Source organism: Lepidochelys kempii, chromosome 11 (assembly GCF_965140285.1).
Source record: "Lepidochelys kempii isolate rLepKem1 chromosome 11, rLepKem1.hap1, whole genome shotgun sequence".
Lineage (NCBI taxonomy): Eukaryota > Metazoa > Chordata > Testudines > Cheloniidae > Lepidochelys > Lepidochelys kempii.
In genome coordinates, this window is record NC_136390.1 from 47,730,264 (window position 1) to 48,018,621 (window position 288,358).

General features: G+C 40.9%; 4 protein-coding genes and 1 long non-coding RNA gene across 9 annotated transcripts; 3 read left to right on the forward strand and 2 right to left on the reverse strand.

Annotated features, from left to right (window-relative positions):
- Nucleotides 1-36,178: 36,178 nt before the first annotated feature.
- Nucleotides 36,179-70,892, reverse strand: FRZB (frizzled related protein). Of its 2 annotated transcripts, XM_073306091.2 has the most exons (6): nucleotides 69,908-70,892; nucleotides 53,226-53,273; nucleotides 45,460-45,525; nucleotides 42,080-42,284; nucleotides 41,731-41,794; nucleotides 36,179-37,591 (listed from the first exon to the last, which is right to left on the reverse strand). In XM_073306091.2, exons 1-6 carry the CDS (start codon nucleotides 70,371-70,373, stop codon nucleotides 37,481-37,483), a joined length of 960 nt encoding a protein of 319 aa, XP_073162192.1. In that variant the 5' UTR covers nucleotides 70,374-70,892; the 3' UTR covers nucleotides 36,179-37,480. The 2 variants fall into 2 exon arrangements, with proteins under 2 accessions (XP_073162192.1, XP_073162193.1); XM_073306092.2 differs by lacking the exon at nucleotides 53,226-53,273 and having other exon boundaries at nucleotides 69,908-70,890.
- Nucleotides 70,893-91,290: 20,398 nt separating this feature from the next.
- Nucleotides 91,291-203,867, reverse strand: NCKAP1 (NCK associated protein 1). Of its 4 annotated transcripts, none has more exons than XM_073306094.2 (32): nucleotides 203,596-203,867; nucleotides 180,371-180,388; nucleotides 179,051-179,161; nucleotides 165,775-165,861; nucleotides 165,480-165,536; nucleotides 161,921-162,063; nucleotides 161,741-161,831; nucleotides 160,560-160,697; nucleotides 159,479-159,527; nucleotides 157,365-157,521; nucleotides 155,619-155,675; nucleotides 150,667-150,763; nucleotides 150,387-150,493; nucleotides 147,512-147,644; nucleotides 143,380-143,461; nucleotides 141,434-141,492; nucleotides 134,058-134,203; nucleotides 129,409-129,541; nucleotides 125,686-125,805; nucleotides 122,912-123,051; nucleotides 121,481-121,612; nucleotides 118,273-118,491; nucleotides 117,758-117,888; nucleotides 117,243-117,340; nucleotides 112,866-112,959; nucleotides 111,048-111,130; nucleotides 110,468-110,548; nucleotides 102,029-102,122; nucleotides 100,281-100,397; nucleotides 96,693-96,802; nucleotides 92,810-92,899; nucleotides 91,291-92,230 (listed from the first exon to the last, which is right to left on the reverse strand). In XM_073306094.2, the coding sequence occupies exons 1-32, from the start codon at nucleotides 203,701-203,703 to the stop codon at nucleotides 92,114-92,116; spliced, it is 3,399 nt and encodes a 1,132-aa protein (XP_073162195.1). In that variant the 5' UTR covers nucleotides 203,704-203,867; the 3' UTR covers nucleotides 91,291-92,113. The 4 variants fall into 4 exon arrangements, with proteins under 4 accessions (XP_073162195.1, XP_073162194.1, XP_073162197.1 ...); XM_073306093.2 differs by having other exon boundaries at nucleotides 165,775-165,867; XM_073306096.2 differs by lacking the exon at nucleotides 180,371-180,388 and having other exon boundaries at nucleotides 203,596-203,866.
- A 19,531-nt stretch (nucleotides 203,868-223,398) lies between these two features.
- On the forward strand, nucleotides 223,399-228,065 carry LOC140895711 (uncharacterized). The gene is made up of 2 exons (XR_012154317.2): nucleotides 223,399-223,488; nucleotides 225,489-228,065. It is a non-coding gene; the product is annotated as an uncharacterized LOC140895711 (long non-coding RNA).
- A 9,492-nt stretch (nucleotides 228,066-237,557) lies between these two features.
- Nucleotides 237,558-247,540, forward strand: DUSP19 (dual specificity phosphatase 19). Its single transcript, XM_073306097.1, has 4 exons — nucleotides 237,558-237,966; nucleotides 238,430-238,476; nucleotides 240,242-240,394; nucleotides 246,823-247,540. Exons 1-4 carry the CDS (start codon nucleotides 237,741-237,743, stop codon nucleotides 247,042-247,044), a joined length of 648 nt encoding a protein of 215 aa, XP_073162198.1. The 5' UTR covers nucleotides 237,558-237,740; the 3' UTR covers nucleotides 247,045-247,540.
- A 3,040-nt stretch (nucleotides 247,541-250,580) lies between these two features.
- On the forward strand, nucleotides 250,581-262,984 carry NUP35 (nucleoporin 35). The gene is made up of 9 exons (XM_073306098.2): nucleotides 250,581-250,750; nucleotides 251,641-251,811; nucleotides 255,667-255,794; nucleotides 258,530-258,590; nucleotides 259,263-259,404; nucleotides 259,950-260,019; nucleotides 260,114-260,242; nucleotides 262,020-262,184; nucleotides 262,654-262,984. The coding sequence occupies exons 1-9, from the start codon at nucleotides 250,717-250,719 to the stop codon at nucleotides 262,729-262,731; spliced, it is 978 nt and encodes a 325-aa protein (XP_073162199.2). The 5' UTR covers nucleotides 250,581-250,716; the 3' UTR covers nucleotides 262,732-262,984.
- Nucleotides 262,985-288,358: the final 25,374 nt, after the last annotated feature.

Genomic DNA, 288,358 nt, shown 5'->3' on the forward strand with positions numbered 1-288,358 from the left:
AAACTGTATTTTACATTTTTAGGGATTTGGTATTGAAGGTTTTTCTTCTACCCTCCAAAAGATCTCTTTATGCTTATGGTTTAGAAAAATTACTATAGGATGCTGTATGTTTTCAAAGACTTTTGAAAGGTTTTATTTGGCAACTGATTTGTCTGCCAATTCTTACTGTCAAAGCCTAGACTTAATTTCTATCTGTGCAAAATACTATTCTTACATTATTTAGCTTGCTTTTTTAAAGGCACATTTACTTTCAATTGCTAATATCACAGATATAATTTTATGCTAGTAATCTATAATTTAATCAATAGTTTAAATGCACTGTCCAGGACACCTACAATAGCAAGATCACTAAAGAAGAAGATCCTGATTCTGCAAGCTGTAGGATAAATTGCAGGATATTGGCCCTCAAAGAAGCATCGGGAAGAGTCAGAACCAGTCGCTCTGCTGTTAGAGTGAAAACAAATGGAGATGCTGGAGAACTCTGCTAACAAAATGAGAAAATGGAAACATTTTGCATAGAGAATTAAACTGACAATTTAAAATACCACATGGTCTCTAATACAGAAGAAGCAGGCATTTCAAAATAAACTGTGTAACTGCTGTTTTGATATTTTAAAGTGTAGTGTTTACATTAAAAAATTCTTCAAAAGAACACACCTAATAGCCTTTTTGTATATGCAATAAACTGGAAGATGAATCATGATTCGTATATAAACTGGATGCTCTGATTTAAGAAGTGATATTCAATGGTTCCTTATTTCCTCTCCTCTGAAGAAACAGATACAATAAAGCTTGAATGCTACCCATCCCCACCAGCAACATTACTCCACCAACACCATAGCTTTCTCCCTCTGGGGAAATGTTAGGATACCCAGCCCTGATGATTCTTCAACTGTTTCCTTTTTAAATAACATTCAGTGTCCCTTGTCTCACTCTCAATCCACCACTCATGCTCCACAGGATGGAGAAATACCTGAGGTGCAAAGGATTTCTTTGGCTGGAGACCATGGAATGTCTTTCAGTCAAGCCAGAGCACAACCAGCACTCTCCAGGGCTTCAGCTGCTGAAGACACTCAGGGTATTAAGTCATAGAATATCAGGATTGGAAGGGACCTCAGGAGGTCATCTAATCCAACCCCCTGCTCAAAGCAGGACCAATCCCCCAATTTTTGCCCCAGATCCCTAAATGGCCCCTTCAAGGATTGAACTCACAACCCTGGGTTTAGCAGGCCAATGCTCAAACACTGAGCTATCACTCCCCCCGGCAATGATGTCAAGCTTGTCAAATTTCTCATGTTACACAGAGCAAACTAATACAGCTGGGCTTCTTCCCTCCCCTGCCCCACATCATGGAATTGGATGTGAAACAAAGGTTGTCCAGCATGTAGTGTAAGGGTGAGACATATGTAAGATGTGCGTGAGTTGTCCTGACAGATTTGGAGGTTTTGGAAATGGGCCTTTGGCTCTTTGAACTATGTTTGCTTTAATCAAGATGGGTTTATGATGCTAAGATTGAAGTCCAGATGTAGAAAGGTATTAGGTATTTTTAGGTATAGATTAGTTATTTTTCAAGGGGAATTAGGCACCTAACCCAGTTAAGTGCTTTTGTGAATCCCACCACACATTTATCAGTCTTTAGGCACCTAAATGCCTTTGTAAATCTGGCCCTTTATACCATTCACTTCCCTTTTAAATTTTCTTCCCCACTCCCTACTTGCTCCCAGAAAGGAGTTTATACATCAATTCTATTTACAGATTCTTTACTTGAAAACCTTACATATCTGAGTCAAGTCCATTACACCTTGTACGTACTCGCCAATTCCCAGATACCAAGTCTTTTAAGTATACATAAGAGCATCAGTAAGTCTTCATAATTAAACTGATACATAAATATTCATTGCTGAAACAAATAGGTCTTAAAATGTTACTTGAAAAGCATATGAAACAAAGTAAAAGCTTGTTCAATTAATATCATGAAACTGAGAATTTGGCAGCCTGAACATACTGGTAGGATAGCATGCAAAGTTACTTCTTTTGCTTGAATAATTTGACACAATTAAGTGTTTTTAACTTGAACATGGAAAAGTGATGAGAACGTTTTCCCACATAGGGGGAGCTGTACTGAAGCACAGATTATAGGTACACAGTATTGCAATACTTTTCTATGGACAATAGATTCATTTGAAGGATTACTATTAAAGCTAATCGCCCATATATCGTTGGCTGGGAGATTTCAAAAGAATGTGGAGGAAGAAAATGAAATATCCAGCTGACAATGTGTTGATTATAGTATTCTGGATTGCATACACTATAATAAAGGTGCCCCAACCATTATGATTACACCTGTTTTTTACTCATCATTAGTAAAAGAAAGTATTATATAGCTGCAGTGTGGGTGAGAAAGTTGATGAGAACCTTACTTCTGTTTACATTCACATACTGATTCAAATTGTGATCCCACAGAAGTAAGTGAGGCAAGACTTGGTTTAGAACATATATATTAGATTTCAGAGTAGCAGCCGTGTTAGTCTGTATTCGCAAAAAGAAAAGGAGAACTTGTGGCACCTTAGAGACTAACCAATTTATTTGAACATAAGCTTTCGTGAGCTACAGCTCACTTCATTGGATGCATTCAGTGGAAAATACTGTGGGGAGATTTATATACACAGAGAACATGAAATAATGGGTGGTACCATACACACTGTAACGAGAGTGATCAGGTAAGGTGAGCTATTACCAGCAAGAGAGCGGGGTGGGGGCATAAAACTATTTCCCCATGTTTATCTCCCCCCACCCCAACTCCCCACTGTTCCTCAGATGTTCTTGTCGACTGCTGGAAATGGCCCACCTTGATTATCACTACAAAAGGTTCCCCTCCCCCACCCCCGCTCTCCTGCTGGTAATAGCTCACCTTACCTGATCACTCTCCTTACAAGGTGTATGGTAACACCCATTGTTTCATGTTCTCTGTGTATATAAATCTCCCCACTGTATTTTCGACTGAATGCATCCGATGAAGTGAGCTGTAGCTCACGAAAGCTTATGCTCAAATAAATTTGTTAGTCTCTAAGGTGCCACAAGTCCTCCTCTTCTTTTTATATATTAGATGTAGCCATATGTGTGCATAATGGTTCTTGCCATTTGTATGCCTGACTTTCAAATGTTTTCTTCATACACAGCCATTAGTAGAGCGCAGGAGCCCAAACTCGTTAAAACTAAAGAATGTGCCCCTGGCTGGGTGATTGTTCTGTATGCATTTAGATCAGCTGCAGTGAAAATACAGGCACAAACACAATCCCTTCTAATCGATTTTACAGATAAATACAGTTCTTGCCTTCTGTGTTAGTGCAAACGCTCTTGGACACCAAATATTTTGGGCAGATGGTAGATTCAGTTTTGCTCTGAAGTCAGGAATCTGAAGTTTTTTTCCAGTAAAAACAAGACAGCGCCAACAATGTCATTGAGCTTGCGGAACAAGTTCACTCTAATGGAAAAAAAAATATTACTTGGAAGGGTGATAGGTATTCTTTGTTGTTCTTTTTTGAGAAAATGGAGTTAGGGGTTATGCATGTGAATATAAATATAACCCCAATCAGGTTCTATCTATATTCTAATCCAGTCCCCAACACCATGATAGCTGAGTGCATGGGAAAAGGTTCCCCACCACCACCGTTGTGCTGGATAACTTTAAGGTAGAGACATCCAGACTTTGCCCCACTGAGGGTTAGTGATCTGGATTGATGCATATCATATGCTGGGACCTGCTTTATCAGCATACTGTGGGCCAGATTCTCCTCATACCACAGCAGGTGTGAACTGCTCTACTGGTGCAAGGCTAATGCCAGATTCGCAAATCATAGGAGGATCACCCAAATAAAAAATTATCCCTTTATCCCTAATTATCCCTAATATCCCTTTAGCTGGCATAGGGGGCTTGAGTTGGGTAAGAGGGTATAGCCCCATTGTCCTTATGCCTTGGAGACTGCCAACTGCTATGGGCAGTTGGCACACATTAGAGCAGTCCTCAAATTGTCCTAACACACCAATGAACTGGGCCAGTGCAGGGCAGCCTCAGGATTGGGGAAGTGCAAAAGTGGTTTTACATCATCTCAACACCTCTGGACTTTCACAGAGTGCTCTTCAGCCAGAGGCAAGGATCGGCATCTATACCTCCACCTGAAATACCACATGGGTGGCTGTCAGTGCTTTTGTAAATCTCTGTAGATATCATTTGACCACACCCAGTTTACAAAAAAAAACTGGAGCTAATGGAAGAGTGTGAATGAATTTAAGTTAATTAAAATGTGTCTCATCAACACTAGGCTCACAAACAATCTTATTGACTCTTCCTTTCTGGCAGGGTAGTCTCATGCCTTGCTGCTAAAGTTAATTTGTTGTGTTTGGTTTTTTAAATGGATTTCCTTTGTATGTCTCTGACAAGGGAAAACCCTGAGATAAAGTCCTGACAGAACGAAAGGAAGTATTCAGGCTCTGGAGGAAAAAAGAATGGAACTCTTTGCACATTCACTGACACCTTCATAAGCCAAATTCTCATTTGCTGTCAATTTAAAACTGGAACAAACTCTGGATGCTTCAATGGACAGCAGTAAACAGAACAGATGATGGAGTGCCTTGTTTCCCCAACCTTTTTAAATGTGGAGAGTGTCCATAAAACATCTGACAAAGAGACTGGGACAAAACTAGATGAATCAGAAGCCACTAAGTCCCTGTGTAGGATAGGAAAGTGACCCATCTGTAGATAGAAAAGGAGTATTTGTGGCACCTTAGAGACTAATAAATTTATTTGAGCATAAGCTTTCACGAGCTACCACTCACTTCATTGGATGCTTTTGTAGATAGTGCACGTTGCTAACAGATCCATCCTGATCTCATTCCTGACCAGGGTGGAAAACACTTTGGCTGCTGGTGTAGTCAGTGCCAACTTGTTTTCAAGACCAATTTTAGAACTCAGTCGAGACATCTGGTGTTTTGATCGGATGTGGAATGTCTTTAAAAACACCCCAAGTGAATTGTCTTCACAGTGTAAACACAGCTTGAAATTATCCCAAAGTACCACACTTGCCCTCAGGTGTCACAGTGCTGTGGAAGCAGCTCCTTTTGCCAAAACTCTGATGGCTGACACCACTTCGGCCTTTTTCACATTAAAATGCCCTGGCTTGTTGCACATTCTGTTGCTAGCCATAGATGCACTGAAACCACAGAATAAAAGCCTGTCATGTGTGGGTTATAAAATATGAATGGATTTGTTCATTTTTAAGGCACCATGCCCAATGCTGCCATTTTAGAGGAGGTAAAACTGTCATCTCCTCAAGAGGATCATGGGACAGTAGACTCCCTCTACCGGACGGAGGAGAGGCACTCCCTGGCACTGGATGGAGGAGAGGCACATTTTCATGACTCACTAAAATTACATTATACAAGAAAGCTTTAGCCAAGAGCTGTAGAAGGAAACCTGAAGCAGATAAACTTTCTAAGAACTAAGCCGGATAAAAATCAATCACAGTTGTTGTTTTTGTGTGTGTTTGTGGCCCAGATCCTCAAAAGTATTTAGGCAACTACCTCCCACTGGGAATAGCTTTGAAATGTGGGCCTCTGAGCCTCCTGACAATAGTAGCCACCCAGAAGCATTAATACTAACACAGTATACAAATAAACTCCTTTGGCCAACAGCTTTCAATAATCAAGTGGAGGTAATTTACCTCAGCCAGAAGACAAAATACAAAAGCTCCCCAGCCCCAATTCATACCCAGGAACATACTCCTCCTCACCCTTTCAAACAAATGGTTTCTGCAAACATGCTCAGGATCATATTCAGCTATTTTAAACCTAAGATGGGGAGCGAGTTCCAGGGCCCTGAGAATGCCCTGCTGGAACTGCCCTCTCTTTACAGTGAAGGAAATCCAGCTCCAGCATCAGCAGGAGAGAGGTGATCTTGCAAGTAGGTAGATACCCAGCTAGTTAGGGCTTTATGAATCACACACCAAGAGACCAACTGGCAGCCAGTGCAAATCCCGTACTAATACCATATTTTCCTTCTCTGTTTTTCAGTCCTGGTGTGGGAGGTAACAAATACAGTTAGAGTAGGTACTACAGTTAGAAAGACATGACAGATAAAGTGGTTGTCAGCAGGTGGCAGTAAAGATTTGGGATATGGTCCTCATGTGAGTCACTTGAAGACATGCTTGCAGTCTCAGGACAAAAAGACAAAGTGTATAACATTTAGTTGTTCTTAATAAAAAAAATCATTTTCTCCTGCCTTCACGCTCAAATGTACCTTTAGAGCCAAAGAGCAGCCTCATGTCTACACAGTACTTCTCGTCCTCAGTCCATATGCTGAATGCAAATGACGTTGGTTTCTGATAGTTTATTCTCAGCTACTTCTCATACTGTTCTGAGATAAACTGAAATTTATATTTTTGTAGTTTGAAGATAATGAAAAATTCATGAGTATTGACTCAAATCTCAAGCTACCTAAATAATCAACTTGATTTTATAAAAGAGGAGAAGAAAACACTATGTGATCATCCAGTTTTCTATAAACCCATAACAAGTGCTCCCAGGATCAATTTGAGAACATCCAATAAAAGCTAAGTGAAATAACATTTCTCCATTGCCCATTTGATTTCATCCTTCCACCCTTGCCACTCCCATGCCCCCAGCAAAAAAAAAAAAAAAAAAAAAAAATCCTATTCTCTAAATCCCTTTTCGTATGGACATAAATCAACAAAAGCATTAACCACAACAAATTGAGAGAAACTGTCAGTTCTTATTGGACCTGGATCTGCAAATTGTTACATGAACAGTCCTAGCTGAGTCACTGGGGCTGTTTCTGGAAGTAAGAATTTGCAGGATGAGTCCCACTGGAAAAGCAAAAGGTAGGAATTTTTACAATTATTACCTTCACTTCCTGTCTCTTTGCCTTCATTATGGGCCTCATCCTGTAAGGTGCTGTGCACCTTTGACTCCCAGTGCCATCAAGGGATGTTGAGAGTGCTCAGAACATCATAGAATTGGGCCTACATGTAAAGTGATGGCTTCTAAACACGATTCAGAAGAGCGATAAGGGGGGTGAGGTAATACCTTTTATTGGACCGGTGTCTGTTGGTGAGAGACACAAGCCACCTTGTCTTTCCAATATCCTGGGACCAACACCGCTACTACTACACTGCATATAACACCAGAAGAGAGACGGCCATCAGAAGCCAAAAAGCTAGTCTTAATGGACTACTTAATTTCACTGCACTAAACTGCCATTTTACAACAGTCACTTCACAACAGCATATTACTTTGTTGTTAAAGTCACAGAACCTCCAACAAAAAGCTATTTTTCCCCACTTCCTCACAATGAATATTCCTGACTTTTCTGCTTTATTTATACCCTTGATATGCTCTCCCAATGTTTTTGTCAATTGTAAAGTTGCTCAGACTCCTCCTTCCCTCAGCTTTTTAACTGTTATGATTATTCATAAATAATGTAGGGCTATATTCTGTTTTGTATGTCTCAAATAACTCTTTTTGTAATCATTCAAGGGACAATTTGACTCTTTGTTTTATGGAAATTTTCTCTTGGTAGTACAAATTCTATAAATTGAATTATTTAAAACAAGTAAGCAATTAGATTATAGCAAAATAATTCTAAGGTGTAGTTTAATGCTAGCCTACAATTCCAGCAGTAAGATTCTATGTGATTGAAACATTAGGATTTTTACAAAGGTCACACGAATGCTACTTTATGAACAAACAAAACCATGCTCTGAAATTAATTGCACCTAATAATTTAGAATCTTCCTTTCTGGGTTTCCTGCAATATATTGGACTCCTTGCATGGCACCAAGTCAAACAGAGTGTGTGTGTGCATATATATATATATATGCACACACACATATATATATATATCCCATTACATTAGAACTGGGTGAACCAGTTTGGACAAAGTAAAAACTGCTCCTAAAACTTAAATCAACCCCTCCTCCCCCTTTTTTATGTCTGATAAGTGTAGTTAGTCATGTGACCCAGCCCTTCTGGTTTCACATGCGAAAAGAGCCTATTTATGTATAATGTTCAGCTCAATTCTCAGATCAAAAGAACAGTGAAAAGGCCTGTGAATTTTAGGGGCGTTATCTGAATTGAACCTCTGACCACCACTCTCAATTGAAGTTTACAGAATACGTAGCAAAAGACTATTGATATTCAGTGGTGCATTATTTAATATTTGTCATCTAGCGGTCCCAACCCAGATCAAGGCCCCACTGTGCCAGACTTTGTACATACAATCTAAGGAATGGTCCTTTTCCCAAAGAGTACCATCTCTGGCTCTAATCCTGCAAGATCTTGTGTGCAGGTGGACAGCTGTGCCCCCGTGGAGACCCATTGATTTTGGGGCTCTGTCTAAACGCAGCAATCTGCTCCCACACAAGAAACTGCAGGTTCAGCAGTTTTAATAGATAAGACGGATGAAAGGTTGGAGAAAGGGATGCTAAGACTTTTAAAGTTTCCTTTGTGTTGAAAAAATTCTACTAACTTGCTATACCCTGAATCTACCTGGATTTGTGCTGGAAATGGCCCAACTTGATTATCATACACATTGTAAGGAAGGTGATCACTTTAGATAAGCTATTACCAGCAGGAGAGTGGGGTGAGAGGAGTTATTTTTTCATGCTTTGTGTGTATATAAAAAGATCTTCTACACTTTCCACAGTATGCATCCGATGAAGTGAGCTGTAGCTCATGAAAGCTTATGCTCAAATAAATCGGTTAGTCTCTAAGGTGCCACAAGTACTCCTTTTCTTTTTGCGAATACAGACTAACACGGCTGCTACTCTGAAACAAGACAGAAAGAAGAGATTCAATTCAGAAAAAGTAAGGGCATTAAATACAAAGAAATAGGGAGGTTGATCCAGATTTTGGGAGCAACCTGGGAGAAGCACAGATCCATCATCCACTAGTGTCGACTACAAAGGAAAAGGAAGTAGGGAGGGAAAGACAGGGAGGAAGGGAGGGAGGGAGAAGACAGACAAGGTAGATTTTGGTCTAGACTTTGAAATGGATAAGAAGCTGGCAAAGAATTGATGCTCTGGTTTTGGATACCAGTGAAGAGTTGAGAGTTCTGGTTCTCCATACTTAGGAAGACCATTAAGAAGGAAGTTACAGTAGTTGGCACAAGAGCGGACATGAAAGCACAAATATCTTCTGATATGTTAACAGAGGTGTCTAAAACAATGGATTTAGGGTTAAATATTTTCTGTATGTTTCGATACCATATCTCTCCCAAACACTTCAAAGGCATCTATGACCCTGCACTACAATATGTGCTGCAATCCCAGGCACAACAGTGTGAGTTAACAACATTCACATGGATCCCTTGATTGTCTGAACATTTCTAGCTGTATCTGTGCAGTGAAAAGACGCCCATACCTCCCAAATGTCCATAAGGGTAGATAACAGCACGAAACGCTTGGTTCCATGTTTTTATAAGTAAATGCTTTCAAGTGAATTTCTGAATACAATGTCTGCTTAGTAGGTTTCCTTGCCAGTGCATCCGCATCCTGTTGAGGGGGAAGTGTTCCAGCATCCTGGTATGGAATTGATGTAATGTTAGAAATGTTAGGGGAGAAGCTTAATAAAATAAGAGAAACTTGCTTCCACAATTCTGTTATTTTCTGCCAGGTATCTGTATGGTAGTGGTTTAATTACATTATCTCAGAAATACTACCGAGACCCATTTTATCTTCTATCTCTATTATAAATAGCTGAAATTCCACAGAATGGTCACATCAAAAAAGCAATAGACCACTTCTTTTCTGGATAAACAGTGAAAGCTGTAGATCTTCAAAGACTGTAACAAAAACTCCTTCTGTAGCATGTTATGTCTCATCATCAAGTGTGACTGACAAGAAAGCTTGATTGATCACTGTTGCCCTCGAGCTGTCCGAATATTATCTCAGTGTGTCTTTTAGGATAAAGCATGGGGAGGAATGTGTGTGATTTTTACATATTTAAGGTAATCAGTATCACTTAAGTCATATGATAGGAATGCTTGGTCATGCTGCTTTAAAAGATCTGTCAGATTTTACCATTATTTATCCTGTTCTTCTGTCCTTTGACATTCAGATGTAACTTCAGTCACTTCAGGAAGAAACTTGGCATATAAGCCTGACAACAAGTGATTCTCAAATTTATTTTGATTTATTCTTTTATGCCAGCATCTGGCGCTCGTTGCCTGGAAAGTCTACACTGCAGAGTTAAAATCAGTTTGATAGATTATAGTAATAGGAGACCACAGAGAATGTAATTTTTATGGTTTCAGGCATTTGTGGAGTTCCCAAAATTTGAAAAAATAGTTTTGCAGATGATTATTCCAGAACATAGAATAATACCTTTGTATAAGAACAAAAGAAACCTGAAATCCTAAACCATCTTTGCTACTCAGATTTTTTAAAGGGGGAAGCTGTACATGTGTATTAACTCCTTTTTCAGAGGAGGTTGTGTATTCACACTTCCTTTCAATACACAGTACAGTATGCCAACAAGACAGCATATTTTTTGAATAATACAAGTGGCACAATAGAATGCTACAGCTCTAGGGGAGCCTGCCCATTGTGTCAATTGCCTGCCGATTAAAAGTCCCTAATAGAGTGCATAGATGGTAGTTGTTAGGGTCTGTCAGGTCAGTGAGCCACAGACTAAGGACCACTGAGATCACAGCAGCTCCAAAGCAGTTACCACAACCTTAATAGAAGAACCAGGATGATTCCAATGGGACTGTTGCAGATCAAGAAGCCAATGTTGCTTTCACAGACTCTGACACCTAATCCCAGTGATTTCCGCGGGGGGGCGGGGGGGTTAAAAATAAATAAAAAGGGGAAGTTAAATGCATTCCGCTGGCCCCCCACTGCCTCCCCTAGCCCATCGCCCCTGGCCCCACTGCCTCCTCCAGCCCCCCATCCATTGCCCTGGCCCCCCACTGTCTCACTACCCACCTCCCCATCCAGGCTTAATTTGTCCCCCCAGATTGCTGGGGTTTTGTAAATTTGCTGTGAAAAGTGATATTTGTATGTTTGTTAATATCACTTTTCACTACCTCCCAGCTAGCTAGCAAGTCTGCTGCTGTGAAAAATGATATTAACAAACATAAAAGTATCACTTTTCATAGCAGCAGACTTACTAGCTAGCAAGTCTTTAACAGAGCAACCAAAAAAGCAAAAGACACAACAACAACAAAAGACAAGAACATACAAAGCACCTTATTTTTGTTTCTACTCTGTTTAGGTCCAGTAAAGAACAGAGACAACTGTACATTGTTTGTTTTTAAACTCAATAATACAAACAAACAAAAACCCTCTTACATAAACTACAATGATTTGGACGTGTATATGTGCATATTTATTTGTTTTTCCAAAAGTCAATTAAGTATTTTAGGAAAAATTGTCAGAGCGGCCACCAGCAAGAGTTGGTGGCAACACTCTGAGGCCACCAGAAATTTGTTGTGAGAACCCTGCTCTATTCAGACATTTCTATACATCTTTCCCCCACTCCCATAGAGAGAAACTTGAATCAGTCCATAAACTTACAGAGCTGAGAATTTTTTGGTCTATGTATTTCCTGACTTTCGTGGCTTTAAGCACAAATTGAAACAGTGGTTAAGTGATGCCAAAAAAAACCCTCAACATCTTTAAATGTAATAACCAAGCAGAAGGTCAGATTTAAAGTTTTTAAACGCCCCTTTATTCAAAAATAGTAATGAGCATATCAACATAATGCTACGTCCTAATCATCTTCTCTGCTCAGAATAGTTAGAAATACTGCTGGGCTGATTGGGTTTGTATCAGAACGAATACATTGCAGACCTCTCTCTGTTAAACAAGAAAACCTGGACTAGTGCTATATACCTATACAAAGAGAGACTATTTGTTCTTAGTACCACTAACAAACACTATAGAACTGCTTATTTAAGTGTAACTGGATGAAGAAAGTTCATGTATGTCTTGACTTACACCCTAGGCACCGAATTATTGGTTGGTGGTCTGGCGTATGCTCTCTCTCTTTCATTTTTTCCATGACAATTTTTGAAAGGTCTTGGTTTTGTTTTGATGTGGAACAAAAATTTCAAAACCTCGAAATTATTGAAAAGGGGAATTATTTTCCAGCCAACCCAATTTATAATGTAATGAATGCAATTGGAATTCATACTGGCCATTTTAACCTATACAATAGATACCAAAACGCTTGGCATGAAAACAACTCAGCTATCAGTTTGGCTTCTTACAAGCAATTGGACTCTGGGTTTAATCTAAATCCCAGTGAAGTCATAAAAAGTCTTTGCATTTATTTCAGTGGACTTTGCATCAAGTTCTTTGAAAAGTTTGACAGTACACAAGAGAAGCAACGTAAATAGCGTCATCTAAACCCTTTTTAAAATATGACCTAATTTTTTTTTAAAAAATGCATATTCATTTCTTGAGAATTTGGTGGTTCCCCTCAAACCCAGCCATCAAGGGTGAGAAGCACAAAATATAAATCCATCCTCAGCTAGTGTAAATAGGTGTAGCTCTTTTAATTTCAGTGGAGCTATACCGACTCAAAACAGTGAAGGATCTGGTCCTGTGTCCTTAAAATGATTCTGAACATAGTATTTCAGCCCACTTTGGGGAAATAAATCACGTTATATCTAAAAAGCAAAAGCCTGGCTTTCCTGTATCATCTTACATCTCCACTTTTGAATGATAAGATGAGATACTTTTATTGTTCACTTATTGTTCATGCTGTAAGTTTCTAGTACTGACTACTAACCGAAACAGGATAGACTGAATTTGATCCACTATGGTCAGTCCTACGTTCTCATCTGTAGGGTTGTTTGTTCCTGCTTTTCTGAAGTTCAAGGCAAAGGCAAAACAAGATCTTCACCTCCCTCTCTTCTCCCTTCACAGATTTTTAAAGTCAAAAAGAGAACATTACAATTGTCTAGTTTGACCTTCTGCATCACATTTACCCTAGAACCTTATGTCTGAGCTACAGCATATGTTTAAGAAAGAAAGTCTTGACTTTAAGTGATGGAGAATGCAGTGTAGCTCATATCCTTTCTAAGAAGAATAAGAAGTGACTCAACTACTATCTATGAGTACCTGCATGGGAAAGAGATTTCTGAGAGTAGATGGTTCTTTTCTCCCACTCCCTTTCCCTGAATTTACTGTCTGCTCCTGCCCCAGCTAAGCTGATGGGGAGCTGGGAGGAACAGAAGAACTTCAAATGGAAAGCTGAAATATTAAATACTCCACCCACATAAACAGAGTTGTTGAGAGGCTTAGATATTATCCTAGAACTACTGGAAACTTGTCTAACTAATGGTTGCGTTAAGAATGCCCAAATTATCATGATCTTAACAAGAGCCTACTGCTGGGCAAATCTGACCCTACTACATATCTAATGATCTTTGGAGATATCTTCTGAACTTTCAGAATCCCCATGAAAAGACTATTGCACTCATCAAGATAGACTTCATTTGCAGACTAAGAGAAACATCTTGCTAGTACATTCTCAGAGAAATAAGCTATTTTAAAAATATTGGGTATTTCTAGCTTCTACTACAGAATTCAGAAGAAACAAATCCATGAGTTTGTTGGGATGTTATTGGGGGGGGGAAATCCATGGTAAATTTTTTGTTACTTTGAATTGTGTTCTTCCAATAGCTATTTCAATTTATTTTGGAGTTTTCCTGTTAGAACCAAGTTAATGATTTTTGAAACCCTGGAGGTTTTTCGCCTTCCTCTGTAGCATGGAGCACGGTTTCACTTGCTGAAGGATTCTCTGCTCCTTGAAGTCTTTAAACCACGATTTGAGGACTTCAATAGCTCAGACATAGGTGAGAGGTTTTTCGCAGGAGTGGGTGGGTGAGATTCTGTGGCCTGCGTTGTGCAGGAGGTCAGACTAGATGATCACTTTTGAGGAGACTGGACATTTATACTGGCATTTATTCCTGAGTATTCATTCAAGCAAGCTCAGTAAAATGTTTACAATTCCTATGCCAAACAATTCCTATTTTTGTACAGAGCTTTAACACACATTAAAACTATTAAAATATGTGACCCAACATAACATAAAGAACAGAGCATGCAGAAACTAATAGGTATATGCCATTATAATGTCAGATAATACCTTAAAATGTTATTGCAGTCAGTGCAACATATTCATGCCATACTAAATATATTTTCCCAAATTACTGTGATTACTACTTTTTTAAAATTACCATTGGGAGGCCCAGTAATTGGTCACAGCTGGTAGTATTTAATGTTACACTGAACCTAGCAGCCGGAGCACTGGCTCATTCTTGGACAAGACTTTAATTAGCTGCAATATTTTAGGTATAATTTCTGCTTACTGCTGATTTCCCACCCTTCCGTCCCTGATTTTTTATTTGAATATTTTTAGAATTACTGAGTGGTCCTCTCTGCTTCATTTAAAAAAGAAACGTGGATTCTAAAATCAGACAAACTAAAAAAGATAACCCGTGTAACATAAAACAAATCCTATGTTTCTGGAAGATTGATACTGCTGCTGTTTAGATCTGTAACAAATGGCATGGCACATCACACTGATAAAATCATCTTAATGGGAGACTCCATAAGTTAACCAAATATGAGGGTCAGTATAACAGTAATGTTATTCTTGCAAGTATCCTCAGTGAAGTGAAATGGGAACTACAGCCATGAGTAAGGATGAATAAGAGTTTGCAGGATTGGGACCTTGATGTTCAAAATGTAAATCAAGAATTGTATCTTTCCACCATTCTCTGTTTCACGTTTGCGAAGTGGTAAAATATTTATGCTCGATACCAGCCAGCTTAAACCCACAAAATAAAACCTGTTTCTAAAGATCCTGCTTATAATTACTAACACATTCTGGACATTTTTTAAAAAAATACTGTTGCAATGATGCCTTTATCATTATAACAGTGCCATGCAAAATACTTCCAACCCTGAGTCATTCTTACCATTTGAATCAACATGTTGTTTGACCAAGACTTTAACTACCCCAAAGACATTTTGATCTAACTGGTTACTTTAAGAGAGACAGACGCTGACTGTAGCTGGCATTTCTGAGGATATATCCTTGAGTTACTAAAAATAGGGGCATGCAGGAAGAAGTCCAGTCTTGCTACAGTTGCTTTTTGGGTGGATGGAACAAAGAATGCTGCTGTCTACAATGAAGTTACCAAGGTTTGCCCTTGGAATGGCATAAATAATGCTCTTTAACATGAATTAGCCATTTTGTACTTTACTGAAAAGGTAAACCAGGAGCTAGCAGTGTAATATTACCAAAAGTGCTTATACCTTATAAAACCCAGATTCCTGTTGCATCCAATGTCCAGTTAACTTTTCATAAACATTTATAAATTTTACTAAACTGGTTTCTTTGTATTTTGAATATATTTGGATTAAATTAGCAAACTGTTTCCTTAGCAAAGGAAGCATTATGAAATTCACTTTCAAATTCAGAATAAATGAGTTCTGTTCTCAGCAGTGTTTATTAAAGCATCTGTTTCATAGGCCATCACTATATAAGGGTCCAATCTTTCAGATACCTCTGGGCAAAGAATATGAATAATCTCACTGAAGTCAGCTGATAGGTGTTTTCCTGAATCGAGATACTTTTCTGAAATCAGAGCCTAACAGTCCCACTGAAATGCTGTCCTGAATATATATAGAATTGGGCCTTTTACATTTCAGGTTTATTTGTAGTATATTCAAGCCTATTATAATTCCCAGACAAAAAGCTTTGTTAAGATGAAGTTAAAGTTGACAGTCCAAAACTTAAGGGTAAAATAAATTACAAAAACGAGCACGAGGAACTGCAGAGTTACGGGTAAACTTAAAAGAATCCCCAATACAGTCAAGTGTGGGAATGCATAATTAGGGAACCCAGACAACTTCAGCTCTGCCCTGCAGTGACAACAGGCAGTAACTACACAGTTATGATTTCCTTGTTCACGGTCCTAGAGAACATTAAACAGATTTATAAAGACTTTCCCCCCCCCCTTATGGCTTCATGACAAGGCAGAGGCAGCTGAGTGCTGTACAAAGAGGAAGTCTGGCTCCCCTTGTGTTCCCGTCTCAGTTCCCCTGGCAGTGCTGCCTCAGAACACAATGAAGCCAAGGCAGTAGTGAACTGCCAGAGTGAACATTTCAAGTACTGATGCCCAAAGTGACCGTGCAACACAAAGCCTTAGGAAGCAGGGACAACTAGGCCAAGCAATCTACCAAGTGGGCATTCAATAAGCTATATCAGACATTTAACAGTTGAACCCCTAGCGTAATGCAGTACATTAGAGACCTGCTCTTCTAGCCTTGTTGTGATGGGCATCTTCCTTCACATACATCCTGCCTGCATACACTCTCCCCTAAAATCCATCTCTTTTCACTTTCAAAGATCACCTTAAAGCTCCTTCTCTCAATCCCCCTTCCAAGGTGCTTTTGTCCTTATATGTTTTACTGTCCCTTTTCTAACCTGGATCCTCTCATCTGGCTTATGTGTGTTAGTCTTTTACAGGGTGGTCCATATTTTCTTATGTTGCATTTGTCTTCATTCTGCAGTTTAGCACTCAGAAAACTTAACATGGTGAAGAAGGATAAGTGAAATCATTGTATAGTGTAGGAGCAGCAATTACACCGGGGAATAGAGTCCTCTTAGATTTGCTCTAGATTTTTATTTTATCTACACTTTCTTGCTATAAAAGGAAGCTGTTGTGTGGGTGGGTAATACATTCTCCCAAGAAGCGTTACTAGGCCTTTTGTGCCATCATGTGGGAATCTAGTAACCTTTTCACAACCACAGCCAGAGATATGACAAAGAGGTATGTATTCATTCAGTATAAATTCTTAGCATTAATACATGGCCCAGGATTGGTAAAGTTATCAGGCTGGTTCATATCCACTTCATTGTGTTCTTGTCTTGGTAAAACAAATATTCAGCAAGGGTTCTCATGCTTAAGGCAAGACACCAGTTTATAGGGCAAAAGGCAACAGGACAATATAACTTTTCAGTTAAATGCTTTCCCATTAATTGGGCCACACATTGTTACAAACACAATCCCACACAGTTTTGTCCTGAGAAGATTTGCAGGGGTTTTGTGCGTCTTTTGTCAGTTCATGACATACAGATTATTCTTGATGTAGCAGACTGCAGGGTTATGCAGGACTTTTCCTAATTGCTTCTCATGCTTACTTGGAAGAAACAGCAGGTAGCCTCCAACTAAGTTTCTGTAATTTAAAGTAGTAGCTTAAAGTGTCTGCCTTCCTTTGTTTATTGTTGACAGTTCAATTAGCATGCAAAAGCAGGCTGTGCAGATTGAAATGACTTAGAAGGAAGGGTCAACTGTGCCATATAGATAAGAATAACTTTATTAGCATATAAAAACCACTAGAAGTGGAAAAACAGGAAAGCCCTTTACTGGTTACGTTTAGTTTATTAAAATAGATTAAGGGGGGGGGGGAAGCATTCCTTGTCTTAATCAGAATTACAAGGTTTAACCTTGCATTTTTCGCTACTTTAAAATTAAGTATTTGACTGTATATATTTAACATGAGCACAACCTCCCTCAAAAGCACAGTCTCCTATTTGTCTTAATGGAGACAGATGACTCGACAAGTGAATACATCCCTTGGAGTTGGCCCTGCTAAATGAAGCCCTGTCAGACAGATGCTCCACTTCTAAATGCATTTCATACACATTAATTTACCTATGTACAGAATGCAAATATTACTTCAATCCACTCCAAAGGATATATGGATATGATATATGGATATATATATATAGACATCATCATAGACATCTTTTACACTGTTCCTCTGGTTTGTACATCTTGATTTCAGTAAACTGGGTTGGTAGGCCCAACTTCCAAACTAACGGGACTGCTCAAAGTGCTACCAGCACACTTTGTCAAAGAGAGAAATAGTAACCTTTTAAGCACCAAATAGAGTGGTCATTGCAAAGTTTGTTACTAAAACACAATATCTCATATACCAGTTACTTCTCTATAATTAGAAGAAGAAATGCTGTGGTATCTTGTCATATACTTAGGCTTGATCCACACTTCAAAGTTTTGCCAGCATAGCTATGTTGGTTGGGGACATGATTTTTGCCATCATACCTCTGCCAGCAAAAGGATTTTTTTTATTTTTATTTTTTTGGTAGGTATAGAGTGTGCAGAGATTCTTTTTTAATTGGGTGTATACAGTGTCTGACCCTGTACCTGAACCTACTGTGAGATGGGTGTAGGAGGGAACATTCGGAGCAATCATAACGCAGATTGACTGGGGCAATTTGTCACTGGGGAAGGGAAAACAAATTAAAAAAAAAGAGCACCTTCAGTAGACTGAGATTTTGCTTGTATGCATTTTGTTTATCTTGTATTTTTAGATTTCAGCCTGTTTGAGGAAGTGACTGTGTCTTCTCATGTTTTTGCAGAGCACCCAACAGAATAGATCTCGAATGATAAGTACAGCATTTGGGTGGTACTGCAAAAATAACTAATCAAAATAAGAAACAAGGCCCCCATTCTGCAGCCACACACAGCCCTTTTCTGTGTCTGCACAGAGCCAGGAGCTGGGGCGGTCCTCCTCCATGAGCCATGTTAAACAATAAATAGCAGAAGATCCAACAATTTATTATTCTATGTTGGTTTTGGCCTACATTGTCTCTTGGACTAAGCTCTCACTGTATTTGTTTCATCCTTCATCCAAAAAAACTTATCAGGTTCTCTTTGTACTTCTTTCACGTTTTTGTCTTCTCTTTCTTTGCACTGCCTTTTCCCTCTCCTGCTCTCTCCTCTCTTTCTCACCATTCTTCCTCCCTCATCTTTTCATGACCATGCTAACTTTAATAGCAAAGCTGCATGATTTCTAAACATGTACAGTAGCCACAAAGATATTCCTTTGAGACAACAGAAATGAGAAAGGATTGTAACAGATGAAGTGCCCAAACCTTTTAACAGGTCAATGTTGAGCTGCTAAAAGTTACTTAATACTTGTAAAAAGAAAAGGAGTACTTGTGGCAACTTAGATGAAGTGAGCTGTAGCTCACGAAAGCTTATACTCAAATAAATTTGTTAGTCTCTAAGGTGCCACAAGTCCTCCTTTTCTTTATGTGAATACAGACTAACACGGCTGCTACTCTGAAACCTGTCTTAATACTTGTATAATCTCTGTGAGAATCAAAGACTAGTTATATAGCCTATCTTCTAGCCCTGTGGGGTTTGGCTGCATTTGCAGTCTCTCATTATGCTACCCTATGTTTTGTTCTTGTAGAAATGAACAAGAAATATTGTAAGACTGGTGTAACAATTTGCTATCTACTGTTCTTTAAGATTGAACTTTCAGACTACTCAGAATTGGCTGTCATTTATCTTTGAGTTGCCTACGTGGTGTGTAATTCACCTTTAGTGATTTTATCCCTTCCCTAGTTGTTAGTTCCTCCTAGGGTGACCAGGCAGCAAATGTGAAAAATTGGGACAAGGGGTGAGGGGGTAATAGGAGCCTATATAAGAAAAAGACCCAAAAATTGGGACTGTCCTTTTAAAATCAGGACTTCTGGTCACCCTAGTTCCTCAACTATTACAAATGTAGTTTGTTCACTGCTTAAGATACAGAAAGAAAACACTGTGTTAACATCTTTACCTAGGCATATCAGAAAACAAAGCAAGGTTTGAGCATATTTGAATGCCACTATAAAAAAGCATTGAATTCATGACAACACCAAATGTTCATTTTACATATATTTCCACACACATACACATTTTTGTGACATGTGACTAGGAAAAAATATAATCAGATTTTTAAAAGATGCACTATAAATAATTAAACTATCATACAGTAAATAATGAATGAACAAAAGACTTCTCTCATTTACACCAGTTTAAATCCAGAATTGCTCCTATATCTCAAGTGGTTTTACTTCAGATTTACACTAGTGTAACTGAAAGCAGAATCTGGTTCAATGTGTTCCAAATAGCTTAGGCATACCATACTAGGTGTAACTTATTCAACACCCACACTCCTAAATAATAAAAGTATCTATGAGACCCTCTGTCACATGGAGGCAGCAATACTGTGAAGTGGTTGGTTCTGCCCCTTGGGCCCTGATTGGTTAGAAGGATGACAGGCAGGGGGAGTTTGTTTCTCTACCTCCCTCCCCCCGCAAACCTCCAGAACCCTGACATATATGTACTCTCAGTGTATTGTTGCTGCAGTTAATTCACCACATTTATGACTCATTTCATAGTAGCAGCCGTGTTAGTCTGTCCCGCAGAAAGAAAAGGAGGACTTGTGGCACCTTAGAGACTAACAAATTTGTTAGTCTCTAAGGTGCCACAGGTACTCCTTTTCTATTTATGACTCAGTTATTCCTTTTTTAAAACTGCCATGCCACGAGAGGACAGATAAAGGTGCTGGAATATATTTGTATTTTGTAGTTATTCTTGGGTAAACACCTGTCTCCTCAAAGTAAACCAAATCAAGGCATGTGGAGGAAACAGTGGGAATTTGAGACAGCTCACAAAAGCCAGAAGTCCCACCACAGTTCAAATAATGGAGGTGTATGAATGAAATGAAACTTATTTCATTCTTCAAGCTTGAGTGATACATGAATGTAGATGTCAAATCCTTTGGCCTCTCTGCTATGGCCTCCACTGTGAGGATGCCAACTGTGAGAGTGGTGGAGTTTTTGTGATGTGGACACCTATTCACTAGACATTAGGCTGAGACCAAACAACTAATTTCACATATAGGCTGTCAAACAGCCACCAGAAGTAATAATTTTAATTACTACACTCTGAACTTGATTTGAACACCATGATAGATCAATACTCAGACACACCTTTGAAAACTTTGAAAATAAGAACACACAATTTTTGTTATAAAAAGTAAACAGGTTACACTTACAGAATTAATATGATTATCACTGAATGTTGAGTTACTGTTACTCAAACCAATTCAAGTTTAGCAATTTGTGGAACAGATCAACAGTTGGAAACATCATTGGTATTTAATATATAAAGCTAAGCTATTTTAGGAGAAAGCTATAGTGGATTAAATCAACTGATTATTATAAAATACATTTCTAAGAAAAACAATTAGTATGCCATTTACACGTGCTAATTCTTGTACAGAGTTTAACACAAAGTTGAGATATATAAATATACAGGTAATATTCTATTACATGTGTATTTCAAAACTTTGGCTTAAATTTGTACCTTGAAACAGCTGAGTTAGCAAAAGATATAAAATGCAAAGCACATGAAAATGAGATAGTAGTAGATTAAATGCTAGAAAATGTAATTCCCATGTAATATAGTAAACACCACAATATAACAGGAACCTATCTGTCTGGCATAAAAACTGAAAGTATATCTTTAGTTACTAGTTTCACTGGATACCCTATAACCTTGTCATTATTTACCATATCATTACTGAATCCTTCATGCTAGCAGTATACTCCAGAATGTTTATTCCAGTTTGTTGGTTTTAAAACACATTCTTATAGGTTTGATATTCCAGTTTTTAACTTGAGGACAGTGTTTAAAAGTACATCAAGTTCTGCTACCCACCCTCAAAAAATTTTGTGCAGACTTTCAAAGAATAGTGATCTGGAAATTATGAGGCGTTTAATGCTGAAGTCTCAAAGCATTATAATTTAAATATTTAGGGCACAAAACCACATTCCCATTATTGAGTGGATAAGAATCTATTGCAGGAGATGGGCCTCTAAATGTCTTTGCACAAAATATATTTTTGAAAGTTAAATTCCAATACTACGGGTGTGGACTTTATGGGGAAATTAACACAACCGTGTAATTTATGGTGACCAGAAATAAGCCTACATCACCTGGATCTGTAGATGGAAGCTTAGCATAACCATCTTCAACACAGAGTTGCAGTATATTGTACAATGGAACTCCTGATATGAACCAATTTCAGGATCAGAGTCCAAATAAACACCCCTGAGGTATGAACAGATCAAGTTGTTTAAATTATGGAGCATATGGGAGTCATCAAATACTGACGTTAAATGTAAAATCAGGCTTCTTTTCTGAAAGGGTTAAACACGCCATAGTTTTTTGTGCAGGATCAGCAGTTTTCCAGAGCTTTTTCCTGTTATCAAGGGTTTTAGCAGAATGTTTAAAAAATGTAATATACTGTACATTAATAAGGATTTTTAAAAGGAGCTTTAAAGTGTCCCCATCATTTTAATAGTTGTCAGTATGTCTGCTCTAAAAATCAGAGAGTAATTAAAAATCAATTACAGCATTTCTATCAGGCAATTAATAGAGGATTTCTTGGTTCAGTATAAAATACAGACCTGATTCAACAAAGCGTTTAAAAACAGATTTAGCTTTAAAGTCAATGGGACTGCTCAGTCCTTAAGAACTATGTCATGTACTGAAGTGTGTTAAACTATCTTTTGCAGACAACAAAGTATTAATTTTGCATAAATAATTATATAAAACTTTAAAAAAGATCCCTGATTAGTGATAAAATTATCACAAAATAAGATTACAGCCTTCACAATGCTTTTTTGTTGTATGGTGCTAAGATCACAACATGACAAGTGCCTTCAAAGTACCCAAAAGATAAAAATGTTTGTGATAAAATTATACTACTCTAATGGATTTTTTTGGTGGTGGTGGGTGTGGGCATGCACTTAAAGTATCTGTGACTGGCTTTTCAGAGAAGAAAGCATGCTCCATGCTTAGGTGTATGTCTTTGTGGTGTGATTTTTTTTTTATTTTTCAAAAACAGAAAAGTAGATGTAAAGACCATTCTGCCAGCACACACAATAAAGCGCCTCTCTCTCATCTAGAGTACTGATATAAAGCATGCCAGTTTCAGTGCAAGGGTGGCTCACTGTAATCAAGTTCTAGGGAGAAAGAAAGGAAACCTGCCACGGTTTTTTCTGTAAGCTACAAATTGTAGTCTACAATGTTTTTCCAACCTAGAGAAGCCTTCCTTCCTGACCTGCACTACCAAACTTAGCTCCAACTGTCTACAGTACTCTGGCCACTGTCAATAGTCCTACTTGAGCAAGACAGACTCCTGCCAGATCCTCATGTGGTATAAACTCTCACAGGTCCTTTGACTTCAGTGGATCTACGACCTTTTACATTAACTGAGGAACTGCTCCTTAGAGATTGCAAACCCATTCCAAGGGAACTGCTGTTCTGGCCAGTGTTACTCCGAGAGCTCTTGACAGCTGTAGCGCAGCTGCGCTCTGATCAGGGCAGGAAGACTTCCTTTCCCAGCAACAGCTCTCAATCTTGCCCCCTGCCTGTGTCCTCTCAACTGGACTCAGCAGGAGGGCTGGAGTTGAGATGCAGCAGCTGGTCACAGCACCAGGAGAGCAAAAAGGAGATCTGCCCTGACCCAGGAATGATGGGCATGGCAGAGCAGGCAGAAGGCACTGGGGATAGAAAAAGATGGGCTGCAAACATAGAAGGGGCAGAACTTTGGGGGAAACGGAAGAAAGAAGGGGACAGATGTGGCAGACAGAAGACACAAAGTGGTGGGGGGACACAAGGGGCAGGCAGAGTCATGTGGAGAGCAGGAAAAAGGGGGAGCTAAAGAGATGCTGTATTAAAAGTACTTCAAGGGAGGCTTGGGGGGCAAGAAAAGTGGAGGCGACATAGGCAGAATGAAGGAAGAAGCCATTAGGGGAGAGATGGAGCCTTGGTGGGGTGAAGGGGCATAGGCCCCACTGACAGGAGGGCAGTTTGTTAAATAAGCTAGTGTTTTGTAAACCTGCTGGTGAATTTCAGGTAATTTTTCTTTGCCTTTTCCTCTCACTCTTCCAAGATTAAAGCAACCTAAAATCCACCTGAATTCACATCCATCTGTCAAGCTGTTTCCTGGAGCATTAGGAGAATTTTCCCAGGCAAAACTCTTCATGTTGACAACTATGTCTCTTATAGTATGTGGAGGGAATTTATGATTTCCCCATAGCTGGTTCAGTCCTCCCACCCTGCAAAAATCTCTGCACTAAGGCTAGCAACTTTGGTCCTTCCAGTCAGATGGGGAGGGGTAACCCCTTTCTTACCAACACCAGGATTGCACCCCTGCTGTTGTTTACATTAAATTGAATTAAAATAATGGAAGACCAAAGAACAGGTGTGAAAAAACTCAAAGGCAACACCTTGTGTCATTAATCTCACTTCTGTAATATACTTACAAAATTTCAGCACTCTTAAAAGGCAGAAACAAATACATGCCAACAGTAAGAGGGTTTGGGGGAAGTTATTTTATATGGAGACATTCTTTAACATTCATTGATCGCTACCTAGAATGCTTTCTATCAAAACTAGGCACTGTACGTATTTTGTACAATGTTTTAAAAATTAAGGGAGGAAATGTTTGCTGTATAATTTGTGGGGATCACCATACGGCCACTAGCTTGCTCACTACTATAAATAAGGGTCTTTAGGGGAAGCAGGAAAGCCTAGCCTGCTTTTCTGATATTTGCTATGGGGGCAGGTAGGACCCTATTGTTCCTTGTGCAATTGCATGCTCTGAGCAAGGTCCCATAATTTGTAGCAATCCTACACAAGACTCTGGAGCACTGAAGAACCTGCCCCTTGTCAGTGATACAGGCCCCTCAAGAACCTGTACCACCAAGCAATCAGCAGGAGTGGATTTGCTGGAAAATCTCTGCAAACCCTGTCTGCTACTGGGTTTATTTTGCATAATCCACATGAGGGGAACCAGCAGGGCTCATGCAGCACTAATCATATATGTGAGCCAAGTTTCAGTGGCATCTCAAATTACTAATTACAAAACTGCAAAATGCAAACCATTAAAAAGTGACATCAAAAGCCAAAAAGGATTAAAGAATTTTAGCTAGCTGGAGTCAAAATTTCTTACAGGAAATAACAGACCCCCAACAATGGACAAGAGAGGGTTACAGTGGATTCAACATGAAAATTCAAGGATTAAAAAGCCTTTGAGTCTGTCCATTGGCTTTTCTCCATATGATGAGGGAAATGTAGATATTTACTTTTGTTTATAGTTTTACTGTGTTCATCTAAGTGGAGAAAGGATCTGATTGATCTTGGGGGCATTTTGGGTAAAATATTTTACTCTGCTTTCCAGGTAATTTCAGAAATATTTGGAATGCATGAGCATATTCTGAAAGCCTGTTAATAAGGAACAATTTTTACAGCATCTACAGTAATATTACTAGGAGTTTATCTGAAAGAAGAGTAGTGTATTTTACCCTTAAAGATCAGTCAGGTTGTTGTTCCTACTTCCAGTGACACACAGTAAAACTATAAACGAAAGCTAATGTGCTAAAATAATAATGGGTTCAAAATCAACCGGCAGACTCAAAGATCTCACATATATTAGAAGCCTTGATTTTTCCCAAGTATTATGGAAATATTTTGTGCTGTTTCTTTCATACAAAGGGAAATTGACTACCCTGGGCACCATGACAGCCAATGTTTACTTATTAGAGGAGGAGCTGGCAAAGGCGCCTATACTTAAGATTCCCCAACATTTCTTATTATAATGCCCTGCTTTCACTTGCTTATGACTTTGCCAGATTTTAACCATTTGGGCTGAAATTTTCTATGCTGGGCATGTACCATAGGCTGGAATATTTGGAAAGTTTCATCAAATATATTTCAGCTATTTCCAAGAACAAGATTAAGGGAGGGAGGGGGGAAATTGGTCAATCACGTTAAAAAATATCTACAGGTTTTTCACTGAGAAACTCTAGCCTCTCCATGCGTTGAGCAGGGACTTGATTTTTGGCAGGGGGTTGCCATAGTGTATGGAATGTGCCTTTTCCTATACCTGTGAATTAAAACCCAAATTTGGCCAATTTACAAGCCTTTGAAAAAATTCTCACTTCACACATGCCCAGCTGAAATGTTAGAATGTGGCTGGTAAATTCCCCGAGGATTCTGTCTGCACTGAGCCTGCTCTTGCCCACAGCAATTGCTGCTCCCAGCTGCTGTGGCCCACTGAGGGCAGGGAAACAGTCTCCTCTAGGCTCTAACTGTTCCTGCTGCTGGTGCCCAGGCAACGTAGAAAGGGACATGGCCTGGCTCAAATGCAGATAAGACAAAAACCTGACCTGGTGGTGGATGACAAGGCAAGACAAGGAGTTTGGGGTTGTGGGGAAAAGACTGGGATTGGGAGCTGGCAGGAGGAGAAGACTAGGGCTGGCTGGGCAAGGAGACTGGAAGCTGTGGGGTGGGGGATTGAAAGGATTGGAAGACAATGGGATGTGGAGAAGGCGGAGATTGGATGAGGTGCTGGTTAGGGAGAAGACTGGGACTGGCTGGGCAAGGAGACTGGAAGCTGGGGGGTGGGGGATTGAAAGGATTGGAAGACAATGGGATGTGGAGAAGGCTGAGACTGGATGAGGAGCTGGTTAGGGAGAAGACTGGGACTGGCTGGACAAGGAGACTGGGAGCCAGTTGGGAAAGGTAATGGGAGTGGGAGGACTTTTCATTCACTGTGCACTGAATGAGGCAGAGTTCCTACGGAAAAAGTATATATGAACACTACATCACAATACATATGCACAAGGGAGCACATTAAATTTGCAGAGGCAAACTTAGTTCTGGCATTTCCTAACTTCGGAGTCCTTGACTTTGCAACCTTAACATTCTTTTAATGTAGGGGGGCTTTTGTTTGTGTGTGTGTCATTATTTATGTATATTACATATACACACATTTGTACAATATATTGTATACCTCAGAAACCTTTGGACACAAATGTTGCTGATAATTTCAAAGATATGACAATTATTTTGACTTTATTTATTTATTTATTTTTAAACTCAGAGGTTTGGTTTTCCATTGAGTGGAATTAATGTTGTGAGGCCTGAGTCTCCACTCTGTTACACTATTTTTCTGCTGGTGTAACTGTTGATTTCAGCAGTTTCACTGGTGTAAACTTGGTGTAACGGAGGATCTGGCCCATTTATTCTATGGCAGTTGGGTATCTAAGGGACATAAAATAGTCAGGTCAAAGCCAGCATAAGCTAAAGGCACCCTTTTAAGTTTTGGGGACCTGGGATAAAAGATGATGGCTAGATCTCACTGTTACCTTCTCAGGGGCCTGCTGATTATATAGTCAGTTCCCGATTTCTAGGATTTTCAAGGTTCCACAAGCAATAGTGTACACTGAATTAATGAAAGATTGGACATTACCCGAGACCTTCTTAATGTAAATGAGGTGGGGGTTTTTTTTGTTTGTTTTTGTTTTTTAATTAAAGGCTTTTCAGGAAGATTCCAATCTGAGCAGATGAAAATATTTAGCTCGTATATCTCCCTTTATAGGGTCAAAGTGCTGTAGAAACTTTAGTGCTTTAACTACAAAGTCTGTACAAACATTAATCTACACAGCGCCCCAGTACGGTAGGTATTAACAATTTTATAGATGGGGAAACTGAGGCAGAACGCTTAAGGAAGTTACCCAACTCTAGACAGGGAGTCACTGGAAGAACCAGGATTAGAAGTCAGGACTTCTTGGGGGGGGGGAGGGACACCTCTCTAATTTCCCTCTCTCATGTTTCATAGTAGAATAGATGCTTCCATGGAAGAAAGCAACCACTTCTTCCGTGGTTCATCCACATTGTCATCTGTACTAAATTCTACACTGTGAGCTGAAAATTGAGATTTACTACATATCTGGAAAGCATCATATCAGATGGCTCGATAGCTGGAATATAGCTTGAATGCTCTCCAGCAGTTAGGAAGCGTGGGAAGAATTATGAACTAGTCAATGCAATGCTCAGAGGAATGGGACTGAAATCCAGCAAGGTTACAATTCAGCTGGGGAGGACAAATGCATTTCTCTTCAGGAATCCTGAACGGGACAAAGGATTTGTTCAGAGAAAGGCAGACAAGCCAAGAGCAGATTGAGAATCAGGGCCTGATCCTATTCCGTCAGAAGTCAAAGGGGCTTTTGCCATTGGCTTCAGTGAGAGTAGAAATTGCGCTAGGGACATCATGGGTAAGATTGTCAGAAAATGAACTTTCTCTTTGCATTACTACCTCCTGGTTTCCCCCATTATTGCTGTGGCCAAGTGAACATTCAGAACATCCTGGAATCTAGCATAATTGTATGGACCAGGTGCTCATTATCAATAAGGGGAGCTGTACTTCAGGTGTGTTTGCATTTTTCTACTTTGTGTCTCTCACATAGATTTATTACACAGCTACAGGGAGAGGAATAATAGCAATGTCTTGCACTTAACAATACCGTGGTTGCCATTTAAAGAGTCAACATTTGCCAACAGTGAGCACAAAGTTGTGTTTGAAATATTCGTTTTCCCTAATACTTTGAATTAGAAATAACTGTGACCTTTCAATGATGATCATTGAATATAAATTCCTTACATCCAAGGACTGTAAAATGCTTTACAGAGACATGGAATTCCCTCAGGAGGTAAATCAGTATGGTTATATCCATTTTACAGGTGGATAACTAGGACACAGACAGGCATAGCATCTTTCCCAAAGTTACACAGCAAGTTTTCAAGGGAACTGGGAGTAGATCCCCGAAGTTCCAACTCTCTCCCTATTTTCTTAGGCCATCAGGACGGCTGTATGACTGAAGGTTATGAGGCAACTGTGTATCAATGTTTTTTACATTATATCTTCTGAGTGAAGGGAAGCAGGAGTGCCTGGTAAATCTCTCCTGTGGCTTATGAGTAACATAGCTGTGTTACTTTCCCTGTGTTTACTGTTCTCTCTCTCTACCTCTTTCCTACCATCTATGCCTTATCTGCCTAATTTAAACTTCAGGATAGGGGCCTTAGCATCTTAGAGGTCTGGAAGGTGCCATGCACACCACAGCTGTTATGTAAGTCAATAATCATAATGACATCTCCCCAAAGGTTGGAGCTTTAGCAGCTTGGTTCCTCAGAGAAGACACTGGATCTGCCCTGGCTATAACTCAAAGTAGGGAGGCTTCCTTCCCTGCCATCAGTCTTCTACTCAGCTGACATTTCCTCAGGCTTGACTCACTAGAATCCTTTAAAAGCCTGGCCCCTGGTCACCTCACTAAGTAAACTTTATGTTCTTTCCCTTTGGAATCTTACTCTGTCTTTTAAAATGGTGATAGAACCTTCCCCATATTGTGGGGCTAATTTTTGGCAGCCTAGTGATATTTCTCCTACTCAAAATGGAGACATGTTTGAAAACCTGAGGCCCTGGGTCTTTCAATTTGTACTGCCAATGTCTCTGAGAAAGAGCAGTTACAGTTTAATGAGATTTGCTATTTCCATTAATGTTAAGGCAGGCATTATGAAAGGATCTTGTGTTTCAATGTATGGCACTTGGCCCCGCTGCTATTGACTTCCTCGGGAGTAGGGTTAAATCTGAGTAGCATTACGTAGACTAAACTGAAGCTCTGCTATTATTTTCACCTTATTGCTCATGTATACAGCACTGAACAGCTGTGCTTGCTGTACAGAATTATTAAAACCATGAGTCAAAACCAGAAACCATGACATGCTTGTGAATGGCAATGCTAAAGTGTTTACTCTTCCTGCCTTCTCATCTGTGGAATTGTAATAGGAAATGCTCCCTTATGGTCAGCAACATGTCCTACTAATTATCCACAGAGATTCGAGTTGCATATTTGCTTTCTGAAATAACCAAAGCCAGATGTGGGAAAGGCCTGGTTTTTAATCAATCATCCGATACATCCCATGCACCGAATTACGTGTGTCACACAGTGAAATACCCCCAGTCTCCACAATTAACATATGGTCCAAGTTGGCTGTCACATGCATTTTTGTCAGCGTATTCAGCCCATCTGTACTTGTTTGTGCTTGTGTACGATGATCTAGATATTTCCTCCAAACAAATTCAAGTTTGAAAGGTAATCAGAAAGCTGTAATATTTTTAAATGAGCAGTTTAAAATAAAACCCCCAATCATTATGGAAAAATCCCATTTCCACTCCGTGACCCCAAGGAGGGGCCTAACAGCCATGCCTGACCCTCAGTGATTCCACTGCAGGGGATGCAGGATGCTGGCAGCTGACACAGGCTGTGCTCATTTTCTGAGCATGGGTTCCTTCTGCACCCCCTACGGAAGGGTCTAGGGAGAAGAGGAAAGACTGCATCACACATCCCTTCTTCCCAGCATGTAGATGGCCAGTCCCCCTTAGCGGAGGGAATCACAGCACACAAGGGGATTTAATTCCATTCTGAGGCTACAGTGAGGGCCTCAGAGCGGCTGCACTGCTGCACCATAGCCTCAGAGAGACAATTCCTTCTCCTTGCAGTCTCCAGAGAGTACACCTACACACAGCCTGTTTCCTCAGGCTGTGCACAGAGATGTGAATGGCCCATAGGGAACACACGTGCAGACTTAAATGTCACAGATTAATAAACTTTGCAACAGAAGATCTGAACATCAACTGCTACTTTCCTATCTGGCAAGACCCAAGTTCAGGTTTTCATGTTATATCACCCACACATTTCACCGCAGGCCCTGCTCTCTTTCAGCTGTTGATTATATATTCTCAATTGGTACAGGTACAACATAGAACTTGGGTCCTGGAGGTAAATAAACCATGTTAGCACTATTAATTAGTTCAGATTTGCTAGCTAACCAGAACTTCCATTCAATTAGAAAACTCGTGCACACTGTCTGTTTCGGAACTCTTAACCATGTCCTGGGTTAAATAAACTCACCGGCCAAGGTGCTCATCAGCCCAAGATATTACAGCTCAATTAATAGGGAGCATCCTCAAGTTATCATTACTGAGACCCCGATCACAATCGTTTCTCTCACATAGCCACACACCCCTAAAAGGCTCCCTCTTACCTGGATGTCCTTTTTGATGGAGAGGTGGACCGTGGAGCCTACTTCCCCCTTCTAGCATGCTCCAGAGAAAAAGAGCAGGCCTGCTCTGTCCAGGGGAAGAGAGAGATCCTTCTTGCTCTCTTTAGTAACTTCGAAGGAACAGCTGAGGCGATTAGAGGCAATCCCAGCCTCAACATGGTCTCCCACCTGCTCATCACAATGCCTACCAGTAGCGGAATGAAGGCTGATGTTTCAAGCCTTTACAAACAAAATGCTGGGGCCCAGGCCAGAAGCAGGGATTGAATACAACAAGCTGGGTGGTAAAACCTGGATCTAGTCCTGCCCAAAATGGAACTCTTAGTAGCTACCCCCTTTGCTTCGCTCTTCCCCTCTTCATAGACATTTTTACTCTATTTAAAATTACTTAAAAGCTGAATCTGGGTCTCTATCCTCTACCACAGAGCTACCATAGCTACCATACCACAGCTGGAATAGCGGGAGAAGATTTTCAAACAATTATAATTTGACTGACAACAAATTTGGCTGACTACTCAGCATGAGAGGGCCTCAACTGGAATACTGTGTCCAGTTTTGAGCACCATGCTTTAGGAAAGATGGGGATAAATTGGAGAAAATCCAGAGGAGAGCAACACAAAAATAATTAAAGGTCTAGAAAATATGACCTACAAGGAAAAATGGAAAAAATTAGGTTTGTTTAGTCTGAAGAAGAGACAACTGAGTGGGGACATAATAGTCTTTAAGTACATAAAAGGCTCTTATAAAAGAGGAGTGATATACTGTTCTCCTCATCCACTGAGGACAGGACAAGACTTCATGGGTTTAAATTGCAGCAAAGGGGATTTAGGTTAGACATTAGGAAAAACTACCCTTACAGTTATGAACTTAAGCACTGGAACAAATCATAGGGGGGGAGGGGGAGTTATGGAATCTCCATCACTGGAGGTTTTTTAAGAACAGTTTAGACAAACACCTGTCAGGGATGGTGTGACGGGGTATACCAGGCCCTTTGAGGCCCCATGGTTCTATCATACCTCTCCCCAGGAAGAAGCCAGGCCTGCCTCAAGAGGCTGTTAGGGTTGCCAACCCTCCCGGTTTCGCCAGGAGTCTCCCAGAATCGGGCTCTACCTCCTGGAAGCTACTGAAGCCAAACTGGGAGATTTTAGTCCACTAAAAATCTGGTGGCACAGTGGGTCTAAGGCAGGTTCCCTGACTGTCCTTGCTCCGCGTTGCTTCCAGAAGTGGCCAGCACATCCCTGCAGCCCATGGGGAGGCAGTCTTCGTGTGCTGTCCCCGCCCCAAGCACTGACTCCACAGCTTCCACTGGCCGGGAACTGCGGCCAATGGGAGTTATGGGGGTGGTGCCTTCTGGGAGCAGTGCAAGGCCAGGGCAGGCCTGCTGCGCCATCGACCGGGAGCCGCCCAAAGTAAGGGCCACCCGGCTGAAGCCCACGACCCTCGCCCCCTCCTTCACCCAAACTCCCTCTCAGAGCCTGCACCTTGTACCCCTCCCATTCCCCAATCCCCTGCCACAGCCCTGAGTCCCCTCCCAGAACCCACCCCTCCTGTACCCCAATCCATTCCCCAGCCCTGAGCCCCCTCCTGCACTCAAACTCCCTCCCAGAGCTTGCACCCTGCACCCCAACCCCCTTGTCCCAGCCCCACCCCAGAGCCCCACCCCCTCCTACACCCCAACCCCCTGGTTGGTGAAAGTGGGTGAGGGAGAGCAAGCGACCAGGGGGTGGGGAGGGAGTGAGCGGGGCGGAGCCTCGGAGAAAGGGCAGGGCAGGGTTGGGGCCTCAGGGAAGAGACAGGGCAGGGGTGTTTGGGCTTGTGTGATTAGACAGTTGGCAAGCCGAAGCTGCACAGAAGCAGCCAATCAGAGCTCAGCAGGCTCAGAAAAAAGGCATTGTAGGGGCTGAGGAGTTCACTGTATTGGCCAAAGGGAGTGTGATGGGCTCTGTTTGCTAATCCTGGAAGCAAAAGGACCTGAGCCCTCTAGCCCTAAGCCAGTAATGGACAGATGTGAAGAGGCCCAGGGAATGCAGCAGCAACCAAGTAAAGAAAAAAGAAAAGGAGTACTTGTGGCACCTTAGAGACTAACCAATTTATTTGAGCATGAGCTTTCGTGAGCTACAGCTCACTAGCTCATGCTCAAATAAATTGGTTAGTCTCTAAGGTGCCACAAGTACTCCTTTTCTTTTTGCAAATACAGACTAACATGGCTGTTACTCTGAAACCTGTCAAGTAAAGAAAGTAGCACGTGGCTGCTGTGTACAGGGTCTCTGGGTTGGGACCCAGAATAGTGGGTGGGCGGGCTTGGGTCCCCCCACCAGCCACTGCTGGAGTGGCCTAAGCCCTGAAAAGGGGATATGGCTAGTTTTAAAACCCCAAGAAAATGGGTTACATTTAAAGGGGCTGTGACGGGCCCACACTGGCCCTGAGAGTGTTAAAACCAGCCTAGGGAGGCTGAACTGCAGGCAGCTAAAGGAGTGGCTGCAGGGGAAACAGCCAATTAGGGCAGCGGCTGGACCAGCCAATTTGGGTCCAGCTGGCCCATATAAAAGGAAACTGCAGACCAGCGTGAGTTAGTCTGCTACAGGAAGTGCTAGAGAGAAGACTGGCTTCCTAGAGGGCTGCCAGGACATACAGGCTTGAGGTCCTGGGAAGAGAGCAAAGGAGCTGGAGCCAGAGGCAGGAGCAGAAGGAACTGAGGCTGTGGGGAAGTTGCTTAGGGAATAACAATAGTGAGCTAGCAGGCAGCTGCCGTTTGCAGGGGCCCGGAGTAGTGGGCGGGCCAGCCTGGGGCCCCCCCACTAGCCACTGAAGGAGCGGCCCAGCTGGGGACTGCCAAGCCACTGCGAGGAGTGGCCGGACTCTTGTTGGAGGAGTCCACCGGAAGGGGGGAACCGGATGGTGACACAGCCGGAGGGCTGTGCTACAAAGCAGATGCCAAGAGGAAAGAGTCGTAATAGGCCTGCAGGCAGAGGCGAGGACGGGAGAGCAGCCACCCCCCAAGAGCTCACCTGCTAGGGTGGAGCCAATTCCCAAAACGCCCAGCAGGAGATGCCAGTTTGATGAGTGACCCCATGACAGGGGCCCAGAGACAGGGCTGAAGGCCCTGGTGAGTGCAGACTGCCTGTTCTGGTAAGACTGTTTTCTATGCCCTGAGATAGGGTAAGTTTCCTTTAGAAGCTGGAGCAGAGGGCTTTATTTAAAGGAGCCAAAGCGGGGCTGAAGAGAGAAGGTACCCTCAGGAATGAGGGGATGAGTCCAGCTTGAGCCAGGGATTGGAAGACTCTTACTCATGTTTGGTTTTGGATTTGAATATCCTGGAAGGGGTTCATCCATATTGACTGAGTCAGTGGTTCTCAACCTCTCTAGCTACTATACCCCTTTCAAGAATTTGATTTGTCTTGTGTACCCCCAAGTTTCACCTAACTTAAACTGACAAAATCCAACCTAAAAATACAAAAATGTCACAACACAGTATTACCCATCACTTGCTTACTTTCATTTTTACCATATAATTATAGAATATCAATTGGAATATAAATATTGTACTTACATTTCAGTGTGAGCAGTATAAACAAGTCCTTGTCTATGAAATTTCAGTTTGTACTGACTTTGCTAGTGCTTTTTATGTAGCCTGTTGTAAAACTAGGCAAATATCTAGATGTGTTGATGTACCCCCGGAAGAACTCTGCATACCCCTAGGCTACACATGGTTGAGAACCACAGAACTGAGTGACTTGGCCAAAGAGCTGAGCCACTGAAGACCTGCCTAATGAGGTTGACAACCTGTAGGGGGTGCCACAAGAAAAGATTGCAGCATCTCATCAAGCTGACAGGAGGCACTCATGAGAGTCTAGATAATACTTAGTCCTGCCTCAGTGCATGGGACTAAACTAGATGACCTATCAAGGTCCCTTCCAGTCCTACAACCCCATGATTACTCTTGAAAGAGGTGGCTTTGGCCTCCTTCAGAATGAAGGAATGGGGAGGGCAAGAAGGGGTATGTAAAGGGAAGAGACCAAGCAAATCAAAATGCCACTTTTATTGTGGCAATGGAGTTCTGAGGATACAGAGGCAGAGTGCAGGGATTTCCATGCCATATGTGAGAAGTCACCCCACACCTCTATGCTCATTCCATGAAGTCCACTGAACAGCCATTGCATAATAGTAGGGCTGGTTGAACATTTTCCTTCTAAACTTTGACTAAACAATTTTTTCATTAAAAGTGTCTGCTTTCCAAGGAATATTTACATTTTTCCTGAAAACCAAAATATTTTGATTTGGAAATACTGCCACAGTGCCTCATGAGAGCTGTAGTCGGTTGTCTCATGTCCCCCTATTCTTCTATGGGCTGGATTTAATTCTCCTATATTGCACCAGCAAGAGAGACCAAGCTATAAAGGAGGAAGGGAGCATCAACTAAACTACAACTCCCAAGAGGCACTAGCGTGGCTAGTGAAAAATTGAAATATTCTGATTTTCAGTAGAAATGTTTTGGTATTCAAATTTCCACCCAAACACAAACTCTGGAGGAAGGGGAGGCATTTTTAAACCAACTCTACTAGTACTGAAATCTGCTATCTTGACAGATATCTTGACATAAGGCTCTATATCTAGAATTGTAGTCAGGACATTTTTGACAATGTTGCCATTGAAAAATGCTAACTGGTTAAAACCAAAACTGTTCCGCTTCAGTCTTAACTAATCTCAACTCATCAAAAAAATAAATAAATTGGGGGGGAACTTTGAAGTTATGTAAACATTTCATTTTGACAATTTCAAAATGGAAAATTCTAGTTTTCCAATTCAAATGGATTTTTCACTTTGAAATATATGCTAATTAACCTAAAAAAGGAAGATAAAGATTGAAATCAACATATAGACCCAAAGGGAAGCTCCCCCCGCCCCATCTCCTAGATATTTTGAGATTTCCACTTTGTCCTAATTTTAGCCAAATATTCAAGGGATGACACAACTGTTTCCTGCCCAGCTCTATTTGCATCCCATTGCTAATCTCCTGTGACATCCAGTCCCCATCTGCACTGTTGCATTTTATTTAAAAGATACAAAACCTATGTTTGCACGGTATCTAGCACAATGGCGCTCTGAGCTTGACCTTTGGTTATTAATGAAAACATTAAATTATTATGAACACTTTCGAAATATTTTCTATCTTCACTGCTTTATTTGCATTTAAATTCAGTAATGTTTAACTATGTAAACTCTGGTGTCGTTTCCTGTGGATGAACAGCAACCACGAGATACTGTATATGGGTGTCCTGGGAAAAGAAATTCAGTACTTCCAACTAAAAATGCAGTAACAGTTTGCATCATAAGTGTTTTATTTTCTGTCACCAGAGCTCAGAAGCTTGGTATTCTACTTACATCATTATACTTTTAAAAAAAAATGATAATTTCAAATTGTTGGCACTGACTGAAAAATTCTATTGAAGGAAGAAAATGCAGGGTGGGTGTTTGTTTTTTGCGCTGGCATACACTGTGGACAATAACAAATCACGGATTTTAAACATTCATTTGGTGCAAAAGTCAGGATAAGGTCTCTGACAACTATCATTCTTTTATTAAACATATTTTACTGAGCATTAAACACTGCTGTTTATGTAGGCACAGAAATAAGAATAACACCACAAAATCAAAATGATAAAGTGCAGACCTATACTGAGAAGCAGGCCTGGTAAGTCAGTCTACTCCTACGTGATGTGGGGGAGGGTGGGAAGGAACTGCCATTACGAGAGCAAGTATACTGTAAATTATGTTGTGAGTTAACAGAACTATACAATGTTTCCCACAAGGATTAAAGCATTTAAATCCCATGTGTTTTTTGTTGTGATAGATGTAAATTAGACTTAAACTTATACAGTGGCTTATTTAAGAGTAAGCAAATTGAAGGGTTGTGCTGATTAGAACACAACTTTTAACATGAGTCTCTTCCTTCATGCTGATTAGGTATTTTTTGTTAGATAATTGCAGAGCTAAATATTTAAACTGGTTTTCAATCAGTCAAAATTTTCCCTTATCACGTTGCTGACGCTAACACTGCGAACAATTTATTTTGCTCTTCAGTCAGTGTCTTTCCAGAAGTGCCATATAATTCTTAACTTATGTATAGATATGGCCATTATATTTCAGACTAAAACTTCTACATTAAAAAAACCCAGTTGCTGCAGCCATGATCAAGCATGTGAGAAAAAGGAACAGGAGCAGAGAAGCTGGGTTAAAGTTCCACCCCTACTTTTTTTTTTTTTTTTTTAAAAGGTCCTGGTCTGGCCAGATCCCATTCCTATGTTGAAATCTTTCTCTAAGCAACATGGCCCCACTGATAAAACCACCAATATCTCTTAACTTCAGTAAATGTCCTCCTATTTTTATCTCATAAGGACAGTTTTCTGCAGTTATTACTGAGATAAAATATAATTTTTTAGGGTTTATACCCCCCCTTAAAAGGCAGAATGAGGGAAAATAACTAATTAGCTACAACATGATTTTTTTAGTAAACAATATAATATAACGTGCAATAGTGCAATTTCTCCCTTGCTGCTTCAACAATGCAAGTCTTAATATAGAGTCCATTGATTTGTACATAGCTTTTCACATTTAGTTGCGTGTTTGTCGGGGGTTACTGTTCTTGCCAGGCTTTTGAGCAGAATCACTTTGTCCAGGCTCATTTCTGCCCTTTCCAGGGTGACGGAGTTTCTGATCCCAGCGCTGTACAATGTAAGCAAACAAAACTAATAAATGGAAGAAAAAAATTAACAAAGCTACAACTGCATGTGTTTCAAAATACCTCAAACGCAGATATTTTTACAAAACTAGTTCGCAAATTACACTCAAATGCTGCAAAGCAATATTTCTAAAAGATGCTGTTACTCCCACCAGAAGAGAAAATGCCAGAGACTTTATAAAATAATCGTGAATGTGTGACTTACAGATTATGAGCAGAAGTAAGAGTTCTGCCCCAGAGTGCAGAGCATAGTGACAGGAATGTGGCTATCTAAATGTGTAACTAAATATTACAGTAACAAATCACAGGGTAAAGCAGGTCCTTGTTCTCATGGTCTAGTGACCATATTTCTTAAACCTTTATTTCTTTAACTGTTTTTTGGTAGGGATGTGCCCGTATGAGGCTCAAACACTAGCTACTTACTAAGGCCATGATTCTGCAAGATTTGCACAAACCCTGTTTGCTTCAGCAGGGTTCTGTGTGGAGGCAGTAGTCAACCTACACGACTAAGCCTGGAGGATGAGGATCCAATCCTAAGAGGTGTTGAGCCCTCTCAACTCTCAGTGAAATAGTTGGAAGTTGAGGGCACTCAGCACCTCACGGGATCATGCCTTCAAATGCATAGCATGTTATTTACACAGTCGGGGGATGAGTGACATTACACACACAGACCTAAGTTATGAATGCCAGGGTAGATGATGGTCAAAACACAGACTTTGAAAAAAGTTATTTTACCAAAATGAATTATTTAAAATGTTAATGCATTTTTCTTTCAATGAAAACAGGCTTGGTTGCGCCCTCTCCGCAAGGTTAGAACTAAACGTTCCCCTCCGCATGCTTGCAACCCAACCACTGCAGTGCTGAGAATCAGAAAGTGACTATAGACAATACTAAAACTGTGTCCATGTCAAAGCTGAAAGAAATACAAGTAGTAATCAAACACTACTGTGAAAAGCACATTAGATTTTAATAGCCTATCTTTAACTTTGCTTATGCAACCAGCTTCATCAAACTCAAAGCCCTGCCAAGAACAAAATTATGCACGTAATTTATTTGCGTGGTTATTGTCCTCAGGTGTTACTAGAAACATAAGTAAGGATCTTTTTCAGTTCTTAAGGGTTTATTGAACTAGTATGTTTTTGGTTGTTTTGTTTTTAACAACTTGACAGTGCCCTTTTAAGCAAGAACTATTGGCTGCCTAAGAGATCATATTAACATCATGAAAATGAATGATCAGACACCATGCTACAATGACAAGCAGAAACGTGGCTTACGCTTTATTTAATTTAATTCATTTATTTATTTTAAATGTAAGTAAAGCCACCTGTGGTCCTTTTTAGAAAACCAGGATAGAAAAACAGTCAAGTGATTCATAGAGCACAGCTGGGATGAAGGAACTGTGTGTAATAGATGGTGTAATAAATGGTAGTGAAATACCAGGGCTGTAACAGTTGCCGGTAACTGAAGTTACACTAGTAGCAGGAAACCAGAACTAAAGTGGTACCAGAGAACAACATGAATTATCACATGTTCCATGGCACTGGCATTGAGGAGGTTCTACCAGATAAGAGAGGTCACCCAGTCTAATAAAAGAATATGGATAACAGCTAGACATAGAAGAATTTCAATTTGTATAAAAAAAAAAAAGGATTTTCTCTGCAGTGATCACTAAAACTTGAAGAAAATGAGGGGAAAGAGACGGACAACACATGCAAAAAGATGTGGGGAACCTTATTTATGTCAAATCAACACGTTGGAGAAATTGTTTTTAAAATAAATGCTTTCCATGTAAAATGATGTTCTTTGTAATGCTGCCAAGGTCACTAAAACCATTTGAAGGTGTCAGATACGTAAAATAAAGCTTAGGTGCCAAAGGCTGTGTGGCTGTCTAGCTTACCCAATCAATCATTCCAGGAATTACAAGATATTAGGGTGGAACCTATATCCTTTTTGTGTTTGCTCCACTTCCTCCCTACTTCTCTATTTTCTTTCAGATAGGAACTCCTGTACTTGTATTCCTCCCTCACATATGTCAAATGTTTCCTTTAGATGAAGAGCTAAGTCTCAGAGCGAGACCAAGTCTGCACAACTTAGATGAGAACTGTATTTAAACATTTAAAATTTGAGACACACAAGTTTGTAAATGAGATAATAAGGCTTGTGAAACCACGTTCTGCCCTTGACTGTGTGTAGACGGTTCCCACTAAACTGAATAAAAGCTGCATGTATGCACCTAAATGCAGAATTTGGCTGTAGAGCTTAATCCAGCTCCTGCTGATTGAAATAAATGATTCAGGTTTTAATCGCTGCTAAACTTGTATAAATCTGGATTAACTCCACTGATTTCAGTTATGTTACTCCAGATTTACCCTTGTGTAATGGAATCAGAATCTGACACGTTAACTTTCATGGGTGTAGAATTGGGCCTCATATATTTATATGGGAATAGATGGCCAGCCCTCTGTGGAGAAAGAGGTGGTTAGGGACTATTTAGAAAAGCTGGACGTGCACAAGTCCATGGGGCCGGACGAGTTGCATCCGAGAGTGCTGAAGGAATTGGCGGCTGTGATTGCAGAGCCATTGGCCATTATCTTTGAAAACTCGTGGCGAATGGGGAAAGTCCCGGATGACTGGAAAAAGGCTAATGTAGAGCCAATCTTTAAAAAAGGGAAGGAGGAGGATCCTGGGAACTACAGGCCAGTCAGCCTCACCTTAGTCCCTGGAAAAATCATGGAGCAGGTCCTCAAAGAATCAATCCTGAAGCACTTACATGAGAGGAAAGTGATCAGGAACAGTCAGCATGGATTCACCAAGGGAAGGTCATGCCTGACTAATCTAATCGCCTTCTATGATGAGATTACTGGTTCTGTGGATGAAGGGAAAGCAGTGGATGTGTTGTTTCTTGACTTTAGCAAAGCTTTTGACACGGTCTCCCACAGTATTCTTGTCAGCAAGTTAAAGAAGTATGGGCTGGATGAATGCGCTATAAGGTGGGTAGAAAGTTGGCTAGATTGTCGGGCTCAACGGGTAGTGATCAATGGCTCCATGTCTAGCTGGCAGCCGGTGTCAAGTGGAGTGCCCCAGGGATCGGTCCTGGGGCCGGTTTTGTTCAATATCTTCATAAATGATCTGGAGGATGGTGTGGATTGCACTCTCAGCAAATTTGCGGATGACACTAAACTGGGAGGAGTGGTAGATACGCTGGAGGGCAGGGATAGGATACAGAGGGACCTAGACAAATTGGAGGATTGGGCCAAAAGAAATCTGATGAGGTTCAATAATGATAAGTGCAGGGTCCTGCACTTAAGATGGAAGAACCCAATGCACAGCTACAGACTAGGGACCGAATGGCTAGGCAGCAGTTCTGCGGAAAAGGACCTAGGGGTGACAGTGGACGAGAAGCTGGATATGAGTCAGCAGTGTGCCCTTGTTGCCAAGAAGGCCAATGGCATTTTGGGATGTATAAGTAGGGGCATAGCGAGCAGATCGAGGGACGTGATCATCCCCCTCTATTAGACATTGGTGAGGCCTCATCTGGAGTACTGTGTCCAGTTTTGGGCCCCGCACTACAAGGATGTGGATAAATTGGAGAGAGTCCAGCGAAGGGCAACAAAAATGATTAGGGGTCTGGAACACATGACTTATGAGGAGAGGCTGAGGGAACTGGGATTGTTTAGTCTGCAGAAGAGAAGAATAAGGGGGGATTTGATAGCTGCTTTCAATTACCTGAGAGGTGGTTCCAGAGAGGATGGTTCTAGACTATTCTCAGTGGTAGAAGAGGACAGGACAAGGAGTAATGGTCTCAAGTTGCAGTGGGGGAGGTTTAGGTTGGATATTAGGAAAAACTTTTTCACTAGGAGGGTGGTGAAACCCTGGAATGCGTTACCTAGGGAGGTGGTAGAATCTCCTTTCTTAGAAGTTTTTAAGGTCAGGCTTGACAAAGCCCTGGCTGGGATGATTTAATTGGGGATTGGTCCTGCTTTGAGCAGTGGGTTAGACTAGATGACCTCCTGAGGTCCCTTTCAACCCTGATATTCTATGATTTCCTCTCTTTTTTCTTAAAGGTGAGATACAAACAGTTTTCAATGTTAATTGTTACTAAGATTGTGAAACATTGTCTTACCTTTACTTTTTTACCAAGACGATCCTTCCATTTCTCAGCTATGGAGCCTTCTACCAAGAGTAACCTACACATTTCAGATAAGCCAGTTATTTTATTATCAAGGAATGTGTATGCTGTACGTAGCAATATACACAACGCTAATGGGATCTGCTCAAGGGGAGAAGAGAGAGAGAGAGAACCTCATGGCATTCAGTAGTGACAAGTCCAAAAGTCAAAAGCATTGCTCACGAGTTCTGAAGAAAATTCTGCCCAATTTTCTTCAGAGGGAACAATGGTGGCTTCAAAATGAGGTGGTGGGCGAATAGAGCAGGGAAAGTAATTCTCTAAAGGACACTAAAGAATAAATTACCTGGAGCGTTCCTCATCTTCATAGCCCATTATAATGTATTCTTCATTGGCATTGAGCGGTGGGCATAGACAGCCAGAGTTTGTGTAAAGGTTAACAGTGTCCTTAGGAATATTCACCAAGGAAGACTTTAGTATCTCCTTTACTTCAACTACTGCGGTGACATCATGACATTTAGTCTTCACCTCCTTCACTTTAGCCCGAATGACTGGGGGAAAAGTACAGAGTATAGTTAACAGCAGCAAATAATGTAGGTCACCCCCATGCCATCCTTTGTGAGCTGGGGGATTAGTCTTTTGTGTGCTCCTTTATCAAAAGCTCAACTGAACTCCATCTAGATTTTGCCCAGAGATTCCCTTCTTCCCCCTATTTCTTCACTTTCTCTTCTACCAAGAGTAACATGTACATTTCAAGTAGGCAAGATATATAATAGCAATGTAGGTGCTCTGTGCAGGGAATAATTTATCAATGGGCCTTTCACCTTACTTTCTCTGGGATATATTTTTTTTTTAGTTTTTTTCTTTTATTCCCTCTGTGTTTTAAACATGTAGTTCATATTTCCTATTATTTCCTCCTCGCTCATACATCTTATTTAGGTCCAGTACAGACTCTTAATTTGTCATCCACAGCCTTTCACAAAATGGAAAATATACTTGAAAGCTTTATTGTATCATTATCCCTATTGGATGACAGGGCCTTCCCTTTTCTCTTCTTCCTCCAGTGACCCAGCACCAATCTGCTCTGTTTTCCATGAACTCCAATGCTCCTGATCTTGACCTGATGACCTGTCTAATTGTTTCTTCTCTGATCCTATTATTCTCCCATGAACTGCATACTAGGGAAAGTTGCCTTCCAAGGGCAGCAATTTTTTCAGGTCTCTCATGGTGACCAATGAGCTGACACCGCATGCAAATCCAGAGGTCATATTCAAGGGAGTACTACATCTTGCACTGTTTTCAAATCATAGATTCTTCCTCCATTTTACATCCAAATTCCTCAGATTCTTAATCTCTTATAACTAGTGCAAAGAAAAAAAAGGAAAAATGGAAGAGATGTAATGAAAAAGAGAAAATCCATTAATCCATCCCCACTCCCTCCCCCCACACACACACTTTTCCACCCACAGCTATGCTCAGCATTGTCTCAGCTAAGTTGAACACAACTGTTCAACAGCTCACAGGTTTTATACAGAATAAAAATTTTACCCAAACTAATCCACTTTCTTAAAACCTCTTAAGACTTTCCCACAAAAACCTACTTTGCTTTGGCACTCTTTCTAATGTGTTTCCAGAGGTCTTTACGTTCTAAAGAAAGAGAGGAATGGTATAACAGAATATAAAGAGAGCCTGTGGTAAGTCATCTTAATTCTCTCCAAAATTCCCCCAAGCTTGTTTAGCCTAACCAAAAGAAGAGGGGAGATAGGATTGCTCTCTATAAATATATCAGAGGGATAAATACCAGGGGGAGAGAGGAATTATTGCAGTCAGTACCAATGTGGACACAAGAACAAATGGATATAAACTGACCATCAGGAAGTTTAGACTTGAAATTAGATGAAGATTTTTAACTATCAGAGGAGTGAAGTTCTGGAATAGCCTTCCAAGGGAAGCAGTGGGGGCAAAAGACCTATCTGGCTTCAAGATTAATCTCGATAAGTTTATGGAGGAGATGGTATGATGGGATAACATGCTTTTGGCAATTAATTGATCTTTAACTATTCATGGTAAATAGGTCCAATGGCCTGTGATGGGATGTTACATGGGGTGGGATCTGAGTTACTACAGAGAATTCTTTCCTGGGTATCTGGCTGGTGAATCTTGATCTTGCCCACATGCTCAGGGTTCAGCTGGTTGCCATATTTGGGGTCGGGAAGGAATTTTCCTCCAGGGCAGATTGGAAGAGGCCCTGGGGGGGTTTCGCCTTCCTCTGCAGCATGGGGCACGGGTCACTTGCTGGAGGACTGTCTGCACCTTGAAGTCTTTAAACCATGATTTGGGGACTTCAATAGCTCAGACATAGGTGAGAAGTTTATTGCAGGAGTGGGTGGGTGAGATTCTGTGGCCTGCGTTGTGCAGAAGGTCGGACTAGATGACCCTAATGGTCCCTTCTGACCTTAATATCTATGAGTTTATGGCTGTAGCACGAGCAGTGAATCTCTGCCATAATCCACTGGAGAATACTCACACCACAACCACCCCTACATATAAAACAGCTAAATGAGTCAGAAAATCATAACCTTGCTGCTTTTCACTGAATATGAGAGTTATTAATATCATTTAGTAGGATTTATTTTATTACAGACTTAGTGGATACCATTTGTATACATATGTACTTAAAAAGCTTGGTTTAACAATAAAATTGTCTTCACTATGTCCTGGTCATGTAAACCCTTTTTCATGAATTCAGTGAAACTAATAGTAGCTACTCCCATGAGTAAGGGGTTGCAGGTCAACATGTTAAGACCTCAAGGGCCCAATTCTGCATTTCTGACTCCTATATGTAATCCTTACTTATGCAAGAAATCTTGTTGACTTCATCAGGTTTATTTGTGTAAGAAAGACTTGTCTGAATAAAGGCTGCAGAACTGGACCCAGGGGATGCCTGAAGAATAGGGAAATCTGGACAGCTCAGGACATAGTTTGGACATCAGGGGGGTCGCACAGGTGTTACTGACAGCATAACTTGGCCTGACGGAGCCTCATTACTGGCAATGATGCAGGGGAAGGAAAGAATCTAACTTCAGTGTCAGATCCCAGGATGAGTTTGCGGGGATGATAGTAAAAACATCTTTTTGTTTGTAAACTGAGCAAGTTTGAGCTAGAAATCAGAGATAGATCAAAGATAGAATCCCACAATGTCATTTTTATCCCATCACTTTTAAGACTAAAAACACTTTTCAATGCATAAACACCTAGTATTCTCCTGGAGCCAATGAAGTGGCACATCTCATACCAACTGGGATTTAGAGTGAAAAACAGCAACATTATACAATGAAACACACTGGGCTTGCATGTTAATGTTTAAATATTGTTTAAAAAAAACTGTTCACAGAACATTTTAATCTCAAAAGCTACAAATATTATGATGTCCTATTAAAATACTAACCCACCCTTGCCTCATCCTTCCATGAGTGAATCAAGTTTTGAACTTAGAAATTTTTTTTACTTCATGTTGTCTTTTTGTAGTTACTGCTAATGAATGAACTCAATACAATCAATCTGACCAGCTTTCCTAGTGCAAATGAGCATGAACTGATTACATGCTTAGGCCATAGCCCATTATTGTGGAATTTTTTTCCTGTCACATTACTAAATTTAGAGTTCCTGGAAAAACTTAATGTATTCCTTTAAAGGTTTGATATCTAGCCATGCAGCTGTCCTTACCATAGTTATAATTGTTCCGAAGATAGGTCTTCTGGGTAGCTTTAATAGGCTTGCATTTGCAACGCTCTGCAAAACAGAAAACCTTTGCTTTAGAAGAACAAGGCATTGACTCAAAGACAAACTCTCCCATCCCCCCAAAATTGCCTTTAAAAACACTGAAACAGAGATTGATAGCAATCAGATGGCAAAAATTAATTTATTTATATATTCAGGTTCTGTTAAAAACATAGGGGGTATTATTAAACTCCTCTGCACAAAAACATAGTGAAACTGAGCATCCCATTGCTGATTTGAGGATATTTATAAAAAGGTCAGTGTGTCCTGCAGGAAATTCTGATGTTTTAATGTTTGTTTTCATCCCAAATCTGAACAAATAGTTGAAATAGCAACACTCTTAGGAAAGAAAATATCTAAAAAATTGGAAATGGCAAAATGTTTTGTTCTGAGCCTGTTCAATGTTAAACAGTATTTTCCTATTGTGGCACATTGCCTCATGGAAACTGTAGTTCAGGAGTCAGATGACCACATTCTCCCCTATGGGCCAGACTCCCTGGCCAAACTACATCTCCCATGATGCATCTGCAGTCATGGGACTTCCATGATGCGCCAGTCAGAGAGAAGACTGTATTGCATCATGGGAGATGATGTCTAGTTAGGGAGCCTAGCCCATAGAAGAGAATGGGGGCTGGAACTACACTAGGGAATGCACCACACTAGGGAAATGCAATTTAATGTTGAACTGACTTGAAACTATACATTTCAGCCAGTTCAACAAACCAACTCAAATAAGATATTTCATTTTGATTTTCTCAACAGAAAACTGAAAACTTTTGCAGAAACTGCATTTCCCCTCAAGAAATCATTTTGATGGAAAATTCCCAACCAGCTATCAATCACAGAATAAATTCTGTTTTCAGTTATACTACATCAAACCCAGAATAACTGCACCAGCAAAACTGAGGGCAGGCTGTAGACTCCCTATGGCAGCTCTACAGCGTGAAAACACAAGCACATTTGTTACAGGGACATAATACCTTTAAACCCAGGGGCTGATGGAATTTGTAGTCTCCAGACCAGGCACATGATTAAGAAATGTCAGGTGACTTAGTGTCATGTGACTTTCTAGTGGCTACTGTGTAAAGGAATGCTTCTGGCACAGTCTTGTGAAGGTTGGTTCTGTGGCCATATGAGATGAGGCCTAGAAGATATCCAGGAAAGCTACCCAGGGGAATAGTCAGTCTTCTCACCTACCATCTTGCTGAAAGGTCTTGTCTGGATGTTGCAAGTGTCTTGTATTATGTTAATCCTGGTTTGGAATCTCCTTTAAATTAATAAAGCCAGCACTGAAGAAATGACCTTGGACTGAACTATCAAATGGGTTTTATTTTACCTTCCTTAGTTGACACGTCTGCCCACTCACTGGCCTACACACTCTACAAAGGACTGAACTAGGATCCAGCCGGAGATTTTGACTAGTGCTCAGACAATTCTAATCACTGAAATTTTTGCATTTGATCTTTTTATTCTAACATGTACTAAAAAGAATCCTCTCAATAGGTGCCCTAAAGAAATATATGGCTAATATATAATCAATCTCCCTGGCCATCCCACGCCAGAAAGGCAAAACAAAGAGCAAATTAAGGTGCTGATCCAGCAAATCTTACTCATATGGATCAGACAGACATAACATTTTGTATGTATATACTATAAATATTGGTATGAACAAGGTAATCAGCTTTGTTTGGATACTCTTCCATTTATAATTTGTATTTTAATTGTCTCAGTATGGTCATGATACCTAATATGAGTTTTTGACACTGACTTTTGTGAGAGCAGTTCCTATGTTTCTACTTCATTCAGGGAAAGAATAAACAAAGACTCTTGTAAGTAAATTAACACTTGAAAATTGCATGAATTATAATAAATAATCGTGGAGTGCTAACTATAACTGAAATAACTGTTCATGGGCTTGGGGTGGGAGATGTGAGGAGACATTTTTTGGCAAGAACCCTGGGGAAGGGCTCTTTGTAATCACTCCCCTCTCTAGATAACCAGCATAGAAGACGGTATCATTCAGCTCATAGAGAATATGCAGAACCCTGTGTACAATAATGAATATGTGGCCACATAATTGCCCTTCTATCTGAATTTTCTACACAACTGTGCTCTAGAATCTAAGCTTTCATTAACACAGTGAGGTTCCCCCCTTCCAGTTGCAAAGATAATTCAAAATATAAACCCATGTAGCGGTGTCTGCATGAGGTTGCAGACAGCTGGAAACAATAATACAAGTGGGTACACTTCATTCATGTCAAATAAGTTGCTAACTCAGTCTGGAGCCTTTACTGATAATGTTGCTATCCGAAGAGGTAACTACTGATCATTTTAACAGAAAAAAATCAAGCTACTTCATTATTTTGGATGTAATGGAAGTTATTGAGACTTGGTAGAGTGGAGCAGCTGATTACAGTTGGCATTTGCTGGGGTAAGTGAGAGAAATTTAACCCTTCCCCACAAATTACAGTACTGTCTAGAGCCATACGCAGAGCCAGCTCCCTGCTGGGACCCCCCATCCAGCCTCTTCTCTGCTGTGCCCAATAGAGCATTTCCCCCATTATGTTTGCTAAGCACACAGCATTCTACTTCTATTCAGAAATACATAAAGAACATCCTACAAAGTAACAATTGCATCAGTACTCTTACTAGAAACATCATGTTCCAGAAATAGGCATATCCTGTTAGTGATCTGTTTTGCTGTTCTAGCTGAAGCAGCACATAATTCAGAACAGATTAGTGGTCAAATTAGGAACAGAACCCAGGTGCCTTGACTCTCACACTCATGCTTTAAACATCTGACACTGCCTCCCAAGTCAGGTATGCATGCTTCAATATTAAAAACAGTAAAACCCAACACAGCTGATTTATATAAACTGAAGATCTAAAACAGTGCCCATTTCAGATATTTCAGTATAATCTGAAAAGAACAGTTCAAAAAAATAAACTTGTATTTTTGTGCTTTGAAAAAATTAGGAAGTTATTGTGTTATTTATTGGGGTTCTCAGTTTATCATTTACTTTGGCTTCAATGTATCCTTATAGTTAAAAAGAGAAAACAGTGTATACAGGAAAAAAGTACATTTCAAAGGAAGAGAATAATGTTTCTCTTGAATTTCAAAATACATTCTCAGAAATCTATCTATCTATATGGAGAGAAAGAGAGAAAAATATGCTACAGAGTTGAGCTTTTCTATGTGACTGTTTTAAAATAATAAGGCAGAAAAGGGAAGTAATTTTTGTCTTTCATTAAGCCTATATGAATTCATGTACATTTAGGCCAAATTACGGCTCATTTTGTAAACTGCCTCAAAACAGGTGCTCATAAAGGGGCCAGTTCTGTAACCCTTACTCATGTTAGTTTCACATTTCAAATTCAAACAGAGTCAGACCTGTGTCCAGGAGAGTTACCTTAACAACACACAATGTCAATCCCTTAAAATTCCCCTTCTCTGCAGAACTTTATTCCACCACACTAGCAAAACACAAAATGATTGAAATTGACAGCAATGTTACCTATGGGTTAACACTCCTAAAACAATAAATCTCAGAAACTGCTTTAATCCAAGGAAAATATTTTACTGTAATTGTCCTAGAATATAATCAATGGGCTTCTCCCTGATCCCACTGAATGATACTATCTAATAACACTTATCAGCACTTTCTCTCTCTGTGTGTGTGTATACACAAAAAGACTTGATTGATTGATTGATTGGATGTCTCTTGCAGGGATGAACCTATGTGAGGAACAGTCAAAGGCATGCATATACATACACGCACAAACCCCGGAGGAGAACTTAATAGAATGATGCTATTGAAAGGCATAATGTCTCTTAGATTCTAGGAGAGCACGGAGGGAAACACCCCTTTCTACACATGTGTAACTGGAAAAGATAGGTTTCAGAGTAGCAGCCGGGTTAGTCTGTATCCGCAAAAAGAAAAGGAGGACTTGTGGCACCTCAGAGACTAACCAATTTATCTGAGCATAAGCTTTCGTGAGCTATAGCTCACTTCATCGGATGCATGCAGTGGAAAATACCGTAGGGAGATTTTATATACACAGAGAACATGAAACAATGGATGTTACCATACACACTGTAATGAGAAGGATCAGGTAAGGTGAGGAGCTATTACCAGCAGGAGAGAGGGGGGAAAAAGAACCCAAAACCTTTTGTAGTGATAATCAAGGTGGGCCATTTCCAGCAGTTGACAAGAACGTGTGAGGAACAGTAGGGGGGGAAATAAACATGGGGAAACAGTTTTACTTTGTGTAATGACACATCCATTCTCAGTCTTTATTCAAGCTTAAGTTAATGGTGTCCAGTTTGCAAATTAATTCCAATTCAGCAGTCTCTCGTTGGAGTCTGTTTTTGAAGTTTTTGTTGTTGAAGAATTGCCACTTTTAGGTCTGTAATCAAGTGACCAGAGAGATTGAAGTCTTCTCTGACTGGTTTCTGAATGTTATAATTCTTGACGTCTGATTTGTGTCCATTTATTCTTTTACGTAGAGACTGTCCGGTTTGGCCAATGTAGATAATTATCCCCCTGGCCCAGCCATCTTGTTGTGCAGGAATATGGGTCATGACCCTGCCCACACACTACCTAGCCATTCTACTCTGGAGCTGCTAGAGGTACTGACAGTGCCGCTGCCTACCTTCCTTCTAACACCTAGAGCACTGGGAACCAAATGGCAGCTAGACCCCTAACTCCACTGGGAATGCAATGAAACATTCAATTTTTGAGAAAGAAGTCAGTGGGAGTTAGGGGCCTATGTGCCATGTGCGCCTTTGAAAATGTTCCTCTACAAATATATAGGGGCTCTTAAAAATATATAAAATATGTTGCTCCCATAAAACCTGGTTGTGATACTGATCAATATAAGTACTCAAAGCTGGCAAATGTTTCACTGAAATAATAATAATATCTGGAGAAACTTCTAAGCAACTTTAAAAGCATCTTATGAAATAGACAAGAATGTAGTTTCTCGCCAAGGAAGGAAAAAAATTATTTATATGCAGAGTTGGAGGCAAGACTTTGCCAATTGACTTTGCCAGGGATAAGAGCTGCTTTGAGTAGATTTAACACACTGACATTACTTACAGGCAACAATACACACAACTATTTGCAATATCCTTTAGAAATCATACAGCATGTCCAGCCCTGAATTTTTTAACACACTTCATTGTAATACTACTTACAAAGGGTCTATTTACAATGGAGAAAGGACAAAGGCTGTTTTACTGAACATATAAACAAAACATATATTAAAAAATAATGCTCCTTTCTGGTGGGATTAAATTGTGTTTGTCAATTGAAAAAAATGTGCTATATTGAGACTCAAAATGTGATTCTACACTAAAAAAGTGTCTGTAAAAATATTCAGCTTATTCTTCAGAGCTGCTCCCTGGGTGTTTTCACAATCATATCTGCTTTCTTTAGTAATATATATTTTTACTGCTTTTCACTATTACTCTAACAGAGCCAACACAGCTAAAATAATTTAAGCTGGACTCTTGTTGTGATGTGGCAAGAAAAAATAAACTGTTTAAATTCCAAGCAGTTAAGTCTGGGTGACCACAATGAAGACAATGGGATTGGCACTGAAGCAATTTTTGGCCAGCAAAATATTTCATTACTGATGGTGCAACATGACAAGGAAAGTAGACAGCTTGACCTTCAGATCCCACAAGTTTGCAAGACTCATTATTTTAAAACAATCTTTTTACTTATAAACTGATAAGCTGGTATGAAAATCAGTGAAAGACAACAAACATGCATCCTATTATGTTCTTTTAACAGTAATCGTTAAGCGCAGAACTTCATTTAGACTATGCAAAGATCATTTTTGCTTGGTTTAGAGTTAAGTGAAAAATTTTTTACATTTGGGCACCTACAGTTATTCACTTAAATCCAGATTTAGGTGCTTAAAGCAGCCTGATTATCACTGAGAATTGTGGTTATATAGCACCTCTTACAAAAATGCAGTTAGTAACTTAAATGTGGATTTAGATGCCTAACTTTAGGTACCCAAGTCTGAACCTTTTGACCCATGTGATTTGACCAGCAGCCAATAACAAGTTATTGGCACAAATGGTAATAGAATCCAGGAGCTCTGATTGCCATTTCCCAGCTCTAATTCTCAGGCAATACTTAGATATCATATCTATCCATATGGGGCAATTCAATTTTCTTTTTTCTTTTATTACCTAAGAATAGCGGTCAACTGGAAGGGATCAGTTCTGACACACAAACAAGACAATGAGAGGCTCAGCGGAGTGAAAATTCATGGATTCATAGTGTGAAATCCTGATCTTATTGAAATCAATGGGAGGTTTTCTCTTGACTTCAGTGGGGTCAATATTTCACCAAGAGGTTTTAAGGCCAGAAGGGACCGTTACGATCAGCTCATTTGACCTCCAGAGTGATGTCAGAAATGGTGGTTGCTGGTAGATTTAATTAAACTTAATAGAAGAAAATTACACAGGAATATTATTTGCAGCAATTTGTAATGTATTTTGCTGTAAAGTAAAACAAAACAAATTTTCCTTTCCTTTCTTAACAAAGCCCAAACAGGCTACTTAAGATTAACTCCATTTGACTGAAATGAATAAATCACTTAATAATATAAGATACATTAAAACAACAAGAACAACTTATTTTTAGATCTTTGCTACAACTCTAGAAATTTCTGAAGCAAAGGAAAAAATTAAAGGCTACACTATTTTTACAGCTTCATTTCCTGTTTTCCTTACAACTAACATAGACTCATGGATTCTAATGTCAGAAGGGACCATCATGATCATCTAGTCTGACCTCCATGTACCCATGACTAATGCAAACAACAGTTTACTCAGGTACATGCTTTATATACTCTACAAAAAAATTCTATCATTTTGCTTTACAGTTTAAAGGTCTGAAAAGAGAGACTGCTGCCATTTCAAGAGAGTGCTATATACACGGGCCTGATTCACCACTGTTTCACTCCAGTAAATTAACAGAGGTCCGCCAACATAAAAATGGACACAGTAGTAAATGGACCCTACATTATACAAAGAAGTATCAGAGTAACTTGTAAGGAATCTGATTCATGAGGGATTTGCATGCTGAACAATGCACACTAACATATGTGGCACTGTTGATTTTTCTTTCCAATGCTAAAATGTAAAGAGAAGTGTTGTCCATTGCGTTAGCATGCTGTAATGTAATATGTGATTCACCTGTTACTTTGAATTACTGGGCTGAACAAACGTTCTTCTGCACACTGAATTTCCAGCTTGTGTGAAAAAATAATTAGAAGGAAGATGACTTCCAGAGCAGCAAACCAAATCATATTTCTATAGTATGGAATAACAAAATGAAAGTGGAAAGCACAATAGGGGATGAATCCTAACAGACAAGAGCTCCCCTGAAATCAGTAAAGTCCTTTTGACTTGAAGGAAGTTTTGCCTGGATAAAAACAGCAGAATCAGGCCCTAGAAAAGTACTAAAAGTGAAATTCACACCTGTGCAGAGAGGCTTACCCACCACCTAAATCCAACTTTCAACCTCCCTGAATGTCTTATTGAACATGTAACTCTCATAGCAAATACACAGTGTACAAAAAATTGAAACAGCGGAGTCTATACATCATTAAGTACTGGTCTTATTTAAATGTTAAAAGAATCTGAAAGAAGATAACTTATTAAACAGTTATATATATAAAAATGTACTCACCATTGCCGGAGCCTCTACAGTTGCCATTATTAGAATCCATAGGGAAATCTGGTATGGATTCGTAAAATATGTTAGTATTTTTAATATTGGATTATTTCAATACAGCCAATTTTTTAATTAAAAAATTAAAATTGCTTAATTTTTCTCTAATATTTAGTGTATTAAAATGTAAGATCCTCTTAATGAAAAAGAGGTTACAATGTTTTAGAGTCCTCTCCTGTTCCTACTGAAGTCAGTCTGAATTCTGTCTTTTAGCAAGCACCTAATGTTACATGCTGAAGCAGACTCTAGATTATTTATAGTTCACAACGGAAACTGTTGCATTTCCATTGGTGATGTGCAAGGAGTAGCAGGATCTATACAAGAATGGAAATATGTGTCAATTCAGACATGAGATTGGGGCAACTGTGAAATGTACATATCCTGCTTTTCTACTCAGTTAGATGCTAGAGGGAAATTCAGCTTTGATTTCCTCAGTAACAAAAAACAAACCAACCACAATCATGTCACTGAAGGGAAAGCCAAAATAAGCGTTTCAGTTTTTCCCCCTTAAAAATTTTCTGATTATTTTGTGAGAGAGATCAGGAATAGGGGGAGGAGGGAGGGCATAATGCCCAATTTCCAAAGAACTGCATTTGGGGACATTCTAAATTGGGAATATGTGCTAAATTCATATTCTTATTTTCAAATCTATTATTTTTAAATAACACCAAAGTTTACCTGATTTATATGCATGTCTTGTTAATAAAAAATATATTAGCTGTTGCATATTATTCTCTAGAAAGAAGAAAAACTGAAGGAATGAATATATACATAGCAACATAGACAGTCACCCAACCTTGCAATGGGATTAATGTGGTTTTGCTTGCACGCAGCCCCATGGAAGTTGCTGAGGCTCAGTATGAGGCAAGGGTCCCATTACATGAATTCAACTGCAATGTCAGGGCCATAAGTTGTATTTACAAATGACATATGTGAGTGTGTATGTGCGTGCTAAATATGGATTGAGGAGCCTAACTTTAGGCACCCATTTTTAAAAACATCTGGGCTGGATATATCTCTTATTTCCTTCACGCATATTTATACCTTGTACAGCAGGCAACATACTTTACATAGGTGGCTGAAAGATATGTAGGGTGAATGTAGATTTTGACATATATCTAGTTTATTTCACTAAAATAGTAAATAACCTCTGGCAAACCTGAGACTTCAGCATTAAACATCTGTATCAATGTAGTAAGCATAAGGGTACAGGAAATGTCTTCGCATTCCAGGGCAGTTGTCTATTTAGCCCAGAATCCTCTCCTTGACAATAGCCAAAAACAGTTTGCCACATACAGAAGTACTGAACCCCCATAATGCATTTAACTGTACCACATTGCAGTATGGAAGAAATTTCTTCCTGACGTTAGCTTATTCTTCAACTACAATTTATGCTGAGAAGCATAATACTTGTCATTTTTATCCTAACCAGTAAAATTTCAGCTACTATTCTTATTCATGTGTTATCAGAGACTTTTCTTGAATCTTGATAAGCTGTTCACGTCAAATAGCATCGAGAGGTTGTGAACTCTACAGATCAATTATACATGGCTTTTTAAAAAGTGTTTCCTGTTATCCAATTTAAATGTTTCCTTTTAATTTTATCAAGTATTTTCTTAACCTTTTATTATAGGACAGGATAAAAGATATAATCCATATGGCCTTCTTCAAGCCTGTTATTTTCTTACATATTTCCTCTTATTTCTCACCTTTCCAAACTCCAATACATAGTCTGGGACCTAGCTGTGTTTCCTTATTCAGTACTCTGAATCGTGGCCTCTCTTTGGACCTGTGGCAGTTGTTTCTGACTCTCCTATTGTTACTACCAGTCTGATACTACCCCCTCAGCAATTCCCATTACTAGAAGTCTTGTGACCTCTTAAAGAAATCTACAAAACGCCCATAAACTGGATCTTCCTTACACTTTCACAGCACTTACCCCTGTAACCTCTGTTCGCTTTCCCTGTCCTGCAGACTTGTCTGTTTCATAATGGGTAACAAGGGAATAGAAACAGAATCAAAAACAGGGACAGAGGGAAGGAAAAAGAGAATCTGGCCAGCAAAGAAGGTAAAAAAGAAACATCATGGGCAGTATTTTTCATATCTTCGTTCCCAAGTAGGGGGTGTGGAAGGAAAAATACGAAGCACTAAAATACTCTCTCCAAAGTAAAGAAATGTAGATTTCCTTGAACCAATCAAAGCCCCAGATCCAACGTTGCCTGAACATTCGGGGTGCTTGCACTGCACATTGAGATCTGGATCTGAATTTTAGCTTGAGCCCACCTCCACATTAAAAACATTTTTTATTCTTTAGTATAGTGATCATCAGAAAGGCTTATATGCAGCGACACCCCCGCATTACACACACTTCCACTTCCTTCCTTTTTAAATGGAAGTGGAAGAACCCCTCTTAAAATTTAAATCCCACACAAAAAACAGATTCCAGAGAATTTTATTACTAATGATTTACACAACACAGTAAATTCATATGACGCTTTACAACACTAGTTTAGATCCTGCCCTGTGCATCCCCCTGCAGCTGAGCAAAGTGACATTGACATCAGTGGTGTTATAAGCAGGAATACATTTCATAATAGGAACATTTTTCAATAGCTTTAGAACAGTGGACCAGATGCACAGCTGGGGTATATCAGTTTAGATCCACTGTAGTCCGTAGAGATACACCAGTCTACACAAGCTGAGGATCCGGCTCGGTTATCTTTGGGGTTGAGAAATGGTTATGCATGTTGTGCATAGCAACCCTAACACAACCCCACAAATACACGGAAATGAAAAACTAAGCCACCTAACACCTTCACCAACAGTACACCTTAGTATGACCCCACCTATCATACATACACTGCCATCTTAACTCAGCTCCATTTTCAACCTTTGGCATGCTCTCGTTTACCAATTTATTTTCCTACTCCCCTGGCGCTAGTAGTTATGGATGTTTGATGCAGTAGTTTGTTGTGCTGGCAGAGGTTAATTTGCGAAAGGGTTATGTGTAGAAGGGCAATTATAGGGGGTGATGTAAAACTCTGGCGACCCTAATGGGCAGAGTTAAAGTTGTAGTGTATGGTGTGTGGTAGTTGTGGCAATAGTAAGATGTGTGTCTATGGGAGGAGAAGAAGAGGATATATATTATTAGGTGGCTTAGCTTTTCATTTCCTTGTTTTGATGAGTTTGTGAGAGGCATGTCCTGTGTGTAGCAACCCTAACTGCTTCACAAGGAAGATTTTTGTGTATTCATCTCTTAATTTATTTAATACTTATTTAGGGGTAGGCATTGGATAAGTGGGGGGGCACGACATGTGGGGCTTAAAGGACAGTGGGAGAGCATTTGATCCCTTCTCTGTTGTCGAATACATTCTGACACAACAGTCTAGCTTCTCATAAAGAAGGCTTTATGTGCTCCTGGTCCTCATCCAATAGGTTTGCATGCAGCTCTCCCACCTCTCCCTCAACCAGTCACACTTGGAGATGCCCCGCTCTTCCCCATACCCCATCAGTCCAGCTTCTCTGAACCCAGCATTCCCCGTCAATCAATCTTTAGCGCACCTAGTCCCAATAATCAGGTTTCTGTGTATCCTGACCCAATCTATTTATTTTGCACCTAGCCTCCATCCATCAAGTTTACGTGCACCGTGCACAAACTTTTATTCATAATGCAAATAATGGCTAAACACATTTGTTAAAAAGAACGAAAACAAATAAAAACACTCTCTCTGTGTCCCCCGGATCTACCTCTCTACCAAGTTTTGTCCAGACAACTGTGTACAGAACTTTCTGATAACGATAAACAGCAGGCCTGCCAAGGGAAAAATTCCGCACAAGCTCAAATTCAAAGGCTTTCTATTACAAATTTGTTAAGAAACACCAAACAAAAACTGCATCAAAAATTCAAAAGGCCTAAAAATTAACCTTGTGTGAAATTTCACACCAATCAGCTAACAACTTTTAGAGAAAAACAGGAATTTATGCCCCATTTTAAGACCATTTTAAAACACAAGCCAGTAGGCACCTCCATAAGACAATATATCAATAAACAGAACCATGTCTTGAAACAACATTTGATAGTAAATGAAGACTATATGAGTTCCAAAGGAAAAGCGTACTTTCATTTATGTTCAAGACTATGCAAAGGACAAATCACAAATCTCCTCTGAATAAATGCAGACCCTTATCACTGCCAGAAACCGACAACTCTATGCTTTTAAAAAACAATGGCCTTGTTATAAGGATCCCTGACCTTTCCTATAGCCCATTTTACCAAATCCATTTTCAGTGGAAAACTGTAAAAATAATTGAAAAAGAGTATAACAAAAGACAACAATTCAAGGGCCAGAGTGGGAGGAAAGGTTTGAAAAGGAGAGACAGACCGAGGTGATTTGGTAGAAAACTTTGTTGTGAATAAACAACCTGTTATGGCTAGAGGAAATCCAAGCATAATGTGATCCTGATTATTATTGCAATTAAAATGACATTGCACAGCATTACAGAAGCCATTTCAGGAACTCTGCTGGAAACAGCAAAGTCAAACTGAGGGGTTGTTGTCTGGGGACTTTCTTCAGTTCTTTTGATGAGATGGGAACAGTATTGCTGACTAAGAAATCCCTCAACGTGAATTAATTTAGTTTTAATTATCTACTTCAGATATTTATTTGTTCTTTAATGTATCTTCTTTAACTGCAAAATATTTGCATTGTAGAAGTATTTGAGAATAGGGCATTATGTCATCTCTGAACTAAAAATGACAGAACAACTTTCAAGGTAAGAGGAGATCTGTCCTTTGATTCACATAGTGAATCCTGACTCCAGTATTCTGGTGAGATCTTCCATTGAGTCAACAGCAGCTCTGTGCATTAAGATCCACCAGCAGAATTTTGCATTTCATATGAAAATTAAAAAATTCTAGCTTTATTCACTTAAAATGATCACAGCCTTAGGTGGCATTTAACTCCACAAATCTTGACTTTGCACATAGATTATCAATACATATACCACAAAAGCCATTTTTTCCTACAGTTCATGCTATAGATATATTAGAGAGAGGCAGCGTACGGTCACCAGCAGCAACACTGTTAGTAAGGTTTAGAATTCTCTCTTCTTTAGTTCATAACTTTCTCAAAATGTCTCTTGTAAGGTTAGAAATATACATTTTCAGCTTATAAGTGTTTATTTTTTCTGAAACTAAGAAAATGGTGTACTTGCATTTTTTATGTAGAGGACTGAAAAATGACAACTTAAAAATGACAAATCTGACATGTACACAGTCTTCCCTGAGGAATGTGTGGTTCGTTACATGCAAAATACTGCCCTAACTTATACACTTGTACAATTTCACTGAAGTCCATGGAGGTCTGCAAAGTATGTTCTGAGCTGAATTTGACCTTAAGTCTGGAAACAACTGGATTGGAAATAACAGAGCTAATAGCATTTGCAAATAGTTATAATGAGCATGAACAGTTAATGCTTTTACCTATGTTTTAAGTACTGCTAGTACCGGGGTGATGGAACAATTTTCGTAGTGGGGGTGCTGCTGATGGATGGATTTGGTGTTTGTTATTACTACTTCAAGCAAGGGGGATGTGACAGCACCACTGATACTAGATGTACATCTTTGTGTGTGTTTACACACCTAGAGGGACATAAGGAGGCAGAGAAGGAAGACTTAACTTAAGCTAGTGTTTCTCCACCTAGCCAATGATCCCCAAAATATGTTTCACTCTGACCACAGAATCCCTTAAAAAAAAAAAAGGAGGGGGGTGCGATACAGCAAAGTGTCTCAGACTTCCAATTAGGTGCCCCTCAGTAAAGTGTTCCTAGCATTTGTTTTACTTGCTTTACATTCTGTGGTGGTGTTTCCTTCCCTCCCCCCTCCCCCCATCTCACCAAGAGCACCACACACCTTCAAGCCATGTTTTTATTTCCTTGTAATATTGTATGTTCATTCTACAATGCTCCTCTTCCGGGCTAAATGGACAAAGTATAATCAGCCTGGGGAAGCCCTTCCTCTCCTCTCCAAATGCAGAAATTCACATGTACCTTGACACTGCTCAAGAGTCCACGGATGTGATAGGCAATACATGGACCACCAGATAGTTTCAGCTTCCATATGGAAACGAAGTAGAGTATCTCTGGAGAATATGTTATGGATGCTACAAGCATGCACCAAAATAATTTAAGGACCTGGACCCTTCATGATGGATGCAAGTAAAGCCAAAAATTAAATATATTGTTTCTCTGAAATATTCAAAAACAGCATAGCAATCAACCTACTCTAATCACATATAATCAAGGCAACTGTTTTGACTGAAGCATAATTCAAGACTCGGCAAAGAAAATATCCAGATCTATGAAGTTACACTTCCATATTCTGAAGGTGCAATATGACACAGAAGTTTTCTTTTTTAACAGCTATGTTCCTGCCATTTGACATAAACTTCTCCAATTTTATATGTTAGACATTTCCAGAGATAAATGTTCAGGTAGCCTAAACCATCTCTCTTATTTTGCAAGTGCCCCTTTCTATCTGCTCTTGTTTTATTGTTACTATTTGTTCAGGAAAACATCCCTCTTCAGGACTTCAGCACTGTCATAAATAGGGATAGACATAAGCACATGCTTAGGTGTTTTCCTTAGTGAAGTCTTTAGCACTGACAACATATTTGATACTGCACTGTATAGAAAAACAAAAACAATTCCTGCCCTCAAGCCCTTGGAATCTAAAAGCATGACATACAGGTGGCAGGTCATACTGAGTGATCCAGTGAATGGGAGGATCTGGTCGTTTGTTTGTTAGTTTTTAAATTGTAAACTCACTTCTTGCAGGCTTTGCAGAATAAGTGAGTTTTAAGAGGGACCTAAATGAAGAGAGGGTGACTTCTTGGTAAACTCAGGTGAGAAGAGCATTCAACTAGCAAGAAGTCAACATGGAACAACACAGAGACAACAATGGGTGGAGGAATCAAATGGGGTAACAAGACTGGCATGAAGGGCAGAGCCACTTATGCACACAATAGCAATTTAGCATATACAAAATGGTGTACCCCCACATCTGTAGGTAGAATCGCTTACATGTGCAAAAGCTGGTGACAAAAATCAAAGGCTAGAGACATAAATTTGGACCTTAGCACTCTCTGCTCTGACAATTGGAATGTAAACATGTTGTAAATATCGTTTTCTTCTCCTTCAAGGATTGTCTTAATTAGGTTGATCCTGAAGACTAATCAAAGATATACAATTTCACACTGGCCTCCAGAGTCAGCTATAACCATTGGTGTGTTTAAAGTTACAGTATCTTCTAAATACAGACCTGGAGATTCTCTCTTTTACAACAGTATAAAGGAACAGCACAAATCTAAGGGCCAAATCTTGGCTCATCTGCTTAGTGAGCACAGAGCTTATCCAGAGACCCTCTGCTCTGTGGTTGACCAACTAGATCCTTCTGTATGGAGATTGGACTCCACTGACTCATAAGAACAGCCCTACTGGGTCAGACAAAGGTCCATCTAGCCCAGTATCCTGTTTTCTGACAGTGGCCAATGCCAGGTGCTTCAGATGGAATGAATAGAACACGTAATCATCAAGTGATCCATCCCCTATGTCCTAATCCTAGCTTCTGGCAAACAAAGGCTAGGGACACCATCCCTGCCCAACTCATATGAGGTTTTCAGGGAGTAATGTCAGAGGAGGTAGTGCTGCCCCCCAATATCCCCATTTAAGGGTGAGATCTCCGCAGATGGGTGACTGCTGAGGAAACAGTTAGGGGGCTCAGTGATCCCCTTTCAGCCTCCTAACTCCATTTCTACAGGGGTGCTCTGCTCTGACTGGTCTCTCGAACCCTTGATTCCTCTCTCTCCCTTCAGAAAAGGAGACAATAGTTGTTAATGGCAGAGGACGGGAGGGGCACAGAGTAACTGAGATGCCCTTTCACAGCAGTCATTAGGCTGAGTGAATGGTACAGCAGTGGCCATATCATCCCTTCCACAAGTAGGAGGCTCTGGAGTAACAGTAGTGAAAAGACACAGACAGCTCCTTCCAGGGAAGTGGCCTTTAAATCTGCCTTACATCATAGCCTAGATATGAAAGGCAGAAGCCCTAAGCAGGGTCACGGTAGGGATCACAATAGCTTCTCCCATTGCAGCAACTGAGGATGGGCTTTTGGCTAGGGTGTTGCCCCGCCCCCACCCAAGACGGACTCATCATCTTTTGTACCAGTCACCGTCCAGTAGATTTAGTAGTTGAGAGTTCGGTACTATTTCAAGCTCTGGTAACACAGGCTTATGGGAACTCAAATGGACAAAAGGAGTTGGACTCTGCCTTATGGGAGAACCCTGTACTGAGCAGGGAGCTAGAAAAGATGATTTAATGGGGCTCTTTCAGTCTTTAATTTTAACAACTGTACAGTTCTCCTTAAAATGGCTGCTAGCAATGTGTTTACAGGAATGAAAAAATAGGTGGGAAAGACAGACCTGCCAGACCAGTGTTAAAGAAAAGCCTCTCTGTTCTTCACAGAGTGGAGAAATGATCAAATAACAGTTCACACATGGAAATATTTGGGCTCTAATAGGGTGACAAGCTTAGAAAGGTCCCCAGTGATATACTACATAAATAATACTGGCACAAGCCAAAGCTCCTGTGCCCATTAATGTTGTGGTCAATTAGAGCTGATTTATCTAACTTGTTAATTAGGGCCACTCCCCTGACCTTTTAGGGCCCATACACTCACTGTTTTACATACTTGACAACTGACATCATGTGCAACATAAACTCTGTGAGGAAGAATGTGCATTTTTCAGAATTTGCTTCAAGATGCTGCACTTCATCAATTGTAGTTCAAATTATGCAAAAGTGCAGGTCTGGGAGAATGGAGCCCAAAGTTAACACTCTTCTGGTGAGAATGTTGAATGCTAATTAGTGTGCACAATTTCCCTATATGTAAACTGCTTTGTATTATGCACTTTTTCATCCCTTTGTCCTGTTATAATTATAAAACTGATGCATGAACATCCGTCTCATGAAAGCGAACAAAAAGAAATCTTTTCTGAAGTTAAACCGAAAACCAGTCCAGTCCTTTTACCCAGCCAGAGTCAGAATGAAGATCTCACCCTCGCAGTCTAACAACTTGATCTGACTGCCAATCCACATGCACAAAAATGAGTAAAGAAACAAAATTTTATTTTAATTAAAAATACTATTTGCTATATTGTGGATTAACTGGAAGAAACTCTGCAAACTGAGATTTTCTACAATGCGATAGAATATAAAGTTATTTCACACTGTGAATCTGTATACTGTAAATTGTTCACTTGGGAGGAGGTATGGTAGGGGTGGGCAAACTACTGCTCACAGGCCGGATCCGGCCCCTCAGGGCTTTGGATCCGGCCTGTGGGATTGCCACCCATGTGGCGCCGCGGGCCCTGTGCCACTCCCAGAAGCAGCCAGCACCACATCCCTGAGGCCGCTGGTGGGGGGCAAGGGGGACAGAGGGTTCCATGCACTGCCCTCACCTCCAGGCACCACCCACCGCAGCTCCCATTGGCGGGAATGGGGAACTGTTGCCAATGGGAGCTTTGGGGAGGTACCCACAGAAAAGGGCAGCGCATGGAGCCCTCTGCCCCCATCCCCAGGGAGCACACAGACGTGGTGCTGGCCACTTCAGCACAGCGAGGAGCCAGGGCAGGCAGGCAGGGAGCCTGCCCTGGCCCCGGTGCACGCTGCTGTCACCCCGAAGCCGCTCCAGGTAAGTGGTGCCAGGCGGGAGCCCGAACCCCTCCTGCACCCCACCCCCCAACCCCATGCCATACCCCTCTTGCACCCCAACCCCCTGCCGCACCTCACACTCCTCCTGCCACCCAACTGCCTGCCCTGAGCCCCCTCCCTCCCTCCGCACCCCTCCTGAACTCCTGCCCTAAGCCCCCTCATACACCCCGCACCCCTCCTCTGCCCCAACCCCTTGCCCTGAGCCCCTTCCTGCACACCACACCACCTCCCACAGCACACACTCCCTCCCTCCGCACCCCAACTCCCTGCCCTGGCCCTGCATGCAATTTCCCCCACCCAGATGCGGCCCTCGGGCCTAAAAGTTTGCCCACCCCTGAGGTATGGTCTGGTGAGCAGAGAAAAGGAATTGGACTCAGGGCTCCGGGGCTCTATTCCTGACTCTGCCACTGACAACGAGCTTGATTATATCATTTAACCATCCCATCCTTAATTTGCCCTTTTACACAATGGATTGAATAATACTTACCTTAACCAGTCAAAGTTTAGAAAGAAATCTGTGATCCCTGGACAAAAGGTATGATAGAAGTGCAAAGACCTATTACTTTGTGGGTAATATTTTCATTTTGAATGATGAAAACCTTTTCAATAATAAATGTGAATTTACATTTCATTGACTGTGCATTTCACCAACAATATTAGGTGCAGAAAGTGCATTCTTAAGAGGAAAAAACTTAGGAGAAATGCCTTGTATACGAATCATTAACTATTCTGTTATTTGTTTTAGTGATGTTTTCTACTAGGGTACAATCCTCTAATAGGATGATACCAGTTTTCTTCTGACCTTTTCCTAGATAAGGAATATTTCATTATATTTTAAAGGGGAGGATTTATTCCCCCTCCCCAGAAGAATGTCTTCAGTCCAGGGGATAGTATGCTAGTTTAATTTTTAAATCCCAGAAATAAGAATGTCATCAGGTTTCCAGTCAGTGAAGTATTCATGGATTTCACACTGGAATCATTCAAAGAGGTTATTGTGCTGCTGTGGTCCTCAGCAATAGGTAACTCAGGGGCAATTTTAGAGAAACTTCCTCCCTTCAGTTTTGAATGCCACTGCTTTCAAATATCTGTTGACTTGCCAAGCCTCACTCAGTTTGGATCCATTTTTAAGGCAGTTTTGAAAGTATCTCAGTGCTGTTCAGGAAAGAGTCTGTAAATGTGTTTCAAAATGAGACATTCACAAACTAGTCCTAATTTTGGAATTCAAAACCAACCTCACTGAAATCCTCCCAGCAGGTCTGCAGCCCAAAGAAGCAGCAACAGATCTATAGACAGACACGCGGCATTAGAGGTGGGGTACAATTACAGAGGAAGGAAAGGTTAGAGACAAATGAGGGGAAGGGTTAGTTATGGAAGTATAAGGAACAGAGTTAGCTTGAGTTATGGGTTGTAGAAGGAGATCTGAGAGTTAGAAAGGGTGGAAATGGTAGTTTGAAAGGTAGGAGTGGAGTTAGATTGGTATGGAAATAAAAAAATATACAGATAGGGGAAAGAGGTGATGGATGGGAAAGGTTAAATGAGCACATGAAGAGAAGAGTGTAATGGAATAGAGTATAAGATGTGATTGGAAGTGGAGAAAGCATTGGAAGAGGAATGATGGGGTTTATTTATATGGAGTGGAATGAAAGGTAAGGGTCAACAGAATGATGGCAACAGTAATTAGTTACATACAGCACCTGTCAACCAAAGCACTTTGCCATGGGTCAGAATCAGAGGTGACATCAACGGTGATATAAATGAATCAACAAATTGGTGTAAGCTGGTGTAACTTAAACATCAAAGGGGCTGAAAGATGGGGCTGCCACAGAATGTACAACTAACAGTAGAGTGTAAGTAGGTGTAAGATAAAGCACAGGTGCAAACCTGCTCTGTCTTATAACTTCCTTTTCTCACTACACCATCCTCTTCTGCCAACTTTGGCATGTAAGTCAAACCACTTAGCAATAGTTAACTTACACCATGGTATCACCTATGGTATCTCCCAGTGTGACCAGAGATATGTATTTCTCTCTGATGAGATAAACTCTGAGATATTGATCATTTTGTAAACATCTAGGGTTCTAGAGCCAGAGCCTTGACCAAATTCCAGTCGTAGCCAAATCCCCAAATTACATATTGCCTAATTTAGCTTATCTCAGCTCTTTCAATTGGAAATAAATGGGTTTATTTCTCCATTGCTTGTCCTAGTACATTGTGTTGCTGTGCCCTGTTAAACAGGTTCTATGTTCCATCCCAGAGGTAGCTGCTCAGGGATGGGTAAAGTTATACCTTTTGGGATTAAAAAAGCCAGCCCCCAGCCTGACAGCTTTGCAGTGTTCTGGCAGCACAAAGCAGTTGGAAAGCCATCTTAACCAGTTATGTGGGGATTCTCCTATGGTAAGAGGAACAGCTAGATGGCACGGAGACACCCATCAACACCACCTTTACAGCTCCAAGCATAGGGAGCACGGCCAATGAAAGGGAATGTGGCCAGAGAGCTGATGTGCTCTAGAATTCTCTAATGATCTCCAGAAAGACCTCTTGGAGGCCACTGCAGCCAGATACAACTTAGAGCAGCTCTGAGGCTACTCTAATTTGAACTGGGGCCCAAACTGACCCTCATCTAACCCCAGGACCAGGAGACGTACACGTTACCATGTAGCCATCTTTACCACACTCATCCTTCAGCTACACTGCCTGCAACCCGAATACAACTGAGGATCTGACCCAGTATCTATGCATGCCATAAAACTAGTAATATTTGTTATAAGTTTATCTTAAAATATATATGCAACAATTACTTTCTGCCGCTCTTCCCCCAGCTGCCATTTCGCATGTCTTTGTGCTACTGCTGGCATGGGAACAGGTAGGGGCAATTGCTTCTCCTAACTCAAGCCTCACTCCTCCTCTGGCCACCACAGTCTCTCTCAGTTGTCACCGCCATGAAAATAGGAGTACCACCCCCTTGCTCCCATCAGCACAAGCTAGCTTGCAGCATGAAGTTCAACAAGCACAAATGTGCAGCTGCTCGTCTATGCAAAATAAAGCGAGTGCAGCCAATTCTGGAAGGAAGCATGGTTTTAGTGGGTCTGAGTGACATCGTAAAGGGGAGTGGAGGGCATGGCGAATTGTATACACAGTACTGGGTACATTAATGGTGTGACTACTGCCCTACTATAGTACAATTATGTTTACAAAATACTAAAACTGAGCTAAAAAGAATGTGAAATGGTTTCCATTTCACAAGCTTTGAAAGAGACCCATTTTCATTTTTTCAACAAAATGGACTTTACAAAAAATGTAAGCTACTTTTTGAATAGAGAATGTTTCTGAATCTGTTGTTGAAAGTTTTCATATGCCAAAGACCCATTTTTTGAATAAATTAGAAATGTTGATTACCCAGTAATGGTGTTGATAAAAATTTTGACTGAAAAATGTTGATTAAAAAAATATTATAAGAAGTTAAAAATTTCAAAGAAAGAAAGAATTTCTTATGGAATGTTTCAGTTTTGGAAAAAGGCCATTTTCAACAACAACAAATTTCACTCAAAAATCTCAATCAGCTGCACACAAATGCTAAATAAGAGTAAAAAGTTACAGGTCACAAAAACTTATTCACACCAAAGAGCATAAAGATATTATCAGAACGGTGTAAGATTGGTTTGGGGCTGAGGGTTAGGTGAGCGCTACGTTTCGCCTATGGTAGGAGGCAACAGGAGTGAGGGCAAGAACTGGGTTTGGAAATGGGAGACAGGATCAGAGGGACAAGTTTACAATTGGAGGAAGGGGTGGCAGGGGAGGGTTATGTTCAACCACACGTGGATGCAGTGTCCACCCTGTTTGGAATGACATTACTGCAGGGCACTTTTGTCCATTGTCTCTGCACCTTTATATGCAAGCATCAACTACTCACTCTCAGATGTCACCAGTATCCATGGAGTGAGATGGGAAGGCAAGGAGAGGAGAGTGGGCACTAGATAGGGGAAGGAGGGATAGAGAGGTTCTGGAAGAGAGAGAGCAAGATGCTACAAAGGGAAGAAGAGAAAGGGATGAGAGAGAGATTCAGGCGTAGGAAGAAGGTCAGAGGGAGAAGAAGAGGGATGGCAGATGGAGCTGGCTGGGGGCCCATGTAGCTGTGGTTGACTGAGATCCGAGGTGATCTCCCTACGGGTCAGCAAAGCATGAGGGCTGGGAGTTGGAGCCAGAGGGGGATCACAAGTGGGGTAGGCTGGAGTTGACTGGGATCAGAAAGGATGAGAAATGGGGACTGGATTCACAGCGTGCTGGGCACACGGGTGCTGGCAGAGAGGAGCGTGGGCTGGGCTCAGAGGGGTGTGGGCTGAAAGGGGAGCATAGAGAGGAGTGCAGGCTGGGCTCCCAGGGGCACAGGCAGGGAGGGGTGCAGGCTGGGCTCCTGGGAGCGATGGCAGGGAGGGGAGCGGGCTGGGCTCCCGGGGGTGATGGCAGAGGGGGAGCAGGGAGGGGAGTGGGCTGGACTCCTGGGGTGATGGCAGAGAGGGAGCCAGGAGGGGTGGGGTGAGGGCTCCCGGGGGCAATGGCAGGAAGAGGAGCGGGCTGGGCTCCTGGGGCGATGGCAGAGGGGGACAGGGAGAGGAGTGGGCTGGGCTCCCGGGTGCGATGGCAGGAAGGGGTGCGGGCTGGGCTCCTGGGGCGATGGCAGGAAGAGGAGCGGGCTGGGCTCCTGGGGCGATGGCAGGAAGAGGAGCGGGCTGGGCTCCTGGGGCGATGGCAGAGGGGGACAGGGAGAGGAGTGGGCTGGGCTCCCGGGTGCGATGGCAGGGAGGGGAGCAGGCTGGGCTCCTGGTGGCGATGGCATGGAGGGGAGCAGGGAGGGGTGCGGGTCGGGCTCCTGGGGGCGATGGCAGGGAGGGGAGCAGGCTGAGTTCTCAGGGGCAATGGCAGGGAGGGGACCGGGCTGGGCTCCTTGGGGCGATGGTAGGGACAGGGGCAAGGAGGGGGGCGGGCTGGGCTCCCAGGGGCGATGGCAGGGAGAGGGGCAAGGAGGGGGGCGGGCTGGGCTCCCAGGGGCGATGGCAGGGAGAGGGGCAAGGAAGGGAGCAGGTTGGACTCCCGGGGGCGATGGCAGACAGGGAGCAGGGCAGGGAGCGGGTTGGGCTCCCGGGGCCAATGGCAGGGAGGGAAGCAGGCTGGGCTCCCGGAGGCGATGGCAGGGAGGGGTCAGGGCTGGGCTCCCTGGGGCAATGGCAGGGAGAGGGGCAAGGGGGGAGCGATGGCAGGGACGGGAGCGGGCTGGGCTCCCGGGGGCGACGGCAGGGAGGGGAGCAGGCTGAGTTCACGGGGGCGATGGCAGGGAGAGGGGAAGGAGGGGAGCGGGTTGGGCTCCCGGGGTCAATAGCAGACAGAGAGCAGGGCAGGGAGTGGGTTGGGCTCCCGGGGCTGATGGCAGGGAGGGGACAGGGTTGGGCTCCCGGGGGCGATGGCAGGGAGGGGACAGGGTTGGGCTCCCGGGGGCGATGGCAGGGAGAGCGTGGGCTGGGCTCAGAGGGGTGTGGGCTGAAAGGGGAGCATAGAGAGGAGTGCAGGCTGGGCTCCCAGGGGCACAGGCAGGGAGGGGTGCAGGCTGTGCTCCTGGGAGCGATGGCAGGGAGGGGAGCGGGCTGGGCTCCCGGGGGCAATGGCAGGGAGAGGGGCAAGGAGGGGACCGATGGTAGGGAGGGGAGCGGGCTGGACTCCCGGGGGCGATGGCAGGGAGGGGAGCGGGCTGGGCTCCCGGGGGCAATGGCAGGGAGAGGGGCAAGGAGGGGACCGATGGCAGGGAGGGGAGCGGGCTGAGTTCACGGGGGCGATGCCAGGGAGGGGACTGGGCTGGGCTCCTTGGGGCGATGGCAGGGAGAGGGGCAAGGAGGGGAGCGGGTTGGGCTCCCGGGGTCAATAGCAGACAGAGAGCAGGGCAGGGAGTGGGTTGGGCTCCCGGGGCTGATGGCAGGGAGGGGACAGGGTTGGGCTCCCGGGGCGATGGCAGGGAGAGGAGCGGGCTGGGCTCCCGGGGGCGATGGCAGGGAGAGGGGCAAGGAAGGGACCGATGGCAGGGAGGGGAGCGGGCTGGACTCCCGGGGGCGATGGCAGGGAGGGGACAGGGCTGGGCTCCCGGGGGCGATGGCAGGGAGGGGAGCGGGCTGGGCTCCGGGGGCAATGGCAGGGAGAGGGGCAAGGGGGGGACCGATGGCAGGGAGGGGAGCGGGCTGGGCTCCCGGGGGCGACGGCAGGGAGAAGGGCAAGGAAGGGACCGACGGCAGGGAGGGGACAGGGCTGGGCTCCCGGGGGCGATGGCAGGGAGAGGAGCGGGCTGGGCTCCCGGGGGCAATGGCAGGGAGAGGGGCAAGGGGGGGACCGATGGCAGGGAGGGGAGCGGGCTGGGCTCCCGGGGGCGACGGCAGGGAGAAGGGCAAGGAAGGGACCGACGGCAGGGAGGGGACAGGGCTGGGCTCCCGGGGGCGATGGCAGGGAGGGGACAGGGTTGGGCTCCCGGGGGCGATGGCAGGGAGAGGAGCGGGCTGGGCTCCCGGGGGCGATGGCAGGGAGAGGGGCAAGGAAGGGACCGATGGCAGGGAGGGGAGCGGGCTGGACTCCCGGGGGCGATGGCAGGGAGGGGACAGGGCTTGGCTCCCGGGGGCGATGGCAGGGAGGGGAGCGGGCTGGGCTCCCGGGGGCAATGGCAGGGAGAGGGGCAAGGGGGGGACCGATGGCAGGGAGGGGAGCGGGCTGGGCTCCCGGGGGCGACGGCAGGGAGAAGGGCAAGGAAGGGACCGACGGCAGGGAGGGGACAGGGCTGGGCTCCCGGGGGCGATGGCAGGGAGGGGAGCGGGCTGGGCTCCCGGGGGTGCGGCACTTACCGGCTCCCTCGGCGGTCACGATGGCCTCTGGGGAGATGCAGACGCCGCGGTCGTAGAGGGGCAGCTCCTCGCAGGCCAGGCTCTCGGGCCAGGTGTGGCGGTACTTGATGAGGACGGGCTCGCAGCCGGCCCGGGCCCGCTCGCACACCGACTTGCAGGGCTTGATGGGCTCGTGCTGGAAGTCGATGGTGCAGATGGGCGCGTACATGGCGCAGAGGAAGAAGAGCAGGTCGGGGCTGCAGTGGGTGCCCAGCAGCCCCTCGAACTGCTCGATGGCCAGGATGGCGTTGGCCTGGGTGCTGTGGTGCAGGTGGTTGGGCATCTTGGTCATGTTCCAGGGCAGGGACTTGCACAGCGGGATGCGGACCGGCTCGCAGGCGGCGCCCTGGGCCCCGGGCACCCTGCTCAGGAAGAGCCCGGCCAGGGCCAGGGCCAGGAGGAGCGCGGCGGAGCCGCAGCCCAGCATGGTCCCGCCGGGCTCTGGGCTCGGGACCTCACACACACGCGCTCCCCGGACCTGGCGGAGCCGCCTCTTCTCTCCCTGCCCCTCGCCACAGCGGCTCCGGCTGCCACCTGCCCCGGGCAGCGGGGCCCGCCCCCTGCGGCGCTAGGGGTCGCGGCGGGATCGGAGCAAGGCGCAGCCGGAAGGGGGGAGATCGGGGGGCGCTGCAGCGGGGGGCGCCCCGCTCCTGCTGGCGCCGAGCACGAGGACGGGCCCGCGGGCGCCCCGGCAAAGTTTGGCCAGCGCGGAGAAGCGCTTGGGACTCGCCGGGCCCCGCTCCGCAGGCTGAGGGACGGGCCGGCTTTGCAATGAGGGCTCTGTTTGCAGCCCAGCTCCTTTTCCCCTTCCCACCTCCTGGCCAGAGAGCCCCAGCTCCTCCTCCCAGCCCTCCTTAACCCTGGGCGGCGGCGGGGAGGAGGGGGGACGAGATGACCTGCGGCTGCATTAACTTCCATCAGTATAAGACACCGCTTGTCCCGTACCCCACCCCCCGCCTATCCCTCGGGAAAGCTGCGAGCTCTCAGTTTGCGCGGGCGCTGCAGCAAGGCAGAGCGGGGGAAGCCAAATCAAGCTAGGCCTTGTCAAGCGACTGGAAAGTGCCGGGCAGCAGAAGCGCCCAGCCAACCCTGACAGAACCTCTTAGACCAGATCTGGCAGAGCTCAGAGACCCACCAACTCTTAAGCCAGAAGGGAGCAGCATGATCGTCTGACCGGCACATCGCAGGCCACAGACCTCACACACCCAGACCCCTAGTCTCTGGCTGAGTTACTGAAGACCACAGATCATGGGTTAAAGATTGCAAGCTCCAGGTCTACACTTTAGAAACACATCCCTCCTCCCCACCCAAGCATGGAGGTAAAGAAAAGGAGTCTCTTTCAGACACTCCACAGGACACAAGGAGGCGGGTTTTTCCTTCCCGAGTCTCTCTGTTCTGGTGTAAACAATCACCTCTGGGGCTTTCTTTTCAAACATAAGGGGTAGAGTTTCTGATCTGCCTTGCTGCACGGGATCCGATGCCTTTGAATCGCAGCCCTTGCCAAGAGGGCTGCATTCATTCTGACACTGCCCACCCCCTCCACAGCCAGAGTCCTGCGGGAAACTTTCCCCACAGTGGCAGAAAGTGGTTTTTTCTCTCCTTCAGTCCAGATGCATTTAATCTAGAGGAGAAAATAGAAAGCAGATCCATCCCCCAGCAGCTTGCTCCCTCCAGCTAAAGTAACCTCCTGTTCAGAGCACAGTCTAAAATGAAGTGACCTACAGAGGCATCTTCCCCTCTGCATCGGGGGGAGAGAGAGGACTCCCTCAGAGGGGCAACAAAGCCCCAAACAAAACAGGAAATCACCTTTGCTCTGCACCATTAAAATGTGCCTTTGTTTCAACGCAGCCATTTCTCACAGCTGATCATTTTTAGCCAAACCTATCCCCTTGGCTTCCACCCCCTCCCCCAGCACACACAGTGGGCTATCTGTTTCTGGCCCTGGATTTGACTTGAAGGCAAGAGGTTTAAAAATGTAACATTCACTTGCTGTTTATATGGCTTCGTTATTGCTGAAATAATTCTGGACAATGGTGCCATAAACATTTTTCCCCCAAGGAAAAGATTGTTAATTGGAGAACAAAGAATAACAGACGCTAAACTTGGATTAATTTAGTTGAAACACAGGGTGGTTTATTTTGGTGTAACTGTTTTGTATCTTTAACAACAAATAAATTAGGCATGAGAAATATTAGCACTAAATTATTTGGAAAAAAGAAAATAGAGCCATGCTGAGATAAATACCCCTCTTCTGAATAGTAAATTTGGAGATAGCTATATTCAAGCTAGAATGCCTTTGGGACTCTTATTAGCAGTACTGTTTTGAGATGGAAGATGACAACCTTCACACAGCCTACACTGTTAAGTGGGAAACCATGACTATCATCATCAAACCAGCAACTCTTGACCTCCTGGTCAAAAGAGCAACAAAAAAAGCCTGCCTTTTCAAGGCCAATGTACTAGGCAGATCAAACCTGGGTTAAAGATCTGCCAGTTGAATGTTGAAGACTCATGGTCCAAGAGTGACTGCCTTCAGTATTTTCTCCAGATAATCAACATCAAAGTCCTCACCCTTCAAAAAACCCACATTACAAACAAAGAAAAAGCCTGTTGTTACAAAATCAATAGCTATAAACTCATAGCCAGCAATGACCACCCAAAATAAGGGCTGGCAATTTACATAAAGTGGGAGATCAACCAATATGTGGTCCTACCTCCTACAGAAACAAACTACAATCTCCGTGCATGTCAGCAAGCTATCATTAATGTATATAAACCACCTGGTACACAGTGGCCTCAACCAGCTCTGCACCCTCCTGTATTTATGGGCAACTTTAATAGTCACCACACACAGTGGGGTTATGCAGCAAACAACATTTCAGGTGAAGAAAGGACATGGTCAGGGTTGACAAATGATATGCTCCTCCTTTCTAATGCAAAACAGTGCAGCACTATCCGCACTGCAAGATGGAGCAGATGATACTGCCCTAACCCAATGTTCATCTCTAAAGATGATGGAGGCACACCAATACCCTCGTCACAGACCATTTTTGATGACTTCCCGAATGGCCAGCACAGACCAGTCCTGACCCATATTGGCAGTCAAATTCCAGTTCTCTACTCAAAACCAGTGCTGTGCTGGAACTTCAAAAAAGCAGACTGGGCCACTTACCATGGCAGTGGACAATACAATCTCCCACATTCCCCCAGTGCTGAAAAAATTTGACTATTTTACTGCTCTTCTAATCTCTGCTTCAAAGAGGACCATCCCCTAGGCACACAGGTCACCGTATGCTCCTTGCTGGGCTGTAGAGAGCCAAGAGTCCACAAATATGCAGAGTGTAGAGACCGAAACACTAGAGTGTAGAAAGCCCTCCTGTCACTGAATGCAGTAAGGCCAAAATGGTGGCTTGATTGTGAAGAAGATCCAAACTTCACACACTCGAGTAAATATGCGTGGAACCTGGAGGCTGCAAATCGCACACATGCCACTAGCCAATGCCATCACTGCTAAACCTTTGTGGACATCCCAACAGCCAGTGACAAACAGTATCGCAGACAAGTCCAACATCAACTCTGGAAGGCAATGTCCACGTGCACTCCATCGCCCCAATGGTCTGGACCCATTCACAAGTAAGGAGACTAAAACAGCCACAAACCTGGGAAAAGCAGCGGGAAGAGATAGTATCTATCCTGAGTTCCTATATAACCCAGTCCATTAGCTCAGAAATGGATGATGCAGAGTACTGTGCATCAGTGTAGACAAGAAGTTGCCATATCCAACTTGTGAAAAGGCAGCTAAAATCAGACCATGTGAATCATCATGGGGACTTTAAAATCAACAAACTGTGGCTTTCTGGATTAGCAAACATTGAACTTCATTTGAGCTCATGCTCAAATAAATTGGTTAGTCTCTAAGGTGCCACAAGTACTCCTTTTCTTTTTATTGAACTTCCAGCTATCCGTTGAGATATAGCCACAGTTTGAGAACTTAACTGGTCTGAAGACTGCTCAGAACTTCCCACCCTGCCGGTCATGGATAACATACCCCAGCAACACCTGAAACTGCAAAAACCACTGTGGACCACACATGACCATCTCATATCTCTAGTTCCAGCCAGGGAATGGCAAAGTGTCAACCTTATCTACTATTCTAAACAAGCACATTATTACTGACCCAACAAGCAGCCCTCCTGGTTTCGACTTGCCATGCGGACATTGAACCACACTGAACCACATCCAAACAAACCATGGAAGATGTGACTACTTGATGCCCAAGAGGAAAATCAAAGACACTCAGACCCTCATGTGGCTCCACAAGAGAAGGGGTTATTAACAAACCCCTTATTGCTGAGAAAACTAATAAGGAAAACTTTGGGGAATTTAATGCCACTCCATGGGACTTACCACCTACAGTCTGGCCCTATGTATTATTATTATTCATAGTACCCTAGCACTTAGATGCCCTAACTGTGGATCAGGACCCCATTGTACTAGGCCTGTATAAACATGTCCAGGGTTTCATGCTAGAAAAGTTATTGTTGCTGGTGGCTTGTCCTTTGTGTGGATAAGTTTATTCTTGTATTCTCAGGAAAATAACAAGCAAGGCAAGAAAATGGAAATCAAAAATAAATTATTTCCCACCATTGTGCACTATTGTTGCAGAAGAGATAAATCTTGGAGGAATTTTAGTGTATATTTAATTCTGTTAATTGAACGAAAAAATGTCTTGCAGGTAGTAAAATAGTGGGGAAAATCTGTCTTTAGCAGCAACAGAAAAATGAGTATTTCTCCATGTCTTTTATTCAATATCTGAACAATGTCAGGGGCAAATCCCCCCTCCATCTCCCTCAGTGTGCAGGATGCCACTTACAGCAGCATGGATTCAAGGAGCCCACACAGAAGATGCACATCCTCTCTGCAGAGTGCATACTTTCATATGAATGCCCTACACAGTTGCAGGGGACTAGGCAGGTCAGGTCCTGAAGATCTGCAGTTACATTTATTTTCACATTCTGCCCACCCCTCCCCTCCCCGTTACAACACATAGTAGTGAACAAAGTGTTAAACATGTTGGTACTGAGAGGAGACAAGAGTAGCCATGTTTAACATCTTGGTTAACCCTAGGGTGGATCATAGGGTTAAACATGATGAGCTGGCATAGAATCGTAAAACTAGTCTGGAAGGAACCTTAAGAGACCTTCTAGTCCAATCTTCTGCATTGAAGGCAGGACTTACCTATTGTCTAGATCAGTGGTTCCCAGCCACTGGGAGCTGCGGGGAGGCTGTGTCTGTGGACAGTCAATGTCAGCAAAATGTCTCATGGCCTGCAATCAGATTACCCTGATGGGCTGCAGATTGCCCACCACTGATCTAGATCATCCCTGACAGGTTTTGTCTAATCTGCTCTTAAAAATCTCCAATGATGGAGATTCCACAATTTCCATAGGCAATTTATTCCAGCGCTTAGCCACCGTGACAGTTTTTCCTCATGTCCAACCTAAACTGCCCTTGCTGAAATTTAAGATAATTGCTTGTTCTATCCTCAGAGGTTAACAAGAACATTTTTTCTCCCTCCTCCTCAAACAACCTTTTATGTACATGAAAAATGTTATTTCTCCCCTCAGTCTGATCTTCTCCAGACCAAACCACCCCATTTTTTGTCTTCCCTCATAGGTCTTGTTTTCTAGACCTTTAATCATTTTTGTTGCTGTTCCCTGGGCTTTCTCCAATTTGTCCACATCTTTCCTGAAATGTGGCACCCAGAAATGGACACAATACTCCAGTTCAGGCCTAAGCAGTGCGGAGTAAAGAGCAGAAGAATTACGTCTTGTGTTTTGCTTACAACACTCCTGCTAATACATCCTAGAATCATCTTTGCTTTGTTTGCAACTGCAGATCATTGTTGACAGATATTTCGCTTGTGATCCACTATGACCAACCCCATATCCCGTTTTGCAGTTCTCTTTCCTAGGCAGTCATTTCCCATTTTGACATGAGTGCTTCAATAGGAGCGTGTTCAGTTAGTGGTCCTTGATCTGCATTGGCTGCCTATGAGTTTCCAGGTGGGGTTTATGGAGTTGGTATGGACCCATAAATCTAAAGAATAATATAACACCTGACATCACACAAAGTCATTTCCGAGAATATACAAGCCCTTAGTGGGGCTGAGGCCAAAGTAGAAGGATTGTTCTTTGAGTGGTTTATATAGAAATTAACGGAAAAGTTGGATTATTATAGCCTGCAAAACTTTGGGTAATTACAGCTTTGATGCAAAATATATCTTGTAGACCAAACTGCCCCCAGTTATACTAGTGCAACCTCATTGAAATCAGTGGCTCACACTGCTATGAGGACAGAATTCAGCTGTAAGTTGTCTGGTTATGTTCAGAGCTGTGTGGATGTCTGAATAAGTTGATTAGGGCATACAGATGTAACCTCAAAAGTGCAGATTTCACAAGAATGTGAAAAGGGATTGATTTCTTCATTCTTATTCTCATAGCCATACCAAAGTGAGGGTAGGAAAGAAGCTGCCTTGAGATGGCTGGAATTAACTTGTTTAACTTTTTCCCCTTTCTGTCCCCCACCCCTCTTCTACTTCTCTCTCTCTCAGCAGTCCATAAGTCAGTAACTGCATTAAAAAACAATGTCAGAGGCATAGGGTTCAGCTTAGTTATTAGAACTGTAAATTAGCAAAATCTCATGCTTTTAAAATAGATTTTTTAAAGTAGTTTAGACTGTCCCCCTTTCACATAAAGACTTCACTGAATACAGTAAATGGTAAGAGGATGAGTAATGTGTGATCAGACACAGAAAGTTATGATGCAAACTATTAGTGGGACAGTAGGAATTACTGGTGTGTTTACTTGTGCCTTAGTGTAACTGTTTATAGTGCATCAAATGCACTAAAATGTTTTGACGTGTTAATGCAAAATAAGAATTTTATCCCATAAATATGGACTCGTTACTCCCTGCTCTCATCAACGGAGGCAAGATGGAGTTTTACATGGTGGATTCAGGCACAGTGAGGTGTCCTTTCCTTATGGGAGTCCTCGGGTGGTATACATCCACAATAGCAGTTCCTACACCACCACCTCTGATTTCCCCTCCCAGTTTAGGGGTCTAGCTAAGGAAAAAAGGAGTGTAGCCAGTGTCTCTCTTGGCCCTGCCAATCAGAACTTGTCTCGAGGTTGTGGGCAGTCAAGTGTAAATTAGAGCAACCGTATAGCTGCTCTGAAACCAGAGTGGGGTTTGGGACGGAAGTTAGGGACCACTTGATAGCAGAGTACTGTTCAACTGGACCAGAGGATCTGGCTCTACATTTTCAAAGAATGTAAAACAGACAAAAACAAAGCAGTTAAATAATATCAAGTGGGCAAAGTGTAGGCACCAAATTTTTCATATATGGGGCTTATTACATCTGGCTAGGAAGAGACTGGAGCACATATGATTGGAGTTGATGTAAAGGAGCATGTCTCTGAAACCTGCTCTATCTGGTAGTCAATCACAATCCAAAAGCTCAGTGCAAGACGTTCTTTTGGCCAGATGTTTGCCTAATAGATCTTTATACTTTCTCTTCAACAGTAAAAAAGTTTAGACAATTAGAAAGTGAGAAATGCCTTGTAAAAATACTACATAGCTACAAAAATGTACTATATAGGTATAGCTTGTCTTGGAACTGACTGAGGTTTGGAGGTAATAATAGTTTATAAATATCTGAAAGTGAACGCTGAAGAGGGAAAGGAGTTCTTTTTCATAATTAACTGGAATACAACTAGGAGCAATGAGACGAAATGAAGAAAGGAAAAATTTAGACTGGATAGCGGGAAAAAACATGCAACAGTGAAATCTTTTAGCCAGTGGAATACTTATCCAAGGCAAGGGATGAAGATCCAGTTACTTAGCACGTTTATATTTAAATTGATCAAAACACCCACCCTGTTAACATTCCCTAGGAACAACCTACAGTAGCATGACGAGGTGCTAACATGACAATACCAGGTGTTTTCTACCTTTAGATTCAGCTTCTATGATCAATCTTGTAAACAATAGCTAATGGAGGTGTTTTGATAGCAAGCACGGTTTTCTGTTATATTTTGTTGATTTGTGATTATTTTGGTAATACGAGACCCAGGTACCTTGGCTACTATTTCTAAAGAGCTAAACACATTTTGTGTGAAAAGCTAGCTAAGGAAACATCCAATACAATATTTTTGCTTTTAGAAATCTGTCTGCTACAACCAGTTGTCCATTCCAACCATTTTTTTTTACTCTGTGTAGTATTTTCTATATCCATGTGTACACAAAGATCCAGACTGTTAATAAGAAAAGGTCATGTTGAGATCAACACCACATATTCAGAACAGGTTTTCACTTTCCTGAGCCTTTCTGTAATGATCTTAGTGTTACTTACAATTTAATTTACTTATGTATCCAGAAAAAACAAAATATTTTATATAGCTGTTACTAAAACCATAAAATCATTGACTTAGAGAGTCATAAAAAGGGGATTTATTGTACATTTCCTGTTCCAGCCAAGGTTTTGTTACAGCTCCCTCAGGTAGACAAAGCACAGGAGACTATTAACTTACTTTAATAATCTTTCAAGTTTCTCCTTGGACAACTTACAAATAAAAAGGAATAAGAAAAGATTCTTTTCATACAACCTTCTTCAGACCTGCAATTTTTCATACTGTTCATTATTAACCATCCCGTGCCTTCTGGGTCTTTATGCAACACAGATTCAGATTTTTCATATTAATTTTTGCTCACGTCTATCTCCTTGAAAAGTCAGGAAGAACGTAATTTGCCCCCACAACTCCATATCCTTTGTTACTAATGAAATTAATATTATGGGTTTGGAAACATGCCCAGTTACATTTAGCTCTACACATAATTAACAAACATTGAAAAGGCTCATTGACATCGACAACAGTTCTGTGCACCAAAAGAGCGTAGAACATTCTGGTAAAGAGTCTACTCTAGCCTATGCTGGATACGTGGCATACATACACACACATTCCATGGATGTCTAGTTTGGCAGGATGAGCTTGTGAAGTGCCTGTGGCTCTCCCAGATTTTGCAGCCACATATGGATTTTTAGCTTCTTGGTAGGGTTTGCCAGCTGTAATGCAGATTTTCAGCATGGACACAGGGGTCTGCTTTGGTTCGCCTGTATAAATTGACAGCAAGAGTCTTTGTGTGGTATGTATGCTTTTTGTGGCATTTGGCCACACAGAAGAAACTTCCATCAGAGAATAAGAAGCTTGACAAATGGACGGTAGAACTCCTTTGACTCCTTTGCCTTTATCCCAAACACAGCTGCCAAGGACCCAGTAACTTCATTACTGTGTCTCAACATTGTTAAAGAATTGCTCCATTTTACAGTGTAACTGGAATTTTATTAAGGCCCAGATTTTTAAAGGTATTTAGGCATTACAGTGCTCAGTGCTGCAATGCCTAATAACTTAGAAGCCTAAATCCCATTAACTGATAATGGAATCTGGGTTTTAGTCTCCAAACTCTGCTAAATCCCAGGCCATGTCCGTGTCTTGTTCAGTGTGGCAACTGGTGGTACTTTGACCATTTCACCTGGGAAAGTATTCCATAAATTGACAGAGAAGTTGTTAAACTCTGTCTGTGATTCCGACATCATTCAAATTTTCAGCCATGACCCTAAACCTGTCACATTTTTCTCCTACTAGTTTATAGCTCAGAAGCTTTGCATTATTTTAGGTTTAAAAAAAAGTTATATAATTCCCTATATATTATTGTAAATGGTAATTTGGAGGGGGAGGTAGGATTAAGCAAAGTTAATTGACCAAAAGATGTATTTACATTCAGGGCAGACATTTTTAATTTCACAATTTCACATCAATTTTAAAAGTGTATCAGAACTTATTTATATGTTCATGCTGAAAATGTAATATGAACAGAACAGTAGTTATATTCAGTTTACATTTGGATCATTATCTTTGCAACCTCAAGGTCTAGAAATGTGAATGAAAATTTTTTGAATCTTGGTGCCTAAAATTAGATGCCTAAAAAACAGGCCTGATTGTCAGAGGTGTTGAGTACCTGCAATGAAGTCTTTATATGAATGCATAGACCCTGATTCTGAAAACACAAGCATGTGTGTAACTTACTTTATATGAGTAGCACCACTTAGTTCAGTAGGACTGCTAACGTGAGTAAAGTAATGTGTTTAAACATTTGCTGAATCAGGACTTCAGTTTATGGAAAATTTTGAGCCGAACCAAAAACAGCTTTGCATGTAACTTTGGGTCCTGACTGCAAGGTTGGGTACCATGGGAAGCCAATGGATTCGAGAGACTGGAAGATTTTCCTGATGTTCTAAATTTCCCATTTTTCAGTTCCTACTGTTACTCTCCAATAGATCATTGGTCTGTTCTAATATGGCAATTCTTCAGTGCAAAATCAGAGACTGACAATCCACAATCTCTAACTGTATTTACTACAGTCTAATTAGTGTCATCAACACAGTTCTTGTTCTGATAATTTGACTGAGGTACATAAACCCCTAAGGACTCTGTTGGAATCTGATTCACATTTACAATTTAAATACTTTAGGATCTGCATCTCCATTGAAGGGGTAGAGACAAAGGGGGACAAAGTTCAGGGTTTCCCAAGCTTTTTCCTTGGAGGGGAGTGGGGGGGGGGGGGGTTGGAGAATACAGTTGCCTCAGTGATTAACACATGATGAAACAATTTCCTTTAACAATGTAACCAAAGCTTAAAATACAGAGTTAATTAACAATGTTACAAAAAAATCAGCTTTTATGTCATTCCAACAAACCCAGACAGATAAAAGCCAACCAGCAGATTGGAATTCACACAGATCTGCAGCACATCAAAGAGTCACATTAATGAGGTAGCATTCAATTAGTTGAAACATTTTCAGTTGTATAACTAATGTTTATTGTTGTTCTGAGTTGGGACCCATACCGGCTAGCTGAGGGCAGTCTTCCTGAGAGCAACAGTAAATTGGCTGCATGTTTTAAAGTAAACAAAGTTCAGTCATCTCAAATGACCTTTCTTAAGGAACTGAGAGTTATGTTTACCAAGAGCTAGAGCAGGTGCCTTTCCCAAACTGTTCTAAAACAGAGTTCACACACCTCATAGAGCCTCTGACTCTGAACGCTAAGGAGGGGATTTTCAAAAGCACCTACATGATTTACATCCAGAAATCACCATGAAAGTCAAATTACTTACATGCTTTTGAAAATGCCACCCTAAAAGGCAACAAAGTTCTGCGGAAGCTTTCTCCTGTGCTTGGCCTCTCCTGGAGTTCCTGACCAAAGGATTGCTACTCAGCTCACACTCTAGGTTCTTTCCCTTCAGAGAGCTACTCCCATCTCCTTTGCATCTGGGCGGGGTACTGAGCCATCTGCCTCAGTAGCCACATCTTTAGCAGGAAAAAGGTGCATTTTAGCTAACACATGATAACTAACATAGGTTAAAATCCTATGGTAGACAAGGCAAGATGTAATGTGAGTATGAATGAACTGGTCAAGGTAAATTCTAAGCTTCCCACTAGGTTTACCTCAACTAGCTAACACATATTAAAACTAAAACTTGCCTAGTCTGCACTAGGATTTCAACATGTTAACTAGCACATGTAAAAATACACCTTTCCCCCAAGTGTAAGTAAGGTCAGAGAGTCCAGCAGAACCTACTTTACCCTTTGTCAGCATTACCAACCCCTGCTTGCTAACAGGACAGGGATTTTAAGGCAAAGATGGCCAGCTTGTATGGTTATGTCTTGTGCAACATTTCCACATGTGCCCTCTGTAGAAATAATTTCAGATTAAACCCAACCCAAAACACCTCCAGGCCATTACTAATTAAGACTTATTCCCTACCCAATGGCAGGGCCAAATTCTGCCCTCATTTGCACCAGCACTGCCCCATTATCAGAGCAGAGCAGCATTTTATGCCAGATCAAACCAATTTCTAAAATCAGAGTTCAGGGTACAGTTAAGTTTTACTGTAGGGGCATGATCTATGCACCCTCAGGTCCCATCGACTTTAATGGGAGCTGATAGCTCAGCACTCACAGGCTCAAGCACTGTGTTTGTCTAAATACGAGCACGCAACGTTCACATATGTTCGATAAGTATTTGTTCATATACCTTGCTCTTTTCAGTCTCTACAAAGGGCCTCACTTAAGTGCACTACACATCTTATAATTTTCTCAATCTCTCCCTGTCTCTCGCTCTCTCCGACACACACACACACACACAGTCCCTCCCTTTTGATCAGTAAACGCTTAGTAGCAGAATCCTCTAGTAAGGTTTCTTATTACCAAGACCCCATCACATTTTATGGAAGTATTACGAAGTTTATAAACTATACACCAGACTACAGTTTGTTAAAATAATTAGAATTATATAAAAATAACTAATTAAAAGAACAATAAGTTCGGAGAGTCAAGCTCTCCAAAGTTAGGAAATGCCAGAATTAAGATGGCCTGTGCAATCTTAATGTGTCCCCATTGTGCATATTGTGCATTATGACACAGGTCTGAATTACATGGTCACATACCATTTTTTCCACATGGCCCCGGTTCCATTCAGTGCACTGGATGGATGTTGCTCTCTGAACTTGCACTGAATATGCAATTATTGATGTGTTTCCACTCATTCATGTGAATTAACAAAGCCCTTCCTTTTCCAGTTTATTTATTGATAGAGAAAATAGTGGGGAGGGATGTAAATTCAGGAAGAGTCACAAAATTTAGAGGCACACAGTGATTGTGTACTGTAACAACTGATGATAAATACTATTACACAATTAAAAAACTACTAGCTATACACAGTTGGGACTATTCCAGAACATATTTTTAACATAAATCTAAAAATACTGTCCTGGTCTCTTTAAATTCCTCATTCCTGTAGAGTTTTGTCCCTGTTCATTGGCTCTCCCAGGTTATTGCATGAGTCTACAATGTTCAGTATATCTGGTGATTTATAATTACTCAGTTACTCTTTGGGCTACAGCAGTGGATTTCTAAGGGTAATTTAAGACCTTAATGACTTTAAGGTCTTGGGTCCTGATCCCCCACACACTTAAAAGCTTGCAGAATAAAAATCAGTCCCAGGGAATTATTTAAAATCATGTTTACCTTTTACCTAATTTTCTCACAATGTAATAATTATTTTATATCTAAAACTATAATGCAATCATAATTTGATGAGGAGTTTGCTGACAGTGTGCTTGGCAGCAACCTTACTTCCCTGATTTATAAACAAACCTTCTTGGTTCAAGTAAAAACAAAAAATGCAAAATTCAGTTGGCATGTTTTTCACCATCTATTTCCAATAATTACAAACTTAGATAATTTTCTGATCATTCCTGACATTTCTGTTACAAGATCTATAAATCTAACCTCCAGACAATTTTTCTCCCCTTGCCTAATTTTTTCCACAGTTTTATACTGTATATAGAACATTGCTTGCTTGTTTATTTTGCTCCCTGCAACCACGGGCTTGTTTACGAAAATTGGAAACAAACCATTCTTTGCAGAAGAGCCAGCAAGCATACATACAAATATTTGCAAATCTAATGGATGGGAATAAACCTGATCAAGGTTCATGACTTAAAACTACTTATCTATATAATTAATCTACACCTTAAAACCTAACTTAACATACAACGATCCAGGCCTCTGTCCTCAATACTGTCAATCATCATTGTGCTAGAGTCATTAGGATAAAGCTTTATAAAAATATAATTTTCCTCAAGCTGTAAAATTCCACCACAGGATTTTTGATTACTACTTTTCCTTGACTGCCTTCTCCCTGTGGGTTTGTCTGCTTCCCACCTCAGCTCCAGTGCTTCTGGTAACTGCCAGTGCTCTCAATGCCCCCGATTCTACTGGGTTCAAATAATTTAGACTGTAATATAACAGTTACTTGGCAGTGATAGTCATTTTTAATTTTACTTTGCCTCCTAGTTTAGGATTTGATACATCAGCAGCCTACAGATGCAGGAGTAGTTCATTTCAGTTAAATTAAAACTGAGGTACAAACACCTAACCATAAAATTATGATCTAAAGCAATAATTCTCAAACTTTTCTACCGGTGACCCGTTTCACATAGCAAGCCTCTGCGTGCGACCCACCTAAATATATTAAAAAAGTGTTTTTAATTTATAAACACCATTATAAATACTGGAGGCAAAGCAGGGTTTGGGGTGGAGGCTGACAGCTTGTGACCCCCCCCCCCGTAATAACCTCACAACCCCCTCAGGGGTCCCGACCCCCAGTTTGAGAACCCCTGATATAAAGGTTGATGCTTGGAGTCACTATTCTCAGTTCCAATCCCACCTGTCCAAGATGAGTTTTATAGCAAATGGTCAGAATGGAGAAACTTGTAACTTGTGCCGTAGACTGTTAAAGAATGATACCTTAAGGATACTGGTAGGTGATTTCTCTTTTCTTCCTTAAACATAAGAACACCCATACTGGGTCAGCTCAAAGGTCCATCTAGCCCAGTATCCTGTCTTTTGACAGTGGCCAGTGTCAGGTGCCCCAGAGGGAATGAACAGAACAGGTAATCAAGTGATCATCCTCTGTCACCCATTCCCAGCTTCTGGCAGAGGCTAGGGTCACCATCCCTGCTCATCCTGGCTAATAGCCATTGATGGACCGATCCTCCATAAATTTATCTAGTTCTTTTTTAAACCCCGTTAATGGTTTGGCCTTCACAACATCCTCTGGCGAAGAGTTCCACAGGTTAACTGCATTGTGTGAAGAAATACTTCCTTTTGTTTGTTTAAAACCTGCTGCCTATTAATTTCATGTGGTGACCCCTAGTTTGTGTGTTATGAGGAGGAGTAAATAACACTTCCTTATTACTTTCTACACACCAGTCATGATTAATCCTTCTGCATAAATTTAGAGTTTTGGATGATTCTAACCTGGTGCTTAATTGGAGTGTTCAAGGAACTCAGGTAGAAAGATCTGGTGACCATCTTAGCAAACTCTGGGCCTGATCCTCAGCTCATGTGGATCAAATGCTTCACTGAAGTCAAAGGAGATCAGCTGGTGCAAGTGAGTGTAAGATATGGCTTTCAGCATCAAATGGATTCTGACAACGTTATACTAATCAAAAAATATGAGATGAGCTCCAAATGGCTATTATGCAAACTTCTGCTGCTATAATCTTTGTACTGGAAGGCAAACTAGTATACTGCTGTGACAATGCAGGTCCAGATACCCCAAAGAGCAAGCAGAAGGTTCAAACCTCAAGAATGAGCAGTTAAACTAACTGATTATAATACTGTATGATAGAAGTGTATTGGGTAAGCTCTTATATGAAGGTTTATAATGTTCTCCACTTGATGGTCATTATGAGCTATGTATACAGCAGCGATAATCAGTGGTTCAGGAGACAAATTAGTCATCAACATTACCCAAAAGAGCCACTGTAATGCGAATTCATTGTTTCATTTATATTTATAAAATTTCTCACCGCAAAATGACTGACCAAGTAGTCAACAATTGGTTAACAACATAGCAAAGGCATCCTAATTGGATAATAATGAAGATTAGTTAATAGTTAAATCACACAATGTTTTAACATGTGCTGCAAAGAGCTGCAGACACATTAAAGAACCACTTACCGCTCCCACGCTTCAGCCTGAGTGTCACTGGTATACAAACTATGATTATGAATCTATGTATTTGTGTATATAGAAAACTGGACTCATAACCTGTACCACAGCTTCAACTACATCTCATAGCAGGATGGTGAGCAGTTAAGCAGGGAGTGGCACCGCCCAAGTCAGCTGTTGAATGAAAGGAGCTTCAAGTAAATATTGATTGTCCAGCCCAGGAAAAGACCATGATGGACCATTACAGTTAACAGAAAGACATTGAGACATCCCAGCTATCTAGTCAAGAGGGAATTTCCCCCACTTTTAACAAACATCCATCACAATGAGACCGAGGGGGGTGGTGGTGGGGGGGGGTGGAGTCTTTTAAAAACAGGCTTGAGATGAAGGTTTTTAATCCAGTACTTGACAGTCTTGAGGCAGGAGGCCGTCTCTGAATCCTGGATCCCTCTAATAGCCAGGGGGTGCACTGAGAAACTGTTTTAAGGCAATAACTTGTATTAGAAAAGGAATTTTATCTATTATAGAAACGTAACACCTGAAATTGCATCTTTATGTGTATTTACTATGTAACTTATACATTTGCTTTCCCTGTTTCATCTTTGAATCTCTGGCTTTTCTATTAAATAAACGTTTTGCCTATACTTTTCCCAAGCAGGTCTCTGGTGTGCAAACTGTGGTCTGTCCCCTGAAAAGTGAACTGATAATCAGGGGGTTGGTTTCATGCCAACCAGAGAGGAACAGTCAGAGTGTCTTGTACTTAAGAACTCTGGGAGGATGAATTTGTGGAAACGATGAATTAAGTTAAACACATTTGACATGATGCCAAATACCCTTTAATTAATCCTGATTAAAAAGGGCAGATGGTTGTGTGGAGGGTATCACTCAACATGGCTGACAGCAACTTGCATTTCAAGGAGAGAAATGGAATTGTGTTCCAAACAGGATAAGCCATCTTCATGTTTCTGGGTAATGACCATAACTAGATCCATATTAACATCCCACAGAGTTGCCTACTTGGTCTTGAGAAGCACAGCTCCCAACCATTATACTTCAGAAATGTGTGTTCTCAGCTTTTTTCTCATATATATAAACCTAAAAACACTGGAAAAAAACCTCTTTCCCACTATGGCATGAAAACCATAAATATTCTCCATTAGGACTGCAGATGCGATTGCTAAGTCAAGAGGCGGCAATCTAGACTAATTCTCCAAAAAGTGTTGTAAGACATCTTCACACCAAAGTGGTGCCTACCTAGGGAGCACCATAATGAGATGGGTCCAAACCTTGTGGAGATCTGGATCCCTCCTAGCTACTCCTCTCTTCCACCACTAAGCCTTCCATGATCTCACCTTTCAAACACACACTACTCCTCACAAAAAAGTTTTCTTATGTTTCTCTTAATTCTCATGTCAAGCTAGCATAAGGTGTATTTACAGTACACACTGCAAGATGGCAGGCACGCCTTTGAAATACAGACATTTCTGTCTTTCCTCTTCTCGCTTTTCCATGGTTTTGTAAACACATTATGTTAATTTCTTCAACAGAAGTAAAGTAAATTTATATTTTAAAGTAACATTGCTATACCCCAGCAGAGCTAAACAGACTACCCGGTTCTCTGCTCTCTACACTGGCTTCCCATGGATTATTGGCTCAAGTTCAAGGTCTCAGTACCTGAGTACATATCTACAAGGTTCTCCACTTGCCCAAGCCATGCCTTCAAGTCTGCACTATGTTTAGCAGTGTGGTGTCCTGCTGCTTCCTAGCTGCTGGACCCTTTCCCCTCTGCAGGAAAAGACTAGCATCAGGGGATGGTTCCAGCCCTGGCAGTGTGGAAAGGCTCCCTGAAACTAGAGCCTTTCCCCAGTGAGGAAAAGACTCCAGCAGCTCTCCACCGCTGGAGCCATTCCCCACTGCAGGTAACAATCCTGGCAGGGGGAAAGTCTTAGCCTTTCCTTGCCACAGTGAAAGGCTCCAACAGCAGGGAATTGCTGTGAAGCCTTTCCCCACTGCCTCACCTCCTGCCAGTGCCTTTCACTGATCCATGTAGCTACACACTGAAGCATGGACGAAGCCTGCTTTTCAGTGTGGCATGCAGCTACACATACCCTACATGCTGCCAAGAGTGGTGTAGAGAGTAGATGTAGACTAACACAAGGGTAAAGCTAGCCTGTGGTACTCTGAACTGCCTTCTCTAACAAACACGTAGCAACATGTACATATATAAAATACCCCACCAAAGCAAAACACTACATTGCACGCACAATTCTCTCCCTTGGGGAGAAGAAAGAACGAACTAAGCACATGAGGCAGATGCTCCTAAAATTGCTTAAAAATTACTGGAAAGCACTTAGATACTATAAGGTTGAGGGCAGTATAAGAACTTGTGTAATACCTAACTTCTGGAGCACTTTTCAGCCATAGATCTCAGAGGGAATAAAATGATCCCCCTTTTACAATTGGGGAATCTGAGGCACAGGAAAGAAAGGGACTCACCGAAGGTCACCCAGCAAACCAGTGGCAGAGCAGGAAATGGAATCCAAGTCTCCTGCGTTCAAGTGCAGTATACTAGGCCATAGAGACTAGGCTAAAACAGTTTCAGCATTGGCCATGATTCATGTACCTGTATGAGTCACACCATCCTCCACTTCCTTAAATGTGGTTCAGTAAGCAAAAGCCAGGTGGTTGGGATAGAAGAGTGACAATGGATTTTATAGAGGAGTGACTGGGGAATATATTTTCTATTCAAAACCATAACTGCTCCCTTAGTCCTGCCTATTCAGAAATAACAAGCATGTAAAGACCCATAGGGAGGGATGAAGCACAAGGGTAATTAAAATAAAACAGTCTTACTGCTTTAAAAAGCCTGCCAAAGGAATCACCATGGCAGATCATTTATTAAGTGTAATAGACATGAATTATAGCAAAAAACCATTGTTGGGGCTTTACAGACCTCTCTCCTTAGACATAGCCAGTAATGTTTTCACCCAGGATGCACCTGTGGTTCTTGAGTGTGCCTTCTGGAACAGTCTGGCTACAGGCCATGTAAGAGTCTCTGATGCGGCATTTAATCCCCCTTGCCAGAGAATACTTTGGAGGTTTAGTCCCTTTGCACTGAATAAAAACATGAACAGAAAATCTCATAGCCGCTGTGCAATTCAGCTGCATTAACATTGCTGACTTTGTGCCATAATTTGTCAAAGAAGGTTGTTTGCATTGAAAGAGCAATTTACCTTGTTTATAAAAGGCCGTGGAGTTTGGAGCCATCCACGACAGTTTGTGTATAGACAGCTTATGTTGCACACATGATTGTCACACATGCTTTGAAACAAAGAAGTTGCAGTCATGGACTCAAATGTGATTGTAACAGCTTGAAGCACCAGAACTGATTTATCAACCTTCGATGTGCCTATTCTGTTTTTAGAAATCTGGCCAAGGGAATAATTGATTAGAATTTATGCAGTTCTTGCAGAGAGTATTTGTTGTAGGACACACATCTGGTTGGCTCAAGGACTAGAATGCTAGACCATCCTAGAGTAATTCTAGTAGTGTTGAATACTTGGTCTCCTGCAATTGAAGCCTCTTTCCTTACATCAAAGGCCTAACTTGTGGCAAAAATATTTTTTTAGATGAAGGGCATTTAGATGAAATCACATTTACTGCCACTGCTTAAATCATCTCTTTCAGTCAACACTTTCCTTTCAATTTCCAAACTATCCAGTTGAACCATTCTATTTCTTGAAGCAGGAGTCATCCTTGGCTATGTTCATGTCTGAGTGGCGGAAATAATGGCGTTTTTATTGCCATTGCTATCTAGAATTTCTTTGGTGGTTGGGCCATTGTGATGTAATGACGACAATTGATTACGTTTCCTTCCTTATTTTCAGGATCATCCTCCCTAATGTTGGTCTAACTAATAATATGGGAAGGTCTTTTGAACATATTTTCTTTGGTAGGAAGAGGTTTTTGCTTTGTTCCTTTGTGGTACTCTGTCCCACTTGATGTCTGTTCAGCACATTCCTTGCATTCTGTTGAAGTATTCAGGGTGCAGTGATGGGATGATGCTCCTTCATGCCCAAGTCCCCTTTCCTTCACATTGCGAAGTTCAGTGGGCAGGGGAGCATGCTTTCAGTGTTTACTTATTCTCAGCAGTGGTTGGGAAAGTGGTCTTACATGTGGCGAGCCTTCCAGTCTTGGACTAATAATGCTGCCTTGCTGGGTTTGTGAGGTACTGAGGCAGTGTGGTGAGGGAGGTGTGCTCATAGAGAGTGCTCCATCAAGAGTCACAGTCAAGCTGTAAACACCAGAATACTGCCCCGAGGGTCAGACGTTGGCAAGTCTAGCACAGAATGCAAGCTTGTTACCTGCCAAAAAAAAAATTAAAATTTTCAGTAATTTTATGTCTGAGCATTTGCAGCTGGCAGGTGTGTAGGAGAGCCGCTAGAAAGGGTGTGGCCAAACCAGGTATGACTTCTTGGCAGGAAAATTCAGCTACCTCTGTTTACACTGGAGAAGGGACATGTGCAGTAGTTAGGACTAGTGAATGTTAGGATTTAAAATACCATCAACACAGATAAGTTGCCAAAAGACCAGCAGAGAATTGACTAATTATCAAAGCAACCATTAAACATGCAAAATTCCCCTCCCCCACCACCCCATACACAGCTAGGCTACTTCCTTAGCAGATTTTGACAGCAAAGCTTGAGACATCCAGGACCTGTTAATTGAAAGATGGGAGCCCTTTTACCACAAATATACTGTACTTCAACCAAGAGCTATTTAAATTAATATTAGAACACAGAATTTTGATGTCTTAAAACTAGGGTATTTAACCAATAAGTTGCATCAGATCTCCCATCTAACTTCTTCATAAACCAATTAACTTATCTAACATTATGATACTATATAAGCAATATAAAAAGCAACATTTTTATTTCCCTACTTTTAAAAATAGATTGAATAAGTAATCAATATGGATGTAATGAGCGACCTCCTCATTATTTCTATTTCACCCCATTGGCTTGTTTTCCTTTAGACAGAAGAAACCATTGTAACCCATGAGCACACAACAGCTCTTTGATCACAGCAAAAGTTACCAGTGTGTACATAAGTTGTGTCCAAGAACAGGGGCCCTATACAATGTCCAGAGTCAGAGCTGTTGAGAACCACAATCTTTATGGTGCTGATCAAAGAGCAAACCATCTGGTCAGCTTTCAGACTAAATGAGCCAACTCTATCCTGCATGCCAATTTGCATGACTGACAAAAACAGATCTATTATATATCTGTCTTGTTCTGTAATGTTTGATGTCATGGTTTTAGCAGCATTCTCTTAAATTCTACAATTATTTTAATTTTTACTCTTTCTTTCCCTCTATAGATGCAACGGGTGTTGGTATGCACCAGAGATACACTTTTCTTGTTGTACCTTGTAAAATGAAAAGTTGAAGGTCAGTGGCATTCAACTGAGGTTTCAGGTGTTTTTAAAAATTCCTTCCTCTGAAGTTTTTATAGGTTATCTACTCTACCGTAGAGCTCTACACAAAGCTGAATATTAAAAAGTCTTAATCCTTCCAAGTGAAGGGATGATATTTAATCAATTGAGAATGGAAAAGCAATGCACAAGATCCGTGTTAAAACTTGTTGTGCTAGGATAAATTAAGATTTTAATTGTAATTTTACATTAAAAATAATTCACCAACATGTAATACAGTCTAGTGTTTATTGTATGTTATGGAAGGTACACTGGAATTTCAAAAATTTAAAACATATAAAAAGTGGTTAAGGGCTAACATTTTTTTATCAACACCTGATAAATGTGTAAGAACGTTTATTATACAGCAGGGTACAATGGTAGTGTTAATGCCAACAGGGCACCATGAAAGTTAGTCTAAAATTTTTTCCCACTTTGCTTTATACAAACAACATCACTTTGCCTCTGTTTAAGAAGATCGGGAGAGGATTGCTGTCTAAGGATAAGCAGTCCTAGAACATTTTTAATGTTATTTAGTGTCCTAGTACTTAGATTAGTGAATGTTTCGAAAACATAAAGGAAAGTAGAAATGTTGTAATTACTTCACAGAAATGCACATCCAATTCTTGTTTTCAATAAGAACAATAGGTACAGATTATAACTTTCCCTATATGAAATAATTTACACACAGAGGAAAACTAGAACACTATCTAAAATAATCACTAAATACATTTTTCTTCTTGGAAATAAACAAGCAATTATGGTTTTGCATGATCAAATATCAAAAACATAGCAGAAGTAGTGTTTTTCTTTTAAAGATAACCGATACTCTAAAAATAAAAAAAGGAGTATTTTCCATGTGTGTGCAACCTAAAATCAACCAAGCTCATATTGTAGTACAACCATATTAAGAAACCACGGATCAGAAATACAACCTTATGGAAGAAAGTTTATAATCCACAAAACTGTTGGCCAGGCCATAAAGTAAAATAGCTCCACAGTTTACAGGTAAAACTGAGGCAACATAGATGCGTGCTAAGTCTTCAGTCAGTCGATATTTATGTAGAGGCTGTGACACTTTGTTTGTAGACAGCATGGTATGCATTTCTCAGCAAGACATAAGGGAAACAAGACTCCAAAAGATCCATGGTCAGGAACGGAGACTCCTGCACAATCTGAAAAACACCAAAGATGTATCAAGATTCTCTAATGTTCAATGATGAGAATCATCTACATCATTTGATTAATACCAGCCTGCGCCACAACAGCATTTATATTTCTTCGGCTGAAAAGGGAAATACTGCAGCGTGTTCATCCCACAGTCCTTTCAAGTACAACGTTTAAGCAAACATACAAAGCTTTTTAAAGCTAGTTGCAAATATTTCAAACAGGCTTGTGACACTAAAATAAATGCTCAGAGCAGATGTCTCATGGGTTATCCTCACAGTTTAATTTGCACTAATTTACTGTGACATCAATATAGAGCTGTATCCGTTAATCAATTGTGAAAATTACTTGAATACTACTATAACTTTTTCTGGCATTTGTTGACAACACAGAGAAAGATAATACTCAATAGTAAAAGAATTGTGCAGAGGGACGGGAGAAAAAAATCAAAAGGACTTCAGTTCTTCATGTCATTCTATTGTCATGATGTCAAAAAGTATTTCTATTGGTTGATGAGTTACAACAGCAAGGGTGTCTGTCAAAAAGGCCTTTGTTGTTAGGAATAAACAACGAGCATGAGAACTTACCATGTCTAGCAGTAAATAAACAGATTCTCTGTTCCTTGTAGTAGTTTTGTCCGTCTCCTGACCAATTTTCAGTAGACTAGATGATGCAAGCTACAAAAAATTATTAAAAAACGATAAACATTTTAAAATATATATCATATCATTTTTGTGCTCTACTTTAAGTTGATCAATTTTTGCTACTTTTGTTAAGTTTCTTTTAACTAATCTCCCTAACCAGTGTAGTTATTAGTACAACAGAATACATAATGGAAAGGAAGTACCATAACTACATTACAAGCATGCTTTCTGCATATTGTGTTTTGCTCTGCTAGGCATGTGCCTTTTTTGTAGAAATCAAATGTGATTAGCAGTGCTTGACATGCGTATTTGAGGGGAGAAAAAACAAGATTATTGCACAGAATTTCCAGGTGAAATCCTCGCTTTCATGAAGTCAGCAGTTTTGTCACTGACCAATTTTTTCCTTCCAATATGTATGCACGTTTACTTACTCTTCTTGCATGATCAATACAAATAATTTTTTTAAAATTTATCATTCCATATCCTGGTCCTGATGTGGTGGAGAGAGAAAAAAAAGTATCAAATGCTCAAATTCTAATACTACATATAATTAAAGAAATGCATACATTATTATTTTATGACAATGGCAGGTTAAAGTGTAGGCAAACCAAACTACTTGTTTCTGCGATAAAGGCCCAGATACAGCAAAAATCAAAGCCCCCGCTTAAGTCTTTGCAGGATCAGGGTCACAGACTTCAACAAAATATTTTGATCCGAAATGAACTGTTAACTTTATTGTCATGAACTGTAGAATACACAAATAAGAAATAAATTTGTTCAACTTCCAGAAGCAGAATTTTCAAGATTAGTACATGCCAATGAAGCAACAGCCCCATGCCTAAATATCTGCTCACAAATCTAAATTTCTGATTTGGAAATTTTCACTTTAAAATATTCCTGAAGACTGAATCACTGTCCGTTACAAAAAAAGAGTTTAATAATTTGCCAAAAGAAAAAAAAAAAAGTCTATTTTTAATCTAAGGTGATAGTATTCACATTTCAAAAAATCTTTTAGAACATTCCCATATTTAATTTCAATGGGCAGGAGCAATTAGGTTATCTAGTACATTCCTTTATCAGAAGATAATTATTTCCCACAGTATATTTTCTTGAGCTCCAGGCCTTCTCAAGCTAACTGTGAAAAAAAAAATTCTTTAAAGAAATTGGAAGACACCAAGTTGAATAAAGTAAAGTCAGTGACTACAGTACTTTAATTACAGTCTGAGCAGTCAAAGAAAACACATGTACCATCTAGATCACATGATCAAAAATGAAATTCTTGCAGCAAAAATGTTTTTATATCACATGAAACTGCACTGTTTTCCTTTGCTTGTCAAGCACATACAATTTGACATGACCATTTTTCATGTTTTGCTACAAGCAGCTGCGGCAGACAATATCCGCTCATGAGGTCAATGGGTTAAGATGCTTTTTTTCCTTCCATAAAGTAACAATGCATTACCAGAAGTGAGAATTTTGCAAAAAGTACTGCCTACTGTACCTCTCTAACTATTAAAGATAAAGACAGATTCCCGCCTCCCCACATTCACACAAAAATATGTTTAATATGCCCAAGTAAGGTTGTCATTTCTGTCCACATTTCTTAAAGTTGGCCACCCAAAAACAAAGGCACTCAAAATCACTGGCTATTTTTGAAAATTTAGACCAGACTATCTACTTGGCCGTCTGTTATTTTAACCGTATGTACCCCTGAAGTACTGAGAGCCAATTTTTAAGTTAAATTTCTATTTTAAAAACACAATGAAGTATGCTAAAACCCAAAACCATAAACCACAGATTTATGTATTTGACAAGTTACAAAGATCTGATCCTAAAGCAGATAAGTGTTGGAGACAGATTTTTGAGCATGATGGCGAGTCAGGTCATTCCAGATTAATCTAGATATACTAAGCCAAAACATTACATATCACAGATATGACCTGGATCTCCAGTTCACACTGAAGGCACCACTAATTCTCTTACACAAGTTTTCTTGGCTGTCTAGAGCCCTATACTCCACCTAATGGCTACTGCACAAACAGAACTTCAATGTCAAAAGTACAATCCAAGAGATACACCAAGTCAGCTAAGGTTACTTGTTATGACAGACTAACATATAATAAACTAAAAGTACAATATATCTTGTGGAAAATCTCTTGGAGCTTCATAAGGATATAAACATTGATTTCACATACACTATACTTAACTGTTTCCGATCTTGCATTACAATCTAGAAGATCATGTACTCTATTTTTAATATATATATACACACACACACACACGTAATTACAGTATATATACACACACACTACAAAAATGCTACATGCGTTTCAGGCTCAAGTTTAACTTTCATGTAATAGCATATCAACTGACCGATGTTTAACCACCTCTTGTAATATCACACATTTAATCTATACACATCTAAGTCTTTGTACTATTCATTTGCATTCTGTGTATCAAAATTAAGACAATTTATAACCAGTTTAAATATAAATGAGAGTAAAATAGTTCCTTAAAATTACATTTTCAATCTGAATTTTGAAAGTATCTGCAGACCACTAAATCAGAGATTAATTTCTTAAGAATAAAGTACAACTATCCACTCTTGACACAAAGTTTAAGAAAAAGGATAGATCTTCAAGAAATCCTTATGGACTAACAAAGCTGGGCAAATAACTGATGTTTTGGTTTGGCCAGCAAACTGAAAAAGTCAGGAAGATAATTAGGTTTAGTTCTAAAAATGTCAGCAAATTGGAAAAGTCCATTTCAGGGTCAGCAAACATACACCCATATACGTCTGAGTACCTTTATAACCTTTGGCCCAGAGGTTACAGGCTTTGCCCAGGATGTGGAACTCCCAGGTTTGAATCCCCACTCTAGAGCAGGGACTTGAAGTCAGGTCTTTCCCTCAAGCTATAGGCTATTCTAGAGCAGGTTGCTCTCAATCTCTCCTGTTGAAACTGCTCCACTTTGTACAAATTTTTAAATAGTCACTGGCCAAAGAGAGTGATGACGATGAGTCTATAGCCTAGTTATTAAGGCACCCACCTGGGAGGTAAGAGATGTAGATTCAAATCCCTCCTCTGAATCAGGCAAAAAGATTAACCTATAGCCTGGTGGTTAGGATGCTCACCTGGGAGGCGGGAAATCTGATTTAAAGCCGCTGCTCCAGAGTGGAGATTCAAACCTGGGTCACCTGCATCCCAGTGCCCTATGCACTTGACTAAAGTTAATAAAGGGGGGCAGGGCGCACGCACACACTCACTCTGCTGACTCTGAAAAACCTTTTTCCAACCAGAACTATTGAGTTGAATTAGCAAATGGTTTCAGATCCACCGAAATGGTATTTTTTGGTGAGTAAACCATTCACCCAAAAAATGTCACCCAGCTCTAACGATTAACCAACTGATTGTGTCCCCATATCTGATTTTCTCCAATTGAAAATGAAAACTGTGAAAACACTACTGCGGATAATTTAGCCTTTTTCTCTTTAGCTTAAGACCAAAGGGAAAATAACTACCAATACTAGACAAAGTACACATATATTGTTATTTCAGAAGCAAACGGATATTGCAGATCAATTGAAGTCATTTCTATTAAAATCTTTATAAATGTTATGGCAACGAAGATTAATGTAGCACTCTATACTATGCATGGGGAATACCACAGTAATATCGGTTTGCAAAGGCAAAATGTTGAGGATTTTAATGGTGACCACTGTACATCTAAAAGCTAAGTCTGAGTTGCAACAGAGGTTTAGGGTTTTGCTTTGGTTTTTTAGGCTGATTTTTGTAGCAGTCAACCCTGGTTATCAAATTGTACATACAGCCAAAAATTCTTTAAGACGGTCTTCAATGCTTCCCTTGTGGATGGTAAATAGGGCTGCAGCAATCTGGTTGATAGCTTTTGCCAGGCAATGTATGTTGTTGCAGTGCCCTAAACAAAAACACAGACATGTTATTATTTCAGCAACACTTCTCAAAACCAAATGATTCTTTGAATGTTTTAGCTGACAGGAACATAATTCGTAACTGCAACAGGGTCAAGGTTTTGCAGTGAACTAACTTGAAATGTGCTAGCAATTGTGGTGAGTGCTTTGGATCTCCGGGCCACATTCAGTAAAAAGCTTACAAAGGAAACATGTTTAGAATTAATACAATGAAATGCACTATTATATTTTACTCCCATATTGCAGGTAAGTCGCATGTAACATACTAAAAATAACAGAGGTTTATCACAACAGAGGCCCGTCTTATGCAGCCATTGCAAGAGTCATTAAAAATCACAAGGTGAGATGATTTCAGGTGTTTAAAATATTATATGGATTGAACAGGAGATCATATACATAATCAAAAATTCAAATCCCCTCCCTCCTAAGGGCTATGATTGGGAAAGATCCCAGAGACTCTTGGAATGAAGGGAACAGCTATGTTTTGGAAAAATACTTTCAATTCTGTAAAAATGAAAGATTTTGTAATTAGCTGGGTATATGGACATGTACACACAGGTGTCTTTCAGGTTCAATGAGCACAGGATTTATTCATTTTCCATGTGGTGGTTGTGGGGCAAAAGAGATCTCTTGAATAAAGCAGGGGAAGGACCTCCATTCTAAATCTGGATTTTACACACATCTGGAGAGGAGACCGGTCCAGGATAGGGTGTAAAACAGACTGTCCTCTAAAACTTTGTCAGTAATTCTCTGATAGGTGAACACTAGTAACAGCTTTTGGAGTGAACAGTTTGCATGTCATACCCAAGAGAGATTGCCTCTTCTCTGACTTGAGTGAAATAAGTGAAGAGGCTGTATGGTAGACAGGGAAGGAGAATCTGACTGTGAAACTGGCATGAATGATCTCTGCTCATCTGTCAGCGGGTGACTGGACCAAGTTTTAAGGGAAAACTAATCTCTGGCAATTAGCTTGAGATTTGGCTAACTGTCAAGATCTCAGTCTTCTGTTAGCAGGAGCAAATATGAAGGTTACTTGGGGTCTGACTCTCTGCCAGGAGACATAGAAGGAGCCCTTGGTCTTGGATAAACAAATGGCAGGCACTCAGATATGGCCAGAATATCTTGAAGTCTGTACTTTTGAGATAACATTTTCCCTCTCTTTTCCTTGGCTTGGGAACTGAAGCTAGTTCAACTTTTTAGATGGCCATATCCAGGATCTTGCCAGAGTTTAATGACACTAAAAGGAGCACAGCACGAATGAGATTGAATATATAGCTTACATCCAAAGCCAGATGCTACACTTCCGGATTGTAGAACACAGAAGGGGAAAAAGTGATAAAAGAAGGGACAAAAGCCATCTAAAAAGCATTGTGTCCTGCTTTTAGCTTTGACTAACTCAGACGTAGTCACCCAAGAAAAGGAAGCCCTTATATCCAAGGCAGGCCATGGAGGCAGAGTCCCTCTCTTCAAGGACTGCTTGTCCACCAGGTAAAGGAGATTTGTCCCCCTGACAAAAATAACTCTTTTTTGTTCAGCCTCGAGACTGAGGCATCCACCTGAGCCTATAGCAAATTCGATGCATTTATCCTTCTGCTCTTGTACAGTCAGTGGCAAGTCCCGATATAGACTTTTTTGTGCGCTGGGTAGGATCACTTAAAGGGTCTGGGAAAGTTCATGCACTTCTAGCTTTCCCCACTTTAAAGGGTTCCTCTTCGGGCCATCAGCTTCACCTGACTCCTTGTCAGAGCTACAAAATGGAGGAGTCAGACTGCCACTGGAAGAAAAATTGGTGATAGAGGGTATTTTCTAGTGCAATTTATTTATCAAAATGTACACAAGTCCTGTTCATCTTGGAGAAGTGATCAAAACTACATACAAGCCACTCCACTTACAGAGACTGCAGCTAAGACAGACAGGCCTGTCACCATGACTCAGTTCCCTTCTTTGGTTCTTGATCTGTCTCTTCTCTTTTAGGAGATTTTCTGGTCCTCCCTCCTGCCTGTGCTCTGAACATTTAATCTGGGGAAAGTTTCTAGCCCTTAGTGGTTTTGAAAAAAGCCTCCCAAAATGGAAAGCAATGCACTTTTGTCTTTCCAAATCTGCAGATAACCCTCAGAGCTATTGCTTCAGGCTATGAATCGTTCCCCCTATTCATCTAAATAAAATGTTCACATTTAAGTTTGTCATTAGGCTACACTTAATTTCTGTTCATTACAGATAATCCCAGAAAAGATGGATTTATGTGCAGAGCTCAGACTATTACTCTAGGCTTACTATCTAAAAGTTACAGTGTACATACCTATACACCTTGACGATGAAAGAAAATATGTCCCTATCAAGGAAGTTAACATTGTTGAATTAAACAGAATCTTGAAATATAAATTTCTACAAAAATGTGTGTACACACAGTAATACAAGGCAATTGCAATCTTAGTCTGCACACTTAATCGTTGTACTGCACAAGTGACCAGCTATGCCCACAAAGATCTGAAACATGGGATCTTGTGCATCTAAATTATTACATAATATATTTTCTTTAATTTGAAATTCAAAGCTTTAGAAATTTGGGGCTTTCTCCTGCTGCTTCTACTAATTCTGGGAAAGCTGGGGAAGGAAATGATTGACAAGCTAGATGTCCTATGTTAATTAAGCTTTGTCCTGTGCAGGATATAGAGCAGATTCTGGTAAAGACAAAGAAAGAAAACTTAGTGGGTCAAGTGAATGGACACAGACTCCACATATTCCTATTGAAAAGTGATTTGTGTGTGTTTTGGAGCAGTTTTGACAATTTTTTCTATTAAACTTAGTTTGAAAGAGTTAAACATTTTTTTTGTGGATTACAAACAAAGAATTTCCTTGAGGCAAAGATCTTTATCTTTTAATAAGAAAGGAAAGTAGCAAAAATTCCTTAGACGATGATTCTACTTACAATTCATTCCTTCTAGATTTAAAAAAAAAAATTTTTTTTTTAGTAGCTGAGATATTAAACCATTAAGGCATATGAATAGGCACAAATCCAATGTAGCAGTAATAAATTAACAGTTACTAAAACAACACATATGCTAATCAATATAAATTCTTAGACTAATCAAAATGGAAAATATGTTTTAGGTCATCTGCTTTGTGTGCGAGTTAAACGTTAACTCCTAAAGTGCATATTTTAGAACTGCATCTAGTCTTCAAAATTTCAAGTGGATTATATTCATTTTTAATACATCATGTTTCAAAACAAGATTAAGGTAAATGATTTTAAAAATTTCTAATCATGTTTCTGTTGTGATTTAGATTCAGTTCAACCTGACTGTTAGAGCCATCCACCATAAAGCATATGATAATAAAATAAATACATTTTGCTATTCCAAAGAGCAAGCATTTGAGAAAAAAACGCTTAAAAGATTAATAATCAAGGTATTTCAACAAGAACATATTCAGACCAAAAATGTACCACCACCAAATAAATAATACCTTCAATGGCAGGGCTATATTGAGACATCACGTTACTGGCCAAAGTTGGCAAGGACACTGCCACAAAGACCATGAGAAGGCAGGCAATTTTATATTCTTCTTCTGGACTAATATTTTCTGAAAATAAGAAGAAAATTCTTCAATTTAAAAGCTACTCTGAGATTTATCCCATGACAACGGAGCAGAAAGTTGCCTTTTTGGTCTGTCGTAATTCATGTCACATTTTCTGAAATATTATTGCCACCACCTTTAATGAGACTATAAAGTTAAAAAAGTCAAGTAGTGAATTGCAGTATCTAGCACACTATTAAAGGCCAGCATGTATTGACTAAGTGATGATAGTAAAAAGAAAAAGGAGGACCTGTGGCACCTCAGAGACTAACCAATTTATTTGAGCATAAGCTACAGCTCACTTCACTGGATGCACTCGATGCATTGTTAGTCTCTAAGGTGCCACAAGTACTCCTTTTCTTTTTGCGAATACAGACTAACACGGCTGCTACTCTGAAACCTGATGATAGTAAGTCACTCCATCCAACTGCAGAAACAGATGGGAATTAAAATACAAGACCCCAACACCAAAAGGAATGAGCTAAAATAAAATGCTATGTCCTGTTCACACAATTTAACTCCTTCATAGTTACTGGGGTAGGTTGTACTAAAACTACCAAGGGAAGAGAGATCGGAATCACACAAACTTTAAATAATATTTACTAATGACATTTTAAAAAGCCATTCAGGCTGTTTGAACCCAATATGTGATTTAATATTAAAATAATAGTGATAAATGTCTTCAGGAACTTAAACGTATTTTTGCCCACCTCAAAGCTACCCCTACTAAGAAAATGGAAAAAAGTAACTTTCGGTATGATCTCTAATGGTCCATGCTCTATAGACATCCAGCCAATAGCAAGAACAAAGCAAATAAGATGTATTCATAGATTTGTGTTACCACAGTCATCTACTTTTTCTTTTGAAGGGAATAATCAAAGTGTTTAATAAGAAACATAGGGAACAAAATGAATATCTGCCGAACAGCTTTAAGAATTTCATTTATTTTTATGCCTCTAAAAGGATATTTATTGTGAGTCAAAAAAATGGGAAAACTGGAAGGATTTGCAATGGCCCTTTAAAACAAATGTAACAATTTCAGATTCTATGGCAACTTGTCTTGGATGCTTTCACAGGCATAATTTAAAATGCTTTCCTTTGTCTGCTTTCATGTTAATGTTTTGCATAAAACACAACCTTCATATATTTCATAATATTGGTTTGTTAACTGCTTCTTAAAATCTGACATTTTTAAACATTCATAGTAGAGAGGAAAGGATTTAATAGTTACTGTGCATCAGAAAATAGACTATTTGCCTTCTGTTATCCTCAACACACAACCCAATATCTTCCTCTCCTTAAATGAATCCAGTTTTTCCCAAAGGCATTACATTCACCCACCTTTCACCTATTATCCATTTCTAGAGCAGTTTCCCCAATGCAGCTGGCTCACAAAACTCCAGGCTACATATCAGTGCATTTTATGCAGCATGCATAGCAAATGCTTAAGTTCCAAATGAAAATTCACCTGGCAATATACGTGGCTCATCTGAGGCAATACAGAAGAGCCAGTAATCCACCAACAGCTCTTTGCTTACTACTGCAAATATCTGCACGTGTTTCTGGATTTTTTTAACATCAAAAAGAGTCAGAGTGCATTGCTAAATATACTTTTGAAAGATTATATGACTTGTTACCTGATTTTTGGGAAGAGAGTGCTACAACCAAGGCAGGATCAATCTCACATGGCAATCCAGCAGCAGATGACAGCTCATATACATTCATTGCCACCTGAGACACAGAACAGTAATTATTACAAGGTGAAAAACACCAAATGTTCTCTAAAAATCTCATTTCTGAACACAGCTGTACTGAAATGTTTAAACTGCAGAGTTTGAGAACACTAGGGATTTCAGTCTCTGAAATATGATAAAGAACCTTTGGATTTGTATTATGTCTAACCTACAATGAACAGCTGGTTCAGCACTTGGTTTGCTAGGAGGTTATCATTTCTTGCTGTCAAGGCAAACAAGGTTTTTGTAACTTTCCTCAACTGCCTCCAGCACAAACATCTTAGCATCCAGTTAGCTCTTCTAACTGAAAGGAAAGATGCAGAAAGTAAAGCTAACAAAGATGTAAGCAATCAGATCAGACGTGTCAAACAATGTTTTAAAAGTATTTTAACAAAAACACAGCCAATTAAGACCATATGTTGATGCAGTGTTACCAATTAAATGCACAAGAGTGAGGAAAAAAGTTAATGGTCCTATAATAATGCTAAATTAGGTGAACATTTTCAAAGTGACAAGGGATTTTGGGTACCCAACCTACGACATCTTATAAGGGTCCTTATTTTCAGAGAATGAGTATTCAGAACTTTCTGAAAAATTAGGTCCACATAAGGTGTCTCAAGTTAGGAACCCAAAATTCAATAGTTACTTTTGAAAAATCTTAGTCTTAGAATGCTGTACATCCTATATATTTTATATTTAAATTAGTGATTCACAACTTTGTTTTTGTTGAACACCCCTGTGGGACAGATTGAAAGGTAAACACCCAGGTTCCATACTCTTTTACATCATATTCTGAAACATTTGCCTTTTTTCCTGTTCATTCTCTCTCTCATTCTTTAAAACCCCTTTAAAAATATATTTATTACCCTTCACAACTCTTGTACAATAGCTAATTTTTAATCATGGAGGCCAAGAACCTAACAAGATTAAAAAAAGAATTAGATTTTTATATGCTGAATGAGACTATTCACAATTAAACTTTTATTTTTTTTTAAAGTATTTTTTTCCTCAGAAAGACACATTTTCATTCTTCTGGCTTAAGCCAAACAATAGCCAATGTGGGAAGAAACTCCCCCTTTGGGCTGGCTACTCCATAAATGCCCACTACAGAGTTCCTGGCACCCTGCTCTGAAGCATCTGGTACTAGTTATAGAGGCCACTGGACCAGATGGGCTTCTGGTCTGATCCAGTGTGAAAGTATCCAGTCTCCCAGGAGAGATTGCATATTTTTCTTAGAAGCTCAACCACTTCATTTTCAGGTACTTTCAGAACTTCTGCAAGTAAACAATCCTGCTCTTATTAGTTTGTTCCCCTCTCATTTATCTACCTGTTCCAGCACCACCTCTTTTGATATTTCAACGTCTGGAAGTACACCTCATCTTTATTTCCTAAAACGAGAAAGCATCTTCCTAACATGCTCTCTTGTGAAGGTTGATACAAAGAAATCATTTAGCTTCATTGCAATGTCCCTTATCTTTTTAATTGCCCGTCTACGCTGGTGGTTGAGTAGGCCAAACATTTTTCTCAGGAGCTTCCTGCTTTTAATATCTGTTTAATGCATTTCATATTGTTTTTGTGTCATTCAGTATTTGCTCTTCTAATTATCTTCTAGCCTTCCTCATTTTTAACCTTACATATTACTTGCCATAAGTAGTTTATGCTCCTTTTATTGGCTTCACGAGGAGGGCTGGATCTCCATTTTCTGAGACCTACCTCTGGTTTGAATAACCTTTTGAACCTTGCCATAAAACCATGTTATTTTTTCCTTGCCTTCCTTTTTGTTGTTGTTTATTGGTATACATACCTTTTGACATTTCTGCTGTAAGCCACCTTTTTAAAAAAAAATCTGGTGCTGTAAGGTTTGACATCACAGGATTTACTTATGGTTTACTGGATTTGTACAGTTTGAAGGAAGGCGATAAAGTGGCACAAATACCTTTCATTACAAGCAGATGTATTAATAAAGTACACAGATTTGGCAAAGTTACCCTATAAAGTGGCCACCTTTTACAGTGCTCCTTAAATCTTAAACACACTTAAGCTGTAAAGCTTCTTCTCACTGACCACAAGTGTTTATCTTTACCCTTAATTGATACTAGTTTGGTTAGATAAACAATACTTTGTGCTTCTTCAGCTAACAGACACAGGGTTCTGCAGTGAAGTTTCCTGCTACAGCGAACTCCTATAAATCATACTTTCCTTTTCTCATATTCATATAGGAATGACATGTGTGAGAAAACCACACCCAGTTTATTCTTCTAATGATGAAATGTCTATGGCTGAACATTCAGTTAACAGAGTACATCATTTATAAACACCTAGAGGATAATAGGGTTAATAAGGAATAGCAAACTTTGATTTCTCAAAAACAAATCTTGCCAAACCAACCTAATTTCCTTTTTTGACAGGGTTACTGGCCTAACAGATTGGATGGAAGGGGGCCGATAACATTTGATTTTTAGTGAGGCTTTTGATACAGTCCCACATGATACTCCCTAAGTAAACTAGCGAAATGCAGTCTAGATGAAATCGCTATAAGGTGGGTGCACAACTGGTGGAAAGACCAAACTCAGAGTAGTTATCAATGATCTACTTTCAAACCAGGATGGCACGTCTAGTGGAGTTCCACAGGTGTTGGTCCTGGGTCCAGCATTGTTCAATTACATTTTCATTAATGACTTGGGTAATGGCATGGAGAGTATGTTTCTAAAATGGGCAGATGACCCCAAGCTGGGAGGAGTTGCAAGCTTTTGGAGAGCAGAATTAGAATTCAAAACAATTTTGACAAACTGGATAACTGGTCTTAAATTAGCAAGATGAAAGTCAATAAAAGTAAGTGCAAAATACTTCACTTAAGGAAAAAATCAAGTGCACAACCACACAATGTGAAGTAACTGGTTAGTGGTAACTGCTGAAAAGGATCTGGGGGTTATCACAAATTGAATGAGTCAACAGTATGAGACAGTTTAAAAAAAAGGCTAATATTCTAGGGCATATGTAAGACACAGGAGGCAACTGTCCTGCTCTACTTGGCACTGGTGAGGCCTCAGCTGAAGTACTGCGTCCAACTCTGGGTGCCACGCTTTAGGAAAGATGTGGACAAACTTGACAGAGCCTGGAGGAGAGCAGGTTTAGAAAAACTGACCTATGAGGAAAGGTTACAACTGAACATGTTTAATATTGAGAAAAGACGACTGACAGGAAATCTGATAAGAGTCTTCAAGTATGTTAAGGGTTGTCATAAAGAGAATGGCAATCAATTGTTCTCCATGTCCACTGAAGGTAGGACAAGAAGAAATGGGCTTAATCTGCAGCAAGGGAGATTTATGTTAGATAGTAGGAAAAACTTGCTAATTATAAAGGATAGTTAAGCTCTGGAATAGGCTTCCAAGGCAGACTATGGAATCCCCATAACTCAGTGGTCCCCAAACTTTTCAGGATCACGCCCCCATCCCATATCTGTCCGCACCCCCACCCAGCCAGGGACACAGCTCCAGGGTTGAAGGAGGGACATGGACGAGGTAAGGCAGCCGAGGCTTGGGCCACAACTGGGGTCAGGGCTGGCATCCGGGGCAGGGCCAGGAACGGAGCTGGGTGGTGCTCCCTCCCCACCCTCCATGGGGGCTGGCCCAGGACCCAGCAGTGCCCCCTCCCAACCCCGCAAATGGTCTTCCGCACCCCCTTTAGGGGGCACACCTCACAATTTGGGCACCTCTGCCATAAATGGAGATTTTTAAAAGCAGGTCAGACCAACACCTGTCAGGGACAGTCTAGTTTTACGAGGTCCTGCCTCAGCAGAGGAGGCTGGGACTTGACTTCTAGAGTTCTTTCCAGTCCTCCATTTCTATGATTTCCCCTTGCTACATTCAAGAAAGGCATACGTTGTACATACCCTTTTTTGAAGGGTCAAATGGAAGAAACAGTTACTAACCTTTCCATAACTGTTGTTCTTCAGGATGTGTTGCAAAGGTGTATGTGAGCTCCAATGCATAGTTTCCGAGTTTTATACTTAGCAGTATTTGTTGGGGCGGCAGGAGTGCCCTCTGCTGCCTCACACTGTGCACAGGCATAGAGCGGAGCTGCCCCTGATCCTCCTCAGTTCCTTCCCACCGGAAAGACTGACAGAGAGGGGACAGAGGGCAGGTCATGGAATGGATATGTGCACCACATCTCTAAGAACAAAAGTTACGGAAAGGTTAGTAAGCGTTTCTTATTCTTTAAGTGATTGCACGTTCATGCCACTGTAGGTGATTCACAAGCAATCCAAACTGGAGGTGGGCTTGGAGTCTATCTGAATACGGATCGGAAGATCAGTCGTCCAAATCTGGCATCGTCTTTAGACTGGAGGGAGATTGAGTAGTGAGAGGCAAACATATGACATGACGACCAGGTTGCCACTTTGCAAATGTCTAATATGGGGCATGGGCCAGAAAGGCTGGAGAAGCTGCTTTGGACCTAGTTGAATGACCCAACAGTATCTGGAAGCATCACATTAGTCAACTGGTAACATAACCAAATTCAACTGGATATCCAAGATGAGCTCCTTTGACTCAGGATACTTGGCAGCCTTTCATTCTGTCCACAAACGTGATGAACAGCTGTGTCGAAGACCTAAAATGTTTAGTCTGGTTCAGATAAAAAGATGGAGTTCTTCTAACCTCTAGAGCATGGAGCCTCTCCTCACCTTTATGACCAAGTTTTGGAGAAAAAGGCTAGTAAGATGATCTCTTGGTTAATATGAAAACTGGAAGCCACCTTAGTAAGAAACTTTGGGTGAGGATGAAGGTAAACTTTGTGTGGAAAACTGTATATGGAGGATCTGATATTAATGCCCTCACTTCCCCCAATCTCCTGGCTAACGAAACAGCCATCAAAAATGCCACCTCCTAGAGCAATGGGGAGAAGGTCACTAGAGGCTCAAAGGCGGAGGAGTCATCAACTTTGCTAAGACTAGAATCAAGATAGTCATGGGGGAACAGGATACTGAACCTACGGAAATAGTCTGAGGAGAGACCAGAGGATTGCAACCATGAAGACTGTTACACAGTGATGGTCAGGCTATGTAGCGAGCCACAGAGTCCAGCCTGCACAGCTGTTCTAGAAACAACTCTCTTCCACTACAGCCTGAAATTATTGTTTAATATAATCTGGGAGCTTGCCCTTAAAACATCACAAATGTATCCCACAGGGTAAAATTGTAGCGCCCCAACAGAGCTTGATGGTTCGCAGTATGAAGCCATAACCTCCTGTGGAATAAAGTTTCCTTCTGAACAAGTCTAGTTTCTTAGAAGCCTCCTGGGGTTGGCGGGCGGGGGGGAGAACAGTGCCTGGTGACCCATTTGCTGCAAGTGCCAGGGAAGATACTACCAAGAAGTCAGGAAGGGGGATGACTGTAAAAATGTTTAAATCCTTAAGAGGATACACAGTACATTCTCTCCACTCCTTTTGCAATAGGTGGCAGGGACAATGGGGTCTCCCAAAGAACCTTAGTAGGATCTAGAACAGCCTTGTTAACAGGCAGAGCTATCCTTAATGGAACCACTGGTATTAAAATGTCCACAAGCCCAAGGGACTTTTCCTCTGGATGGATGGCCAAAGCCAAAGCTATCATTCTCAACAACTCCTGCTGGACTTTGTGGTCATTCAGTGGTGGGGAAATTGGTTCCACCAAAACAGCCTCATCGGGGATAAGGAAGAAGATACCAATGGCTCTTGGGGTTGATCCTTTTCCAACTCTTTTTGGGGTAGCTCCTGAGAAGGGTCCTGTCCCTGCCTGGTGCTGGGGCCAGTACATAGGGTGGACTGCTTATAACATCAATATTCTTCTCAACCAGCCGAGGAAGCAGGTTGGGAAGGAGATGGGGATGCTCCTGATTGAGGGGGAATCCCCACAAGTTCCATAAAGGCTGCTGATATGGCTTTAGCCCCCAACTGTGCACAGACCAGGGTTCCTTGAAGTATGCACCCTGCTGGAATTGAAGCTGAAAACAGGGTGGGTAGGCACACACAGAGGTTACTGGACATGTCCAGGCTGAGACACACATAAAACGCACTTCAGAATCCAAAGAAGAATCTGATTCTTCAGACCATGCAGGTCTGCCCCCCATCAGTACCGGTGAGGTAGAGTCAGATTCTGGTGAAGAGGATACCTGTGAAATCATCTGCAGCTTTCCCTAGATGGTACCATTTTTAATCTGTATCCTAATTGTTGAATCTGACGGTCCCACAATGGTGTGGCTCTGAAGCTGTGACCGTTGGTGCTGATGCTAAGAGAATCTTGAAGTGCCAGGGAAGATAGTACCAAGAGATTCAACAACTCTCTTTCAGCCACAAACTCCTCAGCTGTAAATGGTACCAGGAAAACATTCTGATTTTATGGCACCGGAATCTGATGCAACAATGATGAACCTGGCATACCGGGAGTCAGTCTCACTGGGCCTGAACTAGGCTTTGGAGTCAACAAACTCCCATTTTGAGGCTTGCTCCACGAAGTGTCTTCTTTTTGAGTGCATCTCCGAGTACTTGGTAGAGCTCGAATCTCTTCGCCTCCAATCTTGAGGTGCCCAGTACAGAGTGCTTAGATGACTTGCAGTACCCTCTTCTTGGCATTGGTGAAATTGATCCATCTCTCAATTCTGTCAAAGCTGGAGGAGCACTGTTGACTGATGCAGAAGAGCTCGATACCCAAACTGAAGAAGAAGGTTCCGATGGAAAGTACTTAAGTTTAGCTGCCCTATCCTTTTTGGATCAGGGCTTAAACCCCTTACAGATACTGCACCTGTCACTAATGTGAGCCTTCCCCAAGCACATAAGACAGCCGGGGTGCAGGATACTAACTGGCATTGGTGTACCACAAGAGTATTAGGACTCGAAGCTCAGAGAACGAGGCGTAACTCTGGTTCTCTGACATAACACTGACATTGGTGCCCAGATGGGAGCTGGTGTCAAACAATCATTTTTCTTCTTTTAAAATAAATACTAAAATAAGTTAAACCACACAATTTACTCTAACACAAATTCTTAGTACAATATCTACGACGAGCTGAAGTCAGGACTTGCACAGGCATGAATGGCACCTCCAAAAACCATCACAGGGAACAGGAAGGACTGAGGGGGGTGGAGTGGCTTTGCCTTTTATGCCTGTGTGCAGTGCGTGAGACAGCAGAGGCTTCGTGCCACTCCAATGGTACAGCTAAGGGAAAAACTCTCACAATTGTGTGCTGGAGCACTCACACACCTACAGTGGAATGGACATGTGCAATCACTCAAAGGACAGGCATCTCTTATACCAGAGCAGTCCATATGTACTTCAAGTCTGGTATGCGGCCTCTCACAATAGCCCCTATCAGGTCCTTAAGGGGAGAATATCCCCTATAATGAGCAGTCAATTGTGCAATGTGATAAATTTGAGGTACTCTGACCCTGCTCATGCCTTGAAGTATGAGAGTTAATTATGCCTGTTATAGAAAAATAAACAAGTATCTTTGGTCAATATTATCCAGCTCCTTTTTATATCTAGCTATAGTACCGGACTTATCCCCTTGTCCAATAAATTAGCATAAAAAGCAGGGATTTATCAGTTTTCACTATACCCTACATAAGCTCATACTTCAATTAACCTTCTGTCTAACTCTTCCCTTTTCAGGGCTAAATAATCCTCATTTTTGCACTTCTCTCTCGTACACATAATCCCATAAGTTCAAGCCATTTTTTAGCCCTTCTCTGGGACTTTTCAATTACAGCTACATTTTTAAAGTGAGGAAACCAAGCTAAATGTAGTTCCCCAAATGATGCCATATCATTTGCCAAATAGCACAATAGGCTTTGTACTTTTTTATCCTTTTAAATAGATCAAACATCCTCCTTGCTTTGACATTCCCCCAGTTTGTGGCAGCAATCTTCAAACTGTTGACAACTTCACAGCTTCCTGTCAACTCGAAATTCAGACTATTTTACTAATGTATTTATTCATTTGCCCTTTGGCTTCTATCCCCTAATGTGTTTAAACCAAAAGAAGTTTCCGCCTTTTACTAGCCAAAAGAACTTCGTGTCATCAACAAGTTGCATCAACAAATCATTACTAAAACAGGAATGGTCCTTTTTCTGCTGCTTAACCAATTTAAATCCTTAATGAAACTTCGCTTTTTAACCCTTTGTTATATACTTCCATAAAGTCTTATATGTGACCCTTATTATCAAAAACTTGGAACACTAAGAGGTTACATAAACACAATAGCATAAATTCACAGTATATTCTTTGTTTCTGGATTTTTCATATCAAGTTAATGATTTTGCCCAATATTTTTAAGCCATAAAAATGACTCTCTCAACCAAAAACATTACCTTCATGTCAGTCTCCCTTGGAATGTGATCCTTAAAGTCTTCAATTGAACTTACAAGGAAAGGAATGTGGTAGGATAAGACCTAAGAGACAAACAAATATGCAACTAGAAAATTCTTTCAATAAAAATAATCTTAGACACTAACTTATTATGGATTTACTTTACTTTGTCATGAGTTATTTTATGCATATCAGATAGTTTATTAATCTATGAGAGAGTTGGAGGCATAATATATTCAAAATTGAGCCTAGCATTTACCAAGCGGACAAGCGCTTTTAGACCTTATTAAAGTTGAAAAACACATGCTGACACACTGTCAAAACTATCGTACAGATTCTAACAGCAGCAGCAAAATGGTTTTGAACAGTACCCAATGAATTCTCTGAAAATGCCTATTTCATCTTGCAGAACTGGGAATCTTGGGTTCAGTATGTTTCTGCACATACGCATTTTACCCACAAGGCAATTTATTTTAAGTTTAGTTTTATTTTTAAAAACACAAGACACCTGAATGCTGAGACATTTAAATATAATATTCATTCATCTTAACGTCATGCAGAATAAATTTAGTTATTTCTTACATCTCTAAGTGCTTCCTGTGCCAATGACCGAAAAGACAAGATTACGCCAATAATGGTCATCCTCTTCAGAACACTGTCAACAGCTGAATTAGAAGAAAAATAGTGAACTAGAACAGCATTTCCCAAACTTGGAGTTCTAACCCAAAATGGAGGTCACAAGGCTATTGCAAGGGGATTGTGAGATCAGCTAGTTCCTTGCTTTCAGAGCTGGGCAGCTGGAGAGCAGTGGCTGTTGGCCGGGCACTCAGCTCTGAAGGCTGTGCAAAAGTAAGGGTGGCAACACCCTACCACGTGACCCTGACTTCTGCACTGCTGCTGGCAGTGACACTGCCTTCAGAGCTGGGTGGCTGGCGAGTTGAGGCTGCTGGCTGGGTACCTAGCTCTGAAGGCAGAGCTACCACCAGCAGCAGCACAGAAGTGAGGGTGGCATAGTATAGTTGCTTAGCTCTGTAGGGATCCGCACTGATGCCGTGAAAGCTATGTCCAGTACCAAAAAGGAAAGGGGATCATCACATTCTGAAATATTTTCAAAGGGCGGCCCAGCAAAAAAATATTTAAGAACCCCCTGAACTAGAATATATCCCAAGATTTACAAAACAAGCCTTTTCAAACATTTTACCCCAAATTAATATCAGTAGGAAAATATAGAAACAACTGGAAAAGTAGGTGACATTCTAACAAAGGCATAAATCACAAGAACTAAAATACACCTGACAATTGTTTTTCGTATGTAGCTGATATTTGTATCTGGCAATAAATGTATAAACTCCTATTGACTACTTCAAAAGAATGAGCTTGTTTACACACAGATGTCAATGTCTGGATGTAAACACTCTTCTCTGCATAGTTTAAAATGCCCTAAACACCCCTGTTTTTCTAAAGGAGTGGTGTGGAGAAAGTGAATAAGGAAAAGTTATTTACTTGTTCCCATAATATAAGAACTAGGGGCCACCAAATGAAATTAATGGGTAGCAGGTTTAAAACAAATAAAAGGAAGTTCTTCTTCACTCAGCGCACAGTCAACCTGTGGAACTCCTTGCCTGAGGAGATTGTGAAGGCTAAGACTATAACAGGATTTAAAAGAGAACTGGATAAATTCCTGGAGGTTAAGTCCATTAATGGCTATTAGCCAGCACGGTTAGGGAAAGTTGTCCCTAGCCTCTGTTTGTTAAAGGGTGGAGATGGATGGCAGGAGAGAGATCACTTGATCATTACCTGTTAGGTTCACTCCCTCTGGGGCACCGGGCATTGGCCACTGTCGGTAGACAGGATGCTGGGCTGGATGGACCTTTGGTCTGACCCAGTATGGCCATTCTTATGTTCTTAAGGATGCAGCAATATACCATGATGGAATCCTATTTGAAACAGGTGCATCCACAAAACTCTTTTCAAGTTCTACTCTGTATGCATGTACTTCTACATGCCTGTACTCTGAAGAATTATATTTATGGCTATTAGATGTGACACTTGGATGACAAGATCTGTTTCAATGCATGACAGGTCCCCATCCTTGACAGAAAGGCATCATATTTTTGCACCCCCCGACACTCCAGCTTTTCATGGTCATATCCAAGTGTTTATGCACTAATTTACACTGAAATCTCATTTTGTTTACACATGAACAAGCCAGATAATTTTTAAAATTTAATCAGTTCACATACATTATGAGGAAACTCTAGTGAATTTTAGTACATTTAGTACATTTTAACGTTCATGTACATTAAAATCAGAGAGGATATTTTTCACAATGTTGTTTTATTTATGCAGACAAGTGCAGGGACAAAAAGAAAAAGGAAAAGAATATTGTTAGTTACCCACATGATAATCTTTTAAAGAGTGCTGCCATCTGGTCTGGTTTGTCAAAGCTGGTCCTCATTTGTGTTAGTACTTCAACATTCTCCACCACAAGTTTCTAAAGAGAAGCAAGACCTCAGGTCAGCTGTTCGTTAAAAAGATAGGTGCGTGCTTTAGGACATTTCAATCTGGCAAGCAGGAAATCAAGCTCATGAAATCCAGATGTTCCCACTATCTTTCTTCTGAAGGAACTACAGGGTTATTCTGGTAAATCCTGATTGTACACCAAATAGAGCTCAGAATGACCAAGAGAGGAAGAAAAACTGCTGATAGGAAGTTGGGGGTTGGACTAGATGACCTTTTGGGGTCCCTTCCAACCCTGATATTCTATGATTCTGATATTCTATGATTTCAGAAGAATGTGCACTTTCACAACGTGAGTTTAATGATCTTAGAGTAAAACTTCACAAAATAAACCTTGTATAAAGACGCACACTACTAATTATATTTAACGTCAATAATATTCTAATTATTCACATCTCAATAGCTTTTTTCTTAGAGCCGCCCACTCCCTTGCTCTTTTCACAAGATGTATGCTTTGGTGACAGTTGGACTGCAGTCAATTTAGGAAGCCTCCTTAACTGGAAAGAAATGTTTCTCACAAATTTTGACTGTTTAACATTTTAGTATAAAACAAGAGAGTTTATTTTTTTAAAATAATCTGGTCCTCATAAATTATTCAAACGTTAAGTAACGGTGCAGCTTTCCTAAGATTATTTTCTTTGACTCCGATCACAAAACAGAGTATTAAAGAAAAAGGAATATGAAATTGTTTATTTAAATCCATGCAATTTAGTCTCAAGCAGTAAGTCAACTTTAAAAGAAAGACAGAATTCTTCTGCATGTCAAACACATTTTGGCTAAAACAATACGTAAAGGAAGTGTTTTTCTTTGATCCTTAAATAAACACATATGAGCTAGAGATCTCTGTAGCAAGTAAGTGTAATAATTATTCTCCAAATATATAAATTATAAGGGAGCTGAAGGACTATGAAGCTGCATAACCATAGCTACAAATCTGAACCTGTTGGATCCAACAAGGCATTTTTGGTACCACCTGGTAAGACACTTATGCTACCTCAAGTCCTCCACCACAAGCAAGAAGTGGTTATTTTATTCTTATAAAAAGGGAAGCTACAATAAATGAATGATAATCCATTCGGATGTTTATCTTTAGAGACAGAATATTGTCTTACACGTTAATTGAGCTTCTTACGGAGAGGCCAACCTCCATGTATCTCTGCACACTGCTAAGTGGAGGAAAGATTATGCCTACTTCTCCCTAGACACCACACACTAACTTTTTAAGAGTCCATTTGGTGCTTTATGCCCCTGAAAATATGGCCAAAGCTGGAACATACATAAAGAAAATGGGAGAAGAAAACAGGAACACAGAAGAAGGGGACACTCTGGATTAGAAGAGAATAAGCAGTCTCAGAATAGCGAACATGGAAAACAAGTGTCCTATTGGTGCAAACTTCTGCCAATACAGATCAGCTACTGAGTAGCAGTAAGCCACAGCCTAAAACATGAGGGGGAAAATGATACCTCATTAACAGGAGTACACAGAACTATAAAAACTTTTGACTTTTCATCTGTACTCTAAAGAGAAGATGAACTCCATGATTCTACAACCAAAGCAGGCTCATGAAGAGACTGCAAGTTGTATCCAAGCACATTTGGGGAAGGGAGATGTAAGGCTCAAGTAGTGACTTTTCCCAAACATCTTACAAGAGGCCTTATAAGTCTTCAAATGATGTAAGAAACAGGGTGAAACATTAATTGGTAAGCATGGAAATTCAACAACAGATTAAAATAATAATGTGAACACTGAAACAATGAGACACAAATACCATAGTATTACTATATGCAACTTGACAAAATTGTTACCCATCCCAAACTACCTGGCAATGTTGTTCCACTGCGGACTTCAACTAGCACCAACAACTGGGTACTACAAACTTAAAGGTGTTTGTGAAGGCCATGCCCCCATGCCCTCAGGCCTGCCTAGGGACTCTGGGCTCCCCTCCTCCATACTGGAGGCAGGAAAAATAACAGAAGGGAACCTGCCTCAGTGTCTTGCAGCTTGTATACTCCTTAACCATGCAATACTGTGCCCAGGACCAATGTTCAAATAGCCAATGGGTTACAGGGACCTCAAATGGATCCCTTATAATCTACCAACTGCATTGTAACTGCCGAAGTTGCGACAATGGGAAGGTAAACACCGAAACCACCCTGGAAGTCTTCCAGATGGAAGGTGAAAACCCATACAGGTCCTTTTCCAATTCTGCCATCTGGGTAAAATCCCATAATTGGCGATCAGCCTACCTCTAGGCATCATAAAAGATCTAGTATACCAGTTCAAGGATGGGAAGGGTAAGTCTGAAACGGAGCCTCAAATGGCTACTCAGCTAGGCAACAAGCAGTAGCCACTTCAGTTCCTTAGATAGGAACTAATATGTTGCCAACTTCACTAACCATTAGTAACAGCAATGGTTCCAATGCCCTGAACCAGCATGAGATACCCTATCCTTCTCCCCAAGCCATGCATCATGAAGAGGTGAAAAGGAGAGAAGTACCCCACACACATGCCAAAGAACAGTCTGAATCAGTGGCACCCCAGCACTCCAGGTGACACCCCCAGGGGGGTTCAACCAGTCACACACACACACACAGTTTAGGGAAATGGGAAAGCTTGCAATATCTCTTCCTAACTTCATATTTTCAAGGGTATCATACATCGTAGCAATTCAATGTCACTGAAATTCACAATAATGAAGGAAAATGCATATGACAGAGGAGAGAGAATGAATGAGAATATATATAGATGTGCACACACTTTAAAAGGGTTATGGTATTCTGAAAGGATTTTTTCAAGGACAAATGTAATGGGAAATCAAAAATTCTCAAAGAGCTTAAGCTGTTCGTTTTTAAAAACAGTAAGTCAGCATCCATCATCAGGCAATATGTTCCAAATAAATGCAAACCCATCACTAAAGTGGGAAAAAAAACCTGAGTGGGACTCAATATGTTTACTAACTTGCTACTAAGTCCATACATTACAATATTAGAGGGTTTAACAACATGAATAGCACAGATTTCATAGCCCACAGTCTATTTGCATAAACCAGCCACTGTCTGGCAAAAATATCAGAATAATCTTATTAGATATTTTTAAATGTTCACCTAACAAGAGTTAGTATAAATATGTATTAAATGTACCTTTCCACTATCAGTGTTAATTTTTGTGAATTTGATTGCATATGTAAGAAACTCCTTGAATACTCACTTATAGTGTTAATTTCCATTCAACTTTTGCAGAGCACCACACTAGATTTATTGCCTTTGCTTCAGCAGCAGATGCACCCTCCCCTTTTAATCCTCTCTCTCCTCTTTGCCTTGCTGTGGGGTGGGAGCACTGACCACCTGCAGCAGCACCTCTACCCTGGCACCACAATACTAACACTAGTTGTGGAAGGGAGGGCCGGAGAACAAAGCCCACCATGCATTCACTCCTGCAGTACTGGCTCCTGTCCCAAAGGGTTGTACCTGGCTCCTGCTCTAGGCATAACAACAAGGCGCAAAAGGTTGCAATGCTGTTCAGGTTTGGCCTGGCAGCCTGTGTGCCAGATCACAATGCCAGGAGCGTGGAGCCAGGCCCAGACCCATGGGACAGGTGCTACCACTGCAAGGGTTTCTGTGGATGTAATTATTCCCATGAATCCTGACTAAAGCTGCCCTGGCTTGTATAGTAAAATGGTAACAAGAGGTCTTATTTTTTTAAAATAGAATCTTTCAAGTTGTACTTAAGATCACTTGGGTCTTAACATTCAGTTGGAAAACACCGTAATAATGCAGTCCCAAAGCACTCAAACTATGCAAATCTCTGAGGACAACTTGCATTTGAGCAGGTATTTCATCGACTTGAACAAAACTCAGCATCTATTTTAAAGGAAAACCATTCAAACTGGAAAGGATAATTCTGTCAAAAAATTAAAGACCTAAAAATAGCAAAGCAGAAAATAAAGCCTACTTGAAATTAAGTGCAAAGTGAGCAAGATATGCTAATATAGCAGCAAATTCATAATGTTAATTGAAAGGAAAAGGCTCTTAGAAATGTGGTGTTTTGGAGTAGTCCAACCACTGAGAGAATATGATACAGAGACATGCTCAAGTGTACTATGTGTTCACAGATGATGGATACGAATGAGAAAAAAAATCCCATCTGTTTTCAGTTTTAGTGCGGTATGGTAATACTCAGTGAATAACATGCAAAGCATAGCTCTTGGGCACTATAAATAAAATGTGCCTAGGGAAAAAAAATCAAAATATCATTACCTTAAGTTCAGCAACCTGTGAGGAAATGTGCCACATAAGACTTTCACTTAAGAACTTCATGCCATATGGTCCTAGTAGTTCTGAGAGGGCCCTCATTTCTAAGGAAGAAAAAACAATTGTCTTTATGTTGACATTTATTTTGTCATGATTTAACAACCATAATGCATGTCGCAATACCATTCTATCAGAGCAATCTCAAAACTGGATACAGGGTAAAGCTTAAGTTATAACAACACTGGGGTAGTAAGTTCACTTACTACATTTACTTACAACAAATCACGTTTGTCAAATCACATAGCCAGTAATTGTTTCAGCAAGAACAAGAAAAAATTTGGTACTTTTCCCCCTGGGTAGCTAGGAGAGAAAACATGAGAAAGGCAAAATTCTTCTGTATAATAGAATATTTCTCTAAAAACAGGACTGGTATTCCACAATCTCTCTAAAAATCTTAGTCTCCAGCACATGAAAAACAGCCCTCACAAGCAACATCTAGAACCATGTCATAAAACGTTTACCTGATATGTCGGAGTATTCTTCAGCATTAAACGTCAACTCATTTTCTGTGGGCAAGTTCACAAATGCCTTCATTGCTGGGAAATATGCTATATGTCCATTGCTGACTTGCCTTAGTAAGGTTTCCAAATACCTTAACAGAAAAAAAAAGTCACGTAAAAATATTAGTTCAATGAGAATGATACCATGCTACACATAATATTTACAAAGTTTCATTGTTCTGCAAGGGTGAAAGTCATCCTTGTGCAGAAGTCCTATTTCAATGGCTTAACTGTGCCTAGACCTTGTCCTGCCTTCTGCAACCAGAAGAATTTCACCTTCAGTGAGTTTTTAGACTGTCTTTTAAACAGCTATTGGGAGAAACAGTAAATCTGTCTTGTTTGAAACTTGCAAATTTGCAAGTGTTCATGCTATACATAATCCCAATTTCCTAATGCAGGCTATTCAGTTTAATTAGATTTTAAGTGTATTTAAACGTAAAAAAAAGAGCTCACAATAGATGTTAATACATTCTTACCAATTTGTGTACAGACTGGTAATAGTTGGCTCCCCATGACTATCCAAATGCTGGGTTTGCTGAAGAAGAACATTGTTAAATACTCTTGTTATGTCAATCTGCACATAATTTTCTATTGATTGGAGTACTGTCATGTAGGCTCTTACACTCGTTAACAGCTCTGAAGGTTTTGCAATCTCTTGTGTTGCTTGATTATACATAGTCATTCCAACAATTGACCTTTTAAAGAGAAAAGAGTTACCTTTGTACTTTAATGAAATTAAGCAATAGTTAATTCTTCCTGCCTGTATAAAGGATTGGGATTCAAACTTTTAGCTGAATATCTCAATGAGATCTAAAACATGATAGCAGCACTTTTCAAAAAAAGAAATCAGCAGGAATACTGTACTCGTAATACATGTTCTCAGATACAATTGCATGGGAATTCTTAACACAAACACTTAGTGAACACTATGAAGACACCCAGGGAAGTATGGTCTATCATCAAGTGAATGACCCATGAACTAGAAGATTTAAACCACAAGTAATTTGGTAAAGAAAACACTTTAAAAGGCTCCCAAAATACATCTGCAGGAGAGAAACTAGCTGTAATTATCTACCACATAAACACATACTTGGGCTTAAAAGGAAGCACCAGCCAGTTAATCTATAACCATTCTCAGGAGCACCATTTAGGACAAATTCTTTGTACAAAGGTGCTGTTATAGTTTATGTCCATTTCTATATATTTTTAAAGGGTTTAAAATAAAATTTATCATTAAAATAAGCACAAAAGGAAATTTAAGTAACAATAAAATTCAAAGTAAAAGAATTAACTCATGCTGGGGCCTCAGATCAGCTTTTGATCTAATTTACATGCACTGCAAAACAAAGACAACCTAGCATATTAAGAATGGACAATTTAATTTCCTGAATCAAAACATAATGTATTATGTTAGAAATGGAGTCCTAGTAAAGTGCAGTATTGTTTTCAAGACTAGAACATATCTATAATTAGTCTGTCAAATCTAATTTTAATTGTCTCATTTAATGGATCTTCTACTACTTCTCTTGGAAAACTATTACCACAGCTCACTGTTAGGAAGTTTTTCCTGATATTCATTTTTTAAAACAGATTAAAAGATACCACTTCTACATAAGGAAGTGTTAGCCTACTGGGCTCCCTTCAACTGTGTTAGCATTCACTATTTTAGTTCTCAGGACTTCTCAATGGATTCTGCATAAGCATTTCTTGGTTATAGGATTTTAGCCACAAAAGTGATTTTTATGTCCTACTAAATTGTCTGAAAAAACACACAACACTTAAATAGTGCCTTCTGTCCGTAGATCTCAGAATGCTTTATATAAGGAAACGATTCTGTCTCATATTCCATGACTTTCCGGGACCTCTGTGACTTCTTCTGTGGCAGGTCTGCAGCAGCTATCATCTCAGGGCTGCCAGAAGAGCAGCCGCCAGGGGGTGGGGGGAAGGCAGCACACCAGAACTGCTGACTGTAAATTCACGGGCTTTTGTGAATTTTTGTTTATTGCCTTCAACCTGACCCTGATTTTTACTGAAAATACCCATGACAGAAATGTAACCTTAATCATTATCCCTAATTTACAGACAGGGAAACTGCGGTAAAACTTGATTTGCCCAAATTTACACATTAAGTCAACAATACTAGTCATGAACCATATATCAGACTGATTCACAGTTCCATGCTGAACCCTCTAGAGGGCAGCTGTCTGCTTAGACCCTGATCCTTCTCCACTCCCATTGACTTTAATGGGCATAAAATGTGCTCAGTACCTCAAAGGATTAGGCTTTTATATAGTAAATAGAGTCAGAGAGCTTGAAAAGTAATTCAGTATTTTGGTAGTCATTGTAGACTTAAAGATTATAATTACTCACTCAAGTTTGTGTTCATAGTGATACACGTTATGAAGGCAAGACAAGAAGAGCTGGGCATGAAATGACTATTTTAGCAGAATTGAAGTTTATTTAAAACCAAATGCAATTTTTTTGTTTTGAAGCAAGTGACATTTATTGTTGAAATGTTTTACTATATATTTTTAACAAGTTTGCCTCTGATGCAATCTTTCTTATTTCAGGAAGTTTTACATTACAAAATAAAGCTGGCATAGCAATATAAGCAATAGTTCAATCACAAAAAGAAATATACAAGCTTAAAGTAGTAAAAACTAACATGTTTATATAGGATAGGAAATCAACCCTTGGAATAAAGAAACTGCAGGCCTCTGGAAGAAATACCACTTAACATCAAAAATAGAAAAAAATGAAGACTCTGCAGTCCCATTTCTAACTTGGGGCTGCCCTGAGTACCCCCTCAAAACCATCAGTCAGCATTTTTGTGGACTTACTACCCACCCACAGGCAAAAAATAAAATTACAGAGAGCACTGTGATTTAGGGTCTTAAACCCAGGACTTCATGAAAAGTCAACAATTTTTACCCTTTATGTCACCAGCACTTCCCAGTGTATCAAAAGAATGTTCTAGACAAAAGTGTCCTCAAACCATGTCCTGATCAATAGAGACCCCCTAAAACCTTATGTGAAATACAGAAGATATAGTTAGAATCTCTACCAAAGCTTACCGCCAGCCTGATTAACAGGGATGGCTCTTACAATGAGAAATTCTCACAAGAGGTTGAAATTTTCCTTTTACTGCACCCACTTACTACAGGGAAAAGCCAAGCCAAGAACCCACCTAGTTGCGCATCAAGCAACCATTACACCAGCACACAGCACTTATTTTAAAAAGGAAATGTAAGAAAGTTTCCTTTTAGGCTCCTTGCCAGGTCCTGAGTTCATATTTCTAAGTCCCCCCTCCAAACAAACACCAGAAACAAGGTTCAGCACTGCAGGGATGTGCCACTGTGAAGAGAATCTCTGTACTATTAGGATTTGTAGTCATGGACTCCTATGAAGAATATGGAACTAAGAACTCAGAATCTGGGAGGTAAGTGGAGGAAATTTATTTTCAAATATTTTGTTTTAAATATAATTTAAATTTCAAAAATGTTGTATGCCTATATATGTATTCCAATTGATTTGGAATCTTGGTTCTCAGAATTTGCTATTTTAAAGCTTTGCAGTTCTTTGTTAAAAGCAGTCTTGTGAAATAGATACAATATTTTTTGTTCTAACATTAAAAATAATTCATTTTCCTTGGAGAAGTAAAAATTTAATTTGGCCGTCACTTACTTGGTAAAACGGATTTCCAGGTGAGATGTTAAGTACTCCCTTGGGGTAAATGTATGTTCCCAGACAACCATGTTTGGTACGTAATTGATTGAGAAGCAGAGCTCAGAGAGTGCAGTGTGCAGTTTGTCCAGGCTTAAATAAAAATTGACACATATTACATAAGAAATTACAAAAGTTTTTCAAAAAAACACAAGCATACATTATTACTGGGGAGTGTTGCTGACAATTTTTCTGTAAGTAAGATCAACTAGTTCTGCCCTTTAAAAACAAGTTACCAGTGTGCACTAATCATATGAGGAGGCTTTTCACACCTAGTTAATTTAAAATCAAATTTTGGGAGAAAACTGGCTAATGCAGGATGCTACGGTTGTGTGTTGCTCTATACTGTGCAGAAGAGAAAGACTGTTGCACAGTTCACCAAAATGAAAAATTTCTTTAGGAGGTTTCTTAACTTACGTTTTGTAACCCAACAATCACTTCAAGAGACTATATGTCTTTTAATAACTGGAAGTTATTAAAAAATTCTTAAGATTAAAACTAACTAACTAGACAAATTCTAAGTAAGCCTTCTCCCTCAACCCCTCCACTCATTTAAGGTCAGGCTTGACAAAGCCCTGGCTGGGATGATTTAATTGGGGATGGGTCCTGCTTTTGAGCAGGGGGTTGGACTAGATGACCTCCTGAGGTCCCTTCCAACCCTGATATTCTATGATTCTATGCCAGCCACCTGATGCCCCATTGTTGACTGTGGCAGCAAGCTTTCCTTCACAAAGTGCACACACATACTCAGGACTTCCAACTGTAATGGTAAGCACTATTACTTACTTTCCATCGTTTCCCCTCATCCTGGTATTTTTGTCCCCTTTACCATATGCACTCCTCTCTTGCTGTGTTCCTATCTCATTGCTTTTCTAATAGTTTTCAACCCCTCATGGCAGCTGCTATTCAGAGAAGTTTACCTGACAAGTCTGGGGTTCAAAGGATGGAAGGAGACCAACACGCTTGGTAAGTGTCTCAAGCTCACTTTATTTAGCTCTTCAGGAAATCAGATGGTAGTTTGGTGGCAATGTGCAACTGACACTGCTCTCCTGCCCCACAGACTAGCCAAAATTCTGAGTGGGGCAGAACTACCAGGTGGGATTGTGCTGCCCAGGAGAGAGAATGCTGAAGGGGCAGATTAAAGGATGTGTAAGCCCCACCTTCTCCACACAGCCAATGGGGGGCGGGGGGAAGACGACAGACAGACAGACAGACAGACACAGACTCCCTTCCCTTTATTTACATGGCTGTAAATTTACTCAAAAAAATGAAAATTGAATTACTAGTCCTAAAATTAACCATGTAAATCAACACAAAGAAAATATCAATGTTTACACAAAATGATTGGGGAGAATGCAGGAGGAGAAAGTAATGGCATGAGAACGTGCTTACTTGGTCACCACCAATCTGTTTTTCCTCATGCTTTCTACTCCCGGTTTCTCCCTCTCTGGTTCCCCTTTCTTTCCGGTCTGTTTTTTTGACTTTTTGTTCACTGCTTGACTGATTGTTTTGGCACAATGCTTTGGCAGCAGCTAAAAGAGGATGAAAAAAAATCTTAGACACTATTAGATTAAAAATAAAGCTATGGTTCAGGTGGAGTTTTCAATCACAAAGAAATGCACACTTTACATATTGTTTAGTTGAGTATACAATTCCAGCTTAGGAAAGTTCTCCACCCCATCCTCATTCACTTTCAAGATATGCCCAAAAGGAAAAACTGATTAGGAATACAGCTATGAAAATGATCTCAGAGTGATTAAACACTTAGAGAAATAAACAGAAGAGGATAAATGCCATAGAGTAATTTGATATATATGAAAAAAATCTGTGTGTATTTATATAAAGAGATGGGAAAATAACTTGTTTTGGTTCACTAGCATTTCTGAAAAAAATTTAAAAAAAATCAAGGGTCAAGCAAAATGAAAATTAAAAAAATAATTGAATCAGAAAGTCAACAAAAAATTCATTTCTGGTGAAGAAAATATTTTGTTTGACCTGGGCTAGATTCACAAAACAGCCAAAGGAGGAAGTGGTGATGATGGTGCCACCTCCCTTATAATGTACAGCAATGTACAGCCCAGTGCTTAGGGCACCCACCAGGGTGTGGGAGATACCACATTAATTCACCCCTTCTGCCTGACGTAGAGAAGGGCTCTGAAGTTGGGTCTCCCACCTCTCAGGAGAGTGAGTTTAAGTCCCAGAAAAAGTATATTTTGGCTATCAAATTCATGAATAGTTTTGGGTTGACCTAAGCGGTGCTTTTCAGTGAATAAATTATTATTAGTCAAAAAAATTTCACCCAGCTCTATTTGTATATAGATGTGCACACAACCGCAAGTTTCTTGATGGGCTCTGTAGATTTCCCAGATGTATCATGAACTATTAACCAATGCTAAATAAACAGCAGCTAGTGTACACACTAAAAAATAAAGTAAATTTTCAAGACACTTAGCACAGGGCTGTGGAAAATTTTAGGTTGCAACCAACCTGTAACATAGCATAATCTTATTCCTAGTAGATTTCAATCTGTTTTTTCTCATGCTTTCTACTCCCGGTTTCTCCCTCTCTGGTTCCCCTTTCTTTCAGGTCTGTTTTTTTGACCAAAGATTAGATATTTGCTTTTCATGTTATTTATTTCCCCATCACCACCAAAACCCTCTTCACCAAAGTGCTGGCCTTACCTTTCCCACATTAGGCACCTCTTCCTAATCAAATCTTTGACCAAATAATCTCTTCTCTCTTCCTATACTTCCTAAATATAGTCCATCAAAATTACTTGCCAAATTCAGATTCTCCCAATCTTAGAGCACCTTCCTTCCCCAATCAACAAAGCAACAGCCCGACAACCCTTCCATATCTAAACCTATCCCTGATCTTGACACCCCTAAGTCTATATTATACACAATTTGCAATACTGGTCTCAAGTTTGGTGAATTACTCAAAACAAACTGCTATCCATGTAAAGATGTGTTGTCAGTCAAGTTTTTGGAAATAAAGGTGTGACATGGTTTGAGTGTCAATTATGCCATTACTTCCTGTTCTTAATGGTGATTTTTAAAAATTCCCTTCCTTCTCATTACTCATTGCCTCCCAAACCTCCACTATCGATCCCCACCTTTGGAAAGCCTCTCTGCAACTTTTACTATTAACACTTTCTCTCCGCCACCACAATGAACAAAGACCACACAACAGCCTTTTAAGCAACACCAATCCTATTGTGGCAGCATAAGTCCTCTTTTTGCATAAATCACAGTTTATAAATAGAGCCCTACCAAATTCGTGGCCGTGAAAAACGTGTCCCAGACTGTGAAATCTGGTCTTTTGCATACTTTTATCCTATTCTATGAAGACTTCCTGGGGAGAGACCAGCATTTCTCAAACGGGGGGTTCAGACCCAAAAGAGGGTCGCACGGTTATTAGAAGGGGGTTGTGGTATTGCCACCCTTACTTCTGCACTGCCTTCAGAGCTGGGTGGCCGGAGAGCGGTGGCTGCTGGCCAGGCGCCCAGCTCTGAAGGCAGCACCTTGCCAGCAACAGCGCAGAAGTAAGGGTGGCAATACCCTGCGATGACACCCTTGCTTCTGCATTGCTACCTTCAGAGCTGGGCAGCCGGACAGTGCCGGCTGCTGGTCAAGGGCCCGTCTCTGAAAGCAGTGGTGCAGAAGCAAGGGTAACAATACCATCCTTACTTCTGTGCTGCTGCTGGTGGTATCGCTGCCCTCAGAGCTAGGCTCCCGGCCAGCAGCTGCTGCTCTCTGGACGCCCAGCTCTGAAGGCAGCGCCGCCGCCACCAGCAGTGCAGAAATAAGTGTGGCAATACCGTGACACCCCCTCCCGGCCCGAATAACCCTGCAACACCCCACCACGACCACCCCTCTTTTGGGGCAGGACCCCTACAGTTACAACCCTGGGAAATTTCAGATATCATTATTTGAAATCATGAAATTTACACTTTTTAAAATCCTATGGCTGCGAAACTGACAAAAATGGACCATGAATTTGGTAGGGTTTAATTCAATACTTAAGCATAATCACAGCTGAAAAATAATGATGGATAATATTTATTTTAAATCCAACATTTACAGTGTATGTGGAACTGAACTACAAGCTTCTCAGAACTGCCTCAAATGAATAAAACCTATTTATAACACAAAATTAATTCTCACCTGGTCACTCAGCGTACACTGTTCTGTGCAAATATCTGTGATAAGATTTCGAGCCTGCTTAGCCATTTCATCCAAGAACATGTTACACAAGGAAAGACTGCGATCTCCAATATGATGTCGCTATCAAAAAAAAAGAAAATAGAAAAAAAAATTGTTTTCCAAATTTCTGCCAATCCTATAATATACCTGCAACAGATCTATGTACTGCAAATAGAGGAGTTAGGACTAAATTCCTGGTCTTTTAGCTCCAAAAATAAAACTTCCATCACTTGAGCTAAGGGAGATATTCCCTAGCTGCTGCAATAGTAACACAACCCTTATCTTCTCCTCGACCGGCTAGCCACTAGAGGGCAGTGATTCCCCGGTACGTGCTACGCATGAATGTACGTGCACATACTACCAGTATATTACATACGGCTGCACTACTAAACAGTTATTTTGAGTGTGGTTAATAAAGGAGACTGGTCAAAGAAAGATTCTCCATATCTTCTTTCCCTCGTCCACCACAAAAAACCCCACAAAGTTAAAGAAAGTGTTTTTAAGCAGCTAATTTAAATTTTAGCACCTCCTTAACCAAAAGGTTGGTTATTACAAGTCAAAAAACAAAAATCCCCAAAAAACATTTTCAAAGGGCATGGAAAAACATGAAAAAACTGAGTAACTTCCTGGAATTGTCAACTCTTCTTTTCCATTGGGTTACCTTTTGTTCATATCCAACAGCAAAGAGGTTTTTGATTTTATTTATTTATTTTATTTTAAGCACTTTGAGTACTGTGCAAATCACTAGAATAATCACTGACTGGTGGGAAACAACCCATGTCTGGTCGCTAGAGCTGAAAAATAAACCAGGAGTAGCTGACAAAATATACTGGAAGAAAACAGAATGTGACAAGCTTTATTCTGATACTTCCTCTGGTAAACAGATTATTCTCTCTGAATTATCAATGCTATTGAAGCCAGGAGAGAAGACACCCAATTAAAATGCTCTGTGACTATTTATTTAAAATATAGCCATAGTTTAAAGTGGGCTAGGTCACACATGTTTACAGACAAACATCCGCAATAACATACTGCTGAAGTAGGTCAACTGATGGCTAGGGAACATTATAAAATGTATTTAAACAAACTGTCTAATGCCCGATATTTGTTAAAAACAAATGAAATTCCAGCATGGGCAATGACGGATCCAACACGTATCTGAGACATCACATGTTCAGAGCTTAAAGTTACTGTCAACATTTAGGCATGTAGGAACACATGTAAGCCACTTTGACATTTCTTCAGTTACATACACCATTCCTCAATAGTTGCTGAAAACTGTCAAAGCCAGTGAGTGAGTCAGGGGCTACCAATGTTGCCAATGGACCCGCACTACTTACAATGGGTATTTTTTGTCAAAATTCCCTAAGTGCAGAGTAAACTTTAATTTAAACGCTTCTGCCCCTTCTTCATACATCAAAGCAGCACATATGCCCCCTTCTCTCACTACTTTTTGCAGATCACCTTTAAGTGATTAGCCTCAAAAGCACTGCAGTCTAGTGGATTAGTCAAGGATATGCACATCAGAGGTCCTTAGTCCTTATAGTTCTGGCACAGATTAGCTGGGTATGCTTGGGAAAGTCACTCTGTTTCCCTCATCTGTAATATGTGGATAATGATATTAATCTCCTTTTAGTGGTGTTCAGAGGCCTAACTAAATATTTGTAAAAAGTTAACAATGCCAGCCAGAAGAGAGATGAGTAGAACTCAAGTGTTCTGGGTTCCCAGACCTGTGCTTGTTACGTTAGGTCATGGGGCCTGTTGGGATGTTGGGGAAGTAGGGAGTGAACAACCACCACCACAGCATTTGTTAGGCCTAGCGAACTTCTGAAGTCCACACAAGTTTGGAGTACAGTGAAGTTCTGCATAGTGGCTTCAACATTTGAAACAGAACGATAGACCTACTGTGCTTGTACATCCCAAACACACATTTTAAACCACAGATCAAACAAAATCTTACTGCATATCTAAAGAAACTTACAATATTCACAACTTTGAAACTAGTGAACCAATTCACACCTCTCCCTAGGCTTCAGAGCCCAAGCCACAACAGCTACACAACTATTCTTAGCACTGCAGCGAAACTCCAAGTCTGTAGACCCAGGGTCTCAGCCTCACTGCCATGGGATCCTGCTTGCTGTGTAGGCGTACGCTTAGTTCACTTAAGCCACCGAAAAGATTCGCCATGCAGCTCTGCTGTACGCAGCTTGTCGGGATTTAGCATATTTGGTTTTTGCTCACCACAGCTCTAGTATTATGCCTCAATGAAAACCCTTCTTTCACTAGTCATGTTTACTTTGTAACACTTACAGTACCATTATACAGTACAATATAGATTAATTTTTCAAATTGGTAATTGTGACCAAATTATACAATTAATGCACTAAATTCAAGCTGTGTGTTAGCTGTAGTGACATTTTCTGGCTATTGCTAAATTTACAGTAACTACTATAGAGTAGACAGCAACTGAATCTCTTTACTGTTCCTATAAATTGTTCTGAAAGACACTTCTTTGTCTTGAATGGAAATTTTCCTGGAAACTTTTTTGTGGTTCTCCAATGTAAATAAAGTTTGCAGCTGTTTAAAGCTGAGTGGAAAGAGGAAAGAGTGGTATAGATATAGTGGGAGAAGGAGTTTAACGTTTAAATAAGGGAAATCCAAACCATGCATATTTCAATAAATCTCTTTTATTCATTTAAGTGTTTTCAGATTAGTTCTGAGCTGTACTAAGGAATACTTCTACTGGCACCAAACAAGGAGGGACAGATCCATCCCTGGTGTAATTCCAAAGTCAATGAAATTTTACGAAGTGTATTGAAAGATATATTTCATTATAGCATGAAAATGTAAAGAATTCCGTGAGAATAATCCTTGCTTTTCTTTATCATTCTATCCAAAGGTAGGTCACAGCGTAATGAATGCTTACATAATACTATAGTTCACAGTCAGTGCCGTACAAATATTGTTCAGATAAATTGTTATAATTTATAACATAAGGCACAGAGATATCAGCTGCTTGTTTCCTTTTTCATTATATGGATACAAGTTTTTAAATGTTTACAAACTATTTATAAGACCAGTCTTTACATTTTAAATGGACATATGGCAGCAATTAGCATCCATAACCAGATACTAATGATATACAATGCAGGAACCAAACAGATTAACCTACTCACTTCAGTTCATTCCCCTTGCCACAAACCAAAATATTTTTAGATGAATACTTAATTTTCAATATTTTATTTTGCCAAAACTTAAGTTATTTAAGAGAACTTTACAGAAGCTGATAGGACAATGGACTAGTAGGGAAGAGACCTCGGTATTACTCTACACTCCACCATTAACCCACTGAGTAACCCAAGGAAAGTCATTTAACCCCTGCACCTTAGTTTCCTTTTCTTTGAAATGGTAATAATAATGCTCATATACCGTGGTAATGAAGGGCTAACATAACTGCTAATTATTAATAAACCAACATGTGATCAACATCAACAATATTTTGCTTTATTCCCACTCAGTCTGAATTTCTGTAAACTAACGTAATGGTATTACGGACGCATCATTTCAGTGATGCATCAGTACGGTGTGCTTTTTAAGTGCTAATTAGCTGAAAATTTTTTAAACAAGGCAGTACAGATAATTAATTTCACACAAGAACATCTACATGAAGTATTTTGAAATTACCTCTTCTGGACACAGCTCATGGGTGCAGCTCATAAAGTGGGTGCAAAGCAGCGGGAATGCAATTGAATACCTCGACTGAGAGGGCAGCTCCAAACACTGCTGAAACATCTTCTCAAAAGCACGACTATAAAAACTGTTCAGAAACAGAAGTTAAAATTTAGTATTAATGTAATCTGATGGCTACCTTTTGGCAAACAAATATTGTAAACACTGCCAGAGGCTGTAATGCTGTCTTCATGTACTCAGATTAACTCTAATGATTACGGTTGGATTTCTAACAAAACATAGTTCATCTGACAGGTAAGAGTGAAAGTGTGCGTGCACACATTTAGGCAAGGCTTTACAGCTATGTATTCAGTCTGTATTTCTCAGCTATGAAATACCGTATGATTTTTAATGCGCCAAACAGCTTTTTTTTGTTTTTAGATGTACAACCCTATATTTGGCAATACTGAAACACATATTGCTTGCTTATGCCCAGTTTACCAAGCAAATCTAGCTCACTCTATCAGTGACCTCTTTTCTTCATTTACCATTCCCCAACGTGTCATCTGAAAACTTTATCTGTAGTGATTTTATGTTTTCTTCCAGGTCATAGATAAAAATATTAAATAGTGCTGGGGCCAAGAAGTGATTCCTGAGATACCCCTGTTCAAGGATTCCCTTTTTTCATTACATTTTGAGATCAGCTAGCCAGTTTTTAATCCAATTAAATGTGCCATGTTGATTTTGTGATCAACCATAGTACCCTCTTACATGATATCCATCAAAATTACTATAATTTTCCCCACTGTCCGCAGAATCGACTAAAAATTATTTTATTTCCACCAGAGAGATTCTTTAGTTTTTATTGTCCCATTAATGTAGGCATGTTCCATCAAATAAAATGTCCTTGTTAACAAAGTGATTCAGAAGTGCATAATATCAACTTAATTTGGTCCTCAAGGCATTAAACTAACAAAAGGGAAGGGTGAAAAGAGAGTTTAGCACAAAATTGCTAGATGTCAAGAACAAAATTAAGCAAGGCACATAAAAAGAAGAACTTCTATACACTAATGCTAGGAGTTTTGGTAATAAACTAGAGGAATTGTTCACCTATGAGCATAAAGTCAATCTAATTAACATTACTGAACACTAGCAGAAAGATTTGCAAGACAGAATGTTAAAAATCAATTGTTATAACCTATTTAGGAAGGACTGAGCGGGCAAAAGAGGAGGGGAATAGCATTGTCAGAAATGGCATTACCCGTTTCTGAGTCGCCGACAACTCAGAAGCAAAAGATCTTGAATACTTATGTATCAATGCATTAATAGATAAAGCACAAGATCGGGTAATAGCTGGTGTCTGCTACAGACTACGAAATCACAGAGAACAGGATGACTGGCTCCTTAAAGTTACAGATGATAAATTTAGAACTCAAAAAGTGTTGCATCCAACATGGGAGGATTCCATAGTCATGTCTACACTGCAAGTAAAAGGTGAAATCTGGCTAGGCCTGGCGATACCAGCGGTGTAGACATGGTGGCATGGGCTTCAGCTCAGGCTAGCAACCAGACAAGCCCTCAAGAGATTCTGGATACCTACTCTGGTTGCTAGCCCATGTTCCAACATGACACTGGACCTATCCTGCTACTGTTCCCAATGCTATCTAGATTAAAGTGTTAACACAACACAAAATAACAGAACAGCCAATATGGGTTCGGATTAAGAATTAAATGTATTTAGACATACATACACACACATACACATACATACACACACAATGTGTGCCCCCCAATCAACATGGGTTTATGGAAAACAAATCTTGTCAAAACTGGATTTTTTTATGAGATTACAAATTTGGTTGATAAAAGGTAAAAGGGTTGACTTAATTTACTTAGACTTCTGCAAGGTATTTGACTTGATATAACATTTAGAACAACAACAGATGGACACCAAATCAACAGAACAAGTTAAATAGATTAAAGCCTGGCTAACTGATCGGTCTCAAAATGTAATTTTAAATGGCAAATGTTTCAAGTGGGGTTCCCAGGGATCAGTTCTTGGCCTGATGCCATTTAACATTTTTATCTATGATCTAGATCAGTGGTCTCCCAACTGGGGCGCGCGAGACGATCCCAAGGGGTGCGCGGCAGTAGCGCGGCCAGACGGCACTCCGACGTTTTTTTCTTCGGCAGCAGCTCCGCACGTCCACGGCTGGCGTTCCCCTCCGGCGGCCCGCCTGCAGTAAGTCTTCCGTTCTTCTTCCTCCTGCGGCAGGTCTTCCGATCTTCTTCTGTTGGCGGTGCACCTGCGGCAGGTCACCCTGAGGGTGCGCGAGCCAAAAAGTTTGGAGACCACTGATCTAGATAGCAATCATAACTGAAAGTTTGCAGATGACAAAGGCTGGGGGACTGGTAAAAAATGAAGATGATTCTTCACAGATACGGAGAGCTCTGGCTCACTTGGTAAGCTGGGGATAAACAAGCAATATGACCTTAATATGGCCAAATGTAAGGTCATGTATCTAGGAAAAAAGAATGTAGGCCGTATCTACAGGATGGAGGACGCTATCCTGGGAAACGACTCTGAAAAAGACTTGGGCATCATGGAGGATAATCAGCTGAACAAGAGTTCCCAGTGCAATCCTATGGCCTGAAGGACTACTGTGTACTATGACCCTCAGATGTATAAATAGGGTAATACTGAGTTGGACAAAAGAGGTGATATTACCTCTGTATTTGGCACTGGTGCAACTTCTAATACAATATTAAATCCAGTTCCAATGTCCACAATATAAGAAGTATGTTGAAAAATTGGAGAGGATTCAGAGAAGAGCCATGAGAATGATTAAAGGATTGAAAAACATGTCTGACAGCGATACATTCAGGGTCTGTCTACACTGCAAGTTAAGGGGCAACAACAGTAGCGTACATACGGCAGCATGGACTAGCTTCCCAAGTACAAGCCTGCTGGGGAGCCTGAGATTACATATGCTGGTTGCTAACCTGTACTGCTACACCTACACTACTACTGTTACTGATGCTAGCTAGATTTAAGCTAAGACAACTATGCCTACTCATGTTACAATCACACCTCCACTTGCAGTGAAGACATACTCTCAAGGAGCTCACTCTATTTAGTTTATCAAAGATAATATTAAAGGATGACTTGATCAAAGTCTATAAGCACTTAAATAGGGAACAGAAATTTGATTACAGGGTTTTTCAATCTAGCAGACAAAGGTACAAGATCCAGTGGCTGAAAGTTGAAGCTGGACAAATTCAAACTAGAAATAAGACACATTTTTAATAGTGAAGGTAGTTAACCAATGGAACAACTTACCACTGGTTGTATTGGATTCTCCATTGCTGGATATTTTAAAATCTGGAGTAGACTTTCTCAAACGTGCTCTAGTTCAAGCACAACTACTGGTCTTGAAACAGAGATTAATTCACAGAAGTTCTATGGCTTGTGTCATGCAGGTCAGACTAGAAAATGACTTATGGTTCTTCTAGCCCTAAAATCTATAAAGCATTTCTAATGTAACTTTTGCTCTTGAACCAAGGTTTTGCTTCAACTTCAGTGCTAATTCTAGTCACTTTGGATTTTTGGGGTGGTGGGGGGATGGGAGATACAAAAATAAATACTGAACTTAGCTATTTCTAATTAACACTCTGAATAAAAGCATTTCTGAAGGAAATGTAGGGTTTGAAGCACCAGTTCAAGTCCAAGTTTTGGACTCCTGATAAAATGTATCCTTTACCAGGCACTTGACGCCAGACTGATTTTATAGCAGAGAGAAAACATGCCTTGTTTTCCCCTTCTCTTGTACACCACACCCCAGATTTGCTCCAGTTAGCTCCCCTTTTCCCTGGAGGGTAAAACTGAGTCCTGAAGTTGAAACTGGCTGAGTCCTGAAGTTGAAAATGAAAGTGGTTTACAGTCTTCTATTTCAGAGTAGCAGCCGTGTTAGTCTGTATTCGCAAAAAGAAAAGGAGTACTTGTGGCACCTTAGAGACTAACAAATTTAGTCTTCTATTTGGCTCCCACAATCCAGAAGCAAGTGCTATTTCTCAATTAAAATAGGGTGAAATATAATTTACAATCTGTAGCTGGTGAAAAGCCTTTTTCCAACTTCCATACTACTGTTCTGAGCAAGGGATTTTGTTTTTAAATACTATAAAGTATTGTGGTGTTAAATACAGCTTACTTTGGGAGGGGAGGGTATTTTTTAGTTGACACTGATTGATGAATTTTATATAGTATAATATATTTATTAGCCAGGATCCTTACGATAAATGTATTGCAAATCTATTAATAAGTAAATAAAAAGCAGAGTTATCGCCTGCTTATCAGCTTTGTATGAGAAATGTACATGTTGAAGGGCAAACTCCATATCAGCTAGGCAAATGATGGATAACCATGGGGACTGCTGTTGCCCTTTAATGAATCAAAGCATACGTCTGCTATACGGATTTTCAATGAGGAACACAACAAAAATCACTGCTGGCTAAAGTCACTGTAAACAGAAAACCAGGAACTATCATCTACTCTCCCATTGCTGGATCTTCCTAGATGATATGCTGTTTAAAAACTGCATGTGTAAGAGGCTTAACATAACCAAAGTTATAAAGACAAAGCTTCTAGAGTCAAATTAATGACATACCAAAATATAGAAAGGTCTGATGTTTCCACCAGCATCTCCACCAAGGAATCTACCATTTTTGTGTGGAAAATAATTGTGTTCATCATCTTTCCAAGTTCTCTGTGGTCTGCAAGACTAAGTGAAGCCTTAGACACACTGGTGTAGGCCTGTAAGGACATAACAGAGTAAGGACAATAGTTTAATAACATTAAGATTTTTATATCTATAATTAACTCAGTCAGATAATGTGGATATGTAGTTGTATATAAGTTATTAAACGTCTCTTCAGCCCAACGCAATTTTAAAGAGTGGCTGAAGCACGTATATTACCCATGCTTTTTAAAAATATCAAAGCTTGGAGTAAATCCCTGTCTTCATCCCACATCCCCCCCCCCTTTTTTTTTTTAAATTTAGAACCCACAACACTTTACAATCAAATTTCCATATGAAGGGGTTGCCATCATCTCCTGTTTGAAGGCATGGTATGACAGCAACACGGGGGTAAAGTTTCTGGACCAAGCAGTACTGTCACAGCAGAGCACAGAATGTTCCCGCAGAGCTACTGCTAAGCTACCATCTCGGAGCCAAAAGTATCCTTCCGCTTCTCTGTCTCTTCCCTTAAACAAATCAGACTTTTTGGAGAGGAAAGTGTAGACTGAGAGAAGATATCAAGTTGTACAGGAAAAAGAGCATGGGCCAAGTCGTCCGGAAGCGGTGTGTGGATGGAAACCAAGAATGAATTGGAGGTTAAGTGCATAGGTGTAGTTTGACTTCTATGTTTGGAGGGGCAAGGGGGGAGGTAAGGTTCAGCAGGGTAGAGATTCAAGTGCAGGGGGCTCAACAGGGGAGTCTGGGTGCATGGGTTGATGCGGGAGGTCTGGGTGCAGGGGGCTCAGTGGGGGGGGGGGTCCGGATGCAAGGGTGTTGGGTGGATGGGGGGGGTAAGCTCCCCATACAGTGACCTTCCCGCTGCAGCTGAGGAGTGATGGGGGCATAAAGCAGGGGAGGGATGCGGTGCTTCATGCAGCCAGGGAGGCTCCTGGGGGTGGGTCTGACCCGGCCCCAGCTGTTCCAAGGGAAGAGGAAGTCCCGTCCTCCCAACCATGCCCCAGCAGCTGAGCCAGACGCAGAATTCCAATTCCCACAGGAGTCATTCACTCTGTCACTCACCTGGGCTGTACACTGCACAGACGCTTGGGCAGCAGTTCAGCCACCTGCCTCTCCTAGGTCGCAGCTTTCCTGCCCTTCCCAACACAGCCCATGAGGGAGAAACTGACCTGCTACCAAACGACACCTGGCTGACCCCCTCCACATTCCTCTGTGCCTCCCATTAGGCTGAGGAGGTGCGGGGGCGAGCAGCAACTCCAGGTGCTCTGTGCCTGGTCAGTTTCCCCACATGGGCTGTGTGGTGAGTCAACAGGAGCTGCTCCCTGCCCTCCCCTTATACAGCCCACATGGGCACAGTGACCGGGAGGCACAGAATGTCACTGTGTCGCCCTGCCTCCTCAACATTCCTCCATGGGGAGGAATCAGGACTAAGGGAGAAATCTGAGCATCCCCCTGACCCCACCCACTCATCAGCTCTGAGATGTATCTAGGATGGGGGAGGGGTGCCCCTCTATGTCCCCACAATCTCCACCCATAGGTAGGTGAGACTATAGTATGGGCAATTGGTTCAAGATAGGCTTTGTCTTTACTGCAAAAAAAGGGTGTGGGTTATATAGCATAACTAACGTACATTAGCTATCTCACAGTAAATTCCTAGTGGACATAAGACACTGATGGTAGTTCATTCCGATGTGAATTTGAGTCTGAGTTCTTGTAATGACTGGAACCTATCCTTGGGCAGATTATTTTTTTTCTGATTTGGAGTTGATCCGGGCTCCTGTTAACTATCATCTGCAATTTGCATAAGTGATTTTTTCCTAGCTTATTAGGCAGCCCAGCTAGATGTACAGGGATACAGCATATTCAAGGCTCGTTGCTACCTCCTGCAGTAATCTGCCTCTGATCAGCCAGTCATCTAAGTATGGGTAGACATGGATGAAATGATGAAGGCAAGTGTTACTATCCTGAATCTGAGGAGGCATATATCTGTTCAGTCTTCTGAGTCTAGGATAGGACAAAGATTCCCCTTTCTCTTCGGAATAAGGAATTACTGGGAATAAAACCCTCTCCTCCTATTACTCTACACAGGAGCTGTAGAGAAGTTTGCAAAGTATTGCATTTTTTAAGGCTTGTGAGGGGGTCCCTGAAGAGGGATCGGAAAGGGAGATGAGTAGTCAGGAGGGTGTACAAATGAATGGAATAACTACAGGTGATGACATCCAATATCCACTTGTCTGAGGTGATACTGGACATAGCCTGATTGAATGAGGCAAGGTGGCTCCTAAAGGGTTATATCTGGCAAACAATCCTGATAGTTATTTTTTTCTCAATTCAAGTAATTTTAATAGATTATAGTAAATCTCTTTTACTAAACCTTCACACAGGTTGTCAATTTCAAATTTAATTTTATACAGGTTTATTTTTAAAAATATACCTGTATGTAATTTAAAATTTAAAAACATTAAATTTAATTTTTTAAACATTATCGATTTGTATTCGCCCTGAATCAGAAAAATTGCGAACTATGGCCATTAACAAGGGGGATGAGTCTGGCCCGAGTTGGGCAGGGTTTAAACCCTGATAGTTTGCAGTCTGCCATGGTGGGAGGCCCAAGGCATCTACCCCTGCTATAAATACTGGAAACTGAATGAAGGGGGTGGGAGGTTTTTTTTGGGGGGGGGGGGGGGAGAGGAGAAAACGGGGAAATTTACAAATCAAAAATAAGGAGGGTGAAGACAGATTTGCTTCACCAAACAGTTTGGAAACTGGTTATAAGCTGGCCATCAGGAAGTTTAGACCTGAAATTAGACCAAGGTTTCTAACCATCAGAGGAGTGAATTTCTGGAACAGTCTTCCAACGGGAGAAGTGGAGGCAAAAAAGTCATATCTGGCTTCAAGACTAAGCTTGATAAGTTTGTGGAGGTTATGGTATGATGGGATAGCCTAATTTTGGCAATTAATTGATCTTTGACTATTAGCAGTAAATATGCCCAATGGCCTATGATGGGGTGGGATCTGAGTTATTACAGAGAATTCTTTCCTGGGTATCTGACTGGTGAGTCTTGCCCACATGCTCAGGGTTCAGCTGATTGCCATATTTGGGGTCGGGAAGGAATTTTCCTCCAGGGCTGATTGGAAGTGGCCCTGGGCGGGTTTTCGCCTTCCTCTGCAGTGTGGGGCACAGGTCACTTGCTGGAGGATTCTCTGCACCTTGAAGTCTTTAAACCATGATTTGGGGACTTCAATAGCTCAGACATAGGTTAGGGGTTTGTTGCAGGAGTGAGTTGGTGGGATTCTGTGGCCTGCTTTGTGCAGAAGGTCGGACTAGAAGATCATAATGGTCCCTTATGACCTTAAAGTCTATAAGTCTGAAGCTCCATAGGAGTAGCAGGTCAGATGCTTGCTGGGTTTTGTCTCGTTGCTACAGGTGGCAAATCCCAACTCCTCCTCAGGGAGGAGTTGCAGTCAAATTGCCTTTTATGTCTTAGCACTAAAAGACACAGGTTGCATGCACAGCCCTGATGGACGCTGCAATTCAAAAAAGCCCACTTCGCACACATCAAGAACCTCTCTCTCCTACTAACTATACATGTTCTTTTGCAGATGTAGGGAAAGAGTAGATATGAGGAAGAGCTGGACCCAATTCTGCCAGCAGTCCCTGACCGAAGATGTTCAAAAAATCAGAGAGGCTCAACCTCACTCCCTGCTCTCAATGCATGGGCATAAGCCAGCAGCTTCCTGGGCTAGTAGGCTCTGCAAAACCAATCTCTTGCATGTGATAAGAATCTGAACAACGTCCATTTGAAAGCCTGCTTATTAGTAAAAGAGGGAACATCTCAGCCAAAACAGTATCTCAGCTTAGTCTTTGGACAGTGCTTGGTTAATTCTAGGAATGCTGCTCTTTCCCGATGTCATTAGCATATCACCTGTAGATCCTGCCTTCAGTCAAGAAGTGGAGATAGGAGCTAGAAATGGAACAGTGGATCAAAGCATTAATACCAAGATTGGTCTGTGCTGAATAGCAGTCCTGAAGAAATTACAATCTGAAGGCAGGAGTGAATATGACAACAAAACACAACACAGAATGCTTCATGGCGTAACACTTGCCAAAGTTTCTGAAAGAGCAGAAGGAAGAATCCAGCCATACATTTTATTGCAAGGTCACTCCAGGTGCATGTGGTACTGTGAGGTGAGGAGACAATGTGAAATCAGAAAAGAAGCTTGAACAGGCATATAGGAAGAGATGGAAGCAGAAATGTAAGAAATGGGTGGAGGCATGAACAGTTTTGAAGAAGCAAAAAAGCAGCTTGACTCTGCAAAGACTGAAAAGGATGGGAGACAATCATCCTCTCCTGCATCTCCAGCTATTAAATGAATTTTACAGTTTTAAATCCCAATTAGGATTCTACTATAAGTTTCCCATTTTAAAAAAGCATAGGTGGGCCAAAAGGGACCCAAGACAAGGCTAGTTCACTCCAAATTTAACCTGATAATTTTTCCTGCATTTGTTGTGTATGTAATTCTTGATGTATAGCATTTAAACAAATGCTTCAATTCACTCCTTAAAAACAAAAAGACATCAGCAGGATAGTACTCATGAACAGTCTTCTAACAACATATCAGTGACTGATGGATGGAAAACAAATGGGTAGCAAAAAAGATTTCAGTTTTGTGCTTCTAAATGGTAGCTATAATCAGAGTTTTAAAAAAAAAAGGTCTAAAAGCTCTGACAAATGTCATGTACTTTCCTTTTTAACATGCTAGTAGTGATAGTCCAACTCTGTTGAAGACAATGGCAGAACTCCCATGAAGTTCAGTGGGGACAGGATTTCAACTTAGATGTTTTATGGAAAATTTGATATTAGGATATTAGGCTTTAGGAAAATCTGCCTATTTAATCACCATACCCAACAAAATCTCTAATCACTCTTTTCTGCTTTCCATTTTAACTCTATAAATATAGTCTAATCTCAGCACAGTAAAATAAGAAATGGTAAATTCTGCTTTGTTTTTGCTATTGTTATAAAGTACACAATGATTACTCTAAGTAAGATATGAGAAACATTAACTTTCTTTATTTTTCAGTTTGCGCAGCCCACAGCACTTTTTGAATCATAAGCCGTGTGTTTGTGTGTATTTTCTTGCAGCAATTGGAGAGACACTGTAAAACGTAGAAAAATGATTAAATAAAAATTGGCAAGGAAATTCAGGAACAGTGTAATAACCATCTAACTTTTAAAAAAATGATTAGATTTCAAGTTGTCAGTGCCCCCTTTAGCAGACAATATTATAGTTACTCTCTTTTTTCATATCAGGAAAGGGTGAGTTACAAAGCAGGATTTACAGTATGCCTGTATGAAATTCATGTTTTACAGAAAAGTGCTGAAAAAATGCAAGGCAAGAATTATCTGTCATCAATGGCTGACAAGTTATTATTACTTATATTAGCTTCCATTTATATTTAAAAATAGATGGTACCCTTCCATTTAATGCACTACAGGAGAAGAGTCTGATATGTAATGGTATTCAGATTTATGCTTAATTTTAACTAATAACAAAATCTAGGGTTCCCCCCCCAATAACCAATTTTTGTTGAAAGCGAAATATTTTTTTAAATAGGAGTTTTCTTATTTCTATCACAACAAAGAGTTCATTTGAGGATCTAATACCTCAGATTTGGCTACTAATGTTCTGTTGAAGAGACCTTCCAGTTCTTTTTAAAACAAATATTGCTGCAGCTCCCTGCAATTACAATCAGAATGTGTTACTCTGCTACTGTTGCAGATGTTACATGCGAGAAAGTTAATTTAAGAATTTCAGACACATTACATCTGTAGCCAAAGATTTCCTGGGCCCAAATCCAAAAAGATCTTTGAGCATGTGTTTTATTTGTGAAAAACAGTTACATTAAAAGGGAGATCATGTTTTTCCAATCCTGTCTTTACAGCTTCTTTGCACAGCTGAGGAAAACCAGGCACTTTATGCTATCTTAAAAATACTTTCCCAGAAAGATGACTGGCCTGCCACTTGACAATCTGGAATTTTGCTTTTCTTTCCAATAAAACACTCAAGAACAGGAATATTATTTTGAATATTATTCTCTTAATATTTGGAAGTCTACAGTGATTTTGTTTCAGAGTAGCAGCCCAAAACCCATGTCTATGCCAAATTTCATTCTACCTATCTCAATATTCTTCCATGTCAACAATGCACAGTATTTTTTGCTTTCTTCCTTAATTGGTTGCGTGGTATGGCAATGTGATGCTTAAACAGATGTCACATTTCAGGCAAAGGAAAGCTCTACCTATGCAAAATCTGTATTTCAATTTACATTTGTAAAAGTAATTTGGGGTCTACTACAATTAAGGGTGTAATAAAAGACAATGAAAAGTACGGCCATACATTGGCAAGTGACTATGTAAAAACAGCAGTCATTCAACAGATTTGTTTCACTGTGTGTAGTCAGAATTGCATCTACTTACTCTACAAACATAAATAAGTTTTAATTATTTTTTAATCCTGTTAGCACTGCAGGGCCAATATTACTGGGACGGAGCACGCTGTATTCTATTTTGGTTCAAGCACCAGATTTGTTAACTAAGTTCTAATGGTAGGGCTAAATTCTGCCATTAGTTACATCTGTGCAGACTCATAAGAGAAAAGTTGTACAAGTGTAAATAAGATCAGAAGGTAACTTGAGGAATCTGTATTACTGGTGATAATGCAAGAGCCAGAAAAAACACAACTTTCAGATCCAGGGTTGAATTTCCAGTACTGACATTTATTTGGCTGGGGGAGGGGAGGGAAGGGAAGGAGTTTGGAACTAAGGAACCTTTGAAACAAACACAGAACACGATGACATGTTTAGAGCCACTTTTCAAAGAACAATCACACTCTAAGCTTCCCTTATATTTTACTGATGTGAAAACCACTAAGACAATACTAGATATGCTATTTATATTGATTATCTCAAATGCAATCAATGACCAATCTAATGGAATATAATACAGTTATATACAACGACACCTTGTTAATATAGCTGGCCATGCAACAGCATGAAGTATTTAGACACTTGAGCATCTAATTTTTTAATTCTCAGTTAAAAACCTTATGATTTTCTTTCTGATCTGTAATAAATTTTATTTTGTAGCAGTATATTAAGTTGTCCTCCTTTCAATATCTGTCACTCACTTGCAAGTTAAACACAGTTAAACAGGCAATAATAGATCATTTAAAAACAAGTAATTCCTTACAACATACATGCAGAAGTACATACATTTAAAACTTACCTGCAATCTAAACCAATCTAATCTCATTCCTCTGAAGTCAAACACCTCTCCATCTTCAACTGCATCAGAAAAAAACACAGACTAAAATAAAATCTTTAAAAAGTAAATATGAACACAAAAATTCAATCATTTTTCTAAGGACAATTTTAATACCAAGGTTCTTAATGTACACTTCCTTTAGGACAGAGGTGGGGAAACTACGGTCCGCGGGACTGTCCTGCCCAGCCCTTGAGCTCCCGGCAGGGAAGGTTAGCCTCGGCCCCTCCCCTGCAGCCTCAGCTCCTCACGCCGCCAGTGCTCTGGCCTGCCGCTCCTGCCAGACAGTGCGGCAGACTCCAGCCAGGTGGCAGGGCTGCAAGCTCCTGCTGCTCTGAGTAGCACGGTAAGGGAGCGGGGGGGGGGGGGGGGGGTTGAACAAGGGGCAGGGGGTCTCAGGGGGCAGTCAGGGGATAGGGAGCAGTGGGTGGCTAGGGGTGGAGGTTCTGGGGGGGACGGGGACCGACGGTCAGGGGACTGGGAACAGGGGCAGTTGGATAGGCGTGGGAGTCCCAGGGGGCATGTCAAGGGGTGGGGGTGTGGACAGGGGTCGAGGCAGTCAGGGGACAGGGAGGGTTGGATAGGAGGTGAAGGTCCGGGAGGGGGGCGGTGGTTAGAGGGAGCTGGTCCCAGGAGGGGGCAGTCATAGGACACGGAGAGGAGGGGGGCATTGGATGGGTCAGAGGTTCTGAGGGGGGCAGTCACGGAGCAGGCAGTGGGAGGGGTCGGATAGGGGACAGGGGCCAGGCTGTTTGGGGAGGCACAGCCTTCCCTACCTGGCCCTCCATACAGTTTAGCAACCCTGATGTGGCCCTCGGGCCAAAAAGTTTGCCCACGCCTGCTTTAGGAGAATAAGGTTAGATTTGGTCTGATAATTTACTTAAAATTATTCCAACCCAGCGTATATGATCATGCGAATAAAACTGACTTTGAGTGGATAAGCATTTATATGTATGAGTTATGAATAACACTTACTTTAAATGAAAAAGTGGGACTACTACCAGAAAAACTGTAACAGTTTTGTCAAAGTTGCAGCTACAAAGGCTTGTGTGTCTATCCTAAGCCTGGTAAATGTATGATAAGGACCACATAGCTGCTTTGCAGACCTCTTCCTCACAGCCTAACAGGTGAAGTTGCCTCTCAAGGAATGGACTCTGGTCCCCTCAGAGTAAGAAAAGCAATAATACAATACACTGTTACCCTAGATTGTGCGCACCGACAATGGTAACTAAAGATTAAACATAAGGAGTCCCTTACGTTAACAACATGCCGATCAGACATTGAATTTATAGTAGTCTAATTTGACATAACACTACATGACATTGCTCTAATATGCCCACTGCGTAATAAAGATGATGTTCTGCCCACTGTGCATTTTACAGAGAAGACCAAGTAATTTTTAATACTTTCAACGCTCTATTATCCCACTGTTTTTCTTCCTCCTCTTTCACTTAATCACTTTGATGCTGTGTTGTGGCATTCCAAATTCTGTGAACTGAAATCAGTGGAATACCATGACAATGTATGTGCAGCAGCAATGAAAGTGCATTTTGCCTGATTTAAGTGTTTCACTCCTGCTTAAGATTCCAGGTCCACTCTTTCCCATTTATAGCTGTGCCAGCAACAGCAATGTGAAACTTACTTGAATACTAATTTCTGAAAATCAGAGATCAGGATTCCTTCCAATAAATTTCCCTTTGCTGAATGCGCACTGATGTATCAAGCAGATGGGGCTGTACAAAACAGGAAGCAAACAGGAGGAAGAAGAATGGAGAGTAGCAGCCACCATACAGAATGGGATTAAGAGAAAAGATCTCTGATCCTAAAACACCAGAAAGCCTGAGCTTCAAAGTAATAGAGACTAAGCTCCAGTCCACTTTTGCTTGAGCTCTTCATCTGAACAGACTTACCTTGTTTCACACTCAGGGAAGTCATAGTGTTTACAAAGGAGGACATGATGATTGATTCATCTTCAGGGCACACTGAAAGATTCTAAAACAATGGAAACACATTAATGGCTTCACAGAAACAATACCAAGAATAATCAAGTCCACAAATTTAATAAATACACACCAGAGTGGCTTTTTAAAAAAACTTCTTAAAAAGTTAACTTTAAGAACAAGAAAACAGTTTCTCTAGAGGAAGCCTTAATTTAGAAGACTGGCGCAAGTGGTTCTGGAACGAATAAACTTTTCCAAGCTGTCCTCAGCCAGTGATGAGAAAAAAATATTAAATCCATTTGCAGCTACATAGGGATTGTAAGCAATACTTTAGTGAACAGTGCACTGTTATGAGCATTCTAGGTAAAGCCTCCACTCTCTATAGCCTAGTCATTCAGGCAATAGTCATTACACATTTTTCTGTTCCTAGTATTTTGCTGATCTAGATGGACACCTGACCTCTCTGCATGCAAAAGTTAGACCAGGCAAGCTGCAAGACAGACTATTAAACACATGACCACACTAGCTCACCACCTTGCTTCCCATTAAATCCTACTTCAACTATGATTTCCACATCTAACAGTTCATGAACCGACAGTTAGATATGATTTATACCATTTGTTTTCAACCTGGGGGTCCACAGACATCTAACATTTCCAAAGGGGTCCACACCTCCATTCGAAATTTTGTAGGGGTCTTCAAACAAAAAAGGTCAAAAACCACTAATTTATACCATTTGGAAGATGAGATATGAAGATTTCAGAAAATATAAAAAGTACTGTTTCTCAGAGATAGCAGCTGTTGTAAACATTAAGACCATATTGCAAAGACTACGTATATAAAAATTACTGTTTTGGTTAATTCTGATTATGGTCAATATTCTTGGATTTTCAGACATGGAGTTTCAAAAGATACTGGATCTCACCACTTAATCACTTCAACCTATCACTGTGTTTTTGGTATTGGTCAAGGACTAAAAGTACTCAACCCGGTATTATGATCACTTCCTCATTTCATGGTTCATCTTAATGTACATTTGTACAAAGAGCTCAGAGGTCATTTACTGTGTCTAGGAAATCATCTCTCAGGGTTCACGGATGTCAAATTCAGAAAAAATGTAATTTATACCATCACTTCAGAGCATGTAGTTATGAAGAAATAAGAGTACAACTTTTATAGTTATAACTTTTCCAGATAATAGATAAGAATGATTTGATGACAAGTGAAACATATATAAGCAGCAAAAAGCAAGTATTTAATTGCTAGAAGCAATTAAATCATTCCAAATCAGTGTAACTCCAAGTATTCACTTAGTTTTAAATAACAATTAAAAAAGAATTAAAATGTAAATAACTCTGGACAGTTATTGTTACTGTTTTACAGTATTAAGTTCAATAATTAAAACAGAATTTACACCACTTACAATAATTAGGTTGAATATCTACAATCTAATTAAATAAGAAATGAATGCACTCATGTGGACAGAAGTACAGATTAGCAAAATGTGAGCTCCCTCTACTGGTCACACAAGAGTAAAGTCTAAATACACTATAGATCACCATTCCATACCTTGGTCATCCTCTAGGTGCAGAGAATAATTTGGCTAATATTGTGTTAATCATATTAATTTCCAGTTGCTTTGAGCTTTAAAAACAAAACAGTTTTCACAAGATACCAATTCTATTCCTGGCAAGTTATTTTACATAAACTCAAAACTTGTCTGCTTTGCCTGCTGCTATGGAAATATCATTTGCTGAATGTTATCAGCATATTTAATACTATCCAAAAGGTCCTGGCCTTCAAGAATCACATAGTGAAGTCTGATTGAGAGCTCTGTTGCTTAGCCTGCCCATGCCCCAGGCAATGATGAGTTAAAAGTCACTTTCCAAATAAATAAATATATATATATAGTTAGTGGCTTTCTTGATCTGAGAGTTTTGAGCCATCCATGCTCTACCACTCTGGTTTGCAGCCGTGGCCGCTGGTATTTTAGGTGTAGCTACTCTGACAAAATAAATGGAATTTTCTTGTGATATCTCTGCATTCTCTGCCCTCCTGGCCCATCCCAAGCAGGCAAAGGTGCCTTACAGGCAAGAGATATGACACTAGTGAAGAACCTCATCACCAGTCAGTTACATATATTTCAACAAACTCCTGTTGAGCAGATGGGAGAACTTGAAGCAGCTACCTTGAAGCACTGAACCTCTTTATTTCTACCCTTTCAGGAGCTAGTGAAGACAGGGACTTTACTTGGGAGATGATGTGCCCAGGTGCTAGGATATCAAATGTGGAGAAACCTTCAACCTAACGGGCTGAGCACTATCATACCCAGTAGGGATGAGAAACAGATCTCTCTCAGATAGTAAGTCATTATCAGCATCTTGGAACACACATTTCTCCTCAGATTGGCCAGGCTTCTTATCTATGAAACCATGCAAGGTGTATGTAAAAGTCCTTCCCTATGAAATAGCAAAGGTATTCATGGATATCAATGTCCATCTCCATGGTACAGGGGCTGTCTCTTGTGTAAAAAAACAGTAACTTAGTAGGTAGAGGTATTGCAAAGAGGTCCATATATTGAAGGTAGCCCCAACCACCCCTCTGAGATGGGGAGAAATCAGTGAACTTTGTGAGCATGTTCTCCTTTGCGGTCAGCAATTTCTTTTGAGACATTTGCAGTTCCACACCTAAAATTTCCCAACACAGAAGACAAAATGTCTCTCCTTGCTCTCTGAAGTAGAACATTGGTATGACACTCAGAACCCACTGAAGTCAATCGGAGTTTTGCTGTTGATATTGATGGGGCCAGGATTTCACTCTACTTGAACTGGAACCACATTTTAGAATATCAGGTGTGTGAGAGTCCTAAGAACATACACAATCCTTTTGGGGAACAGTTTTGTGAAGAGGGATTCCTAGAGAAACCAAGTGACATAAGTGCTGAATCCCTCTGCATGTGCTTTCCACTCCATAGTGAGTGCTTCCACGTTTGCCACAACTGTGAAGCCCGTTCCCCCTGCTGTAAATTACCCTCAAGCTAAAACAAAAACATAACATTAGGCCCTTGCTCAAAAAAACCCAAAACCACCACACACACACCTCTCACTAATCATTATCACCTCATCTCTTTTGGGAGCGGAAGCCAAATAGAGAAGATTGTGGCAAAGCAACTTCTGACAATACCTTGAGTCCTCAGATTTCCTTCACATTGGCCAATCTAGTGGTAGGAGTGTGAGTGAGAGATTCCACCGGCATAATTTGCCAGCTTCTTGCTGATAATGGAAAGAATCAAGAGTCCACAAAGATTTTATCAGATCTCTCAACTGTCTTTGATACTGCTGATTATGAAATGTTGCTGGCATGGTTATGGTACCTATCGGTGGATGGATGGAGTATTTCTGGAGTGGATCCTGAAGTTAATGTTGAGTAATGGGTTCATCTATCCCAACAGCAGGCTTATAAGGGGAGCAAGAGGGCTCCAGTCAGTCTCTCCCTCCTATTCAGGATGTTTGTGAAGTAGTATGGGCTAAGGTGTCTTCATTATGCTGATAAACTACATCTTATGACTACTCTCAGAGCAGCAACTGAGGGCACTGTGCTGCTTCCCAGAGATCTCATAAAGAAGAAATAGCACAAAAGAAAAAAAAGACTATCAAAATCTTATCAAAAGCAACTTACTGCTACTAGAGGTATTTGTGTAGTCTAGATCCTGTCCGTTCCTTTTTCACACTGATGGAAGCAGGAATGTACCATGCACTGGTGAGGTGGTTCAATAGTTTTACAACTCTGAAGCTACAGGAGTTCTTGCCAGTCACTTGATGAAAGAACACAGCCTGGAATCTTAATCTATTTCAGTTTGTACCTTTAGGTGAATATAGATTTTTTTTTCACCAAAAGCTCAACCTCTATAGCACAAAGCAGAACCATGAACTATTTGGTTTGTTTTATTTTGCAGAAGTTATTATTTAAGCAGCACAAATGCAGCAAAGTTTTATACAACGTGAGATGCATTTCTAGATGCCACATCAGACAACAACTAAACAAGCTCTTTGGCAAACGTGCAGATGTGTTTATAAAAACAAATGAACAAACAGCCCCTCACCTGCACAAGTTCATTTAAGACCACAGCATCAAAACCTGAGAGATACTGCACATAATATCTCTGCATCACCGGTCCATATTTTCGCACATGAGCTCTGAGCTCTTCCATGTAGAATATCAGTTCAGCTATGTGCCTTAGGAAGCAAAAAAAAGGAAAAGTTTACAAATACAAAAACATACCCCTCTTGAAAGAAGTCAAGATAGAGCCCTTTCCACTAGAAACACTTGTTTACAAAGGATTTAGAACAGTATATTGGCCTTAAGCTTTCACTGTTTTCTTTTAAAAAAAATTATTTACTAGAGTCTTTCAGTGAGAAGCGAAAACCAAGAAAATATTGGTCTCGCCTTGTAGATCTGAGTTTCTGTAAGGAGGGACACCAAGAAGACAAAGGGTAAAAAACACAAGGCTCTAGCCCCAAAGGAACGTTTTTAGATCCAACTCTATTCTCTAAAGAAATCCTCCCTCTCCCACTAGCACCCCAATTGAAATGTCGGTATCATCTACTAATCAAATTGATTAATTCTGTGAAATATGACTTAAATAATAATTATAATGGAGAGGCTTTCATACTGGAAGTTCTACCTACTAAAAATAAATCAGTTTACAAGATCAAAGTCTCTTTATCTGCTGGATGCTCACTAGTCTGGAAACAGGCTATGCCTAGCAGTACCCACAACGAGTGATACTATACAAAGAACTAAGGAGCAGCACTATCTTAGGGCCTGTCTACACTTGAAACACTACATCGGCACAGTTGCAGCGCTGCAGATGCACTACCGGAGCACTTCAGTGTAGAGGCTCATTACAACAATGGGAGGGGTTCTCTGATGAGCGTAGTTAATTCACCTCCCCAAAAGGCAGTAGGTAAGTCTATGGGAAAATTCTTCTGTCAACCTAGCACTGTCTACCCCGGGGAAATTAGATCATCTTATCCAACACTCAGTCCGACTCCCACAAGTGATGGACCTGGGTAGACTTAATTTTTTAGCCTTAGACCTGGCCTTAGACTATGGCTCCCAGCATTGTCTGAAAACCATACCTGTTAATGTGCTAAACATCCACTTAATTTCAAATGAAGCTGTGAACTGATTGCCAGGTAGTTACTTGATAGATTTAATCCAGAGATTTTCTGTTCTACCCAAAAGGTAGTGATTTTTCTGGACACCCAACACGAGCTCAGTATACTTCTTTAATACATATGAAGAGTCACTCCGATAGGATATGAAGGCCTCTCCTCACACTTGGAGCTACAGAACAGAACAAAAACTCTGACCTGCAAAAGCCAGATGGCGAAGTACTAGAATTTTAAGGTCCTAGTCTAGAATTTTAACTAGACTAAACCTAGGTTATGGCACATGTGAATAAGATAAGCACAACATATGTTAATGGTAATATTTCTGGTTCTAGGAGAACTACTGTCCAGCCTGTAAATAAATGATGGTAGGGATTATCTAACAGCCACCTTATTGAGGGAACATTAGGAAATTCCCCACACTCCTGTCCACGGAAACAATCACTATGAACGGTTACCTAAAACAAGTAAATAACACAAAGATTTGAGAAAAGGAACGTGAGCCCATGCAGCACTGTATTTAATCTCCATCTAAGAGCTACCCAGCAAGGGATTTATGACAGGTTCTCCACTCCCCTCAGACCTGCATAGTGAAGGGTGACACACACAGTGGACAACATTCACAGAAAGGCCTCTGATGGCTCCTCAAACACTGAGCGCAAAGGGTTTTTGCATACCACAGATGGCACAGGGTTAAGTTGTACACACTAGGGTAATTTCTCCTAGGTAAGTTAATAAGTTTAAGGTGAATATCCTTCTTGGTATTAGTATTGAAGAGATCTGACAGCCAATATTGTTAGAAGTTTTCTTTTCATAAACCAAGCCTTTACATGTAGTTTTTCTAGTATTCCACAGACTCAGCATATAAGATTTGTTGAAGGAAAAATATTAGGATTAACAGCTAATGGGTGCCAGCATGGTGTTATTAGGATCAGATTTTATCTAGTTTTCTCTCTCTCAAAACCTATGGAACCAAGTGAATGGGATGTATCAGCTGACTCTCCCCAGTGGATGGAGAATAGATCACTGGTTGAATCACAGGGTTTCCTATTCTAATTGTAAAACACAGAAAGCTCGATCTTCACTGTTGTGAAGAGATTCATGGTTAGCTTGCTCTACTGATAGCAAACCTTCAAGGAATTTTCCAGTCAGTTTTTACTCTCATGGGAGAAGAGATTCGCAGAGATTAGCTAGTCCACTTGAAGACAAAGAAGTTCCTGGATTGGCTACTAAAGAGAGCTGGTGCTGTTCCCCCGAAGTCCATCAGAATCATTTCTTTATTCAGGTCTCCTGCTGCCACCTTGCTTGTTTATGTATGGCACTTTGTACAACTGGATTAGGGCTATCTGATTTAACACTAGTCACTTGAACTTCTCCATAGGATTGGGGTATTAGTAATTTTACAATGCAAGATAAATTTAGAACTAATTTCTATCTATATAATTTTCTGTTACATTGCTTCAACAAAAAGTATAAGCAGCTGGTTTACACAAACCAAGGCTAGTCAAAATTTTTCCATCTGAACTGCTTCCAAGATCATTTGGGGTTTTGACTAAATTTTTAATGAAAAGCATCAGCTGTCTGCCCCAAGTTTTAAGTTTTCATCAAAAAGTTCCAGTTTTTGGCTAAAATTTCAGGGTTTAGTAGTTCAAAGAAAAGTTGAAATTTCCACTTTTCTGAACAGCCCTAATTCACACATACATCCACAATGATTCCTGCACAGATCATCTTACATTCAAATATATTTTCCCTGTTAATTCTGCATAAAGATTTAAAGTACCACACTAAATATTGTTAACCTACTTATCTATGAAGTCATCTGCACTCTTTTTAGGCATGTTATCTGCATGACGAAGAAGCCAAATAATTTCATCACGAGCAAAGGATAATGCCATAAATACAAAAAGTGCCTGGAAAAGGAAAAATATCAATTAGTTCCTAAAACAAACACCTTATATGTATAGATTTTACCTTTTTTAAAGTAGAATTTTTTCCAAGACATGTTAAAAATTAGCTTATTGTAAGAAGTTTGAAAGAAAATGTAATAGGCTACATACCCATCAAATATAACTACTGCAATTACCTTGGGACCTAACAAGCCTGGCTGATCGGACAGGACAGTAGCTAGTTCTTTCAGTGCAGACCGTAAAAACTTGCGTCTTTCTCTATGCATTGATCCACTGTATTAAAAAAACAAAGATTGAAATTCATCAATCATCAATATCTACTCTGAGTCACTATAAAAATGGGTTGGGGGAAGATTTTTATTTTTAAATTAAATGTTTTGGTCTTAATATTTACAGTTCATATTTCACCAACGTCAAAGAAAATTCAGTAATTGAAAGAACAAGGGTCAGACTAAAAATGTCACCTCCATTACTAATACTTTAAATCACTAAGAAGTTTAATAATCTATCCTTCACAACTCACTTTTCAATTTGTATTGCACTCAGGTTTCTAGCCAGTTACTTTGAGTTTTCACGCATTAGCATAACAATGCTATAGCGTGGAGATTTCAAAAAATGCTGGGGGAACGCGTAAATTAAAAAAATTGTCCCTTGGAAATTTGAACATTTATTTTGTTAAATAAACCTAAATTTGGGGCATAAACTACCTGGTTTCCTTGATGATGTATCATTTATAAAGCCTTACATCCCCACTGAATTTTGTCAACAGAAAAGTAGCAGGAAATTATTTTCAGGTATTTTGTGTCTTAAAATGAAAAAAAAAAAAAAGAGTTGAGTTTTTAGAAGTCTAATTTGCCTTTAAAAGCCAAACCTGTAGATGGCTATTAGGGTAACCAGTGTACGGGTCTTAAGTATGATATGCTCCCATGTATCTGAATGCCATGGGGAACACTGAATTTTTGGCTAACCTAGGGGTTCAGATAAATGGAAGTGTTATTTTGAGGTAGATTTTAGCTGCAGACTGCAGAAAAGGTCAAAGCACAGCTAGGAGTGGAAGGCTCAAAGAATCATTTGGGGCGCTGCTTCACTCAATTGGCTTCTGTTGTTGCCCTTCTAGGCTATGAGACAATGGCAGCACTCTGTCCTTCCCCCCATGTACCCCACCTGCTCTGTGACTGTCTGGGTCCTCAGGCTGCCTCTGACCATCTGTGGCTGGACATGGACCCACAGAGACCCCATCTGCTCTGTTCTTAGGAGGGGTGTCCCTGGTTGTTTTGGTAGGGTTTCATGGAGCATTCCTCAAAGAGAGGAGGAGGGTATAAAATAAGACCTATACATTATCTCTTCTCCTCTGTCTACTCACAGCAGCAAGACTGTTTCAAAGACAAAGAACCATCACTGAACTAGAGGGGAATGGTCTTTCCAGGTAGTATGGACTGCTGAAAGTTTTGGGTGAGAAAAATTCTTTTGCTTTCAAATATTATTTAGATTAGTAACATTTAGGAAATAGCCTGCGTGTTTTATCTTTTGTAACCAATTCTGACTTTTATTCCTTTACCACTTCTCACTTAAAATCTTTCTCTAGTTAATAAACTTCTTTTATTCGTTTATCTAAACCAGTATGTTTTGATTTAAGAGTTTGGAGAATCTCTACTCAGGTTAAAAAGGCTCGTGCATATTCACTCCCTTTGATGAAATGATGGACTTTTAATCATACTCTGTTCGGGGCTAAAGGGGTCCTGAGCAGTGCAAGATGCACATTCCTGGTGTGCAAGGCTGTTGCCTTGTTCTTGACTAGCTAGGAGAACATTGATGCAACTCTGCTAGGAGTGACTTTCCATGCTAATGGCTGTGTGTGAGCAGAGCCTGGAGAGGCTGCTCGTCACTAGCAGAGCAGTGTAAAAGGCACCCGGGGCTACAGAGTAGAGGGGACAGTGGTTCAACAGTCCAGATTATACCCTGGGAAATGTCACAGCAGTACCAGGGCAACTGCCTTACAGAAGTCTAAGTATATTACAGGAACACTATTACCTTATCAACCAAACTTGAAATCTCTTTAAAAAAATCATCTAGTTAGTTTATGTCCAAGCTGATTAGCATTTATTATATTACCCTTTTAATTTTTTTTTTATTAATCAGGTCCTGTATCAACCACTCCATTATCTTGCTTGGGATCAATGTCAGGCTGACAATTACAGAGGTCATCCTGTTTACTCTTTTTAAATACTGGCACAACATTGCTTTCTTCTAGTCTTCTGAAACATCCCCAGTTCTCCAAGGCTTAATGAAAATCAACATTAACAGTCCAGTGAACTTCTCAGCCAGCTTTTTAAAAAAAGCTCTTGGATGCAAGTTGCCTAGAGCTGATGCTACTTTAGTAGCTGTTGTTTAACCTTTTCCTAAGATACTAGTGAAATGGAAAGAGTGTTATGATGAGACTACCTCATCTTCCCCACCCCACAAATACAGGACAGAAATATTTAACATCTGTGTTTTTTGTAGCATTAGTAATAATTTTACCATTTCTATCTAGTAATAGACTAATACTATTGCTAGGATTATTTTTGTTCCTAATATACTTTAACTACTTTTTGTCCTTAACTCTACTGGCCACAGATTGCTCCTGGTTCATAAGAACGGCCATATTGGGTCAGACCAAAGGTCCATCAAGCCCAGTATCCTGTCCTCTGACAGTTGCCAATGGCAGGTGACCTAAAGGGAAAGAACAGACAGGGCATGGATCACTTGATGATAACCTGTCACCCAATCCCAGCTTCTGGCAAACAGAGGCTAGGGACACCATTCCTGCCAATCCTGGCTAATAGCCATTGATGACCTATCTTCCATGAACCTATCTAGCTCCCTTTTGAACCCCGCTATAGTATTGGCCTTCACAACACCCTCTAGCAAGGAGTTCCAGAGGTTGACAGCGCGATGCATGAAAAAATACTTTCTTGTGTTTGTTTTAAACCTGCTACCTATTAATTTCATTTGGTGGCCCCTTGTTCTTATATTGCGAGAAGGAGTAAATAACACTTCCTTATTTACTTTCTCCGTACCACCCATGATTTTATAGACCTCTACCATATCCCACCTTAGTCGCCTCTTTTCTAATCTGAAAAGTCCCAGTTTTACTAATCTCTCCTCAGACGGAAGCCATTCTATACCCCTAATAATTTTGGTTGCCCTTTTCTGAACCTTTTCCCAATTCCAATATACCTTTTTAGAGATGGGGCGACCACATCTGCATGCTGTATTCAAGGTGTGAGCGTACCACGGATTTATATAAAGGCAATATGATATTTTCTGTCTCATTATCTATCCCTTTCTTGATGATTCCCAACATTCTGTTCGCTTTTTTGACTGCCACTGAACATTGAGTGGATGATTTCAGAGAACTATAATTGCTTTGCTTCTCTGATCAGTTTTCTACAGTTCCTACCTTCTGATTTATATTCATTACTATCAACTTCACCTTTCTTCCGTGTGTGTGTGTGTGTGTCTCTCTCTCTCTCTCACACACACACACACACACACACACACACACGTTTGTTTTATAGCTGCCTTCATTTCTGCTCTAAACCACATTTTTTAACCAATATGGCTTTCCTCCTGAATTCTGGCTTTTTGGGTATCTACGAAAGTGTTCTTAAAAATACCTAATTCCTTCAGGCAGAGCTATGCAGTGCAAACAGGTTGGGGTGCACTGGAGAGTTGGACCCCCCTGGCCAAGCTAGGGGGTGCTGTACCTGTCTCCAGACACCCCCGCCTCTCTCACCTCCACTACCATCCATCCACATTTATTCGCCTCCCCATATGACCTCAACACCCCCCTCCCTATATTCCCCAACACCTCTCCTTTCTCAGAAAGCATTCACATATAACATTTTCCCCCAAATACTTTGCTTATATTCCCCCAAAACAAAACTGCCACCCATGACTCAAATTACAGTAACTCCAAGGCAAATCCTTTTCTTTTAGGTGAGGGCTTGTGATTAATTTATCTTTAGATGTGTTAACTAAAGGGTGACTTCACAGCAACCAAGAGGTCTGTGATGCTTTTGGGATGAGAGGGAGGGAGGGGAGCTGCAACTCTGGAACCCAAATTTGAATCACTAATGCGATCATGAGCCACCATGAGGCATATCAAATTTCACAGCAATCTGAGTAGCCATTTGGATTTTAGAGCACTTACAAAAGTGTAGTTTAAAACATAAAATCGTGGGAATGGAAACCATCTAGCTATTTTTTGGTATTGATGTATGTGTATTGCAAAAAAATATACATTTTCTTAAATACAGTTTTCCATTTGGATCCCTCAAATACAGAATGGGTGTCATGCACTACCTTGGGTAAAACATTATAGATTGAGACTATTTTGACCCACATCACATCTCTAGCACGAGGCAAAAAATAAATAAATAAAATAAATAAATAAAAATTTAAATGGCTAGTATTTTCCAGGGGTTATATCTTCAGAACTCCTGGCTCAAATGACTCCAAATTTGGATCACAAACTTTACCTTGCACCTCCTGAGATGCACCAAATTTCAAAGAAATCCAACTAAACATGTCAGTTTTAAAGGACTTAGAAAGGTCCATCTCCGAACACGGTCATGACGCAACTTTAACTGTAGTGGTGCTCCTGTGCCACTGTTAAGTGTTTACACAGCTACAACTATTCAAAAATTAAAGTTTCACATTCCATGTTTTATTTACAATAGTTTTACTCTTGAAGAAGCTTGATGGAATAGTGAATGCAAAGATATTTTGATCTGATATAATATGAAGGAGAAAAACTCAATTCCCATAACTGATTTTGAATTTAGGAAAACTTCATGCACAAAAATGTCAATTCAAAGACTTTGTTCAAGTAAGGGGTTGGTTTGTTTGTTTTTAAAACAGCAGTAAACAAGAACATACCTCTCTCAAGCAGGAAAAAGAAAACAAAGCTAAGAACAATAAGCTTAGTAAGACAAGGATAGCTCAGTATAAAGTTCCATTTAAATGCACTCATGATATAAAAAAAATTCCAGTTAACATTGTTGGTTTTAAGCTTTTTACAAAAGTAAGCAGTACTCAAATCTGAAAAATCACAGTATGCTGTGGTTTTCTACAAGATACTTACGCATGTGATACAGCGGCTTCTTTGCACTCTCTTATGTCATTAATCCGTTTGTTGTAGCTGCAAGAAAAACAGTAGTAAAATGTCAACAAGTATTGGTAACAGCCTTAGCAATAGCTAGGGCCCTATACTTTCTGTAGTTCCACAGCAAAGGGAATTTGTCTTTAGCAAACAGCCCATGTTGCCCAAGGACTACCTTGCTCTGGTTAATGAGATGAGCCACTGGACAGTAACAGGAAACACCCATCCTTGATCGACATTTCAGTTTTCTGTGTTTTTACATATATTATATGTATTCTTTAGCCTTATTTGAGAGACCTTTAAAAATCATTAAAATGTATTGTGATGCTTCCTTCCTCACTGTGAAATACTGAATTTCAATATTTTAATGGCTGATATTGCAAAACCTGTTGCAGACAGCTGTAGCTTGCAAATAACTAAGATTCCTCATCCTCCATACCTTCCCCCCACACCACCAGAATCCCTCCTGTTTATCAGCATGGATAGGGCACAGTGATCATGACCCTCTGACACCTTTTGAAAACCCACAGAATACAGTTACATTAACTCTTGCTGCTTGACAGATCAGCTGCCAAATCATGTCTGAACTGACATGAAATAAAGAAGGCAATACTCAGAATAAGAATCCGTCAGTTCATGCACTGAGAAGAAGCAGTCTATGGTTTAAGCTAAGGCTATGGCTATACTACAGAGCTTACAGCAGCACCAATGCTATTGCAGACACTTCCAATGAGAGAGAGATCTCCTGTTGACTTAATTACTCCTATGAGCAGCAGTAGCTACATCGGCGGCAGCTTTCCCACCACCGACATAGTACTGTCTACACCAGCACCTAGGTCAGTGTAATGTAGGTTGCTAATGGAGGTTGCTAATGGGGTGGCATATTCACACTTCTGAGCAAAATAGCTTATACCGACCTGAGCTATAATGTGTACGTAGCCTAAATGTTGTCAATACTGAAAATCTGCATGCAGAACTTTCATCCAGCAGGTAGATGCATAATTCTCTAATCAACTGTTCAAGCAATGGTACATTTAAACAAAATCCTGGAACACACTATGTAATTTTGATCCAGCCCTCTACAGATGTATGTACAAGGACTAAAAGCATTCCAAAAACAAGTGCTCAATTTAGGAACTAAAGCCCAGTTTGGGATGGGGGGGCTTGTTTTGTTTTTGCATTTCTAGTATCTCTGAAAGATGAGTACCTATGGCAAAAAACTTATCTAACAAATTATCAAATAATATATACAAAAATCTATGTGTGTGTGTATGTGTGTATAAAATAGGTTTTCAGTAAGTGCCAATTTTTTAGATAAAATCTCTACATTTCATTGTATTTTCAGTACTACTTAACATGATCTTAAGATACATGTAACATTCTAAACAGTGAGGGATTAGAAAAATACATTCAGAAAAAAAGGAAAACGTTTCTATTTTAGACCTTCCAACCATGCAACAGCTCACCTTTGCAAAACTGTCATGAAAACTTACAAGCTCCGGACATAAAATTTGTTAATCTTTTTCCATAATGGTGATAATGAAACAGCCATGAGAATTTATCCTCCTACTTCCCCTCCAACAGTATTTCCATATTGTAAAACTATTAATCAAAGCTGTTACATAATTCTCATACTGACAGACAAATTGTTATTCTAGCCCTGTGCTAACTCCATTATCAGCAATGAAGACAGTTTGCTAACACAATACATTCATGAAAATACCATACCCTCTTATGTTCACAAACAAGTCTTCTGCAGCTTTGTGAATATGGAAAACTTCATCTCGAAATAGAGACAGGCAAGAACTGCTTTGAAGAGCGAGTTTCCAAAGGTTCAATGCTGTAACATCACTATTCAGGATTCCATGGCACAAAATAAACCCAACTTCAAAAGAAAATTCAAGATGGATGTAAAATATCACAGAGCAGAAATACAAAGACAACATGAGAACCTGAACTACTGAATGGACTACTGTGGCCAATTGCCAAACCAATAGTTTTTAATATATTGATTTCATGTATAGGTTTCAGAGTAGTAGCCGCGTTAGTCTGTATCCGCAAAGAGAACAGGAGTACTTGTGGCATCTTAGAGACTAACAAATTTATTTGAGCATAAGCTTTCACGGGCTACAGCCCACTTCATCGGCTGCACAGAATGCAACATACAGTAAGAAGATTGTATATATATATATATATATATATATATATACACACATACAGAGAACACGAAAAGGTGGAGGACATAAAATCACGAAAAAATGAGCTCATTTTTTTCTCCTGCTGATAATAGCTCATCTTAATTGATTAACCTCTTACTCCACCTTTTCGTGTTCTCTGTATGTCTGTGTGTATGTGTATGTATACCTATCTATCTATATCTTCTTACTAAGGTGCGACAAGTACTCCTGTTCTGATTTTATGTATAGTTGTATATGTGACACGGTCTACCCAGGTGTCAGCTCAGGACTGGGCTGCAGGCTAATTCACAGATATGCTGAAAGAAATCAAAGGAGGAATGTCAAAAGGTATTGTAGTGTAATCAGGTCAATTAACTTGTGTAAACAGTTTAGTTCAAAAGAAATGTTAACAATATTGTCTTCACTTATCTATAACCTGTTGATTTCTATTGTATTACATTATGTATACTCATGTAACTAATTAACCCTAGATCAAAAGCGTATATTAGTGTTAAGATGAAAATGTACTAAACTAATGAAGGATTGTTGTTTGCTATTACTAACATTTCCATTTATGTATAACCCTGTAACTAAAGTTACTGCTCAAAGAAACCTTGTGAAATGTTAATGAAGGACTTAATGGCTGTAACAGGAAATGCTAATTTCAAAGCAAGGAGCCAGGCAGTGAGTAGAAACACTTGTCAGAGAGTGTTATCTGAGGAAAGAAAATACAAATACTGATTCAGAGGAATGATTCTTCATCTCTGGACTGCTTGGATTCCAAAAGAGTAGAATATCTGGACAAGAAGAGATCCCCAGAGTTATTCTGGGTAACCCTGAAAGACTTTTGGAAAACTAACAGATCACTACATCTCTGATATCATTTTGGATTTACAAACTTGGTCTCACCTTTTAATGTATTTTGCCTGCTTTAAACTATCAGTAACTCATTTCTTTTCTTAGCTAATAAATTTTGAATTAGTTTACTAGAGAACTGGCTGCCAGCATTGTCTTTGATATGACATCCAGAGTACCAAACTGATCTGGGGTAAGCGATTGATCCTCTGGGATTGGAGTAACCTAATGTGATGTGATTTGTGGTTTATGTGACCATTATTCACTAAATCCAGTTTGTCTGGGTGGCAAGATGGGTAGGAGAGCTTATGGGGACTGTCTGTGTCTCCATGGTAAGACTGATATAGTGCTCAAGGAGTTCACATTTGTTACTGGTTTGGTGAAATCTAATTATAGAATATACCACCAGTTTGGGGTGTCGGCCCTGTTTTCTGACAGTCTGACCTGAAATTGGCACTCTCAGTTGCGAGCCACTCTAGATAGCATAACAGTATACGCACCTTATTTTCTAATATAGCAACGAATGACCAAAATGTCATTGGTATGAATTAGTTAATGGCACTGCTTAAATTATCACTAATAAAAATAACTCAAAAACAAATGTACAGTCACAAAATATATGCTACAAACTAATTTTTAAAAAACATACAAAAGCATGATATACTGTTACTGTATAAATTAAAGGATCTATAGGGTCTAGTCAAGCCACATTCTACAGAATATAATTGCTTTAGTACAGCATTCTGAAAACAGGCACTTTATAGAAGTAAAACAACTTAAAAAAGCACACTCTCTTAAAGTTGTACTTACAAATAATCCATTTTTCCATTGCATCTAGAGAGAGGTATTCACATGGCATCTATTGGAAAGAATAATTTGTAATAAACTAATAATACATAGTAAAAAAAAATTTCTAATGAATACATTTTTACAGAATATAGCTTTTTACACAAAAGCAACAACTTAATAAGGTTTGTCCTCACAAAGCCTGTCAGGACATATTACCCTAATATCAAGAACAAAGAAGATTGCTTATGTTTACTAAATTGCTTTTAATTTAGCTGATGCTTAAGCATCAATAAAGTCTTACATATTTTACAGAGACTGAACTCTTTTCAGGTACAAAAAAGCCTACTGAGTTTAAAATCAGTTTCTAATTCCTGGTAAGTGTGACATACACTTTTGTCTCAAGTCTCTTGAGCAAAATGATAAACAATTGTCAGTTTTTTATAATCTCAAAAAAAACCAACCCCACATTAGCATTTAGGAAATTAAATTTCCAGCGCACAAGGTAACATGGAAAATTAAACAAACCAATGCAGAACCTTTTATAAGGATAACTAATATTTCTTAGTTAAGATTTTCAAAAGTGACTAGTAACTTTGGGTGACTATTTCTGAGTGCCCAACTTGACACCTAGAAGGGGGCTGATTTTTTTACAAAGTGCTAAATGTGCACCCGAAAACAGAGGCATCCGAAGTCACGGCTCACTTTTGAAAAAATCTTGAGTCAGATGTTCCGTCTGTTTCCCTATCAACACCCTAGACAGGATATAAAAATTCTATCCCCTGCCCTCCCCACCCAATAAAATGCACAATATTTTCCTTCAGAGAAAAATTACCAAGAACTGGGGACAGAAGTAACGTTACGACAAAGGATGTCTTACAATTAAATAGGTAATTAATTCCATTCTGCACTGCAGGTGTAAATACTTAAGTGTAACCAAAGTGATTATTAGCTCAAAAATGGCCTAGAAAAGCTAAATTCTAGACAGCGAATTAAACAGTTTAATCCAATAATATGTAATCCTATATTAAATATTATACAATTAAATTATTTCACAGAAAAACTCATTTAATACTACTGTATTACTCAAGGTAAAATGTCATACTGTGTCCGACTGTGCAGGATTAAGCATTGTACTCGGGGCACTGATGAGGCTCAATAGTTGTGCATTCCGCCACTGGTCAGCTGACAGATTTCTTCGGGGATAGACCATCTGGAGTGAAATTAGAGCATCTGAAAGGGACTAGGAAGTAAAAAAAACAATATTTAGTTAGAAGAACTCTGCAAGACCAAATGCTTTGTTTAATTTAGCAAATATCTAAGATATGTACTTCATTGTATGTCTTCTTGTACAGTAATAATATCTAGACATTGTTAGAAACTGTTCTACTTTATTAGTACAGTATTCTCTTTTAATAGCAACCAGCCAAATACTTGCTATTTTCAGCAGCTTGAACAGCTAATGACAATGGCAACCACCATGAAATAATTGCTATTTTGAGCAGCTTAAATAGCTAATGTCTGATGCTGGCCTGGATGTAACCTTGCATAATAACTAACTAATCACTAACCACTTGGTATTTTACATCCATTCTTGCAATAATCACAATTGTCTACTAAAATATTTGAGGCTAAACACTACACTAAACCCTAAAGCCAGTTTCTGCTCACACAGAAGAAATGAGGTACTGGTTTTTTAATAATGGAAAACTAGAAAACTGTTTTAAAAATACAAGGAATTTGGGTAGATGACATTAAAATAAAATGAAAAGACAAGGGCAGAGGATTTTTATTTTACATACATGAGTGAACAAAAATAAAATTGGATTTATCAAGTTTTTCATTAGTTCACCTAAGCAGCCAGTTACTCTGGTCCTGCCAGCCAATTCTCCCCTATAGATTAAGCTCACTTTTTCCATCTCATCTAAAAATTCTATAGGGCTGGGTCTTACTGTGTTGATGTATGAAGGCAGCACACTGGAGTACTCAACCTGAATGGGGTCTCTCGGCTACCATACTACAAATGAACAGTAAGTTGTATCTCTGTTACACAGTCAAAAAGCTTAACCAGTTTTGGTTTAGTTTTTTTCCTGGAAGGCAGAGGGGTGGTTTGGCGAAGTTTATAAATTGTCTCACTCTATTTATATATCTGCTAAATCAACAATTTAATTCCCTAGAGATTTTTTTTTTAAAAATAGTAGTCTTATAACCTGTAAATTTGCTTTCACACACATGCTTCTTTCAACCAGCAATGATTATGAACCTGTGAAAAGTATTCAAACATACCTTGCTGTGAGGTACAAATTCCTCCATCATCTTCTTTAAAGGATTCTCATAATCCACAATCATCTGGCCAAGACGTGGATATTCTCTATCACTGAAAAGCACAACAAATAATTTACCCTGCTGTAGACAAAATCATGTAAAAAAATAAAAAATTTTTAAAAATACACAATGGATTTTTACCTTGCTCCATGCGTCATTTCATGAGCATAATTGTACAATCCAATGATTGCCTTCCTTTCCTCAATTCGAGACAGCAGTATCATTAGTGTTGTGTAGGTTATAATCAAATCTAGGTAGTTCTTTGTTAAATCAAAGTTTACAGTCTAGAGATAAAGTACAAATGGGTACAGGGTTTTTTCCATTCTGAAGACCTTCAGTAGCAAAAATATTATTATACACATACATGCTCCAGTGAAAAAACCTAAATCATACTCAAGTATTATTAGCACTTAATTCTAGTGGTTTTTTTATGCCAAAAGTGTAGGTCTTATTTTTCTTCAACGCTTATGAACAAGCTTAATTCAAGCACTTAAATCAGTGGGACAACTCAAAATGCTTGAAGATAAGCATATACATCTTTGCAGCATCAGGGTGTTAGTGAGTACCTGTTATATTCTGTGTAAGGAATGAAAAAAAACCTGGAAAATAATTTTGCTCTGAAATTACAAAACAATCAATCAAAATGTGAATGTGTTTTGCCTTACATTCTATAAACTTTATTGTATTTTAAAAGTTGGCCTGCAAAGGACAAAAATTTGGCTTCTACCACCATTTTGAATCCTAATGACATATAAAGATCCCCTGAAAGGGTTCATCTGTGCTTTTTTGTTACATTATAAATCCAAGTTTGCCAGTCCTAAAAGACTAATGACTACTGAACCAGTGAAATGACAACATTATAAGTGTCAAGAATGAAAGCCAAAATTAAGGACAGCCATACTGGGTCAGACCAATGGTCCATCTAGCCCAGTGTCCTGCCTTCTGACAGCAATCCGTGCCCAATGCTTCAGAGGGAATGAACAGAACATGCAATTTTACCTGAGACATCCCCTGTTGTCTAGTCCCAGCTTCTGACAGCTGGCCGTTTAGGGACACCCAGAATATGGGTTTGTGTCCCTGACCTAACAGCCATCAATGGACCTATCCTCCATTAACTTCTCTCATTCTTTTTTTAATCCAGTTATACTTCGGGCATTCACAACACATCGTGGCAATGAGTTCCACAGGCTGAATGTGCGTTGTGTGAAGAAGTACCTCTAAGTTTGTTTTAAACCTGCTGCCTCTTAATTTTAATCAAGTGACCCCTAGGTCTTGTGTTGTGTGAAGGGGTAAATATACTCCCCTATTCACTTTCTCCATAACATTCATTATTTTATAGGCCTCTATCATGCCCCCCCCCCAACAGTCTACATTCCAAGCTGAACAGTCCCACTCTTTTTAATTTGTCCATAATGCTAATAATTTTGCTGACCTTTTCTAATTGTAATATATCTTTTTTGAGATGAGGCAACCAGAAAAGCATGCAGTATTCAAGGTGTGGGCGTACCATAGATTGATATAGTGACATGATATTTTTGACTTATTACCTACCTTAATGGTTCCTAATATTGTTAGCTTTTTTGACCGCTGCTGCACATTGAGCAGACATTTACAGAAAACTATCCACGATGACGTCAAGATTTCTTTATTGAGTGGTAACAGCTAATTTAGTGCCATCATTTTCTATGTATAGTTGGGATTCTTTTTTCCAGTGTGCATTACTTTGCACTTATCAACACTGAGTATCATCTCCCATTTTGTTCCCCATCGATCCAGTTTTGTGAGATCCCTTGGTAACTCTTCACAGTCAACTTTGGATTTAATTATCTTATCTTGAGTAATGTTGTATCATCTGGAAATTTTGCCATCTCACTATTCACCCTCTCTTCCACATCTTTTTAAGAATATGTTGATCAGAGCAGGTACCACTGCAGACCCTTGAGAGACCAAGCTATTTCTGCTCACCACCGTGAAAACTGATCATGTATATTCCTACCCTTTGCTTCCTATCTTTTAATAATTTACTGATCCATGAGAGGACGCTCCAGCGTATTCCATGACTGCTTACTTTGCTTAAGAGCCTTTGGTGAGGGACTTTGTCAAAGGCTTTCTGAAAGTCCAAGTAGACTATACTCACTGGATCACCCTTGTTCTCATGCTGGTTGACAACCTCAAATAATTCTAATTGATTGGTGAGGCAGAAGCCAAAAGGAAAAGTTGTAAGGGAAATGGATTTTCTTTTTTAGCTTTTTCTACACTGGAATTTTAGCCACTAGTGTAGCTGCACTGGTGTATATAAAGGAAAGAGAAAAAGAAAAATGAAACACCATGTGACACCAGAAATATTTCTGTTTTCTGAGGATCAAGCAGCTCCAAGCATTCACCTGACAATAATTAATCAAGCAGACAATAAACTTGTAGAATCAGTGCGACAAGAGATATGTAGCTGTGTATCATTAGTGGCTGACAATGCTGTAGCCATTGATCAAAAGTGGTTTTGTTAAAAAGTAAGCTGGTCTTTAATGCCTTGGTAGTTAAGTTGTGGGCATAATAAAGATCCACAATTTAAAATAAAATTAGCCTGACTAGGTCATACACAAGCCTACAGTCACAAAACCATGCTATAAATATGTAACAAATTTTTTTGTTAGTATATCAATTTTCTAGCTTGTGACTATTCTAAAGCATATTAAAATTCTGAAAAGTTATAAAAAGAAAAGGAATACTTGTGGCACCTTAGAGACTAAAAATTTATTCGAACATAAGCTTTCGTGAGCTACAGCTCACTTCATAATGACCAATGAGGAGACAAGATACTTTCAAAGCTGGAGGGGGGGAAAAACAAAGGGTCTGTCTGGGTAATGCTTTTGCCGGGGACAGAACAGGAATGAAGTCTTAGAACTTAGTAAGTAATCTAGCTAGATATGTCTTAGATTATGATTTCTTTAAATGCTGAGGAAATTAGCTATGCTGAAAGGAATAGAATTTCTTGTCTTTGTGTCTTTTTGTAACTTAAGGTTTTGCCTAGAGGGATTCTCTATGTTTTGAATCTAATTACTTTGTAAGGTATTTACCGTCCTGATTTTACAGAGGTGATTCTTTTTACTTCTATTAAAATTCTTCTTTTCAGAAACCGAATGCTTTTTCATTGTTCTTAAGATCCAAGAGTATGGGTCTGTGGTCACCTATGCAAACTGGTGAGGATTTTTACCAAACCTTCCCCAGGAAGTGGGGTGCAAGGGTTGGGAGGATTTTGGGTGGAAAGACGTTTCCAAACAACTCTTTCCCAGAAACCCGGTTAGATGTTTGGTGGTGGCACCGAAAGTCCAAGGGCAAAGGGTAAAATAGTTTGTACCTTGGGGAAGTTTTAACCTAAGCTGGAACTTTTCATGCAGGTCCCCACATCTGTACCCTAGAGTTCAGAGTGGGGAAGGAACCTTGACGTGAAAGCTTATGCTCAAATAAATTTGTTAGTCTCTAAGGTGCTATAAGTACTCCTTTTCTTTTTGCGAATACAGACTAACACGGCTGCTACTCTGAAAAGTTAGTTATACTTGTAAATGTATGAAAATGGTGAAGGATTTTGCAGAAACTGAGTAAACGCAAAAAATATTTCTTTTCCTACATGTAGTTACCATTTTTAGTTTCTAATGGTATTTGAAAGCTTATTTAAAATATTTTGTAAAAATGAGAAACTTACAATATCAAAGAAGACTTGGCAAACATCAATAGTATTCAGCAGCTCACAAACATGGTCCTTACAAAAGAAAAAATCTTTATTTTAGTTTAGAGATCTTAAACAATTATGTTAGTATATACTGCCAAAGAAATAGAACACACTGAGTCTATAAAATACAAAACTAGAAAAGCAGCTATTTCATTATATACGATATACTACTGCAAAAATAGATTTGATAGGAGACTTATCTGATGACACATGAATTACTGCAACATCAATTCTCATAGTCATCTGAGTTGTATTTGCCATGCCTTACCTTAAATTCCATAACATCAACAAATGTGAAGTAATACAAAGCCAGATTCTTCAGAATCTCTGATTTTTCCTTCTGTAGCTGAGCAAGCTGTTGCTGTAAAAGAAACACAAATGCATGTATGCTGTTCTCACCAGATCATTAAAAAAAACTAGCTAGAAAAAAATGACAGCAATAAAATACCTGTGAGGCACAGATGAACCACTAAGCTTGCTATGCAAGAAAATATACGTTTTTCTAAGACTGAGGTTCTTTTGCATTCATTTGGGTTTTTTGTAGACATACAGTAATAGAAAACACCGAAGACTGACCACTTTAATAGCCACTGGCTATTATTAGTTTTAAGATTAAAGCCAAATTAGTACACATTAGTATTGAAGTCATTGTTTAGTGCAGCTAGAGACAAAATTGGGAAAATGTTAAGAAAGAAGTGTTATCATATGTGTAATTAGCAAAGGAACAACAGTAAATGAGCACAAGTCAGTATGACAAAAATAATGACAGATTACTTGAGGTGGGAGAAAAGGTGGCAGAATTTACAAGTTTTACTACAGAAAAAACAATATGCTTTTAAATTCTGAACTTACCAAAAAGAATATCCAGGCAAAGCCACGTTAAGCATGCAAAATAAAATGTAGATACAAACATAAAATACAGTAACGGTTCTTTGACCAGTTCTATATAAAACACAATACATTAAAACAAAAGCAACAAAAACAACAACAAAGAAATGAAAAAGAAGCAAAACACTAGCATTAGACACTGGTGGATAAATGGAAGAGGCAAATGTGAATACAAAGGCATAAAAGTAATTCGCATTAACTTTTTTTAAATTGAGACAATGACAGCTAGTTGTATTTTCAAAGAATATTTTTCACTGATTTCCAGGCTTTTCCAAATTAACTCTAGCAATGATCATAATAACTAAATAACTGTAGCTCACAAGAAGAACAGAAAATTTGTTGTCAGTTACTTAGCAGATGCTCTGTTCACCTATATTACAGCATTTCGGGGGGGGGGGGGGAGACAGACAGACAGACATGTTTTGCTGCAATTCCATCCGATCTCAAACTAAGCAGGGTTTGAAGTTACCAAGGTATACAGTAGGTATCACTGCAAGTGGCATTGGTGATTCAGCAAATTACTTTTCCCTCTAACTCTACTGAACCAGTATCCCAATACTGCGTAAAGAAGATAAGATTAAGTACAGCTGGAGGTGCTATGGGGATGAGACAAACTATGGTCCTGGGAACCTCCGGAGTTATTGGAAATCCCATAGTGCTTTTTTGCATAAGAAGAGAAGCAGATGGCTGTTACATTCAGCATACAAAATTCCTTCTTCAGAACAGCTCTAAATCGTCATGGAAGCATTTGTTTCATTTCAGCAACAAATAAAGATGACTAATATGCCCTAGGACCCTTTGGGATGCTCTAGGCTATACTTAAAGCAAGATATTAAAAAGCACAAGATGACAAGAAATATGTACTCTAAATAGCTTAGAATACAATGGTAATAACTTTAATTTTCAAAACAGAAGCTTGAAAACAGCTAAAAAAGCACAGCTGATATTATGCAGCATCTTAGTCATTTACTTGGGTTTTCAGCACTCAGAAATGTGGGTGTAGTTCTTTCCACACCCGTGCAACCAAGTTTTTCCACTACTAATTTCTAAGCAGCTGCTGAAGAGCCATATTTAATGCCATCTTCAGTGTCAGTTTTGTAAATGTAGTTGATTTGCATAAACCTATAATGCTCATTTAGGAAGCTTTGAATATTTCTGCTTTCCAATAAATAGTATAGTTGTATACACTTTGGAGAGCAGAAACAGAGCAAGTTCAAAATTTCAGAAAGAACAATTTCAACCACAGATAATCATAATGGCTTCTTGACTGAAACACTACAAAAGATATTTCAAAATATTTTAAAATAGTTCAAAATATATAAACAAGGAGAGAGTATTTTTGAGGAACAGAGCATGTAAAGTAATAGACTATACTAGGGTTCAACAGTAAGAAGAAAAATGCAAGGATTTTAGTACAGAAGTTTTAACACAAAAAATTAAGAAAAAGTCACCTGCATCTATTACCTAAAGTTTTCATCTATCTGATGTACAATCATGTTGGACGAAGAGCTTTGAAGTAGTTAGCTACTGGCACAGATTTTAATGCTATCAAAGTAAGGTCAATGCTAAAAGTTTTTGGGAACTGAACCCCTTATTCTTTAGTAGCCATTCATGTTTTGATTGTCCACTTCGAAGTCTGATGGAACATTTGTGCTCCATGATTATGGAACTTTGTTCTACACTAGGAACTTCTTTTCGTGATAGTGTGATTCATCTTCCTATGCTAAATGACTAGCTAGTCATAGGAAAACATTTTCCTGACCTCTCTTTTTTCCCCTCCTACTTCAAGCAAGTGACTAACTAAGGACACAAAAATCACACTCTTCCTCTCCAAAATGCTTTCTTAGGGCACTAGATCAGCTGGACTGCTCCTATTAAGTCTCCGTGGTCAAATTAACAGATTTAAAATCCAGAAGGGAACATTATGATTATCTACTCTGACCTCCTGCTTAACAGGCCACAGAACTTCTCCCAGTAATTTCTGTAGGAAGACCCTAACTTCTGTTTATTATCTGCATTTCCGCAGCACCCAGAAATCCTCATCACAGACCAGGTCCACAACGTGCTGTACAAACACAGAAGAGACTGTTCCTGTCCCAAAGAACTTACAATCTGAGTATAAGACAAAAGACAACAGACTGATACAGACAAAGACGAGAGAGTACAAGGAACCAATGAGACTATATTGGTCAGCATGACAGACAGCGGTCTAAAGACACCAACAAGGGAACTATTTTCCAGTTTTTTAGTGGCATCACGGTAAAGGAGAGTTTTAAGGAGGAATTTCAAAGATGACAATACAGTAACTTAGTGGATGTTTACAGAGAGCTCCAAGCATGGCGGAAAAGCATTAAGATACTTGTCTGAAGATTTAACATGTGGGCAGTTGAGGCTGACATCATGAGCCAATTTGAGACAGGAGCCAATATTCTGATAGTGATCCAGGGTTGAGAGTTCAATCCTTGAGGGGGCCATTTAGGGATCTGGGGCAAAAATTGGGGATTGGTCCTGCTTTGAGCAGGGGGTTGGACTAGATGACCTCCTGAGGTCCCTTCCAACCCTGATATTCTATGATTCTAAGTTGCTCCAATGTTTAAATTACCCTCACGTTAAAAGTTTGTGCCTTTTCTAGTTTGAATTTGTCTAGCTTTAGCTTCCAACTATTGGAACTTGCTATGCCTCTTTCTGCTAGAATAAGCAGCCATCTACTATCAGAAATCCTTCCCACATAGGTGTGACAGATATGACCAACACAGGCATATACTTAAGACTATTGCATCGACTTTATAAATGTTATCTGCACCTTTGTGAGTTAGACAGAATTGTAACTCCATGGAGGAGGTTTGCTGAACTATAATCAGTGAGAGGCAATTACTGCAAACCCTGGGACCAGTATAAAAGTCTAATGAGGTACCATTAGGAGATTTGTGCACGTATTAGGTAAGACCAAGCCTGAGGGGAGTAAGAAAGGCTTCTGGTACAAAGGGCCAGCCTAAACTGACTGCATAGGCTTTTGATCAGAAAACTGACATGAACCTTTAACCAAGAGTGCACACTGCTGAAGGGTCTGAAGGACTTTGACACCTACCAGATCCCCAACATGGAAGATGGGTGACCTCTTGTAAGTTTAATATGTGTTTTGACTTTGTTTTATTATATGATTTCTGTAATGCTTTGGTCCTTAAATAAATTTGCTCTGTTTTTTGAAAGCTGTTGGTAAGCCACTATCATTGTCCCTGGAGAAACAGCAAAAATGCAGGTGCCGAGCTAGGTCAGATCTGTTGGGAAATACAGAGTGCATGGCAAGAGAAGGAGCAGGCTAAATCCCCAGTCTGGAGGGAGAGAGTCATGGGACTTTGCTTATACAGGCAATGCCTTGATACTTGAGACCTAAAGGGGGCAACCCTTGAGGAGACCACCATGGAGTCAAACGTGCAGTTACCCCAAAACTGTGACAGTAGGACTTAGACACCACAATTCAAATTACCTCTTAACCGCTGCAATCTTTTTAGTTTATCCAAGAGCTTTCTTAAGGCTCTCAAGTCGAAAATACAAAAGACATTTAATGAAGTAAAGGACATACCGGAAGTACGCAGAAGACATTTTCAGTGGAAGGCCCCATACCACCCAAGTTCTCCCCAGTTGATGCAAAACATCTATTCAACCAAACCTGTTTAGTAACTGTCAAATTATTTGGGGTAAGGTGGTATGCTCATGTTTTAGACATATGTTTCTGGATACCTGAACAGTTAGAATTACAGTGTTGACTATGCAGTGTAGCCACAGCCATGTAGGTTCCAGGATATCAGAGAGAAGGTAGGTTAGGTAGTATCTTTTATTGGACCACAGTGTCTGGAGTGGCTCACGTCCATGAGTGCTTACCTCTGGGCAGACACCCCAACCCCTGGTGGTATGTTCCATAGTAAGATTTCACCTAGCCGGTGACAAATGATAAATGACAAGTGATAAATGGCCACTTACACCAAAAATCACAAAACATTCAATTGTCTCTCTTGCCGACGGAAGTTGGTCCAATAAAAGATCTCTCATGCACCTTGTCTCTCTAGGGTTGGACTATGAAACAAACAAAATAGACATTTCTATACAGTACATATAAAATCAGAAATTGATTTTTAAAACACAAGTCCAAAATATTTTCATAACTATCTTTGGTAGTCATCCTCCCCTTTCCCCACTTCATACTTCTCTCCCCTATTTATGCTGGTCTACCACACAACAACAGATGAGAGAAAGGTAAAATGTTATGCTAAAACCACAAAAATTGGAAGAGGGGACCCTCCAAGACAAGGAAAAACTGAAATTAGATGTAGGTCACTTTTTAAAAAACTGACTAAATTTCAGAAGTTGATGAAATCTCTTTTTAAATACCCTTGTGTAAACAAAGCAGACAATATGTAAATCAGGTGCTAAACACAATTGCAAGTGAAGTCAAGATAGATGGGAACATAACACCATTAACTGAGCAAATAGTTAAACAGAATATAAAACTTTGATGATTTAGTGTAACATTTAAGTACAAGAAATGTATTTACTAACTACACTGAAATAAATTTCAGCTGCAAGAACTTTGCTATTCAACTGCAATGGCATAATGAACATTATAAGCACATTCTAATCCCAACAGTGACAGGCAATCTAGATAGCTGGCACCTAAGTAGAAATTAGTTCAGCTATCCAAGACTGATGCGTCGTCTTAGTACTGCAGAGGAAAAGCATTACAAATCATGGGTGGGGGTAGGATAACAATCATGTCACTTTAATCTGCAGCAAATTCGAAGTGCTACATCAATAGACTTTGGAATATCAATTCCAAGTCAATACTAATTTGGCACTTCAATCTACACAAGTTTATCCAAACCTAAGAAACAGAGACTATTTAGTTACATGTCTGAGGAAGAAATGATATGCCCCGGGACAAGGCTTCATCCTAGAAAAGGAGTTTTATCCCATGACCATTCCTGATGTAGTTGCAATTTATGTAGTACAATGCCAAGCTCTTTGCAGTTATAAGGCTGCAATGATCAGTCTGGGAAAGAGGGTTTCTCATAGCTGTGAGAGATACAACACTTCACAGAAAATGGGTAAAGAGAAGCAAGTTTTTGGTAAACTCAATGTTAATCCTTTTGACATTTTAAACCGCAATTGCTTCTTTCCTAGAGAGCAGCCTGTCCCAGCCTTTATGTTATATGTGCATATTGATTATTGTATTGTTTCCTCATGAGCAGGAAACTTTTCTTAAAAACAAAAAACAAAAACAAAAAAACCCACTTCTTGGAATTTGCCAGTATGTGAGGTAGCTAGGTAAGTTACACTCTGAGCCTCTCACCCATAACCCAATTTTTTTTAAATGATATTTGAATTACCGCTATATATGCTAAAGTACTGGAAAAATTTCACTAATTTCAAAATTTCCCTTTATGCATTGTGTCCCCTTCAGGGTATCTTAGTGGTAAATCTGAAAAGCAAATGGTTGGCTGAAGGGATACATATTATTCAGGTAAGTGCTTTGTACAAGAAAAGATGTGTTTATTAAAAGTATCTATACCTCAAGAAGTTCAGTTAACATAATGGCTACTTGGCAACTATACAACGTTGTTTTAAGTATTGCATTGAACATAAAAGCATGTAAATGGCTAGTCAGTACAGTGTGATAACGTCTTCAACTAAGTTAGATCTCTGGATGCCTTACGCTATGGCTTTGACCTCCTATCTCAGACTGATGATCACTGTTATTCAAACAGTAGATCATGAAGTGGAACAGAAGCTACATCTCTGGATGTCTTATGCTAGGGAGTTGGCCTTCTGTCTCGGACTGATCATTGTTATCAAACCAGTATGTCATGAAGTGGAACAGAAGAAAAGAGAATCACCTAGCTCAGCGGTTCTCAATCAGGGGTACACAGAGTTCTTCGGGGGGACATCAACTCACCTAGATATTTGCAACAAGCTACATAAAAAGCACTAGCAAAGTCAGTACGAACTAAAATTTCATACATTGACTTGTTTATACTGTTCTATATACTATTCACTGAAATGTAAGCACAATATTTATATTCCAATTGATTTATTTTATAATTATGTGGTAAAAATGAGAACCTAAGCCATTTTTCAGTAGTAGTAAGCTGTGACACTTTTGTATTTTTATATCTGATTGTGTAAGCAAGTAGTTTTTAAGTGAGGTGAAACTTGGGGGTACGCAAGACAAATCAGACTCCTGAAAGAGGTATAGTAGTGTGGAAAGGTTGAGAGCCACTGACCTAGCTGCCCAAACAACAGCATGTGCACTGAGATCTAAAACTGGAAGAAAAATCAGTAGTGGTGACAAAGGAAGTGTGACATCTTTCAATATTTTGCATCTGTTGTCAGAAATGGGTCTGTTCAAGGGATGGGGTCATTATTCCACTACTATAGTGTAACAAGAATATGAATGATATACATCAGTAATAGTTGGCATATTGAAATCCTGCTTACTTATTCAGATCAATATTTTTAACAGGTTTCAGGAACACTACATCTCAACTGTCTTAAATTACTGAATCAATTTAAATGATTAAAATGATTAAAAAGTTAAATTTAAAGCTTACCTAAACACATGGTAACTACCATTTTGAAGAAGAGAAACTATAGCAACATTTTTAGCACCCACTCACACACTCTTTGCCCCGAAATAATATATATATACACACACACAATCCCATCAGGTTATATTCCACAAATTTCAAGAAAGTGGCCCTATGCCAATCAGGCTGTAAATCTTTTCTTGCTTGTCCTTGAATCTAAAATAACTCTACCCTGTGGTTCTGGTAAGCCCCGCCCCCTCTACTGTGTTATGTAAGAAGGGTAAAGGCAGAGGAACAGCAGAAGCAAGCTGTGAAATTGCCTTCTAGGAAGTTAGGTGTGTGCCAAGAACGATTAACTTCATTTTCCACTCATACAAGATGGCTGCAAAGACATATGCTCACAGCTATTTAAAGTCATAGGAACCATTGAAAATTACACAGGTATTTCTATCCTTGGCATTTCTAATATATCAATTAAATAAAGTTGTGTAACAGTTTACTAAGCTGCTCACTTCATTAGTTACTGGATAAAGTCTCAATGCATATTGAAATAAGGACACTCTCTCTATAAAAGACTTTCCAATATAATCAATAGGAAACTGCTTTCCAGTGAGTACTGTTACCAACTTCGAGATCCCTTCAATTTCCTCAATTTGAGAAACAATGTGAAAGATGTCAGTACTTATAAGGATTTCCCCTATGCAGTTTAGCAGAACAGCATGGAGACTGGATCCATTACACACAACCAGATACAGAATTAAAGGGATATCCTTGGAGGATCATTCAGATCCCACCTTGACTCCACAGGAACTTGGGGAGAAGCTATCAAAAGGAAGCTAAGCTTCAGTAGGTTCGTTTTCCAATGTCATCAGTTTGGTGGCAGGTCTTCAACCTGCACTAAGGGAGTAAAGAGGACAAGTAAAAATAAAGCCATAAACTGCCATGCTTTTGTGGGGGGGTGGGGTGGGGGTGGGGGTTGTAAAAATATACAGGGCTAACTTTAAAAAAAAATAGTTCCCGCATTTAAACACCCAAGTTGCCGAGTGCTGAGCTCTTTCGAAAATCTGGCCCAAGAAGACCTCACCCCACTACAGTGGAATTTTGCTTTTGAATTCAATGCAGCCAGGATTTCACCTGAAGGTCTATCTACTCCAACGAACTTTTAAAATATTTGTAATTTCAGTCAAGACACAGGAAAACAGAAATACTGAATAAAATTCAATCAGAAAATGGCATTAGTTATCAGCTTGATATACAACAGCAGTTAAAGTAAGTAAGATAGGCTTGTTTATAAAAGAGACTACTGACACACCCGACAGTATACTCCAATACGTGAAAAATCATGACGACTGGTTATGGCTCTAACATCTAGAGACTCAAGAGTATGAATTTGCTTGTTCAGATCAAATGCAACAAGTAAGGTTCCCAATCCTACATCAGGTCCTGTATAACTGTCATTCTTGCATGGCTTTGGAGAGGTACAGTAATTCCTGTATTAGGTTCTCCCTCACACATCACTAACTGGGCAGTCATTTGAAGCTTCTCACCACCCGAACAATTTACTTATATTTCCACTAGGAAACTGTAGTGTCATATATGCAGGCTAGCCTAACTACCCACTGCTAGAGTTCGTAGTATATCATTACTGCCAGTCTTAAAAGGGACATCAAGTAGAAGGTCGATGAATTTTTAAAAAATAAGTTAAGACTAACATATGTTACACATACCTCAGACTCCCCATGCCAGTTAGGTTTTTTAATCATATTTCTTTTATCTGCTGCTGTGTAAAATTCCAACAGGATTCTGACCATAAAGGCAAAACTATTAGACTACTTGAAGATGCTGTCAAATTCCCACAAAATGTGGGAATAAAAAAATAATTCTCACTAATCTTTATTATCGTCTGTTATATACAAAAAAAGATGAAAAATGTTCAGGCAGAAGAACAATTTTATAATTGGTGTATCCTTTTAAAAAGCATGCCCAATAAGCATTATTTTTTCAGCAAACTAACAATAGCTTCCAAATATTGCCCAAGTCTGTCCAAGGATTTTGAGTCGTATCTTTGACCTTCATAGTACTGGATTAATTAGGTGTTTTTTTCTCATTCTAACTGTAGTCAATATAAAGTTGTTAACCCATACTGACATGGGTGATTAGCACTTAGTGATACCTGACAGTGTATGAATTATTTAACACAGCATGCCAAAAGTTGAAGTAAGTGGTAGGAAACCAGCAAATGAATAAAGAAGTTTCTGAACAAAAATGTAAACGTTATCAGTAGTCAAGTTAAAAAAATAAAGATTCACAACCATCTCAGCAGCTTCAAAAACTGTCAGTCTTATATTCAAGACATTCCCATCAAATAAAATTCTATCTAGTGAGATAGAAGAGCAGAACACTGAGTGAGACATTCTCAACGCTGCTAACTTTATCAAAACTTTGAAATGACAACAATTTAAGTCAGATTCCAGGCCTTTCAGCAGCTCTTCAGAAACCCTGTCTGTTCGTCTTTGACACCAAAAAATGGCAAAGATAATTCAGAGACTATGCCATTAAAAACAACTGAAAAGCAGACAAACTTGAATTGCAACCTTCTTATTCTATCCTTGCCTTCCTTACAGCACACAGTGAGGAATTCACTGCAGCCTTTCACCTTGGATCCACTAATCTAGAAAGACTAACTCTCATATCCACTTGATGCTGCAAATGAAGAAAGAGCAACAACTAAAGGATGAATTAAAAGAAGTAATGACACTGAAGTAAGGTGACTGGCTGAACATGAAAAATGACAAAGAAAAGAGTGTTTCCACTTACTGCTATTAATTCTGTGTCTAAAAAGAAAGGCATAGAATATTGTGTCCAAATAGCTGAAGATGCCAGAGAGACACATGCGAAGAAGAGAGATTATTTTTTTCATTGTGTAAGAAAATGCCAAAAGGTGAGTACAGGTTCCTATATTTCAAGCATTTCAAAGTGAAGATCTAGATATCTGTACCTAAAGCATGTTTCTAAAGGAGGCTGTATCACAGTTCACTGCATCAAGATGGTGGAAAAAAATGGAATTCAGAATCATGAGTTTTAAGACCCCATACTGCTGTTCATCTAGTTCAGCATCAATTGTGTATTTTTAGTACACTTCAACTGACTTGATTAAAACTTTACATATATTATGGTAGGTACTGAAAATGAGAACAAGTTGGTAAGCGATTAGTATCTAAGGACAGACAGAAAAAGTGGTAGGCCTTACTAGTTACTGGACTGAGTATCAAATTCTTAAGTTTTACTGAGAAATATATGCTATTTATTTTGAATTGTGTGAATAAACATATTGCACAGTGAATCAAATTATATGATTCAGGATTCATATTGTATTTGTTTAATGAAATATGTGGGTTTTTCAATTTCTCATTTTGTCTTTAATCTGAATTACAGGAATGGGTGGGTGAGGTTCTTTGCCCTGCAATGCGTAAGAGGTCACACTAGATGGTCATGGTGGTCTGTTCTGGTCTTAAAGTCTAGGAGTCTAAAAGTGGGTTTTTTCTCAGATTGTGAAAACAAAACCACCAACATGAACTGAATGCTCATGATTTTCTGAGCACTCAAACCTGCTCAGCTGGCAATTTCATCTGCTGACAGACAATAGCTGTATCAAATTCAAAGGTCTGGATGCACTGCTCTGAGCAGTGGTAATTGCTACACTTGAAACTGGAAAAATTCAAGTCTCTACGAAAAACTGGTAGGAACTCTTATTACATATGTTAAGATCACGTAACTGTTGTCCCTCTAGTAATGCTCAATAGTGTTTTACTTAATGGTGTTTCTGTGCCAGTGAACTCCTTGTCCCTTGCGGGTCTCTGAACATCTGCTTCCTTAGCAGAGAAGCTCGTCAGTGTGCTCTGCGACTGTAATGTCCACTGGCCCTTGAGTTGGGAGGAGTGGGAGAGAGGACGAGGAAGGAGGGAAATCTGGCCCCTTCCTGCTTCTCACTGAGTCAGACATTCTTAAATTTTGAAGAGGTTTCATTTGTGAACAAAAAATAGCTTCTTCAAAATAAGGGATGCATTGCATCCATCATGGAGACTTGATTTTGGCCTCCTTAGGTCCGTGTCTTTATGGTAAAAACTGCCTTTCTGCGCCTCTGAAGTTTCTGTATCACACAGATGTGAAAATATCAATTAAAAACTCACTTCATAGCCTCCAAAATTAATTGTAGATCGGTAACTGCCTGGTGTTCTGCCATAGAGGCAGAACTTCTGAAGGTGAGAAAAAGTACAAACTACTACTAGAGCAAGAATTAAATGTCCTTAAGCTCTAGACTACAGATTCATCTTTAGAAGACGTGTGGAGTGTATATTATAAATAATGTAATTTTCTTTCAGGGATATTGAGAAAAGGATGCATAATTTATTTTCTCCATATACAGCCATGAACCTCACCCTAAAATCATTAGAGATTGTCACAAAATGGAAAGTCAACAAGTTCAGATTTTTTACAAAACTGTGCTTGTTAAAATATTTCAACCTGCTCTAATCTACATATTTGATCTTCAGAGAATCAACTTCTTAAGAATGTAACACTATCTAAAATCTAATCCAAATATACCCAGGTATGACAATCCACAGAGGCTATTTGCAAGAGTGTTTTAACTGAAGTTCATTTCTTGTGCTCAATACCTAGCAATGTGCCATTTTATTTTTAATAGGAGATGAGCTGTAATAAAAAGTTGACAATTATAGAGGTTTCACTGGACCTGGTTTAAGAAAAGTGTAGGTATATTTTTACTTTTTACATAAGTCTAAGATATTTTTATGTTACTGAAAGACAAAAATTCAATACATGAAGATAAACAATCTTAAGAATTGTAAATAATGCAAACATATTCAAGAATACAAAAGAATGCATTGTTGTGCTTAAATAAAAGTTCCCTTATTTAAAAAGAAAATGCACTTTTATCGGTTGTTATTGGCTTTGCTGGAGATATTACTTGGGACCACTAGCTACTGTTAGTACAAACAATAAAAAATAAGAACTAGATGCAGCTTAAGGCTGCCAAAATGGAAACTGCAGAAATAGGAGAACGCTCAAAGTGAGCCTAAATAATTGTCTTGAAAATGGGAGTTCTCAAGCAGCCGTGCAAATAGTTGCATACATGAAACATGCAAATCCATTACCTACCTCCCTTTCCACTTCTGGAAAGAAAAAAGCATATAAAGAAATCTTCCCCATGACTTTACAATTCTAAACAGTCCCAGAGCAACCAATGTGTGTAGATCTTTCCACTCCTAACAGAAATCACAGCAATCTCATACAAGTCTCTCTAAAATGTTAGAAGCTAAATTCAGCAACACTGGTACAGGATCTAAAATATACTTCCTTGTATCAGCAAGCTCACTATATGTAAGCTTGGAGGGGGAAGAACCCTTCCTTTGGAAGAAAGCTGGGGTTCCTACTATTGCACTCAATAGGGATTTCTACTGTGTATGTCGAAACATCTTTAATTCACACAGGGACTGACCATACACATTCTACTAGCATGAGTATCCGTGCGGAGCAACTAAATTGTTAAAACTCCCTTCTGTCTTGGTTGTCTCAGTTGTGTTGGCCAGTCCTCTCTCATAAGTAAGGCTCGATTTAGTCCTGGGTACTTTTAGTAAAAGTCACGGACAGCTCACAAGCAATAAACAAAAATTCATGGCCATTGACTTGTCCATGATTTTTACTAAAAGTACCCATGACTAAATCTTTTTTTTTTCCTCTGGCAGGGGGAGGGGTGGCCACTGCTCAGGAAGTCCCTGGGGCCAGCCGCACTAGTTAAAGCAGGGAGAGCAAGTCTATTGCAGTAAAAAATAAACCTAGAAGTATAGGTTAATATATTCTTTTCTTTCCCTGTTTAGACAAACAAAGGCATTGTCACACTAGTTGGACCAACAGTCCATCTAGACAGGTAATCTGTCTCCAATAGTTGTCAGCAACAAGTCCTTTAGAAGAATGTGTAAAACCCCTACAAAGCAGAGTTATGCATCAAAAGGTTTAAGCAGACTGCATATTTACATAATCATTTGGGTTACTTACATTGTTGTTGCGTGTTTCTACAGCTGGAAACTTTCTGACTATGAATTTGACAGCAGATTCCAGGTTTTTGTCGATGAGATATGATGGTTTTGCTTTGGGGTCCCCACATGCCTACAAAAAAAAAGGGGGAGGGAAGTGAACTAAAAATACATTCATTCATCTTGCTAAAATTAAGTATTTGTAGCAAGTCTGCAGTCAGAAACTAAAAAGACTTATTGGGTTTTAGTGAGCAGGTGATAAAATGAGTAGGCAAAGTGCAGGGATTGTCACAGCTGGAATATGCAATGGGAGACAGTACAGAGATGCTCTTCTACTGAAAAAAATGCATGGAAGTTTCAAAGCAGTTAGTGCAGAACAGCAGTGATGGGAAAAAGCTCAATCCTAAAAGAAGAAAAAGATATTTTACTTCTATTCATGGTTTGAGGTAGGGTTGTATTCATCTGAAGCTAATAAACTGTTGGAAAATACAATCATATCATCATCTGTAGAGGAGAGTGCTGGGCATATTAAATGATTAGTGTAACCTATGTAAAGAAAAATAGGAAACAACCTGTATTTAAGTTTCTCTTTCATTGTATTCTGCAAGATAGTTCTCCCTCCTACAATTAAGCTACCAATATTTGCCTCATCTAAAGAAAAGGACTATTTCCAATAGTTAGGAGCATGTTAAATCTACTCGGATTGTAAATTAAATTTTAATTATTCCCTTGACCCTAAGCAAAATTACAGTACTGCTGTCAGCTGTACTTTAAAAACAGCACTTCAAAACAATTATACGAAATATAATACATGGTTCTTAAGTGAAAATGTGAACTCTAAAGTAACTGATTTGGCCACATCAGCAGTACAAAGTTCTCTGGGCAACCAACTAATCAACCACCTTCATCAGATGATGGTGATCCTTGTAAACCTAAATGAATGTTTCTTTAGAAACTTACTACTATAAACTTCAGTGACAAAAACTGGATAGAGACCACTGAGTAATGCTGTACTGTTTAAGTGTGTGAGAAGTGTAATTAAAGGAGTGTTATCTACAAGACAAAATATTGTGCTCAAACTGTACTTCCATTCAAATATTTACAGTTTAATATTAATATTAATTAATCCATAGGGATTTATACCACATCTGTGTCTCATGCAAACTAAATCACATGCTATGTGCTTCTACACAAGATAGCGACCTAGGATGATAGCTCATTTTAATACATTTCCATATTGATTTCTATGGCTGTCGTGGGTTATAGAGACAGAAGTCATGGAGTATGAGACTGATCTGAAAGCGGGCAAGCGGGCAGAGGGAAGGTGAAAAGCTTTGCAAACCTTCCAAACTTGTCCTTGCTGGGAAAGCATTGTAACAAAGAGAGAAAAAATTACACATAAACAAAATATTCTCAAACTCTGGCATCATTACTTTTAAATGAATTAATGCACTTATCTATCTTCAACAAATTAAGGTTATGGCTATATTTAACATACTTTCTACTAGATTACCATTCTAAATACACACAAACTATTACATTATTCTGAGTGCAATACATGTTGCATCACCTTAGTTCCCACATATTCTTTCCAAACCGAGTTTGGGAAGGGAGTGGGGTTAACAAGAGACAGCACATGCAACTATAAAAACAGGAGAAAGACTGTCAGTTAATTTTACATACCTGAAAAAGAAACGGTAGCCAAGAATAAAAAAAAAAGTCATTATAGTATAATCCTAAAACTCCTGCTCATATTACAAACAGACTTTCTGGAAAACAACAGACTATGCCAATATATCTACACCTGAGCACCACAGCTGCTAGTTGTCCTGTGGAGAACAAATACAATACTAACCTTTCTTGAACTGTCACCTCGAACTCTCTACAATACTTCAAAAAGTAGTTACAATAAAACTAAAAAATTGAATGCCTATATTTTTAATTAGGAACAATACTTTTTGCTTCAATAGTCTCAGAAGCAAGCACTACAAGTAGAAATTTATTTAAGCATGTAGAGAAGCAGTCCATACTGTACACATCCTTTAGTTTTAAAGTTATTTTTCCATTTTCAAGAATGAAAGCTATTATATTACTGTAGGCAAGAGAGTCAAGAAAGTAAAAAATCCAAGCTTTCAAATTTAGGATTCAAAACCTGAGAGGTTGTCATGGGTTCATCTGCATCTCAGTTTAATTTATGAGTTCTACTTTCAATCATTTCACATACATATTCTTTTTTTGTCTGAAGAGAGGGCCAGAGACTAAGGGGCAGGTTTTCACTACCCGCCAGATCGGTGCGTAGTGATAAATCCCTGAACGCGCTCCCCATCGACTCTGGAACTCCAGCTCCCAAGAGACGGAAGTGGAGTCGACAGGGGAGCGGCAGCGGTCGACTCGCAGCCATCCTCACGGCCAGGTAAGTCAACCTAAGATACACAACTTCAGTTACGTTATTCGCATAGCTGAAGTTGCATATCTTAAGTCAACCCACGCCCCCCAGCATAGACCAGGGCTAAGAGCCTTTTCTTCAGCTAGCGACCGAGATCTCCGATCCAAAGTTACAAAATACACAATACTAATATCAATTTTAAATTTAATAGATTCTGTAGAAAAAAATGTGTAGTCCTTTTACTCAGTGCTGTAACCTGAAAGTAACCTCAAAATTTCTCCTTATGCATACACTGCAGCTTAATCACATAATTTAGTGCCTGAACCAAAGCCCACCTAAAGCCAATTTCAAAACTCCCATTTACACCAATGGGCTTTGGATCTTACCATTAGCCTTTAAAAAATTCTTGTTGAAACCTTGAGGCAGAGGAGGGTAAATACCATTTTGTAATCCTGCTAGCAAGTATTTATTTGTTGATTCATCATCAAAATATATGAATTGTAAGCTTTTTTGGAAACATTTTGTTTAGAATTTTCAATATTTAATCTGTGGTTAGATACTCAAAAGAACTTTTCAAACCTGAGTGATTCCTTTGAAGACTAACAACAACTTTTTTAAAGGGCTTCAATTTCAAAGTTTTCCACATTTTCTTTCCAGAAGCTTGCCTTCACTTTCTGAAGAGAGGTACATGGGGTGCTTTGGTGAGGATGAGACACAATCTGTGATGTTCAGAAGAGGGTAGAACATAGCAGCTTTGAGAGCATTTCAACTACATCACTTGCTTGCTGAACACTTCAATGGGTAACAAGATATTTTATTCCTTACCTACCTTTTCCAATATTCCAGGGATCCGCCTGAAAGTCCACCTAAGAGCCCCAGCAGTTGATTTGGAGGTAGGAGACTGGCTGATGTGACTACTCCTTTGGCAGCTGCATAGCAGCCTAACAGCAGGTCCATCAACACTTAGCTGGCTGAGGGCCCATTTAGTGTCTGTACCAGCAGCACTTCCTCAGAAGCCCACCGGAAGGAAAGGGGAGGTATCAGAGAAGATTTCTAGGCCAGCTGGTGGGGAAACAGCTCTTATTTTTGGTGAAAAGTAACAGCAGATGCATTGGCCAGAAATATTGGCTAAGAAGGGATCAATACCAGCCAACAGTTCAGCCTAGACAGCCTCTACATATCAGTGAAATTAGCATGTATGTAAACTCCACTGATACTGCAGCTCACACACAAGTTGTGGAGACTGTGTATTGAGTCAGAAGATGCACTAGCTTCTTTACTAGTGCCTCCTTCCCCACAGAGTTAGGGCTTTCAGGAAGCTTATAGGGAGAGCTGACTTTTCCTGTCCACAAGAACAAACTGTTCTTAACCAGGGCATTCCCAGGTTCACCAGCCTCCCTGAGCTAGAGTCCTCGGATGAGGTAGCATGGTGAATCTCTTATTACTCCCAGCACTGTTCCAGCAAGCAGCAATGTAAGATGTAAAGCTATCTTTAAGTTACTCAGGGCTTGTTCTACATTTCACAGATTCTTGCTCCGAAGTCCTCACCACTCACTGAGGCATCCCCAAAGACCTGGTTTCAATCAGGAGGAACAGGAAACAAGTTTAGTTTCTTGAAAGAAAACAGAGATACAAAGCTTCAATTTAAAAAAAAATTGTACTAGCAGAGTGTTGGACTACACAGATTTAGCAAGTGATTTTTGGAGAGTAGCCACATTTTAGAAGATCATATGAAAGCAGACAAAAATATGGAATCTTTAAGCAGGCTTCCACAATGCATCTAGATTGATGGTATCCTGTGTGTCACTTTAAGCTAAATACCGTCCACTAGCATCAAGTTCACTACTGTCAGTTTTAATTTAAACACTACTTTCACATATACTATTTCTTACTCTTATAGTGAGAAAAACAGGTACCATTTTCTTCTAATATGAGACAGGTTTGAGTCATTAAGCTTTCATACTGAAAACTGAGTTCTATGCGAAGCATTACAGTGAGACCTCAACCTGCAGGGAAAGAGGCCTGAAAACACAAAACTTCTGACTACTTTTCCCAAATCATCATAAAACTGAAATGTCTTCAAGATTAGAGCACCAATTCAACATTCCAGAACTTATGTTTACCTATGTTAACCCATATGATTAGGTGACCAGTACTGTCATTGATAAGATCTGCAAGATATGGAGATACAGATGCCCAATTAAGCCAAGTTTTGTTTAACAATACAACCAGAAGATATAAAAAGTAACCAATATTGTAATATCTCGGATTCATATATTTCTAAAACTGAAGCTTTTATTTAGACCGAATCAAAGACTAATGTTCACCCGTTCAAGGAAATACAATGCACCAGACTAAAGGAGTGTGTCAATGCTTAAAGCATCAGGGATCCTTCTCTCTTTATCATATACTTTTCCTTCCTTTCTCCCATGCATCATGGTCATTGCTCAGTAACGGATCTACTAATGCCGCTTCCTTCTTTCATTCAGAAATGTTTTACACAGGACAACACAATGACCACCACTCTTCCCCTGGGTGAAAGCAAAGTATCTGCACAATTCCCAGACCCCCTGTTGGCAGATGGAGCAAGGAAGCAGATGGAGCAAGGAACCAAGCTTGGTTACCAGGCCAGCCACTACTGAACGAACACATCTTTCATCCATTTGTGTGACACCACATGCAACTTCATTTCTGTACCCTTCCCACACTAGACCTCTTGTCACACTCCCAGAATTGTCAAAGTTCTGCACCCATGCAGCTCATGCCCAGAACATTCACTCCACTACCCAGGAAAAAAAGAGTGAAACTGAGCAGTCCTATGCTAGTGTCCCCGGCTGGTGCTACTGTCAGTAGCAGAAGTAACAGTAGAATATTAACTGGATGGGGTAGTAAAAAGAGCAAAGACAGGGATGATGAAAGCAGCACTCAGAATAAAAGTCCAAGTAAATGGTGGGTATTGTTTGTTGGCTAATACAAGTGCAGTGTTAAGAATCAATCATAGAATATCAGGGTTGGAAGGGACCCCAGAAGGTCATCTAGTCCAACCCAAACAAACTTAACACCTCTTTTCCCCACTGCAGCAACCAGGGACACTATGGTGCAGCGTATGCCCAGTCTGAGGATACTTTGCACTCTAGCAATCACCTTAGGTGAACTAAAGAAGCAACATTAATAGATTTCAGTAGGAGTAAGGTTTAGTCTGCCTAAAGGTAACCACAAACACCACACAGCCATCTATTCTCCCCTTAACACCTCAAAAGAGGGAAACCAAAAGCAAGAGAAGAAAGGTTATGAGAGGGAGAAAAACAACTGGAGTAAAGGAGAAGTGAAAAAAAGTGAATACCAATTTTAGAGGAAGAGGAAGATTTTTTAGATACCAGTCAAATCAAAGTTGGATGTAAAATTTTTCAATCACCCATTTGACTGTATGGTGCTGAGAGTAGAGTCCAATAAAAATTAAACATTTTGCTCTTAAATCAAAAGCACTTGATCTTTTTAAAGATTCAGTGTCTTTAGATGGATGCTCTTCAGCAAGCTGGGGGTCAGAAGCCCTCAGGGGGTCGTCAGGTTATTCAATGGGGGGGAGAGGGTTGCGAGCTGTCAGCCTCCACCCCAAACCCCGCTTTGCAGCCTGCATTTATAATGGTGTTAAATAGATTCACAAGTGTTCTTAATTTATGAAGGGGGGGATCGCACTCAGAGGCTTGCTATGTGAAAGGGATCACCAGTACAAAAGTTTGAGAACCACTGCTCCTCAGGCTTGATACCTGGTTAGATGCAGATGCCCCATTCTTAACTAAGTGCAATGCAATGGTGACTTTTCAGCACTTCCAAAAAATCAAATCAAGACCTTAAAAAAATATATATATTACGACTAAAGCAGCATTCCTGGAATACATCATTCAGAAACTATGGGCTTCCAGCTGCTTCCGAGCTGGAATACTATGCTCAAGGAATCTTCAGCAAGTCATTTCCAAATTCTCTTTTATGCTACTTGCTGTAACATAACTATGCTGGGAAAGATGATGCAACACAAGCATCAAGGTCAATACATAGACTTGCTATTTTAGAAATAAAGTCTCATTAAAATAACAGATACTAGATTCCTATTAAGTTTCAGAGAAGGGTGGATTTGATTTAAATCATGATTTAAATCACTAGCCAGGAAGACTTGAACTAATCATAGATTTCTACATAAAAGTGCATTCTTGTTGGTTGTTATAATACATATTCTTCACAACTCCGAGATAGATGTAAGTTTCATTTTTAGAAGGTACATACTATACATTTTTGAAGTGATTTATTTAGAAAACTTTTCAGGTTAGTTTTACAGCTATATCAGAAAATGAATGATTGTTTGGTTATTTCATTTACCAAAGGTAATTGAAGCAGATATTTACGAAGTCATTGGGAGGTAAACTATCTCCAATTCAACAGGCTAATCATTAATATTTGGAGGATTTACTTGCCATGGCTTATTAGGAGGAGAATTTTTTGAAATTTTGCACTTTTAGAGAGGTAAGGGATTGACTCGGACACAAATTTGCAGAGGGACAATAGGGTTGAGGTCTGTTATTTCTCACCTCTATATATTATTTATTTAAAAACATTTTTACTGTTAACAAGCATGTTATCTCTGAAGACAAATCCAGTTTGAGAACTGCAAAACTAAGCATCTCTGATGGTATCTTCTAGACTGAGCACTGAGTCCTATTGGGTAGATAGAAATATTAACCTAAATAATCTATACAGAAGCCCCTGGAAACCCATAAGATTGGTCCCTAATCCATGAACTACCGCAACTCATTTACAACACTTTTCTTAAATATTACATGAATATATTGTCTCATACTACAGAATTAAAATTTATAATCCCTATTCCATGATGAGATATCTTTGAGCTATAATGTACCTTAATTAGAACTATCTTTAGATAGGTTTTTTCCTTAAAAAGCATTTTATAAAAAAAGTGGGTTTTTTTTAAAAAATCATTGATTTTTATCCATCATTACAGCACATTTGTTTCCTCAGCAATCGATACTAGGATGGTAGTTTGCCACACTTCGTGTTCTCACTTAAGATGAAGATTTTTCCCCATGATCAAATAACATCGCAACCAACTCTGGAACAGCGTCAAAAATTATATCAAAGAACCATAGGATTTCAGTTGCTACATTTTCATTCCTAGTTAATGTGTGCTTTTAAAAGCAAAAGCAGATAATTTTAGTTTGATGTCAGACAGCCTGAACAAGTGCTATATAAGCACAAATTGTCAAATGGAGTTTAATTTGGTGAATAAAGAGACACCATCAAGTCAAGTATTTTTAAAATGTGTTTCCTTATTTGTTAAGAAAAGCTTAGACAGTTTTGAACAAAGAACTTACTTTACTCCATGCTACTTGATTCCTTTTTATTACTATATCTCAGTCTGGATAAGGAAAACAAACAAGGCAGTTTCACTTCCTGGTTCACATGCACTAGACAATACTGCAATATTTGGGTAGCAACATTTGCAAGGAAATGTCTGTTAAAACTCTTAAGTTGTGGAAACTGCTATATTTTTAAAAAGTAGTACTTTCTAGAGGGTGAAATAAAATCCAACGTGATTGATTTTGAAGCAAAATACTCCAATAATTTGGAGAGAGAGCGCACGATATCCAGGGAGAGGCTCTTTTGTCTGGAATAATTACACCATTACAGTAAGAGTTAATTTAGTTACAGCAAAAAACAAAACCTAACATATTTTACTCTACTGAAAAGATCAACCAAATTACTGTGTGTGGCCATACAGGTCACACAATCAGGTCATCATCAGACAGGATCAAAGCAGCTCACATATACAAGACACCATCAGTCTTTAAGACATGGCAACATAGTCTAGTGGATCGAGTACTGAATTGGAAACATGGTCTATTCCTGTTTTATGTTGCTGACCTGCACACATGTCAAGTCTCACTCACTGGGTGGGAGACTCACTCATTAGCATGTTAACTCTCACACACACCTTCTTAAGACTATCTCACTCATTTTGAGTAAATATATAAAGATAAAAAATATTTTTACTCAGGTGCTGAAAGAGATAATACATCTGGGGCCTCAGACATGGGGCTTAGAGCTTGGAAAGCAGCTTGTGTACTGCGGTAAGCATGGAGACTACCAGCCTGTGTTCTATATGCCGCAAGAGGAGACAGGAGGCTACGAAGTGTGTGTGTGTATTTTTTTTTACCTGATGGTCAAAAAAATATGAGTTCATCCAAAAACCAAGCAGGACTTGATTGAAAGTTTACAGGTTCTGCAAAATACAGTTCAAAATTTAAATCACAGTGGATAAATCAGGGTGGATTTGATTTAAATCAAATTGATTTAAATCACGAGTCAAGAAAACTTGATTTAATCATGGATTTCTACATAAAAGTGAATTCTTGTTGGTTGTTATAACCTTAATACATATTCGTCACAACTCAGAGATAGATGTAGATTTCATTTTTAGAAGATACACACTATACTATACATATACTATACAACCCTGGACAGAAATAGGAACTTGAGGGAAAAAAAAGCCTTGCCTGCTGCCGGGACAATGGCCTTGAATTTGTCCCAGGGTGGATAAAAATCAATGATTTTTTTTAAAAAAATGTCCATTTAATTACTTTATTTTTATAGTAATTTAATTTTAATTAATTTAATTAGTTTATTTTGGATTCTGATTATTTAAGTTTTGCTGTAAATGTGATATGAGCAATCATATACAAACCAAATATTTGTAGAGTGTTTTTCAAATGGATGATTATGACAAGGCGATAGGCAAAATAAACATATTGTTGTATTGATAAAAGTTTTCTTTTTTTGTTAGGTTTATATAAAAACAGTTTATTTTTGAATATTTCTCTTGTTCTGTCCACTGACTCCGTCTAAACCAAGGGTTAACAACTCTGGTCCCCAGGAATCTCCAACCATCCAGGTTTTTATTCCATTCAACAAATAATTGTTTTTATGAAAATCCGCTGGTTTGCACTGCTTATAGAATCTTCACATGCCCTAGACAAGTGGTCCCCAAACTTTTTACCTCACGCCCTCCTTGCCTCTGTCCACACACCCCTTCCTGAGACGAGGCTGGGAGCAGGGCCACGGCTCCAGGAGGCAGGGGGACGCGGACAAGGGTAAGGGGGCTGAGACTGGGGCCTTGGTTTGGCAGCCAGGGCTCCAGGGCCAGGAGTGGAGCTGGGCGGTGCTCCGTGGCGCTCCCTCCCAACCTCGCAATGGGGGCTAACCTAAGCCCCAGCCACACACCCACAGTGTTCCTCCAGGGCCCCCCCCCCAGGTGGGCGCATCGCACAGTCCGACCTAATTTAATACTAATCAGGACATTTAAGTGTTTCATATGCAATATTAAACAGCGTACATTTTAAACAAACTATTAAATACTGGTTGGACTGAAAACCTGGACTACTGGATGCCGCCAATGACCAAAGATGAGAGTCCATGTCTTAAGCAATCATTTAACACATGACCTGGAAAGTCTCACCCTTTGGCCTTGAATCTCACTCTTTGGGGCTTTAAATCTCACTCTTAAGGACAGCCAACCCTTGGCATCTCTGGATCTGCTGCATGACCCTGAGCAGGCCATTTGCCTTCTCTGAATCTGTCTCCCCCTCTTCCCCGCCTTGCTAATTTAGATTGTAAATGTAAGCTTCTCAGGGCACAGCCCAATTCTTAATATATGTTTGTTCAGTCTCTAGCACAGAGTTTCAATCTAGGTTGGAGCCTTTAGGGCAGGGGTGGGCAAACTTTTTGGCCCAAGGGCCACATCTGGGTATGGAAATTGTACGGCAGGCCACGAATGATCACAAATTTGGGGGCCAGGGTGTGGGAGGGAAGGCGGGCTCTGGAGTGGGGCCAGAAATGAGGAGTTCAGAGTGCAGGAGGGGGCTCTGGGCTGGGGCAGAGGGGGGTGTGGGCTCCAGTTGGGGGTGTGGGGTGGGGCTGGGGATGAGGAGTTAGGGATGTAGGATGGTGCTCCAGGCTGGAACTGAGGGGTTTGGAGGGTGGGAGAGTGATCATGGCTGGGGCAGGGAGTTGGGGCCCAGGAGGGGGGCAGGCTCCAGGCAGTGCTTACCTCAAGCAGCTCCTGGAAACAGCAGCATGTCCCCCTCTGGCTCCTACGCGGAAGTGTGGCCAGGCTGTTCTGCACGTTGCCCCGTCCACAGGCGCTGCCCCTGCAGTTCCCATTGGCAGAGGTTCCTGGCCAACAGGAGCTGTGGGGGCTGTGCTTGGGCCATGGGCAGCGTGCAGAGACCCCTGGCAGCCCCTAAACGTAGGAGCCAGAAGGGGGACATGCTGCTACTTCTGGGAGCTGGGCGAAGCCACTGCGGAGTGGGGCCAACCCCCAACCCTACTGCCCGGCTAGAGCTCCAGAGTGGGGCAAGCCCCAGACCCTGCTCCCTGGCAGGAGCTTGAAGGCCGGATGAAAACATCTGAAGGGCTGGATGTGGCCCCCAGGCTGTAGTTTGCCCACCCCTGCTCTGGGGATACCCTAACAAATAACATTTTACAATTAAAAATACTCAGTTTTGAAATATTCCAGTGCAATTTGAGAAAATGCATAATTGTGAACAAGGAGATAAATGCATCGAGGATACATTAGAGCAAAGGTATAGCAAATTAATATTATGTTGTTTCTACAAGTTAGAAACACTTTTTTTCCCTACTACCCCCTTCTCCTCTTTTTGGATACCTTAGTCCAGCCCATTCCCCTTGCTCCAAATGATGTAGAAGGGAAATATCCCCAAAACAGGATCTTTGTATTAGTAATGAAGGTGCATATTTCAGTTGGCCAGAAGATAGTTGGCAATTACATCAGTATACACTCATGTTCATTATACTTCTATTCTCCAACAGAAACTACACATCTGTGAATGTTCCTGAACTAAAGGGTTATGCTTGGGAGCACAGCATGTTCTCACTCCTACATTAAACCATCAAAAAAACATTCTTGCTTTACTTTCTGAATGCAATTTTAAAGGCAAATATTGTTATTGAATGTAGCTACACTGAGACCCAAAAAACTAAAATTATCTTTTGATCAGTTAGGTAGTTATCTCATCTATATAAAGAAATCACAACAATGCATGAAATAATCTGCACTCCAAAATAATGAACTATACATACGTGATTGTATTTTTAGCAATAGCAGAATACTTGCCATCCACTGAGGCTGCCTTTATTAAAAAAAAATAGTTTAAGAACTTTAACATAGCTTCAATTGCTAAAGAAATCACTCGTGTAAGATAAACAGGAACTAAGCCCTATGTTTAAAAGTATGTAAAAATGGCATAAAACAAGAGAAATGGTTAATATGTGAAAGTAAACAATTGGACTGACACAGTATCACTCTGCACTTAGGATCTGTAGTCTGTGCCAGAACCAGTAGATTAACCACATGTTGATTTAACCTTTAATCTAGTAATTGTTGAGAGAATTACAGAAGGGCTCCACTACCTTCTATTAAAAAAAATACAGAACACAGAGTGTCAGACTGTTACACCTAAAACCGTGCATATCTTAAAATGAACATTTAAAAAACACAGCATTCAAAGCAGGACTTCTGAACATTTATACAGATTGCTCATAGACATCTAGGGCTAGAACCACAGAGAGATTTAGATGCTGCATCATTCAGTGTTGCAATACCTAACTTAAAGGAACCTTGTCACCCAGTGAAATCTGCAGCCCTGAGCTAGACTCCTAAGCTCCCAATACAATACCAGGGGAAGAGACAGGTGCCTAAGAAAGAAATCCACAAAAGCAAACATGCTGAGCAGGAAGCCACCTAAGCTAGTCAATAGGAAATGCCAAGGAGAGGGGTATGGCTAAGCCCCATTACTCAAAGGGAGTTAGGAGCTGAAGGCTGGGTCAGAGGGAAGCACCTGTCTCGTCTTGGGATTCTCAGCCATGAATTCTCTCCTGGAGTTAGGCTCCAAAGACATTTTTAGTAAGAAATGCCAGAGAAGGAGATGGTCATGGAATCCCCTTTGTAACTTTTATCCCCATGGTAACTACTAGAGCACTCACCCATTATGAGAAAAACAGGTTCAATTCCCCCTTTGGCCTGATAGAAAGAACATATTTGAACTTGCGTCTCACCCCTCTCAGGACGCTCTACCCACTGGGCTATTGGGTATTCTGGGGCCGGTTTCAATCTCTCCTGTTGAAGCTGTTCCACTTTGTATAAATATTCACTGGATCAGAGAATGTGATGACTCTGAAAGCTGAGTGGTTAGGGCATTCAGCTGGAAAGTCAGTGACAGAATCCAGTCCACCTGCTCCAATGCATATTAAATTTATTTATACAGTGGAATGGCTTTAACGGGAGAGCTTAAGAAAGACCTGCTGCTCCAGAATACCAGATAGGCTACTGGTCAGGGCACTATCCTTTAAATTCCTTCTCCACATTAGGCAGAGGGGAACAGAAGCGGAGTGACTGCTTTAACCACTGGAGTAAAAGTTTTGGGGGACCTGACCAACACACCCTTCTCCTGTTTTGGGTGGGTTTAGGAGTGTTCAGATCACATGTACCAGATCAGGACATAAAGGTGAGGCAGATGCCGAGAATGTCTTGTTTGAGGATCCCGCTAGGGTTTAGGCATGAGCTATGTACCCAAGCACCTAGACCAAGGCAACTGTGTGCACGCTCAATGGCAAAGCTCAGGTACCTAGGGAACTTTAATGGTGGAAATGTAGGTGCATAGGGACTCTTGGTGTGCACGGTTAGGCAGCAGCTGAGAAGTGGTTTTCAGGACCTCAGTGCCACCTAAATATTGGACTTTAGCACTTAAGTGGATCTAGCTCTTAGTATTCTTCCTCTACTGACTGCTCCGTACACAAGGATGCTCACAATCCAAACCACAGCCAGATGGTCATATTTCTTGACTACCAGTCTTATAGTTTTCCTTTAAATAAATATGTTGAGGCCAAGTATCCAGGTAAATCAACTTTATACAAAAATATCAGTTAAATGCATATGTCAAATGCCAAACAAACTAAGGGCTGAAAAAGCAATAATCTTAAAATTGCCCTGCAAAATTCTCCACCCTACCCTTGAGAGAGAGGCTGAATAAATCAGTAACTTCTTCAAGGGGCAACGGCTGTGCTCAGTTACATCACTGAACCCACTGAAACCAATGGGAGTAAGAGCATATGACTAAGCATAGAAAAATTTTGCTCTAGAAAGTTAGTTACTACACAGTGGACATATTCTACCCTTGATCTTTGTGGAATCAATCTTCTCTATTATAAAACTGGTTTCAATTACTTCAATGGGAGCTGCAGTTCATCAATACCTCTCAGGTTCATGCTCATTATCAGTAGGATATGTGCTGTGAAGTGAGGATAATTATTCATCTGGCCCATGGACAACAATTAAAAGTGGAAAGCAGCCTTCTTCACAGAGCAAGTATAACATCCAAATTCAAATAAAAAATATACTGGTAAATCCAGATTATTCAAAATTCTAGGATAGCCTAAGGCTTTGGAAATTTGGATAATTGGGATAAATGATAGCTATGATTAAATAAATATGGTAAGAAAGAGGGAAGTAGGCTCTATGAAACTTCATGGAGGTGTCCTGGTGTAAATGAACAACCTTTGGAAAAAGTGGTTAGATTCTATAACAGCTGACATGCAGATTACTAAATACCTATGGACTCTATCTAGGAAGATAGAACTGTCCACAGAGTCAAAAGCTACACTGACAAAGAATGAGCAACGAGCAGAAAGGAAGACTCATCAGATGGACAACTGCAGTTTGTGACTGTAGTTGAAGCCAGACTGGGAATTCATCGAAACAATTAGTGAGAGACATGACCAGAGGAGTTAGTTTCTCCAGCATTTATAAGAATATAAGAAGGGCCATACTGGGTCAGGCCAAAGGTCCATCTGGCCCAGCATCCTGTCTTCCAACAGTGGCCAATGCCAGGTGCCCCGGAGGGAATGAACAGAACAGGGAATCATCAAGTGATCATCCCCAGCTTCTGGCAAACAGAGGCTAGAGACACCATTCATGCCCATCCTGACTAATAGCCATTGATGGACCTATCCTCCATGAATTTATCTAGTTCTTTTTTGAACCCTGTTATAGTCTTGGCCTTCATAACATCCTCTGGCAAGGAGTTCCACAAGTTGACTGAGTTGTGTGAAGAAATACTTCCTTTTTGTTTTAAACTTGCTGCCTATTAATTTCATTTGGTGACCCCTAGTTCTTGTTATGAGGAAGAAGAAATAACACTTCCTTATTTACTTTCTCCACACCAATCATGATTTTACAGACCTATCCTATCCCCCCCGTCGTCTCTTTTCCAAGCTGAAAATTCCCAGTCTTATTAATCTATCCTCATAAAGAAGCTGTTCCATACCCCTAATAATTTTTGTTACCTTTTCCAATTCCAACATATATCTTTTTTGAGATGGGGCAACAACATCTGCCCGCAGTATTTAAGATGTGGATGTACCATGGATTTATATGAGAAAGGGCAGGCTGGAAATAGGAAAATACTAAGATCATATGGAAAAATACAGGAAAACATAAAATGATCCAACACAGAAAAATTACATTAAGGTCTGGTTCTGCAAAGGTGGTACAGTATTGCAAAACATCCATATGGCTTTCCAAAATTTAGGGTATGTTTTTAGTAATTTGCATTAGATTTCTTTGACAATCCCCAAAATGTACAACTAATCTACACAATGCTAATTACAAGATACCCTAATAAGAGATGTAGAAACTCCTGAGCCATTGCATTCTGCTGTATGGCAAATTCATATGCCACACAAGAAAATCATGGGCAAGTGTTCTTACAGTACATATATTTTTTTGCTTAAAATATGCAAAAAAGGCTCAGTCTAAAACTTTTTTAGGAACAGTAAGTTGCACTTTATGTATGAGTGGCCTGAAAGGGACTCATTTAATAGTTAGGCAAAAAGGTAATTCAGAGATAGAGTTACATCATCACCTCTGAATTTCCCTAGGTTTGTCATTTATTTGAAGCTAATTATCAGTTATTAATGTCTAATTTTGAAAAAACCCTGGAGTGGGGGAGAAAGGAGAGAAAAAACAGCAATTCCATTGAAAAGCTATACTGGAAGTTCAACATATAAAGAAACTCTTTACACTATAAATGAATAGATTAAGATTAAAAAGTGATTGCCTTAACATCTCTGGTGAAGGCTGCCACAGCTGACTCATTCTGTTAAATTTCCCATACTGTGTGGAAGTCTACAGTTTATTAATCAACAGGCTTGTTTACTGAAAAAGTCAATGTGAATGAGGGCTTTCATACAAGAACTAAACAAGTTGCTGTGAAAAGTCATCTGTAGGATATGGACAAATTATTTCTCACAGTAAAGCTTTGAATGCTTTGATGCTTCTTAAGAGTTTTGACAAACTTTCTCCTACAATGGCACATGCTTAATTCTGTATCACAGAAGTTCCATGAGTTATTTGTATTGTGTACAATCAAAAGTTCCACCTAACCTACAAATACAACCATGCCAACGGACTCTGTTACACATTTTATCCCCTTCATCTAGTTAAAATTTTTAGCATGGACCAAACCCCTCCATTCTGTAACTGAATCAGGTACATAAGATAAAGCTTTGGTCTTCCTTAAGTCACTGAAGACCTTGCAACGAGGATAGGTGTCATCCATGTGACAAATTTTAATGTTTTAACAGTCTCAGACAGCCATATTTGTAGTGCAGACAGGTTCAACTGTTCAAAATATTTCCTGAATACAAATTAAATCTACTACCTGTCATTTCTGATGCAGGAACTGAAGTCCAACCTAATGTCTTCTAGGACTAGACCAAGACAGAGCATTTGTTTCCCAATCAAAACCACTGACATCAATGGCACTTTTATGTCAAGAATGGCTACAGAATCAGACACTTTACACTTAATTCTGAATCTAATACAGCACAACACAAAAACCTAATACATTTTATATGGTTAGCTCTGAAAAGTTGTAATGTTAGTAAATATCAGAACTGATCAAATAGAAAAGGTTGATTCTACTAATTAAGTATGAGGGCAGCGTGACAGGTAATGAGAAGGAAAAATAGTGGGCTTAAATTGCCACAAAATTTCAACATCCTCATTTAAGTGACTTGTGATCTGCCTGAGAAGCAAAAAGGTTGTTAAAACTTTCTCTTTCGTTCGCAACCACGGACCAGCTCTTTTGGGATGATTTTCAATTTAACGTGTAAATCAAAAAAGGCGCACTAGCTTCTTCAGCTGCACCTGATCATCTTCTGAACATTCTTTTAAAATAACCTTATCTTTACTGTGACTTAAATTAGTCACTTTTGTAGTATCACATGACAGGCTGAATAATGAACTGGGTGTGGAAATGAACAAACAATCTGTAGTTTTGTAACAGGATCTCAAAGTTCTCCTCAATATTTCTAAAACCCATAGTTGATGCAGAATACTCAAATGAATCCTGAAGCACTGCTTGCTGTGGCCCTACCCCAGGTAAGCCACTCCTGGCCCCAGCCTGAGGGTTTGTCTACACTTATGGAGGATTGACACTGTGATGATCAATGCACCGGTGGTCGATTTAGCGGGTCTTTAGACTGGACTTTAGACTGGTCTTTAGACCCGCTAAATCAACCACCGATCACTCTCCCGTTGACTGCTGAACTCCACCTGATCAAGAAGAGTAACAGAAGTCAATGGGAGAGCGTCTCCCGTCAATGTTGCGTAGCGTGGACCCTGTGGTAAGTAGATCTAAGCTACGTCCATTTGAGTTACACTACTCACGTATCTCAAACTGTGCAGCTTAGGTAGACTTTTCCCTTTACTGTAGGCAAGGTAGTCACTGCCCAAGGGTTGGGAAGGAATTTTCTGAAGGCAGTATTACAGCTGTCTTCTGTAGTATCTGTGTTGACTGAAACCCTTCCCCAGCCAGAACTGGGGATTTCAGGGACTCTGGCCTTATATCAAGTGTAAAGGGGCTGGAGCAGAAATGAGAACCTCACCCACTGTCCCTATGGTGTTCCTTCTTAGAGACTATTCTTCCTTCAGCACCATTTATATGCCATATATTACTCATCTGAAAGAATATGTACCTGTAATTATGGCAAAAGTTAAATAAGTGAAAAAGCACTCACTTGACTTATGAGTAAGTGTTGGAAAGATGACAAGTGGTAATAAATCTGCTCATATAATTAAAAAACAAAGCTTTAACAACTCTGATTTTGAGATTTCAAAATGGAGGATGTCATTTACTACACAAGGCTTTAAGCTCTGATTTCACAGTAAGCTCTATATGGGATGTCCCTTTTCCTGCATGCTGCTCACTGTGGGATCAGGAGCCAAGCTGTCAATTTAGAAAGCTAAAAGTAGTCTTAAGTCAGAACTAATATGTAAAACACTTTGTTCTTTGGTGATCCTAAGGCTTAGTTTGGTTATGCTTTTCACAGTCAATACTCCTATTAGGTAAATAAATTTTAATGCAATCCCGTTCTGCTAGTTTCGTATACTAAACTACATATCTAACTTTATCTTCCAAGATGGCCCCTACCAGCCTACAAGGAAATTTAACAGAAGTTAAGCCAATACCAATATTTTAACTCCTATGACTGATCAGTTGTAATAATTACGCCTACAAGTTTACTCCACTTGTGAGCCTAACTGGGAAAGTGGTTAAAGTTTATAAAGTGTCACAGTAACCTATAACAAATGTTGATGGGAAAAGGGGCAAAGCGAAGACAAAGACTAAATTAGTCTTAAAAAAAGAAGGCCTACTGATCTAACTCGAGGACTGAGTTAAGATCATGTCTGGTACATAGGAGAAATGTGGGACCAGAACTCAATGAACCAAAATTGGTGTTTTGGAAATTAGGTGTAATTGGTGAACAAAACAAGGAGGGAATGGGCTATTCCAGTGGTTCTCAACCAGTGGTATGCATACCCCTGAGGGTATGCAGACGTCTTCCAGGAGGTACATCAACTCATCTAGATATTTGCCTAGTTTTACATCAGGCTACATAAAAAGCACTAGCGAAGTCAGTGCAAACTGAAAGTTCATATAATTTCTTGTTTATACGGCTCTATATACTATACATTGAAATGTAATTACAATATTTATATTCCAGTTGATTTATTTTAGAATATGGTAATCAGAAAGTGAACAATTTTTCAGTAATAGTGTGTTGTAACACTTATGCGTATTTGTGTCTGATTTTGTAAGCAAGAAGTTTTTAAGTGAGGTGACACTTGGGGTACGCAAAACAAATCAGATTCCTGAAAGGGGTACAGTAGTCTGTAACGGTAAAGAGCCCCTGGGCTATTTCACCTACCACTCCCTTTTGGAGTCCTTAAAATAAAAGACTTTGGAGAAAAATTGGCTACAGCAACGCTGGCTGACAAAGACAAAAGAAGGGGAAGGAGGAAAGGTTCACCATCATGGCTGCCATTCCCATCATCTCCTGGAACCCCAAACCTTTTTTGCCCTACTCCCGAGAGATGTCCTGACCAGATGAGGCCAGAGAGAGGGACCATGATGACGTCTCCCCATTGCTACTTCCATCAGCTCAATCCCAACCACCACCTGGAATGGGAGTCTGTGTCACATATACCCCACCATGTGTCCTCTTCCTTTCCTACTTTATTTCATTTCTTTCCTATCTAATAGAGAGTCTGGTTACACCAGCCAAGACTATATTTTGCAAAATTAATGTAAGCCTGTGACCAGAAAGGAAGCTAAAGGCAATGCCTTAACCAGACCATGTTAGTAAAACTTTGCCAGGTCTCAGAGTGGTGGTGAAGACCATGTGCTGTGCCTGTGTTTTTCCAGCAGCGAGGCTGCAAGTGAAAGTAACACCAGGGACAGAAATTTCATTTTATGTCTTTGCTGTTTTTTCTTTCCCCTTCTGTGTGGGTCTGTCATTTCAGACTTCAGCAATCACATCTCCATTTCATCTCAACTAACTTCTCTTTTCCCCAAAAAGGACAGCTACTACTATCTTCAATACCATGTAGTTGTCAAACAGGTGGGATTTCTTTCCTGAAAACTCTCTTAAGGTAAAGGGAACAAAGTATCTCATTAAAATGAGAACCCTGTTTAATACTTTACATTTTAAATGCTTTAACTTTTTTCTTCTTTTCCTGTATTTTTAATAAAAGGTTTAAGAGATTCTAAATGGTGTGTTTGCCATGTTACCAAACAGGATAAGGTCTCTGTATACCAAATGCCAAGCCTTGTTTAAAACTGTTTAATTTTGGAAAGTTACAAGGTCACGTTAAGACCTTTAACGCTGTGCCCATTTTTTCCTTCTAATTAAATACAACATCTTCTGACATCTTAAGAAGAATTTTGCAAATCCTGTGCACAGACATAGAAGTTGTACTTTGGAATTGGATATTAACAGCACAATGACAACAAACTCAATTAAAATATTAAAAACACTGATTTCTGATTCCTTATTTTTGGAGCATTATTCTGCGACCTTAACTTTATTATCTTAAACTGTTCTATTGATAGTATGTTGCTCTGACACTCATTAAAATCATTTATTCTAAAACCACAAGAACTTTAACACCACACTGGATTCCATCATAGATTCCGGTCTTGGTTCAGTTAGCTATTCCAAGTGTTTAAATTCACCATAAAATCTTGTAGCAAATATGACCTGGCAACCACACACTTTAAAAAAAACCAACAACAACCTAAGTCTCTAAAAAGAAATATCCCCACTGAAAAGAATTGTTCCCGTGTCACTGCTACCTAGAAATGTAGGAGCATTGACAGAGAAATGTACAGTCTAATCAGTTTATCTTTGCTGCTCTTACCAGAGGCAAAGTCACAAGCAGAAAAGTGTTTGCTTGAGAAGTTTACTTGTGCTTTTTCAGTAGAACAGAGGTTGTGGGAGAGCACTAAACTGTGTTTGGTACTACAGAAAAGTTACTCACCTACAAGCACAATAGCTAAGGAAGTTCTGTGTGAAAAGCTGCAGCACCAGTATAATCCTTTGAGGAACTGAGGAAAGAGCCAGGCTCAAATGACGGGAAGGAACAAGCGAAGAGAGAAAGTGTAGAGGCAGCACATCCAAATTCAGAACTAAGATTGGTCCCAATATCGAGAAGGGTTGGGACCACTGTGCAGACATTTGCGACCCTGCAGAAATCCACTCCTGGTACAGATCAGACATAAAACAGATGGTCCACTAGCAACACACTAGCAGCATCTTACTCCAACATACACCACTTTACTAACCACTCTTCATACTGCCCATACCCTGTGCTCTCACCATAGGGGGGAAGTGAACCATTCACCGGGTACTCTTCCTTACTTCATTTCATTCTTGTCCCCAAATCACTGTTGCGAATCAGAATCCTGTGGGCAGTAGTGAAACCAATGAGAACCACATTAGTTTAGCTCTGTTGCTGGAGAGAACTATGAACAGAGGAAGATAGATCCTTTCAGTGCCACAAGATTGGAGGGAGTAGAGTAGCAGACACAGCGTCTTGGTAGCAGAGAAGGGGAAGAAAAATAGGGTAGTGGATCCCACAACCAGTGCTTCTGTGCAAATTCATTTAAGAGCATTAAGATTTCAAGATAAGTCATCAATTAAACTTTTCACTCATGCACAGTATTCAAAAAAAAATAAGAACATTAGCATGAAAGATGAATGATAATCAAGTTTTGCGTAAAGCATATACTGTAGGTTACATCTAAAAACACTGAAGAACCTGTGACTTCCTTCATTTATTAAAGTTTGTGCTATTCAAGATAGACAATATCAGCTAAAGTTAAATTCAATGAATTCCAAACTACTATTTCAAAAAACAATGTAACGTCAGGAAGTTTCTGCAGACAGGAACTGAAGAGCAATCAACAATTTTAGGCAGAGGGAAAAAAAAAAAAAAAGGAGTTCAATGACATAAAAACTGAGATGTTTACAAGCAAAGATGAAGTACAAACTCAGTCTTTAACCATTCCTGATAACTTCTAAAATTACTTTGGAGCAAATATTTTGTTTAGTGCACGCACTTAAACAGGCAAGAAACTCTTAACCATCCTTTGAACATCCTTATTCTCTAACCAACGATTACAGCAATTTTCAGTCTTATCACTTGATCTACTATCACTTCCTCTTATAAAAACCATCTTAACCATTTCCTTTAACCGCAGTACCACATAATGATTAGTAACTTGTAGTTATTTGAGTTCCCAATTCTCCTCTTGAATATTTAAAGGGAGTTTCAAAACTAAAAACACTAAGATTCTTTCCTCCTGAAGAGTTGTCTGAAAATTCAGCAAGTTTGAGCTTGGTTTCAGACACAGCCTCATCTTTGAGGAGAGGTCTGCAGTCACAAAGAGCTCAGGGCACGCACACTTCAAGCCCAAGATTCATGGGAAACTCTAGGTTCAACCTTACGGAAGCCCAACTCTTCAGCTCTGTGCCGGAACCCCTTCCCCACTACAGTTCACTCAGACACCATGTTGCCATTGCCATTCAGTTACCACAATGATGAATCCTGTTTAAAATATAAATTAAAAAAAAAAATGTAAGTAGAAAAACAAGCAGCTACATGAACTCCCACACAGATTTCTATCTGGGACTCTACCAGCTTTGCAGTGGAATACGCAACATAGAGCTGAACTACCTACATACACCTCCTAAACCATCTAATATTTGAACTTGGGCTATCTGCAGGCATGACTGGAGTCCTCTCCTCCCTAAAGGTGCAGCAACCCTTGGAATTTTGGACACAATGGACAGTTAAGCACTTCTACCATCATGCCATCTGGAGCAGATACAACTTTAGAGCCTTGAAGGGCGAATACCATAACCCCAAAAGAGCCAAGCAGACCCAGTTACAGTGAGTCACTTTTGGTGACTAAAGCCAGATCTACCCTTAACACTTTTGTCTGCACAGATGTGTCAGTTTCAGGTTAATTTTTTTTTTTTAAGACAACATATGTATATGGGCAAAAGCCTTGACTTAACGCAGACAGTTATAGTAGCAAAGAGTGCTTTTGCCTGTCTAATGTATTTCACTCCCAAACCAGCATAAGATATACTGTCAAAAAATTACTGCCAGTATAATTGTGTCTACACTAGGAGGGGTTTTTTTTGTCAGTATACCTATACCTGTAAGCTCTTAGACTTCACAGAGGAGTATATAAGATAGATTTAATAAGTATCTTGAAGTTATTTTCCCTGAACACAAGGTTTCGCTATTTTACAATAACTTTCTATTGTTATATTTATACTGCTATTAAACTGAAACAACAGAGAACATATCCGGTCATATGGGTCACATATTGGGTTTTTCCCAATACACAAAACTGCAAGCTAAGAGCACCTAATATATATGTTTAGGCCTTGTCTGCACAAGAAATTTGCACCTGTTTAGACTGACTTAGTTAACACAGTGTAAACCTACTCCTAAATTGACAAGGTAAATAAATCCTAAATAAGCATGTCCAACACAGCCTTTTTGCACCAGTTTAACTAAATCAATTAAAAAAACAAAAACAAAAAAACAGCTTCAGCAAAATTGATATGTCTGCATTTAGACATGCCCTTAAATTCTCACATTACAAAACTATTAGAAAGCCACTGTGGCCCACTGTTAAGTTTTAATGTACTCAATATAACTTCTGAAGTAAAAATGCTTCCTATAATGTAGAAGCTATCTGACAAGAAGTGTGTTGCAGCTCATAGTTTAACCAGGAATCACTCAGTTCAGTCACTCAATACCGGTTACATCCTTCAGGGTGATCTGTGGTTCTTTTTTCATGTATCAAATCAGAAGTATTTTTAAAACAATGAGTGCAAAATCGGAGTGTGCAGAATTACAAACTCAAAGAATAGCTTGGGGAATTTAAGGCCTCAATCCTGCACACATCTGCACATCCTCAGAACATAAAAACTACATCAAATGAAATGCAATCAAACTATGCCTTCTAGAATACACTAATTAGATAAAGCAGAATAAACAGAAGTCATAGTAAAATCTTAATTAACCAAAATTCACCCTTTCAATTGGATTCATTCAAACCTGAAGTTCTACCTAGTGTCAGTATGTCATTGTTGAAGAAATTAAGATAACAAAAAGTTTAGAATAAGTCAACAAGAACTCAAGGTATCTAATAGCTGACTAAAAATGGTCACTAAACAGTCTATAAACAAAAAATCTTGCTTCAAAACAAGGTAAACTAAACTTGAGAAACCTTTCCGAAAAGGGAGTGGACATTTTTCTCTACATAAATAATCATAACGTATGTTAACTTCATGCACCTCTGAACCATTTTCCTTTATAAAAAACACAATCTTCCTTCCTTTATTTTTCTAATAAAAGTAAAGCCAAAGTGGAGACTAGCTGTTACTAGTCTTTTAGCACCAAGGAGAACATCTGTTACCACTGAAACCAGCAGCAATCTTTCTAAGCAACCACCTGATCTGCCTCAAACTTGTTGAGATTAAAGTATATTACTTTTAATGAGACCTTTTCTCTTAAGTAGCAAGGAACCTTTGGCAGGTTGGGCTGGGAAGCTGACCCATACTCTCCCTGGTGTCGTGACTCACAAACAGAAAAACCCTGATAGGAAATGCCTGCTTTACACCCTGTTGGGCTCCTCCCAAGAAGTGCCGTGGTCAGACGGGAGACAGTCATTTCATTTCATGGAGCCGGCGGCTCGCTGCCCGCTTCCCTGGGGATTGTGGGTGGTCTCGCAAGCCTTTCCCCCCTTTGCACCTCCCGGGAGAGAAACACCCACCCCTGGACTCCAGAACCCCACAGTTCTGCCCGATCGGCCTCCATCCAGGCGGCGGCCCCGGGGATGCCTCCCCGCGGCGATCTCACCCCAATGCCGAGGCCGACGCCAGACGGGAAGTTTTCCCATCGCGGCTCCGCTTCCTTCGCGGGAAGCCCCGACCCCGCAGCCCCCGCCCAGCGCCGCGGGCCGAGCCTGTGCGGGGACCGGAGCTCTCGCCGCTCAGGAGAGCTCCACTGGGGAGCGGCTGCGCCCAGGGCCCCGCAGCTAGGCCGCGGCGGAGCCGCCGGGGTCCCGCCGCAGGAGGGAGGCCGCCAGGGCCCAGGAATGATCGCCGCGGCGGCGATCCCCCCCCCGCCGTCCCGCCCGGCTCCCACCCCCGCCGCGGGGCCCCCGCACCTTCTTGATGTTGTAGAGCCGGGTGAGCATGCCGATGCCCCGGTCGTTGAGGATGGTCAGCTTCTCCGCCAGCTTCTGCTGACTGGGCTGCAGCACCGAGCGCGACATGATGCTGCCGCCGCCGCCCCGCGCTCCCGGCCCCGCTCACAGCGCCTCCATCGCCCGCCGGCCCCCGCGCCGCTCCTCCGCCCGGCCTCGCTCGCGGGCTCCGCTAGGCGTGGTGGCGGCGGCGGTTCTGCCCGCTGCCCACAGCCAGGCCGGGCTCTGCCCCCGCATCACATGACGCGCCTCTCTCTGCCGCCCCCTGTGGCCGCCGCTGGGAGACGCGGCCGCCTGGGCAGGGCGGGATGGGCTGGTCTCGCTTGGCCGGAGTCCGGCCCCGCCGTCCCGGTCCGGCCCAGCGCTCCACGGGCTCGGGATCAGGGGCCAGGCGGTGACACGCCGCTTCAGGGCGTCTATTGAATCGCCTCCAGGGCCGGATTAAACTTTTTGTGGGCCCCCATGGGGAATGATTGTAAAAGACATGGGCTGTACATGGCACCCAGCTGCACAGGTTTTATTGACAGGTTTAAATTGCAGATGGAGGTGGCTGTCATTAGGGTACCAGCAATGGTTGCCTTAGGGCAAAAAGAATACTCTCAAGTGCAGATAAAATAAATTGCTAAAGGTTCCCTCCACGCCAGTGTTGCCCCCAGAGATTGAAATGGGGCGGGGGGGGGGGGATTCAAAAATACTGGGAGGAGGAGGGAGGACCAATGAGGGGTGAGACCACTAGGGTGAAGGTGGGCTGTATAACACCATAGTAAAAACTGAAAAATGTTTCACAACCATTGTATTAGCTTTAACTCATGTTTTTAAATCATCACACAAATTAAAATTGGCTACAGGAGCCTACTAAAAAGCACTATATCTACACCCTTCTTGGTCTCTTGTTGTAATTTTGCTGTTAATGAATTTCTCAATTCTCAATGGGGGCTGCGGGAAGCGGCACGGGCCAAGGGATGTGCTGGCCACCCTTCCTGCAGCCCCCATTGACCTGGAGCGGTGAACCGCGGCCAGTGGGAGCTGCGATCCGCCGAACCTGCGAATGTGGCACGTAAACAAACCAGCCCGGCCCACCAGGAGCTCTCCCTGAACAAGCAGCTGCCCTAGTTTGAGAACCACTGCCTTAATTAATCAACTTCTGAACTGAAGTCTTTGCTTCTTTCAGTATGTTTTCAGTGGATATCTCTCTGATTGATACAAGTGTAGCTTCCATTGCTGGACAGAGATCTACTACTGTTGTAGCTGATGCCTGGATAGCATTGTTTAGTGACCCAAGTGGTTTCAACAGTAGATTTACAAGAGAAAATGGTGATTGTCTTCTCTGAACTTAGTAACAAAAGTAGTCCAACAGCCTCACTACTTAGATCCATCCAATCTCAGTAGATACTTTCTAAAGCCAATAATAATGGTTGCAGTAATTTTAAGACAACAGCCAAGGATCACTCATGAGAAAGCCATAGGGTTTTCCCAGGTTGGACTAATTTGAACTTCAGTCCCAGTGTATCTTCTATATTTTACAAGAAGTTCAGTCCTTTTAGACTCTTGCTGAAAAGAGAGTATAATGAAGACAATACATTTATAGCTTTTTAAATGCCTTTTGAAGATTCTGCAGCTCGTACTAGTGCTAGTTGGCATAGATGGCCTTGCAGTGTGTATAGAAGAGATCAGAGTTACACTTTTCTCTGAGCAAAGCGTGTACTCCACTATGTCTTCCAGAGAAGTTTGCTCCTTCAAATGCACAAGCAGCCATCTCTTTCAGGTTCAATTTACAAGCATTAAACTCCTCTAAGATGTGGGTTGTCAGAGATGCAGCCAATGTGTCTTTTATAAACTGAACATCTAGAAATTAATCTACTGGCCTACGACTGACATCAAGATAACGTATGCAGTGACTTAATACTAGACACCCATTTGCATCGTTCATTCATCAGCTATGTGTGCACATTTTCCGAATGCGGTGAGAGAGTTCTTCACTTTTTCAACTGCTAAGTCTTTCACTGTTGCAAATGACAATGCACTTCACATTGGCCTCCAGCTTGTAGCGTGTGGTATCTCTTGCTTAAAGAGAAAGTATAATGTGACAGCCATGTTTGTTTGAATAAACTGTCTTGTGTCTCCAGCATTTTTAACAGCCTTGTTAAGTACTTCTAAAATTGGCTTTGACAATGACTGGCTTATATGGCTTTCTGCATGTCAGTGCAGTCCGGAGGACTGGTGTTTCATATAGTTCGTCAGCATTGGCTTTGCTGATCAGTGTGGCAAACCAAGCTCATCCAGTTTTACTATATAAATCCATGGTATGCTAACATCTTGAATACTGCATGCAGTTCAGGTCACCCTATCTCAAAAAAGATATATTGGAGTTGGAAAAGGTACAGAGAAGGGCAACTAAAATGATTAGGGATATGGAACAGCTTCCATATGAGGAGAGATTAAAAAAACTTGGACTTTTCAGCTTGGAAAAGAGAGGACTAAGATGGGATATGATAGAGGTCTATAAAATCTTAACTGGTATGGAGAAAGTGAATAAGCTTCTTCACATAACACAAGAACTAGGGGTCACCCAATAAAATTAATAGGCAGCAGGTTTAAAACAAACAAAAGGAAGTACTTCTTCACACAGCACACACCCAACCTGTGGAACTCTTTGACAGGGGATGTTGTGAAGGCCAAAACTATAACAGGGTTCAAAAAAGAACTAGATAAATTCATGGAGGATATGTCCATCAATGGCTATTAGCCAGGATGGGCAGGAATGCAACACCATGCTCTGAGAGCCTCTGCTTGCCAGAAGCTGGGAGTGAATGACAGGGGATGGATCACTCAATAATTGCCCTGTTCTGTTAATTCCCTTTGAACCACCTGGCATTGGCCACTGTCAGAAGACAGGGTACTGGTCTAGATGGAGCATTGGTCTGACCCAATATGGCCGTTCTTATGTAAAAATTAATGATAATATAATAAAAATGTTTAGTACAGAAATTCCCCATGATAACAACCTCTCAAGATAGGAACAATGTGAGATAATGACCTTGGCATATAATGCATTTTAAAAATCTTGGCCTATTAGGAAATGTATATTTATATAAGTTTCTCAGTCACAAATCTAGCATTCTGGAGCAAAGTCACTAAAACATAGTCCAATAAACAAATGTTCCTTTAATGCTCCTCCCTTCTCTCTCTACTGCACCCCACTCATAGTTGTTGTTCTTGGTCAGTGAAGACCCAGAGTTCAGAGCTGCTTTTGCATGAGTTTACCTCCCACCCTGGTGGGGACTGGGGAGGACTCCGGGGGAGAAGGCAGCTTGCTCATTCCTCCAGCTGCTCGCCACTCACTGCAGCTGCTCACTCTGGCCACTGTTGTTTGTCGTGCCACCGTTCACTCCACCACTCCATCACCGATAGCCCTGCGCCATCACCTTTTGCTGCCACCTGCCACTGTGACCTCTGCAATTTGGTCTCTTGAGGTTCCACCCAGCTCTCAGTGATTTCAGCTCTCAGTGCAGGAACCTCACAGCAAATGCAGGCTGAGCTGTCTTTTCCACAGAAATGCTGTCTTGCAACAGGTCTAAGCACTTAGACCTGTTTAATAGTGACAGCTTTAGTGGTCAATTAACAAAACAAAAGACTCTCTATGGAGTCTAATAAGCTCTATCTTTAAATAGAGGAGAGGGGCAAGTCAAATAGTGCTTGTGACTCTTAGGCATAGCCCATACCACCAGGCAAAACCCCATCTCTCCCCCCGACCCATCCCCCAGGCTCTGCTATGCAAACCCCTTGCTTAGCGAGTGCAGTTCAGTTGAGGGTGACCAGTGCTTAATTTGTAACGAAACAGGTGCCACGGTTCAAGCAAGTTTTTTACTTTCTTAACTGATGAACTGGGGCTATGAACTGCCAAAAATAGAGGTGCGAGACTCAGTGCTGGCAAAAATTAAGCATAGAGGGTGACCCCTTCAATTAGGAGAGGCTAAGTATAGTTCTTCTGCCCTTTGCTCATACAATAAGGATAACAACATTTCATGACCCTCTCATTCAATACTAAAGTGATTTGTAACCCATCACCAGCCAAAATTGATCACTTAGGCAGCACAGCTCTGTCTGCTGAATACCTAAGCAAAGTAGGGAATTTATGTAAATACAGTCTGGTCCTGAAGCCTTCCCCCTCCCCGCCCCAGCTCCTCACTGGTTGTCAGGGGACAGCTCATTCAGACCTTGCTTACAAATCATAATTTGAAATTATAAGGTTGGCCAACATTGACGAAATGAATGTGCCAACATTGTCAGAAAAAGCAACAGCTGTGTGAAGAAGCTAGCCTTTGTTCATACTTTTAAAACCTATTATACTTTTTCAGATAAAAGTTTTTATCATACGCTGTATATGCTTTTAAAGTGTGTACTAATGTTTCAGTTTCAATTCAGATTGCCAACCAATAACTAAATTGGTAACACTGCATGTAACTAGCTGATCACTTGGGTGGTGGTGGGGAAATTCAGCGGTATAAGGAAATCCCTGCTCCAGGCAGAGAGGCACAGGACCAGGACCAGCTGTGCCCCCAAAAGACCGGGCCAACCCTCCAAATATAACCAGACCCGCATCCCACTCCAGATGGAACACCCCAAAGTGGAACAGATGCATATCCCTCTCCAGACTGAACCCACCAAACTGGACCACCTTCCAGCCAGAACCAGATCAGACCCCTCTATGAACTGACGCCTCTCAACCTGAATCTCCCCACTGCCTACCAGAACAGGGCTCCTCCAAAATCTCTGTTCCTGAACCAGACCCCGCACCCCGCCCCGAATCCCCAGGCAGACCACTCTCAGGCCCCCAACTGCAAAGCCACCCCCTGCTGATTTGCCCCGTTCTCCTCCGAACCAAACTGAAACAGGACGGCCCACACCTGGCTGCAGCTTGGCCAGGTGCAGCTCCCCACTGGGCCTGGAGCATAGGTGGGCCAGGGGAGCTCAGAGGGGCAGGAGGCTCAAATCTCCCCCAGGGGTGCTGGGGTGATGGGACTCCAGCTGCTCCGCAGGGCCTGGGCTGAGGAGGCTTACATGGACCAAGGAGCACCCACTAGTCGGGGTGACTGGCTCCTGTCTAGCATGGTCCAGGACCCCCACGGTCCCCAGCCTCCACATCCAAATGATGGCGGGGCCAGGGTGGCTGCACGGGGTGGGGGACTCCTCCCACTAACAGTGCCCCAGGCCTGGCAAGGGCCCAAGAGCACAGGGAGGGGGTGAGGGCTGCAAGATCTGCATGCAGGTGCCACAGGGGAGCCCAGCTGTCTGTGCAGCCCAGCTGTCTGCCAGAAATGCCAGACCCAGGCCTGTGAAGCCCCCCCGCAGCCACCCCCCACACACAGCCACCCCAAGTGGTATGAGCCGTGTGGGAGGAGAAGGGGTGAGACATGCCACACTGCCTCTGCCTGCTCTGCTCAGGGCAGACACCTGCTGCCCTTACCCCACACACCTGACCTGGGATTATGGTAGGGTTGCCAACTTTCTATTTGCTGAAAACCAAACACCCTTGCCCCGCCCCTGCCCAACCCCTTCTCCAAGGCCCTGCCCCCATTCACTCCATCCCCCTCCCTTTGTCGCTCGCTCCCTCCCACCCTCACTCACTCGCTCATTTTCACCAGGCTGGGGCAGGGGGTTGGGGTGTGGGAGGGGGTGAGGGCTCTGGGGCAGGGTGAGGCGAGATGAGGGGTTTGGGGTACAGGAGAGGGCTCCAGGCTGGGGCAGGGGGGTTGCTGACCAGAGCCACCAGGGTCCCTTTTCAACTGGGCATTCCAGTTGAAAACTGGATGCCTGGCAACCCTAGATGATGGACCCCTTCCCAAGTGTGAGTCCAGTGCTATGGAGCCACTGGCACCTTTATAAACCCTCATCTTCTCTTCCAGCAGCAGCCCAAGTCCCCAGTAGCCACAAAGTATAAATCATCCCTCTTCCCCCCTATAGTATGAGACTGGATTAAAATCATGAGTTGGAGGGGGGGGAGGTTAGAGCTGTTGGCTCCATGTTCCCCCAAGCTAGCAACTGACCCTTTTTTTAAGAAGAAAAGATGAGATTGTCACATAATCCTAGTACTCCAGGAGCTGGGGCCTAGAGCCAACACACCAACCATTGCAAGCTTCACTAAACAGCTATGAGAATTAGCAACACTGCAGTCTTTCCCTTTCCTAGTCCAGCCCCATGGTGCTGGCCTCCTGGGGTCAGTGAAACTCAGAACCATGAATTCCCCACTTGAAGAGTCCCCCAACATAATTCATGAGGTGCGGGGTAGCTGTTGCACTGAAAATGGTATGGCAACAGGTACCTAGAAGGTTGTTGGTTCGGCCCCAGCTTCCGGTATCTAGTCACCTGATAAGTTAGACCCTCACCCCACTCCCTCGGGTAAGTAAAAACTTAACCCAGGATAAGGTGCAAAACAAACCACAATTTATTGAGGAAAGTATATAGAAAGTGGGGAAAACCAGGGGGAAAAATAAACAAATAACAAACACCTCAGTGGTTCAACCATGCAGGGATGACGCCTGGCTCCCAACTATCATTGGCAACACTATGGGTTTTCTAAATCCTTTTATACTTGCAGATCCTGATGGTAGAGGCAAGCAGAGGATGGACAGCAGCTGATGTCCTTTGGAACCAATCACCAGGCAATCAATGGGCTTTGGACCTACTACTGTCCCAATGTATCTTGTACAGGAAGAACAGAACAGGTGTTATGGCTCAGGATCACTCCTCAATCTTCTTCAGGTAAGTGGTGCTGGTGTTGATGATCCTCGACTCCTGCGCAAAGTAACTGTTCACTGGCTGCCTCTGTGATGGACAGCGGCGGTTGTGCAAAAATTCTAAGGCTCTGGATTCTTCCGGAGCCTTCTCCCCTTTTCCCGCCTTTTAGGGAAAAGAGCGCCAGAGTCCGTAGTGAAGGGCGGCCAATATGGAGTCCAAGCCATAAATCATAGAATATCAGGGTTGGAAGGGACCTCAGGACGTCATCTAGTCCAACCCCCTGCTCAAAGCAGGACCAATCCCCAATTAAATCATCCCAGCCAGGGCTTTGTCAAGCCTGACCTTAAAAACTTCTAAGGAAGGAGATTCTACCACCTCCCTAGGTAATGCATTCCAGTGTTTCACCACCCTCCTAGTGAAGAAGTTTTTCCTAATATCCAACCTAAACCTTCCCCACTGCAACTTGAGACCATTACTCCTTGTCCTGTCCTCTTCTACCACTGAGAATAGTCTAGAACCATCCTCTCTGGAACCACCTCTCAGGAAGTTGAAAGCAGCTATCAAATCCCCTCTCATTCTTCTCTTCTGCAGACTAAACAATCCCAGTTCCCTCAGCCTTGCCTCATAAGTCATGTGTTCCAGACCCCTAATCATTTTTGTTGCCCTTCGCTGGACTCTCTCCAATTTATCCACATCCTTCTTGTAGTGTGGGGCCCAAAACTGGACACAGTACTCCAGATGAGGCCTCACCAATGTCGAATAGAGGGGAACGATCACGTCCCTCGATCTGCTCGCTATGCCCCTACTTATACATCCCAAAATGCCATTGGCCTTCTTGGCAACAAGGGCACACTGCTGACTCATATCCAGCTTCTCGTCCACTATCACCCCTAGGTCCTTTTCCGCAGAACTGCTGCCTAGCCATTCGGTCCCTAGTCTGTAGCTGTGCATTGGGTTCTTCCGTCCTAAGTGCAGGACCCTGCACTTATCCTTATTGAACCTCATCAGATTTCTTTTGGCCCAATCCTCCAATTTGTCTAGGTCCCTCTGTATCCTATCCCTGCCCTCCAGCGTATCAACCACTCCTTCCAGTTTAGTATCATCCGCAAATTTGCTGAGAGTGCAATCTACACCATCCTCCAGATCATTTATGAAGATATTGAATAAAACCGGCCCCAGGACCGACCCTTGGGGCACTCCACTTGATACCGGCTGCCAACTAGACATGGAGCCATTGATCACTACCCGTTGAGCCCGACAATCTAGCCAGCTTTCTACCCACCTTATAGTGCATTCATCCAGCCCATACTTCTTTAACTTGCTGACAAGAATACTGTGGGAGACCGTGTCAAAAGCTTTGCTAAAGTCAAGAAACAATACATCCACTGCTTTCCCTTCATCCACAGAACCAATAATCTCATCATAAAAGGCGATTAGATTAGTCAGGCATGACCTTCCCTTGGTGGGATCCTGTTTTCATGAAGAAAAGGAGTACTTGTGGCACCTTAGAGACTAACCAATTTATTTGAGCATGAGCTTTCGTGAGCTACAGCTCACTTCATCGGATGCATACCGTGGAAACTGCAGCAGACTTTATATATACACAGAGAATATGAAACAATACCTCCTCCCACCCCACTGTCCTGCTGGTAATAGCTTATCTAAAGTGATCATCAGGTTGGGCCATTTCCAGCACAAATCCAGGTTTTCTCACCCTCCACCCCACCACACAAATTCACTCTCCTGCTGGTGATAGCCCATCCAAAGTGACAACTCTTTACACAATGTGCATGATAATCAAGTTGGGCTATTTCCTGCACAAATCCAGGTTTTCTCACATCCCCCCCACCCCCATACACACACAAACTCACTTGAAACCGCTTTCTCACTTTTCTTTTTGCGAATACAGACTAACACGGCTGTTACTCTGAAACCTGTTTTCATGAAGGAAGCCCACTGTCAGTTTACTTCCTAGGTAAAGGATGCCAGGGTGTCTCTGCAGAATTTTAAAATATTGGGTGCAGAATTTTTAATTTTTTCATTCAGAATTCCTCCAGGAGTAAATGCACAATGATCCACTATAGAGGTAGGTGCGTCGAGGAGTTTGTCGCAAGATATGCTATCTTTGGGTGACCTGTTTTTAACTACAGATCTAGAGAAAATATTTTAGTGTGTGTGTGTGTCACACATGGTAGAGATGTAAATAGCGTTTAAAAAAGTAACCACTTAAACTATTAAAATTGTATCAGCTAGTCTACTTGCAGCTGCAACAGTACGATCCACACTACTTGAAGAAAAACCCATCATTTATAGTTAGCTGCAAAGTATAGCCAAAACAATCGACAGATTCCTATATAACCTAACTTGATGTGTTGGTGAGCACAATGTTGTTTGCATTATTGTGTATGCATGCAAAGACACGGCTTGCCAGACCCCATCTTTCCACTGTAGTGTTTAATTTTTCAGCAAGGTTTTCTACTGTATGTCATTCTACCATACTTTTGGATTGTAGAACTGCGGATAGACGCTCCCAATTTTCAATATAATGGCAAGTGACAATCATGTAGCTTTTTGTAGTTAATGCTGTACGGGGAGATTTCGGCAAACCTGTAAAATGCCTGAAACCACTATTGCTTATTGCTAATAGTAGCCAAGTCAGCAGGCTGTAAATTGGCCATGCAGTGGCCTTACCTTAACCAAGGCAGGAGGGGAGGGGGTTTTGGGTGCCACAGAAAGGGCAGCTTGACCCCGAGTCCTTCCTGATAAGAATGTTGAAATTGCTGATACATGTATTTTAGAAAAACAGGAAGCTTGTCTATGTGTGCCCCCTGGAATGTGTCTGTCAGGGCCTCAAAGCATGCACACTGAAAAAAACACATCTGGTTCATTGATGATCAGAAGGAAACCTCTTGCTTGACCTTTAAAATTGCTTGTTCAACAAGTTTTCTTTAAGTGATATGTATTGTATTACTAATGTATAAATAAGGGGAAAAAATTTGAGGTAGTTGGACTCTACCTGTGGACACATCTTGTGGTCCCCACCGGCAGATGGAAGTTTGGCCAATGGAAGACTGTCGCTGTGCCACTCAAGAGCCACACTCAGCTTTGTTAATTATCGAGGGTTGGGGGTGTTTTACTAACCTGTTGTGGACGTGTGTAAGTTCTTGAGACTAAGTAAAGCTTAGCTTTAAGTGAAAGCACTCTTGTGTTGTCCTGTTTGTGCCAGCCATCTATCGGTCGGACAGTCTTGTCAACCTTGATTTATTTTCTGACACCACCTCGCACAGAGTAAAAGTTACCGAGAGCTTTGGGTTGAAAGAACCCTGGGTAACAATGATGTCCAGCAGTCAGTGGTGAAAGCTACTTTAATGGCATTTTCCAATTTTTCCTGGACAGACTTCACACAGTCTTTATAGCACTTCTCTAGTCACGAGGTTATAGTCTGTCTCACAGGCACACGGTATTCAGATTCTACAAAACTCATCAATGCACGAAAACCTGTACCCTCAATGATACTTACAGGCAGCATATCTGTAGTGATCAAGGTGCACAACAACTCCACTAGTTTTTCATCACGTTATGTGTTGAATTTTCTTGAATTGCCAGAAACAAACGCTGTCAGCGTTGTTTGATTTTTGCCTTCTTTTTCACATGAAACAGGGATGTTTCAGCTTCAAATGGTTCAGCATTGCTCCACTGCTGTTTGTATACCTCAGCTCTGTATTACAGAGTTTACATTTAATGGTGTCTTCTGTTATTTTTGTGAAATGATTCCAGGCATTACTCTTTTTCGATCGCTCCATCTTCACTATTGAACAGTAGTTACCAAAAATCACGATCACCTACATGATGTTGTTTATTGCTCCCAAAGTGTGATGTCAGTTCCCAACTCCTAACAATGTGGAACCTAGTTCCATACTGTCATAAATATAAAGGGGTGGGTAACCAACTTTCTGTATACAGAACTATAAAATCCCTCCTGGCCAGAGGCAAAACCCTTTCACCTGTAAAGGGTTAAGAAGCTAAGATAACCTCGCTGGCACCTGACCAAAATGACCAACGAGGAGACAAGATACTTTCAAAGCTGGAGGCGGTGGGGGGGGGGGGGAACCAAGGGTCTGTCTGTCTGTGTGATGCATTTGCTGGGAACAGATCAGGAATGCTCTTCATAACTCCTTAAGTTAGTAAGTAATCTAGCTAAAAATGCGTTAGATTTCCTTTTGTTTAATGGCTGGTAAAATAGCTGCACTGAATGGAATGTATATTCCTGTTTTTGTGTCTTTTTGTAACTTAAGGTTTTGCCTAGAGGGATTCTCTATGTTTTGAATCTGATTACCCTGTAAGGTATTTGCCATCCTGATTTTACAGAGGTTATTCTTTTCCTTTTTCTTCAATTAATATTCTTCTTTTAAGAACCTGATTAATTTTTCATTGTTCTTAAGATCCAAGGGTTTGGGTCTGTGTTCACTTATGCAAATTGGTGAGGATTTTTATCAAGCCTTCCCCAGGAAAGGGGGTGTAGGGCTTGGGGGGAAGACGTCTCCAAGTGGGCGCTTTCCCCGTTCTTTGTTTAACACACATGGTGGTGGCAGCATAAGATTCAAGGACAAGGCAAAGTTTGTACCTTGGGGAAGTTTTTAACCTAAGCTGGTAAGAATAAGGTGAGGGGGTCTTTCATGCTGGTCCCCACATCTGTACCCTGGAGTTCAGAGTGGGGAAGGAACCTTGACACATATACACTATGAAATGGTATTGCTGCGGCATTTTTAGTGTGCACATTAGGCATTTAAACAGTAACTGAATACATTACCGGTAAGACTGACGCTTATCGGTTAATCGGTTAGCATTTTATATACCTAATACATGGGAAATATGTGAGGCGTTTATATATATTTTACACTGATCATCAAGACAGAAAGCTGTCTAACCTAATCTATTGCAACAATTATGATGACCAATATAACATAGGCTTTCAGTAAGGATCTTATATGACCTCTTTTGGTGAACCTATGGGGTTCCTGTACTTCTATATACCTCTGTGTCTTCTGCTAGATGTCATCAAGACATGCTTGGCTCACATTGAATCTCAACAAAGGAGCAACCCTTGAGGAGTCAGGGGGAGACAATTATTCCCATCTGACGAAGATGGGCTGAGAGGACCTTTGTAAAGATGCTCAGGATGGCTGAAAGGCTGAAGGATGCCAGGGTGTCTCTGCACTCCCAAGTACAGCAGAACAGAACTTTGACATTCACCTCAAACTAGGGGTCCCCGCACTGCTGTTTACCTCTTCCTGTTCATTTCCATGGTACTGAGAGTGGTTCTTGCCAATGAAGAATCATAGGAAACGTCTGTGGGAAGGGTGCATAGTTACATGAAAGTATGCATCCTGGAGGTTGAGGGAGATGAACCAGTTCCCAAAATCTATTAATAGAATTATTGTTGCCACGGTTACCATCCTAAAGAAAACGGTACCAAAGATGACTTCTGTCAGGGTTCCCTCCCCACTCTGAACTCTAGGGTACAGATATGGGGACCTGCATGAAAGACCCTGTAAGCTTATTTCTATCAGCTTAGGTTAAAAACTTCTCCAAGGCACGAATTCTTCCTTGTCCTTGGAATGGTATCGCTGCCTCCACCAAGTGAGTTAGACAAAGATTTAGGAAAAGGACCACTTGGAGTTCCTGTTTCCCCTTTCCTGGGGAGGCTTGAGAGTAAACAAGGTGAGCACAGACCAGATCCTTGGGTTTTTAGGACACTAAAAACCCCAATCAGATTCTTAAAAGCAGAACTTTTATTATAAAGAAAAAAAAACAGTAAAAGAAACACCTCTGTAAAATGGATGGAAGATAATTTTACATGGTAATAAGATTTAAAACACAGAGGATTTCCCCTCTAGGCAAAACTTTAAAGTTACAAATAAACAGGAATAAACCTTCCTCTTAGCATAGGGAAAATTCACAAGCTAAAACAAAAGATAATCTAACGCATTTCCTTGCTATTACTTCCTATTTCTGTAATTTTAGATGTATCATTCAGTAGGAGCTGGATTACTTGCTTGGTCTCTCTCTTTGTCTCTGGAGGGAACAACAAAAGCCCACACAAAAACTCCCCCCTCCCCTCCCCCGATTTGAAAGTATTTTCTTTCCTCATTGATCCTTCTGATCAGGTGCCAACTAGGTTCATGAAACTGATTAACCCTTTACAGGTAAAGGAGGGATTTTATGCTACCCTTAGCTGTATGTTTATGACAACTTCTTTGAGGAGTCCGTGATCTTTGGGAAGTCCTTGCATTTAGGAGGCTCCAATTCCAGTAGTGATGACAGTGCCACACAGGCTGCTTGTCAAGAGACTTCTCAGTACACGGTGCACTGGAAATCTTTCTAGTCTGTTCTCCTCCATTTCCAGGGAGACCAAAGTTAATGGGCAAAACCTGAAGATATACAATATTGCTATTTACCAGGATGGTATCCTCTTGCAGCTTTTGCAGGTGTGGAAAGAAATCACTAGCTCTATGAGTGGCCCCAAGAAAGCTGCATTGCCAGGCAATGTGGGTGCCAAAATAGAGCACTGTCTTTGCCTTCGTTTCTCTTTTATAACACCTCTAGATTAGCACAAAGTACGCTACAGAAATCAAAAAAAGTTTACAGTAATTGGTTTGAAGAAAAAGAATTAACAATGCTGAGGAAATAACTAAAAATGATTTGCAATCTCTATGAATTCTGGAATGCCTCTGTCTCCTGATTTTGGCAATTTACCACAAAATTTAATAGTATCTAAAATCTTAGTGCATTGCTACAGCTATAACCTAAAGTACATTTTTTCTACTGCTTTTTCTGTTTCGGTCTCTGCTGCAACAATAAATATGCCTGCTATAGAATGTGATTGATTTTAACCCACATTGTGCCAACGTGTTGAGTGGGAAGTGGGTGAGGGGCAGCCACAGTGGACTGGGGCTGCATATGTGGCTGGCTGATGGTTGTGGGATTTGATACTTTAGAAAAAGAAAACCATGCTAAGGCTCCAGCATAGACACCATTTTTAATACACTGGGTGGGGAGTGTTAAAAACTGAGCAGGTGTCAGAAGAGAGCTAGTACCCAGAAAAAAGTTGTTTAAATAAGGAGATTTACAGCTGTATTATAACACAGTGCACAGTGCAAGACTTACTAGTAGAGTTCCCTACTGTGGCATTTTCAGGCTGGCTGTTGGTAGACCTTTCCTTCACATCATTTCCAATACGGCTGTATGTAGGGGGTTTTTGGGAAAGCTCAAATCTACAGTTCATGGCTACCCAGAAAAATCTCCTCCTGGTCAGATCTCATACATGGGTTCTAATGTACTTGTCATGGTGCCTGGGATGCTTTGTAGAAAAATGTCCTCAGTGTGGTGGTATCATTTGCAAAAATGCAGTCCAGATACTCATCGTATGGACAGGTAGTGAGAGCATTACTGGATGTCCAGTTCTTGTTCCTTGCCTTCAGGTAGTTCAGCTGGTGACAATTCAGGTGTGAAGCAATGCAGTAAGGAGTAGCAGTGGGAGGACTACTAGAATTAGAATAGTTAGGAATGCATCCATACAAACTCACTGCAAAGTAGAATTACTTCTCTTCCGAGGATTAATTACCATGACTCAATGCCAAATAATTCTATTTTTTAAAAACTGTGTGTGAACACAAGGAACTTTAATGTGAAGAAACTAAAGTTAATTCAATGTAACATTCCAGTACAGATAAGTTATTAGATGCTGTGGTCATCTCCTCTTTTTTTTCTGCAATGATATTGTGGGAGTTATCTAGCTGCCTACCTCCACTCTTCTCATTTATTTTATTCATCAGCTAATCTGGGCCTCTCCTCATTGACTTTTATTTGAGTCTCCAGTCTCCTCTTTGGTTATTCTGTGTGTGTCTCAGTTCTCCTCCACAGTCTCTCCAGTTTCCCACTTTGTCTAGGCACCTTCATAAAGTAATTCTTCAGTCAGTACCAGTTGCTCACAGTTACAGTTATATCCATGATAAACTGCAAATCAGTATTTTGTGTATATTAATAATTATATCAAGTCTTTGGAAAGTTCTTCTTACCATCCAGATATTTTTTCTGCCAATAGATTCTATTCTGCTTGTAACTAAAGACCTAATTTAAATGTTAGATAGTTTCTTATTTTCAGGAATCTTGGAAAGGGGCATTTGCTGCTTCTCATGTTTTCTTAATAAACATTTAAAAAATGCTTACAATGGCTAAATCTTAACACCTTTAATGCTACAGAAGCTGTGCGTGATCAATGGTAAGGTGAAGCTTCCTTTTAAATATATATAAATAAAGCAAATAAGACATATGCTTTATCATTTTTATCTGTTTTCCTGTTTGTAGGAAAGTCATAACATCAGGGGAGGGGCAGGATATCAGCAGCAAGAACAAAAACCATTGTATCTTAATCAGTTTTGCAGAAATAACAGGTTTTCAAACCAATTCTCCTAGTGTTTTGACAGAGTACTTTCACATAATATGATGACATTTTAATGTAGCAAGAGGAAAAACACCAGTTTCACTCTTCCATATAGGAAATGGTAATTATGATCTAATTGTATTATGTAGCCAAGAACTGATTTGAAATATAATAAGAAAAACTTCCTGGCATTTAGACTGCTGTCCTTATTATAGCTGGATGGTCAGTTACCAGTGTGTGTCTATGTCACAGGTGCACAGGCTCGGTGCTCTGGAAGTGCTCTGAATGAAGTTCAGACAGGACTCTCTTGTAGTGTGTCTCCCCTCAGGGCACACTCTCATTACAGCAAGCCTCCTTGGCTTCAGTGCCTCCAGGGTCTGACCTTTGAGCATTCAGCACCCTTTTTTCATGCCATGAGCTCCTCGCAGTGAGTCTACATGAATAGGACACCCGGAGAAGCCTTACATAGGGACCATAAACCCCCAATTTCACAGTCAGCAGTGAGCCAGTGTTGTAAAACAGAAGGATGTATTAGTCATCTGGAACATAGCTAGACCAGTTCTTGTTAGCACAGAAAGTAGGAACATTCAGCAAAGTCCATCTTGAAGGGGGATCCAGAGCCCAGAGCCCTGGGGCCTCTCCCTTGAGTCCCAAACCAGGAGACTGACTAGCCTTCAGCAGCCCACCCTCAGTCATGCCCAGTTGCCCTTCCTCCGTCCTTTGTCTCTTTCCCAGACAAAGAGGTGACCTGGTCTCCACCTCTTTCTTTTCTCCAACTCTCAGCTGGCTGGCTTTTGCAGAGGAGCCCCGGCCGTCAGTTGCCAGGATACAGAGTGACAAGTTATTGTCTGTGCACAGGCAGCTAGAGGCAGTCAGACCTTCCCTCTAGGGTCTCTGTAATGATCACACACCCTTGTCCCACTGCACCACATATTCTTCACAGTGATATTATTATGATATGATATGAGTATGGCATAATTATATTTTATGCAAGATGAGTCATGTGAGGTGTCATTGGAAAAGTTATGATTTGCTGAATATGATTATCCTATTTGTATACATGTATCATTTTTGTGTCTGAAGTTATGAATGTTGACTATGTAACTGTATTTCAAATGTAGTTACAGCTGGGTAACACCCACTAGACAAGATGCTTTCATTCTAGATAGTGGGTGGGGAAGGGCCTATTCAGGGCAATGGGCCATTAGGAAGAAAACAATAGGCCTTAGGAGGAGCTTATCTCCCACCTGGTGAGCCTTCCTGACATCACTCCAGACAGCCTCCAAGTAGTGGCTGCTATGACTCCACAAGGACATGTGATGCGACCACATGTCTCTAGACTCCATCTTGGGATGTCAGTATTTTTCCACAGTCTGGTCTGGGAACCAAGTGCTGGGAACAAAGGGTCCCTGCCATATGCAAAAGCTACATGAGGCAGGGAGTGACTTCATCTGGGGCTCTTCTCTACCCACACAGGGAGGCTCCTGGAAACACCCGAGGAACAAAGACTGAACTGGGGGAAGTGCTGGACCCAGGCTAAAGAGATTATTAGCCTGTGAATGAAACACCTGGGGATTCCAAGCTGTAAAGCAAGTGCAGCTTGCCCCTTAAGAATCTGCAGCCTGCTTGTATCATCTCTTAGGGTGCTATTCATATCCAATCTATTTAGTATATTAAGCTTAGTTTGCATTTTTTATTAGGTAATCTGCTTTGATCTGTTTGCTGTCACTTATAGTCACTCAAAATCTATCTTTTGTAGATAATAAACTTGTTTTTGCTTTATCTAAACCAGTGAGTTGGAGTGAAGTGTGTGGGAATCATGACTCAGGAGCAAAGGCTGTTGCATATTCCTCTCCACATTGAGGAAGGGGGCGAATTTTATGAGCTTACGCTGTACAGTTCCCTGTGCACTGCAAGACAGTATAATTTTGGGTTTACACTCCAGAGGGGTGCATGCCTGAGGAGGTGTGAGTTGCCTTAGCTGTAGCCTTCCTATACAGGGGCTGGTCAGAAAGCCTGCATGTAACTGCAGCTGGGTGTGTCCCTATCTGTATGTATGCTGGTGAAAGTGCAGGCTGGAGGGCTTTGCAGCTTGTCACAACAGTACAGTGTGAGAGGGAGCCCAGGCTGGTGGGCGAGGGGGCTCAGTGGTACCCCAGTTCCAGGTGGCAACCTGGGGGGAACTCGTCACACCCACCAGCTAGATACTTGTGCAATACACAGGGGAAACCGAGGCACACACAGTATTCAAACAAAGCATTAAGAAAATTCCCACTTTGTCACAGTCTACAAATGTGTTACATCAATGACATGGTTCAGCTAAAAGTACTTTTCAAAACTAAATGTCTGTTATAAATACTGTGAAGGGGATGCTCACCTGATGAGTGCCTCCTTGCAGCTGGGTATGCTGCTGCAGTCCTTTTCCTGCTTTTGGAACTTCTATAAGTTGTTGATCTTGCTTGGTCTTCAGTGGCTCAGCTGCCACACAGTCAAAATCAACCCCTTCCGGAGTAGCAAAGAGTCTAACAAATAAACAGTTTACCTGCCCTCACTAAGATCTTCATCCCTGGCTCTGTGTTCTTTAAATTCAGTCCTTCACTTGGACTTCCAGACAAGCCCTGTGTCCTTCTTTGGGTTTATACTACTTTACCTGTGGCCTGAGAAGAGCCTGAGCCCACCTCTTACTCCGTGGTCCATCCCATGGACCCTATAAACAGCAGCCATGTACTGTTCAATTCAGTTTCTTGCTGCCACTTTCCTGGGCTCCTTTATCTTCATCCTTATCCCTGGGTCAACAGTCTCAGGTACCTCTCTTCCTACTAATTTAGTTATGCAAGTGCGGCCAGAGATAAACTATGGCTAAGCCCCACACTCCTTTGGCTAAAGAGGGAGACCCATCCAGACTCTTCTGGTCCCAGTCAGGGACTGCCCTGCTAAGACCCTGCAACTCCCTTTATCAGGGCCTTCTGGGCTCTGATTGGGTGTTGCTAGCCCTTCTAGCCCTTGGAGTACCAGGTCTGTTTAGTTTCCTGGATGGCTACTCCAGAAAGGCCTCTCTAGGCAGGCTTGGAGGACTCACTTTTGCTGTTCCTTTTGTCCCACACTGCTGATTCCTAGGGTCAGATGTAGTAGAAACATTGGGCCTCCTCTAGGGAATGACAGAGGCCAGGTACATGCAGTCCCAAATACAAAACTGCAAGCATAAAGAAACACCCCCCAAAATGGCAGCATGCCATATTATTTTTATCCTTTTCCAAAAAGGCAGATCATAGTATTCAAATACACACTCTCTATTTTGTTAAGCCCCTGCTATTGTAAGGGTAGGACCCTTTAAAGTCATGACTACACTAGGGATTTTACAAAAACATTCCAGCCACTTCTGCCCATGCTGGTAGCCTTAGTGTATCTAGGCCAAGTTGGTGGTGACTGAAAGTTATTACCATCTGAAAGCTGCTTGGTGGCCTCTTGTTAGTCTCTGTTAAGTTTCTAGAGGACAAGTGACCACTGCACAAAAGCACCACCAACAATGGCCACTATGTTGGCAGTATTGGCAGAGAAGCTAAGGATGAGCATGAAGAGTGTTCTATCCTCTCACCAACAGAGCTGGTCCCTCCATGGTAAGTCAGCATAGGCAAGCATTTACTATTATATTATTATTAACATAGCTCCATAAATGTAGATATGTGTACAAAGACAGGATCCAGACCTTGAAGAGCTTACAATCTAACTGCAGCTAACTATGCTGTACCTGTTTTGTGGTTCTATGGAGGATTTCAAGTTTCATAACGATCAAGCTAGCACCTTTCACAACCACAAAATCCACACGGTTATGGTTGTGTGTGTTGGTTTGCTTGTTGTTTCAATTTGGGACCTGCATATACAAAATTACTGTCCATTTATTCTTAGACATCCAGGGCTGGATCCTCAGCTGCACCAAGCTAACACTTGGCAAAGCCTGCGTGGGGGAAGCAGACGTGATTTGAAGTCACCTTTCCACCTGTCCTAGTCTCATGGTTGGCTGGCAATAGTTAGAGATGCCACAGAACCATTCTAACCTACAGTAGCTGGATCGAACTTCCTAGAGACCATTCTGCTAGCACAGGATCACCAGAGTACAGAATGCTCCAACCCAATCCCTTCAACCTCTGTAATAGCCCTCTTCCCATGCCGGAATGTCTTGTACATGGATGTGGTGAAAGCGGGGAGAAATGGGTCACATAGAACTAACTACACATGCTTTGGTGTAGGATTCATACAAGGTTTATGCGCTTGGCAACATTCAGGGCACACCCGGAGTGTTGTGCTGGACCTGTGCACACACAGCTCCTTTCAAGGGCATCAACCTTGGAATCTCGCCCAGATGACATGAACCGTGGGAAGCCTCCCAGGACTGGGCTCAAGGCCCGAGAGCAAGGAATGCGGTAGATAGAAACTGGTAAATAAGAATGTTAAACAAAGCCAGTGTATTCCTTTTATCTGTTGGAGAATGTAATGCGCGGGGGGAGAGAAAGAATAAAGGGAAGCCTGTTAGCAGACCAGCCGCTTGCTTGCTAAAAGCTCTGTGCTGTCTTGTCATTGAACCTCCACAACTGGCGCCCAAACGTGGGGCCCTCAGCACTCACCTCGCCCGGCAAGGGTTTCAGATGCATCACTCATCCGCTTTGCGGATCCCGGTGAGTATTTTTCATTGTGGTAAGTATGGGAAGCTCCCTCTCTGCTTTGCAAGTGCACCACCGCAGTGAGCTACAGTATTTGCTGCGTAAGGCTCAGCATGACTGTCCCACTCGAGAACTCACTCTCCTGCTACAGGAGGTGAGTGCCCAATGCCCGTGGTACCCTGAAGCCGGAACCCTTAAGCTAGCGGACTGGGAGCGGTTGGGCCAGACACTGCACAAAGAACCTCAGGTGCCCGTGCAGGCTTTACACGCCTGGCATCTCTGCCGCGATGCGATACAGCGTGTCGCTTCGGACAGCCCCCCCCCCCACTCCAACAGAGGGGCTGCCGATCTCGCCACCCCCGTCCGCTCCTGCAACCATCCCTCCCCCTGCTTCGCCCTCAGGGCCTCTATTACCAGCGCCTCCCTGGCCTTCCCCAGTGGAGCCGGTGTGTGATCACCCTCCCCCCGTGGAGCCCCATGCTCCGGGGCCCCCCGGAGGGTCATCCGCGTCTGCTCAGGGGCTTTCGCTGGTGCAACAAATGGGTCACGCAGCGAAGACTCGCTCAGATCTTACAGCAGAGGAGCTGGCTGAGCTGGTCTCAGTTTGTCCGGTGACCTGGCAGGATGATGGCCAGGGCAACCAGGTTACAAACTGGGTCAGTTTGCCCTACTCGGTGATCAGAGACATAAAGAAAGCGATCCGCGAGTTCGGCCTCACTAGCACGTATGTGCGTGGTCTCATTGAAGGGCTAGGTTCTGGGTACTCTCTGGTCCCTGAAGACTGGAAGGCGCTGTTGCGCATGATGCTGACACCTAGTCAGTATGTTATTTGGCTTAGTGAATTTCGGCAGATGGCAGAATGCCAAGCCCAGGTATATAGAGAGCAAGGTATCATTTATGAGCAGTTGGCAGGGGAGGGCCAGTTTGCTACTGTTCAGATGCAGTCTCAACTCCCTCAGGCCGTCTTCCCCATTATTTCCACCTGCGCCCAGCATGCTTTCCGGAAGGTCCCGGATTCAGGCAAGCCTACCAAAAGCTTTGCCAGTATCCGTCAGGGTGCATCAGAGTCCTTTATGGATTTTACCAACAGATTGCAGGAGGCTATCCTCCGGCAGGTGGATAGCCCTGCAGCAGCTCAGGAGATCCTGTTAAAAATGGCAGTTGAGAATGCGAACGAGGATTGCCGCCGTGCTCTCCAGGCGGCACAAGCCTCTGGGATTCTAGAGCTGTCAGACATGCTGCAGGCGTGCCAAAACATCGGCACCCAAGCCCATAAGGCTGGAGTTCTGGCTGCTGCCCTGCGGAAAAGCGGGAAGGAGGGGAAGCGTTGTTACCACTGTGGTAAGGAGGGTCACTTTCAGCGGGAGTGCCGCTCATCGACGGCTCCCACCCGCCCCTCAAAGAAGTGCCCCAAGTGTCGGAAGGGCTATCAGTGGGCTAATCAGTGTCGTAGCAGGTCGGGAAACCGCATGACGGGTTCCCCCCGAACCCAGGGCCAAACGGGGGTGTTTCCCACTCAGACAACTGTTCCTCTGCTTTAAAACCCATAGACTCCATGAAGGCGGCGACTGCCGGAAGTGCAGGGCTTGATTTGATTATGCAGGAGGACGCTGATTTTCAGTTGCCGGGGGAGGTTTGTGCCATACCTACCCAGGTGACAGGACCTCTCCCTGCCGAATTTGTGGGTCTGGTTCTCCCTTGCTCACACGCTGGGAAACAGGGCTTTTTTGTCATCCCAGGGGTCATTGACGCCGATTACAACGGCGTTATTAAGGTTCAGGTGTGGACCCATCTTCCGCAGTCGCTCCCGCGTGGACGGTCAATTGCGCAATTGATTTTAGTCCCCTATCAGGTGCCAGCTGAAGAGGATCGAGCCCGGGGCGGAGGCGGCTTTGGATCAACTCTGGCTCAGTCGCCATCTCACAACACGTCCTCTCCACTTGTTGCTCTAACAATGTCAGTCCGCCCCTCGAAACCTCAGTTAACACTTCTCTTAAATAATGTTCCTTTTACAGGGCTGGTGGACACTGGAGCTGACGTTACGGTGATTCGTGATCCGGAGTGGCCGGTCAGTTGGCCAACAGTTCCTTCTAAAGAGTTGTGGGGGATTGGGGGTAGCAAACCCGGGCGCCAAAGTTTGTCTTGGGTCACGGTCTCTAAACCAGGAGGCCGTGCCCTTGCTACAATCCGCCCTTTTGTACTCCCTGTCCACCTCAATATTTGGGGCCGTGACTTACTTACAAAGCTGGACACCACCCTCAATATTAATATATAATGGCCCGAAATCCTCCCTCACCCACCTTGCCATCCGCATTACCATTAGTATGGCAATCCTTAGAGCCCGTATGGATTGACCAGTGGCCCCTCCCCCTAGAAAAGCTGAAAGCGCTTCATTCACTTGTACAATAATATTTGCATGCACAGCGCTTGGAGAGCTTTACTAGTCCTTGGAATTAGCTGCTGTTATTTTGGCCTTTTAACTTTTTGGTGATTGTCCCTTTAATTTGATTGTGGACACGCATTATGTTTATCAGGTAATTGATCATTTACCCCTTGCCCTTATTACCCCTCAGGTCGATGTGGACCTTCTTCGCCTGTTTTTGTCCTTATCTCATCACCACTCGTAATTTCCATTACTTTGTTGCTCATATTTGCAGTCATACCCCTCTGCCTGGGCTACTCACTGAAGGCAATGCGCGTGCCGATCGCACATTACGTGGTCAGGTAAATTCCCTTTTTTTCTGACCCCATTGAAAGCCATTCCTTTTTTCAATCAGTCTGCCTCTGTTTTGGCCCGGCAGTTTCACATTCCTGCTGATCATGCACGTTTTATTGTTCATTCCTGCCCCCACTGTGCCGCTGCTGCCCCTACCTTTTCTTATGCCATTAACCCCAGAGGTACCGCAGCGAATCAGCTGTGGCAAATGGATGTCACTCACGTGCCACAATTCCGTCCCTATTCGTTTTTACATGTTTCAGTTGATACTTATTCGGGATTCCTCTGGGCGACCCCACAGCGTGGGGAAGCCACTCCCAAAGTTATTCACCATTTGCTAGCCTGTTTTCCTGTTATGGGTCGCCCGAGACAGATAAAAACAGATAATGCCCCAGCCTATTGCTCCACAGCCCTCTCCATCTTTTGTGCCCAATGGGACGTCTGTCTCACACACAGGATCCCTTATAATTCCACGGTCCATTGTTGAACGTGCAAATCGCACGCTAAAAACCTTGCTCGACAAACAATTAAAGCAAGGGGAGCTGCGTCTCCGAACCTTAGGAGACATTCAGCAACAATTGCATATCCTTTTGTTCACTTTAAATAATTTAACGCTGAACGCAGATCAGCAGACCCCCACGGATCGGCATTTTCACAAATCCGAGGTACTGGAAAGACCGCGTGTCTATTACCGTCAGCTGCCCGATCCGCAATGGTTGGGCCCAGTACCTCTAATCACTTGGGGTCGGGGATATGCTGCTGTGTCTCTCCCTGCAGGACCGTTGTGGGTTCCGGCCCGGTGTGTGCGACCGGCACTGAAACAGCATGGCGTGGCACCAGGGGCTGTCAAACCCCATACCGGAGTTTCAGCTGACCTTGGAGGAGAACGCAATGCCTCCCAGGTCGACAATGGCGGGACGGAAACGGAGGAGGCGTAGCATCCCAAGCCAGCCCGTGACATGGGGAGCAGTAAAAGCATTGGTTGCCGCGGCTCAACGAAGACTGGCAGCAAACCAACAGCCAGAGACTTCTGAGACTTTGTTTGTGGCAATTCTTGCCCAAATTACTGCTAATTCTGTATTGATTGTATGCCTTTTGTGCCTGCTATTTCCTGTAGGGGTTGGCTCGGGAGCGCTTTCTCCGTTACGAGCCCGAATGACATATAACCTATGGAAAAGATTGGCTTCAATAGCAAATGTTACCCACTTTTGTTTATTTGATTTTGTAGCAGCTGAAGAATTGTTAGGTACGTGCCTTATTCCAGTATGTCATCACCCTGAGGAAACTGGAAATAAGATGATGCTCGCTGCTTACGCGAACCTCTCTTCCCAGTACTCTAGCATGGCTAATTGGGGCCCGGCCAATTACACTTTACTTTCTTGAGCTTATTTTTTGCTGTTGCTGTGTGCAATGTATTTCCTTTTTGTTAAGGCTTTGTCGAGAACCGCCCTGGCAGGCTCCACGAGTTATGACCTTGTCTATCTGGGAGTTAATTGGCTTGCAAAAGCAAATCGATGGCTACCATGAGATGGTCGAGCACAAATAAACAAAAAAGGAGGGGATGTAGGATTCATACAAGGTTTATGCGCTTGGCAACATTCAGGGCACACCCGGAGTGTTGTGCTGGACCTGTGCACACACAGCTCCTTTCAAGGGCATCAACCTTGGAATCTCGCCCAGATGACATGAACCGTGGGAAGCCTCCCAGGACTGGGCTCAAGGCCCGAGAGCAAGGAATGCGGTAGATAGAAACTGGTAAATAAGAATGTTAAACAAAGCCAGTGTATTCCTTTTATCTGTTGGAGAATGTAATGCGCGGGGGGAGAGAAAGAATAAAGGGAAGCCTGTTAGCAGACCAGCCGCTTGCTTGCTAAAAGCTCTGAGCTGTCTTGTCATTGAACCGCCACACTTTGGACAACCAAGGAATTCCCCTTCTTCTGGGGAATCCTCAGTTGTCTCTCTAAGATAGCTTTAAGTCCCATTGCACCACTGGAATGGTCCAAAGGAGTCTTAGCCAAAGCCAGTGAACAGGCCCTTATTGTCCAACTTACCCCAAATTTAAAAGGAACTGTGGCCCATGGGAGCTGCGGGGGCAAAGCCTGCCTTAGCCCCGCCAACTGGGAGCTGCCCAAGGTAAGCGGAGCCAGGGGGCTACACACACTGCCCCCTCCGTGCACCACTCCTGGACGCGGCCAGCATGTCTCTGTGGCCCCTGGGGGGTGGAGAGGGCTAGGGGGCTCTGCGCGCTGCCCCTGCCTGCAGGCCCTGTCCCCACAACTCCCTTTGGCCGTATTTCCCAGCTAATGAGAGCTGCAGAGTTGGCGCTCGGGGTGCGGGCAGCGCATGAAGACCCCTGCCCTCCCGCCCCCCAGGGGCTGCAGGGACATGCTGCCTGCTTCTGGGAGCGGCACAGGGCCAGGGCAGGCAGGGAGCCTGCCTTAACCCCGCTGCACCACCAGATTTTTAGCAGCCTGAAATCTCCCGGATTGGCTTCAGTAGCCTCTGGGAGACAGAGCCAGATTCTGGGAGACTTCCGGCAAAACTGGGAGGGTTGGGAAACCTACCCACAAGTAATGGCCTTAAGTGTTCAGGACCTCCAGTTTAGGTCACTTTATATCTCATTGGTAAGAAAGCACCTACAGCAGCACAGTTTTCCACCTTCTTCCTCAGCAACGTGTTGGAGAGGACATCTACTAAGTCTCCAACGCTGCCTCCTGCAGCATCCCATTCAAGTGCTGCCAGAGTCAACCCTACTACAGCCTCTTTGAGGCTGATGTGCTCCACACAGCACAGAGGATTGTGGTAGTAGAGCTGATGACAGGGTCACACCCTTAATACGTTCAGCCCTATTACTAGCTGATCCTCGACTCCTCAACCTAGAGCTGATCAGTACTGTGAACGAAGACAAATGTGAGCTTGGTTATGAGGAAACTTTAAACAATTATATCCTACTCTAAGTGTCTATTTTGCTAAGATTTACTTCTTAATTATTTTAACATAATTTTTGCTCATTTTTACATGCTTTATTATTTACTTTTAAACCCAATATTTTGTGTAAAAAGAAAAAAGCTCGTTCACCATGAACAGTTTTTGGGTATTTTTCTGATCCATCATCTTTGTTAGTCAAGCATCTTAGATAACTGTTCTCTCCGGTAAGCTGCAGAAAGTACTGCTATTGGTAATCTAACTACTGTAATTGTACTGCAGAGAGACTGAGTTTCTAATTTTAAAAAGTGCTGATAATCTAGTGGTTTATTCCCTGGAGGAACGTTATATGATTGCATACACGGGCATATTAAGTAGAGCACTAGATACTGAAGAACTAAATGTAATACTGTTTTCATAAATTAAATTAAAGGGCTGATTTTTGTGCATCTTAAATATTTTTTTCAATTTAAACAAAATTCACAGTTGGATAAAAAGCAATGTGTGAAATGGTAATACATATTTTATTATGTTTTTTAAAGAAATGAAAATAATTAATTCTGAGATTTATACCAGTTCTGTTTTTAACTGTTACCAGTGGATGATCTTCTGAAACTGATTATTTCTGCTGGATCTAGAGTTTTCAGAAACCTTTCATCTTTGGCCTTACACTTTGTAAAATTCACTTTTTATTTGGAAAGACAACTGAATCGGGTTTTACATTTTACAAAATTGATAGCCTGCAGGTGTAACACTATGAAAAACATAGTGGGTGTTATTTATAATATATTGGGTGTTAAATGATGGAACCCTGGATCTCATAGCATATTTAACTCACGTGAACAAATTCCTAATTTAGGGCAAAGATTCCTCCTTTATGTAGACTATTTTTACATAGGGAATGGATTATTCTTGAGCTTCATCTTGCAGAACAACCTTCTAATGAGTGAGAATACTGTCTGTGAAGGAGTTGCTGGGGGTGCTGTCCCATTAGGCTAATGGAACCTTACACCTCAGGATCAGCTGGTGACCAAGAGCATCTGTACACCTGCTCCTTCCCCCAATGGAAAAATGGTAAAAAAATTCTGTGAGTTGAATCACATGGTGTCTCCACTCTCTAATATGGGTCATTCCTGTACAGGGAGGATGGCATCATACCTAACAGACCCGACCTGCAAGATCTTAGCTTTTCCATTCATTAGATATAGATAGTCTGATATGGAAGTCTAGTACCAAGTCATCAGACGGTTCTGTGTATAGTGTTCACAAAAATACTAGTGTAAGGCTAAAATATTTTACTTCATCTTTGACCCATGTCATGAACTGAACCCAGGACTGTAGCTGTTGAAAGGCTGTGCCTCCTCACTTCACAGAACTTTGTAAGTATTTATTATGATGCATAAACTTTTACAATATTAGCAAAAATAAAAGACCACATTCTAAAATCCTTTCTCAGGCCCTAGGCAAAACTCTCATTGAAATCACTGTGACTTTTGTGAGAGCCAGTACTTCGCAATTTGACTCGCCGGATACGTCATTGTACGCTGATCTCTGTTATGGTGGATGTAGGTGTTCTGATCACCATCTGCCACATCACCTGATTTTCTTGAAATGTCCCATGTGCTTCGACAACATTATTAACTTTATGGAAATTTTGCTTTCCAAACACTTTCAATTGCACTTGAAATGTTTCTGCATACAGTGGTGCCCGCAACTGCGCACATATTACACATGGCGCACGTCTAATGTATGCACATTGGCAGGGGGGACTGGTTCTGTGACCTTGTGCTCTAGGTGGCAATGCCATTCACTGAAATTTGACCCAGCAGCCCCTCCATCACACCAAAGGGGAGGCTGGGCCAAGCCTCTGTGACGTCTCACTCCCCCCAGCAATTCCCAAAGACTTAAAACAAAAAATCCAACCGTGCCTTTGCTGATACGTTATCATCATCGTCAAAGGCTAACTTATCGTGGTGGTTTTTGACCCATAAATACTACAGACTAGTTGTGAGTTTACTCTGGTCTTTTGCAGAATGTATTCTGCTGGAACACACAGGCAGAGCTGTAGAGCGAATTTTTGTAATTAAAATGGAAAGTGATCCTATGGAAATTTTAGCTTTTAGAATGCTGGGCTCTTCCATCTGTGTTAATCACTTGACTGGAAAATGGAGAATTGCTGTAATGTCATAATAAGGACTGAGAATGATTTATTATGGTTATAGGTCTTATATATAAATGGTTTACATATACTACTATCAGGTTTTGCTGCTGTGCATCATAACTTTATGACATGCTAGAGCATAAATACTCTATAAATACGGTTGCTAACATATAATTGGAAAAAGGCAGAGGAATTTAGGACCAGATTTCCAAAGGTATTTTAGGAATCTAAGGATGCAGATAGGAGCCCAGTGGGGTGTTAAAAAGTGCTTAAGGGAGTTAGGCACGTAAATTCCATTGACATCAATAAGTCTTTCCACCTCCAGAAGATCAGGGAAGAAAGTCTTCATTCACAAACTAGGGGTATCACCTTTCAAGCTATCACACTGATGTGAAAGACTGGTGAAGAGATTGGGACCTTTCATGAGGAGATACAGATGAAGGAGTTTCCAGCAGGGACTTAATGCAAGGACTATCTAGTCCAACAACAACCAAATGTATGAACCAAAGAATTATGCTGAAGATAGCATGAAGCCAGTTTCATCTGAACTTTTGTAAGAGGCACTGAATCAGGGAGAGACAGATACAGGAACTGTTCCCCAGTCCCAAGAGGATGTACTGGTGCTCAGTTACCTGTGGTGAGATGAAAGTGTCTAGCACAACACAGAGACAGTGTCATTGGAGTGTTTAGAAGTAAACTGGTGTATTGTGGGTAGTGGTGAAAGAAGACCAAAATAATTAGATTGTAATTTTTTCTGGACAGGGCTCTGTCTAATGGGTGGCCTGTACAGCACTGAACATGTTGTCAGCACCCAGTAAGGGCCTGGATCCAAAGCACATTGAAGTTGATAGGATCCTTTTCATTGACTTTGATGGGCGAAATGTAGGGCTGGAAGGGACCTCAAAAAGTCATCAAGTCCAGCCCTTTGTGCTGAGGTAAGATCAAGTAACCCTAGATTGTCCCTGAAAGGTGTTGGTGTAACCTGTTCTTAAAAACCTCCAACAACCAGGATTCAACAAGCTCCCTTTGAAGCGTATTCTGGTACTTATTTATCCTTATAGTTAGCAAGTTTCCAATATCTAACCTAAATCACCTTTGCTGCAGAGTAGGCTGATTACTTCTTGTCCTACCTTCCGTGGATATGGAGAACACCTGATCACCATCCCTTATAACAGCACTTAACATATTTGAAGAGGATTATCAGGTCCTCTTTTCTCAAGACTAAACATACCATACCTTACATGTGGTGGTAGGACCTATTTAGTCTTAATCCACTCCTTCCACTTCCCTAAAAACACATAAAAGGATTTTCCATGGGGAATGGTCCATCCACAGGGAATGTAGTTTAAATCATCCTACCACAAGAGCTAAGATTTCAAATAGGTAAACCATCAGTTAGGCTTTGATTCTCCCCTTGTCTTCAATGTTATAAGTGAGAGGAGAATCTGCTCTTTAATTCTGTGTGTACAGCAAACTTTAATCATCTACCATATTGATTCTTCAGACTGCACTGCTGGCTTTTCCAAGTCAGCTACTTGGAAAGTCTCATGATGATCTCCCTTATGCTCGTTTTACATCAGTATAGCTCTATTAACTTCAGGGGAGTTACTTCTGATTTACACCAGCGTGATATAAGAATCATGTGCAGAGTCTCTGCCTAGAAGAATTTACAATCGAAGGGTCAGATTCTGCCCCCTTTATTCACACTGATGGGATACTATTTATAATGAGTAAAGGCAGGAGAATCTGGACCTAAATGAAGACCTGGATCACAGGAGGAGATGAAAATGTCAAAGTCAGATTCAAGACTCACTGAATTTGTCAGACCAGTCTGTTTATTAGCAAAGCGCTTTGCCAATGCACCCAGATATATGTGAGCCTTCTGCAAAAGCTCAAGCTAACTTATTTATACAGATAAGCCAAGGCCAATTTAACATAGGAGACAAAAGGAAGCAGAAACTGACAAATATACATACATATCTTATTTGCATACTAACGTTTACCAATCTCCTAGCTCAGTAGGAGCTCGAAGTTAATTAGTTTGAGGTCCCATTGTTTCACACTCCTCAATGTTTCTCTTCCTGACAACTATATTTCAACAAACTCTTCAAGCAGCATTTCTTTAATGAATTATAATTTCAATATAATTCATTCTACTTTCACAAAAACCAAAGGGAAGAGCTGAGGGAGGAAATACCAGCGTGATAACAATAAGATCATGTGGTGATTTAGAGAAGTTTTATTTGCTTGTTAACTTTTTTTTTTTAAATAGAGACTAATATCTAACATATGCCCCTCTGTTTGTACACGTCCTTTTTTACTCGTTGAACTTACTAACAATGAAGGAGACTGTACTGTCCTTGTGATTTTCCACTTAGGTAGCAAGGCCCAAATACTCCAAAAATCCACATTACTGATGTTAATTAACTGTTTCTGCTCTCAGGAAAAGAGAGCTGAATGCCAACTGGTGCATTCAGCACTGAGACAGGCAGACCCATGATGGCTTACCAGAGGGAAGACCCATGGATTTCAGCACTCCATTTTACTAAATTTGAGAACTCCTTTTAAATTTGATCTCTGAAAATGTGTTTTCTGCAGTGTATATCTTAATCTGCCATCAGGAGCAGGGGCTGGCTACTGGGCCTTAAAAACTGTAGATTGTTTTCCTTCCAGGGAGAGATCTCTTGAAGTAGACAATAATTTCTTTGAAAGTTTTGGACCACCGTGGGCTTTAAAAAACAACCTGCTCCAACACTCTTCATACTCTGGCCAGTAAATGATGGGCTAGAAACACTGCCATTTAAATAGCAGATGATAACAATGTTAAGGGGTTTCTTTTTATTATGTAAATTTAGTCCAATTTATAAAACTTCACAAACTTTTCAGCTGTTAACAAAATCTTACACATTCATCAGCTCCATAAAAAATATGTGCCATCATGCACAGGGAAGTAAAGCTTGTACCTATGAACATAAAAACCTACCATTAGGTGAAAATATTCAAACACAGTCATTAATCTTTAGCCTGCATGAATCAGAAACATTCATGGAGTTGAAAACTCAAATAGTATTTCTGCAGTGAAAGGAGTAGTTACATGGTTCATTTATTTTTAGACAAAGTACAAGGCCATCTAATATTGCAAAAATATACACTGAATTTGAGGTAACTTATGATGTTTTAATATATTTTGATTGTTTTTAATCTGTGCTTTAACATTTCTGTTTTAATAGTTCGTCTTGGATCAAACAGCATATTGGCCACAGTTCAGCCACAGTTCAGCACTTCAAAAAATTAGAAGGGGATTAATGCCTTCTAATTCTTTATGCTCTGAATTGCCCTCCATCTTGCCCTAGCATTAGATATGCAATTACTCTATACAATTCTGTAAACTACTGCTTCACTGATCTGCTGAACCATGTAGATAGAATCAAGTTAATGTCATTGTAAACACAGAGAGAGGAAATCCACCATTAGAAAATGTAAGAGTGAAACTGAGCCACCCATGTGAAAATGAAACAAATATGAATTACACAATCGCTAACAATACTCATTGTTGATATGTTTCTCTTTGCAGGTTCACACAAGTCCATTATCAATGCTGTGGATCAGCCAGGGCATCAAGATGGCTTTTAAAAAATCTATTTTTCTCTCTGCCACAGTAACTGACTAATCTTGCAAAATGCTTGCAACACCCACTGACTTCAATGGGAGTTGAAGGCATTTTATCAGCTTGCAGAAAGTGCTCTGCACCTCAAAGGATTAGATCATCTGTCTGCAAAAACTGGGTATGGATTATTGGATTATTTATGGACTTTTGTTCACAGACGCATTCAATGCTGAAATAGTTACCATAGTTACAAGTCATACCACATCTTGTATGACTCCAGTGCTCATGATGCAGATCCCAGAGCATGACAACTATATTGTTCATATACGCACACTTTGCAGCACATTCATCCCTTTCCATAAACTAAAAACAGCAATTTCATGAGTACTGCTGACATCTGGTGGCTCATTGCAGCTGCAGCAATTATACACATTCCTAACAGTAGACATGCCTTCAATTAGTCAGCTACACATTGGCTGAGTTTATGTTAACCCCCCCTCCCCAAAATACCTTTACTCAAAATGGAGACTCTGAATCAGATGTTAAGCCTGGATGGTAAACACTTGCAGGGTTTTTGTTTTGGTTTCATTCAGTCAGAAAGATGGAGGGTTAAAAGGTTTAGGGCCCAATGTTGCAGACTCTTACTCACATAAATAGGCCTTTCACGCACACAAGGCAGATGTCATAGGTCACATGGGCTGATTTTTTTAGGGGCACTTCTGGCCCAACCCCTCTCACCAAAGGTTTTTTTCTACCCCTTTAAAGGCACCCCACATCATAAGCTGGGACCAGGAGCCAAAACACCAATGCAGCTCCAGCCCAGTCACCTCCCTAGGACAGCTTTTGGGGATAGGGGTTCCTAGGACAGGCAAATGTCCAGCTCCAGCCCTACTCCTGGGTTTCCATTAATTTCAAAGGGCCTGCTTAAGTATGCATTGCAAAATTAGGTCCTTATTTCCTGAATTAGTTTAGAATTTGAAATGCTACCCTGGCCCAACTAAAATAAATGGTAAAACTATGGTGTGGAATCTTGTCCGGGGGCAGAACAGCCCCACAAATATACCCTCCAATCAGAATGCCTGAAAATGTATGTGTATTTGTGTGAGTGTATGAGAGTGAGTAAGGGGGAGATCAGAGATGAGAACATCCTTACCCCTCCCATTTCTATCTCTCACTATGATTACATCAGTGTTGTAAGCAAAAGAGTCTCACCCTGCTCATGTTTTTGGTGTCGGCTCCATAAGATTGTGGAGAGAAATACTGAAATATAAAATCAGTCTTCATAACTATTCCATTTTGGTTCTTAGGGGTTTCTTTCTTGCAGCCATGGGATTTTTCCAATTACTATAGTTGGAGCTGCAGTGAAGACTCTGTTTAAATTATTATGGTTCAGACACCAGGTTACACTGCAAATTAACACCAGTAGTTTCTGCAAGCTTTTTTTTTTTTTTTTGGAACCATCCTTGGCCACACACTGTCATAAAGAACTTCTCTCCTAATTTATACAAACTACCTGGATGCACATCTTAGCAGTCAGGGCATACAAGCAAAAAATATATCTCCAGCCAACCATTGACAGCAACAGCAACTTAAACAAAATGTCAAGTATCAGGGGGCAGCTGTGTTAGTCTGTATCCACAAAAACAACAAAGAGTCCAGTGGCACCTTAATGACTAACAGATTTATTTGGGCATAAACTTTCATGGGTGGAAAACCCACTTCTTCAGATGCATGGAGTGAAAATTACAGATGCAGGCATTGTTATGCTGACACATGAAGAGACGGGAGTTACCTCACAAGTGGAGAACCAGTGTTGACAGGGCCAATACAATCAGGGTGGATGTAGTTCACTCCCAAAACCAAAATGATACTCTAAAAGCAGGCAGATTACAGACTGGTGAGGCAGTATGGAGAAGCTCACATACATACCTGGTCAAAAATGTTCATTGGACAAAAAATGGGGCTTTTGTCTAAAAGCAAATTTCCACATGAAATGGCTATTTTTGAAGAAATTGGTTGAGTTTCTCTTGGAAAGCAAAGAACCGCAAACTCCAGCAACCAAAACCTGAAACATTTCAGTTAGTCAGACTAGTTTCCACTAAAATAAAAAAATGTTGCTCGACTGCCCCAAGTTTTTGGCTTTATGTTGCTGAAAACTGATCTGTTAAAAACCAAAACCCAGGGAAAAAAGTTTTGCAGTGAAAACCTGAACGATTTTGTAGAAAAGTTTCAACCCAATGATTTTCTCCCCTACACTTGTCAACATTTTTCATGGAGAAAGAAATCACTTCCCAACCAGCTCTGTTGCCCACCTTTCTGTAACACAGGAAAATAGCGGAGTTCAGTCTCCAGGCCTGTGGACTTGGAATGTTGACAAGCCCTGACTTCATCTGAAAATATTTTAAATTAAAACATTATAAATCACAATCCAATTTGACAGCTTCCCCAACTATTTTACAAATAACACTTCTGTAGCAGTGGACACAGTCAACTAACCAAAAGCAACTAGAATACAGACAAGTAACCAGCGTGGTCAGATGAAAACATAATGATTGCACAGAGCTATTTTTCATTGGTGCCCTGAGTGCCACGGATTGACAGCTAACTAACAGGAAGAAGAGATTGTAAACCAATAGGGGAACGCTTTTGTATGACCAATCAAAAGCTGTCTTGCACAGCCTTTTTAGAAAACTGAGGCTTAAGGTGGTAGCCTTCTCGTCTGCCTGCCCACTCCAAGCCGCAAGGAGCCTGCGCGTTCGGTGCAGACCGTGCCATAGGTTAGCGAGAAGGAGAAGAAGAGTTACAGGCTGCTAGGTTTGCCTGCGTTACTTGCTAGCTGGAAGTTGCCTGCTCATGTAATGCACTCACTGACTCAGGAAATCAGAAACTTCTCCAGGAAAAATCTTAAGAAGCAATGCACAAGGGTAACAACTTTAACGGGGAAGAGGATTACAGAGACATGGAAAGATGCCCGAATGCAGGTGGTGGAAGAAGCAGAGCCAAGTGATGGGTTCGGTTGTGGTTACGTTCAGGACCTTAGCTTGGACCTGCAGGTTGGCGTTATTAAGCCCTGGTTGCTGCTAGGTGAGTGACCGTTTGAATTTAAATTTGCATCCCTGTTAAATGCCTGCTCCTGCACGGTCCTGAGCACCAGCCAGGGGTGCTTAGCTCCCACGAAAGTCAGTTGGAGTTGACGCCGATGCACATTTCCATAGAGTGCTCAGGACCATTCAGGATCAGGTTCCAAGAGATTACTATCTTTGCATTCACACTGAAATATGACTTTCTTTATGCTTGCCCTCTTGTGTTTCTGCTCATGTTGTTTTATCCGGTTAAGCAGATGGAAAGTTGGATTTATTAAACTCGGATGAGAAGTCACTATTCACAGTGTAAACATATTTAGATTGCATTATTAAAATAACTCATTTTCCCCAGGGGGAAACAAATAACTAACTTGTTTTAAAATTAAGTAGGATATTTGCTTTGTCTGTTTATATTTTGACAGCTCTATGAAAATAGTGTGATAATGAGTCCCTTCTCTTTACAGGCTCACAAGATGCTGCTCAGGATCTGGAGACAATGAAAAAATATGGGGTAACGAACTGCCTAATAATGACTATAGACTGTCTTATATTTAACACTTGCTAGTGAGAATGCTTTTTTAATCATTAGAGAATGTTAGTTTTCTGACTTTTCCCTTTAAAAATGTTATATCTAGTTTAATGAGGTTGCTACTCAAAAGCTTGCATCTGATCCATGCATACAGTCGTGATGGGTGTTTGTGGGTTTCACAAGAAACATGAAATGTCAAGGTTAGCTGTTGTTTAAAGTTTGATTTATTATAGAACAGATTATATGCATCTCAAACTGTGTTTTCATCAGTCCTCAGATACTAAGCAGGGTCAATGAGCCGGCTCAGTGTTCATATGGGAGATATTCAAGTGGGGGGGAAAGGGGGGGATGGGACACATATGGTCCTGAATCTTTCCCCAACTTTGGTCCCTTTCTAGGTCTCTGGTGGTCTAATGAGAGTGAATGTACTCCAGGGGGCATTCCCCTGCTGCAGGGCAATACCCTGGCAGTATAGGGACTGTATGGATAACCTTCTGCCACCTTGCCATAACTTAGAGTAGTCTCCAGCCAGGCCAGAATTCAGACAGTGCCAAAATGGCATAAGGCCACCTTTTCCCTGTCCTGCCTAGTCTGTACCTGCTGTACCATGAGGCCCCATGCTCCAGTAAGCAATGCTGGTGACTCAATAAGTGCACTGTTAACCGGTTCTCCAATGTCCCAGCATAAATCTAGGAGATAGTTTGCTGATGGAGGTGTTGCCTCCTCAGCTGTAGGGCTGGCTAATATATTTGGAGCACCCAATACATTTATACTCTTATCCCTCTAATTTTTTTTCTATTCTTCTCCTGTGCTCTGCTATCCCCCTCTTTTGTTTAAAACCCTTACGCTAGCTGGTGTAGTTAGGGTGAGGGCAACAGATATTCTCTCTTCATCCCCTGCCGAACAGATGTTCTCTCTTCATCCCTGTGTGGGGAAGCAGTAGCTCTTCCATTATATGATTCAGCATGAGGGTGAAGGCCTATTGGCCAGATCTTTCCCCAGAGTGCCTAATATTGCTAGCAGGCAAAGGTCTGGTAGAGCACCAGTCAGCGCACCCAGGGAGCAGAAGACCCTCACAGCCTTAATTTAATTTGGGCCCCTCTCCACATTCAGCTGGGATGTTTTTGCCTAATCATAGTCATTCAAGATCCCATGGCTCCTTTCTACAAGGTGTCAGTCTTGCCAAATTCAGTTTGGTTATTCAGATTCTACCAGCCTAAAAATTCCCTTAGTAGTTTATTGGATATGGAATTCTTCATATTATTTCATTATCTGTTACATACTGTGGCTATGCACTCTTAAATAGTAGGTTCATTCCACCCCAGAGGTGGCTATGTGATAAGTGAGGGGATTCCTATAAGTAGTTTGCAAAGGATTTTGGGTGCCTTCTTTATGAAAGGAAATAGATAACCTAAGATGCAGACTTTAACCTGTAGCAACAACAACTTCTCAAAGGTTCATTTTCAGAAGTTTTCTACTTGAAACATCATCATTACCTTAATGCGTAATTCTTCTTTTGTTAAGATGGACTGAAAAAAACTGAAATGCCACTTTATACATTTTAACACTTGACTATCTTTTTGAATCCACTTAAGATTTTATCAAGTCAGAAACACAGACAGAATGTCTGAATAAAATTGAGTACTACTATTTGATGTTCCAACTGATGTCCGCTTAATAGATAATGCTATTTTTGTTCTTGTCCATTTTGCTTGTTGTCTTCATAAACTACCTTTTTTTGGCTTAGGTTACTCATGTCCTAAATGTGGCATATGGAGTTGAAAATGCCTTCCCCAATGACTTTATATACAAGAACATTTCTATACTGGATCTCCCTGAGACTGACATCACATCGTATTTCCCAGAATGTTTTGAGTTTATTGAGCAAGCCAAGATGCTGGTAAATCAATATTTCATAGTATTAGTTATCCTGGGTATGTGGCAATAACTTAATACAGTTTCCTTTGGTTAAAAAAAAAACCCAACAACCATCAATCATACTTTTCTTAGAGTGATCAAATATTATTTACTGTTATCTACTTTTTTTTTTTTGGTGCAGTATTTCTTAATTTGATCTAGAGCAATAAGTGACTTTTTGATAAGCAAGTCTTAACATAGGTCCAGATCCCTCTTCCAGGAGTAAAACCTGCAGGGGAAAAAATAAAGCTCTATAAGCTTCCCATTGTAGAGTTTCCAGAATTCATCCACTAGGGAGGCAGTGTTTTGACATACCAGAGAAGAAGCAGGGAGTTTGGCAGTGCCCCTGGAAATCAGTAGGGTTTTGCTGGCTTCTTCCAGTTGTCAGGGATACTTCAGCCTGTTACTGTCCCTTGAACCCTCCCTTAAAGGTGAAACACACTAAACTATGAATTCAAGATAAAAATAGTTAGAGCACACGTTAGTAACTGCAAACCATCCCTGTTCAGCAAATATTTACTGAACAGGGATAGACATAAGCTTGTGTTTAACTGCTTTACTGAATCAGTGTCTAACTGCATGTCAAAATTCCTGTAAAAGAACAAAAGTAGGAAATGGGACAAAACTCTCAGGGCTGCATGGCAGCTTTCATTTCTGATATTCTGTTCTGTGTACATGCACTAAACTGATCTCAGTTCTGATTTCCTGGTCTCACATTCTGTAGAAATGAGATCTACGAAGCTAGTCTGGGAACAGAATTTTGCTCTGTTTTAGGTTGATTCCTTTTTCTACAAGAATTCAGGCAATGTCAGGGTAGAGAGGGGGAAAAAAAAAAGATTTTGCATCTCATGCCAGAACTATTAAAAAGCGTTGTAGGCTCTACAGATAATCAAAGTCCTCTCTGTCTGTTACATGTTGAATTACTATATTTCATACAGGCCATTGACTTTAACAGTGCAAGAAGAGAAAATGCCTTGCCAGTCAAACCTGGTTCTGGATTATTCCACCAGATCTATCATGTTCATTATTTACATAGCTTAGGATAAAGGAAGGTAACATTGCCCCATCCACTTTTGTGTCACATAGTGTTCTTTCTTTCTGACATATCCTTTACAAGTTACCTAAAACGGGGTTTCACTTAATGACCTCCTTCAGGTTTCCAGTTATGATTTCCATTTCATTCTTAAATGAGACTTGCCAGCTTAGTGTCACTGCTCCACTTCAGAAGTTAATTTTCCGGTTACTTCTCTATAGTCAGCGGTATTCTTATAAAGCCTTTCATGGCAATACTAATATTTCTATACTGCAAGATGTTTGTGTGTTAGACTGCCAGGAGATTAGGTTTTGATTAGATTAGAACAGTGGTCACCAACCGGTCAATCGCGATCGACTGGATGATCCTAGAGGATCTCCCAGTTGATTGTGATCTCCGGTGGTAGCTCAGTGTGGCGAGTGCTTAGGCTACCCCAGCCCCCCACTGCTCCCAGAAGTGGCCACTGCGGCTCTGTGGCCCCGGGGGGCGTGGAGGGTGGCAGGGGTCTCCCTCGATGCGCTGCTCCTGCCTGCAAGCACTGCCCACGCAGCTCCCATTGGCCGTGCTTGCGGAGAGGGGCGGCGTGTGGAGCCATGTGCCCCCCGCCCTCCCCACCCCAGGGGCCGCAGGGGCTTGTTGGCCCCTTCCAGGAGCGGTGTGTGGCCGGGGTAGGCAGGGAGCATGTCTTAACCTTGCTGTGCCCGCCACCGACCGGGAGCCACCGGAGATAAGTGCTGCCCAGTGGGAGGCTGTACCCTAACCCCCATTCCTGAGACCCCTTCCGGAGCCAGCACCCCGTGCCCCCTTCTGCACCCCAAACCTTCTCCTGCACCCCAACCCCCTTCCCCAGGCTCAGCTCAGATCCCCTCCTCACACTGTGAACCCCTCAGCCCCAGCCCAGAGCCTGCCCCCCCTCCCAAACACCAACCCCCTGCCCAGGCCTGATGAAAGTGAATGAGGGTGGGGGAGAGCGAGCGACGGAGAGATGGGCAGATGGAGTGAGCAGGGCAGGGTTTTGGGGATGGGGCGGGGTAGATCATGAGTTGCCCTTAGATTCAAAAAGTGATCTTGGGCGTAAAAAGGTTGGAGACCACTGGATTAGAATAAACTGTGGTCCATGGAGCACTTGCTGGTAGTCTGCAGAGAGCTGGCTGGTCACATGGTGATGGATCCTCCTATTTTTAGCAGCAAAACAGCACTGACAGATAGCTAAAATATGTTAGAAACTCTCCTATTATTTCTTTTCTAAATAAGCAATTGCTGTAATTGCTAAAGAATTATTATTTGGTCACCTGCGGGAGGGGAGATTAATGGGAGCCTTAATGAAGGGGAATGTGGACCATGAGGAACTCTGTGTTAAAATTCAATAAAAGGTTAAGAATTTCTGGATTAGAGAATATAAACAAACACTGCACTGTTCGTAAATTCACTGACAGCTAGTAAGAAAGGACTGAGTGTCCCAAACTAACAACCACTGAGGTCTATTGTGTTCTTGGTTCAAATGGGATCAGATTATCAAGAGACTTCAGCATCCATAGCTGGGGTAGATTTTTCAAGAGCTCAACTCCCAACTAGGTACTGAAGTAAGTGAGCAGACTTTCAAAAGCACATTAGGTGACCCATGTAAAGTCCATCCTTTGATTAAATGGTGATAGGACTTAATTTAAATGTCTTTGTGTGATATTTTTATTTAATAACTACTATGTATAACTTTAAATTTATTAGCCCAGATCAGTCCTGTCCTGCAGGGGTCTTGGGGAGGAGATTTCAGCCATGGTTTCCTTGTGAAGATCTCTCCACATTGTTGCATTGGGGAGGTACATTCCCCGCAAGAAAAAGGTAGTGAGTCACAATTCAGTGCAACAGGAAAAGAGCCTACATGAATGCCAATAAACACACCAGATAAAATCCCAGCTGTAACAAGGGCTCTGGCAGGTACCATCCATGTAATCCTTCAAATCTTACCAAGGGATTTTTCTGTTGTTGCAGTTCATAGCAACTCTTAGCTCAGAACAAGCACACCAATAAATCATTGATTCTCTCCTTCATACGGTTTGGGCCTTGATCTTGTCCTCATGTAACAGGTGATCAGGTCTGTCACAGTTTCAGGACAAAGCACTTCAGGGAGAAGCTTCAAAGGGCTGTGTTCATGTATAACTGGAGTAGATACATTTGCATAAACCTCCCCTTAGAGGTTACCTAGGAAACCCCTTTTAACTTTCTTTGTCCCAAAAGTTTGTTCTTGTCTGCCACATATTTACAACTGTACTTCCAGGGTTTACCCTGACCATGTCTCCCCCTAGAGAAGTTACATACAATCCCACAATAGTACATAAACTTTGTATTTATAATACAATGGACTCCAAAGCTATGCAAACTTAATTGAGTAAGATCTCCCAAAGATATTTCAGAAAATTGCCTTATCTGTCATATGAGAGGACCCACCCCCAGACATGGTAGTTCTCCAGGGATCTATTATAAGCCATGCAGAGTCCCTATGCCTTTGTCCCAGCTTCTCATCCCCAGTAAGGCCACCTCCTCCAGCTGCCTGGCCCGAAGATACATGTGGAACCATAGCTGCTCCTGAAAGGAGCAATCTGTGTTTTCCTAGTTGAAAAATTCCAAGGAAATTCAGCAGTGAAAATTGCAGTGTTTGCAGTCTCTTACATAGGTTATTCTGGGTTAGGAGAGAACTGGGCTGAAAGGAACATGGGACTGTACCCTTATAAACCAGTTCAGATTGCAGATATGAATTGTTCTGTTTTTCACATTTATGCTGCATTCCTGTTGAATGCAAAATTAATAAGACTAATGTGCCAAGTTCAAGCAAGCTGTAGAGTTATAGCAAGGAAGAATAAGGTGGCCCATCATGAAATGTGGGTTATTGATTTTGCATATGTTTGTTCATATTTAATAGTTCTTGGTTCTAGTCCAGGCATGTAGCCATCTGATTTGTTGCAGTATGCAGCATAGCTCTCATGAAAAGAAAACTGCATAGCAACAATAGAGTATTAGCACAAAGAAGAAGAAACTGAATCCCTTCAATGATGCATCAGTTAAATGCAGACTCTAAAGAAATTACAGTGATTTAGCAAAAATTAATCTGATTTTTTGTTTCTGTTTTTGGTTTATATTTTTACCCCTTTTCATTGTTTATTTTTACCAACTTAATTCCTGATAACTTCCTCAAAGCCTTGTGTTAGATAGTGATCTCAGTTACGCTGGTGTAGATCTGGAATAACTCCACTAAATCAATAAAATTACTCCTAATTTACAGTGGTGTAACTGAGACCAGAATGTGGCCTATTGGTTTTTAGTGTTTAATTTGAATTGTGACTGGGCACACTGGAACAGAAAACAACTGTTTTATTAGCAATAAAATAAATGTAGGTTTTAAAATCTCATAAAATCTTTCTTAAAGAGCAATCTCATATATGTTTTGCCATTGACATTCTCACAGTGCGTTTAAATGTATATCTTTTAAAAATAGCTGCTCACCACACTGCTACAGTGCATGACCAGGAAGTGAACTCCTCTGAATATGAAAAAGTTAATCAAGACTGTAAACAATGTAAAGAGGATGTGCATTTTGTTGGGAGGAAGAATGGTCTTGGAGTTAAGGCAGTAGACTGGGACTCAGGAGATTCAGATTACATTCCCAGCTGTTCCATAGGCTTGCTGTGTAAGCTTCGGCAAGTCACTTAATCTCTCTGGTCTCAGTTCACCACCTGTACAGAGGGGATAATTATTCCTTTCTCCCACACTTGATCTGTTTTGTATTCTCTTTGAAACATAATTTTACTCTGTGTGTACAGCATCTAGCACAATAAGGTCCTAATCTTGATTGGGACCCTTAGGTGATACTATAATAATAATAATTAATATAATAATTTCTGGATGGGAACCTTGCCATTTACAAGGTCTTATTTCCCCAGTGAAACTTCCATTGACTTATTACACATTAATAAGGGGCTGTCAAACCAGGCCTTCGGGTATTTAGAATATAGATTAAGAATATATGTATACTTTTAAGAGGTCTGTCACAGTTTCAGTGTCTTCATTCAGCAAATGGTGCTAGTGATTTTTCTCAATGGAAATGAGATATTTCATATGACTGGACCTCTTGCCAGGTCACAGACTAAGCTGCAGGCATCACAAAGTTTGTGTAAGGTAAATACTAACTTTTTTTGCTTTACAACAACTTTGATAGTCTTTCGGTTTCCCATCAGTTCCAAAGATAAAAAGTATTTCCTGTGATTTTTCTAGATGGTGGCTTCCTTTTTAATTGTTAAGTAATCTCCATTATTTTTATCAGAACAGCAACATCTTTAAAAAGTTGTTCAGGATGTTCAAAAATGTTGTTCAGACAAGGTTCAGGCTGTTCATTTAAAAGAAGTATTATTTATTATTTAATTAGAGACAAGCCTGAATGTAACTCCCAGAATGAACCCCTGTGAACCTGAGGGAAGTTCAGATCTGGATCAGGGTCAGAATTTTGCACCTCAGGTCTATCTCTAGTCATGTATGCCTAATTAAAGTACAAAATAGAGTAGATAGCAAATTTGTTTCTATTCATTACATATGTTTCTTTAAGGTCTGTTTTGACAGAGCTATTCATGAGCCTGATCCAGCCTACCCAGAGTCCTCACAGTTTGTACAGTACTTGGCACAACCGTGTCCTGGTCCAAAACTGGGGCTCCGAGGCACGACAATAATACAATTAAATAATAATGATGAATGAGTGTTGAGTGTGCAAGGAATGTGGGACTGGACCTGCAGGATTTTCAAACACTTGCCTCTGTTTTTGCAATCACAATTTGCCACATTTCCTTGTCTTTAGCCTGATTACAAAACATAGATAAGTTCCTCTCCACACTACAAATCAGACCCATGTTGAAATTGGCAGCTCCTTAGTTTAAAAGGGATGGGGCTGGTGGCAGGGCATTCTCCCTGTGGGAGCCTTGACTCTGGGACTTGCTCTCCCCAACACCATTAGTCTGACAGAGCCTGGATTTCTTAACTTTCAGGGCAAGCTGCAAGGAATCTATTTTAGGGAGTGAAGAGGAATGGCTTGAGGGATTTAAGTGTAATTGATTTCAGGATCTTTGTATAGAATGGGAGATTCTTACCTTCAAAAGAGGCTACTTATGTTATTACTTGGCTGTTGTGAAGCAGCTTTGGTCCGTAAAGTTTTTTGTTTAGGGCACTTTATCCTTGTTTGTAGCTATTGATATTTATACAATGCTTAGAGCTAGACAAGGTGCTTTTAATAAACCAAAATAAACAGTAGGAAATGTTATATGAAATCTGTCACTGCCTGTATAATAGATAGTAATACGGTATCTCAAATGACTAATGTGTTTCGTTTTCTCTTGAAGGATAGAGTGGTGCTGGTTCACTGTAATGCAGGAGTTTCTCGTGCTGCCGCAATCATCATTGGTTTTCTAATTAATTCAGAAGGACTCAATTTTGCTAGAGCATTTTCTTGGGTGAAAAATGCAAGACCTGCTATCTGTCCGAATCCTGGCTTCATGGAGCAGCTTCACAAGTACCAAGAGTGCAGTAAAAAGGCAAATGAAAGCATAAATGATCACAAATGAGAAAATGAGAGAAATGCATGCAACTATCTGTGTGGTTATACTGTAACAAATGTGCTGACATAGCATACCTTAAACTGTCGTTTCTGAATTTAAAGATCTATGTATGAGGGGAGGGTAAATACATTTCCCACACAGTTAATTCTTCAGCTTTTTAGTCTCAATGGACTGTTACACTTGTTGGTCCAGACATCAAGTTGCTAAGAGACCAGCTTTTCCCCTGATATTCTTCCACTGACTTCAGAGATAATTTGGCCCAAGGACACATTTTTTTCCCCCAGAGTGGTGAGAAAATGATCAAACAAGTTCTGGTTTGTTTGAAATATCAGATAGAAGAGAATGGTAGGTTTTCATTGAACTGTCTGTGAAAGTAGCAATAGAAAAATAAAATAAAATGCAGGCTCAGATAATAGTTTCCCCCATCTACTTTAATACCACGTCCAATCTTTATCCATTCTAGCTGGTTGTAAAATCTAGATAATAAACTGTTCTTATAACAAAATGCCTCTGTTTTGTTCTTAAGTTGATCTTGCAAGGCAAACAGATTTTTACTGAATTCTGTGGGTTAGCCAGACAGTAAGGAGCCTTCTCTTCCTTTGCATCCTGTTCAGGGGCCAGCCACAAGCCTCCTTAAGAATAAAGAAAGTGCTTCCTGCTGGAGCTTTCAGTGATACTAGTCTCCAAAACAGGAGGGGGAAACTTACCTCTTCCTCTTTATCTCCTGCAACACACAGTATAGTTAGGTCTGCTCAAAAAAGAGTTTACTTTTTCAAAGGGTGCTGTTCCAATGTGCTCTACCCTGAAGCTGTCCACTCTCTGTAAGCCCCAGAATATGGTTACAGACTTAAAACCCACAATGTTGTGTACACTTCCTTACAGAACAAGGACAAAATATTGCCCTCATTTACACCCATTCAAACCAGTAATATAAACTGGTTTAAAACTGAAGATGGAGATGACATAAAGAAGCAGTACCAAAAACAGAAGGTTGAAGCTGAGATACCTAAAAGAGGCAGGATGGTCAAACAATTAGTAATCTTTTCTTTAAAGTTCTTCATCTCATCATTATCCTGCCAGCTCTCATATTTGACAAACAACTCAAAGGGAGAAATTCAAGAATAAATAGGTGTGAAAAGCATTAAAAGATTAATTTCTTTACCACAGGCACTATTGTTGGTTTCGTGATTCAACATTTCTGATTTTCTTAATTTGCAGTAGAAATGAAATAACACAGGATTTGGGTGGGTCAAGTATAAATGTGTATTTAAAAATGAGGGAGAGCTAAGAGGTTTGTTATAAGTATATAACATGCCTGCCTTTGGGCACCAGTAACCTGACTTGCAGTATTTCCTACAATGGGTTTAGGAAATGTCACAGTATATTTAATTATATTAAGCAGTAGGTATTGATATTTTTAAATGGTGACCATTGTATTAGTGTCTCATATATGTATGTTTTTGGCAAACTAATCTAAGTAGGAGCTTTTATCAAAAGCTAAACCAGAAAGCGTATCTCAAGCATATTATCAGTAATGTCAGCAATGTTCTCAAGGCTCAGTAGGATTTATTTTGTCCTAAAAGTCCATGGTCCTGATTCTGCAAGCAGATCTACATGAGTGGAATCCTGGGCCCCTGTGGAGTTCCATTGAAGTCAGTGACGCTTCACATGAGTTCAAGAGTGGACTCACTTGCAAGATCTAGGTCTATATCTGTTAATTCCTGGAGACTCCAGGACAATCCTGGAGGGTTGGCCCCCTTACTCGCGGTGTATGTGGTGCTGTGTGTGTTACAGTTTCTGGGGGTGGCAGTTTGCTGTGCATGTTAGTCTTGGGTGTGGGAGAGGCTGTTGTGGATGTTAGTCTCCTGGGAGAGGGGGTGTAGGTAGAGTTACCTTGTGTGGAGACAGAAGGGTAAACCTAGATGTAATTCCAACCACAAGGCAACTTCGCAACTCCCCCTTCAAGTCATTTACAGTATCTAGTAACACATATAGATAAGATTGAGAACATCATTGATAACAAACAGGCATTTGCTTTATCAGCACGTTTTACGAGCCAGTCTTTGTAGTCTGTTTTGTTTAGCCAGTTTTCACTGAATGTGCAGTTTCTGATGCAAGCTGTTTTTTTCCCCAGGGATGTAGTAGGATCACTGGCACCGTCGCCCTGATCTTCCATTATTTAATATGCCTCACACATCTCCTCCCTCTTGCATAACTCAAACCCTCTCTCGCACACATGTGCGGTGTACTTGCGTGTTGGTGGGCAGACAGCTGCTGTATTTTCAACAGTTTTGATATGTTACCGCTTAAACTGTGGAATTGGGAACAATGCAGCATCTTTAGCTGGACACAGAAACTTTTAACATTAGCTATCCTAGTGTATTGTGATACTAATGGAAATCTTTAGATCCCCATACAAAAACAACCTGGCAGATTAAATTATTTTTCTAGAGCACTGGCAAATCCAGAAAAAGAAAAAAAATGGCCAAGCCAGTCAAGCCCTAGGCCTGGAGTGGTTGTGTGTTACAGTTTCTTGGGATCTGGAGTATGTTGCTGTGTGTGCGTTACAGGCTCATGGGATGGGATTGTGTGTGTTACAGTCTCCCAGCGTATTAGGGAGAGAGGTTGCTGTATGTGTGTTAGAGTCTCACAGTCGAGTTTGCTGTGTGTGTTACAAGGGGGTGGGGATTGCTCTGTGTGTGTGTGTTAGTCTCACAGGGGTATGAGGTCATACGGGTTTCTGTGTGTCTGTTACAGTCTCACAGAGGATGCAGGAGATTGCTCTGTGTGTGTGTGTGTGTTACAATCTCATTGAGTGTGGGGTGATGGGGGTTCCTGTGTGTGTGTTAGTCTTCTGTGGGTTGCTGGAGGTTACCATCTCAGGGGAGGGGACAGCAGTTGCTCGGTGTTTACAGTGTCACAGAGGTTACTGGGGTTTGCTGGGTGTGTTACAGTCAGAGGATGATGGGTGTAGTCAGGTGTGTTAGTCTCACAGGAGTGATGGGGGGTTGTTGGGTGTGTTACAGTGTCACAGAGGGGGGTGGGGGTAGCTGGGTGTGTTACATACTCATGGGGGTGAGGGGAGGTTGATGGGTCAGTCTCACAGGTGATGATTGGGGTGTTGCTGTGTGTTTGTCTCACAGGGGTGCTAGGTGTATTTCAGTCTCACACGGGCAATGGGGATGTTACTGGGTGTGTTACAGTCTGACGGGTGATGAGGGTTGCTGGGTATGTTACAGTCTCACGGGGTGATGAGGGTTGCTGGGTGTGTTACAATGTCAAGGAGGTGAGGGTAGGTTGCGGGGTGTGTTACAGTCTCAGGGTGGCCATGTGGTGGTTGCTGGGGGTGATGGGGGCGAGCTGGGTGTGACCATCTCTGGGGGAAGGGGTCATCTTGCTGGGGTAACGCGGACGAGGGAACCTGAGCCGTGCTGGGGAGAAGCCTGAGGTGGGGATGGGGGCGTGGTCAGGGACGAGTCGCTGACTGAGCGCGCTACCGTCAGCGTAACCACGCCTCTTCCTGCCCCGAAGTCACGCTCCCAAGAGATGGCTGCAGGGCAAGGCAGGAAGTGACGCACCCCAGCGCGCCCCGCGGCGGGCCGAATTTCCGCTCCATTTGAAAGTGATCGCCGCGGGGGCTGCTGCTGTTGTTTCCCACAGTTCCGGGCCCCCAGCGTGATGGCCGCCTTCGCCATGGAGCTGCCGCCGGCCGGTACGCAGGGCTTGGGGGTGGCTCCGGCTGTTGCCGGGGCCAGTGGCGCGGGGCAAGTCGCGGCTGGGGAGGCCTCCACTGCCAGCCCTCGGAGCTCGTGGGGGAGGCCTGGTCAGGGCGGACGGGACCAGCGTGTCAGCGGCCTTGGCTCTCCGCCGTATGCGGCTCCGGCCGCGCTCTCCACCTGGCCCGTGACCGTATCGCATGGCCGCGCTGGCTCTCCCGTGTCCCGGCTTTTAGCGCTGCCGGTGGGAGAGCTGCTGCTGCGTGGCGGGCCTGGGGCAGGTCCCGCCAGGGCTGCGGGATCCCAGCGCCGAGGGGCGCTTCCCTCCTGTCCTGACGGTGCCAGTAACCGCGCTCAGCACGTCGCGTCATGAAGGCGACGCACAAAAGCTACAGCAGCGCGGGGCCAGACCGTCAACGGTCCGTGGGAGTTAGGGGCTTCGTTACTTTGAAACATCCGGCCCTCAGCGACTGTCGCTCGGGCAGCTGGGGGGCTCGGGCGGGGGCGTGACCGCGCCGGGAGACGCAGCGGGGCAGCCAGTGAGGGAGCTGGCATGAGGACCTGGAAGGTCCTGGTTCCATCCCTGCGGTGGGAGCGCTCTGTGCTGCAGAATGAAACGAGGAGGAAAAGTAAAGTTGGTGCATGTTTCTTTAAAGTGATAAGAAATAGCACAGCTGCTGTGGTCACAGAAAATGCAGGTTTAGCTGGTATTGTTTCTGATTATAAAAGTAAATCCGTAATGAGAAAAGTTCTTTCATATCAATTTCACAGCACTAATTTGAACTTCCTTGTAGCTTTCCTTCAGACAGATCCTTTATCCTTAGGAACTGCGGTATGCTGAATCACTAACTTTTCTGAATTCTTCAACTTTCTTTTACTAATGCAGGAGCTGAACCAATGACTCTTGGTTCCCCGACCTCTCCAAAGCCAGGAGCTGGTGCTCAGTTCCTACCTGGATTTTTAATGGGCGATTTACCAGCTCCAATGACTCCACAACCTCGCTCTTTAAGTGGCCCTTCTGTTGGTGTGATGGAAATGAGGTCTCCTTTACTTGCAGGTGAATAATTTTACTATGAAGCCTTTTGTAGAAGCAGCTGTCTTTTTTTTTTATTTAAAAAAAGGCTAGCTTTGATTTACCAATCCAGTGATTTTTGTTACAAATTTGAGTCTATCGTTTTCCAAACTGTAGTTGCTAAAGATGGCCTCAAACATATTCAGTTGCATTTGAATAACCAGTTATTGCAAATAAGTCTTAAACAAGTTTCATGGTGATTTAAGTATGACCGTTTCAATCTAACAAAATTTCCTTCAGAGGTACAATGTGAGTTTCTGCTGGTATAAGATCAGTCTAAGGTCGGGCATTTGACTTGTCAAAAATAATTGGTCAGTTGACTGGTCATAAATGGTCAAACATTTTAAAGTACTAATTAATGTAATTGGTAAAGTGGAAGTAACTTGAGAAAAAAACTTCTATATGAAATAGTATAGTGCTGGCATAAATAGCTCTAGCAAAGTGTGACCAAATTCGCTTTTCTGGTCATAGGGTAACTCCAATAACTGATTTGATGAACATCTGAAGACTTTCTAGGCGTAGGAGTTTTCAATACTGAACTAGGTAGAGTAGCAAAAATCTTATAAGAGGATGAAGAAATGGAATTGGCTTAACTCCCTGCCCGAGCCCCCTGCCGCACCCTGCACACCTCCTGCACCTCAACTCCCTGCCCTGAGCCCCTGCCGCACCCTGCACCCCCTGGGGGCAGAGTTGGGGTGGGGACTTTGGGGAAGGGGTTAGAATGGGGGCGGGGAAGGGATTGGAAGAGGTGGGGTGGGGCATCATGGAAGGGGTAGAGTGGGGGCGGGGCCGGGGGCAACAAAGGGGGGGTGTCAGTGTTGCGGCCCTTGGGCCAATGCACTAGTCCTCATGTGGCCCTTGTGGTTATTTGAGTTTGAGACCCCTGAGCTAGGCCGATGGAAGTATCTCCATCACTAGAGGTTAGGTAACTATGATGGTCAGCATTGGAGGTGGATTTTTCACAACACCAAGCACCATAGCTATGTTAACCTAAATTTTAATTGTAGACCAGGCATGTGTGATCAAGACCTTAAGCAGGCTTACTTACAGATGGCACCATCATGGAGTCAAAAAGGTAGTTCTGCTGCCTACATCAGGCTGGACTGAACAGCACCCTGCTCTGGGCCGTCTGGAGTGGCCTTGGTTAAACAATATAATTGTTAATGTTTTAAAAGATATTTACATCCCTAATTCAATCTATACTAAAGGGAGTTTGGTTTCCCCACAGGTAGATTGCTGGTAAAAGTAGCTGCTCTGCTTGTTGGGAAATTGTTCGATGAAAGCAGTGGTCTGTTGTGAATAAAATGAAGCTTTTGGAAACTCTTGATTTAAAATACAGTATTTTTAAGGAAGACAGTACTATTAAATCTGCCTGAGAAATTGTACGTAGATATAACTGTCGTTGGGGAAGAACTAAAAATCCTTTTCAGGATATGTCAGGGGTCTCTCTGAATGTTTTTGTGAGGTCCCTATTAGCTACATTAGGTGAAGGCTGTCAAGTTAAATTGGGCCTATATGGGAAAATGTTTGATTACATAGGCCTGTAGTAATATATATCTACTTTTCCTGGCTACTGGGAAAATTGTGTGATTCTGTTCTCCATCCTGATAACTGGGTGGGGGGTTGCATTACCCAGAAGAATGCAATACTGTGTCAGCTTTTCTCCCTTCCTTAGACACATTTACCAGCTTCTAATCTCTAAATCAATGTATTCAATGTCCCAGATGAAGTAGGAAGTATTTGTTTCACTGAATCAACTGTGGGTATAGTGTGAGTAGTACACTAGTGCCACTGGGCAAAGGTTCCATTATGGAGGAGGGGGTTAAAGGTGCAGAATGCAGTACTGACATGTTCTGTCCCCTTTGAGCTATTGTGTCAATATTTCAGTATAACTTGTCTAAATATCACTTTGGACTGAAATGTGCTGTTACTTTCAGCTATTAAACTAATTGATTAGCTTTTTTTAAGTGTTCATAAATAGAAATTGCAGAGGTTTATGCTGCATTGTCCATTAAGGACTCGGGGCTCCTGATTTTTTAAAAATACAAACTCTACCAACACAAATTTAGAATAACAAGATAGGTTTGACTTAATCCTCTGAAATTAGGAGTTACTGCAACAGAGAATAAATTACCACAGATTTGACACCCCGCTAGACTGTGAAAGTAGGGCTTCTGCCTAAATCTTGAGGGATGTATCCCCATCAAAACTCTCAATTGCCATGTAGATATACCCCCGCTTTCTGCGGCTCACAAATAATTCATTTGTATATAGGGAGTCTTGTAGTGCAGGACTGAGAAATACATTTGAATTGGATAGCCAGAGAACTTTTAATTTAGACATTATTGACTTGAGCACGCCCATGTAAGTGTTCTCTTGGGTGCATCAAGGTTCTTTGAATCAGTTTAATTTCTTGAGCTACTCCTACTAAATATCCTTGTGTTATGGTGGAACCCAGAGGTTCCAGTCAGATTTGTGGCCCTGTTTTGGTTAATGCTGTATAAATTCATAGGCAGTTAGTCTTTGCCCCAAAGAGCGTACAATCTAATTTATGACATGACACAAATATTACAAATTGGAGAGGAGAGAGTTTAATTGCATGCACACCTTAATGTTTCAAAATCCTTGATGATTACTCATATAGATGTCTTAATCTCCAGTGGCCCTTTGTTGTTGTTGGTTAAGCTTTCATGAAATCTGTTTCATGCTGTAGTGAAGTTGGTTAACATAAAATGACTGTTGTGAATACTACATTGTTACTCTGCCATAAAACAGCAAGAGGTAACTGTGGAAAAACAATTGTTAAATAACATTAGAAATCAGAAGAAAATGAAAAGGAACATCTAAATTGATTTAGGTTAGATGGGTTTAGAAGTCCTTCTAATTTTGACATTGCAAAAATCAGTGCAATTGTTGTAAACTGATCCTAGAAAGTAGTCTTATGTCTTTAGGTAGTGTAGTTCACTACCTACCTTTTTTGACATTTTTTTTAAGAAATGTGTGATTATCCTGTTGTACACTCATACTATAGTAACCTAAGTGCAAACAGTCCTCAAATCCTGCTATTGTACTATGTCCAGATGCATTAGGCATCTAGCATTTCATATGTTGTCCAAGCATCAACAGTGAAACCATGTGACAAATTAGGGTCGGGATGTTTGTATTACGAGCTTAATACTAAAACGTGTATATTAATACTATTTTTCTGACAAACTACATGGACCACGCTCCGACAGCATCCACAGAAAGGCAAACCAAAATGCTAAATTTAAAGTAACTTCACTTCCATCGGGTGGATTGTAATCAAAACTCGCATCATATAATCTTTGAAGATACCGTATCTATTCCCCTATTGCTATAGTGTTGTGCCATACAGTATTTTTTTCATGCTGTGTTCTGTATAACTTTAAATGTTATAAGCAGCAAATCATTTCCAACTACTTCACTGGAAGACCATTGTGTAATTATTAGGGACTGGGTTCTGATACCCTTCCTCATGTTGAGTAGTACTTTCCTCTGTAAAATGTCCCATTTACTTCAATAGGGACAACTGAAGGAGTTGAAGTGCTACTCGGAGTGAGTGATGGTATCAAAATCTGGCCCTCTGATATATCCGATTTTGAAACAAGTGCACTGAAAACTGTCTAACAAAGTGGTTAAACAGTCTGTTCTTAGTTTATAGATATTAGGTGTTCTTGGGGGGACAATTAGAAAACTAACTAGGCAGTCTATGATCAGATGATTGCTAACAGTTTGAATGTCAAAAGACTAGAGTTTCAAAATTAATCTGGTGGAGTACATGGAAATGATAGGCTTTCTGCTTGCTCCTTTCCATTGCAGGTGGATCTCCTCCACAACCAGTAGTTCCTACACATAAGGATAAAAGTGGTGCTCCCCCTGTTAGAAGTATATATGATGAATTATCTAGTCCAGGACTTGGATCTATACCTCTAACCTCAAGAAAACCAGTAAGTGGTAATCTTAAAGGTTAGTTGCAAAGCTAAACTAAAATTTGAGTTAATCTAGGTAGTGAATGTCTTTACTTCCCAGGTTGGGTGCAGGCATTTGATTCATACAATTTTTATTTCAGTGTTGAATGCCTCTCATGCTCTGGTTACTGAGGGGCTTCAGCTTCTGAATCTTATCTTAACTCAATTTTCACTTCAGTCTGGTTGACAGCTGGTTAGTCTGACAAACAAGCACTGCAATATTAGCATGTATCTCCTTTCATTTTTTCCCTCTTCCTCCATATGACTTTGGAGGTTAAAATATAAAAACAAGGAATTTCTCTTGAAACAAAACACAGTCAAGTCAGACCAGAAGTTACATATCTTTATATGTTTCAGAGTAGCAGCCGTGTTAGTCTGTATTCGCAAAAAGAAAAGGAGGACTTGTGGCACCTTAGAGACTAACCAATTTATTAGAGCATAAGCTTTCGTGAGCTACAGCTCACTTCCTCAGATGCATATCGTGGAAACTGCAGCAGGCTTTATATATACACAGAGAATATGAAACAATACCTATTCCCACCCCACTGTCCTGCTGGTAATAGCTTATCTAAAGTGATTTCCAGCACAAATCCAGGTTTTCTCACCCTCCACCCCCCCACACAAATTCACTCTCCTGCTGGTGATAGCCCATCCAAAATGACAACTCTTTACACAATGTGCATGACAATCAAGCTGGGCTATTTCCTGCATAAATCCAGGTTCTCACATCCCCCCACCCCCATACACACACAAACTCACTCTCCTGCTGGTAATAGGAGAGTGAGTTTGTGTGTGTATGGGGGTGGGGGGGATGTGAGAACCTGGATTTATGCAGGAAATAGCCCAGCTTGATTGTCATGCACATTGTGTAAAGAGTTGTCACTTTGGATGGGCTATCACCAGCAGGAGAGTGAATTTGTGTGGGGGGGTGGAGGGTGAGAAAACCTGGATTTGTGCTGGAAATCACTTTAGATAAGCTATTACCAGCAGGACAGTGGGGTGGGAATAGGTATTGTTTCATATTCTCTGTGTATATATAAAGCCTGCTGCAGTTTCCACGATATGCATCTGAGGAAGTGAGCTGTAGCTCACGAAAGCTTATGCTCTAATAAATTGGTTAGTCTCTAAGGTGCCACAAGTCCTCCTATATCTTTATATGTCTGTCGCAGCTTAATGAAGACTTAAAATACAGGAAGACAAAATATTTTAAGGTTTGTTTTGTTTTTTTTTGGGGGGGGGTATCAATAATGCAACAAAAAGTTAGCGTAAATGAGATGGCAGTATTCTGTCAAAGCATTGGGGGCACTGCCAGCAATAGCAAGTCATCTTCATGCTTTTCAATTAAATTCTGTTGAGTGAAATGCCTGGTTAAACTTTCAGTTTCTGATGCTAACAGGCCAGAGTAAGACTTCAGGGTCAATTCAGTAACCTGTCAGTCAGCCTCTTGATCCATAATGATAAGAGAGCAAATACTTTCACTAGAAAATTCTCTTCTATTGCTAAAGAGAACTGACTTACTCTGTTGATTGTGTACTTGGTCCTGCATAGAACATAGGCATGTTTTCTGGCATAAGGATCTTATAAACTGAAAACTTAGTTATTTTATGAAGGGGAGAAGCCACTAATGTAGACTGAAGGGCTGGAGACTTCATAGAATGCGTACTAGTTCTGTCACTATAGTTAATAGCTCCTGTTAAATTTAAAAGTACTTCTGTTTTCTTAATCGTATTTTATATTTAAGAAAAAACATGCTGCTTTAATGTTGAAAGGGCATTGTTGAAGCCTTTACTTAAAACACTGAAAGTTCCTTTTAAGAGACCTAACCTTCTAAATACTCTGTTTCAGTTTGGAAGGGGGAAAGAAGAGAATAGCTAGCATAGGGTAAAAGTCGTTCAAGGGTAGGTAATGCAACTGAGTAGTGTTGGTATACCGCAGCTGTTGCCGAAGCTTACAACTGAGTGAGGGGAAGGGGACATAACTAACTTAAAAAACTGATAGACACAAGGGAGGCTTCTCATTTGTTCTTTGTGAATATTTATTAAGCCGTTGTGGTAAGTTATGTTTACTCTTCAAAATAATGAAAGGTCTTTGGGTATAGATGCAAAATACTTATTCATTTTTGGCAAAACATTGCTGACTTTATAGGAAAGCTGACTACTTCAGTAGTTCAGAGGTTCCTAAATCTGTGGTGTGGGTAGATGTCCCTATTGTATGATGATCAGTTGCTGTCTAAATGGCAACAGCCTTCTGAACAAATTTGTAAGCAGTATGCTGTTCATAATGTTTCCCCCATGTGAAATAGTTACTAGAGGAGTTCACTGTGTAAAAGAATAGGAGTTAGATACTTTTAGTCAGAAGACCCATAGGCAATTGCACTTTATTCCACAAGGATAAACAGTGAAGTAAGCTCTTCATTATCTACCAATTGAGGGTTATTTGGATATACAAGGAATTACTAAGTTATATGAATTTAAACAAATGCCGAAGCAAAATGTTCAGTAACTTTATTGCATGTCAGGATCCACTTACTGGGTTTGCACAGTTGTTTCACTAACTGCAAGAAGAAGAATGTTTGTTTGCTTTAAATTGATACTGGGGCAAAAATTTAACCTTTTCTCCTGATTTTTATCAAGTGGGCTAAAACCGGTCTTTCCTGACTATGAAAAGACTGTACCTGCAACTATGACTTGTTACTTTTCTGTATTTTAATGCAGCCCAGCTTTTCTGTAACGCAGAGTCCATTGGTTGGAGCTATGCCAGCAACCCCTGGAACAGGTAGACATCCTGTCAAACTGCTTGCTATACTTTTGTTAGCATGGTAGAGGGCCAACTCTGTCTGAGCTTTCACTTTTTTTGTAAATTGCCTTGCAAATAAGTAGCATTCTTTCCGCTTGCAAGTGACAAATGTGAGCAGGAAAGTACTGCCTTGTTTGTTAGAGTACTGCAGATAGAACAAGGAGCTGTAGTTATTCATCTGTTCCTTGCAGTAGAACTTCTCCATGCTGTATTGAACACAGAGGCAGAGGTGGCTGTTCTTAAGGAATGCTATGGAGGATGACAGATGGTGCCACCATTCTAAAGCCTCCTCATTTCCTTGTATGAACCCAGCAGCTTCTTGTAAAGCTTTCTGTTGGGTTCTTTGTTCTCATAATAGGCTCTGCAGAGTAGTTGTAGGATCAGAATTTGGCCCCATTTTTAGTAGCAGCAGACAAAGGTGTGGTAAGTAGCTCAGTCACAGAGCTTAGCAACATGTTTGCAAATTTCACTAGTCTGAAGTGTGAATTAATGTTGTTTTACTGTGTTTATGAAAATAAATCGGCTAATTTTTCCTACTAAAATAATCTTCATATCAAATTTATACTCTTAGGTGCCTAGCTTTCTACACTACTCTGACTAGCTTAGTTACAGTAGCAATTCATTGAAACCAATCCTATTTCAATTTAACAGCCACAGGTGTATTTAGTCCTGCAAGTATTGGACAGCCCAGAAAGACTACACTGTCTCCTGCTCAGCTGGATCCTTTCTACACTCAAGGGGATTCCTTAACCTCAGAAGATCATCTTGATGACACCTGGGTAACTGTATTTGGGTGTGTGATCTGCAGCATTTTTCTAAAATCTGATGGCAAAGTCCTTATACTTGGCTATTCTGTTTGAGTACCTGTACATGGAGATGTACAATCTATACATCACTGAAAAAATGCATGAGTTTTAATTACTTTAATTTTCTAGACTACAGTACACTGAAATTTAACTTGCTTCTTAGGAAGTGGGTGAGAGTGGGGAGTGCAAGAAGCAGCAATAGGACATTGTGTTGGGGTACTAGCAATCATAGGACTCGATTCTCAAAGCCAGGAGACAGCAAGTGAATACATCTGCTAAAGTGGCTTCCGTGGGGAATCTGCATATCATTATCTTCATGCAAGAGTGTAGATGATGGTGAGCCAATAAGATCTAGGACATTCTGGTATCTTAAATACTGTTTCAGAATCAGTGCTTAATGAACAGTTCAGCTGATCTTGCACTTTTGGGAACTCTGCCAAGGAGTTTCAGCAAAACATTATAGAATATTTAGTGTGTTCTATAATAGTCTCTCACTGATCAGCATTTTGAGTATGTTGTCTTTTGCTTTCAGGTTTCCTCAAGCATCTGCTTCATATATTCTACTACAGTTTGCACAGTATGGAAACATTTTAAAGCATGTGGTAAGTCTTATGTTGACTTATCTTCTAAAACATATGCTAAGTTGTTCATTCTTCAAATACTAAATTTCACTACTTCCAACCAAAACCGAGACAGATGTCCAATACAGGAAACTGGATGCATATTCGATATCAGTCCAAACTGCAAGCCCGGAAAGCCTTAAGCAAAGACGGAAGGATTTTTGGTGAATCTATCATGATCGGAGTCAAGCCTTGTATAGATAAAGTAAGTTAGCCATCCATTCTGTATGGAGTAACAAATTAATTTATAAGGTATCTTTGTTTTGGTCTGTCCCTTGCTTTTCCTCTTCCAGAAGCATGTACGGGGATGGGGAGTGGGGGGTGGGGAAGGGTTCATATGTTAAATCAGGTGGCATACATCAGTAGTAGTCCTTTGTTATCTGAGGACTTAACATGGAAACTATAACGGTGTACAGCAGTGCTGCACCACACTTAGGGCTGTGAAGGGAGTATGCTGGTTCATCTAAAACTGTAGGGGAAATGTAGCTGGGTAGAATGCATTTACCTGAGTTGGAATTTGATTCACTAAAATTAACATTTTGCTGGTTACTAACTACTACAGTTAGTAGTTCTGCAATTTCACATTTGAGTTCCTTCAGAACTCTTGGGTGAATACCATCTGGTCCTGGTGACTGATTACTGTTTAGTTTATCAGTTTGTTCCAAAACCTCCTCTAATGATACCTCAATCTGGGACAGTTCCTCAGATTTGTCACCTAAAGAGAATGGCTCAGGTTTGGGAATCTCCCTTATATCCTCAGCCGCGAAGACTGATGCAAAGAATTCATTTCGTTTCTCTGCGATGGCCTTATCATCCTTAAGTGCTCCTTTAGAATCTCGATCATCCAGTGGCTCCACTGGTGGTTTATCAGGCTTCCTGCTTCTGATGTGTATATAGAAATTTTTTTGCTATTACTTTGAGTCTTTGGCTAGCTTATAGACTTCGGCAAGTATATAGCTCCCCATCCAAGTCAGTACAGTCACAACACTTGGTAATTGTCTCCCCTACACTAAGAGGAAAGCATGCCTACCTGGTCGTTTAAAACACCAATTCCTGCAGCACTCTGGTCATCTTGGCAGTCTCATCTATATACTTGCTTGAGCTGACTATGCTGTCAGCTGTAATGCGGTTCAAGCGTGGCTGTAAAACATCTAAAGGGAAGAGGTTAAGCTACGTACCAGACTAAAGGGGGTGAGGGATGAGCAGGAATAAAATAAGACTGGGGAAATACAATTGAATGGGAGTAAGCAAACAAACGATTCAGCTCGGAAAATCCTGTAAACAGGACTGAGACCTATTCTTGCCCCAGCTCTAATGGGCTGGCTGTCAAGAAGCTTGTCTTGTGTTGCAGAATCAAAAAATGGGGAGGGGGAATCTTTTGAAAGCCAAAATATAAATCTTTGTTCTGGAAAAAGCCATCGGATCACTAACTCTACAGATAACCCCGGGATTGTTTGGCAGTAGACTCATGGAAGGATGAAGGGTTGAGGTAACGCTACCCAGGTTTGAATCCAAAAATTTAGGTATTTAATGCCCAAGGTTGGACCACTACAAGCTTGTTGAGACTTGCTTTTAGTTTATTTATAAATCACTAAAATCATGTTGTCTGTACTGTTTTCAAATTTGGTCATGACATTATCTTGAAGACTAGTAAATCATTAGTTCACCACTAGCTTATACTAGCATCATACAGTTCTTTTACATAAGCATTTTTCTTACTGCTGCTCTGTGCGCTAATGTTCATCATAGAACATGTACTGGTAGTTCAGTGTCTGCTATACTGTGTAAATATCTTACATACTCTTCATTGAATACATAGTGGAAACTTTATTAGAGTCCTGGTGCATCTTGAGCTATTGGGATATTACTTTTTGTCAAATCAAATCCAGTTACTGCAGTAACTGGAATTAAACTGATATGCACCTAGTATTTGCTTCCAATTTATTAAAATTTAAATAGCCTATTTTCCCCCCTCTTTCAAGAGTGTGATGGAAAGTTTTGACAGAGGCTCTGCATCCTCCATGTCTTCAGTCTTCACGCCACCGACAAAAAACTTAGGCACACCGATGCAGCCTGCAAGTACTCCAAGGATTTCTACAATGAGACCTCTTGCAACAGCATATAAAGCTTCCACTAGTGACTATCAGGTATTTTGAGAAGGTAGAGAGCGAGAAAGGTTACCAAATACTTAAGCAGATTTCCAAAAAAGGAATTTGTATTCTTCTTGACTTTCTCAAAGTAAACTGCAAAAGAAACAACTAAGCCAAAAAAGACACGATGAATGCATATTTATACTTTCTGTGCTGAGTAGTGGGGACATCAGCACATTGTTCTAGACTTAACTCATTTTTCATTTCTACCTGTAGTTTGCTCCTTTCCCACTTGTCAAGGCAGTTTTTTCAAACTTGCCAACATAGCCTATCCATCTGTCAAAAAGCTTTCAGAGTGACTTTTTTAGAAAGCCAGTTTCTTACCTCATCTGTCCATTCCAAGAAGTTGAATTTGTGTTGAGATGCCCTTAGATGCCCATTTTTACAGTCATAGTAATTCTAAGAGCTGGGGTGTGTAAATAGAATGAATGCATGCTGGCTGACCAAGTGTTTTTGTTTCTTCTAGGTGGTTTCTGACAGACAAACCCCAAGGAAAGATGAAAGTATTGTATCTAAAGCTATGGAATACATGTTTGGCTGGTAGCAAGCAATGGAAAGTATTACACTAAAACACAGTTAGGGCTACAAATAAACTGCCAGCTTCCTGGTTAGTTGTATAACCACTCATGGCAGTATTTCAGCTTCCCTTCACACCAGTTATGCCTTCTGAGAGGAGAATTCAGCAGACATTGTTTGCACTTTAAATGATGGCAATGTACACAGCATTTTAAGATGTTAATCTTAAACTAATCAGTGTAAATACAAGTGGTCTTGTGCTGTTTGTGCTCTAGTGATTGCATGACTTCAGGAAAAAAGTCAGTCCTGATTTGCTATAAGTTATGGAATTGTGTTAATTATACTTTCCAGTGAAGTGAGAATGTATAAATGATAACTCAGTTTACTGTTTCCCAATAATGTAACAATGTTTCTTAATCTTTTCTGGAAAGATGGTAAGTTTTTTTTCTGCAGGATGAACACTATGTATTCTAGTAATATAAGGGATTTTTCTTGGGCTACCAATTTTAAAATGAATGTTTTAAATTTTAATTTGGATGCTGTTTAATACTTCTCTGTTTATATAAAGTTCATCTTGGAGTCCCATTCTAAATTTTCATAACAGCCTTTTAAACTTTTTAACTTAAATTTTCTTAATAAAAGTTAAGAGTTTGCAAAGTTGAGTTCTTTTTAAAAGCTTGAGTGACCCATGTGTTCATGAACTTCCCATTTGTCTCTCAGGCGTATTGCATGTACCACCTGAACTTACACAGCAGTGTGTCGGGTTCAGGTAGCCAGTCAAACAAAATGGGTGGATTTAATTTGCATGAATTGGAATTGGTAACACTATTAAGATTTAAATTTGGACTTACTAAGAAATTAACATAGTAGTGCACTGTGCCACTTATCAATACCTTATGCTTTATTTAGAAAAGGTCAAAAATATGCGACACAAACGTGTATGTTTCACCAGGACTAAAATATATCCTCCACTTAAGTGCACAGGACATGCCCGCTTTTAAGCATTTTTAAGCTTTTTAAGCATTTAAGCTTTTTAAGCACCACCCCCAAGAGGAGAAGGTGGGTGGTGGTGGTCGGGGACTCTCTCCTCCGGGGGACTGAGTCATCTATCTGCCGCCCTGACCGGGAAAACCGAGAAGTCTGCTGCTTGCCAGGGGCTAAGATTCGTGATGTGACGGAGAGACTGCCGAGACTCATCAAGCCCTCGGATCGCTACCCCTTCCTGCTTCTCCACGTGGGCACCAATGATACTGCCAAGAATGACCTTGAGCGGATCACTGCGGACTATGTGGCTCTAGGAAGAAGAATAAAGGAGTTGGAGGCGCAAGTGGTGTTCTCGTCCATCCTCCCCGTGGAAGGAAAAGGCCTAGGTAGGGAGCGTCGAATCGTGGAAGTCAACGAATGGCTACGCAGATGGTGTCGGAGAGAAGGCTTTGGTTTCTTTGACCATGGGATGGTGTTCCATGAAGGAGGAGTGCTGGGTAGAGACGGGCTCCATCTTACGAAGAGAGGGAAGAGCATCTTTGCCAGCAGGCTGGCTAACCTAGTGAGGAGGGCTTTAAACTAGGTTCACCGGGGGAAGGAGACCAAAGCCCTGAGGTAAGTGGGAAAGCGGGATACCGGGAGGAAGCACAGGCAGGAATGTCTGTGAGGGGAGGGCTCCTGCCTCATACTGGCAATGAGGGGCGATCAACAGGTTATCTCAAGTGCTTATATACAAATGCACAAAGCCTTGGAAACAAGCAGGGAGAACTGGAGGTCCTGGTGATGTCAAGGAACTATGACGTGATCGGAATAACAGAGACTTGGTGGGATAACTCATATGACTGGAGTACTGTCATGGATGGTTATAAACTGTTCAGGAAGGACAGGCAGGGCAGAAAAGGTGGGGGAGTAGCACTGTATGTAAGGGAGCAGTATGACTGCTCAGAGCTCCGGTACGAAACTGCAGAAAAACCTGAGTGTCTCTGGATTAAGTTTAGAAGTGTGTGCAACAAGAGTGATGTAGTGGTGGGAGTCTGCTATAGACCACCGGACCAGGGGGATGAGGTGGATGAGGCTTTCTTCCGGCAGCTCACGGAAGCTACTAGATCGCATGCCCTGATTCTCATGGGTGACTTTAATTTTCCTGATATCTGCTGGGAGAGCAATACAGCGGTGCATAGACAATCCAGGAAGTTTTTGGAAAGCGTAGGGGACAATTTCCTGGCGCAAGTGCTAGAGGAGCCAACGAGGGGGGGTGCTTTTCTTGACCTGCTGCTCACAAACCGGGTAGAATTAGTGGGGGAAGCAAAAGTGGATGGGAATCTGGGAGGCAGTGACCATGAGTTGGTTGAGTTCAGGATCCTGACGCAGGGAACAAAGGTAAGCAGCAGGATACGGACCCTGGACTTCAGGAAAGCAGACTTCGACTCCCTCAGGGAACGGATGGCCAGGATCCCCTGGGGGACTAACTTGAAGGGGAAAGGAGTCCAGGAGAGCTGGCTGTATTTCAAGGAATCCCTGTTGAGGTTACAGGGACAAACCATCCCGATGAGTCGAAAGAATAGTAAATATGGCAGGCGACCAACTTGGCTTAATGGTGAAATCCTAGCGGATCTTAAACATAAAAAAGAAGCTTACAAGAAGTGGAAGGTTGGACATATGACCAGGGAAGAGTATAAAAATATTGCTCGGGCATGTAGGAATGTTATCAGGAGGGCCAAATCGCACCTGGAGCTGCAGCTAGCCAGAGATGTCAAGAGTAACAAGAAGGGTTTCTTCAGGTATGTTGGCAACAAGAAGAAAGCCAAGGAATGTGTGGGCCCCTTACTGAATGAGGGAGGCAACCTAGTGACAGAGGATGTGGAAAAAGCTAATGTACTCAATGCTTTTTTTGCCTCTGTTTTCACTAACAAGGTCAGCTCCCAGACTGCTGCGCTGGGCATCACAAAATGCGGAAGAGATGGCCAGCCCTCTGTGGAGATAGAGGCGGTTAGGGACTATTTAGAAAAGCTGGACGTGCACAAGTCCATGGGGCCGGACGAGTTGCATCCGAGAGTGCTGAAGGAATTGGCGGCTGTGATTGCAGAGCCACTGGCCATTATCTTTGAAAACTCGTGGCGAACCGGGGAAGTCCCGGATGACTGGAAAAAGGCTAATGTAGTGCCAATCTTTAAAAAAGGGAAGAAGGAAGATCCTGGGAACTACAGGCCAGTCAGCCTCACCTCAGTCCCTGGAAAAATCATGGAGCAGGTCCTCAAAGAATCAATCCTGAAGCACTTGCATGAGAGGAAAGTGATCAGGAACAGCCAGCATGGATTCACCAAGGGAAGGTCATGCCTGACTAATCTAATCGCCTTTTATGATGAGATTACTGGTTCTGTGGATGAAGGGAAAGCAGTGGATGTATTGTTTCTTGACTTTAGCAAAGCTTTTGACACGGTCTCCCATAGTATTCTTGTCAGCAAGTTAAGGAAGTATGGGCTGGATGAATGCACTATAAGGTGGGTAGAAAGCTGGCTAAATTGTCGGGCTCAACGGGTAGTGATCAATGGCTCCATGTCTAGTTGGCAGCCGGTATCAAGTGGAGTGCCCCAAGGGTCGGTCCTGGGGCCGGTTTTATTCAATATCTTCATAAATGATCTGGAGGATGGTGTGGATTGCACTCTCAGCAAATTTGCGGATGATACTAAACTGGGAGGAGTGGTAGATACGCTGGAGGGGAGGGATAGGATACAGAAGGACCTAGACCAATTGGAAGATTGGGCCAAAAGGAATCTGATGAGGTTCAATAAGGATAAGTGCAGGGTCCTGCACTTAGGACGGAAGAACCCAATGCACAGCTACAGACTAGGGACCGAATGGCTAGGCAGCAGTTCTGCAGAAAAGGACCTAGGGGTGACAGTGGACGAGAAGCTGGATATGAGTCAGCAGTGTGCCCTTGTTGCCAAGAAGGCCAATGGCATTTTGGGATGTATAAGTAGGGGCATAGCGAGCAGATCGAGGGACGTGATCGTTCCCCTCTATTCGACATTGGTGAGGCCTCATCTGGAGTACTGTGTCCAGTTTTGGGCCCCACACTTCAAGAAGGATGTGGATAAATTGGAGAGAGTCCAGCGAAGGGCAACAAAAATGATTAGGGGACTGGAACACATGAGTTATGAGGAGAGGCTGAGGGAGCTGGGATTGTTTAGCCTGCAGAAGAGAAGAATGAGGGGGGATTTGATAGCTGCTTTCAACTACCTGAAAGGGGGTTCCAAAGAGGATGGCTCTAGACTGTTCTCAATGGTAGCAGATGACAGAACGAGGAGTAATGGTCTCAAGTTGCAGTGGGGGAGGTTTAGATTGGATATTAGGAAAAACTTTTTCACTAAGAGGGTGGTGAAACACTGGAATGCGTTACCTAGGGAGGTGGTAGAATCTCCTTCCTTAGAGGTTTTTAAGGTCAGGCTTGACAAAGCCCTGGCTGGGATGATTTAACTGGGAATTGGTCCTGCTTTGAGCAGGGGGTTGGACTAGATGACCTTCTGGGGTCCCTTCCAACCCTGATATTCTATGATTCTATGATTCTATGTTCAGCACACTACAGTTTGAAACAAGCAGATAAAAATATCTAATTGCAAGTGGAAAAAAATGGCTAAACTGTAACTTGGCCAGAACAAAGACTAAGCTAATTGCTGCAAGGGGCCAGAGCCTTTTACATCAAGACTTTCTAATGAAGAAGCTATTTCTGCTGTGTTGGCAGAATAGTGAATCAAAGGGTAGAGTGTCGTCTTTTGAATTACCAACATACTCTCCTTCAGTACCCAGGACTTTCCTGAGAGGTGGCCTATCCGGGACTGAGGAGGCTTCATCCTATATTATGTGAGATCCATGATCCTAGATTGAGAGATGGCTAAATACAGCTGATTTTTTTTCCCCCATGTATACTCAAAGGGAAAAATCTTGCCTCCGTACACTACTATTCCTACATCCTTGTTTCTAGTATCTTCCTCCAACTCAAGCTATTTGACAATATCACATTTTGACACACACAGTTACAAACTTCATCCTGACTCTGTAAATTTCCCTTTCTCAAGGTACCTGAGAGGAAACTTCTCTCCCCTCAATAAGCTTAATGTATTTCAATTAGTGTTGGGCTCTAGTAATAACTCCTCAGAATTCAGTTCTACAGCTGATGGCAACCCCTTCGCTCACATGATTCAAGAGGGACATTTCCGTAGCTTGGGGCAGCATGTGGCTCAGTGCACCACTGATATTCGTATCCCAGCAGTTTGTACTTGGTTCCAGAGTATATCAAAGAAGGTGCATGAGTCTTTACTCCCAAATAGAAACCAACTGTACATGGTACATCCTAGATCTTATGCAATGTGGGGAACATAAAACAGCGTGGAACATGTGCAGCCTTAAGCGTTGTCTAAATATGTATTGCACCAGTTTAAGATAAATTGGCTTTTAAACTGACTTAAACCAGTGCAAAATCCAGCACAGACACTATTGGTTTAAGAGTAGCTAATGGTGGTTTAGCTTCAGCTTGTTCTTAATTGACTCAGGCTAATTTGATATGAAGTGCCCACATAGCTTTGTTCACTAGTTTAACTGTATCAGTTTTAAATAACCTTTATACAAGTAGTTTCATCTGCTTAACTAGACCAGCCCTGTGCTCCTTTGGAAACTGTTATATTGTGTATAATAGCTGGTGCTTAGTAAAGAGCTGCCCTTTTGTTGGAATCTAAATAGGACAAGCAATCACCTGTTGACTGTTAATCAGTATGTTGGGTTCCAGTTGCTCCTTAATTGCAGTCCCCAATACACCTGCTCAAAATGCAGTACCCTCTCTCTGGCCTGTGCTTCCAAACAGCCTGTTAAACGATGAGCCCATACAGAAAACAGGTAATGAAACTATTTTCTGACAACTAGCAAATTACAATCTTTCCTCCTATAAGCCGAAATGACTTCCACAGGATTCTTGGTGTATTACTTGTATTTAGCTGCTCACTTCTGATCTCCTTTCTTGCTCACTCTCCCTACCTTCACTGAACTTAGACCTCAAGATCATTTGTTCACTAACTAAACTGCTGAACAGTTTGATGGCTCACACCATTCCAAATACCAGATTTAAATTTCTTGACTGCTGCTGTTCTGTTGTCTTGCTTCTCATGAAGTTTAGGATGACTTTTCCTGCCCAGACTGGCACCTTCACACACTTTTTTTTTTCCTTATTGATGCTGTCTGTACAGTAAAACTGCCTAGGAATGTTGGATATTGGTTCACTTCTCTCTGTAGGCAGGGAGAAAACATGCTCAGGATCAAAGAATCAATATACTTTGCTTCTGCTGTCTAACTTTGGCTGTTGTGTTGCTGATCTAGGTTCTTCCTGGAGTGACTTGGATTTGTATCACACGCTTGTTACAATAAGTGTTTCTAAATCGTGTCTCATAGTGTGCTGAGTAGCTGTAGTCATTTTGTTTGTAGACTAGCTCACTATGAATGTAGTAAGAATTATCTAATGTCTTATACACCCAAAACATTACACAAAATGCTCATTTTCAAAATATGTTGTTGGCAAAAGAAAGCATCTCTAGTTTACAAATAAAGAACCTGAGTGCTAAGGGGAGGATTTTCAAAAGTGCATTTAAAGTGTTGTAGCCCTGTTGGTTCCAGGATGTTAGAGAGACAGTGGATGAGAGAATCTTTTTCTGGACCAGCTTCTGTTGGTGAAAGATACAAGCTTTTGATATCCATGGGTCCTGTACATGCCTGTTACCACATGTGTGTCTCACCCAGTGCACTAAATGCCCAACAGTTATGTGGGTGAAACCAGACAATCTCCACATTCTTGAATTAATTCAGAAAAATAAAAGACAAAACCACTATATTACCTGTGGGTGAACACTTTTCCCGAAACAATTACTCCATATCTGAGCTCTCAGTCCCCTTCCTCAAAGGAAATCTGCTCAACACCTTCGAAACATGAGCCTGGGAGCTTAAATTGGTAACTCTGCTAGATTCTAAAAATCATGGTCTGAATAAAACACAGGATTTATGGCTTATTATAAGAATCTTTAACCCACTAGCTCTTTTTTTTTTTTTTTTTTTGGTCCTATTTTTGTCCTGCAGCGATGTTAATGGGCTGCTTTACCTTGAATGGTATGTGTGTTAACTACTTATACTAAACATTCTGTTCCACCTTGTATTTAGCTGTGACATTCTGAGTACTTTTCCAGTCCTGCAGAAGAGCTCTGTAAACTCAAAAGCTTGTGTCTTTCACCAACAGAAGTTGGTCCAATAAAAGATATTACCTCACCTACCTTGTCTCAAGAGACTTCCAGGGACTTATGCTCCTAAATCCCACAGGTGCTTTTGAATATCTCCAGCCTTATTTTGTCAAGGCCAGATGGTGAGTTACAGGGAGAACTGGCATTAGAAATTTAGGAGTTGTTCCTGTCCTGTGCACTTACTTAGTACTGCTGCTTTATAATGGAAAAGTATAGTTACAGTGATAGCTGACTTGCCTGTAATTAAGGGGCCATTTTGTAAAATTACTACAAGCTACTCTTAGTATGACCTTTTTATGAGTGATGTACCCAAATAGTTGGATGCTAATACTTTAATGTAACCACTGAATTTATTAACTTTAATCTGGGATATTGTGGATTATGTACTATAGGTATTTTATGATTTTCAAACAACACTTTGTACTTTTGGATAATTTAAGCATTATGCCCAGATGTTCAGACACTCTCGTCTTAACCTATGTATTACATAATGTTAACATTATCTTTAATAAATTTTTTAAAATCTGTTCTTACCGATATTCAGTGTCAGTTTCCCCCTAGGCCCCAATCCTGCAAACTGAAATGTATTCAGCGCCATTGACTTCAATGGGCCTTTGTGCTGACTGGGAGCTCTACCCACGTGTGATCAAGGCTATAATTTTAAACAATTTTTTTCATAAATATTCAACATATTGTTTAATCTTTCCTGCTGCTACAACTGAGTCAGTTTAGTCAAAGGCTTGATTGTCATATCTACTCCTATGTCCTAATTCTATACAGTTTTAAATTCTTCATTAGTAGGGTCCTGTAGCCTCTGCTATTTCATATCCATTTCATGAACAATTTAGTTGGCAGTGTCCTTTTTGCTGGCAAGTTGTTCGTTGCTGGATAATAGATGAGAACATAACCACCTCTCATCCCAAAATTTACAGCCTGCTTTTAGATAACTTTAAATGTGGTAACTTTTTGCCCAGATGGACAACTATAGAACACAACATGAATGATCAAAAGTTATTTTAACTGTAGTATGTGTTCATTTCTCTAACCGAAAATACAATTTCTACTTCATGTTGCAGACTATCTCCACCTTGTGGCAGCTTTTTAGAACTGTCCGGTGTGCTAGCTTTATAATTGAATTGGAGGTTTAACTGCTGTTGTGTGAAGTTTATCTTGATTTACCAGTACAGATGCTCTATTAAACCTATGTGCATAAACAATACCATGAGAAAAAAGCGCACCTTTTAAAAAAAATGCAATAAGATTTCCTCTAGACCAGCAGAGGTGTAGGCAAAAGAGAAGGAAAATACAGAGCCAGTATATATAGCAGAAATGTTCTTACCCAGTGTAGCAAAGAAATTACAAAGGGGATGGCTTGTGTGTCTAAATATTAGGCTTGAACTAACTTGTGTCTGGAACCTCACTTAAGTTCTATCAGTGAGATGGAAGAGAGATTTCTGGAGAGATTCTTATGCTCAGATGCTGTTTCTGTCTATTGAACATTATTTATTTGTATTGCAGGAGTGCCTACAACTACCAACCAGGGCCCCATTGTGCTAGGCACTGTTCAAACCCATCAATTTTCCCATGATTCCTTTTTGTAAAGGTAAGGAGTTGTCCACTTCTAGCCCATTCTTTTCCCTCCTCAGTACTTCTCTACCTCAATAAAATAGACTGCATTTGTGGTAGTGTATATGTGTGGCTTGTAAAGTGCCTTGGGCGAAGACTTTTTATATAAATGTAAAATAGTATAAGCACAGTACTTGGTAAAAAGCCTTTTAGTTCTATAAAATCGTGTTTTAAGTACTAGAAAGGCCCATTAATACAGATTTAGCCAGGTGCCAAGAGAGAAATAACATTCATTAGGTGTTCAAATGCACCTTGAGTGCTTTTACCTGCCCTCAATGTAGCTGCAACCAAGTAAGAAAGACATTAACAGTGTCCCGCAAATTATAACTGATGGCCTCACGCAAGAAGTGTGCATGCAGTGATTTGAATGATGAGAGGGAAGCTGTTTGGTGCCCAAGGGAGGGAGATGCATGGGAGCAGGCATGAAAATGAGTGGGGAACGAATACAAAAGCATACTCAGAAGGGGGCATGAGACAAGCATAGGCAACAAGAGGAGAAGGAATTCCATCTAAGCAGAAATACAGGGAGGGCAGATCTAGCAGAGCCTTGAAGGTGAGGATGGGAAATGTAAATACCTATAGTGAGTGGACCTCAGTGAAAGGATTCAGAGGGGCAATTGTTAGAATATTGATATTCAGGCCTGCCTGTAAAGGCCTATACTTTAAGAACTTAGGTGTATTTTTTATCACTTAGCTAGTTACAGGGGTATAAAAAGAAAGAATCAAAATCACAGTCCGCCTGTGTATGGGCCTTGTCTCACTAGGATAGTTTGAGGCCTTGTTCTTAGGCTAAAGCCTTTGGCTAAGCAGCAGGGGAAGCCATAAACTGGGAAGCATATGGTCACACTCACATTCCAAACCTGTCACATTGAAATAAGGTGGTATTGGGCTGTTAGGAAGATGATCCTGTCCTGATAGTGCCCATCATCACCAGATAAAGAAAGAGATCTTTGGATGGTTAAAGAAAACTTAGTTTGATAGTATCCTGTCTGGCAAGAAATCACTTATCAATGGTTGTGAAACCCTCATTTTTGTATTTTATCTTTATGGCCCCCACTTTGTTGTCATTAATCTGTCTGGTTCTCTAATTGTTTGTCTGCTGTATAATTAATTTTGCGAGATGTAAGTTAATTTAGGGTAGTTGTTTCAGAGTAGCAGCTGTGTTAGTCTGTATCCGCAAAAAGAACAGGAGTACTTGTGGCACCTTAGAGACTAACAAATTTATTAGAGCATAAGCTTTCGTGGGCTACAGCCCACTTCATCGGATGCATAGAATGGCATCCGATGAAGTGGGCTGTAACCCACAAAAGCTTATGCTCTAATAAATTTGTTAATCTCTAAGGTGCTACAAGTACTCCTGTTCTTTTTAGGGTAGTGGGATATAACTGGTTAGATAATTGTTACAGTATGTTAGGATTGGTTCGTTAAATTTCAGTAAATTGTTACAGTATGTTAGGATTGGTTCGTTAAATTTCGGTAAAATGATTGGTTAAGGTATAGCTGAGAATATTACTATATAAATTGGGGGCAAACAGGAAGTGGGTAGAAAAAAAATTGGAATCATACTTGCTGGAAATTAACCCCAGTAAACATCACGCAAGGACTTCTGGTCTTTTGCTGTTTGCGTGACACGAACCAGGGAAGTGGGAGGGAAAGCCCTCTAACAGCAATGGGAAAGTCAGAACAGCAGGAGAGGAAGATAATTTAACAGGAGCATTTTGTATTATGTGGAGTACGGCACTATGAGATGTGAAGACAAAGTTTCAGTAGATTAGAGGTGACAAAGGCAAGGTCTTATATTTTAATGATAGAGTTGGAAAGTAAAGAACAAATTTTAGAGATGACATATAGGATGAAGTGACAGGGGTCAGGTAAGAGCCTAGAAATGGGAGAAGAGAGACTGCCTGAATATGATACTGAAATTGCTAGTTTGTGTGATGGGGAGGCTGTTGAATATCATTGATGATATGGTTATAGGTCTGGATAGCTTATCCCATACTGTTTTGTTTGTTACGTACGAAAATACAATTTAAAAACCACTGTTAAAGAACTGACAATGAAGAATGAGGAAATTCCAAGATAAGGTTGAAGTTTGGAATTTTGTGGATTTAAAATAAAATCTTAATATATTTTTTACATTTATTTTACTTTTAAAAATATTGTTAACAGCACTAAACAAATGTAACAACCTCCAACCCCTCCCCCGCCCCCAATAGCTTTCCAAATATCTCTAGAACTTTTAGACTTGATAAGTGAGTAGGATCACTCTGGTGATTCTTCTGTCACCCATTTGATGTAGCACTTTTGCAGTTTTGCACAGCTGTTAAGCATTGACAACCTACATAATAATAACCTGCAATGAACGTGGGGGATCCATTATAATTTTATGACTGCCTCGCAATATAGTATGTGCTGAAAAGTACTGCTGTGCATTAGCAGTTAGTGCTGCCCGAATGTGGCTAAGTGCTGTTCAAATGTATGCCTTTGTGCACCCATTATTGACTAGCAGAATGCAAATGTTCACTATTAAAATGAAGTAAAACTTTTTACTAGGAGGGATTTTATATGCTATCTACCTAGGAGTGGGTAAAAATAGGCCAAACTTATTTGAAGAAAAAGATTTAAACTACTACTCCTAGTCTGAGAATTTATATACCAAGTTTCAAAGTAAGGTCTGATCCTTGAGGGGGAGGGATAGCTCAGTGGTTTGAGCACTGGCCTGCTAAACCCAGGGTGGTTATGAGTTCAATCCTGGAGGGGGCCATTTAGGGATCTGGGGCAAAAAATTCGGGATTGGTCCTGCTTTGAGCAGGGGGTTGGACTAGATGACCTCCTGAGGTCCCTGCCAACCCTGATATTCTATGATCTACACAGTTTTTGTAATCTGTAACTATTCCAGTTAGGGGTGTGATTTATATTTTTACTGATATAGTTATGCCAGTACAACCCCTAATGTGGACACAGTGATGCTGTTATACCAGGAATGTCTGTATAGGAATGGCTATACCAGTATAAGCACATTTATCCCAATATAATTGCATGCATACTGGTGTGGGGGGTGTTGGCCCTCCTGTAACAGTTCAAGCAGCACAACGTTTGTGTGTAGGAAAACTACATTAAAACATAGATGGCACCTGTGCTACACTACAAGATTAGTAATGGAAGAAGAAACAGGACATGCCATCAGGATGTTTATTTTTCCATACAGGCCACCATTAGGCCATAGATTATGTGCTCTCCAAAAAAATTTGGATTTTCTATGCCTCTGATGCAAGGGACTGATAGCTCCGGCTTGAGAAAGTAAATGGCGTTAGCTGGGCAAGGTAAGCCTCTCCGATTAGTTCTTTGAAAGCACCTTGGACATGACCTGTAACACCCTTGCTATTCCACTGTTATTGTTGTTTTTGTTTTTTTTGTTTTTAATAGGCAGCAGTTGTTCTATCTTGGAATGTGATCTCTCCAGATCTCATATGTTAAACAGGGCCAAAACTTGGTTAATAAGTGAATAGGAGACCTCCAAAAATCACCTAGTTTCTGCAGGAAGTAGTGTTGGTGATTAAGCAGGTGGCAGTTTTCTCTCCTGGCAGTATCAAATTAATGTCCTAGGGAGCTCTGTGCAGCTGGTGCTGTTTTTTGGGTAAGCCCTAAAACCAAGCGCCTGAGCACTTTTGGAATTGAAGGTTTTTTAGTGTGTGTTTTGTTTTGTTTTTTAAAGCTTTAGGAATGTGTTACCCTCAGTATTCCAGTGCGGGTAGTCCATATCTTCCAGATGTTCTCCTTGTAGTTTCGGTTATATAAAATATTCTTCATATCCTCTCCTAAATAGTTGTGAAGTGTTTCTGTGCACTCTTAGTTTGCAATCATTCCTACAAGTGGAAACTGTGTTTCAGCAGTAGATAAATTAATGTTTGCGCACATGCACAGGTCACCATATTCTTCCATTGTTTTTCCTGCAGAACTTCCATTGCTAACAGTGTAAGTTTTGCATAAAGACCAAGGTTAGATTTGGCCTATGCAGTGCTTTGTAAATCAATTTGTAAAATGCTTTGTGATCCTTCTGGATGAATAATGCTCTATAAACTTAAGTCATAATTATTTATGTAAAGTAGCCACAAAGGATTGGACTTCAGACCAATTGCATCATAAACAAAGACTGATTTTTGGTACCAGATGTCCAGAGGAGAAAGACAAGTTTGCAGACATGCTGAGTTACTTAGCATCCAAATATATTTACAGTTAGACCTTACCTTAGACCTTACTCCATCCCATGCTTTGCTTCATATTGGGATACCCACATTTGCCATCCTTGCCTGTCAACTGCCCTTCTCTCCTAATCTTCCCATTTCATGTTGAGGTGCTTGATGTCATTCAGAACTGTTAGTTTCCATGTTATCTGTGGTCTTCCTATCTTTCTTCTTGCGTTTTCTGTCTTCCATTCAAGGGCGGTATTGGGTGAGTGTTCTTTTTCTATTCTCAGCACATGTCTCAGCCACTGATGTCATCTTTTGTAGATTGTTTTGTTTGGGGGTGCCTTGTCCAGTAATTTTTCTCACTTCTTCATTTGTCTTCCTCTCTCTATATGTTATTCCCAATATTCTTCTCAGAAGTTTGTGATGAAATGCATCCCGCTTTTGTATACCTTTCTTGGTAAGTTGCCATGTATAGTTTTGAGATACAATGCAAAGAAATGTAAAGTCATGTTAATGGGGAACTACAGGGACAAAAATCAAAATTGAAGACGAGAAACTGGAGAAGGTGAACAATTTTGCATATCTTGGAAGTACCATCAGCCAAGATGGTACTAGTTCTGAGGAAATAAGAATCGGGAAGGCAAACACTGCATTTGGAAGACTCAGAAACATCTGGCAACTCAAAAACATCTCCCTCAAGACAAAACTGAATGTGTACAAAGTAATTGTTATTGCCATCACAACATATAGCAGTGAGACATATTTACAGTTAACAGGAAAAAATCCCAAGATTCCTTACCATCCTGTTCATATTTAAGTAAAATGAATTGAACTACTTCACAAACTTTACTACAAGATTAATGAACCAGGTTATAAACCTTGAACTGAATGGGAACAGTCAATGGAATAAGCATTCTTCATCCATAAAGTAGAAATGTTAGCCCGCAGGCAAATTTGTGCATCTTTGGTAAAGCTGTATTTTTAGATGATCGGACAAGAAAAAAAGGCCTGCCTTTGACCGTAGTACATAACTATTAATAAGCATTGAAGTACTAACAGCACTGGCTGTCAGGCTTGTATGTATTAATGTTTATGAATGAGGTTTTTGCCTCCCAGGAGGAAAACAAGTTGTTACAAGTTCAACAATGATGAGCCAAGTACTGGCAACAACAGTTTGATAGAAAGTCTTTAGTTTAGTGAAATGACCTTTAAAAATGAATGCATAAATAATATCAACATAATCAGTTTGTAAAACATTTTCCGTCTCCTGCTAAACACAACTAAAGTATATCATCGCCTGATGCCTATGTACTGTGCTTCCTCAGATAAAACTAAATCTGCCACCTTGCTCGAGGCAAAACTCCTACTGAAGCCAGTGGCAGTTTTGCCTGGGAAAGGACATCAGAATCCGACCTTCTAAAATACTCTTAGCAGACGATATCCTGATATTATTTGAGAGCCACCAGAGAGGGATTTTGTCATTGTTTCATAAATATATAAATGGACTTGTACCTTAAATAGGCCAAATTCATTCCTGGCCTAATGATACAAAGACAATGAAGTAAGTGGAATTGCAAATTTGGCTTTTTGTAGATGAAGCGCACATTATTATTATTTTTTTTATAGCAAAGAAAGACCTTTTTTCTTTAAATCTTCAGATATCTTTTTTTAGGGAAAACACCCTATTGCAATTATGCTGTCTCCACAGCAGTCAAGCAATAGTTTTGACTTTACTCCATGGGGACTGCCACTTTGAGCAGATTTTAGTTTCATCCTGCTGTCTTTTCTTACATTCAGGTTTAGGGTTGTTTTCACTTCCCAACAACTCCAGGGTAGTTCTCCACAGAAACCCATTTACTCAGGCTTTGCTCATAGTAGGGGTGAATTTTATCCTCAGTAGGAAAAATCCTCCTTTGCAAGGACATTGTCTTTTTCCTGTGTGTCTGCCATTTAATTAACATCTTGTTAACAACCACCACAGCCTCGTATAGTCTGTCAAAATCAATCCCTTGCTGCAGAATTGTTTTCCAGAATCTCAACTTCCTTTTTAAATTTTTAAAAAAGATCTTTCCAGCCCATATGGTTGCAAACATAATCAAGCAAACACGAACCAAGGATAAACTGATGCACTGATATTTGTCTGAGCCAGTAAAAGGCCTAAAACAATAGCTCGGATGTGTGAACCACCCCATTAATTGAAATTGGTTATTCACCCTGAAACCTAATGGTGACACTATATTGGTCAATATTAACTATTTCACTGCTGATCATTTTAGTACAAACATTCCACTAATGCACTTCTCACAATCCCAAACTTCCTCTTCAGGTGCCAGTCCTCTGCACAAATGCCAATCCTACCAGTTTCTTCCTTACAACTTCTAGAGTGCAGCTATGGACTGTCCCTACAAAATCTGTAGTCCACCGAACGTCAATGTTGGACAAGGTATAATAAATTGAATTTAATATGCAAACAACACAGCTACTCTTCAGAATCCTACCTCTCATTTTCATTTTTAGTTTATTATAAAGCTGCATTTTTAAAAATAAATAACAGTACCACAGAATTTCTAGTCTGCTCCATGCAATCCAAAGACTGCTGTAGAGTTTAGGTCCAGTTTACTGTGGAATGCGTGGCATCTCACTATGATTACAGTTGGTTGACATTATGGTTGCAAAATGGCCTGTTTGGAAAATTCATTTTCACAAAACCAATTGGGTATTTTCATTTTTTCCCAGGTTTTCAAAAACTTTTTTGACAAACTATGAGTAATGAAATGTATTCTTTTGGTTTTTTGGTCCACAATATGCTAGTTGGAGAGGAAACATGTTGGCCTATTGTTTTCTTCCTTTCTTACTTGTATGAAAAGTGCCATCTGACCTTTGTCATTGCAGGGAAGAAAGGAACTTGGATTTTAGTGACATCTTGAAGACCCCCACACAGCAAACTGCCTTAAATTGTATTTTCCACTGAAAGATGAAGGGTTAAGTTAAACTTGGTAGAATTGAAAATCCTGGCTTTTAAGAATCTAGGTAGAATAAACTTGGAGCCTCCTCCTGCTCCCACAGAAATCAGTGGAAGTTTTGCCACAGACTTCAATGACAGTGGGCTTGCTCTGACCACTAGGCAACCTCCTCTTTTCAGTACTCCCTTATTGCACTTCTCTTTCAGTTTCAGTAAGTTATTCAGTTTTCCCCAAGCTCGATATACCTATTTTAAAAAAAGCCCTGTGGCCTCCAGTCTTGACTTAAAGAAGAATGTTCATATTAAATGAGGAATCTTTTTGCCAGAAGTCTTAAATATTGCTCACTGTATCTGATCAAAATTGATTTTCATAAGACCATCCTATCATTTTCTACTGGAACTCTAAAAGTCTTCAAGAAACCCAGACTCAAAAATCTTTTTGGCACTAAATCTACTAACTAGGTATGTAAAACATCAAAATTGATCAGCAAACTGAGTTATGAAAAAATGATTGGAAATGTACATCTGTTTTGAATTAAATGATGAGATTACATGAATGTGCATATTCCTCTCTTTGTCATTTTGAATAAAATAGAAATAATGTTTGAAGTCTAACTGGACATTTTCCTCCAAGAGTGTTTTGATTATGATTATAGCGCATCCTACAATTATATTTAAACATATCTTTAATATTTCTAACTCTGATTTTTATATTGTCTCCTTCACTTTTTTGAGTTTTACATGATTTTATCTCCTTCCTCTACATTCTAACCATCTGCCTCTATATATTCTAAGCCTGTGCATGCTAAATACATGTCCTCCATACTTAGGATCTAAACTAAACATCCTAAACTAAATTTAAGGGCAAGGAGAATTTGGGATGATCAGTCTCTCACTGGTTTAGTCCCCTGCAGTTTTATCCTGCTCCCTTTGCAATGGACAAGAGTATTGTCATAGATTTCAAAAGGAGTAGGCTGAAACCCATAGGAATTTCCAAGCACATCGTATAACAGCATGTAGTCTCATATTTCAGTACATTAAAGGGAGCTGAAATTACCCATCATAGTGGTACTGTAATAGAAAATGGTCCCTAAAATCAATAGCCTATTTCTTTGTAATTGAATTGTGCTCATGAACATAAGAACATGTTCATTTGCAGGTTGAAGATAGTGAAGTGAAAATTGCACATAGGGTCAGCTTCATTATGCACAGACTAGAGAACAGTCAAATAAACATTAATTGCCCTATTGTTTTCAAATGACTACATTATTAAAAATGGAATTTCTATGCATATCGAATGGGACATTACTTCACGCTTACTAATACTTCTTTCACTTCTTCAAATCCACACATTCATTTTTATGTTATTCATATACAGCAAATTCACATTTCTGTCAAGCCTTGTGCCTTATTCCAGCAAGTGCAATTCTCATTTAGGCTAGGAAGAAATATCAAACCCTGAGGTTTGAAATTATTTTTCTTATTGCAATTGTTATATTCAAGGTGTACTGTGGGCGGGGGCGGGGCATGTGACACAACAACAACAAAACCAACAAACAACCCAACACATCTAGGCCTACAGCATCTTTCTAATGGTGAATCTAGGGGAAGGCAGGCACAAATCTAGAAACCTAGATTTTTGTATGTTGATTAAATCCATATACACTATCATGATAATGTATAGATAAAATTATGCAGGAAGTTTAACTATGAAGCAACTAGTTTGTTTTAATAGCTATGCAATTATTATTAGTAATAGTACAATTTATTTATTTAGACTGATGTGCCAAAATGTGGCCATATGGCAATGAACCCAAAATGTGCCACACCCTTTTCAACCACAGAAGAGGACAGTCCCTGTCCAAATATCATCAAGGCAGGGAAAAGTCAAAAACAAGGGCTAGTGGCAGACACACTCCACCCACCCCAAAGCTTGCCAGAAATGAAATAAGAATTAAGGGGAAAGATTTAGGCATGCCTTTCCACCTTCATATTGTCATTTTGGTGATTTATATCAGAATTTACAGATTATGATTGTTTTTCAGTAACAGAACCTCTTTTGAAGAGGCCTTCTCACTATGCAACTCACGTACGCCATATCATTCCCTGCACAAACATCATCAGCAGGGTTTGACCCTCTTCCACTTTAGACAATTCTGTGCTAGTTGAGCTGCTGGAGTAATTGCTAGCCCTGCTGTACACCAGCTCCCGCAGGAAGTCTTGAGAGATGCTTTTTCTGTGTATCACACAACTATTTACTAGTTAGCAGTAGACTATAAGTGATCAGGAATCTGGATTTATTCCCGGCTTTGGGAGAAGAATCAGCTGCATCGGCTTTAAAGATTGATAATCTAACTTGCTTTGTTGTTCTGAAAGGCAGTGTGGTGTAGTAGTGAATAAGCCTGGGGTTTCTCATAATATAGAGGAAGGAGTGTTAGTAATGGATTGAATGAGAATTTAAACCCCATTAAGAAGAGGTGATATTTGAGTTTTTAGTCTCCTCTTTTCTAGGTCAAGGAACTTTCCCCAAACTTACAGGAATATTTGATGAAAGTGCCTCTCTTGGTTTTTTAGGTCCCTGGAAGCTATTGAGGGGGTTTGCACTATGGCAGATTTGTTGTCACATTAACGTTCAGCAGGATAAGCTTGGTGGGCATATTTTCCATTATGATGAAAAGTTATAAAATTCTCTACAGACAAAGACTACCCTTGTATATTGGTGTGATATTCTAGGACTCAGCACATGAGCTGCAAGAATATGGCCAAAGGACAGGTTCTGTTCTCTCTCTTGTTCTCTCTGTATCAATTAATTTATCATCAAACCGCCATGAAAAATTCAAAGAGCGCTCTGAGTTTATATTTCATTTTGGTTTTTTGGCATTTCAGTAAGATTTTTACAAATAAAGGTTTAATGCTTCTGTTAAAATTTAACTTTGTAATGAAACTTTACCTAGGATACAGCTACCATTATACCATAATACATATAATGAATGGGGTTGGACAAAATTGTGTCTGCTTTCAGACCTGCCATCGGCTGAAAGAGAGTAGTGTTCTAAGTGGACAAACATGACATAACTGTACTCCCCCCAACTTTCTCTCTATCCTCATTTCTCTGCTCCATGTGCAATCAGAACCGCAACATGATTCAATCACTGAAGCACTGTCTGTGTTGTGCCAAATGGGAACTGTTGGCAATCTGAGTGTTACAAATTATATTGCCTGGAATGGTACCACTGCTTTCCTCCCCAATTTTCTCTCTGATAGGAGAAAAATCCCCATACTGCCTAATGATGAACTGGAGGGGAATAGCAGCACACCCAGTCTTTGCCATCCAGAAAAGAGAGTTTCAGCTTTCATATAACAAAAACAAACTGCATCTAGTCCTTTTCCTTTTGAAGATAGCTGTCAAGGCTGATTTCCCCACTCTGGCACTTCGAGTGCAAAAGGTGGCGGCCCACAGGATTCTAAAAATTAATACTGGCCACTCCAGGCTGGTATTAAACTCCCAAGGTTACACCTTCTCTCTGACCTTGGATGGGTAGATGTTGTCACCACCCAAATGCAAAAAAACCCATTGAACCCAGGAAGGCGCACTTGGGAATTCATTCCTGCAGGGTACCCTCAAGCCCTTTCACCCCCACCCAAGAGCTGAGAAAAAAAACAAAGGAAATCAGCTGTTGCCACCATCTAATTAAACAACATATGCACAAACCTCTCAGGACACAAAAAAACCCAGTCCTGTTCTTAAAAAGGTAAATTTTATTAAAAAAACAAAAGGAAGAAAATAAATCTGGAAATTAGGCTTTTTGCTAGATCTTAAAAAAAAATTACAAAAATTAAGCATCAAGATAACTCTCTTGAGGTTCAGCGGAAAGGTTACAAGCAAAACAAAAGCACCTGGGGTTAGCATAGAGGAGTCCACAAGCCATAAAGAAATAAAAGAGAAACCTAATTGCGTCTTCCTAGACATTCCCTGATCTACTTACATAGCTGAGGTTTTAGATAAGTAGTTTCGAGGTATGATTTGATGATTTTTCATACCTGGTTTAAAGCTTCTTACAGAATTGCTGTTCTGTGTCTCCTCTCTCTGGAGAACGACAACAGACAGACAAAGGCAAAGTTTTTTCCCAATTTAAAAAAGTTCTAGCCTTCCCACTGGCTCTACTGGTGGTAGAGGGGGAATTAGCTCAAATGGTAGAGCGCTCACTTAGCATGTAAGAAGTAGCGGGATTGATACCCGCATTCTCCAAGCTGCTCGGGGGGAGGGATAGCTTAGTGGTTTGAGCATTGGCCTGCTAAACCCAGGGTTGTGAGCCCAATCCTTGAGGGGGCCATTTGGGATCTGGGGCAAAAATTGGGGATTGGTCCTGCTTTGAGCAGGGGGTTGGACTAGATGATCTCCTGAGGTCCCTTCCAACCCTGAGATTCTATGATTCTTTTGGTCAGGTGCCCACTCCCTTCCTATTACCTAGGGGCTTTTTTAACCCTTTACAGGTAAAGCAAGTAGAGAACAGCTACTAACAGGAATTTTGTAGCTAACTGGCTGGCTGGGTGTCTATAAAAGGGAGTTCCCCTCCCCCCCACCTTCATTTATCACAACAGCCATGAAATGTAAGATGATGTAAACGATCAAAGCAAACTGACGCTAAAGGTATGGCTACATAGCAGGTGGGAGGTGTAATTCCCAGCACTGGTAGACATGCATATGCTAGCTCTGCTCAAGCTAGTGCCTAAAAATAGCAGTGCGGCCCTGATGGCCTTGGGAGGGGTTTCAGGCTAGCTGCCTGAGTACAGACTTGGGGGCCAGGTGAGATTGAACTTGGGTGACTAGCCCAAGCCACTGCCCATGCTGCTGTGGCCACGATGCTATTTTTAGGTGCTAGCTTGAGGCGAGCTAGCATGTGTATATCTATCCATGCTGGGAATTACACTGCCCGGCTTCTGGGCAGACATACTGTTAGGTTGAAAGAACAAGCACCGGGCTCCACCTGTGAACCAGGAGGCTGAGGGAGGGAAATCCAATGATACACATACATAAGACAAAAAGAAAAGGAGTACTTGTGGCACCTTAGAGACTAACCAATTTATTAGAGCATAAGCTTTCGTGAGCTACAGCTCACTTCATCAGATGCATATCGTGGAAACTGCAGCAGACTTTATATATACAGAGAGAATATGAACCAATAGGACAGTGGGGTGGGAGGAGGTATTGGTTCATATTCTCTCTGTATATATAAAGTCTGCTGCAGTTTCCACGATATGCATCTGATGAAGTGAGCTGTAGCTCACGAAAGCTTATGCTCTAATAAATTGGTTAGTCTCTAAGGTGCCACAAGTACTCCTTTTCTTTTTGCGAATACAGACTAACACGGCTGTTACTCTGAAACCATACATAAGACAAGTTCATTCAGTGAACAGTGTATCCTAAAGAATCACCTCATTTACCTTCTCATTTACCATGTGATTTCACAGGCCCACTCCAAAATGGTAAGGCCAGTCTTGCTGGTTATGTTTTTTGGCTCATTCTGAAACTGGGACTGAGCCAGCTGTGGGTGTGCCAGCCATTTCCATGGCAGCTACTGCATGGGGAATGCCTTTATCCGCGCTCTATTAAAGTGGCAGTATATCCCTGTAGCCCTCCACCCTACCAACTACTTAGGGTTCTAGAGGAAAGGAGGCAGGGCGAAGCAGCTGCTGCACCATATGGGAGTTCTACCTCAGAGGCTGCAGATGACCCACCTGCCACTCCCTTCCTATGTCCTTGTGCTTCCCATGTGAAGTTCCTACTTAGCTTCTTCTGACTCGCATAGGTAATCAGGAAGAACTCAGCAGTGTCTGTCATTGCCAGCATCCATCCATTGTGGAATAAATTGGCATTTATTCTTTCAAGTGTTACCCAGAGCTCTAGGATTGCTGGTGTTAGTCAGTGTTAGGCTTTTGCCAACCTTTTGGCCGCATTGGTGGTTTTGTTTTTTCAACACTCCATTAAGCTGTCCCTGTTCCATGACAGGTCTTTTGATCCTTGTCCGAGACCAAATGTACTGGCAAAGGTACCATGTCCATAATAGGTGAGCACACTCAGTACTTTACCACAAAGAGACACATTTCTGACGGTTGCGCTGTGTGCCAGGCTTTTACCAACTGCACCTGTAGACTTTGGGTGAGTTCCCATAAACTATTGGAAATGGCTTTGAGGGTGTTGTTCCCAGACCATCTGGAGGAATTGACATCAAGGTCTCAGTTGGGTGAATTGGGAACCAGTGGCCAGACATTTTTCTTGGCTGGAAGAAGCTTGATTCTCGGGGATTTGACCTCACATTCTCTACAGTGGGCTCTGTTAAACTGCTCTTCAATCTCTCAGTCTCATGCCCTAAAATTCAGCACCATGAGTCATAAGGGGTTGGCTCCAATGAGTGCCACATCATTGTTGTATCCACTTTGTAATGGTAGGAAGGATTTGAAAAGAACAAGCTAGCGCTGGGTTTTCAGTTGTTTGGGAAAGAAGCACCACATTTTCCCATGGAGAACAGCCTTAGACTTCTCTACAAAGTCTCTTGGTAACAGCGCTTCCTGTGAGCAGTATTTTAGCCACCAAAATTTGAGATATATATCTGCTTAATATCTGTTGTTAGCTATGTCTTATCTTCAGATGCCACTGCTGAGGTTCAATTCCTAGGAGCTAATAATCATGTAATGAAGCACAATTTTTTCTTGAATAAAATATTGCTATTAGGAAACACTTATATAGTACCATAAGCAGTGGTGAGCTAGAGCCGGTTTGCACCGGTTCGTGCGAACCGGTTGTTAAATTTTGAAGCCGGTTGAGAACTGGTTGTTAAAGGGGTTTGGTAAACTTCGGCCCGCAGGCCACACATGACCCACGGGACCGTCCTGTCTATCCCGCCTGAGCTCTTGGCTGGGGAGGCTCCCCTAAGAATTTCTACTCACCTGGCAGCCCTGTGGCCCTTTGGTGGCGGGTCCTTCAGTCGCCCCGGGTCTTCAGCGGCACTTTGGTGGCTGGCCCTTCAGTGCTGCCTAAGACCCGGAGCGACTGAAGGAACCGGTTCTTCAGCTTCTGGAAGCTCATCACTGGCCTTAAGTGTATACAGCAATTTACAGACATGGATTAAGAGATGTTCTTTGTCTTGAGGAACTTACACTCTAAGATAGACAAGACCGAGGACAAGACATCAGGAGTGGCAGTTATATTGCTGATGAGAGGAAGGTGTTCTTGAAGATAAGGGTTTTAAGGAAGGATTTGAAGGAACAGATATCGGATGTTTAGTACATGTGGCAGGGAACTGTTCCACTCTTGGGAGAGGGCAACCATGGTGACTCTTCTTTAATTTTTGCGAATGCAGAGCATGCAGATCATTTTGTTTATAGATATACTATATCTTTGTATCGTTTGTTTGTGCAGTGCCTATAAAATGGGACCCTGATCCCTGACTGGAGTCATTACATTTTAATTGCAATAGAAACTATACCTACTAATAATATTTGTGATTATACTTTGAAGCTTTTAAGAACCAGAAAATTTCTTTGTGATGAAAAAAGCATTTGATTTCAATATATAAACCAAATTAATTCCTGCTTTCAAGTAATGAAATAATTTTCAGATGTTTAATAACATATATTGTTATGGATTGATTACTCACCTATCATGCATTTAATTAGGGGACTGGCTTTCCTTTAAAGGCCGGTCTCCAAAAAGGCTAAATTGTTTTTGTCCACTCACCATAGGCCTGATCTAAATCCCATTGGAGAAGTGAATGGAAAGACTTTCTTTGACTTCAGTGGCATTGGATCAGGGCCCAAAATAGCTAGTGTTTGTGAACTTTGCAGGACATTTAAAATGAATTGGGGATGTATATAACTGAGGAAAGGTGTTAGTTCAGTAACCAGCTAATAAACAAATGTTTAAATGCTTTCAAAGGAAAAATTCAATAAGTAAAGCATAGGCTTTTATTGCAGTTCACAATCTAATGGAAAAAAAAGGCACAGCATTTTTGGTTGTACGTTTAGGAGCTTAATTTTAGCTTTAACACTGACACATAATTTCAGCAGCTGCAAAAGGAGTCTGGCACCATTGAACCTAATATAGCAAACTTTCCTTATATTATTGGAAACAAAGAAAGAAGAGTGCAAATCAGTAGCTATTTAAAAGCAAAACCCGACAGGAGTGACTAAGCTAAAGCGTTGATAATTCTGCAGCAGCACATTCTTGCACATTAAGTCAGATCAGAATTTGCTTCAACCAGTTAGGTCTCAGTCTTTGACACATACAGAGCTATGAAATCTTAGAACTGAAAAGAGCTGTAATAAGGCAAAGGTGTGACAGAATGTACCCCTGTATTCACATCTTATACGCTATTGTAATAATCTTTGTACAAAATATGCCTTGAAATGCATCATCTGAAAATTCATAATTTGCTGATTGGTATACTGATAAAATATGTGTGGCAACATTGTATGTGAAGTTGTAAGATTCCACTGCATGGTGTTATGAACACATTCTCAACTGAGGTTGGCAAACAGGTTTGTCTCACTAGGTACAGCGGAGACTGTGCTTTGGATTCATAATCAAAAGCCCCCTCAAAATACCCTCATAGTAATCGTACATGAGTTGGCAGCAGATGCCTTTCTTTTAATTTTTTAATCTTTTTGTGATATACCAGGGTACAATCCAGACTATTGAGCAGCTGTGTCACCCCTGGCTTGCAACTTTGGATGCCTTATGAATTCTCCACTGTACCTAGTGAGTTCTTTCACAGCCTGGTCTCGAATAAAGTTGGAAAGAAACAGTTTTACTTACTGGAACATGTGTTTATTTATAGTCATCAGAAAAGAAGAAGCAGACCACCAAGGCACTGACTTTTACTAGCCTTTTCATGGCCTTTCACAAGGGTGTTTCAACGTGCATGTAAAGCTTTCCCCTTTGTCTGAAGGTATTCAGAAACCTTCACTGATCACATCCACTTCCGTTATGTCTCAGGCTGACCTGGGAATAGTAAGCAAAGCCTACCTCACTATTTAAAGGGACCAGTACCTATAAATGGAATGTCAGACTATTTTCATCCTATATCACTGACTTATGGTAGATATATGATCAAGCCAATAAGGGGCCAGTAAAGGTAAGAAGATGCTACATGACCTTTACAACATATGTAAAGAAAAGAGTGCACATAAGCAGCACATCGTATACAAACATGATGATTTGGGGAATCTGTCTGGCCAATAAGGAGTGCAGATACATTTCTGGTGGGTTTCATTATATCATGAGGACTTATCATTTTAAATAATAATAGGTCAGACCTTATCTCTACATGGAAATATCTATGTAGGGACCAGAAAACTCTTCTTGTGGAGTTTCCTGTGAAATCTTTTGTGGTCTCAAGGTTCTCCCTCCCAACAAAAGAAACCAGGGATGCATTCCACAGCCCATGCAGATCTCTCTAGAACACTCCTCAATACACCACAGAAATAAAAAAATCAAAACTTTCCACTCTGAAAATGTCCAAACATCCCATTTTGATATTTTTGAAACTTTTCTCCATTTTGTTTCGAGATGAAAGGTTATTAAAATTAATAAGATTTCAGTTTAATCAGAATGGCATT

What these genes read in the sequence shown, in the direction of transcription:
- FRZB (XM_073306091.2), bottom strand. Translation starts at nt 70,373, where the DNA reads ATGCTGGGCTGCGGCTCCGCCGCGCTCCTCCTGGCCCTGGCCCTGGCC. An exon ending in TCGGAACAATTATAACTATG is followed by an intron (nt 42,285 to 45,459) that starts GTAAGGACAGCT and finishes CTTTTCCCCCAG; the next exon opens with TCATTCGGGCTAAAGTGAAG. An exon ending in GAAGATGAGGAACGCTCCAG is followed by an intron (nt 41,795 to 42,079) that starts GTAATTTATTCT and finishes TGAAATGTGTAG; the next exon opens with GTTACTCTTGGTAGAAGGCT.
- NCKAP1 (XM_073306093.2), bottom strand. Translation starts at nt 203,703, where the DNA reads ATGTCGCGCTCGGTGCTGCAGCCCAGTCAGCAGAAGCTGGCGGAGAAG. An exon ending in GAAGCCGCTGTATCACATGC is followed by an intron (nt 150,764 to 155,618) that starts GTAAGTATCTTG and finishes TTTTTAATACAG; the next exon opens with TGGATCAATGCATAGAGAAA. An exon ending in ATGAGCTGTGTCCAGAAGAG is followed by an intron (nt 125,806 to 129,408) that starts GTAATTTCAAAA and finishes TTTTTTTGATAG; the next exon opens with CGACATCATATTGGAGATCG.
- DUSP19 (XM_073306097.1), top strand. Translation starts at nt 237,741, where the DNA reads ATGCACTCACTGACTCAGGAAATCAGAAACTTCTCCAGGAAAAATCTT. An exon ending in TAAGCCCTGGTTGCTGCTAG is followed by an intron (nt 237,967 to 238,429) that starts GTGAGTGACCGT and finishes TTCTCTTTACAG; the next exon opens with GCTCACAAGATGCTGCTCAG. An exon ending in AGACAATGAAAAAATATGGG is followed by an intron (nt 238,477 to 240,241) that starts GTAACGAACTGC and finishes TTTTTGGCTTAG; the next exon opens with GTTACTCATGTCCTAAATGT.
- NUP35 (XM_073306098.2), top strand. Translation starts at nt 250,717, where the DNA reads ATGGCCGCCTTCGCCATGGAGCTGCCGCCGGCCG. An exon ending in CATGGAGCTGCCGCCGGCCG is followed by an intron (nt 250,751 to 251,640) that starts GTACGCAGGGCT and finishes TTACTAATGCAG; the next exon opens with GAGCTGAACCAATGACTCTT. An exon ending in GCCAGCAACCCCTGGAACAG is followed by an intron (nt 258,591 to 259,262) that starts GTAGACATCCTG and finishes TCAATTTAACAG; the next exon opens with CCACAGGTGTATTTAGTCCT.